At 47.4% G+C, this 214,754-nt stretch overlaps 3 protein-coding genes and 1 long non-coding RNA gene across 6 annotated transcripts; 3 read left to right on the forward strand and 1 right to left on the reverse strand.

Moving 5' to 3' along the window:
* The first annotated feature begins 14,385 nt into the window (after nt 1-14,385).
* On the forward strand, nt 14,386-29,296 carry zgc:162592 (uncharacterized protein LOC561993 homolog). Of its 2 annotated transcripts, XM_038806487.1 has the most exons (3): nt 14,386-15,191; nt 24,373-24,522; nt 26,997-29,296. In XM_038806487.1, exons 1-3 carry the CDS (start codon nt 14,396-14,398, stop codon nt 27,314-27,316), a joined length of 1,266 nt encoding a protein of 421 aa, XP_038662415.1. In that variant the 5' UTR covers nt 14,386-14,395; the 3' UTR covers nt 27,317-29,296. The 2 variants fall into 2 exon arrangements, with proteins under 2 accessions (XP_038662415.1, XP_038662416.1); XM_038806488.1 differs by lacking the exon at nt 24,373-24,522 and having other exon boundaries at nt 14,389-15,191.
* Nucleotides 29,297-30,452: 1,156 nt separating this feature from the next.
* Nucleotides 30,453-203,904, reverse strand: sult5a1 (sulfotransferase family 5A, member 1). 2 transcript variants are annotated; one of them, XM_038806491.1, is made up of 7 exons: nt 203,890-203,904; nt 39,928-40,146; nt 38,492-38,700; nt 36,154-36,280; nt 34,418-34,512; nt 31,950-32,130; nt 30,453-31,859 (listed from the first exon to the last, which is right to left on the reverse strand). In XM_038806491.1, the coding sequence occupies exons 2-7, from the start codon at nt 40,064-40,066 to the stop codon at nt 31,747-31,749; spliced, it is 864 nt and encodes a 287-aa protein (XP_038662419.1). In that variant the 5' UTR covers nt 40,067-40,146; nt 203,890-203,904; the 3' UTR covers nt 30,453-31,746. The 2 variants fall into 2 exon arrangements, with proteins under 2 accessions (XP_038662419.1, XP_038662418.1); XM_038806490.1 differs by lacking the exon at nt 203,890-203,904 and having other exon boundaries at nt 39,928-40,359.
* Nucleotides 114,912-121,498, forward strand: LOC119971233. Its single transcript, XR_005461784.1, has 2 exons — nt 114,912-115,095; nt 121,061-121,498. It is a non-coding gene; the product is annotated as an uncharacterized LOC119971233 (long non-coding RNA).
* On the forward strand, nt 154,879-202,235 carry dpep1 (dipeptidase 1). Its single transcript, XM_038806489.1, has 10 exons — nt 154,879-155,018; nt 163,787-163,913; nt 167,074-167,206; nt 176,973-177,123; nt 178,209-178,278; nt 181,642-181,818; nt 188,768-188,852; nt 192,898-192,973; nt 196,593-196,728; nt 201,509-202,235. Exons 1-10 carry the CDS (start codon nt 154,882-154,884, stop codon nt 201,674-201,676), a joined length of 1,260 nt encoding a protein of 419 aa, XP_038662417.1. The 5' UTR covers nt 154,879-154,881; the 3' UTR covers nt 201,677-202,235.
* Nucleotides 203,905-214,754: the final 10,850 nt, after the last annotated feature.

The following is a 214,754-nucleotide window of genomic DNA, read 5'->3' on the forward strand; positions in this document are numbered from 1 at the left end:
AGATCTCTCTGTTCCTCCATATTCCTCAGAACCCTGCCGTTGACCCCGTAATCCGCATTCAAAATTTTCCGACCAAAATGAATCACCTCGCACTTAGCAGGGTTAAACTCCATCAGCCATTTTTCGGCCCAGCTCTGCATCCTATCAATGTCTCTTTGCAGCTTACAACAGCCCTCCACCTCAACCACTACTCCACCAACCTTGCTGTCAACAGCAAATTTACTGACCCACCTCTTAGCCCCCTTCTCCAAGTCATTGATAAATATCACAAATAGCAGAGGACCCAGCACTGATCCCTGTGGTACCCCGTTGGTAACTGGTCTCCAGTCTGAAAATTTTCCATCCACCACCACCCTCTGTCTTCTATGTGATAGCCAGTTAATTATCCAATTGGCCAAATTTCCCTCTATCCCACACCTCCTTACTTTCTTCATGCGCCGACCATGAGGAACCTTATCAAATGCCTTACTAAAATCCATGTATACGACATCAACTGCTCTACCTTCATCTACACACTTAGTTACCTTCTCAAAGAATTCAATCAAATTTGTAAGGCAAGACTTACCCTTCACAAATCCGTGTTGACTATCCCGGATTAAGCTGCATCTTTCCAAATGGTCATAAATCCTATCCTTCAGAACCTTTTTCATTAACTTACCGACCACCAAAGTAAGACTAACCGGCCTATAATTACCAGGGTCATTCCTATTCCCTTTCTTGAACAGAGGAACAACATTCACCACTCCCCAGTCCTCTGGCACTATCCCCGTGGACAGCGAGGACCCAAAGATCAAAGCCAAAGGCTCTGCAATCTCATCCCTTGCCTCCCAAAGAATCCTAGGATATATCCCATCTGACCCAGGGGACTTGTCGACCCTAAGGTTTTTCAAAATTGCTAATACATCCTCCCTCAGAACATCTACCTCCTCCAGCCTACCGCCTGTATCACACTCTCATCCTCAAAAACATGGCCCCTCTTCTTGGTGAACACTGAAGAAAAGTATTCATTCAACGCCTCGCTTATCTCTTCTGACTCCATGCACAAGTTCCCACCACTGTCCTTGACCGGACCTAACCTCATCCTGATCATTCTTTTATTTCTCACATAAGAGTAAAACGCCTTGGGGTTTTTCTTGATCCGACCTACCAAGGACTTCTCATGCCTCCTCCTAGCTCTCCTAAGCCCTTTGTTCAGCTCATTCCTTGCTATCTTGTAACCCTCAAGCGACGCAACTGAACCTTGTTTTCTCATCCTTACATAAGCTTCCTTTTTCCTCTTGACAAGACATTCAACTTTTTTTGTGAATCATAGTTCCCTCACACAGCAATTTCCTGCCTGCTTGACAGGGACATACCTATCAAGGACACAAAGTATTTGTTCCTTGAACAAGCTCAACTTTTCATTTGTGGTTTCCCTGACAGTTTCTGTTCCCATCTTATGCTCCCTAATTCTTGCCTAATCACATCATAATTACCCCTCCCCCAATTATAAACATTGCCCTGCTGTATGGCCCTATCCCTCTCCATTGCAATAGTGAAAGACACCGAATTGTGGTCACTATCTCCAAAGTGCTCTCCCACAAAAAAATCTAACACTTGGCCCGGTTCATTACCAAGTACCAAATCCAATGTGGCCCCACCTCTTGTCAGCCTATCCACATATTGTGTCAGGAAACCCTCCTGCACACACTGTACAAAACTGCCCCATCCGAACTGTTCGACCTATAGAGGTTCCAATCAATATTTGGAAAGTTAAAGTCACCCATGACAACTACCCTGAGACCTCCACACCTATCCATAATCTGTTTTGCAATTTTTTCCTCCACATCTCTATTACTATTTGGGGGCCTATAGGAAACTCCTAACAACGTGACCACTCCTTTCCTATTTCTAACTTCAGCCCAGATTACCTCAGTAGGCAGATCCCCTCGAACTGACTTTCTGCAGCCGTTAAACTATCCTTGATTAACAATTCTACTCCTCCACCTCTTTTACCAACTTCCCTACTCTTACTGAAACATTTATACCCCGGAATTTCCAACAATCATCGCTGTCCCTGTTCTAACCATGTTTCCGTAATGCCCACAACATCGTAGTGCCAAATACCAATCCACGCTCCAAGTTCAACTCCCTTATTCCGGATGCTCCTTGCATTGAAGCAGACACACTTCAACCCATCTTCCTATCTGCCAGTACACTCCTGCGACCTTGATACCCTCCTCTGTACCTCACTACTCTCAACACTGGCTTCTGGACTACAGCTCGTTTTCCCATTCCCCTGCCAAATTACTTTAAACCCCCCCCCGAAGAGCTGTAGCAAATATCCCTCCCAGGATATTGGTCCCCCTCTGGCTCAGGTGCAAACCGTCCTGTCTGTACAGGTCCCACCTTCCCCACAATGTGCTCCAATTATCCACGTAACTGAAACCCTCCCTCGTACACCATTCCTGCAGCCACGTGTTTATCTGCACTCTCTCCCTGTTCCTCAACTCGCTAGCACGTGGCAGTGGCAACAAACCAGATATGACAACACGGTTTGTCCTGGCTCTCAGCTTCAACCCTATCTCCCTAAATTCCTGTTTTAAATCCAGCTCCAGCTCCAGTTCCCTAACTCGGTTTCTGAGGAGCTGGAGATGGGTGCACTTCCAACAGGTGAAACCAGCAGGGATACAAACGGCGTCTATCACCTCAAACATTCTGCAGGAGGAACATTGCACTGCCTTCCCTGCTATCCCCTCTCGATAGTTTGCTGATAAAACAAGAAAAAGAAAGAAAGAAAGAGCTTACCTGATCTTCACTCGACCCCTTGCGTTAGAGGAGGTGGAAGGGTCAGGGGCACTACAAGTGTAGTGTCTCGGGTTTAGGAACCGCCCAACTTAAATACAGGTAAAAATAAAACACTTAACCAGCAACCACTGCGCTCCGCACTATAACGTCAATCAGCTGTTATGGGCCTGCGCAATCAATCTAAATCTTAACTACTTACCCAGCAGCCACTCTGTCCTCACTCCGACCGGATTCAGCTGGAAACTCCCAACAGTAAGTTTTTTTTTATTTACTCCCCTTCTCATAGAGACATATGACTAATAAAGGAGCTATAAACACTGAGGCTAGTAGAGGTGAGTGTGTTGAAGATAGAGAGGTTTAAAATGTCCAGTTGGATTAGATCCCAGTTCAACCTATAAGTTGCAGTTGATTTACTTATCCTGAAACCACTGTTGTCTCTGGATAAGCATAAAGAAAATGCAAGTCTGGATCAGAATTTTATTCAAATGGATGCCATGTGAAAGGAAACAGACCTAGATGAAAACTGCTGCTTAAATCCAAGGCATTACTAATTTTTTCCAAACAAACTTACATTCAGGTTTTTTTTAGTCCGGAGCATTTAATTTCCACCTTCATGAAAAATGCAAGGTTTGTGTTTTTCCACTAATCAAACCTGCAACATGTGTGCAGCCATGATGCTAACGTTTTCCACAAAAAAATCAGATTTGATTAACCAATGAAAACAAACTGTTTCTGCGTGGGTTTCCTCCGGGTGCTCCGGTTTCCTCCCACAGTCCTAAAATGTGCAGCTTAGCTGGATTGACCATGATAGATTGCCCTAAGTGTCCAAAAATGTTAGGTGGGATTACTGGGTTACGGGGATAGAGTGGAGGTGTGGGCTTAAGTGAGGTGCTCTTTCCAAGGGCCGGTGCGGACTCGATGGGCCGAATGGACTCCTTCTGCCCTGTAAGTTCTATGATTCTATGACCTTTCTCAATAGTGAATCAGTAACTGTGGTGAATCTCCTCCGATGTGCATAATCCAGTTGAGTCTTAAGATATTTGCTTCAGTTTCTGGGTATAACCTTATTTACATTGGTTGAGGCCAGTTTTCTGAATGCATTCTCCCAGCCCATTCCCTTGGCTGCTGGGAGAAGCACATATCAGGAAATCCTGGATTTACTCCCTAAAACTTCCAATCACAATGGACAGGTCAGGTGGTATTTTTCCACACTATTTCCTGAAATGCTCTCCATACAGTACCAAGGGAACAGATTTGGAAAATGTGAGAGAGCTGCCATGAATTGCACCGCAGATGCACCATGGATATTTTTAGGATAATTCAGAATGTTTCTCAGCAATAATATTAATCAAAATGCTTTTAAGAGCCATTTGGGAAATGATTTTGAACCAGCTTGAAGAAGTGGCATTAATGCTGATCAGTGAGTGATTTTCTGTCTCTTCAGAACCATGAAGGCAAATGCACATGCTGCAAAACAAACCTGACTGATCTAATTCACATTTCATACTTAAAACGAAATGGGGTGAGTTCCCATATTGCATTGCTAATAGGCCATTGGAAAAAAGGATTTGTACCCAAGAGTGGATAAGGGAAATATTTAAACATGGGTTTCCTGCATGAACCCATGTACTGAGCCACTGGAGTAGTGAGTGCGGAAGGTCTCGTGTAAAACCAATGCAAATTGATGGGAGTGTATGAAGCTGCTGGAGTGGACCTTTTAAAATGCACTCCCGCAGCTTAGACCTTTGCCCGATAAGGAAGAAGCAGTGTTTGGCTCACTCATCTGATCTGTAACGTCCGAGCACCTGGGCATTTTATCTCGGGGATGCTCCAAAGCTGTGCTGGGGAACCCCCCCCCCCCCCCCCCCCTGTTCCCAGGTATGGATTACAGGCAATTGCTCAAAAGTGCAAATTTCCCATGGACAATTGCACTGTGCTGGGAATCATTCGAAAATGAAATTTAAATCACAAACTTCAAATGGTTCTAATTGTCTTACAGTAATAACTACCCAGAAAATGCTAGAAGAATTAAAACTGCTTCTAGATTCTAAGAATTGTACCAACCCACAATGACCCCCCATGGGACTCCTTCCGCCCCCTGCTGCCGTACGAGACATCCCCACTCCCACCACTGATTACCCCATGAGTCCTCCATAGGGACTACCTCCCCAAAGGAACATCCCCTCCGCCCCACCCAACAAACTCCCCCATTGGACACTCCCCCCCCCCCCATGTGACTTCTTCCTAGGGGTTTCCTTCCATTGCCCTCGACTACGCCATTCCAGGACTCCTCCAAACCCCAACTACCTCCCAGGACTGACCCGACCCAATCGCCCTTCGCCACCAACTGACTGACCTCCCTCCTCCCAAACTGTCCATCCCCCCACCCATGACTCTCCGAGTTCTCCCATGAATATCCTAGCTGCCCCCCCCCCCATGTCTGCCCAACCCCCCTCACGTCTGTCCGAGCCCCCCCCCCCCCAAACAGCCCGTGCACTCTCACGGCTGTCTGAGCCCCCCCCCCCCCCCCACATCTGTCCAAGCCCCCGCTGCGACATTCTAAGCCCCCGCCAGGATGATCCGAGCGCAAAAACGATTGTCTGAGTCCCCCCCCCCCCCCATCCCAATCCCATCTGTCCGAGCGCACGCCACAACTATCTGACCTCCCACAGGTCTGTCCAATCCCCTGAAAGTCTGTCCAAACCCCACCAAATCTGTCCAAGTCCCCCAGTCTGTCCGTGCCCCCCACTCCCTACTGTGCAAGCACCCTCACACGACTGTCTGAACCGCACTTAACTGTTGGATATCCCACCCCCGAGTGTCCAAAACTCCCCCACCACCAAAATTCTAACCACTTACCCGGCAAGCCCACTTTCTCCCTGGCTGGACCTTTGAACCTACCTGATTTACAGCAGCCGGTGCCATGGCCTCCTGCCCTCCGACATTTGACAGGCCGTCCCAGGAACACGCTGCCCTGCATAGTTCTCACCCAGCCTGAGTCAGAAGGTCGGGTGAGATAGGAATAAAAACATTTTAAGGTAGACAAGTAGATGTGGAGTAACAATCCGACCCTGATTGCAACTTCGCAAAGGTTCACTTCGCAAAGGTTCAGACCCATAGGGCGAAATTCTCCGACCCCCACGATGGGTCGGAGAATAGCGGGAGGACCTTCCCGACATTTTTCCCGCTCTCACCGCTATTTTTCTTCCCGCTCTCCCGCTATTCTCCCCCCCCCGCTATTCTCCCCCCCCCCTCCCGCTATTCTCCCCCCCCCCTCCCGCTATTCTCCCCCCCCCCTCCCGCTATTTCTCCCCCCCCCTCCCGCTATTCTCCCCCCCTCCCGCTATTCTCCCCCCCTCCCGCTATTCTCCCCCCCCCCCGCTATTCTCCCCCCCCCCCGCTATTCTCCCCCCCCCCGCTATTCTCTCCCCCCCCCGCTATTCTCCCCCCCCCCGCTATTCTCCCCCCCCTCCCGCTATTCTCCCCCCCCCCTCCCGCTTCCCAATTCTCCCCCCCCCTCCCGCTTCCCAATTCTCCCCCCCTCCCGCTTCCCAATTCTCCCCCCCCCGCTATTCTCCCCCCTCCGCTATTCTCCCCCCCTCCCGCTATTCTCCCCCCCCCTCCCGCTATTCTCCCCCCCCCCCCCGCTATTCTCCCCCCCCCCTCCCGCTATTCTCCCCCCCCCTTCCCGCTATTCTCCCCCCCCCTCCCGCTATTCTCCCCCCCCCCCTCCCGCTATTCTCCCCCCCTCCCGCAATTCTACCCCCCCCTCCCGCTATTCTCCCCCCCTCCCGCTATTCTCTCCCCCCCCTCCCGCTTCCCAATTCTCCCCCCCCTCCCGCTTCCCAATTCTCCCCCCCCTCCCGCTTCCCAATTCTCCCCCCCCTCCCGCTTCCCAATTCTCCCCCCCCTCCCCGCTTCCCAATTCTCCCCCCCCCTCCCCTCCCGCTATTCTCCCCCCCCCTCCCGCTATTCTCCCCCCCCCGCTATTCTCCCCCCCCCCCCGCTATTCTCCCCCCCCCTCCCGCTATTCTCCCCCCTCCAGCTATTCTCCCGCCCCTCCCAGCTATTCTCCCGCCCCCTCCCGCTATTCTCCCCCCCCCCTCCCGCTATTCTCCCCCCCCCTCCCGCTCTTCCCCCCCCCCCCCCGCTATTCTCCCCCCCCCTCCCGCTATTCTCCCCCCCCCCTCCCGCTATTCTCCCCCCCCCCTCCCGCTATTCTCCCCCCCCTCCCGCTTCCCAATTCTCCCCCCCTCCCGCTTCCCAATTCTCCCCCCCTCCCGCTCTTCTCCCCCCCCCGCTATTCTCCCCCCCCCTCCTGCTATTCTCCCCCCCCTCCCGCTATTCTCCCCCCCCTCCCGCTATTCTCCCCCCCCCTCCCGCTATTCTCCCCCCCCCCCCCCCCGCTATTCCCCCCCCCCCCTCCCGCTATTCTCCCCCCCCCCCTCCCGCTATTCTCCCCCCCTCCCGCTATTCTCCCCCCCCCCGCTATTCTCCCCCCCCCGCGCCCAACTCCCGACACGAATCGCTGCCGCCGTTTTTTTACGGCCGGCAGCGATTCACAGCTGTTCGATGGGCCGAAGTCCCAGCCCTTTACGCTGTTTTTACGAAAGGCAAACAGATCTGGTCTGGCCGTTCGTAAAAACGGCGGGAACAACTCGCTTTTTATAACCATGGCACCGATTGGCACGGCAGTACCACGGCCGTGCCAAGGGTGCCATGGGCCCGCGATCGGTGGGCACCGATCGTGGGCAGCGGGCCCGATGCCCGCGCACTATTTGTCCTTCCGCCGCCCCGCAGTATCCATTCGCGGGGCGGCTGAGGGGCATCCCGGCCCGCGCATGCACGGGTTTCGCGCAAATACGCGATGACGTCATCCGCGCATGCGCGGGTTGGAGTCTTCCAATCCGCGCATGCGCGGCTGACGTCATATGACGCGTCAGCCGGCGCTAACTCCGGCAAGCAGGCTTAACGAAATTTGTTAAGCCCGTGATGCCGGAGCTTGCGGCGTCGGGCTGCTAGCCCCGACCGGGGACCAGAATCGGTTCCCGGTCGTGAAGGGGCGCGCTGGCGTCAAACCCGCCCGGGTTTGACGCCAGCCTTACGATTTCTCCCGTTTTGGGAGAATCGCGCCCATAGTTTTCAAGAATACCCACAAGTGGGCAGCACAGTAGCAGAGTTGTTGGCACTGTTACTTCACAGCACCAGGGCCCCAGGTTCAATTCCTGCTTGGGTCACTGTCTGTGCATAAGCTGCACATTCTCCTCGAAAGACGTGCTGTTAGGTGAATTGGACATTGTGAATTCTCTCTCAGCGTACCCAAACAGGCGCCGGAGTGTGGCGACTAGGGGATTTTCACAGTAACTTCATTGCGGTGATAATATAAGCCTGCTTGTGACAATAATAAAGATTATTATTATTAGGATTCTCTGAAGCAAGCAACCAAACAAGACAACAGGGCCAGTCACATGGACACAGTAGAACACTGCATCATTCTGATTTGGATCTACAAAGCAGGTTGCCTGTGCCAGGGATCAGGCCTGGGGTTGCCTTGCCCTTATTAGGTGGGGTGAGAAAGAAGCTCGAAGATTCCTCAACCGCTAAGTTGGGGCATTGGTCTAGAGGGTGCGCTGGGGTATCCGAGGGAACCGAGAGATCGAGGCGGCATTTGAAAATGACGTCCTGATCGCTTCCTGCACTGATATCCTGCTAGACCTGCCCAAAACGGGACTCATTTTTTTTCCTGTTACATCGTGCCCACTGTCTCTATCTGTCTGCTGACAGTCTCTCTCAGATCTTTCCAAACTGACACTGGTCTGTGAGGTTGGGTGAAAACACCCTGTAAGGTGATCCTACAATGGCTCTCTCTGAGATCTGGCCCTCGCAAAGCAATTGCATCTGCGACAACTGCAGCACTGCACCCTGTGGAGGAGCAAGATATTCCCAAAAGAAACTTCCATTTTTATACTTTCAACTATGTCTGTATGCCAGAGGTTGCTGTCAGTTTTACACAGTAACGATTGTGAACACTAACTGTTTCACCATCATTTCTATGGCCAATTCTGGATCCAGAATAATTCCCTTAACCCTCTAAAGATTCCTGGCTAGTTTGTGGCCTCGGCTCTCTTTGGGAGCGTTGTCAGTGGGGAGAACGTCTGGCTGCCACAGAGACAACCACCTTGGTATACATGCCAACTTTCAGATTTTGTCATTTGCCGACTGGAGCTCCTTGAGGTAATTGTAGAGAACCTTGGAGGTCTACCACAGAAGGAGAAAAGGGCACCCTCCAAAGTTCTGGGAAAAAAATCTTGATTTTTTAAAATATTTGGGTCCCATTTGGGTCTGTACATGGCAGCACACCAAGAGTGACTGCACACCCCTTCCCCAATAAAACCCCTATCCATTGACATGTGGATACCATAAACCAACATTGAAACCATCTAAATAGCACGTGATTTTATTTTATGCTGCCCGGATCTGTCCTCTGGAAAAGGAAGACAAGAACACGCAGAGAAAATCTTTGAAAATCTTTCTCACGCCAGTTGTGTTACAAAACCGGCATCCCTCACCTTATACACTTTGAACTGAGCATTATTTTGAATCCTGTGAGCAGCCACTTTAACATCTGAGCTGTGTATAGTGCTATACTGCCACCAGCTGTCCTTGGCTCTGATATAAAGTCTGTGACCAACTTAATCCTGAATAAATCGACTCTTGCATAATCCAAATAGAACTGTACATTTACTTCGCTATCGCACTTGGTTAGAACTGGAATTACTCACAACATGTGCCTGTAAATGCTGCCCCAACTTCCAATGGCTCTCCAGCAACTCCTACTGGCAGGGTATGGCTGTCAGATGCAGCCAGGACTGGGCTCAGCCTTCATGTTCATTCCTGTAGAATTGGGGATTTTAATGAATTATTGGACGGTGTTCAGCTTGATTCACGACGCCTCCAAAAATAGAGCAGTCTGAGATAGTCGTCGGTAAGATCTGGTCAATAGGACGGTGGGAAATATAGATCGAGACATACAAGACAAGAAATGGCTTTGTCAATGATTGAGACATGGGAGTAAGGCAGCCATGGACGTTAACCAGGCCTGGGATGAACATCAATAGGGGTTAGATTATTTATAATTGAGGTAGAGGTTTAGGTATGGCGGGGTGGGAGTTGGGAGGGGTGTGGTCTGGCGGTGGTGAGGGCAGTAAATTCAAAGGGGAGAGGATAAGGCAACTTAGGGTGAACCTGGAAGTCAGTGAGGATGGAAAGTTGATTGGTTCAGAAGCTGAGGGAGGAAAGGCAACGGATGGAGAATATTGGAAAGGGGCTTTGGGGAACTCAGTAGAAAGTGAGAATCTTAAAGGAGGCTTGAGGAGTGAAAATGCTAAGGAACTGGAAAGGTGTGACAAGGGCAACACAACCACTAACTTGAGCAGATGATGGAAAATATAACCAGGCAGTTTGGCTTCAGTAAGAGACAATATATTGCGACCTGTGGCCAAGTTTCAGTCAAAGCCCACAACATCAATGCAATTATCTCCCATAAAGTCTTGATGACAACATAATTCTGGAGGGAAATGAGGAGAGTGGTGATAATCATTGATGCACTGGCAGAGTATGAGGTGAGTGGGAAATGGAAAGAGTGGACTGGGATATTAATGGGATTGGGAAAATAGTTCCTGAGAAAGGATAGAAGAGAATGATTCTATGATTCTAGAATGTGGCAAAGCGAGGAGGAGAAAAGAGAGAAGCTGCTGAATGACCAAAGAGAATAAAATGGAGAGAGAATAATAGGCTCAGGTCAGAGGTGAAACCAAAATACAAACGTGAATGAACAAAGGGAGTTTATCTTTGTATAGCCAGGGAAGTGATTCAGGAAGCTACGTCTGGGCTGTCAGCAGAGGACATAGAGGAGACGATATGCAAGAGTCCAAAGCTAAAGTTTGAAGCATTGTGGTCTGATAAAGGAAAGTGGTTGTTCCCTCCAAGTCACGTATCGCTTGAAGTGGTCACCCACCATTTCACGGAAAAGGTCAAACAATATATAGTTATTACAGAGAAATTAGATTTAAAATTTCTGTTCGGTAAAACTCTTCAGCAAGCTACATTTTTCACTAAAGGACAAAGCTAGCCTGCAAACACAGCCTGGTCAACTCCCTTCACAACAATGTGAAGTTACTGATGAGGAATACATACACCTAATAAGTGGTATTCTGTGGTTGTTGCTATGACATTAGCACGCAAGCTGCAATACTAGCTCTGATAAGCAAAACTAATAAAGAGATAAATTAAACATTAGGCCTCAATTTTGTTTATCTTTCTGGACAGAATAACTTGACTAACATTGACCAACATGACTGTAACATCAGGTCCAACTTCAAGAATAAATTCAAAATGACAATTCATAGAAATTAAACGGACACTCATTACAATAGGTGGTCCTTTCAGCAAATATAAGAAACTAATTAGGAGTGGTCTGTGATTTGAACAAATGAACATTTTCCACGGTACCCTTAATTATACAATCCCAAAATTCATTATAAATATCTCAACCCAAACTTGAATCTTCAAATTTGTTAAGGAGACCCAATAAATTGACATTAGACCTGTTCTGACCTGGCAAATCTCACTCGGAATAAGGTTATTACTTTAATATTTGGTGGAGTAGCCAACAGAAAAGCTAATTAATGATATGGGAGCGACCACTGGGGAAGCGAGAATGAAATGCTGCTTCACGATTTAATTGCCTGTAGAAGCTCAAAGGCCAGGCATCACTGGAGGAGTTTCATTGTGACCTGCGGAGGAGCAATGCAAAAAACAAATGCCAAGCTGGTCAGCTCCTGGAGAGTGGGCCGCTAACTTTGTAAAGCAGCATTAGGTTTGGAACATTGAGTCAGTGCAGGAGGAACATCCTGTTCAAATTACAGGGAACCACACATGTTAAGCAAACAGCTCAGGCGCAATGGAGGGAGCTGTAAGTGCCACTTCTTACCCTCCCACTTCTCCAGATCGCTATTCAGAGTTAAAATATGAATTTTAAAGGCCTGACCAGCTTAAGCAACATAGGAGGAATAATGCTGTGCACTGAGGCAAGGGAAACACTTTCCCCTCATTGATTGGAAAGGTTTACCAGATAACCAATAATAAACCATGGCTGTCTGCTCTGGCCTTTACAGTATCAATCAGCATATGTAACTGTTCCACCCCTCATTGTAATACATTCAAACCACTAACCCCACAAAGAGAAGACCTCATATGGGATTTATTGGTTTGACTCAGGCCCCTTTCCTCATCTGTTTTACGTTGTTATCAGACACCCATGTTCGATTGCATTTTAAGCCTGTCGTAAAATTCAGAGTTCAGCCTAACTCAATGCAGAAGGTTTGCATCCTGGGTGTTACAGTGGATTCTGACCACATGTCCACACTGTGACTAAGACCATCTATTTCCACCTCTGTGACATCTCCCAACTCCACTCCTGCCTCAGCTTATGTGCTGCTGAAACCGTCATCAGTGTTTTTGTGTCGCTACACTTGACTATTCCAACACATTGGTGCAGGGGTCAGATATTTTGGGTGGGTGGGCTGAGCGGTCGAACACCGGAGATGGGGAGGGGGAGGGGAGTGTTGTCATGTCGGGTTGGGTGAGGGTCCAGTCGGAGTCAGGGGGTGGATACAGCCTGGTTGGAGGGTCAGGTTCATGGGCATTGCAGGGTTGGCTCAGGGGGGGGGGGGGGGGGGAGTCAGCTGGGTTCGCTCGGGTCTGAGAGTCAGGTTTGGGGGGGGGGGGAAGAATCCCACATGGGGGTTTGGAGGGGGGAGTCCCATGCAGGGTTCAGGAGAGGTTTTATTACTTCTAGCATTTTCACAATAACTATTAGCGTGACAGTAAAGTCCTCTGAAGTTAGTGATGTAAATTGCTTTTTCCTAATGAATCCCAGTGCAGCGCAATTGCCCGGAGGGAGTTAGCACTTCTGGACAATTGCCATCCAAATGCTTACCTACGACATTCAGAGAGGGATTCCTAGCAGATCTTTAGGATATTCCCCAACCCTGGCTGGGGAGCCAGGAATTTATGATCCAATGTAGCTGGTTCTCATAAGGGCAATAATCACGAGCAAAATAAGAGCTTGTCTTAGATTTTTTTTTCCATCAGGACATTCAGTTTACTGTTCTCTCTTTCAAGGTTCCTCCACCTATCTGCAGCTGTGCTCCACATTGGAAAGGTACTGCCTGTCTCTCCACTTCTGTAACCACTCAGAATTGGGCCAGTGTTTGCTGTCAGTTCTACAGAAAATATTCATGGTCAAAAAGAAAAGTGTGTAGAAACTCCACTAATGGCCAATAATTATCATGGATCCTCTCAATATAAAGACAGTGGGTGCAAGTAAACGGCCTTGTCGTGTTCGACTTGGTGTCGGGACAAGGCTGTTGAATCTCGCAAAGTGCCATTGAATAGTGGCGAGAAACACCCCATTAAACGCACTGAAAACCAAACATAGATTTTGTCCGGTTGAATCGCGCCCTATATTTTCTGCAGCACCCTGGAAATCCTGTCTTGATTGAGTTGGGAGGACCCATAATGGAACACATGTTAATTGTGAAATAGAAACTGTCCTGCTATCCAGGAGTAACTGTTAATCTTCACAGTCTGGAATACTGCCTGGCCGGAAGGATGAGGAGAGATTAAAGTGGACAAAGCTAACATGGGGAATGAATGAAGTAGATTGAAGAGTCAGCAGAGCGGAGGGGAGGAATACTGGTGAGGTGGAAAGTGAACAGATGAACCAATAAAGGCCTCTGGGGAATATCAGAATTGTTCAGCCGGTTTGGCATGGAGTTACACGCAGCACTATTTTCTCCATAAAAGTGAAACCTTTCATCTGCTCAATTTGTCACATCTAGAATTGTTGGCAAACAATGTGGAACTTAACTTTTCCCAAGAGAAGGGTACTTTTGCAACCAAACCTTGAGGCCTCCTGGACAAAAGTGGACACGGAAATGTAAATGAACGGTTTTCACGCTGACTTATTCAAACGCTACCCAATGGGTGGCCAGCTCTTCCACTTGGCTTCAGTCATTCAGACACGTGTCCCTTTTCTTTCAACTCACATTTAAATAAAATTAAAACACCGCTAACGAGGATTGTTTCTGCCTGTTTAGCCGCCGCCGCCGCCCCCCCCCCCCCCCCGCGGCCCAGGTGGTAATCAGTATTTAAAGGTGAGGGATGGCCCCAGCCCGGCTGCTTTTCTACATTTGGCAGCTTGGCCAAAAGTTAGGCCCGAATGGACTTTTGGCTGGAAACAACTCGAGTCTGTCCAACGCCCAACACAATGTTCCTCGGCCACAGCAGACAGACCGGGTGGAATCTGTCCTCGGGGGGGAAGGGAGGCGGGATCGGAGCCAATGTGACCGGCATGGGGCTGGCCAGAGCTGTGGGGGAGGCTGGGGTCAATGTGACCGGCATGGGGCTGGCCAGAGCTGTGGGGGAGGCTGGGGTCAATGTGACCGGCATGGGGCTGGCCAGAGCTGTGGGGGAGGCTGGGGTCAATGTGACCGGCATGGGGCTGGCCAGAGCTGTGGGGGAGGCTGGGGTCAATGTGACCGGCATGGGGCTGGCCAGAGCTGTGGGGGAGGCTGGGGTCAATGTGACCGGCATGGGGCTGGCCAGAGCTGTGGGGGAGGCGGATGACAGTTTGAAGTTGTGGATCATTGGGGTGCTGTGCGTGTTGATCATCCTGGGCAATGTGGCGGTGCTACTGGTCATCTCGTCGCCGGTGTCGGGCTGGTCCAAGAACAGCCGCCTTGTGCTGCTGTCGCTGACCGGGGCGGACGCCGCCCTCGCCCTGGTGGTCATCCCGCTCAACCTGTACGGCAACAGCGTGCGGCAGCTGCGCGACCAGCTCGACTCCCCCTTCTGCCACATGGTGGTCTTCCTGGACGCCAGCATCCTGACCTCCTCCATCTACTCGCTGGCCACCATCAGCATCGAGCGCTACATCGCCGTCTTCTTCCCCCTCAGGTACAGCACGGTGATGACCAATGGCCGGGTCAAAGCCCTCATCGCGCTGGTCTGGCTCCTGCCGCCCGTCCTCTCCTTTCCCATCTCCATCCCCCGAGGAATTGTCAAGGTTTACTTCTCCAGGGCCTCTCTGATCTGCAATCTGGACTTCTCCAGCAACGTCGCTTACTCCCTCCTGCTGACCGCCTTCATCTTCTTCCCCTGCTCACTCATCATGACTTTGGCTAATTTCCGCCTCTGGTTCGTCGCCAGGAGCCAGAAGAATCGATTTAAAGTGTCGAGGGTGAGCCGGAGGCACGATGCTGCTTCGAGAGTATTAGTGCCTGTGGTTATAGTCTATTACAGCTGCTGGAGCCCCTGTGTCTGTAACATGATCTATCAGGGTGAGTGTTCAAACTGCAAAAGGCACCACACTTCTATTGGCGTCTACTTTTCATCTTAGTTGGAATAAGCCTTCATGTGTCACGGATTCAGTGCAAGCGAAGCAACTAAAGCTATGTGTTTATACATTTTACAAAGGAAAATGTTCTTTGGGCAGGGGGCAGGGACCCTCCCACTGTTTATCTGTGTTTTTGAGCCATGGGCCATGCCTGATGACCACTGAACACCAATTTAGCTGTTCACTGGGTGCCTTTGTGAAGAGGGGACGTCACATGGTTTCTTTGCTTCGACTGGACCTGAGTTTATTGCATTTAAATTGACTTTTAGTTTTTTTTTGTTTTTAATTTAAAGATGTTTGAGTGATATATCCTCCCTAAATATATCCAGTGGTGCTACTTGTATGTCTGGAAATCCCGTCATTTCATGGGTTCTCCAACATTACTAGGGCTAGTTATGGGTAAAATTTGGAATAGTTCTGCTCTTATAATCAGATCTTGTCCTCTTGAGTTATGTCAATCCAAGAATTCACTGTCATAAGTAGAGGTTTTATTTCAAAAGCAAGCAACTATAGCAATGTTTTGCTTTTAATTTACAAAGGATTGTTTTATGAAGTGTTCTTTTGGGGGGGGGGGGAGGGAAGAACGTCAATTAGCTGACTTGTTTTAAAGACCATCAGTGTGTGTATTATTAACACTGGCTATTTTATGCAACAGATGTTTGGTAACATCAGGTATTATTAATTAGCCTACTGTGACCAAGTAGGCCATCTCCAGCCATTTGTGCAACCTTTTCTTCTCCCTTTGCTCCACCATTTGACCCTCTTGTGTTCTAATACTTGTAATTCAATCTGTGTCTCTGCCCTTCATCTCTTTCTCCACCTTTTTAAAATTCTCTTCAAAATGCAAATCTTGGCTCTTTAGGATTTTATGCAGGTTTTTGTTACACCTATTCAATGAAGTGCCTCTTCGGGGCACTGCAGCGCTGTGCCTGGATGGGCTGGAAAGTTGTCAGCCAATCTGATTGACGCCTGGCTTGCCAAGGCAGGGTTTCCGGTGAGGATGGAAGGCCCTCCTTTTTCCAATCCACGTTCATTAGAGTGTAAATAGGCAGCAGACCTGTGGGAGACCTGTTCCCCACCAACTCTGGGGTGGCAGGGTTAAAAAATTCAGAGCAGAATCTTACAGAATTGGAGGATGCCATTCAGCTCATCAGCTTTTAAGATCTGTCTAATTTAGTCCCTTTGTGTGATGATTTCTCCATTTCTTTTCCCAATTATTTTAAAACTGTTGCCTCGAAGTCAGTAACCCACTTGCCAATGGAATATGGTATCTCTATTTGCTCTATCAAGACCCATCAATTTAAATAACTCTATTGGGTTTCCTCTTGATCTTCTCTCCTCAAAAGGAGAACAATTCCAGTTGATCCACATAACCGAGGTCCCTCTTCCTTGGTACCGTCCTGGTAACTCTCTGTACCCTTTCCAAAGTTTCTCAAAGTGTAGTGCCCAATACTGTACACAACAATACAGCTAAGCCCAGACCAGGAATTTGTAAAGATTGAGCAGGATATCCTTAATGAAGTGCCAAAGTCTATTCTGTCCCTTGAACATATTCTGTATTCAAGGAGATCATTACTGATTAGTCACCTGTTGCCATGTACCCCATGTTCCTGAATAAATTTGGTTTAAAAGAAAATTGATCTCCAGTTTAACATTAACAGTTGGCAACGCATCAACTTGCCCTTCCTTGCAGGGTTCCAAGCTTCTATCTCCCTTTGTGCATAAATATGTTTCTTAGTTTCTGGCTCTATTTTCTAAGCTATCTCCCCCTCCCTCCTCTGAGTCCTATACAGCTAGCTGAAATAGCTTCTCTCTGTCTACTGTATAGATTGGCTCCCCTTTAAAATTTTGAAGAGTTTAATCAATTACCCCTTAAAATTCTAAATTTCGGAGTACAGTCATATCTTATTAACCCCACTGCCACCACACGCTATTGTAGTTTTTAAAAAATATTAATTTAGATTACCCATTTTTTTTGGGGGCAATTTAGCTTGACCAATCCACCTACTCTGAATATTTTTGGGTTGTGGGGGCGAAACCCACGTAGACACGGGGAGAATGTGCAAACTCCACACGGTCAGTGACCCAGAGCCGGGATCGAACCTGGGACCTCAGCGCCATGAGGCAGCTGTGCTAACTACTAGGCCACCGTGCTGCCTACACTATTGTAATTTAACCACTGTCGTCCAGGTTTCATTCTGGTAAATGTACACTACATACCCTCCCAAGCCCAATATTTCCTCCCTCACTGTGGTGCCCGGAACTGAACATTGCCCTCAAGATGAGGACCACATGAGGGCATGTGTAGCTACAACATAACTTCTATCTCCTTATTATAGCACGCAGGTGAAAGGCCAGCATTTCATGAACTTTTTTGATTATTTTGTGTACCTGTTCACGGCTTTTTAATGATCAATGTATCTTGACTCCTAAATCTCTTTGAACCCGGCTTGTTCTAGCATTTACCATGTGGATTGTATACTGATTTATCCTTTTTAGATCCAGATATTTCCTATATTGAAATTATGTTCCCACAGTTTTGCCCATTGACTATATCTTTGAAATTTTTTGTCCTCCACTGTACTACTTATAATGTCGCCTATCCTTGTGTGATTGACACATTGTTTGTTGCTTTATCTAAGTCATTACTGACTAGTTGAGGCCCCAGTAAAGATCCCTGTGGGAGACCACTAGTCACATCCTGCCAATCTGAGTACCTGCCCACTATCATTACTCTCTGCCACTTATCTCTCAGCAATTTCCAACCAGGTCAATAATTTGCCTTCAATTTCATTGTGTTTTAACTTTAGCCAACAGCCTCTGTCGGGGGATTTATCTGGAAGTCTATATAAATAATATCAAAGGCCTGCTGCTTCACCACTTTTTTTTAAATAAAAAAAAATTAAAAAATCTCAGCTCATCAAATTCAGGTTTACTCTGTTGCCAAATTTTGGGAGACCTTGGATGGCCTAAAATCTTCAGCATGTTCAGTCTATCTTTGATTCTCCTTAATTGTAGCAATTTCCCAGCATCAGATGTTAAGTTAACGGACCTATAATTCTCTGGGTTTTCCGCTCCTATTTTCCCCACAAGCAATGGAATGACACATGCAATTTTGCACTTTCGGTAATGAGAAATAGTAATGGTAAGAGATCACTTGTGGGAGTAGTTTGTAGGCCTTCGAACAGTAACTACGCTGTAGGATAGTGAACAGGAAAAAAATAATGGCTTTTATGCAAGGTATTGCAATAACCATGTGTGATTTTAATCACACATGAGGGGACGCTTCCTCTTGCGTCTAGATCGAGGGGGCAAATTAATTTTTTTTTTTTTTTTGTAATTTGGGGTTCTCCAATTAAAGACTTGGATGAGGAGAAAGAGTGTTGTTGCTCTATGGAATTCTGTTCCCCAGAGAGTAGCAGAGGCAGAGTCATTGAATATGTTCAAGGCTGTGGTTGGATAGGTTTTTGTTCAGCAAAGGATCAATGATTGAGGGACAGACTGGCGAGTGGAGTGAAGGCCGCAAGAAGATCAGCCATAACTAGGCTCTTGCAGCTTTAATCTTCCAATTTTCTTGCTTATTTCCTTTAAAACTTTGCAATGAAACTCATTGGTCCTGGGAATTTGTCACTCTGCAGTGCCATTGTTTTCTTCATTACTGTGATATTGCTTTCAGAGTCCCTGTCCCTGATTCAATATTAATTTCCTGGGATGTCAAGGCGCTGACCACTTCTACTGTCAATACTGGCACAAAGCAGGAAAAAAAAACATAATGGAAACTGTGTTCAACCTAGAAAATGCTGAAAGTACACCAGCTTCGGTAGTATCAGTGGAGAAAGAAACCATTGTCCTATCAGATCTGTGATTTTTTTTGCATTGTTCTATGTGTTTCTGAGTTTTACATTGTTACTTACCTGCTTTGTTGTACATGGTTGTTTTGGGGGGGGGGGGGGGGGGTTGCCAGTTAGGGATATAAGCTAGTTCTATATTGCGAATTGTTGAGCAAGCTCAGCACTCTACAACCTTCACTACAGCGCCCTCTATAGGGGATATATGGTGTCTGAACAGGGCAAGCAATAGGGAAGTTCTTCAATCAATCCGATTGAAGAACCCTCATTGAATCACTCCGATTCAGAAACAGGAAATTCAAGCTGTGTACAGAAAATGAAATAAGGATTGGGAAATACAAATGGCTGGAAGGAGAGACAAAATTTTAATTTTAAAAAATTGATTCATAAATTGTTTTTTCGCAGCAGAGGTTTCTCGGTAATGAGTTTAAATTCTCATTCGCTGCTAAATGTACCTACATCTTTCGACTGTGTTGATGGTTAGTGGGCATGTACAGGAGATTCACACGATTGCTAATAGACTAATTGATATAACAGCAAGGGCTGCAGCATCGTGAGCAGGGTACGATAGCAGTTTTTAGATTTTCATGTTCCTGTTTAACCGCACAAGTGCAGACTCTAAAAGTTGCTGTCAGATTTTCTCCATATAACAATGAGTGAAGATTGCTATTAGTCTTGTGGTAAATTCCAGTCAATAATGCAATACAGCAAACTATCTTGAACACAGTGAGTAGATTCATTACCTTTCTGACATGCCTAGTTTGTTTATCTACTTTGCAATACCCTGTTTATTTTATTTGTTTCCGGGACGTGGGCGTCGCAGGCTGTGCCAGCATTTATTGCCCATCCTTAATTGCCCTTGAGGGGGTAGTCAAGAGTCAATCACATTGCTGTGGGTCTGGAGTTGCATGTAGGCCAGACCAGGTAAGGACGAAGATTTCCTTCCCTTGAGGACATAGTGACTAGATTTTTTTTTTTTTACGACAATTGACGATGTTTTCATGGTCATCGCTAGACTTTTAATTCCAGATCCTTATTGAATTCCAATTTTGCCATCTGCAGTGGTATTATTCTGGGTCTCTGGTTTACTAGTCCAGCGACAATACCACTATGCCATCGCCTCCCTATTAAAACTATTCTTCCTTGTTTTTATATTCTATGGGTGTGATTTAACCACTGCGTTGTGCCCAGCAGGATCTGAGATCGTCTGTTAATCCATGGGAAAGGCTGAAATCTGGATCGGCCCCGGGCGCAAATTGGTTCGCGATCTAATCGGCCCGCTCTCGTTGGCGGGTTCTGGATCCCACCCAGATGTGATGAGACATCATTTGAGACCAATTTAGGGCGATCTCCATCTTTTAGCGAGATGGCCTAATCTAACATTCTCCTGGAAACTAACCGGATCTCCAATGGGACGTCGTGCGGGTGCCATTTAGCACTCCTATTTAAATAAGTGCAGCTCGCGCAATGGCTGCTGAGAAGAGCTGGGGAGGCAAGTAGCCATTGCTATTCTCTGGCATACATCCTGGGGCATTGGAATACTGCCCCAGTGCTTGGGAAATGTGGGGGACCCCTTGGGGAGGAGGGGGGGGGGGTGACTGGTATGGTTGGAGGGCTGGGGGCCATAAATCGGGGATCACCCACTGGAGTGGCATGGGGCTTGGCATCTGCAGGGCCTACAGGCCATCCACTTGTATTGTGCATACCCATAACCTGGGCAACTACAGCTGCTGCTGGTTTGTCCTACCAAACACTTCAAGGACACAACCCTGTTTGTGGTTATATGCTGGTGGTCACCCAACTCTCTCTGACTGTGAGCAGTCCCTAGCCTCACAGCTGAAGGCTCTTGCTAATCAGGATTTGGCATTGTTATTTGTGTGAGCACTTCAATGGGTATACATGCTAAGTCTCAGACAAGTGTTATTGCTTAGCATTCCAAACAAACTGAGGTGCGAGCACTTTTCCTGAACCCTGGGGGCGTTGACACCACAGAGGCAGCAGCCCACAATCAAACACTCCAGAGTTGGGCCTTGGCACTGGGGGTATCCCCACGACCACAGGGGGAGTGTGTGGATCAGAGAAGGGCAGCTGAGCACGGGGTCACAAATGTTCCTGACAGGGGTTCTAGGGTCTTGGATCTAGAGGCTCCTGCTGTGGGTGGGGGTGTGTGCAAAGCAGGTTTCTCAGCACAACTGCTCGCTGGACACTTGAGAGAAGGCGGTACACGGAAAGTGGGGGGGGGGGGGGGGGGAGAGGGAATGGGGAGGCTTGGCGGATTTGTGTCCCGGTGTGGCAACCCTGATTATTGGCCTCCCTCCATCTCCAAATCCTTACAGACAGCATGATGGATGGTGTTGTTGACCCTGCGCCAGCAGCCCTCCCACTGCTGGTGGCAGCCCAGGTGGCCAGACACTGGAGAAGAAGGCAGTGGTGGCCATGCAGGCTAGAAGCTGCAACATGCCACACACCCTGCAGATCCAGCCACCCATCAGGCAGAGGAGGGGCCCAGAGGGGGACACTGTTGACTGCCTGCCCAAGGTGTACAGGCGCTGTCAGTCGTTTGAGGAGATCGTGGACAGCCTGTGCCGCAGGATGCTCGGTCTCAATAAGAAGACATTGTGGCACCTGCGCTGGCTCGAGCAGGGATTAGTGCAGCACATCCCAAGCTGCAACCCACAAGTGCATCCAATAATCCACGGATGCCCTGTATGCCCGGACAGCTGGTCGTGCAGCACAATCGAGGTCGCTTGTCGTCTTCCTGCATTGTATAGCTCTCCTGGTTACACTGCCTGAACTGACCGCTGATGCCACTGCCTACCTGGTGACCCTGTTGTGGTCGTCCAACCCCCTTGGGGGTGCAGGGTGTCCCACCTTGCCTCCATGGCGTCCAGCACCCTGGCCTGGTCAGCATACTTGAATCGTGATGCAAGTCTATGTGGTACCGTGGTTGTGTGCTGCCAGGGAATTAGTTCCGGGAGCGTTAATGAGCTGCACCCCCTTGTTAGCAGGGAGCTGCCAGGCGTGGGTGTGAAGGTCGTGGGGGGTCCGCCCGCCGTGAAACTCGAGGGTGTTCATTTCCGGCACTAATTCTTTGCAGCATCCTTGAGCACGGGTGAGGTCCCGGAGGACTGGAGAATTGCTAATGTCCCTTTGTTTAAGAAGGGTAGCAGGGAAAATCCAGGGAATTACAGACCTGTGAGCTTGACGTCAGTGGTAGGCAAACTGTTGGAGAAGATACTGAGGGATAGGATCTATTCACATCTGGAAGAAAATAGACTTATCAGTGATAGGCAGCATGGTTTTGTGCAGGGAAGGTCATGTCTTACAAACCTAATAGAATTCTTTGAGGAAGTGACAAAGTTAATTGATGAGGGAAGGGCTGTAGATGTCATATACATGGACTTTAGTAAGGCGTTTGATAAGGTTTCCCATGGCAGGTTGATGGCAAAAGTGAAGTCGTATGGGGTTCAGAGTGTACTAGCTAGATGGATAAAGAACTAGCTGGGCAGCAGGAGACAGAGTAGTGGTGGAAGGGAGTGTCTCAAAATGGAGAAGGGTGACTAGTGGTGTTCCACAGGGATCTGTGCTCGGACCACTGTTGTTTGTGATCTACATAAATGACCTGGAGGAAGGTATAGGTGGTCTGATTAGCAAGTTTGCAGATGATACTAAAGCTGGTGGAGTTGCAGATAGCGAGCAGGACTGTCAGAGAATACAACAAAATATAGATAGATTGGAGAGTTGGGCAGAGAAATGGCAGATGGCGATCAATCCAGGCAAATGCGAAGTGGTGCATTTTGGAAGATCAAATTCAAGAGCGGACTATATGGTCAATCGAAGGGTCCTGGGGAAAATTGATGTACAGAGAGATCTGGGAGTTCAGGTCCATTGTACCCTGAAGGTGGCAACGCAGGTTGATAGAGTGGTCAAGAAGGCATACAGCATGCTTGCCTTCATCGGACGGGGTATTGAGTACAAGAGTCGACAGGTCATGTTACAGTTGTATAGGACTTTGGTTAGGCCACGTTTGGAATACTGCTGCAGTTCTGGTCGCCACATTACCAGAAGGATGTGGATGCTTTGGAGAGGGTGCAGAGGAGGTTCAACAGGATGCTGCCTGGTATGGAGGGTGCTAGCTATGAAGAAAGGTTGAGTAGATTAGGATTGTTTTCGTTGGAAAGACGGAGGTTGAGGGGGGACCTGATTGTGGTCTACAAAATTGAGAGGTATGGACAGGGTGGATAGCAACAAGATTTTTCCAAGAGTGGGGGTGTCTGTTACAAGGGGTCACGATTTCAATGTGAGAGGGGGAAGTTTAAGGGAGATGTGCGTGGAAAGTTTTTTACGCAGAGGGTGGTGGGTGCCTGGAACGCTTTACCAGCGGAGGTGGTAGAGGCGGGCACAATAGCATCATTTAAGAGGCATCTAGACAGGTATATGAACGGGTGGCAACAGAGGGAAGTAGACCTTGGAAAATAGTAGACAGGTTTAGATAAAGGATCTGGATCGGCGCAAGCTGGGAGGGCCGAAGGGCCTGTTCCTGTGCTGTAATTTTCTTTGTTCTTTGTTCTAATTGCCGTTAAATTTGGGCCTTGTTCTCTCTGCCTCGTCCGGTGGGAAGTACCCGGGAAGTCGTGCCTGATAACCGCTCGATATGACACAGTGTGATTTAACACGCGGTGAAAGTTCTATGCCCCTACTGAAACACTCGTATGCATTCTTAACTGCTTCACGTTGCTCTGCACCATGAAAGATTTGTAAATATGCACAACCGGATTCCCCCCTCCTTGCAGAAAATTGTCGCATTTAAATTATTGTGTCTCCATGTTGTTTATCCAAAGTGCACAACTTCTCACACATTACATCTGGTATGTGTCTGCCTACTTCACTAGTGTACCTATGTTCTCTTGAAGCCTGCCACTATCCTGCCTATTGTTTCCACATTGCCAAGTATCATTTGAAATTGTGCTCTCTGTACATCGGAGATGCTGACCGAGGGAGGCTCCTATAAACAGTGGAGGTCAGGAGGGATATCCTGTTTCCCCCGAGGGTCTCAGAGGGTGAGCCTTGGGGCAGCAGTGCCCTAGGACGAGGTGGTAGCAGCCGAAAGCTCAGGGTGTTTGATCAGGGGTTCTGGCCTTCTGTGCTGGAAAAAGGTGAATGACCTACACTGGGCAGCACAAGTGAGTAGACACCAGCGACCCCCAACCCACCTTCACTCTCTCTCCCACCACAGTGAACCACATGTGTGGCTAACGATGCCCTCTGTCTCCTCAGGAAAAGGTCTCCCACGGGAGAGGGCCCAGACTGGCGATGAGGTGCCGGACATCAGAATTTTCACCTCCTTCGAGGAGCAGGCCCTGGAGGTGATTGATGTGGCCTCGGACAGGGCAGTCACCAACGCGGAGGTTGACGGATGCCGCCAAGGTGAGGAACCACCCAGAGGACCTGTCAAACGCGAGTTGTTATTGCCTTACTGACTGACCCATCCCTCCCACTGACCACATGTCCATTCTCCTACAGGTCTTCCGGCCGACGGAGCTGGTCCATTCTGGGCGTCCCCTCTCCTGACACTGAGAACACCTCTGAGGGGCGCACCGAGGATGCAACTGTTATAGTTGTGGCACAGCTGTCATCCCCACCCTCCACCAGCGCAGATACACACACCTCGGTGGGAAATGTTAGTGGTCAGTATTTTGGGGCACAATCTGGTGAGCACCACACTGCTGCTGATCTACATCTGGTAGAGGCTGGAACCCCCAGCCGAGACAGCAGTCGGAGGTCTGTCCCAGCCTGACGCTGAGCCTCTGGAAGTGGATTACCTGTTGCTGATGGAGACAATTGGGAGCAGTCGAGAAATTCCGAGGGAGATGTCAGCATTACCCCAGCAGATCCATAGCAGTTTGAATGAGTCCCAGAGACTAGGGCTGTGGGTGATGGCACTGGCAATGAGTGGCACCGATGCCAACACTGTTAGGGTGGCGCTGAAGTAGAAAGCCTGATGCATGACGTTGGCACCAGGAGTGAAGATGTCGAAGGCATTGTGCAGTCGGTGATGGCCATGGCTGGGCCTCAGAAGAATGTCTGCCTCGCTGGCTGATGTCACCCTGTACCAGGCTGACCTTGATGATGTTCTTCGAGACGTGTCCCAATCTCAGATGGGCATGGCCAAGGCGCTGTGGACCTTGCCCCAGTCGCAGGTGGGCATTGCTGAGGCGCTGCAGAGCATGTTCCAGTCATTGAGTAGCATCGCCGAAGGTGTCGACACAATGGTGCAGACATTGGGGAACCGCCAGGGCTGGCAGAGCCAGATGATGTAAGGGCAGCCAGGGCTTGAACCCTCTGTACCAAGGTGGCCGATGGGGACCAACTGGGAGGAGGGGGCGCTGAGTGCCAACCTGAACCCGTCCCATGGAGTTGCTATGGTGGGCACCGTCTCCCTTGAGTTCCAACCCTCTTATGAGGCCATGTCTCAAGGTCAGCACACGGGACAGGAAGGCACGGCTATACATGTGGGGTCGGGGGCTGGCACTATCTGAAATGGAGTATTGCACAGCACATTAAACTCCTTTTTTGCGCAACCATTATAATGCCTCTGTCACTTTCTTCTGCATCTCTTCAGGCATATTTCTCCCCCCCCCCCCCCCCACCCCCCCCCAATCCTCCGTGGCACTCACCCACCCTCCTGCCGTGGAAATGTCCCCAGAGCTGTGCCCCATCCGAAGGTATTTGGATGTTGAGTGTGGTGTTGCCTCCTTCAGTTTTCAAGCACAGTGTCCAAGCATCAAGGTATATTTGGGATGCTAGGCAATGACTCCCACATGCTACATGGCCAACCTACCCACAGGAACCCACTTGACATCTGTAAAGTGTTCACTTAACCACGATTGCCAATTCGCTACCAGCAAAAGCCTTCAGCCAGAGTCCTCAGCAGTCGGCGGGGGTATGGACAATCAGTGAAGCAGGCAGGAAGGGACAAGTTTTGCCCCAGGAATGGGTAAACATTATCCAAGGTTGTCATTGTGGTGCTGCGAGTGGTTGCCCCCCCCCCCCCCCCCCCCCCCAGGCCGAGCATTGGGGTGGCAAGCCCAACACTCCCGGGCTCTTTGCCTGTGGGCAAAAATGGCTACTCGGCTCTTCGCAGAAACCCTTCCGCCAGATTCACCTTTTTCAAAAGGAGAACTAATCGGCGCCAGTGTGAGCATCGCTCGGGAGGTGGTTGGATATGGGGTCGTTCTTATTAATTGTATGGAAATTGGGCTTAAGTAGCGATAACTGATTTCTCTTCGTACTATGGTGAGATCCTGATTTTTGCCTCTGGGAGTGGGTCAGTTGCATTGCAAACTGTTCGCTGCCTGGCACAGATCTCGTTTTTGGCTCTCCTGCTATTCACCGTCCAGTTACTCTTGAGGTGAGAGAGCAATGAGGCCGGAGAATCGCGCTCTATAATTCGGGTTTATCCATAAATGTTTGTTTGTAGGAGAACTATCTGAAACTTTGAGCAGTGCTAACCTAGCCGCCTGTGGTTGTTGACCCACAACATATAACTGCCCTTCATCTGACACCAAGGAGCCTTTTTCAGAGACCATGAGGTGTTTAATATAGAAATTTGAAAATATTGCAGTAGGGGCCTTTATTGGGACTGGCTAAGGGAGCTTAATTCCATTTTTAATTCCGATAGGAAGAGGAGAATGTTTGTTGGTTAAGGTCTTTCAAAAACTACCCATTTAGTTGGAATTGATCTGCAGAATATTTAAATTACTGATTTAATATTCAAATAAAGGTTTTCAAGATAGGGATGTAATTGAATTGGATACTTATTTCAAATAAGCAATGCTCAGTAATGCCGTGTGTCTTGAACTGAGTGGAATCTAACTGATTGCTAATTCCTTCCAATTCAGCTCTAACAGAGCAGAGGGCGCCAGAGTGGTTGGAATTCGTGGCCCTGTGGTTACCTTGTGGAAATGGTTTCTTCAACTGCATTGTGTACTTCTGGTTAAACAGGAGTTTCAGAAAAAAGTTCCAGGAAATGGGACAAAATCTCTGCAGGTGTAACTGCTTTGTTGCCCAAAATGGTTCAACTTCACAAGTTCCTGATGGAAAAGACATCATCAAAGTTTGGAAACAACACAGCGATACAACAGCAAGGGCTTGCAGCATCTCTTCATCCACTTGTAATCTGGTGTCCTCCAGCAGCGAAACCATTTTATCAAATACATAGACCAAAAGTATGAAAAAAAGAGAGACATTGGATTGTAGAAATGCCCTTGCAGCTGTGAAACCAACACTATTTTTAAGGCAAAGTAACATAGTGTGGTTTAGCAGGAAGCGTGTCAACAGACCTGTTGGGTGAGGAAGCATTGTTCATGTATCTGTTCCCTTTAACATAATAGCTGGAATTGAAGTAGAATTGGAAATAAATTCCAGCTTCACCTTTTGCTCTGATATATGTGATGAGATCTATGAAACAATTTGGTAGAATGTGTTCGTCTCAAGCAATGTTGATTGTTTATTTCAGTGTTTGGTCTTCTGAATTTATTAAAGTTAGCCAGCTATACTTACACCATCTTGGAGCTGTCAAATGCCAAACATCTGCGTAGCTTATGTTTAGATTAGTTTGGTTTCTGGTTAAGTTTCTCCTGAAACAATTATGTAGCTACTGTCCTGATGGAGGGCTGTGGGGGGAAAGGGAGAATGAGCCCCAGTCTTGAGATTAGGCTTGAGTTTCTAGTTGAGACATTAAATTGCACCAAATCAAATGCCTGCCCCATGCTTTTATTTTCCATAGCAATGGCGAAATAACCAATGCAATTCTAAAATTATATTTTACTAATGGTGATCGCAAAAAAATAAGATGAATTTCTTTTATACTTGTGTGACATAAATGTTTGAATTCTTAGGCTGAGCAGAACTTAGCATTGTTAGTTCAAAAGCCCCATGTTGAATTTAAAATCTGTTTGAAACCAATCGCTAACAGTCCATATGTTCAATATACAGAATGTATGGGCATTGGATCAACAGTGGGAACTTAAGGCCCACATCAGTATAAGAACATAAGAATAAGAACATAAGAATATAAGAACACTAACAAAGGTCATTAATTTACAGCTTGTTTTTCAGAAAAGATGATGATCATGGAATGCTATCCCCAAAACATGTTAAAGATTCAATAACCCTACTTAATAAAAAGGAATCATATTCATTAATTGTAAACTGGTGGACCTTTGTCACTATGCTATTGCTTCCCTTTCTTATGTTTGGTAGTGGTAGAACTATTAAGCTATCCCGTGACCCTGGCTTTCTAAGTAGCCTCGTGTGATTCGGGGATGAATAGAAGGGTTTAGGATGTCTGGTTAGAACCACCCAAGATGACACCATGAAATAAGTGATCCACTTGGTGGAGCTCAAGGGTGGCAAATGCTCAAGTGTGCTTTGCCTTTGTTCAACTTCACAATATAGAAAGCTTGCAGTGTTTTCTTTTTCCTGACAAAAAGTTCACCAAAATTAGGCTGGTATGGTTGCACATTCTTCATCATCTCCAGCCATTCAGATTGGGTGAGCGGCAATCCTTTGTCCTCTTCCAAACCAAGCTCTTGCTGTCATGCTGAAGTTGTTTCAGATCAGCCTGCATTAGCGAATGGTAAACCTAGCATCGACACATTTCTAGAACAAATAGTCCCCATGACTGATATTCGTAGATTGTTACTAAATGAACATGCACAGTATTTGCAAGAATTTTTAATAGAAAAGTAAGTTTTAAAAGAAAATCTGTTTTAATGTATTATATAATAGTTTTGGAAATCGGTCTGTGCATGGTTACCGAAAAGTGAATTTACTTTTTTTAAATAAGTGATTAAAATGTGAAGATTAATTTCTTAACAATTACCCTTTTGTCTGACATAAACTTTAAAATTCTTGGGATTATCAGAATTTTGCAGTGTTCAAGTGCCTAGTGTTCAATTTAAATCTGCTTTTGAACAGATTCTTCAGCTTCCAATTAAGGGAACCAATCTTGCAAGCTAACAATTCAGCTTTGGAATCACGTGTATTTGTGTTATCTTGTGTGTACAAATAAGGCATGTTATAGTAAGGAAATTATAGTTAGCAGAAGTTCCTGCAGAGTACGGAAATAACACTCATTACTGGAAACGTTTGAAAGAAAGTCTTTTCAACTCTCGATGTCCTGTTTTAAAACGTATATTTTCGGGGGGGGGGGGGGGGGGCGGGATTAGGAGACTCTTAACATTTTTGTGCAATGTGTCCACTTGTTGATGCTCATGTAGTCATATGCCATGTTGAATAGTTTTATTTTTGTATGTCCATAGCTCACATAGGATCTATACGTATGAATTAATAACCTAAAGTTAAACACTTTCTCTTTGACTTGGGTGCTCTGAAAAGTTCTTGGATTGTGACAATAAAACAGAATTGATATATCTGAAAATAAAGCTATGATGCCTTAAGAGGATTTTTGTCATTTCTCCATTTCTCATACATTTAACACCTTAAATTATGGCATAGTTACCAGTTCATAAACATTCTGTGGTTATCGTGACCATGTGAAAATGTAAACTTCCTCTTTATGAAGGAAATTTGCCTTTGTCGTAATTTGGTCATAATGGTTGATCAGTGGTTGATCATTTCAATCTTCCACAGTTGGAGCTGTCTAAACATCTACATACAGTTTCAAAGCCAAATGGATTCTGATAAGAAAAACAGAATCAAATAATTGCAACTTTTATGGCATATGTTCCAAAAACTTCATTCCATGGATAATGTTCTTAGCAGATGGCCTGATCTTTTTTTATACAATAACACTTGTAGCTAAAGCTATAAACAATTTATTAACATTAACTGTGGTCAAATATATCCAAAATATGTGAATAACAGTATTAACATGCACAAGCAACCTCTCTTCCAGCTCCTTAGTCAGTCTGAGGTCACCTGACTCTAACATTCGCTTATATATTAATGAGACTCCTGGGCAGCATGGTGGCAGAGTGGTTAGCACTGCTGCCTCACAGCACCCAGATTCGATCCAGGCTCTGGGTCACTGTCCGTGTGGAGAGCACATTTTCCCCGTGTTAGCATGGGTTTCGCCCCCACAAACCAGAGATGCAGGGTAGGTGGATTGGCCACACTAATTGCAGATCGACAGACACCTGGGCTGGATTCTCTGCCGGCAGGATACTCTATTTTGCTGGCAGCCCAGGGGTTTCCCGACGGCGTGGGGCTGCCCCACAATGGGAAATCCCATTGGCCAGCCGGCAAAACAGCATCCTGACGGCTGGGTAAAACAAAAATGTGACGGGGCGGAGAATCCAGCCCCGTATTTGAGGAACAAATAGAGCACAAACTTAATTTCCAATGTTTTTATTGAATTCAATCTAATTTTACAGTAGACACACCATGAAATCAACTCTTTAAAATTCCTGAAGTCCTTCAGCACGGTTCTAATTTTTAGAAGCTTATTTATACTGTCAGAAAATAAATTGTTCCATATATTTTTTTAAAGTAGCTTTTATAAACCGAGTCCTTTACATTTCTGTAAAGATGCATGGTAGTTCATGAAATGTATATCTATCTCCCTTCTTCCCTCCATATCTTTCTTCCTGCCCCTTCCATTTGCCCCTCCTTTCAGCCACTGCTCTTCTCCACCCCTCCCCTCCCCATTTCTCTCTTCCACTATGTTGAAATCCGTGGCTGCTGCTGGCAGATTTCTGGTGCTTCTTGTAAGAAGCCATCCTTTGTGTGAGCATGGATTATTCATGTTAAAATGTTATTTTGATTTTTTAAATGCAAAATGTATTGATTCAAGACCAAATGTTCACTACTGTCAAGAGGTCACCATAGGGACTTCACAGACGGTAATCTTAGATAATTTGATTATTTTTTTTGTCCTTTTCCGGAGAGGTAACGGTGTCCTTCGACTGAGTTCAACTAACTCTGCATGGAATTAATGGTAGAAGCAAGAATATTTCTCTTCTCATGTAAACCATGTGATGCATTTACCTACAGGATCCTGTTAATCTCCATGCTCATGCAAATTTCCCCAAGTAATTTTTGATGGTAACCATTAAAAATGCTGAAAACATCTGGCGATCAGTACTTCACAAGGAGTTTGTTTTTGCAGATGTTTTTACTGAGCTGAATTACTGAGTAGCTACTCTAATCCGCTGCAACTATTTAGTAAATCCCAATTTGCTCTTGAATTAAGATTGTTTAAGATATTGCTGATTTGCAACATACAGTTTGCTAGCTGTGGTCTATTTCCAGACACATTCGTTATTATTTTTTGTTCTGTTGTATTTAATTAAAAGTACTATGATGTTGCAGCCAATACAATATCTTAATAACCTGCAAGATGGGTCTCCGTTTGTCTACATTCTCAACATTGTTAAATGCTTCCATAACAGCTATTGATCTTGATTTCTTTCCACCTAATCAAATAAAATCAATATAGCTTAAATATACTGAGCATGCTCTATTTGTACAGTGCATGGTTATATATTGATCATACAGCTGAAAAACACATTTTATTCCTTCTAATTTACTGAAGCCTATTCAGTGCATGCAAAGGAAATATAAATGAATGTGTTTTGGGAGGCTAGCAATTGTCTGTCTGACGTAAATTCTGTCTTAAAAAGTAAGTTATAAAGCCCAGCTCAACCGAATATTGGAATCCCTCATTTTGTCCTGGAAAATCTTCTCAAAACGTTCCTTCTGTTCCTCTGTGAAGTGTTCTTTCCAGTCTCCAACAGCACCTAAGTAAAGAAAAGACAGAAGGATCATCATGCGGAGGGCAAAGGGAACCATCATATTCTAGCTGATTTAATCCAGTTATTTCAACTAACCTTTCCTCATGAATTTTCCTCTATCGTGATCCATAATTTCTTTGGGAACGAGTGTGTAGTTGATCATCTGATTGTCCTTCATGTTTGTGAAGCTGCAGTGCCGCACAATTGTGTCGATTGTCTCTGGTAAAAGAGAATGTTCTAAAAAATTGCAGAGATTTTCCACAGAATGTCTCAGGTCCTGTGAAAAATAACAAATGATAATGAAGACTGGAAGAAAATGCCACATAACATTTTAAAATGTTTTCTTTTTTTTTTCCCCCAAAGTCCTCGGGTCCTCTTGTCTAGCCCTTTAACCAAAATGTCAGCTGGACCACATCCTCTTGGATCTCGGGATGTATGTTTTATTGATGGTTGACGTGTGATTTGTGAAAAAGTTTGGGGGGGCGGGGTTTTTCCCACCTCCCTCAGGGCATGGTTTCTGGCAGCTAAGGCTGCTCGCCATTGGGCACTGGCAGAATCTCCTGGTCCCGCCAATGTCATGGTGTTTGATAGAGTGTGGTAGTCACCACTGTTGTATTATATTGTATATATGGGCTTTACGGTAAGGCCCCTGTACTACAGGTACGAGGGTAGATTCCTGCCTGCTGGCTCCGCCCAGTAGGCGGAGTATAAACATGTGTGCTCTCCGAACAGCAGCCATTTTGTCAGCTGCTGCATGAGGCCACACATCTCTCATTGTAATTGATTGTGGAATAAATTGATGCACTGAGATTTTCCAGAGATGGACCTCCGCATCAATCCGGATCGCCTGCAGCTGCATCCTCAAGCAGACAACTCCAAAAAAGACTTTGAACATTTGCTAGCTTGCTTTGAAGCATACATCGGGTTTGCACCAGACCCAATCCCAGAAGCAGGACGATCACCTGCAACCCCAGGTCAAACGGGCAGGTGGAGAGGGAGAAATGGATGGTCCGGAGGGCCGTCCAGCTGCCTCTACGGTCCAGGAATCTCCCGGCCTCCCACTGGCAGGAGGTCCTCCCCGATGCACTTCACTACATTCAGTCGCTCCTGTGCACCGCAACTAACAAAACTCCCCCATGAACGTCTCTTTGCCTTCCCCAGAAAGTCCACCTCCGGGGTTTCGCTGCCAACATGGCTGGCAGCTCCAGGACCCGTTCTCCTCTGTAAACACGTGTGGCACTACAAGGCGGACCCGTTGGTTGAGAGGGTACAGCTACTCCATGCAAATACACCTACGTAGCGTACCCTGACGGCCGCCAAGACACAGTCTCCCTCAGGGACCTGGCACCAGCTGGGTCCCCACACACCCCCCCGACCCTGCCCGGCACCACCCTCCTTTCCCCTGGTGCACCCCACCGCAGCCCCCGCTCCAGGACAATCCGTCCTCCCCTTGACCCCACCTGGGGATGAAGAGGATTTTGACATGCTCCCGGAGTCATTGAAGACCAAGCCGACGCCCGAGTCGCCACCAGCACTGCGACGCTCTCAACGACAGATCAAGGCGCCCAATCATCTAAATTTGTAACCGTCTCTGTAATTTTAAAACCAATTTGTATGTATATAGTTTTCCACCACCCCCGCTGGACTCAGTTTTTAACAGGGGGTGAATGTGGTAGTCACCACTGTTGCATTATATTGTATATATGGGTTTTACGGTAAGGCCCCTGTACTACAGGTACGGGGGTAGATCCCTGCCTGCTGGCTCTGCCCAGTAGGCGGAATATAAATGTGTGCTCTAGGAGGCCACACATCTCTCGTCATAATTGATAGTGAATCACGTAGCTCACCCATCCTGCTGCTACGGAGCGCGTTGTGGAGGGTTGCCTTGGGCGGGACTGGAGAATCCCACCCTTTGTGTAATTTCAAAAAGAATTAGGCAGGGCGGTGCAAAAGTATTAAATCCACTAATCATGTAACTGCAAGTGAGATAAGCCTTCAGAGAGAGTGCAGAAAAGATTTACCCAAATGGTTCTAAGCATGAGGTCCATCAGTTAAGTGGATATGTTGGAGAAGTCTGATGACTTGCTCTTTTAAGAGGAGGTTTGGTTAAGGTGCCCCGAGTATCTAGAAGAGTTGAGGACCAGAAGATACCTGTTTAAGATGATTCGCAAAGAACCTTGAGCGACATGAGGAAGTTTTTTTTCCACAGCAAGTGTTTAAGACCTGGCATACATTGCTTTTATGGTGTGTGGAAGATTTAATTGAGGTTTTCAAAAGAACACTGGATGAGTACCCAAGGAAAGAATTTTCAGGGCTATGGGGGAAGGGCCAAAGAATGGGACTAACACGGTTGTCCTTGCAGAGGGTTGCCATGGGCATGACTGGCCAAATGGCCTCCTTCAGTGTCGTATGATTCTTTGAGTGAAGTAGAATGTAGCAAAGGTTTGAGATACAGGAAACATTTTTCATTAATTTGCTTATAAGGTCTGCAAAAAAAACCTAATTCAAATGTAATCGAGCAATTGTTGTTCACCAGCATAAACCATATAAAATCTAATTCCTACCTTCTTCAGCTCCTCGTAGGTTATGAAAAAGAAGTTGAATTTTTCTCTGTGGCTTAGCCAGCCTTTTATGTGTTCAAACCATGATCCAAAATGCACTATAATTTGATGTAAGAATAACAGATTTAGATTTTAATTTTTAAAATTCTTTTGAGTTTGTGAAACAGAATGTCACTCCCCATTTCCAAACATTGGAGGTTATTTTGAAATTTTGCCTGTGAAAATGTGTCCATAGCATTCTTATGACACTGTACCACTATCAGTGTTATGCATAGATGCTTCAAACTGTAGGATTCTAAAATGCAAATTGTGCCACCATGGTATAGAATTGAATTTTTATCTTTCCTTGCCTTTTTTATTCACAAAGGTCTTTTAAGTTCTGATTACGCATTTTTTAATGTTCTCCCTTAATTCAGTGAAATATGTTGTCTGAAAGATGAATCCCTTTAGATAATAAATAGCATTTTTATACTTGATGCCTTAAAATATTTCCAGAATCTTTTGAACACGTTATCCCAATCTGTTGTTGTTTTTGTTCTAAGGCAAACAGGACAGTCGATATGTGCACAGCAGGATCCCACAATCAGCAAAACTATTGTTAGATAGTAGAGGAATGATGGCTAGGTTAGTGCTTTCTGTCTATTAATATGGGTGGAATTTTACCAATCCTGGAATGGGAAGCGGAGATGGGAGTCTGGTAAACAGTGGAGTATACCTGCCACTGTTCCCTGATGCAGTCCCACCACTTGGGAATTTTCAAGGAGGTGGGAAGCCAATTTGAAGGCCCAATTGGGTGCCATGACAGGACCACCAGTGTTTTGCTGACAACAGAATGGTCCCCTATCCCAAGTGTGGGAGAGACTGCCAGATGAAGCCTGGGGTGTGAGAGGGACCATCAAAGCCAGATATTCCATGGCTCTCTTTCCACGATTTTAACTCCCATCCATGGACCCCAGAGGATGGACTCTTGAGGACTCTGCCTGCTTCAACAGTGCCCATCTCCTGAGCTACTGACAGTATGGAGTGCACACCCAACATCCTTAATTGGACAGCAGGCCTGCAGGTAACCAGTTCAGAGTCCACCTGTAGTAAAATTGTCGAACAGATCTCAGTGTAACTTTGGACCCTGATGTCAGGTCCCAAAGCTTGTGGTAATATCTGGCCTAACTTGCTCACATTGGAGGGTGACTTTGAATGCATCACCTTCCAATTCAATATGCAAGGATGCTAATAAAGAAATCAAATTCAATTTTGGAAAAATCCAATAACTGGTTGTCGAACTTAATGTTCACAATCCCTCCTGTTCCTAATAAGTTTGTGATATGCCAGTGGTTTATTACAACATCAACCTTAAACCACAATTTCACAACTTTGAGGACAGTGTATTTGTTACAGTTCCTGTTGTTTGACGTCCAGATAATTTGACTTGCGTTTTTGGATCTCACTTCTTGCGATGTAAGAAGTGAATTCATCAGACTAGGGCACAAAAGAAAGCACTTCCTCGCTGTGCTTTCTGGTTAGTAAAGATTAATTGAGTACAAATTATATTTCTTCATGTTCATGAGGAAATGTATAAATCATCATCATGGCTGTAAGCTTCTCCGATTATTGCCTAACAGTTTCCTTTAAAGGACAGAATTCTTATTACAGTACATTGTTGAGAAGGTTAAAATGTTGGCTATAGAAATCTCCATATACATCGACTTTTGGAAGTAAATTAAACAAGGTCAAATGTGTACCTTCTCCAAGTAAAAATTTTTCCAGAAATTCCCCAAAAGTTCCAGGCTCTGGCAGGAAGTTTGCAATGTTGTGGAAATGATAAAATGAAACGACTATGTCCATTGGATTTCTTGCAACATAAATCACCTGTGTGATGGGGAGAGAATGATAGAATTAGAAACCTCTGAAAGAGCCAACCTAACCTGTATACTAAGGGGTCATTTAGCATGGCCAATCCACCTTGGAAAGGAGCACCTGGAGGTGCTCCTTCATGCAAACCCATGCAAACATGGGGAGAATATACAAACTCCACACAGACCGTCACTCACGGCCAGAATTGAACCTGGATCCTTGGTGCTGTGAGGCAGCAGTCCTAACCACTATGCCACCATGCTGCCCGTTTGCTGTGATGTCGCCCGCCCGCATGATGTGTTCAGCGAATTGAAAAATATTTTGATCCAGCAGAAATGATACCATGGTTTTGAAATTCCATTTGGTGACATGCTGATGCCGTTAAATCTTGCGAGGGGCCTCTCATGAGATTTTCAACGCTAGGAACGCCTTGAGACGTACAGATTTACATATTTAAATGAGCCATTAAGCGGATTTAAATATGTTGGCGGATTCTCTCTGCCGCGGAACATGCCTGGGAGATCGTGCCCAGGAGACCTCGCCATGGTGCCGTTTAGCACTGGTGTACACAAATGTGAACCAGGCATAACTGCACCTGGGGGTGGTCTGTCTGGCCATCAGAGGTCCGTGGGTGGTGGGGCTCTGCGTAGAGTGGTAACCTGGCACTCCTGCCACCTGGGAACGTTGGTAAGGCATCGGGCCCAGGGATGCCATGTCCATAAGAGGTGGGATGAGCGGGGGCTTGAGGACCTCCTAAGAGATACGTTAGTGGCATCAGGAGGCCACAGTGGAGAGTCAGAGGGGGATTCGAGACACCGGGGTGACATTTAAAAATGGCATCCCGATCTCTTCCTGCTCATCCATGCAGGAAATTAGGGAAGTGCAAACTCGGCAGAGCATTCCTCACAGACCATAAAAATCAAACCGAGTCCCATTTGATATTGGGCTTGTTCTCGGCGCTACAAGTATGGGAGACACGCCGCCGTATGTGCCCAAAACGGGACAGTAAATTGCACCCAGTGTTTTTCTTTAAAGTTTTATTCGCAGTGTGGACAGGGCAAGCCCTTAATCTATCCCCTTGCTTTCTCCAAAAAACAATTCAAATTCAAACAGAATCGAATTCACGGTCCCCACAAATGAGACAAACTAGATCCAAGCAGACAAGAACAGCCTTCACACCTGACCTCTGGCTTGATCCTACCGAAAGGTCATAAGTTAAATGAAGACTGCTTAGACGCAGTTGCCTTCAATTCTGATCTGTAAGGATTGGGTGACTCAGCAGCCCCATCAAATCCAACCCAACCAAACAGCAAACGAGCCCTTGGCTAGCTAAAAGCTTTGTCTGGAATGCACTTGGCAAATATTAATTAGTTCCAAGTGGCAAATCGTATAAAACCTGGCAAGTTTAATTGCAATGGCTGGTGCATAAGAACTGAAACTATTCATATAGTTTGGTATAAGATTAAGTAAAAGATGTTTACTCCCATATCCAATCTGGGTATGCTTGACTCTGAAGCTGGGTGGCGAAATTGAATAAATGTTTAATTTCTCCATATTAATATTCCTAATAAAACATCAATTAAAAACAAATTACATTCTATATAGCAATGTTGAGTTGGCTGAACTAAGTTCAGATTTGCTTTTGGAACACATTTAACTGCTCACTAGCTGCAAAGTTCTTTAAAAAAATATCAGATGATATTGGCTGTCAGAAATCCAGGAAGTACTCACTGCCCCATTGTAGGAGCAAATTCATCAGGTGATCTTTAAAGGACAATAGGACATTACATCCTTTTCTAAGCAGGCTCTTAAAAATGGTTTATTTTCAATTAGCGCTCTGTAGCATTTTTGCATTAAAAGTATAAAAACAAAAAGAAAGTAGCTAAAACAAGTGCCTTGCAATTTATCAACAGTCCTTGCTAAAGTGGAATTCTAGCAGGTTAACTCATAAGCACAACTTGATTCTGGCTAAAGCTATGCTTTGATTGGTATGCTACTTTTTGTTTCAGTCGAACCTAGCCTCGAAATCGAAAAAAACATTAATGCTACTTGTTCACGCACGCTCTGGAGGAAGTACAAACTTGTAGGAAGTTAAAAACTGTAAAAGTGCAACGCCAAACTGGCTTTTACTACAGTGATATTTCTGGCAGATCTTTTATAACTAGCATCAAGTTACAGTTTTGAAACAGCCTGTATTTGCAATCTGGCTGCTATGAGTTTGCGTACCTTTGCATTAGATTGTTTGAGGGATTTGGAGAGGATGTGTTGGGGAAGGTGCGTGGTAATAATTCGATGGTCTAATTTGTCCTGCAGAACATCCTCACAATAATAATGTTCCAGCCACGGAGCTCGAAGCCAGTTTGGAATGGTTTTAGCTGGTGTCTGGTTTCCATCACTGTAAATAAGTGTGAGAATCTCCTGCATCCATGTTGTACCTATGGAAGTTAAGCCAGTTGAATTATTGCATGACATCAATCAACCAGGATCACTTGTAAATGAAATGGTTGCAGCAGCTCAACCTATTACTATACTGACAAAGCTGATTAAAGTTGTAGACTTTGGATTCCTAGTTTTGTTTAAACCTTGGCTCATGTTGTTAGAGTTTGGTTCCAGAACCTTTCCCCTGATGTTTCAGCAACCTAGTGCACTGGAGCAGGAGCTAACACTGGTGCAATGCCAGCTCTCTACAGTTAGTCTCCGTTTTACTTTGTTAATTCTTGGATATCATTCTTCAATGCACACAGGTATAGTTTATTTCTCTTAATGCTTATTGATAATAGATCATGAAATGCAGACCATGACATTGGCAGGGTTCAATCCTGGTTCCACGACACCGTCTTATTTTTCAAAATCTGTATCTCTAATGATTGGATCAGAGCTGGGTTGAAAACTAGGATTGTTTATAAACTCCAAACATGAACCATTTGGCAGCTCTCTGCAATGGTTAGATCCTCTACCTGTGAAGAGCTAAATCTAGGAAACAATTGAGCTGTACGCTGTTCAGACCATCCACTTACTGACAACTAGTACAATAAAATAAATTTAAAACATAGAACAAATAGGATACCTCCCTCAGCATCCTAAGATATGTATGCACACACATACAAATCATGTTAAACAAATACAAAACATGTGTGAAAACCCCATGGCACACAGGTTGTGACAGTCAACAACTACATCTGTGTAATATCTCATTGTCGAATATTCACAGTATTTGCCCATATTTCAATAGAGTACTGGCAGGGGAGGTGGCAGAGTAGTGGTATTGTCTCTGGTCTAATAATCCAGACAGCCAGGGTAATGCTCTGGGGACCCACAGTAGATGGCAAAATTTGAATTAAATGAAAATCTGGAATTAAAAGTCTAAGGATGACCATGAAACCAGTGTTGATTGTTGTAAAAACCCATCTGGTCCACTCATGTCCTTTTGGGAAGGAAATCTTCCAGCCTAACGGTGACTCCAGGTCCACAGCAATGTGGTTGACTCTTTTTTTAAATGCCACTCAGTTTGAGGGCAATTAGGGATGGGCAACAAATGCCTGCTTCGCCCATATCCCATGAATGAATTTTAAAAAGTTGTCAGATTTCAGCATTTGGGGTTAAAAAAAATACACAAAGTAGCAATTGACCACCAAGGTACTGGCATATACAGATGCTCTTACCTGATTTGGGGTACGTGACGATCAGCGTGTCAGTATCATGAAACTTGAACTCCTCGGCGAATCGCATCGACTGTACTGAGTGCAGATGTCCTGGAAAGTTGATGCCGGAGTACCGCAATGTCACATCCAGATTGGCCATAACTGCTTACCGTGTGTGACCAGCTGCTCTGGGCTGCGCTCAAAGCTTTCTATTTAAGTCTTGGTAACAGGAAGTCAAACCCACTCGAACAAGATTTTAAAAACGTGGTTAGTTTTGAGTCTTTCTCCTTTTTTTGAAGCATTTATGCAATATTTTCCCTCCTTAGCAACAATCATTCATGCTTCAGTGAGTTAATTCCACGCGTGGTTTTCACGGAGGGCATTAGAGCCGAATGTAGTCCCAACCTTACAGCCAGAAGTTGCCTTGTTAGTTCGTTAGTAACTGACTTAAAAATGCTTCCTGTTACTGCTAATTTGACACTTCGGCATAAACTTGTGGAAGTCAACAGACCATATGCGATAAGCTGAAACACATGTATTTCAATAGAGGGATTGAAAATGTACTTAGTTCAAGAACACTTTCCTTACTCTTCAATTAAATCTCAGAATAACGGATAGCGAAAGGACATACTCGAATGATATAAAAAGAATCTGATCGATTTTGTGTCACCAATGAAAGATATCTCAGAATGGTTCATTATTGAGCGATGCTGATGCTATTTTTGAAGAAGTTACTGAAGTTTCCTTGAATTTGGTATAAAACCAGCTTTCAATCCAAATAATTAATACTCGAAAGATAGGGAGAATGAAACTGCTCCACAACAGAAAAGAAAGTTAGAGATGGCATAAAGTGGGCAGCTAATTTATTGTTGCCTGTTTTGCATTCCAGTCCCATATCAATTTCACGTCCAGTTTTACAAATCCTGCTGAAAAAGATACTCTGGGATGGACTTCCGAGGTTGGGAAGGGTGCTTGATGGGGCCCAAAAATAGCAGACTTTGCCAGTTTTCCAAACCCATTCTCACTGTCGGTCATTTTAGCCAAAGCGGGTTCAGGGTTCCCAGGAGTGACTGTCCCCACCAGGTCAGGCAGCCAAAGAGCCTTATATTTTTTTTAAATGTTTTTATTGAGTTGTTTTGGTATGCAAAACAAGTATAAATATGGACAACATTAGGAGACAGAGGAAAAAAATAAAAATTAAAAATGTAACTATTTACACAGTTTCAACGATTTGAAATGAAAAATGAAATTCGCTTATTGTCACAAGTAGGCTTCAAATGAAGTTACTGTGAAAAGCCCCTAGTTGCCACATTCCGGCGCCTGTTCGGGGAGGCTGGTACGGGAATGCATACATACATCATAGCTTTTTTTCATCTTACATTTTTTAAAGTGCCAGATGTGGTTTCCTGCGTTTCATTTCCCATCGGTTTTCTTTGTTTCCCCCTTGGTTCAGGTTGTTGTATTTCCCCCTCCCCCCCCCCCCCCCCCCCCCCCCCATTTCTTATTCTTCTTTTGTTGGGCATATTGCGTTCCACGTTTCCCTGTTCCCCCTCCCACTCCCCTTTTCCCTGCCCCTTGCTGTGTCATGGCTACCCCCTCCTGTTCTTTGGCTCCCTAGTTGTTGGCTCCAAACAGGTCCTGGAACAACCGAGTGAATGTCTCCCATGATTTGTGGAAGCTCTCCTCCGACCCTCGGATGGCAAATTTAATTTTCTCCATTTGGAGAAATTCTAACAGGTCGGACTGCCAGTCTGCAGCTTTAGGTGGTGCTGCTGACCGCCAGCCGAGCAGGATTCCCCGGCGGGCGATTAGGGAGGAAAGAGCATCGGCCCTCCTCCCCATGAAAGATCTGGCTTTTCTGATACTCTGAAGACTGCCACACTCAGGCAAGGCTCTACCTTGGATGTTGCCTCGAAGAAGGTGTCCAAAACCCAGCATGTCTGGGGTAAGACCAGAACATCTGGGCATGGTTGGCCGGCTAGCTTGGCACCGTTCGCATTTACCTCCACCTCAGGAAATAACCAACTGATTTGGGTTCTGGTTAAGCGAGCTCTGTGTACCACTTTTAGCTGCATTAGGCTTAGTCTTGCGCATGTGGAGGTGGAGTTGACCCTGTGCAGTGCTTCGCTCCAGAATCCCCACCCTATTTCAAACCCCAATTCCACCTCCCACTTCTCCCTTGTCTCGTCCAGTTGGATATCGGCCTCCTTAGCAGTCGCCCGTACGTATCACCACAGTTCCCTTTCCCTAGAATGTCCGCGTCTAATAGGCCCTCTATCAGTGATTGTCATGGTGTGGTGATATGCCTCTGGGCTATATCATAAAAGGAGGGCGTGCGACCTCCAACCAGCAGGTGGCGGTGTAGACACACCATGCGGTCTCCAGGCCAAGGTCATGTGACAAGTGACCTTCAAGAAGTCGTCTCGATATTGGAAAAACTGGCCTCAGAGGTATGCGGTAACCCATTCCAAGTCTTTGAAACGTCTCTGGTAATTTACTCCCAAGCCATCAACGGCACTGATGATGAATGGGAGGACATAGGCGATAATGCTGATGACAGCGACGTGGAGATTGCAATAGTGGTCAACTCTGAGGCCGATCCTGAGGAGGTGCTGGACAATTTCATGATGCAGCTTCACAGATCACTCACATATTTGATCTAGATGGTCCAGTGACTGGATCAGCTCAGTCAGAGAGCATTGTTATCTCAAGTAATGAAGAGCAACTCAACCAAGAGGCACACCAAAATCCATCACCGTGTTCTCAAAGTTGAGAGGAAAAGGAGGAGAAGACTGGGAGAGCCAGCTCATCCCAGCAACGAAAACAGTCGCAAGTAGCAAACAGCATCATGCAAGGAAGCAAAAGAGAAAGTGACTACAGTAGTGACACAAGTATGGCAATCATTGACACTGGTCTTTCAATGGCACAGAGCGAAGATCAAGAGAAACAAGAGGCCAGCACGTAAACCAGTCTTCAAAGAGGCTGGCAACAGCTCGAATGAGCGCACAGGTGATCCCGTGAGGGTGGCTTAATGATCTATGCAAAGGAAACAGACACTCGTCAGGCACAGCATGCTTTGCACACCTTAATAAAGCGCATTCTCTTTATCAGCCAAGTAGAATGAATGTATAAAGTTTGACATTCAATGTTGCCTGTACCATTATTTTAATGCTTTGTGAAAAAGGAGGATGTGGTGTTATGCCTGTGGGCGATATCATAAATGGAAGGTGTGCGACCTCCAACCAGCAGGTGGCAGTGCTGACACACCATGCCGTCTCCAGCCAGGCTCATGTGACCAGTCACTCACATATAAGGGTAGACACATCCAGCCATCTTCAGAACAAGATTGAGAGGGTAATAAGACGTACCAGTGAATGGCCGGTGGAACTTGCAGATTTCAGAGGAGTAATAAGCAAACTCCATGATACCGTGCTCTGTATCAGATTGCTATCTTACCACACGAGACTCAATAAAAGATTCTGATTTGGACATGTCGAAGTGTCAGGTGAGTTCCTTCGTATGGTATAGAAGACCAAACACAACAGTGGGTACGATCTTGTTTCCCTTCGTAGGAAGTTTTTGATTTGTAGGAACCTATGTGTGTTTCCCTCCATCAGTTGGAATCTTTCTGTCAGTTCTTTGAGCGTTGTTAGCCTGTTGTTGGTGTAAAAATCCATAATTGTCAGTTTCCCCCGTCCTGTCTCCACCTTTTGAAGGTGGCGTCCATAGACGCTGGTGTGAACCTGTGGTTGTTGCAGATGGGGGTTTTGTCCCCGCCAGGGAGAGTGGGAGTGTGTTCCATCTCAGCAGGTCCTTTTTGACTTCCTCCATCAGGCTGGTCAGATTCCACTTGTGAACCCCCACCTAGTCGTGAGCAATTTGGATTCCCTGGTAGTGGAATTTGTGTCAAGCCTGTGTCAGGCCTGTTTAAAAGGCAACCACTTCAGCTCTTCCCCGTCCCCTTTGCTCTGGTTACGTTTGTAGCCCGCGAAGGCTCCAAACTCTTTCAAGAGCACTTTGATTTCTTCCATGCTGTTTCGGGGGTACCGAGATGTAGAGGAGCAGATCATCTGCATAGAGAGGGACTCTGTGCTCTCCGTCTCCTCTCCAGTCATTTCCAGTTCTTTCTTTCCGAAGCGTGATCGCTAGTGGTTTGATCGCAAGGTATAACAGCAGCGGGGGTAACGGGCATTGTGTCTTTGTGCAGCTGGAAGTACTTAGAGCTGGTGGTGTTTTTCCGTACGCTCGCTATGGGGGAGCTATACAGGACTTTCACCCAGGCAGTGAATCCTGTTCCAAGCCTGAACCGCTCCAGTACTTCTATGCAATACTTCCATTCAGCTCTGTTGTCGGCCTTTTCTGCGTCCAGGGAGACGATCACCTCAGGTGTTTTCTCTCCCTGGGTGGAGTCATGATCACGTTCAGAAGGTGCCTGATGTTCAATGTTAGCTGTCTACCCTTGACAATGCATATCTGGTCTTCTGCTACCATCTCTGGTATGCAGTCCTCCAGTCTCTTGGCTAGGATCCTGGCCAGTATTTCCGCATCTGCGTTTAGCAACGAGATGGGTCTGTAGGAACTGCATTCTGCTGGGTCTTTGTCTGTCTCAGGTATCAGCGAGATTGAGGCTTGTGCCAACGTAGAAGGCAGTGTGTCAATCGCCAGTGTGTCTGTGAACATGTCCCTCAGATGCGGGAACAGCGCTATCGCGAATCTTTTCCAGAAGGAGACAGAGAGCACAGAGTCTCTCTCTATGCGGATGATCTGCCGTGAAATCGACCGGTCCCGGAGCCTTCTCCGCCTGCTTGGACCTGATATTCTCCATGACTTCTCCCAGTTCTAGCGGCGTTTCCAGGCCCCGTCTCCTATCAATAATCTTTATTATCACAAGTAGGCTTACATTAACACTGCAATGAAGTTACTGTGAAAAGCCCCTCGTCGCCACATTCCACCGCCTGTTCGGAACGCAGGGAGAATTTAGAATATCCAATTCACATAACAGCACGTCTTTCGGGACTTGTGGGAGGAAACTGGAGGAAACCCACGCAGACATGGGGAGAATGTGCAGACTCTGCACAGACAGTGACCCAAGCCGGGAATCGAACCTGGGACCCTGGAGCTGTGAAGCAACTGTGCTAACCACCGTGCTACTGAGTTGCCCATAAAACATATAAAGGCACCGCTGAGATCCTCCCCACGACTGGCATGTCCAGTCCATCAAAGAACTTCTTCTTCCCTGAGTCCCCTGCTGGGGAATCTGAGTTGTGCAGCCCCCCCCCCGGTAGAAGTTCTCAAATGCCTTGCTGACCTTTTCCGGCTCCACTACTAATTTGCCTTTGCTATCCCTAATCTGGGCTATTTCATTCGTGGTTGCCTGCTTTCTCAGCTGGTGATGGCCTTGTCTCCGTGTTCGTACAGAGTGCCCGGTGCCTGGCAGAATTGATGCTCTGCTTTCTGCGTAGAGAGCAGGTCAAAATCATGTGTAGCTTTTTCCTCTCTGCCAGGAGCTCTATGGTTGGGGCCTTGGCGTATCGCCGGTCCACTTCCAATATGGAGTCGACTAGCTGTTTCTTAGCCACCCTCTCTTCCCTATCTCTTTGTGCTTTGTAGGCGATAACTTCACCCCTGATCGCATCCTTCAGTGCCTCCTCCAACATTGAGGCTGAGACATCCCCATTCTGCTTATTAGTAATACACATTAGTAGTCCAAAGATGTGCAGATTAGGTGGGTTGGCCATTATAAATTGCCCTTAGTGTCCAAAATTGCCCTTAGTGTTGGGTGGGGTTACTGGGTTATGGGGATAGGGTGGAGGTGTTAACCTTGGGTAGGGTGGTCTTTCCAGGAGCCGGTGCAGACTCGATGGGCCGAATGGCCTCCTTCTGCACTGTAAATTCTATGTAAACTTGTCTATGGCTTGTGATATTTTCTCGAGGGGCCGTGTCCAACCTTCATGGAGGGCCTTGGGCATGCCCGTCTCCAAACACACATCCAGATAATTAGGTTACGATCACAGAATATTCTGCCCTTACCAGCTCTAGAAGCATCAGTTTTCCCACTACAAAGAAGTCAATCTGCAAATAGTCATTATGTACTTGGGAGAACTCATTTTCCCCTGGGTGGATGAATCACTATGGGTCCAGCGCCCCCACATGTGCCTTGAATAGGTTGAGTTCCTTCGCCAGATTGGAGGTCTTCCCTGTTTTGGGGATTCTATGTCAGAGTTTTCTGTTATGGTCTTCTTTACAAACACCATGTCGTCCCAGTTGGGAGTGTACACGTGAATGAGGGCTACTGGTGCTACGTCAAGGACACCGCTGACGATGACGTACCACCCCCTGGGTCAAAACTGTTCTTGTCGCTGTGAACATCGTCCTCTTATTTAACAGCAGGGCTACCCCCCTGGCCCTCGTCCCATAGCAGGAATGGTAGGTCTATCCCACCCAGCCCTTACTTACCCGCAATCGGTCCTTCTCCCTCAGGTGTGTCTCTTGGAGGGAGACTATGTCAGCTTTCATACTTTTCAAGTCAGCGAAGACTCTGGATCTTTTCACTGAGCTGTTAAGTCCCCTGACCTTCCAGGTGACTATCCTGATGTTGAGGGGTGGGGGGGGGGGAGTTTGTCCCCTCGCTCCTGCGGGATCAACTATACTTACCTACCTGGTGGATGCGTCCCTGCACTCCAGGGTTTCCCTTTGTCCATGGACCCACCCAAGTGGTTGCTTGCAGCGCCACTTTGCTCCAATTTGCCACGTGTGACCTGTTGTACCCAGCCTAATGCCCTCAATCTTTCTTTACCTACCTCTCCTATGTGGTTCTTCTCCCCCCCTCCATGCTCCACGGCCCCTCTCTCCTGCATAATTCCTGGTGCTAGCTACCTCGCTAGTGTGGTGGCCCCCCTCCTGGGGCTAGTTGTACATCCTCCTGTCGCCCGATCCCTGGGATCCCTGTCTGCCATTACCCTCACCTTCTCCTGAGCTTTGCAGTGCTTGTTCATACCTCCCTCTCTTACCGCTCTCATCCCCAGAACGAGGCAGTCCACTGCCGCGTAAAGTGATCGCTCTGGTGATGGTTCACAGTTGGCAGTACAGTGTGTGAAAAGAAAAAACTTGAAAGAGTCTCTTTCTGTGGACTCTTCATCGCTGCCCCTTCTGTCACTTTTCCAGTTTGTTCTCCGCAACGAACCTGTCCATGTCCACAGGGGCCGTGAAGAAGTGCTTCCTGCCTTGGAACGTGACCCAGAGCTTGGCTGAATACAACATTCCAAACCGTACCCCATTTCTATACAGTGTGGTCTTCGCCCTATTAAATTCAGCCCGGTGCTTGGCCACGGCAAACTAAATGTCCTGATAAATCCAGATCCAGTAGCCTTCCCAACTACAGTTTTTTATTGCCTGGCTGAGCGCTTGATTCTTTCCCAGTCCTGGTACCTGTGCATCTTGGCAATTACCCCCCTGCCGTTCCGCTGTTTTGGGCTTTGGTTGAAGTGACAGATGTGCTCTGTTGATTTCCGATGGGTTGGGGAAGCTATCCCTTCCCACCAGGTTGCCCAGCATTTGGGCCACATAGCCTGTGGAGTTCATCCCTCCGGTAGGCCCATGATTCATAGGTTTTGCCGCCTCAACTGGTTCTCCTGATCCTCAACTTTCCCTTTCAGGTTCCCTTGTCGCAACCAGCCTTTTCCAGGGCGATGATCCGGTCACCCTGGTCTGTTGGAGCCATATCCAGCTCCTTGATTGTTTCTTCTTGGACCACCAGTCGCCTCTCCGCCTTATCTCGGGCCACCTGTGATGTCACCAGAGCTTCAGCGACCACACCCTTCACCACAGCTTGGATGTCCAAATTTGTTCCGTCCCGATGCTCTCTTAATTCTCTTGAAAGAAACATCCTCCATCCATCCCCTGGTGTGGTGGGGGCTTCTCGTGTGGTGGGCCAGCCTCTCCTGCTCTGGCAAGGCCCGGGTTTCCCCACCTCGTGCATCGGCCGGTTCAGTTGTTTGTTTGTCCAGGCTTTTTCCGCTCCTGGTCACCACTCGTCCTCTTAATGAAATGAAAATGAAAATGGCTTATTGTCACGAGTAGGCTTCAATGAAGTTACTGTGAAAAGCCCCTAGTCGCCACGTTCCGGCGCCTGTCCGGGGAGGCTGGTACGGGAATCGAACCATGCTGCTGGCCTGCTTGGTCTGCTTTAGAAGCCAGCGATTTAGCCGAGTGAGCTAAACCAGCCCCTGCTGTTTGGCTGCTGTTTCCTTCTTCTGTGTTTTGGCAGTGGTGTGGGGATGTTTTGTGGTATTAGCGGGTGTTTTCCGGGCAAAAAGAGTCTATTTTACAAGTTTGTGGGAGGTGAGCCACCTTCTCAGCACATCCCCGTCACCAGAAGTCATTGAGAGCCTTGTTAAAGGTCAGTTACAGAGGCTGTCTGTCTGTGTTTTTCTAGAAAGCCTCCAGTTTCCTAACATGATGGGCCGGGATAGGGGGGACAGTTCAACTGCCTAGAGGTGGACAGCAAGCAGCAAGCCAGGGCGCCTGTACCCGAGGCAGACCTGCAGGCCTCCTGGATGGTTATGTGAACAAAGGCTGCCCTGTAGAGGGACTCCTCTCCACACATCGGCAGATCTGTGCCATGGCTGCTTTCTCTTCTTTTAAAATGGCATTTATTGAGAAGTGGTTGAGCGTGCGCCTTCAAGTTGAAACATCTTCTCAGTTACTTCGCATTCATTGCAGCCGGTGGCTGCTCTGAAGCTGCAGGGCCCCTGATTTTCTCGCTTTTTGTGAGCTATAGCTTGTCTGCTGCTATCAATTGAACAAGGAACCTGACTCCATCTCAGTTTAGGGGTACCGCTGGTCAAAATGCCAATCGGTGACTTGAATCCCCTCAGGGACAGGTTCCGAACCTGGAAATAGGAATGGCTCCAGTTCCCTGCCAGCAATGTGAAAACTCGGCCCTCTTGGTTTATTGTCTGTCCTGTATTCACAAAGGGCCAGAGTCTGATTTCATATTCTGTTAAGTGACTGATTGATATTGCTACCGGCTTGAATCAGACTGCTTCTGGGGCTGCAGAGCTGGTGCTGATAACGAGGTTTATGTGTGTGTGATTTGGGACAAGCATGGACTCCTCTGATTTCTCATGAAACCCAAGTATCCTTAACATGCACAAGCCTAGCCTGGGCAGTTGCCAGTAAAACATAGAGCAAGTGTTACACGTAGGGTTTGAGTGAAATTAAACTTGGGTGAAATGTTTCAAGGTTACACCTCATCTCCACCATTCTGTAGACTTTTGTGAGGGGGCAGCCTTTGTCCATTAATGATGCGAGTGGGTTCCATCAGATGGGTCCAAGCCTGGCTGCCTAAAGAGATAACAATTCCTGCGTTGACTAATTGCATGAGGGTTGATTGGAGTGGCCGGGGCAAGAGAGCCTGGAAACCCCTCCCTCATGAGCAGATGGCTGTCAGAATTTCCACTAGTACGGGGCAGTGGAGCACTAAAAAAGCACCTGAAGTAATACTTCTGCCCACTGACTCAGTTAATGAGGGATCTCCCACTTGCCCACAAACTCAACTGCCTTTTAGACACAGAAGTCACGGGCAAGTACAATCCCAACTGTGAAAATGAAATAAAAATTAAATGAAAATCGCTTATTGTCACGAGTAGGCTTCAATGAAGTTACTATGAAAAGTCCCTAGTCGCCACATTCCGGCGCCTGTTCGGGGAGGCTGGTACGGCAATTGAATGGTGCTGCTGGCCTGCCTTGGTCTGCTTTAAAAGCCAGCGATTTAGCCCAGTGTGTTAAAATATGAGAACGGTATTTCAATATGAGATCAATGTGGTTTCAACCCCCACCCCAGCCTCCGAAAAGAACATCAAATGTCAGTGAACAATAGCGTACAAAAGCATTTACTAATGGAAATAACCTAAACTGTCCGAACTAAGGACCCAAAATCTTTGATGGAACAGAGCGTGGATCTTTAACGCTCACCACAATTGCCTCAATTTCTTTGTTATGAAATAATATTCTTCAATTTTACATGAACAAATCTTTCACAGATTCTAACCGCCGTAGCAATCTTTTCATTATAATTCTATCCAGTGGATTAAAACCACTCAGCAGCAACATTGACAAGAATCCAATGCCTTCAGCCAAGTTTCAAACTTGGTCAGTCTTTCCAGCATTGCGTTTCCTTCACCTCATAATAAGCGCAGTAAAAGTGCATTAACCTCTCATCGACTGCTGTGGAGTATTGGAAATGTTCAATGAATTAAATGCTGCTATTTTTACAGAGAACCTATGAAGCATGTCCTTTAATTTTGAGCTCATTACACAGAGCATGCGGATATCACATTTTTGGGATTTAAATTTCAATGCCCTTCCTTCCAGCTTGGATTAATCTCCTCATTCTGCAGGAGGTTGGCTCACGATATGCGGCCAGTGAACTAGTTGTCACTTTCGCTGCTGCCCAGGCGGTGAGTCGGATGTCTGTCTGCAAAATACATCTCTCCAATTTTCGCCTGGTAAACTATAATAATCATAGACATAGAATTTGCAGTGCAGAAGGAGGCCATTCGGCCCAACGAGTCTGAACTGACCCTTGTAAAGAGCACCCCACATCTCCACCCTACCCCCGTAACCCCAGCTAACCTTTTTGGACACTAAGAACAATTTAGCATAGCCAATCCACCTGACCTGCACATCTTTGGACTGTGGCAGGAAACCGGAGCACCCGGCGGAAACCCACTCACTTATGGGGAGAATGTGCAGACTCCACACAGACGGTGACCCAAGCCGAGTATCGAACCTGGCACTCTGGAGCTGTGAAGCAACTGTGCTAACCACTGTGGTACCGTGCTGCCCCACTTGTAAAAGTTCTGGAATAGTGTCCAATTATTTGAATATACTTTCGGCTAATATTTCCACACTTGCCTCAAATGGGACCAGACACTCTATTTGAATCCATTTAAACCAGCTAAAACTTTAGTTGAATCTGTTACTTTCCTGAGGAAATTCTGCAATCACATCTCGTTACTTTCCCTAACTTCTGGGAGCTTTCAGCTCCTTTTTGTTTTCCTCCTCTTGGTCACTCTTTGTTATGCTCACAAGGTTTATTTTGTTAATTCTAAATCTATTTATATCTCAATTTATATGTTTCAACCTGTTAATTCCCTCTTTCGGAAAGTACCTAAGATGTCAATGTTGCTGAGCACTATTTGTTGAAGTCCCCTTGCATTATCAACAGCAACCCTATGAAAATCAGCTCTGATGAATAGACCCAACTGAAACATGAGCTTTCAGTGCTTGAGACAGGTAATGAAACAAAATATGGTCTGGGGAAGCTGTAAATGGTAATACAGAATCAAAACCAACAGCTTCTGTCTGAATAATAGACAGTGGTTCTGATCTGAAATTGTTGAACTCCAGATGGAGAACCTAATAGAACGTTGACGTGCTGTTCCTCCAACTTTCACTAAGCTGTTTGTTGGGCGGATGGCTCTGAGATTTCAAAAACAACTGGAATGGCTAAGCGTGAAATTGGGTGGAAATACGCAGCAAGTCAGGCAGTGTCAATGGAGCGAGAAATAAATTGCATATTTCTGGCTTATTGGGTGGGATTCTTGATCGGCCAATGCCAAAATCGGGGAAGGCGGTTGGGCGGAGAATTGGTTTTGAGGCGGAAATCGTGACAGGTGCCGGATTCACGGCAAATCACAATTCTCCGTTGCCTCGACAGCGGCGTCAATGCGTTCCACTCCACACATTTGCATAGCAGGCCTGACCCGGCATTCTCTGGGGCCTCCACAATTCTCTGCCCCCACTGGGGGGAATTCCCGACATCGAGGTTCACTTGTGCTTTTAAAAATTGAGAAACCAGCGCCTTGGCTGATGAGGGAGAGAGAGGAGGTAGGACATGGAGAGGCGTGACCGTGGGTGCCGGTCCTGTCACTGGCTGGGGTGGGTGGGTGGGGTACGGTGATGAGTGGAAGGAGCATGGGACTGGGGTGACCGCCCCATGTGATTGGGGTGGTGTCCAGGCATGGATCACCATTGCCGAGGCCTGCGCACCCCTATGACCACCCACCTTAGCCCCTGGTTCTGCAGTACCATCAGCTGTATGTGTGCTCCCACCCCAGCCCCCACTCTCCCATCCCACCAACACCCCGCACCCCTCCAACATCCATACCAACCCTCATCAACAGGCCGCCATCCACTGCCGGGGCATCTCATGGCACACCCAAAGGGGGACACAGGGGGCACCGGTGGGGGCTGCGGAGCGTACTACTGGCATGGGCAGCGGTACACCTGACAGCAGGGACGGGCACCAGGGATACAGGTGCCGGGCACCAATGGAACTAGGGATGGGGGGGGGTGAGGGGAGGGGGGGTATGCGGGGCCAGGGTTTGCAGTGTCAAAGGGGCCACCATGTAGCTCGGCGGACCTGATGGGGTTACGCACCATGCTAACATGTCAGCCTTGCACCCTCTGCAGATAACGGATATTGGAATACAGCCAGCAATGGTGCTCTTCTGGTCGCTGCAGCCCTGCTGGACACACTGCAGCAGTATGAGCTGGAGCTGTTCGAGGACGAGGAAGCTGCATTAGTGCAGCATTCATCAGTGGAACAGGAGATAGTCGCTGAGGATGGAGAGCCGGCCGCCCAACAGGCCGAGGAGGCGGCGGTGCCAAGGAGGCGCCCTGTAAGGCCTCGTGTGTACCAGCAGCGCCTGTCATTAGAGGACCTGCCGGACCGGACATGCCAACAAAGACTCCGGCTGAGCAGGCAAACAATGCGACATGTCTGCCGGATCATGGTGCACCTCTCACTGCGGGGAAATGGGGGAGACACCAGCTCCTGGTGGCCGCCAAGCTGGTGGTCATCCTGAAATCTAGGCCACAGGGTCCTTCCAGGAGCCAAGTGGGGACTTGTTTGAGATCTCTCAGAGCTCAGTGCACAGGTGCATCTGTGCCATCATGGAGGCCCTATATGCCCAGTCGGCGCAACATATCCATTTCAATGTGGACCGAGCCCACCAGGATACCTGTATAGCAGGGTTCGGTGCCATTACCGAGATTGGAGATATCCCTTAACCAGGGGGGAATCGAGGGGATGCATGTCACTCTACGAGGCACCTGCAGATGACAGGCCGCTCTACGCAAACCGAAAGGGCTTCCACGCGATAAAACGTGCAGCTGATATGTGACCACCAGCTGTGCATCATGCCCGTCTGCGCCCGATACACGGGCAGTGTGTCCGACACCTTCACCCTGGCGCACATGACAATGCCAGCCTCTTCGAGGTGCACCCCCTGCAGGAGGGTTGGCTCTTGGGTGACAGGGGTTATCCACTGTGGCTGTTACTGATGCCTATCCAAAGGCCACAGACAGATGTGGAGACTTGCTATAAAGACACCCATGCAGCGACCAGGGGCATGATCGAGCGGTGTTACAGCATCCTGAAGATGCAGTTCAGCTGCCTGGACCGCACTGGGCGGGTCCTCCAGTATGGCACTGAGAGGGTCGCCTGCAACGTGCTGACCTGTTGTGTCCTCCACAACATCGTGCAGCAGAGAGGAGACTTGCTGGAGGAGGAGGGTGAATGCCAGGCCTCTTCTAAAGAGGACAATGCAGGGGAGGGGAAAGATGGATAGGATATGGGTCCCAGGCATGCACGGTAGGCCATACAACGTGTGTGCCAGGGCCAATGCGCTTGACGCTCTGATCACCTCCAGGTTCACCGAATTGGGGGGGGGGGGGGGGGGGGGGGGACTGGCCAGGAGCACATCCCACCCCAACACTTCCCACTCCCCAACTGTAACCCCCTTCGTGGTATATACCTCCCGCGCTATGGGGTACAGGCCCTGGGTTGGCAGTACCAGCGGGTCTGGTCCATGGGATGAAGAATGATGACAACCCACTCTGAGATGAGCTCTGGTGCTCCGCATTGTTTTGACAATGTCTAACTCCTGCCAATGGTAGAACTTCCCACCATCCACTTGGGTGCTTCCTGCATGCGAGCTGGCCATTCCATTACATGGGTGTCAACCGATCCTCTGGGGTGCCAGAGATGGGGACGGTGGGTGGCACACCGGAGCAGTGAGCCCTGGCTGAACTTTGGTCCCTAAGCCAAGCCCCCTGTGCCCCCATCGCGGCCAGCCCAGACCAGCCCAACCCTCACACCATCCTAATAGAGCACCGAGGCAGGTTGTAGCATTGTGCATAGGTGTTTAATGTGAAAACATGTACAGACACCTGCCTGAGCCCCTGGAACTAAACTGTGCCCTGCACCTGTGCCAACTTAATTGGTGTCTAGTTTTCTGGACTCATGGACCCTAACGTTACGTCTAGGTGGACCCCCAGATAGTACATCAGGAAGGGAGGTGGCCTGCTGTGATTTCCGCCCTGTGACCTAGGTCCCCTTTGATGGGCATGTTCTGGGGCGACTGGGCTTGAACAGTTGCAGCTCGAGTGTCCCAGGTGGCATAGTGCTGCTCTGTTCTGCCCGCTGCCCACCACGTGCACCAGGGACAGGAGGGGGGAAAGTCCGAGGTGCTGAGGTGTTCCGGCACCTTCCCTGCAGGAGTTACCGGCACAGGCCCATCACCTCCTCCTCCCTCCGGGTACCCAATGGTCCCCGAGCTACTCCATGGGCTGGGAGTGCGAGCGGACCAATCTCCTCAGGCTCCCCCGACACCTGGCGCTTGCAGCCTTGGAGGCCAACTGGCATCTCGACCAGGATCTGCATCCTCACGGGCCATGGAGCACAGGGAGTAGACCACCCCTGTCTGGGACTGCGCCACATCACCCATTGACTGTGCCATCACCTTCTGGGTCTGTGACACGTCAGCCAGTGACTGTGCCACCACCTTCTGGGACTGGGCCACCTCTCTCTGCATCTGTGCCATGTCGGGCAGCGCCTAGGCAACGCCACCGACGCTCAGGAGCGCCGCCGAAATGTCCAGGTGGTTCTGGCACATGGCTGCCTGCGAGAGGGCAGCCATATCCTAGGCCTCAACCAGTGCCTGCACAGAATGCCCCAGGCCTTGGACATCTTGATCCATAGCCAAAATCCTTGCACCCCCCCCCCCCCCCCCCCAAAGGCCTCCACCACGGACGCCTCCCATGCAGTGTTGGCCTGGGTGGCACACATGCCAGCACCACCTCCTGCTCCTGCACACGGTTGGACTCCTCCACCTCCGCCTGCAGGCGCTGGATACTCGCCACCAATCCCTCATGTAGTCCCTGGCTCAGCGACTGCATCTCCTCAATCGACCGTCCGTTCCAGAAGCCCAAAACCTGTCTGGATGGCAGCTAGTTCATGGGGTCAGCCTGCCCTCTGACTATCCGTCCCCTCGGGAGTTCCTACCTCCACCTGATGTACCGGAGCATCTTGTGTGGTGCACACCAGATAGGGTCCCAGGAGCCTCTTCACTAACGTACACTAACGAGGTGAATGTATCTGGGATGGTGGAGAGTGTTGGAGACAGCTGTGATGGGAAGTCAGTGTCACCATCGGAATTAACCTCTGGGGTGTCCTGGGTCTCGAGTTGATGTCTCTCGTCCATGTCGGCATCCTCGCCACTGCTCGGCACTGGGGCTCTGATTCTGGATGTGACTGAGGGCAGGAGACACCAGAACAACCCACCCCCATCACCAGAAAGATACAACACAGGGCACATGATTAGACCACGGGCCAGACAGGAGTGGGAGTGGTGGAGGGGCGGTTGGGGTGGTGTGAGGGTGGTATGGGGGGGTGATGGTGGGGGGGGGAGTGACACACTTGTCACGGGGAACCGCAACTCTACGGGGTCTCACTTCCTCGCCCAATGCCGATCTTCACACCGGCAACTACCCTTTTCCTTGGGCCCAGCAGCCATGTCCAGGGCCCGCTGCTCTGCTGCAGTGAGAGGCTGCAGGCCCAGCAGGCATGTCCAGGGCCCGCTGCTCTGCTGCAGTGAGAGGCTGCAGGCCCAGCAGGCATGTCCAGGGCCCGCTGCTCTGCTGCAGTGAGAGGCTGCAGGCCCAGCAGTCCCCTTACAGATTTCTCCTGCTCCCGGCGGTTATGGGTGGCACCCAGCCACAGCAGTTGGGACGGGTGCTGGCAAGTGGTGCAGGGTGGAGGTTCGGACGCCCTCCATGTGGGGGGTAGGGTTACGGGTATGGGAGATGAGGGTTGGTGCCAGGGGCACAATGCTGCCTATTCGCTCTGGCAGTACTAAGGAGTTCGTGCAGTTTCTTATGGCACTGCTGGCCAGTCCGGACGGTGATGCTGATGGCGCTTATAGCCTCTGCCACCTGTGCCCAGCCACGCAAAGGCGGTGGCTGGCAGCCTCCTTCTTGGGCCTCGGTTCAGGGTCAACCATCTCTCCTCCACAGCATCTAGCAGCGTCTCAAGCTTGCCGTCTATGAACCTTGGTGCCACTCTCCTCGCTGCCATCTTGTTGGCTGGGATGGTGTGTGTGGGGAGTGAAGTGTGTGTATGCGGCTTCAGTTTGTCAGCCTCCTGAGTGTCAGTCATGAATCCAGCACCGTTTCTGTTTGGAATTGATTGTGTTACCCACGGCACTGGTGCTAACCCCTCAACGGTCGCTGAATCGGTCCAGGTACGGTGCCAGTTTTGCTGTCGTGGAAGTCTGCGAATTCTGCACGGCGTCAACACTTAGCCTCAGGAAAGGGGGATTCCACCAACGACCTTGCATCAGTTCTGATAAAAGGTGGGATCTTCTTTGAGTCATGAACGTGAATAGGGACCATTTCTGGGTCCAGCCCTGTCTATCTGGGGGGCCAGACTCTGTGATCGGCCCATCCAATTGAGGATAGTGGGTGGGTCCTAATCAGAGGGCATGCAACCTTGGAATGACGGCAGGCCCATTGCTAGAGTTTTATTCTTCTATATAGCTGTTCCTGTGTGCTGAGTCTCAGTAGATAAATCCACAATGCGTTTACACAATCCCTTCTAAGCGGCTTGTGCCTTTCTATCATTATAAAAACACAATGTGATGTTTAGCAGTGCTCCCTCAGCCTGGCAGCAGTCAGTACAGGTATAACATGGTGACCAGTCATAGACCATTCAACATAGTATGAGACAGCCCTTCACGTTTTGGTCGGACCACAACAAAACCACAGCATCAGAGCGTGTTGGATTTGCACTGTGGTGGCTGCACAGAAAGGCTCTGAAGACATAATACCTAGGTAGTGCTCAAATAAAGAGCTGGTTCGGAGATTAAATCCTCATGGTGAGATTTAATGTATAGTTTCATGAGTGGGACAGTGTGTCGAGAGGACCTGCACCTGGGTAGCTCAGTTGGGAAAGGCAAGGATCAGGATATTGTTGCGCAAAGGACTTCAAAAATAGACCCCACTGGGATTGAACTTGGCACACTTACAGAGCGCATGTCCATGCATCGGGACGTCCGCACAACCTGACGCACGTGTGCGGCGTTCAATCTTCATACACCAGTAGATTCATTGAAAGTTATGGACTATTGAATGCAAACCAGCCAAAGTAGCCGTAAAAATTTGTCTCGCAATTGGGTTCAAAGGTATTAACATGCTGAACACTTCATGGAGTAACAGCAGAAGAACTAAAGTGTCACCAAAAGGTGGACTACATTCGATGACCAGTTCAGAATCAGGTACAACTTATGTATTCTTCAACAAGAGCAACATGGGTGGTTATCACTGTTGCTTCACAATGCCAGGATCCCAGGTTCGATTCCTGCTTGGGTCACTGTCTGTGCGGAGTCTGCGCGTTCTCCCCGTGCCTGTGTGGGTTTCCTCCGGGTGCTCCGGTTTCCTCCCACAGTCCAAAGATGTGCAGGGCCGGTGCAGACTCAATGGGCTGAATGGCTTCCTTCTGCACTGTAAATTCTATGAAATCTATGAAAGTTCATTTCAACAACAACCTAGAACCACGCGTTCGCTGCTCCTGCTGCTGTCAATGGGAATTCTCATTGAATCCACCCCACGTTGCCAGGAAACCCACAGGCAGTCGTGTGCTGCTAGGGGGACCAGAGAATCCTGCCGCTAGCGAATGGCTGGAGAATTCCGGCCTTAGTATCAAAGAGCCACTGAAGAATGAACACTGCATCCTGTCCCGATCAATGACTGGCACCCGGCCTGTGATTTGGAGAACCTCTATCCTCACCATCCATCCCTGGCAACAGGGATACTGGTAGCTGTTGCAATTGATGTTAGCAATAGGCTCTGTGAGCCCTGTCCTGTTTCTCCCAGTGGGGTCTACTGAGGGTCTCCTCACTGGGTGGGCCTTGTCTTATCCTGCCAGCAGGGTGGCAACTGGTTTTGGAGATGGTGGAGATGGTCAAATTGTGTGGCCAGTTGTCTCCATGCTAAGATTCTGGTGTGCAGGCAGGTCCTACAGATGGGGTGAGCGAGGAATGTGTGAGTTTGCTGCAGTGTTACGTGGAGCCTGGGTTTTAACACACTGGTTGTCACAGGGTCATGTTTCCTGGCACCGGGGACAGGATGGATGTGATCATGGGCACGGTGGACAGGCAGGGCTTGGGAGACATCTTGTGATACTCAGGGATTGGCTAGCTGGTAGTGTCACTGATGAGGCTTTTACATAGAGCGGGGCAGTGTGCCAGAGTGGGTTCCCATGACAATGGTACATGTGTCCTTTGGGGTGCGCTGTGCTAATCCCCTGCTTCCTCTGCTGTAGGGGCTGCGCTTCTAAGGAGTGCACTGAGCAGTGCCAAGGCCTGGTGTGGCGGCGATTGAGCATGGTCATGCCCATCGCCTTGATGATACTGCTGGGGTGTGGGGTTTCCAGAGGGGCAGGGTGGGTGAGCATTCACAATACCAGAAGCCCTCTGAGTATGTACAAGATACTGTCACCAGTTGACAGTCTCAACAGCAAGGAGTCTGTACGTTGCAGCTAGGGGGTGGGCTTCAATGAATTTATGCAGCAAAGGGGGACTCAGGCAGATTACATTGATTACAAGGGGCCACCCCGGGTCCACGCACTTGCCAGGTGAGAAATGTATCAGCCATGATTGAATGGCAGAGCAGACTCGATGGGTCGAGTGGCCTAATTCTGCCCCATCTATTGTGATTGAAAGGGGTAGATATTCTCTTGTTGCTACTTGTAGTCAAACTGGAAAGGTGTTTTTTCATAATTGTGTTTACAATGTTATCATCACAAGCAGAGGAAGTCATACCCCCTGACTGAGTCTTCCTGTGTGTACTCACACTAAACTCTTAGCACATCACATGATAGCATAAAGTCAGAAAATAAAAATATACCAAGAACCTGTATTTATGTAGCTGCTTTAGCACAGTGAACCATGTCTTCAGTAATGTGTTACAGAGCAACATTTGATACTGACCCACAGCAAGTCCATGCAGTGTGGAGCATGGTCCAAAATTACCAAATACAAATACCACACCCTCCTCACCCAGGGGAGAAGAGACACAGGCACCAGAAAAATGTCAATCCGTGAGTAAATTTGATGAACCTGAGAAAAAAAAGAAAAATCCTTATCCTTGGGGTGCAAAATATGCCACTGATCTGTTCTCTTCCCCCCCCCCACAATCAGTTCCTAAAAGCCAACAACACCTTTACCATCCCTGGTGGAACCAGCTACCTGGGCTAGATTGATCCATGTTAGGAGTGGAGACCAACAAACCCCGTATCATCCCAATTTGGTGCATAGATATTGACCAGGTCCACCAAAGTGCCCGTCAAGACCCACTGACCATTACATATCTACCACGAGGATCTGCCACGATCTTGATGGCTGAAAATGGAACCCATTTATGAATCAAAATCACCACCCCTCCCCAAAGCCCAACCGTCACAGCCCAATTTAAATGCCTGCCTCACCCACCCCTTCTGCAACCTGATCTGGTCCCTTACTCCCAAATGAGTCTCCAGCAGAAATACCACATTAGCATTCAAACTTTTCCGGTGAGTGGATACCCTCAATCTTTCACTGAGACTCCCACCCCCCCTGACAATCAGGTAAGCATCCAAATTGGGGGCCTGCCCCCACCGACCAAGTCAGCCATTTCCACCAAAAGAAGTTAGCCAGCAACTCCCTGGAGAGTTGTGGTCGTCACCACTGTTGTATTATACTGTATATATACATTGGTATTACGGTAAGGCCCCTGCACTACAGGTACGGGGGTAGATCCCTGCCTGCTGGCTCCGCCCAGTAGGTGGAGTATGAATGTGTGTGCTCGCCAGACAGCAGCCATTTTGTCAGCCGCTGTAGGAGGCCACACATCTCTGTGTAACAAAGCCTCCATTACATTCTACTCTCGTCTCGTCGTAATTGATAGTGCATCAATTTATTACACAGAAAAGTTTCAGAGATGGACCTCCGCATCAAGCCGGATCGCCTGCAGCTGCATCCTCAAGCAGACAACGCCAAAAAGAACTTCGAACATTGGCTAGCTTGCTTTGAAGCATACATCGGGTCTGCGCCAGACCCAATCTCAGAAGCTCCAGATACTGTTCACGCGGCTGAGCTCCAACATTTTTCCCCCTCGTCTAGGACGCTACTGAAGGAGAATTACGCTCAGCGGACCAATAAGATCTATGCCAGGCACCTCCTGTCCACGCGGCACCAACTTCCCGGTGAATCTGTGGAAGATTTCTGGCGTGCCCTGCTCGCCCTGGTGAGATACTGTGACTTCCAGGCCCTTTTTGGCCACTGAACATTTGAACCTGCTAATGAGAGACGTGTTTGTTATGGGCATAGGGTCTGACTACATCTGCCAGCGCCTCTCAGAAGGGGCCCCTGTGCATCGTGGACCCCGCCAGCGGCCACCCCATCGTGGACATCATCAGCGACCGCCCTCAGCCAACCCCACGCCTCTGCCGCGCGGCAGCCAACCAACCCTGGGGGACCCAAATGCTGCTTCTGCAGACAGACAAAACACCCCCAGCAGTGCTTCCCGGTACAGAGCGCGCTCTGCAAAACCTGTGGCAAGAAGGGACATTTAGCTGCAGTGTGCCAGGCCTGCTCAATCGCCGCTATTGTCCCTGCACCCCCCACGTGCAGCCAGTGGGCGCCGCCATCTTCCTCTCCTCAGACCATGTGCGGCCCGTGGGCGCCGCTATCTTGCTCCACTCACAACACGTGTGGCCCGTGGGTGCCGCCATCTTGCTTGCCTCAGAACCAACGGATGCCGCCATCTTGCCTGCCCCAGGACACGTGTGGCCCGTGGGTGCTGCCATCCTACCCGCCTCAGGACCCCTGCCCGTCAGGCACTTCATCAGGCCGCTCATCACCTGCAACCACCGATGACCAGCCGCGTCTCGCCTCGGTCACAATCAACCAGTCCCGACCGCACAACCTCGTGACCGCTTCGACAAAGGTTATAGTCTACGGGCATGATATATACTGCCTTCTGGACTCCAGGAGCACTGAGAGCTTCATGGGCAGCACAGTAGCATGGTGGTTAGCATAAATGCTTCACAGCTGTAGGGTCCCAGGTTCGATTCCCGGCTGGGACACTGTCTGTGTGGAGTCTGCACGTCCTCCCCGTGTGTGTGTGGGTTTCCTCCAGGTGCTCCGGTTTCCTCCCACAGTTCAAAGATGTGCGGGTTAGGTGGATTGGCCATGCTAAATTGCCTGTAGTGTCCTAAAAAGTAAGGTTAAGGGGGGGGGGGTTGTTGGGTTACGGGTATAGGGTGGATACGTGGGTTTGAGTAGGGTGATCATGGCTCGGCACAACATCGAGGGCCGAAGGGCCTGTTCTGTGCTGTACTGTTCTATGTTCTATGTTCTATGTTCATCCACCATAGTAAGGTGCTGCTCTCTCGCGGTACACCCCGCTAACCAAAGATCTAGGGGTACTGCATCGCCACCCTCACTGTCCAGGCGTAGAGTTCAGCGGCTTCCGGCTCTACGTCCTCCCCAACCTCTGCGCTGCCTTGCTACTCGACCTGGACTCCCAGTGCAACCTCCAGAGCCTAACCCTAAAATTTGGTGGGCCCCTACCACCCCTTACTGTTTGCAGTCTTGCGACCCTTAAAGTCGACCCGCCTTCCCTTTTTGCAAACCTCACCCCGGATTGCAAACCCGTCGCCACCTAGAGAAGATGGTACAGCGCCCAGGACAGGACCTTCATCAGGTCTGAGGTCCAGCAGCTGCTGTGGGAAGGTATCATCGAGGCCAGCAACAGCCCCTGGAGAGCCCAAGTGTTAGTCGTGAAAGCCGGGGAGAAAAACAGGATGGTCGTTGACTACAGTCAGACCATCAATCGGTACACACAGCTCGACGTGTACCCCCTCCCACGCATATCTGATACGGTCATTCTGATTACACAGTACCGGGTCTTCTCGACAGTGGACCTGAAATCTGCCGACCACCAGCTCCCCATCCGTAAGGCGGACCGCCCATACACATTGTTTGAAGCAGACGGCTGCCTTTACCATTTCCTTAGGGTTCCCTTCGGCGTCACTAACGGGGTCTCGGTCTTCTAACGGGAGATGGACCGAATGGTTGACCGGTACGGGCTGCGGGCCACTTTCCCGTACCTGGACAACGTCACCATCTGCGGCCATGACCAGCAGGACCACGACGCTAACCTTTCCAAATTTCTCCACACCGCCACACTCCTCAACCTAACTTACAACAAGGAGAAGTGTGTGTTCAGCATGAACCGATTAGCCATCCTTGGCTATGTGGTTCAGAACGGAGTTCTAGGGCCCGACCCCGACAGCATGCCCCCCTCATGGAACTCCCCCTCCCCCACTGCCCGAAGGCCCTCAAACGATGCCTGGGGTTCTTTTCATATTGCGCCCAGTGGGTCCCAAACTGTGCGGACAAGGCCACCCACTCATTCAATCCACCGCTTTCCCACTGACGGCCGAGGCTCACCAGGCCTTCAACCGTATCCAGGCCGACATCGCCAAGGCCGCGATGCACGCGGTCAATGAAACACTCCCCTTCCAAGTCGAGAGTGATGCATCAGCTGTCGCTCTGGCCGCCACCCTCAACCAGGCAGGCAGGCCCGTAAACACGTGCGGCTCCACAAGGCGGACCCGTTGGTTGAGAGGGTACAGCTACTCCACGCAAACCCATAGTACGCCTACGTAACGTACCCCGACGGCCGCCAAGACACAGTCTCCCTCAAGGACCTGGCACCAGCTGGCTCCCCACATCCCCCCCCCCCTGCCCCGGCACCACCCTCCCTTCACCTGGCGCACCCCACCGCAGCCCCCACTCCAGGACAATCCGCCCTCCCCTTGCTCCCACCCGGGGATGAAGAGGATTTCGACACGCTTCCAGAGTCACCAAAGACCAAGCCGATGCCCGAGTCGCCACCAGCACTGCGACGCCCCAACGACAGATCAAGGTGCTGGATCGTCTAAATTTGTAACCGTCTCTGTAATTTTAAAACCAATCTGTATGTTTATAGTTTTCCACCATCCCCGCTGGACTCATTTTTAACAGGGGGTGAATGTGATAGTCACCAATGTTGTATTATATTGTATACTGTAAGGCCCCTGTACTACAGGTACGGGGTTAGATCCCTGCCTGCTGGCACCGCCCTGTAGGCGGAGTGTAAATGTGTGTGCTCTCCGTACAGCAGCCATTTAATCAGCTGCTGTAGGAGGCCACACATCTCTGCGTAATAAAGCCTCGATTACAGTCTACTCTCGTCTCGTCGTAATTGATAGTGCATCAAGAGTACAGGCACAAGGTCCACCTAATATGGCTACCAAACCCACCAGCAAGACAAAGAAAGAAAAATGTGTAATCACCAGCAGCAAACTAACCCTACCCCCCAACCTCCCCACTAAGCCCCCACCCTCAAACAATACCACACCCAAAGGTACCAATAACAGCAAACCCCCTCTCTACTAACCCAAACCTAAACAAAACGAAAACACTTTATGATTCAAAAACACTCATTACTCCAAACCAAACCAATATAATGAGCTGCAGCTACCCCACCACTTTGTTCCCTTTAGCTAGCAAACTCTTCGGCTAACATGGCGGACCCAATCCAGGGTGAAAAAAAACACTACTGCCCAGACCAAAGACGCAAAGTAGAACAAAACCCTTTCAAATATAATATTCCAACTGGGAGATTTATATTCCCCGTAACAACTACAGTGCAAAGAACATCATCACCGCTCGTAACATTAAGCCCACACCAACATCCAGCAAATGAAACGGTCATCCCACTCCAGAACAAAGAAATACAAACATGTGCAATAACCCGAACAACTCTCCACACCCACTTGCCCACCCCCAACAACAACAAATCTCACAAAAACACAATCCACTCGAACCGAGCCCATATTTTTTCACAAAGGCATCCGAATTCTCTGACGCATCAGAATAATAGTCCTTCATGTCAAAAGTCACTTGGAGCTGCGCGGGGTACACCAACGCAAACCGAACTCCACTCTTGTACACGGTGGCTTTGGCCTTGTTAAACGCCGCTCGCTTCTTTGCCAGTTCCGCACCAACGTCCCAGTAAAGCTTGATGGCGTGGCCTTCCCACTTATATCCCTGATACTACTTAGTCCAGGAACAGTTCCGTCTCCTGGAAGCTATGGAACTGTACAATAAAAGCCCGTGGTGGTTCGTGGGGCCGGGGCTTCTGTTGGAGTGTCCGATGGGTTCAAGCCAGCTCTAGAGAGGATGTGAATCCACCCTCTCCCACGATCTTCCCAAACATCCCAGAAATGTGTTCTGTGGGAGTTGGGCCTTCCATAGCTTCCAGCAACCTCACCATTCTGAATTCAGCCTCCTAGAGCAGTTCTCTAGATCATCCACCTTGGCTCTCAGTGCTTTACTTACACCGGTCATCAGGGTGACCTCGCAAAAAGACTTGCGAGATTTAACGGAGTCTCGTGAGATGTTGTGATCTGGATCTTGCTGTCGCTGGGCGAGATCTATGTAGGCATATTTAAATTAGCAACTAGCCACATTTAAATATACATTTGCTGGATTCACCCGGGGTTCGAGATTCACTGGCCACGCCAAGGAGACCTGACCAGGGCGCCGTTTAGTACTGGTCCACACAAACATGCACCAATCATAACAGCACCTGGGGAGCGGGGGATTTCGTAGGCCATTGGAGGCTGCCGGGTATTCAGGAAAAGGGCAGGATGGTACCCTGGCATTCCCACAGGCACTTGGGCACCTTAGCACTGCCAGCCTGGAACCCTGGCACTGCCACCTGGGTGCCCAGATGGGAATGCTAGGCTGGCAGGGGCACTTCCACAGTCCCAGGCTGGCAGTGCAGTGGGTCGGGCCCAGGGGCCCTTGCCCATAAGATAAGGGGGGATAACCCCGGAGGAGCTAAGTTGGTTGAGGTGGGGTGGTGGGGGAAGACATGTCTGAAGGCTGTGGTAGGGTCGCAGAGTGGGGGCCGAAAGATCCATCCCGATCTCCGGAGTAGCCTTCCTGCAGTGGCGAGCTGAGTCGTCAGAAATTACGTAATGGCGGTCTCGAGGGGCGTTCGTCGCCAAGGCCAAAAAAAACTAATTTTGCAGAAATGTTGTGCATTCGACAGAGGGACTTATAAATTGATTTTATATTTGTAGCAAGTGAACCTGTACTTTATGAACTGTTTGAAAATTGGATTAAATGAGAGTTCCACCTTTTACTGACACTGGTCATCTCAGAAGTGTAAATTTTAAAGCTGTGCTTCCAACAATTTAATTTGCACCTTAAACATTACATGAGAGAGAAGTTCCCAAACCCCTCCTTCTCATTGTTCTATGACTAGGAATGTTCCCCCACCCACCTCACCTTGACTTTACCTGTAAATTGCAGGTTGCTCAAGTTCCATTCTGTGATTTCTGGGAACCCCCTTGTGGTACAATGAAAGGTTTTGTGTGATGTAAGCCCTTTCATTCAAAATTTCCACCCACATTGCACATAGTGCTCATTTTTGACAAATGAATACAATTTCTGTCAATATTGTCGTTTGAAAATCTAGACCACAAAAGTATCAGAACCAAATGTTTTTCCCTCTGCATCTATACGTGGATTCCAGTCAATGTTTCATCAACAGCATAATTTACAGTTCCACAGTGATTTCAAAAGGTTTTTTATAAATCGAAATCCAGGAAATAGTGAATTTCTCTAAATTACTGAAGTGTTCTGTGGAACACTTTTCTTCATATTCTGTTTTCTTGATAACATGATGTTATTGTTTAGATTCCCTTAAAATGTTGATCTTTCAATAATGGCTCTGATTAGCTACCTTTACCTTCTATAGATCTATTATAGACTTTGCTGGATCCCTGATGTCTGTCACAACTTTGCATAAGATGGACATGTTAGTAGAAGCTGTTGTGTGTGGCCAAGATAGATAGGCAAGCCAAGGTCATGTAGCTTTGACAAAGGGTCATCTGAACTCGAAACGTTAGCTCTTTTCTCTCCCTACAGATGCTGCCAGACCTGCTGAGATTTTCCAGCATTGTCTCTCTTTGGGTCCAAGGTCATGTAGGTAGCATAACTGATACGCTTGCACCAAGCATTTCAGACTCCAGTAGCGTCCTTTAACAGGTGAGATCAGTCCAGAGTTAGTAATTATATTCATATTGCTCCTCATTTTACACTGAAAAATTACATCCTTGCAGAAACTTTCTTTTCCCTCCATGGCCATGAGTTTGTTTCATGCTCACTGTACATCGAGTAGCTCTTTAGCCAATTGAATGACAGAAAGTGATGAGCTAATGCTTTCAGATATTCACTGCCATGGAACGTCCTCCAGTCTAACCATCCATCACCACTCTGGCTGGACCCACACAAAGAACTATCTACTGCTTTCATCAACTAAAACTGCTCATTATACCAGGATCATCCCGGAGAGCATTGGTGATCCCAGCTTTTTGTGGTAACTAAAAAAAGGAGCCAGTCGAGTAACAAACAGAACTTACTTCTTAACACAGCAGTATGTACACAAGGAACCTGGTTGAAAGTCACTGGTCCTTTGTCTCTGTTGGCCGCTGACCATATATATAATGTATATCCGTCCCATAGTTAGCGGGGGAGTTCATAATCCTGGAGCCATACAGGGAATATTAGCAAGCTTTCCCAGTGTGTACTGTGGATTATTACACCCCTCCTCCTTCACCCGTCCCCTCCAACACCCAAGTCAGAAGACCCCCTCAGGGACGGATGAGGATAACGAAGAATACGGGAAGACGAAGAAATTTGAAGAACTGACGACAAAGGAGGAACAGAAGAATCTAGCGCTGCCCCAACAGGCGGAGGGTGAAGGAGGTGCTTCGGTCGGGGCACATTGACTCCCGCCAGAGAAATCGGAGTAGCCGACATATACCGAGCCCGAGAACAGCGTTTGCGCTCGGATCTCAGCAGTGGAGAACCACCAGGCGGTAGCTGGGCCACGCGTCGGAGTCAGAGATCTCAAAGGCCTGGGTCTCCATATTGGGATCTGACCACTACACAGCCGGACATCTCCGTATCCCTAGGAGAAGAAAATGGGACCGGGTGCGTACGCCGCAACAGCAGTGGAACCTGCCAAGCTGGGGTCGATCTGCCGAGGCAACACCTGAAGAGCCAGCCGGAGGATAGACAACGAACGATAAAGAGCGGACGGAAAAGCAGACGGCCAAAATGTAACGGCTGACAGAGAAAGGACCCATGACTTTCAACCGTGACTTTCAAAGGTGATCGAGATGACACTTCATGAGTCGTTATTGCACACAGATTTCGTACGAAACGGGACCGATCTGATGAACACCGATCCCTGGAAGCCAACGAGGACCCTCATCAAAGTTGCGGCCACTCATCTCTTGGTCAGGTGCGAAATAGCGTAGGGGTTGACGCCCATCAGAGCAATGCCCTTGTTTATTTTGCGAGCAGCGTACTTTTGCGCTGATATCGGGAAGCATCAAACCCAACCGAGTCCAAAGACGGCAACCCATAAACAGTTTGGCTGGAGCAACCCCCCGTAATAGCATGAGGAGTGGTGCCTATGAGAAGAGAAAATGAGCCAGCCTGGTATCCACTGAACCAGCAGTCTGCTTTTTCAAATCCTGCTTCACCTGGTTTAGCTGGTGAACCTGGGGCTGGTTTAGCACAGAGCTAAAGAGCTGCCTTTTAAAGCAGACCAAGGCAGGCAGCAGCATGGTTCAATTCCCGTACCAGCCTCCCCAAACAGGCGCCGGAATGTGGCGACGGGGGGCTTTTCACAGTAACTTCATTTGAAGCCTACTTGTGACAATAAGCGCTTTTCATTTCATTTCACCATCTGCACGGTGCGTTCCGCCAGGCCATTCGAAGCTGGATGATAGGGTGACATGATGAATGTCATTCATCTGGGCGAAAGCGGCCCCAATGTCTGTTACCAGGACCTCTGGCAACCCATGTGTGTGAGCCTTTGCCGTATCCAGTGTCTTCAGCCGTTTCTTGATATCCTGTGGAGTGAATCGAATTGTCTGAAGACTGACGAGGAGGCCGAGATGGATCATCCATTCGGCACTTCTAGCTGAAGTTCTGGCTCCTCTCCCAGTGAGTTGTTTAATTGTTCACCACCATTCATAGCTGAATTAAATTCCAAACCTTAAGGCCTGGGCAAGGGAAGCGCATGGTCGCCAATCATAAAGCATCGAAAATTCCGGATGCGGGAACTGGAGAAGCGCAGAGATCTCAGAGAGCCTTAAACTCAGCACCAAGTCTAGCTCTCACCTACATATGTAAAGGACCTAATGCCGGGAAGCATTCAATGCCAGTTCCAGACTTGCAAAGAAGGCAAGAATTTCTGGACAACTGGGTAACCCTAATCGGCAGGGGCATTATTGCTGTTCCGCCTTGTCAGCCATGTTGTGCACAGCAAGATCCCACAAGGAGCAGTGACTTGAATGACAAGTTAACCACTTTTGATGGTCTTTCATTGAGGTGAGGGGGGGTGCGAGGATAGCTGGTTGATGACCAGGAGAATTTCCCTTACATTAGTGGAGCAGGAGCAGTGAGAAACAGAATGGGTGGCCATTCAATTGAAATCTCAGCTACATGTGCACCTGCTTCCAATGAACGGAAGCTGAAATAACACAATGATGCTCCACATTCCATTTTCTATCATTGCCACATGATTCACGCTGGATGTAATTCATCTTCATGTAAAATGGTCACGCATTGTTGCCACACAAAATATACCTTCAAAGGGTCTCATTTCTGAATTAATTTAAATATGTTTTGCTCACAGCCGGCCAGTGCTTGGCCTTTCTGGTGTTGTTCCTCCCCTCCATTTGTTCAAGACCACAATGAGTTTGCATCACTTAGTGGAAGAAAGGAATATACACTGGAGAAAGGCTAAGAAGATGATGATACTGAGGCAGCAGTACTCTCCATGAAAGATACAGTGACTAACATACTCCTAGCTCCACCTGGCCACAAAACCGCTGTGCCATTAAGTCAAGTGAGTGTTTTAACCCCATGTACAGTTCGATCACAAAACACCCTTTTTAATCTGCTGCCAAGAAGTAGAATATTTCAGAAATCGTGAATAGGGTTTTGTTCCTGTGTACAGGAAGTGAAATCTTGTGAGTTTAGATTGACGACATCACCGCAACCTACAACGAGAGCCCTGCCAGTTTCCAAAATAACTTGATCCACTTAGTTACCAGAGTAAATGTTTCCAAAACATCTTTTTTATCCTGAAATCAAAGCAGAAAATTTCAGAACTCTCATAACATCTGGAGCTGCATCACTTCAAAGTCAAGAGTCAAAGTCAGCTTTTTCCCTCTGCAAACTGCTTACTTTAAAGTAATTTCCTAAAAGTCACAGCAATGATGGAATAGTTTTTAAAAATACACAATTCTGAGGTTTATGTTTTTTGCTCGTAACTATGGCATTGATGTCTGGAGCTTTCTGCCACAACTGTCATGACTTTTCCTCAGATGTCCTCGCCTTCACCAGGTAACAGACCAGTTCCCATTCTCACTGCCTCCTCTGGTGCCTCTGTCATCTCAAATCCCATGGCTTTAGTTCTGAATGTTCTCCAGGAACACTAGGCCTTGCCATCCATTGCTGAGTCGGGTTTGACAGTTTCACGGTGTACAGGTCACTCCCATGCTACCAGATAGCAGAAACAATTCCAAATCTCTCTTCTCGAGGACAATTAGGAAGTCGTATTAAATGGCTGATAGTTTGTTTCAAATCTCCCATTTTACACTATCTAATGTATGGCACACTAGGTTTTCCTTTTCACTGAACTCAATGGAATGAAATTCGAGAGGGGCATATAGTAGAGCAATATTTTCAATTATTAGCTGGGAGTATGTTGCTATTTTCAGAGTCCCTGAGAATGTGTACATTTTTGGAAGGGGTCCCGGTGCATCAGTATTAGCTATTTTCCAAGAGTATGTCAATATTAGCACAGAGATTGATTGATTTATTTATTGTCACATGTGCCAAAGTAGAGTGAAAAGTTTTTTTTTGTAGCCAATGGAACGTAGAGTACATACACAGTAAACAGAAAGAATAATCAACAAAGTACATCAACAAATAGTACATCGACAAATACTGATTGGTTACAGTACAGAAAAAGGGGTCAAACAAAGCAAATACATGAGCAAGAGCAGCATAGGGCGTCGTGAATAGTGTTCTTACAGTGAACAGATCAGTCCAAGGGAGAGTCGTTGAGGAGTCTTGCAGCTGTGGGGAAGAAGCTGTTCCTATGTCTGGGATGTGCGGGTCTTCAGTCTTCTGTATCTTCGGCCTGATGGAAGGGTCTGGAAAAGGGCAAAGAGGGGTATCTGACAATGCTGTCTGCCTTCCTGAGGCAGCGGGAGGTGTAGACAGAATCAATGGGAGGATGGCAAGCTTGTGTGATGCGTTGGGCTGAGTTCACCACACTCTGCAGTTCCTTGAGATCTTGGGCCGAGCAGTAATGCAGCCAATAGGATGCTCTCTATGGCACAACTGTAGACCTTTGTGAGAGTTGATGCAGACATGCCGAATTTCTTTAGGGGTATCTGACAATGCTGTCTGCCTTCCTGAGGCAGCGGGAGGTGTAGACAGAATCAATGGGAGGATGGCAAGCTTGTGTGATGCGTTGGGCTGAGTTCACCACACTCTGCAGTTCCTTGAGATCTTGGGCCGAGCAGTTGTCATACCAAGCTGTAATGCAGCCAATAGGATGCTCTCTATGGCACAACTGTAGACCTTTGTGAGAGTTGATGCAGACATGCCGAATTTCTTTAGCTTCCGGAGGAAGTAGACATGCTGTTGGGTTTTCTTGACTGTAGCATCAACGTGAGTGGACCAGGATAAACTGTTGCTGATGGTGACCCCCAGGAACTTAAAGCTATTGACTATTTCCACTTAGGAGCCATTGATATAGATGGGAGTATGTGTCGTGCTACACTTCCTGAAGTCGATGATCAGTTTCTTGGTTCTGCTGACATTTAGAGAGAGGTTGTTTTCGGTACAGCATGCAGCAGTGATCTATCTCCCTTCTGTAGTCTGATACGTCGTTGTTTGAGATACAACCCACCACAGTTGTATCATCCGCAAACCTATAGATCTAATTGGAGTTAAATCTTGTCACACAGCTGTGTGTGTAAGACCATAAGACGTAGAAGCAGAATTAGACCACTCGGCCCCTCGAGTCTGCTCCACCATTCAATCATGGCTGATATTTTTCTCATCCCTATTCTCCTGCCTTCTCCCCATAATCCTGATCCCCTTATTAATCAAGAATCTATCTATCTCTGCCTTAAAGACACTCAGTGATTTGGCCTCCACAGCCTTCTGCTCCAAAACGTTCCACAGATTCACCATCTTTTGGCTGAAGAAATTCCTCCTCATCTCTGTTTTAAAGGATCGTCCCTTTTGTCTGAGATTGTGTCCTCTGCTTCTAGTTTTTCCTAAAGTGGAAACATTCTTTTCACATCCACTCTATCCAGGTCTCGCTGTATCCTGTCAGCTTCAATAAGATCCCCTCCATCCTTCTAAACTCCAATGAGGACAGAGACAGATTCCTCAACCGTTCCTCATACGACAAGCTCTTCATTCCAGGGATCATTCTTGTGAACCTCTTCTGGACCCTTTCCAAGGCCAGCACATTCTTCTATAGATACTGAACCCACAAAATGCTCACAGTACTCGAAATTGGGCTGACCAGAGCCTTATATAGCCTGAGACGTATATCCCTGGTCTTATATTCTAGCCCTCTCGACATGAATGCTAACATTGTATTTGCCCTCCTAACTGCCGACTGAACCTGCATGTTAACCTTAGCAGAATCATGAACAAGGACTCCCAAGTCCCTTTGTGCTTCTGATTTCCTAAGCATTTCTCCATTTAGAAAATAGTGTATGCCTCCATTTCGCCTTCCAAAGTGCATAACCTCACACTTTTCTACATTGTATTCCATGTGTCACTTCTTTGTCCACTCTCCGAGCCTGTCCAAGTCCTTCTGCACCCCGCCTGCCTCCTCAATACTATCTGTCCACCTACAGGTCTCTGTATCATCTGCAGAGTTAGCAAGTGTGTTCAGTTCCTTCTTCCAGATCATTAATGTATGTTGTGAAAAGGTGTGGCCCCAGCACAGACCCCTGAGGCACACCACTAGTCACTGGCTGCCATCTTGAAAAAGACCCCTTTATCCCCACTCTGCCTTCTGCCAGTCAGCCAATCCTCTATCCATGCCAGGATTTTATTGTTAACACCATGGGCTTTTAACTTATTTAATAGTCTCCATGCGACACCTTGTCAAAGGCCTTCTGGAAATCTAAATAAATCACGTCCACTGGTTCTCCTTTCTCTAACTTCCTTGTTACTTCCTCAAAGAACTCTAACAGATTTGTCAGACATGACCTCCCCTTGACGAAGCCGTGCTGACTCCGTCCTATTTTATCATGCACTTCCAAGTACTCTGCGATTTCATCTTTAATAATGGACTCTAAAATCTTACCAATGACCAAAGACAGGCCAGCTGGCCTATAATTTCCCACCTTCTGCCTCCCTCCCTTCTTAAACAGCGGTGTTACATTAGCCACTTTCCAGTCCTCTGGGACCCTTCCTGCCTCCAGTGATTCCTGAAAGATCATCACCAATGTCTCCACAATCTCCTCGGCTATCTCTTTTAGAACCCTGGGGTGTAGTCCATAGGTCCAGGTGACTTATCCACCTTCAGACCTTTCAGTTTCCTGAAAACCTTCTCCTTAGTGATGGTCACTGCACTCACCTCTGCCCCCGATTCTACTGGAGCTCTGGCATTCCATTGGTATCTTCCACCGTGAAGATTGTTGTAAAGTAACTATTCAGCTCCTCTGCCCTTTCTTTGTCGTATAGTAGAGGACTGAGCACACACCCTTGCGGGCCCCTGGTGTTGAGGACTATTGTAGAGGAGGTGAAAGAAAAAATGAAAATCGCTTTATTGTCACAAGTAGGCTTCAAATGAAGTTACTGTGAAAAGCCCCTAGTCGCCACACTCCAGCGCCTGTTACGGGAACCGTGCTGCTGGCCTGCCTTGGTCTTCTTTCAAAGCCAGCAACTTAGCACTGTGCTAAACAGCCTCAGCTGCTGTTACCTATCCTGGCAGATTGTGGTCTGTTGGTGAGGAAGTCACCAGCTGCACAGGGAGGGGTCAAGTCCAAGATTGCAGAGTATGGTTATTAGTCTTGTCGAGATAATAGTGTTGAAGATGGAGCTGTAGCCCTCTAAAATGGACACCAGTCTACAAAATGGAGAACTGCTAAGACTGCAGGGAAAAACAGCCATAGTAAGGACAAACAGCTTGCAGAAGCTTTCAACAGTGAGACACTCGTAAAAACCGGTTTCAAGGCAGGTGCAGAGACTCAGCCAAAGGTGCAAATAGGAAAACGATCTGCATACTAATGAGATGATACCGGCCAGTCCCAGATACAATAGAAACATTTTAAGTATCGATTGATACTTTCTATAGCTACCCAGCCAGAATGGCGCCAGAGAACCCAGGTCAATGACCCCTAGGAACCGCCCCCGCCATCGAGGAACGACTCCAGGATAGGGGAATTCAAATGATATCGATTGGGAAAGACCCAATCGATACCTAGTAGGTGAAAGATCCCGCCCCAAGGGGCACGGACCTCTAGGACCTATAAAAAGAAGGTCAAGCACATGATTCGGTCTGTTGCTTCCAGACTCCAGCCCAGATCTGTTGCTTCCAGACTCCGGCCTAGGCTGTTGCATCCTGACTCCGACCCCAGCCTCCAGATCCTGTCTTTCATCACCGGCCGTTGAGCATCAGCCATCTTTCAGTAAGTGCCAAAACAACGATCGCTACGTGACCCAGGCATTGCTTATACTCTTGCCGACTATTAGTGAACAGAAGGTGCAGACCAGAAAGGAACAAAGGCCTTGTCCCCTGACCTTGCTGGTTCCTACTTAGATAAGTATTTAGTCGTTTAATAGTAGAAATAAGTATTAGTCTTTTAGCGTGTGCATGAGTATTTATTATATCTGTTATAATAAACACTAATTGTTTAGACTTACTATAAGTTAAGACTTATTGCTTTGAACTTGACCTTGATAACTTGTGACGGTGTCTGTTACGGCACCTGGCAACTCCTGAGCATAGATACAGATACAGAGCCAAACCAGTGTTAAGCACGTGTCCTTTAAATGGAGGCGTGTTAATCACACTAACAGTAGAACGAGCAACAGAGCTTAGTCTATGTACAGCAGTCTGATGTAAGTGTCCTTGTTGTCGAGGTGTTTGAGTTTTAATTGTGGGGCCAGGGAGATAGCATCTGCTGTGGAGCTATTGCGACAATAGGCGAACTGCAGTGGATTGAGACCGTCTGGGTGCCTGACCTGGGACGACCCTGGGAATGCGACAAGAGTTGCAGGGTCGCTCCACACAAGAAGGTGTAAATAGGGATTAACATATTCAGATTATGGAGATTGCATACATGGCAAAAAAACCTTATGAATAGTCATGCAACATTTTCAGCATGCCACTAATAATAATATCATTAGCCCAAGGTTCATTGAAGTGAAATAGAAACTATAATGTCGCTATTATAAGCAGCTGCACCAAGCATTTGTGTGGGGACCACAAAAGAGGCAGTAAATTAGAGAGAAAGAAAATCATACAAGTTGTTCCTTACTGTATTTATGCTGTAAAGGCTGAGATTTTCCAATCCCAGGAATCATCACGAGTAGGATGAAGGGGGAGAGAGGGATTTGGGGCGTAAAGTTAGTTAAGTTTGTAAAAGCGGACTTCTGGCGGCAGATGTGAGCGGAGGATTCACATCTGGGGACACCCCGACCTGACCCGATTCGCAAAGCGTCTATAAATCGCGCTAGCAGTAAAAATAACAAAATTAAAGGGACACCGGGGAAATATACAGTTTCAAACCAAACATGCTAAAAATTAAGAACAAGAGAGTGGGGAGCCAGATGTGCTCTTCAGACTCGGAGGCTTCATTGGAGTCGGGAGGAGACAAAATGGCGGCGGTGTGCTCCTCCCCCCCCCCAGGCAGCCGCGTGGCCATCAATTAAAGACATGAGCCGCATGTGCTTAAACGATTTGATCAGCATTGCTCCCCTAGAAAAAACGAAACATTCAACGCTATAAATTCCATGCACGCACCCAGAACGTGAGAGAGGCATTCGATAACTTCCTCACTGACTTACGATTGAAAGCGCAGTCGTGCAACTTCAGCACACTCCAGTTGTCAATGATACGAGACCAGATAGTTTTTGGAATCTCCAATAATAAAGTGAGTGAGCAGCTACTGCGGGAAACAGACCTACAACTTGAAAGTGCCATTCAAATATGACACGCTAGTGAGCTGGCTGAAAAGTAACTACGGTTGAATGCCCATAGTTTTGCCGCAAAGGCAGAAGAGGCGGCAGACACCATTAGTGTGGTGACGCAGCTGAATAAGAATTGTGCTCCCAGTGCGGGTGGCCATTATGATATGCCAGCGATGTGGCATTCAACATTTACCATGTCCAGCTTTTGGACTGATCTGTTCCTAATGCGGCAGAGCAAACCACTTTGCGAGGCAATGTTTTTCACATCCAACAGTAGATCAAACAGCATCAATTAACATGATTGACTAGATGTGCATCGAAGACCTGTTATAATTTTGACTGAGGGCACAGAATGAGAGTTTCTCAGAGGAGCGAAAGGTGTAAGTTACTTGAGCGTCTGTACATTTCAGACAGCGCTGCGACTAAGGATGAATGCAAATGGCAACAAGATGAAGTGGAGGAGTTATCAGATGAAATGGAAAAAAAAGGTCAAGGTGGAGGAAGAGAAAAAAGATGGAGAAAAGGAGGAGCCAATAGGAATTCCAGAATTCTGGTTGACAATCTTCAAAAATGTGGATTTGCTCAGTGACATGACACGAGCATAATGAGCCTACCTTAAAGCATTTACAAGATTTAAAGGTGAAATTTTCAGGTCCTGGACAGTCAATGAGTTTTACTCTGAAGTTTAAGTTTGAGCCAAATGAGTAGTTAAAAAATGAAGCAGTGACAAAAACATACCAGATGGAGTCGCAGCCTGAGTCAGACTTTTACTTCTTTGATGAACCGCCAGATCGACTGGAAGAAAGGAAAAAACATCACATTGAAAACCATGGAAACAAAGCAGACGAATAAGGCGAGCACTGGTAGAACAGTTACAAAAACTGTACCATATGTCTCTTTAATTTTTCTAGTCCCCCTGAAGCTCCAGAGCATGGAGAGTTGGATGAAGGTTCTGCAGCTGGCTTTGAAATTGGTCACTTCTTCCATGAACACATAATTCCACAAGCAGTGTTATACTTCAGAGGAGACGCTTTTATAATAATAATAATAATTGCTTATTGTCACAATGAATGATCTGTTGAGCTGCTTGCAGAAAAATACTTTTCGCTGTACCTCGGTACACGTGACAATAAACAAATCCAATCCAATCCACAAGGAGGCTTCAATGAAGTTACTGTGAAAAGCCCCTAGTCGTCCCATTCCGGCACCTGTTCAGGGAGGCCGGTACGGGAATCAAACCCGCGCTGCTGGCATTGTTCTGCATTACAAGCCAGCTGTTTAGCCCACTGTGCTAAACCAGCCCCATTTTGCAGGCGATAATGATGATTATGATGATGATGATTACGACGATAACGATTATGAGGAGGAATGTGAAGAATCAGATGATGAGCCAGAAGAGGAAGACTATGAAAGTCTATTTAGTTTATTTGGCATTAGGGATGAGGTGATAACAAGCAGCATCCAATCTGTGCAGGACAACGATAAGTGAAAGTTCCAAGATGGAGTGTGCAGAGGCAGAAAGTGAGATTGCAAAAAGCAGACAAATTAGCAGAGAGAAAATCAACTGCAAAAAGCCACTGGTAACCGAAGAAATAATCCCCATTCTGGAGAAATTGGCTCCAGAGAAGTACGATGAATTATCCTGTGCCCACAAAATGGTTCCTGCAGTGGATTCCCCAGTACTCGAGGTCAGTCCATCAAAAAACTTGCAGGAAGAACAGATCTTCGTGCAGTTCTCCAACAAAAGACGGAGCATGTATTGTTTTATCAGATAAGGATGAGCCACTAATTCAGACCAAAGCACAAAGTGAAGAAGTAATGCCTAATGTTGAGGACATTGATCCAGCTAAGACACCGGAATTCAAGGGTTTGCAGATCATTGATGAAGTCGCAAACTTGCCTGCAACTGCAAGAGCACCCAAAAGTATGCCACAACTAGATGCCTCACCAGTTGATGGGCATGCAGTACAGCACTCGAGCACAAGCACCATGGATCAACCAAAACTCCTCAATCCTGCAAAAGATCCAGCAACAGCTAATCCCTTGGGCGAGACTAGTAGCAAGAATTATGCTCTGGGTTCACAGGCAGATGCGAGTGTGAACAGTACCAATTCCAGGGATTATGGCACTAAAGCCAAGTAGAAAAGGAGAAAGAAAAAGCATCATTTCAAAAGTTTCAAAAGGCTGATAGAGTTGGTGACTCAAAGACCAGAAAGAAAACTGGTCCTTCAAAAAAAGAAACAAGATTACGTATTCGGCCAATGCTCAGGAGACGAACCAGAATATGGTGTTAACCTGAAAGATTGAACATGTAGTGAACTGTGCACAGGGTCACATGTATATAGTTATTCATATCATGTTGAAATGTGAAAAATAATTTAACGCTTGTAAATTATTTTCTTTTACAAAGGAATGGGGATGCGATGATATGCATGATGTAAATTTGTAAATATTATGCATGAACTCCGACCACTGGGTGGCATTGTAAACACCATGTGATCTGGGAGTTGGGAGTTGGTCATGCTGGGAGATAGATGTATTTGCAGTAGTTCCACGGGAGTTGTTTAGTGTTAATTGTTAGTTTATTTATCCTAGTTATCTCACCACACAGTTTGTTCTATAATAAATTATTTTAAACTACATGTTCTGTCGTTCATCATTCACTTCGGCCAGAAGACAATATTAATGGCATAGCTTTGAAAGAAAGATCCTTGAGAAAAGAGAGTAATTGAGGTAGTATTAACACTATTATCATGGATGTGAGCACATAGAGTGGCACAATTGCCTTCCTCATGAACAGCATTGACATTATCATCATTTAAACATCATTTTAATTTAACTATCAATGGGATCCTATGTTTTGGAGCCACTTATGTCCTTTAATGCTCTCTTGGGCCAAAAGAGAAGGCGCGAGGTACTCCAATAATAATGTTGCCTTATCATGTAGTAATCAGCAAGAATGCCTGGGAATAAGTTCTCTCTGACTTTCCTTTCCTTCACTGAGAAGATGCCTTCTATTTTCTCAGTGTCTTCACACAGCAGCTTGGCCAAGATTTTGAAAATTATATGTAGAGAATCATAGTTGTGCCAAGGACTCTGTGGTATAACACACCGGTGCTTCAAATGTACTGCATCATTACAATCAAACCAAACTTTGGATTCAGTAACATCAACCTTGAACCAACATTAAATTGCCCTAAATACCTAGGCCTGTGTCTAAATTGCTCACATACACATCAACACATTAATCTGTCACGCTATCGCCTAACTGTGTAATATAGCCAGGTTCACTCAGTTGGCTAGACAGCTGGTTCGTGATGCAGAGGCCAGCACCGCAGGTTCATTTCCCGTACCTGAGGGTCAAAAAAGGAATCTTTATTTCCCCTTGTTCCACAATTTCATCCAAACTGCTATAAGTGTGTCAAATAGATATCAGTACTACAACTGTGGGTGGCAAATCTAATGTCACAAAGTGGGTGGTGAGTTCTGCTGATAAAGAACTGCTGACTTCAACAATGATCAGTAAAGATCAGTAAAACATTATCTATACAACCTACTCTTTATAAGATAACTGCGACTTTGAACAACTTTTCACACAATCACGTGTGTGCTGGTGAGTGACTTTATTTAACCTATTCCAACATTTTCCTGTACCTTCAACCCAACCAGGTCATATTGCTTCCTGATTTCGAACTTCATTTCAGTTGTCCAACTGTTTTTATTGTAATGCTCAACAAACATACAACATGGGCTTTTATGGAATCATAGAATTTATAATGCAGAAAGAGGCCATTCAGCCCATCGAGTCTGCACCGGCCCTTGGAAAAAGAACCCTACCGAAGCCCACACCTCCACTCTATCACCGTAACCCAGTAACCCCACCCAACCTTTTTGGACACTAAGGGCAATTTATCATGGCCTATCCACCTAACCTGCACATCTTTGAACTGTGGGAGGAAACCGGAGCACCCGGAGGAAACCCACGCACACACGGGGAGAACGTGCAGACTCTGCACAGACAGTGAACCAAACCGGGAATCAAAACTGGGATCCTGGAGCTGCGAAGCAACTGTGCTAATCACTATGCTACTGTGTTTGCCTTTAAAAGGCACCATCATCAGGAATTAAATTCATTTGGGTCAATAGAACCAGAGGATCTCTGTCTTATCGACAGTCACCATGACATTTAAAAAAAAATATTTTTAACTTTCTATTTTTGACTTTCTAACATTTTAAACATAAAACAAAACAATGTAAAACAACAAGAACAGCAGAAGCCTCCCCCCTCCCCCCCACTTTACCAACCAACACCCCAATAACTCAAAGAATAGCACCCCCTCATCACCACCCCATCCCCTCTCTCCCTAGCAGATCAAGCGTAGCGATTCTTGGCCTTTTGGCTAAGATGAGCGTCGGATCAGGTATAATGCCTGGATCTGGTATCTCTCGCTTGTGGAGACCATGAATTGGATTCAATTTGAATTGGTTTTTGGAGCAGGCGAGGAGCTGCATTAGGGGTTTGCCCCTGTCCACACTCTGAGCTCTGGCTTTGTAACTCTGATAAAGTAATAAAGTGAAGAATAAACAGACCCCATTTCTCAGGGAACCTCCCAATCGCCCCCCCCCCCCCTCCCCCCCCCCCCCCCCCCCCCCCCCCCACTTCAAGGTAAACATAACCTTCTCCAGATACTGGAACTCCATTAGGTCCCCAAGCCATGCTGAGGCACAGGGTGGAGAGACTGACCCCCAACCCACCTGGACCCCTCTGTGAGCAATCAGCAAGGCCACCTTTAACTGTATTAACCCCAGTCTCATACACACAAAGTTGAGACATTCACCCTCTGTAACAGCTCATAGCACAACCCTCCTCCAATGCCACCCTCAGCTTCTCCCCCCACTTGGCCTTAACCCCCTCCAGTGTGATGTGTTGGGTAAGCTGGGTCTGCGAGGACTGCGTTTACTGCAGCAGTGAGAGAGACAGGCTTCCAACACTTGAAGAAATGCAACTCGATTTTATTGAACTCTTAACTATCATACATACTTTAACTGTGGGTTGACACTATGCTGACTTGACTGGAGACCTGAGGCTAACCTGACCGGACTATCTTACTACCACATGGTGTATGTTCTAGTTGTTGCTCACGGGCTCTGACTGTCTCAGAGGCTGAATCCCAAGAGAGCGGGAAAACTACCGCCCTCTGGCTTTATAGTGGTCGTGTCCTGTCTGGTGATTGGCTACTGTGTTCTGTGTGTTCATTGGTCATCCTGTGTGTCAATCACTGCTTGTCTGTGCACCATCATATACTTGTGTGTATATTATGACACAGTGATGCCATGTCCTTCTCCAGAATTTTCCCATAAATCGCCAAGATGCCCCCCTCTCCAACCCCATCACCGACAACACCCACTCCCACAAAGAGGAGGGAGATGTCACCGGAAACGCCAGGAAAACCTTCCTTTTCTTTTTAAAGATAATTTATTGCAGATATATTCAAATATATACAGAAACAGAAAGACTCAAAGAGCCATGACAAACAACAATGTAGTAAGATATCTACACTAATTATAAACATTCCCTCCTGACTCCTCCTTTTTATCCAGTATAACCCTCGATCACATCCCCCCTTCTCCCTTAACAAAGATACGTTCAGACTAATTAACCCATTTTGCCCAAGCAGAATAGATTTTATGTGTTTGCTTTACAGGTAACTGCAATCATGTTCATATGTTTTGGTCCTGTCCAAAGGATTAGTGGAAGGAGGTTTTTAGGGTAATCTCTAAAGCGGTGCACATGAAACTGGACCCGGGCCCTCGGGAGGCCATATTCAGGGTATTGGACCAACCGGGGTTGGAAACGGGCGCGGAAGCAGATGTGGTAGCCTTCGCCTCGTTGATTGCCCAAAGCCGGCTCCTGATGGGATGGAGAGCAACCTCTCCCTCTATGGCCTGGCGTGGCGGGGGGACCTGCAGGAATTCTTGACGCTTGAAAAGGTCAAATTTGATACTCAGGAGGCTGGCAAGCTGAAGCCGCAGATACACACTTCACTCCCCACACACACCATCCCAGCCAAGAAGATGGCAGCGAGGAGAGCGGCATCCCATTTTATGGACGCCATGGATTAGAGACGGGCGACTCTACCCTGACCTGAGAAGGAGGCTGCCACCCGCCATTGTTTCCCATGTATGGGCACAGGTGGCAGAGGCCGCAAGCTCCATGAGCAAAACCGTCCGTACCAGCCAGTATTGCCGTAAAAAACTATCCAAACTCCTTAGGGCAGCTGGATGAGTAGGAAGCACTCTGCCCCCAGCACCAACCCCCGTCCCACACACTCGTTACCCCACCGCCTCCCCCACCTGGATAGTGGCTGAACCCCCACCTTACACTACATGCCGGCACCCATATCGGTCGCCATGGTCGGGTGCCCTGGCTACTGAAATCACCAGCTACCTACCCCCTGGGCTGCATGTGTCAGGGTGTCTAACACTGTCTTTTTCTAATCCCCCCCCCCCCCCCCCCCCGACCCCCAGCCACAGTTATAGCCCCAGCTGCCGAACTGCAATGGGGACACCAACATGGACGCGAGCCATAGACCTGGGACCCAGGACACCCTGGAGCCCGAGTCCGATGCTGACACTGGTTTCCCGTCTCAGCTGTCTTCAACTTCCCGACCATCCCACTCACCTCGGTTGGGCACTTTAATGAAGAGGCTCCTGGGTCACTATCTGGTGTGCACCACACAGCAGCTCCAGTACAACAGGTGGAGGTAGGAACTCCCGAGGGGACGGATAGTCAGAGGGCAGGCTGACCCCCAGGGGCTAGCTGCCATCCAGGCAGGTCTTGGGCTTCTGGAACGGACAGTCCCATCGATTGTGGAGATGCAGTCGCTGAGCCAGGGACTACATGAGGGACTACTCAGCGAGCATCTAGTACCTGAAGGTGTAAATGGAGGAGTCCAACAATGTGCAGGAGCAGGACGTGGTGCCAACCATGCCTGCCACTCAGGCCAACACCGCATAGGTGGCTTCCCCGGTGGATGCCTTGGGGGTGAGGGTTTGGTTAGGGATCAGCATGTCCAAGGCTTTGGGCAATCTGTGGGCTCTTGGCCGTGGCCCAGTCAAAGTAGGCTATGGCTGACAGCGTCGGTGGCATTGCCCAGGCGCTGGCTGACATGGCACAGGCACAGAGTGAGGTGGCCCAGTCCCAGAGGGAGATGGAGCAGTCACTGGCTGATGTGGCACAGACCCAAGTTCTATTGAATCCCTGGGGTTGCGGAGGTGGGTATGGTGGGGATGGGGGACGTTGTTATGGAATGGTGGCACAGTCGCAGCGTGATGTGGCGCAGTCCCAGGCGGAGATGGCCCACTTCCTGTGCTCCATGGCCACGGGCATGCAGACCCTGGTCGAGACCAGAGTGCGCCTCCAGGACTGGCAGCGCTAGGTGGCGGGGGAGTCTCAGGGGTTAGCTCCGTTCGCACCCTCGTCCCATGGTGTAGCCCAGGGGCCATCAGGCACCCCAATGGAAGAGGAGGTGAAGGAGCCCGTGCAGGTGACTCCCGCAGGGAGTTGCTGGAATACCGCAGCACCTCGGACTCCCCCACCCTTCTGTCCCTGGTCTATCTGGTGGCCAGCGGGCAGAACAGGGCAGCACCACACCACCTGGGACATCCGAGCAGCAGCCTGGCCACAAAAGACACTCGCCAAAGGGGACCCAGGTCACAGGGCGGGGATTACAGCAGGCCGCCTCAACTCCTGATGTACTGTCTGGGGACCCACCAAGATGTAGCATTAGGGCCCGTAAGGTCAGAAAATTACACAGCAGCTAAGTTGGCATGGGTGCAGGGCAGAGTTTCATGATAGGGACTAGGGCTCAGACTGTGTATATATGTTTTCCCTTTAAACACCTGTGCACAATGTTGCAATCTGCCACGTTGCTCTGTTAGATGGGTGTGAGGGATGGACTGGTCTGGGTAGGCTACAGAGGGGATGCGGGGGGGGGAGGAATGAGCAGACGTTGGGGGTGGGCAATTCAGCCAGCACTCATGCGGCAGTGTCCCACCCCTCAGCCCCAACGCCAATGTCCCCCATCCCCACCTTTCTCAACCCCAGTGATTCGATGGAACCGTGTGATGGAATGGTCAGCACACATGCAGGGATTACCCAGGTGGACAGTGGAAAGTGCTACCGTGTGTTTTGTTATTCTCTTGGCGTAGCGTAAGCTGCTTCCTTGATGTGCACTCTGACAAAGGAAGGTTCAGACTTGGAGATAGCTTCAACACATTTATTAAACTGTTAACAATTCTCCTACTTGGATTCGACTCTCCTGTTAATCCTGCTATAGCTACTCAGACTAACGAACCAGTCTGCTACAATCCATGTGGTGGGTGTGATGTGTTGAATCAACCCTGTGTACACATTGAGTGTGTCCACTGGAAAGAGGAAGATCATGTGTGCTGTGTCCTTTTATATGGGTTGGTGTAATGCCCCCCCCCCCCCGTGGTAGTGTCACCTCTGTGTGTATCTTGAATGCCTAGTGGTCGTGTCCTATCTTACTGACCTATTGGTTGAATGTCTGTGTGTCATGTCTCTGGTGCTCCCTCTAGTGTCTATTTAGTCTACATGTATTTACATTAACCCCTTGTGTATTTACAGTGATGCATATCACCACACCGTGGACAGGAGTCATATGTTGTCAGACGATGTGGAGCACCAGAGCTCATCGCAGAGCAGGTTGTCATCATCCTCCATCGCATGGACCAGACCCAGTTTACTGCCAACCCAGGGCCCACACTCCGTAGTGTGGCAGGTATGTATTATTGAGGGGGTTACAGGCGGGGGGTCGGCTGGAGAGGGGGGATGTGGTGGTTGGAAGTGGTGTCAATGCCTCTGGCCAGTCCCACCCTAGTTAGTGAACCTGGAGGTGATCAGAGCGTTCTGTGCATGTTGGCCCTTGCACACCCATTGTGCTACCTCCGGTGCCTGCCTGGGCCCCATGCCTAACCATCCTCGCCCTGCCCCGCATCCTCCTCATCGGCAAGGTCTGGCGTTCATTCTCCTCCTCCAGGTTCAGGATGCTGAAGCACCACACGATAATGCCCTGGTCTCTGTATGGACAACATTGTAGTGGGTCTCTGCGTCAGTCTGTGGCGTCCAGATAGGTGTCATCAGCGACGGCTACAGCAGATAACCTGTCACCCAGGAGCCAATCCACCAACCATGGGGTGTGCCTCAAAGAAGACGGATATCGTTGCATGTGCCAGGATAAAGGTGGCGTGCACACTGCCGCGGTATCGGGCGCAAATGTGCATGATGCGCATCAAATGGTCACACACCAGCTGCAGGTTCATCGAGTGGAACCCCCTCCAGTTTGTGCAGCCTGTCATCTGCAGGTGCAGGTCGATCACGCCCTGAACCCGGAGGATCATGGAGATGGCAGCAAACCCTGCTGCCCGGGCATCCTGGTAGGCTTGGTCCACATTGAAATAGCTGCATTGTTCTGACTGAGCATATGGGGCCTCAGTGGCGGTGTGGATTCACATGTGCACCAAGCTCTGTGGTATCCTGGACAGGTCCCCACTCGGCGCCTGAAGTGCTCCGTGGCGTAGAAGTTCAGGGCGACCGTCACCTTGACGGCTACGGGGAGCGGATGTCCTCCCCATACCCCATCATCTCGCAGATGTGTCGCACTGGCTCCCTGCTCAGCCAGAGTCTTCGACACATGCCCGGTCCGGCGAGTCATCGAATGACAGGCGCTGGTGGGACATACAAGGCCTCATACGGCGCCTCCTTTGCACCTCCTCCTCCTCCTCAGCCTGTTGGGCGTCCAGCCCTCCATCTTCAGCGGCTGCCTCCTGTTCCTCTGGGGCACGTTCCACTGCTGCATCATGCTCCTCTTCAAGCAGCTCCAGCTCGTATAGCCGCAATGCATCCCCCACGGCTGCGGCGACTAGCATGAAAGCCACCATTGCTGGTTGAATTCTATATCCATTGTCTGCAGGGGGTTATAGGGGCTGACAAGTTTGCGTGATGCATTCCTCCATACCCAACAAGGTCCGTCGGGCTACAGAGTGGCCCCGGTTGACACTATGGACCCTGCCCCCGCATGTTCCAACCCCCCCCCCCCCCTCCCCCACCACCATCCCCGCATCCCTGGCCACATCGGTGCCCAGCACCTTTGGGGCCTCTGGCCATGGTGCCCATCCCTGCTGCCATGGGTACCATCGGCTGGTGCTGTCCATGCCAACGGTACGCTCCGTGGTCCCTATCCAACATTCCTCTATTGGGGCTACTGTGGGCATTACCCTTGGATGGGCCATGTGATGCCCCCCTTGCGACTGATTGGAGGGCTGGGTGGTATGGCGGAGGGTGTGGTGGAAGGTGGAGCCTGGGGTGCGGGGATGGTTGTGTGGAGGGTGGGGGCTGTGGTGTGGGGTAGGGGGCACCCATACAGCCAGTGGCACTCTGCAGAACCAGGGGTCAAGGTGGGTGGTCAGTGGACTGTGCAGCAAGATGGCTGCCTTGCAGGCTGTGGCAATGGCTGCCTATGACTGGACGTTGTTCCAATCAAATGGGGTTCAACCTGGCCTGTCCCCCCCATCACCCACCCTCCCCGCCCTGGCAGGGCACCCCCAACGCCAGCCAGCCCGGCCAGTGTCAGGACGGCAACCCACGATCACGTCTCTCCGTGTCCAACCTCCTCTCCCTCCCTCACCAGCCATTGCGCCTGTTTCTCAATTTTTAAAAACCCAAGTGAACCTTGTCATCAGCAATTCCACTGAATGGAGGTGGAGAATCGCAGAGGCCCCGGAGAATACAGGGTCAGGCCCGCTAATGACATGTCAACGACATTTACTGTTATGTGCGGAGTGGAAAACATTGACGCCGCTGTTAAGATGACAGAGAATTGAGATTTGGCATGAAACCAGCGCCTGCCACGATTTCAGCATCGGTACCGATTCTCTGCCCAATTGCATTTCCCTATTCCGGAGTTGGCTGACAGAGAATATGTTCAAGGTTTCAGTTTTAAAAATGAAGTTATTTTATTGGACTGCAAGATTTCTCCAAGGTTTATGATTGGGATAAGATTAAGTAAGTGAGGGTAGACAATAAAGACAGGAAATCAAAACAGCAATTGGGAATTGAAATATTGGGTGCAATTCAATTGCATATTTCAATCTGGCATTGATATGAAGGGGAAAGTCTAGAGGAAGCTAGTAAATTGATAAACTTTTTCTTTGTAATATTTGTGTCCTTGTCTATGTTTATATTTAAGAGAACAAAGTTTGATACTCTGGCCATAGCCCAAGAAATCTGGAACATACATGGAGAGATAAGCAACAACTTTGAGAACTTTTGATAAGATGGCAAAAAGTTCAAGAGTGACTGACGTGACATTTGGGGCACTGCATATGTCTGCAGATGATTTATATGTGAAGTTACTAATGGGCAGGAAAGCAGTTCAAAATAGACCCTTTAAATGGTTTAAAATTCTGTGCTATTATTCACTGAAGAGCAGGTCCCATGTATGCACACTACTTGGATTGGATTGGATTGGTTTATTGTTACGTGTATCGAGGTACAGTGAAAAATATTTTTCTGCGAGCAGCTCAAACAGAACATTTAGTAAATAAAAAGAAAATACATAATAAGGCAACACAGGATCCACAATGTAAATACATAGAGACTGGCATCGGGTGAAGCATACAGGGGTGTAGTATTAATCAGGTCAGTCCATAAGAGGGTCGTTTAGGAGTCTGGCAACAGCGGGGAAGAAGCAGTTTTTGACTCTGTTTGTGCGTATTCTCAGACTTCTGTATCTCCTGAGAACAAACTTGACAAACAGCTTGGCATGAAATGGTTAATGGGGCCAATAGAGTGAAGCAACACCATTAAAGTGATCAAGACACTGATACATACTCCGTAGAAAAACTGATTTTTAAAAACAATTGGGACAGAATCAAACACACCAATGCCTGTCAAAAAGAGCAAAATTAAAGTGAAAGGGTAAATCATTTGGATTGGAACAACTAAAGAGCTGGTAGAAAATAAACCTGGTGAGGATGTCCACAAGATGAATACAGATGAATGGAAATCTCAACAGTGTGTGACCTGTGTCCAGTACAACCGCGGAAAAGCAGTAAAAATAAGGCTACACCATCAGTCTCACCCCCGAGAACCTTGGGAACTGATACAGATCGATCTTTCAGGTCCACTGCCCCTTCAAAGGGCAAGAGGTATTGTTTCGTAATTTTGGACCAATTTACTAGGTGGATAGAAGCGTTCCCCTTTCAGGGCTGCTCTGCCTTGACCGTAGCAAAAGTGGAATCGGGAGAACCATACCCAGATGGGGAGGAGGGGGTGTTCAAATGGACGCTGATCAAGGGACACATTTTACTAGTAAAGTCATCAATGAAGTTTGTAAGCAAATGGAGAGCTGGAGAATGGTCTAAGTCCATGCACCAATATTATTTTGAATGATATTGAGTTAGGTGATCTGCAAGTGGGGAGTGTCAGAGTGAAACGAGTATCAATCTAATCATTCAGAGATTGGATTGGATTGGATTTGGATTTGTTTATTGTCACATCTACCGAGGTACAGTGAAAAGTATTTTTCTGCGAGCTGCTCAACAGATCATTAAGTACATGGGAAGAAAAGGGAATAAAAGAAAATACATAATAGGGCAACACAAGGTATACAATGTAGCTACATAAGCATTGGCATCGGATGAAGCATAAAGGGTGTCGCGTTAATGAGGTCAGTCCATAAGAGAGTCATTTAGGAATCTGGTGACAGCGGGGAAGAAGCTGTTTTTGAGTCTGTTCGTGCGTGCTCTCAGACTTCTGTATCTCCTGCCCGATGGAAGAAGTTGGAAAAGTGAGTAAGCCAGGTGGGAGTCGTGTCTTAATAAAGCTCGTAGTCTCAAAGGTGGAGAAGATGCTTTATGGTGAATTTGTTCTCTCTTCAGAGCTTAACTTACGGCCACCTCAAATGCTGCCTGCCTGTGTGTCTGTGTCCTGCTACGAGTTCTGCCTTCCGTGAAGTGTCTCGTCACTTCCTGTCCCTGTGCATATATAGCTCTCCCGTGCTCCCTCTAGTGCTTGCTCAGTTGTATTGCGTCTAGTCAGATCTACAATCACCACATCCCCCCTTTTTTCTTTACATATTTTCTGTACATTGTTAAAGAAAATTGTACAAAACAGTTAGATTACTTACGGTATGTGTATCTATACAAGAGATGGTGCTATTGCATATTTTACAAAGCCAATTTATATTTGAGTCCAATCTTAATAAAAACATTTATGAGTCCAAACTTGATGAATTTGTTCACTGAGTTTTTTCTTTTGTTGTTGTTGACGCGGTGAATGTTGTCGGTGTTCTTGTTATTTTAAGTAACCAATGCGTCATCCCGAGGTGTTTGCATGGTCGAACCACTGATGTTGACTGACATGGACTTTTTTCTGTGTTTGTGGTATCGATTTATTATGTCATCTGCCTTGAAAGCTGGTGTGCTTGCTTGTTCTGGAGCAGATGTGAGTTTGTGCGATTCGCTGTCATCCCATGGCATGTTTGTAGTCTTGTCATTGCTTTGCAGTGTGCTGTGGCATTGTCCTTCATGTGCAGCGTTGTACCATTTTGTACAAGCCGTTGTTTCATTGCTGTTGTTTCTGTCGTTCCTGTCTTTGTTGTTTTCGTTGCCGTTCTTGTTGCTGTTTTTGTCGTTTCTGTCTTTGTTGTTGTCGCTATCTTTGTTATGCTTCTTGTTGGTTTTATTGTTCTTCTTGTAGTTTTTGTCGTTGTGCTTGTAGTTTTTGTTGGTGGTCTTGTTGTTCTTGTTTCTGCAGTGCTTCTTGCGATTTTTGTTGTTCTTGTCCCGCTTCATGTTGCTTTTGTTCTTGCTGTTGTTGTTCTCGTTTCTGCTGTGCTTCTTTTGCCTTTTGTTTTTCTTATTATGCTCAATGAGTGTCCAGTGTGGATAATTTGAGTCATTGAACGTTTCGTCTCGAGAATGGTGAGAATGATCTGATGTTGCATTGATGCTGGTGACATCAGTCATTTGTGGTGGATTTGATTCGTCGTCTTTGCTTTCTTGGTGCTCCTCTTCTGGAGTCAAATTCTTCACGATTTCATTTGACGCGGTCTCTCTGGACTCTTGGTGCTCCTCGTCCCGAGTCAAAATCTTCATGATTTCTGTTGATGTGGTCTCACTGGACTCTTGGTGCTCCTCTTCTGGAGTCAAAATCTTCATGGTTTCTGTTGATGTGGTCTCACTGGACTCTTGGTGCTCCTCTTCTGGAGTCAAAATCTGCATGGTCTCTATTGGCATGGTCTCTCTGGACTCTTGGGTGGCCCTACTCTGTGCTTCTGTACAGACAAGCTGAGAACTGTCAGTCTCACTGTGATCCTGTACCTCCTGTATGTCGAGTGTGATCACCTTGTCACTGTTTCTGCATGCAGTGGATATATGTACATTGTCTTCTTCTTGTTTATGTGAGCTTGGTAGACTTTCATAGTCTGCGTGCGGTTGCTCAGATACGGCGGGTTGACCTTCATGGTCTTGTTCATGCATGGTGTTCGCCAGGGAGTGTTTGCTTGCTTCCCTTTTGGAGTCTTTCATCACTCTCACTGTGGAGCCTGTCATCGCTCTCTCTGTGGAGTCTTTCTGTGCTCTCTGTGTGGCGTTGTCTTCGTCTTGGGTATTGCTGTCATCCAATTTATCGACGATCTGCCATGGCACCATGGTGTTGGATTCATCTACCACGAGTAGATTCGTGTTGAGCTTTGCGACCGTGTCGCTGATGCTGTGATCAACATATCCGAATAACTCAGCCATGTCTGAGTAGTATTCTTCGAAAACCAAATCATCTTGGTTGGATTCATCTACCACGAGTAGATTCGTGTTGAGCTTTGCGACCGTGTCACTGATGCTGTGATCAGCATATCCGAATAACTCAGCCATGTCTGAGTAGTATTCTTCGAAAAACAAATCATCCTTTTTTGTTTCGGATTTTTTTTTGTTCTCTTCACTTTGGGTGGTGCAGACTGCTTTTTCCAGGGTGTTGTGCAAGTTGTTTTTAACTGCTGGTTTAAGTTCAGGTGTTTTTTTGTCTTCTGAGGCAAGAAAGTTTGGTTTTACCGCTTTAAGTATCTTGTTTTCAATTATCGGGCATTTCCCTTTTAAGTAGGCGTGGTTCGGATGTTCAGACGTCATGACGCTCGTGACGTCATGCGTAGGAATCAATTGCGCATGCGGAAATCGGCCTTCCTTCACTGTGCGGTTTTGTGTCCACTGCGAATGCGCGGCATTGCGCATGCGCATGACGATCAGCAACACAAACATTTTTAAACTGCGCATGCGCGGCTGGCGCATGTACAGAACGATAAACGGGTGATTGTAACTGCGCATGCGCGGCTTCCGTTTCCTGCGCATGCGCAGATGAGGTTTTTTGTTCCTTGTGTGCCCGAGACTATAAAATGTGGTCCAACGCCATTTTATCGCGGATTTCAGCGTTTTTTCTTTCTGAAAGTTGTAAGTTACCTTTTCCTTTTGATCTGGACTGGATTTCAGCGTTTGGCTTTGTGAAAAATTCTAGGTATTTCTTCTTTTTGATCTGTACTTTTCACTCGCGATTTCTTGACTGAAGCCTTTCTGTTTGTAGAGTTTTGCATCACTCAGTCTCTGTGCAGTTTGGCCTCTGAGCATACCGTGCTGTTCAAATTCCTTACAGTACTCTTCAAATTTGTTTAGTATTGTTTGTAAGTTGTTGCTGTCTTCAGCTTTTGAGTATTTAAATCCATTATATACTTTCCTAGCTTCAATGTCCTGTGATGAGCATTGCTATTTTAATTTCGTCTGAGGCTGCTGCTACATCATTAGCTATGATATATAAATCAAACATTTGTTTAAACATTTTCCAGACATTTCTTACATTGCCAGTCATGTCCAGCTGAGGTGGGATTCCAAGCCATATCCTCGAATAAGCGATGTCTTCCCAAGTCGAATGTCCAGTAGGAGATTTTCATGCCATTTTGTTCTTTCTGTAGTTTGTTCTGAGTTGTCCTGTAGTAAGCGCCTGAAGCCCATCCTGGTACCATGTGTTGTTCCTCGTGTCTTAATAAAGCTCGTAGTCTCAAAGGTGGAGAAGATGCTTTACTGTGAATTTGTTCTCTCTTCAGAGCTTAACTTACGGCTACCTCAAATACTGCCTGCCTGTGTGTCTGTGTCCTGCTACGAGTTCTGCCTTCCGTGAAGTGTCTCGTCACTTCCTGTCCCTGTGCATATATAGCTCTCCCGTGCTCCCTCTAGTGCTTGCTCAGTTGTATTGCATCTAGTCAGATCTACAATCACCACAGGAGGGGTCTTTGATTATGCTGCCCGCTTTCCCCAGACAGCGGGAGGTGTAGGTGGAGTCCATGGATGGGAGGCAGGTTCAGGTGATGGACTGGGCGGTGTTCACGACTCTCTGAAGTTTCTTGCGGTCCTGGGCCGAGCAATTGCCATACCAGGCTGTGATGCAGCCCGATAGGATGTTTTCTATGGTGCATCTGTAAAAGTTGGTAAGGGTTAATGCGGACATGCTGAATTTCCTTAGTTTCCTGAGGAGGTATAGATGCTGTTGTGCTTTCTTGGTGGTAGCGTCGACATGGGTGGACCAGGACAGATTTTTGGTGATGTACACCGCTAGGAATTTCAAACTGCTAAACATCTCCACCTCTGCCCTGTTGATGCTGACAGGGGTGTGTACAGTACTTTGCTTCGTGAAGTCAATGACCAGTTCTTTAGTTTTGCTGGCATTGAGGGAGAGATTGTTGTCGTTACACCACTCCACCAGGTTCTCTGTCTCCCTCCTTGTACATTCAAATTACAATAGATTATGGAATAAAATGGAATTTAATACAAGTTATGTAAAGAGAAAACCGGAATCTAAAAAAAACAACCGAGAACTGAATTTTCAGCCTGCACAGATCACCACACTCAAGGGCTAGATAAAACAAAAGTGATAAAGAATAAGAATGAGATAAGGGACGAAGGAGTAAGATCTCACCCTGTGAAAACTGCAAGCTTATTATATGTGACTCACAAGTTGAAATGACATTTAATAATCGCTTATTGTCACAAGTAGGCTTCAATGAAGTGACTGTGAAAAGCCCCTAGTCGCCACATTCCGCCGCCTGTTCGGGGAGGCTGGTACGGGAATTGAACCCGCGCTGCTGACATTGTTCTGCATTACAAGCCAGCTGTTTAGCCCACTGTGGAAGCAATACATAGGGAGCAAAGTATCAAATTAGTAACATAGCAAGTGGTCAGATTTTGTTTTGTTTGTGAGTTGCGGTGACACGGGTTAAGCCAGTCTAGTGCCCACACTCACAGCAGGAAACACAATAACATGCACAGCAGTGGAGGTATTATGTGGGGCATTAAATGCCCAGGCAATCTCAGCCTCAAGGTAGAGAAACCAATGTTAATTTATTTATTTTCGTTTAGTGAACACATAATCTAAGTATGGCAACCCATGATGGTTTTATAGTGACTTCGGGGTCCAAAGCTCATCGCATTACTCGGTCTTAGCATCATACTCAAAACTGACAAGGGAGGACGAATATATGGCCTGAAGGCAGTGATGTGAGATGTCAAGGTTGAACAATCACTGATACAAACTGTCTACCTCCCTCAAAATTAAGTCAAAATACTGAATGTATAGTTATATTGAGTAGACCAAACCTATAAACAATGATGTGACTTTATGTAATTTAAAAACAAAGTAACTCACTCCAAGTGACCAGGGAGGAGTAACAGGAATCTTCAGATAATCTGTCCAACGCATCAAGTCATTAATAAGGGTGTGATTTAATACCAATTACATCAGATTTTGAGATGATGTGCTCAAGATATCAACAATGGAGATACCAAAATATTAATTCATCACTGAAACAAGAAACAGAAACAAACTTTAATCAGAGGGATGGTCCCACAAGTAACTGATGATTACATGTACTGGATTGCTCCAGAATCCCGAATAAGACATAAAAAAACCATCCTGGGAGATATTTGGATGTGCAAACGCGGTTGTCAACTCAGTAGAATTATTCAAACTGAACACTTACTCCTCTTGGGTGTCTATAGAAGTGGGAAAGGGGTTATGGTACGGAGCTTATGGGACTGAGCATGCACTGACCATGTAGATTTACAGGGTGAAGGGCTCTTAGAATCACTTACCCGAACAAATCCCGGGGTAATTAAAGCCACTCGGACACAGGCCAAAGCAAGGACGTCTGATAGTTTAGCTTGAGATCTGCTAGTGGATGTTCGTTCAGACATTGGGGATTTAATTTCGGCACTATTCTTCAACACTTATTTGTCTCCCTGTACAAAATAAATGTTCTTACTGTCCACTGAGCCAGACATGAATTGGTAGTCACTGAACCAAGTGGGGCACAGAGAAAGGAGCTATAAAATTTATCATGTCTGTTCCAGAGGAAAGCGTAGCTAACAGGATTTCTGAGGACAGTTATAGATTTAAATCAATGGGGACAGAGAAAGGGGGCTGGGTTTACCGAGCCGGGTCTACATAGCCCATAAGTAGGGCCTGATGTACGTAAGCACTACAGAATGCTGCTCAGAATCGGAACATTATATGTCAGTCCTTTGAGTCTCTACACAACAACAGCAAAATAATTGTTGACATCTTACTAATAGAGGAGGTATTTAAAGCGTTCCAATTGGACCCCACCTAGTGATGCATAATTCGCCCAGAGACAGATATAACCTCTGGGGGCTTACTTTGTTAAAGCAATTAATTTTTGATTACAAGTTACAGATTCGCTGACCTGTATTAAAAAATTCAGGTTACTCGTTTGGTGCCTGGTGGAATGACTCACTATATATCGACAACACTCCAGGGTAGGAGATCTGACAAGCCATGCAGAGAGCTGCAGAAATGGTTCAGGATTATGCCAGAAGCTCCAAAGAACAGACCCATAGGGAATGATTACAGGTGAGCCTAGCTGCCCAACTTCCACCAGACTGAAACAATCAGGGACACACCATTGGTGGGATTTATTTATTCCGGGAACTGCAGGAAATCATTTAACTAGCTGGTGGGAAATAACCAGGATAGGGATGACAATTGGCAAGGTAATATTACTCTTATGGATAACCATTCTGTGCTTCCTGCAGTGTAAAAAGCATAAGGTCACAGTCACACCCCATCATGCACCTATGGCACCTTTGCAAGTGGAAAAGGGGGAAGGATTACTTTAAAAAAATTTTAGCAGCTGACATTTATAGCAGGTAGTTTAGGATGCCTCACGGTACCCAAAGGACTGGCCAGTATTCTCAATACCGAATTAGCCCGTTTGGGTAAAACCAAGGGACAGACAGGAGGGACTGAAGAAGACAATTTGTGCATCATTTTATACTAGATAGTACACTGCAAACATTTAAAAACCTACAGTTTCACCATTTTCCTGGGAAGTAGAATTCTTCAATTCAGATGAAGAAATCACTTTGTGTAACAGATATTACAAGGACAGTTTGTCTCTGAGAAGCCAACTTCAGACAGATTGGAAAGCTGCCACCCAGGTTGATAGAGTTGTTAAGAAGGCGTACGGTGTGTTAGCTTTTATTGGTAGAGGGATTGAGTTTCGGAGCCATGAGGTCATGTTGCAGCTGTACAAAACTCTGGTGCGGCCGCATTTGGAGTATTGCGTGCAGTTCTGGTCGCCGCATTATAGGAAGGATGTGGAAGCATTGGAAAGGGTGCAGAGGAGATTTACCAGAATGTTGCCTGGTATGGAGGGAAGATCTTATGAGGAAAGGCTGAAGGACTTGAGACTGTTTTTGTGAGAGAGAAGAAGGTTAAGAGGTGACTTAATTGAGGCATACAAGATAATCAGAGGATTAGATAGGGTGGACAGTGAGAGCCTTTTTCCTCGAATGGTGATGGCTAGCACGAGGGGGCATAGCTTTAAATTGAGGGGAGATAGATATAGGACAGATGTCAGAGGTGGGTTCTTTACTCGGAGAGTAGTAGGGGCGTGGAATGCCCTGCCTGCAACAGTAGTGGACTCCCCAACATTAAGGGCATTTAAATGGTCATTGGATAGGCATATGGATGATAAGGGAATAGTGTGGATGGGCTTGAGAATGGTTTCACAGGTCGGTGCAACATCGAGGGCTGAAGGGCCTGTACTGCGCTGTAATGTTCTATGTTATGTCTATTGTCACGTGTACCGAGGTACATTGAAAAGTATTGTTCTGCGTACAGTTCAGACAGATTATTCCAAGCTTGAAAATAAAACACATAGGGCAAACATAAAATACACAATGTAAATACATAGACACAGGCATCGGGTGAAGCAGATAGACTACTCAGTACAGAAGATGTGTGAAGAGATCTGATCAGTCCATAAGAGAGTTGTTTAGGAGTATGGTAACAATGGGGAAGAAGCTGTTTTTGAATCTGTTTTTGAATCTGTTTGTACATGATCTCAGACTTTTGTATCTCCTGCCGGATGGAAGAAGTTGGAAGAGTGAGTAAACCAGGTGGGAAGGGTCTTTGATTATGCTGCCCACTTTCCCCAGGCAGTGAGAGGCATAGATAGAGTCAATGGATGGGTGGCGGGTTCATGTGATGGACTGGGCTGTATTCATGACTGTAGTTTCTTACGAGCATGGGCTGACCAGTTGCCATACCAGGCTGTGATGCAGCCAGATAGGATGCTTTCTATGGTGCATCTGTAAAAAGTGTAAGAGTCAATGTGGACATGCCGAATTTCCTTAGTTTCCTAAGGAAGTATAGGCGTCATTGTACTTTCTTGGTCGTAGCGTTGATGTGGTTGGACCAGGACAGATTGTTGGAGATGTGCACATCTAGGAATTTGAAGCTGTCATCCATCTCCATTGATGCAGACAGGGGTGTGTACGATACTTTGCTTCCTGAAGTCAATGACTAGCTCTTTAGGTTTGCTGACATTGAGCGAGAGATTCTTGTCGTTACACCACTCCACTAAAGTCCATGATGCTAGTCTGTGATTCTTGCTTGGTCTGATATTGTCTCTTGGCATCCCTGATGACTTTGCGGAAGTCATACCTGGATTTCTTGTATTGGTCAGGGTCGCCTGACTTGAACGTCTCAGACCTGGCCTTCAGCAGGGAGTCAATCTCTCGATTCAGCCATGGTTACCGGTTGGGGAATGTACGTATGACTTTCTTTGGCACTTTCTTTGCTGATAAAGTCTGTGACGGTGGTGGCATACTTGTTTGGGTTGGTCACTGAGTTCTCAAATACGGACCAGTCCACTGACTCCAAGCCATCTTGTAGGAGCTCTTCTGTTGCCTTAGATCAGCACTGCACAACTTTCTTAACCGGATTCTCCCGCTTGTATGCTGGGAGAAGGAGCACTGTCTTATGGTCTGATTTTCTGACATGCAGACGGGGCACGGATGGTAGGCACCCTTGATTTTTGTGTAGTAGTGGTTGAGAGTGTTGGTGCCCCTGGTGGGACAGAAGATGTGTTGGTGGAACTTTGGCAGTATACTCTTGAAGTTGGCCTGGTTGAAGAACCCAGCCATGATGAACAAGGCCTCCTGGTGTTCTGTTTCATTGTTATTTATAGCTGTGTACAATTCGTCCAGCGCCTTCCTCACTTCTGCCTGGGGTGGGATGTAGACCGCTGTGATAATGGCTGAAGTGAACTCACGTGGAAGGTAGTACGGGTGGCACGTCACAGGCAGGTATTCCAGGCCTGGGAAGCAGTAGGTCACCAGGATCACCACATCCAAGCACCAGGAGGCGTTGATGAGGAGGCAAACCCCTCCACCCTTGCTTCGCCTGATGATGCCGTGTAGTCCGTCCGGTGTATTGAGGAGCCTTCAAGTTGTATGGCACAGTGCGGTGAGGCAGTGGTGAGCCATGTCTCCATGAAACAGAGCACAGACCACACGGAGAAACTGCATATGTTACAATTCAAAGTTTATTCTATAATGTGTAACAAGGTACAATTATGATGGCCCCAGTAAGTCTGCTGATAGCAATAGATGTGGAGATGCCGGCGTTGGACTGGGGTGAGCACAGTAAGAAGTCTTACAACACCAGGTTAAAGTCCAACAGGTTTGTTTCAAACACGAGCTTTCGGAGCACGGCTCCTTCTTCAGGTGAATGGAAAGGCTTGTTCCATTTCTGGAACAAGCCTTTCCATTCACCTGAAGAAGGAGCCGTGCTCCGAAAGCTCGTGTTTGAAACAAACCTGTTGGACTTTAACCTGGTGTTGTAAGACTTCTTACTGATAGCAATAGGGAAGTGATTTTATGGCTACACATCTTCCTTGCAAAGTCCCGCACCTGCAAATACCTAAAGGCCTCCCCCCGCGGAATCCCTAACTTCTCCGTCAACTTCTCCAAACTCCCAAACCATCGTTCCAAAAATAAGTCCTTCATTTCCACCATCCCCCGCTCCGTCATCCCCCGAAACCTCGCAATTCTCTCGAACTAGCACCAGCTTCAACCCTGCCCCAAACTTAAAGTGCTGCTGAAATTGCCTCCATATCTTCAGCATGACCATCACCAATGGACTACCCGAGTATTTCCCTGGGGCAAATGGAAGCGGTGCTGTAGCCCACAACCCCGACCCCCTACAAGAGCCTGCTTCCATCCTCACCACATCCCCTCCGGCTCCCTATTCCAGCCCCACAGCTTCTTGGCGTTTGCCACCCAACAGTAATGCATCAGATTCAGAAGAGCAAAACCCCCTGAAAGATCTTCTTATCGCTACTCAGGATAAGGCTCTCAGTCCGGTTCACGAGGTCTTCAAAGCACTCTTTATTTTTCAAGATTTCACTGAATACATTTGCACAAAATTAAATCAAAAAGTTTTTGTGAGTACTTTGAAAAGTCCTTGAGATACTGAAGAGTGAAAGAACAGGTTTGAAAATAGAACTCCAGAATTACAAAATAAAAGTTGTTTCAACAAAGGTTTGTCAAAGTAATTTTCACGAATGCTTCAAGAATCTCGGAAGGATAAAATTCTTCTCCTAATCAGTCATACGGATCACGGGCTGGATTCTCCACACCCCGACGTTGAAATCGCGGCCGGCGTGGAGGCGGAGAATCCTTTTCCCGCACGGAATCGGGACCGTCGCCGGTTCCCTGATTCTGCGGGCCCTGTACACCGCACCGCCAAGGACATACCTGGGGCCGTTGCCATAGGCCCGCTCCGCCATTCTCCGCTCGCGACTGGCCGAAGTCCCGACGGCGTGGATCTAATGCGGTCCAGCCAGTCGGGATACTCGGGAGCGGGCTGATCGGATGGCAGCGGGGGCCTTATAGGCGGCCGGGAAATGTTAGTGCGGGTGTACAGGTTGGCCGCGCGGCCGATTGGGTGGTTTATTTTTAGGGTCCAGCTCTGCGATCCAAGTACGCCATGGATCATGGCGCGGCCGCAGGAGGCCACCACCATGCGCATGCGTGGCCTCTGACCCGGAAGTACGGGGGCCCATATCTGCAGCAAAAGCGGGTCCCTGCTAACCCCCTGCAGGGCTAGAATTTGTGTTGTGAAACTCCACAGTTTTGACGCCGGCGTTGGGACATAGTCCAATAATGGAGAATCCAGCCCCACATTCTTAAAGGAATCTTTATCTATGGTTTAGCCCCTTATTTATTTTAATTGGTTCTAATTCTCAGCTGAGACCCCCCCCCCCCCCCCCCCCTTGATTCGTCAGGAAAATGTCAGTCACTTAACAGGTGATTGGTTAATTAGATATTAATCAATTACTCCAAATTAATTATCCTTCAGACACTGCACAATTCTCAAACATTTGTTTCACGGTCGAACTCCCTACGTCATGTCTAGTCTCAGTTACGAAATTGTTGCAAATTCATTGAATTATGTAGCATCATATTGCTTCTCTACAGTACATCTTTTGCAACATTTAGCAGCATCTCTAGACAGTCATGGTCAGGATTCAAAAGTTTAGCCAATTTTTATAGCTTGATCATATTTCTGCAAATTCAATAAGTTTCAAAATCATTTTATTTTGCAGTATATTTTAGCTAATTCTTTTTCAGGGCCCCCTCTATAATTGTTGAATCCAATACCCCCTGACTTTGGCCCTGTCTGAAGCAACGTCTTCCGAATCCTTGTCACCTGATCCGCCCATAGAAATGACAAAATCAACCATTCCACCCCCGTAAAACAATGCCTTCAGCAAAAAGACCAGTCAGCACTGGATTCAAATGAAAACCATCTGCGCTCCCAGATACCCGAAGTGAGTAATCACCACACCAGACAGCAATACCGCAAGCCAGCTTCCGCCCCCGGAGAGGAAACCAAAAAGCACTCGCCCTTCTCCAAATTCAATTTCAAATCCCGAAAAGCCCCAAATCCCCCGAGCAGCCCCTTTATTGCCCCCAACATGGGGCCCGGGTTAGAAATATACAACAAAAGATGGTCAGCATTCAGGGACACCTTATAGCCTACTCCCCTCCCAACCCCATCACTATCTTCCTCCATTATCCAATCTCCTCAGCACAACAACCAAGGACTCTATCGCCAGCACAAACAAAAGGGGGACATGGGATACCCTTGTCTCGTTCCCCTATGCAGCTGAAAATATCCCGAGTTCACCTCATTCATAAGAACTTCAACGCCAGGAGCATCCGGAATAAGGTGGGTGAGCTTGCAGCATGGGTTGGTACCTGGGATCTCGATGTTGTGGTGATTTCGGAGACATGGGTAGAACAGAGACAGGAATGGTTGTTGCAGGTTCCAGGATTTAGATGTTTCTGTAAGAACAGAGAAGATGGTAAAATAGGGGGGGGGGGGGGGGGGGGGGGGGGGGGGTGTGGCATTGTTAATCAAGGAAAGTATTACGGCGGTAGAAAGGACATTTGAGGACTCGTCTACTGAGGTAGTATGGGCCGAGGTTAGGAACAGGAGAGGAGAGGTCACCCTGTTGGGAGTTGTCTATAGACCTCCGAATAGTTCCAGAGATGTAGAGGAAAGGATTGCAAAGATGATTCTCGACAGGAGCGAGAGTAACAGGGTAGTTGTTATGGGGGACTTTAACTTTCCAAATATTGTCTGGAAATACTATAGTTCGAGTACTATAGATGGGTCAGTTTTGTACAGTGTGTGCAGGAGGGTTTTCTGACACAGTATGTAGACAGGCCAACAAGGGGCGAGGCCACATTGGATTTGGTACTGGGTAATGAACCCGGCCAGGTGTTAGATTTAGATGTAGGTGAGCACTTTGGTGATAGTGATCACAACTCGGTTATGTTTACTTTAGCAATGGGCAGGGATAGGTATATACCGCAAGGCAAGAATTATAGCTGGGGGAAAGGCAATTATGATGCTATTCGGCAAGATTTAGGATGTATAGGATGGGGAAGGAAACTGCAGGGGATGGGTACAATCGAAATGTGGAGCTTTTTCAAGGAACAGCTACTGCGTGTCCTTGATAAGTATGTACCTGTCAGGCAGGGAGGAAGTTGTCGAGCAAGGGAACCGTGGTTTACTAAGGAAGTTGAAGCACTTGTCAAGAGGAAGAAGAAGGCTTATGTTAGGATGAGACATGAAGGCTCAGTTAGGGCACTTGAGAGTTACAAGTTAGCCAGGAAGGACCTAAAGGGAGAGTTAAGAAGAGCGAGGAGAGGACACGAAAAGTCGTTGGCGGATAGGATCAAGGAAACCCCTAAGGCTTTCTATAGGTATATCAGGAACAAAAGAATGACTAGAGTAAGATTAGGGCCAATCAAGGATAGTAGTGGAAAGTTGTGTGTGGAATCAGAGGAGATAGGGGAAGCGTTAAATGGATATTTTACATCAGTGTTTACACTGGAGAAAGACAATGTTGTCGAGGAGAACACTCAGGTTCGGTCGACCAGGCTAGATGGAATTGAGGTTCAAAAGGAGGAGGTGTTAGCAATTTTGGAAAATGTCAAAATAGATAAGTCCCCTGGGCCAGATGGGATTTATCCTAGGATTCTCTGGGAAGCCAGGGAGGAGATTGCAAAGCCTTTGTCCTTGATCTTTATGTCATCTTTGTCGACAGGAATAGTGCCGGAAGACTGGAGGATAGCAAATGTTGTCCCCTTGTTCAAGAAGGGGAGTAGAGACAACACTGGTAATTATAGACCTGTGAGCCTTACTTCGGTTGTGGGTAAAATGTTGGAAAAGGTTATAAGAGATAGGGTTTATAATCATCTTGAAAAGAACAAGTTGATTAGCGATAGTCAACACGGGTTTGTGAAGGGTAGGTCATGCCTCACAAACCTTATTGAGTTTTTTGAGAAGGTGACCAAACAGGTGGATCAGGGTAAAGCTGTTGATGTGGTGTATATGGATTTCAGTAAGGCGTTTGATAAGGTTCCCCACGGTAGGCTATTGCAGAAAATAAGGAAGTATGGAATTGAAGGTGATTTAGCGGTTTGGATCAGTAATTGGCTAGCTGAAAGAAGACAGAGGGTGGTGGTTGATGGCAAATGTTCATCCTGGAGTTCAGTTACTAGTGGTGTAACGCAAGGATCTGTTTTGGGGCCACTGCTATTTGTCATTTTTATAAATGACCTGGAAGAGGGTGTAGAAGGATGGGTTAGTAAATTTGCAGATGACACGAAGGTCGGTGGAGTTGTGGATAGTGCTGAAGGATGTTATAGGATACAGAGGGACATAGATAAGCTGCAGAGCTGGGCTGAGAGGTGGCAGATGGAGTTTAATGCGGAAAAGTGTGAGGTGGTTCACTTTGGAAGGAGTAACAGGAATGCAGAGTACTGGGCTAATGGCAAGATTCTTGGTAGTGTAGATGAACAGAGAGATCTCGGCATCCAGGTACATAAATCCCTGAAAGTTGCCACCCAGGTTAATAGGGCTGTTAAGAAGGCATATGGTGTGCTAGCCTTTATCAGCAGGGGGATTGAGTTTCGGAGCCACAAGGTCATGCTGCAGCTGTACACAACTCTGGTGCGGCCGCAACTGGAGTACTGCGTGCAGTTCTGGTCACCACATTATAGGAAGGATGTGGAAGCTTTGGAAAGGGTTCAGAGGAGATTTAATAGGATGTTGCCTGGTATGGAGGGAAGGTCTTACGAGGAAAGGCTCAGGGACTTGAGGTTGTTTTCGTTAGAGAGGAGAAGGCTGAGAGGTGACTTAATAGAGACATATAAGATAGTCAGAGGGTTAGATAGGGTGGACAGTGAGAGTCTTTTTCCTCGGATGGTGATGACCAACACGAGGGGACATAGCTTTAAATTGAGGGGTGATAGATATAGGACAGATGTCAGAGGCAGTTTCTTTACTCAGAGAGTAGTAGGGGTGTGGAACGCCCTGCCTGCAACAGTAGTAGACTCGCCAACTTTAAGGGCATTTAAGTGGTCACTGGATAGACATATGGATGAAAATGGAATAGTGTAGGTCAGATAGGCTTCAGATGGTTTCACAGGTCGGCGCAACATCGAGGGCCGAAGGGCCCGTACTGCGCTGTAGTTTTCTATGTTCTATAACACTTTTCTTTGGATAATTATGTAAAAAGTTGACCTACGCCACTTACTTAGGCCCAATCCCAAACTGTTCCAGGGTAGCATGGTGGTTAGCATAAATGCTTCACAGCTCCAGGGTCCCAGGTTCGATTCCCGGCTGGATCACTGTCTGTGTGGAGTCTGCACGTCCTCCCCCTGTGTGCGTGGGTTTCCTCCGGGTGCTCCGGTTTCCTCCCACAGTCCAAAGATGTGCGGGTTAGGTGGATTGGCCATGCTAAATTGCCCGTAGTGACCTAATAAAAAAGTAAGGTTAAGGGGGGGGTTGTTGGGTTACGGATATAGGGTGGATACGTGGGTTTGGGTAGGGTGATCATGGCTCGGCACAACATTGATGCCGAAGGGCCTGTTCTGTGCTGTACTGTTCTATGTTCTACCGCAAACAAATAACTCCAAACTACTCAATCAAACACCATCTCCGCATCCCGCACCTCCTCCAGCTCCCCCCCTTCTGATGGAGAGAGTACCACATTCAACAAACGCCATACATTCAAGGATAACTGCCTACCCTTTACAAACCCTGTCTGATGCTCCCCAACCACTTGAGGAAGGCACTCCTCCAACCTAAGTGTCAACACTTTGGCAAGAATTTTGGCATCCACATCGAACAGAGATATTGGTCAATATGACCCACATTCCACCGGGTCCTTATTCTTTTTTGACAACAGCGAAATAGATGCCTGTCCCATCGCCTCCGGGTGAGCCTCTTCAGCCACCACATGCTCAAAAATCTCCATCAACAGCAGTTCCAGCCTATCCCAAAACCTCTTATAGAATTCTACATGGAACCCATCCGGCTCTGGTGCTTTTCCATTTGCATTTTCCCTATGCCGTCCAAACCTCCTGAATCCCCAATGGCTCCTCCAACTCTGCCTTCTCCTCCTCTCCTACTTTAGGACACTCCAGCCCCTCCAAGAACTCCCTCATATCCGACTATCCCCTGGGGGCTCCGACCTATACAACCTTTGCAAACGCCCTGTTCACCTGCTCCGGCCCCACCACCAGCCTTCTCCCATTCTCGTACACCATACCCTTCGCCCGCCTCAACTGGCATACCGCTTTCCCTGTGGACAAAAGGTCAAACTGCAGCTTCAGTTCCTTTCTACTGACCAAGAGTGGGATCTTCCGCATACTTCCCATCGACCTCCAAGATTTAATCTACCAACTGCTGCCGCTCCCCTCTTGCCTCCCTACCCACCTCAGCCTTGTACGAGATGCTCTCACCCCTTACTGCCGCCTTCAGTGCCTCCCAAACAACCGACAGCGAGACCTCCCCATTCTTATTAAACGCTACATAATCATCAATCACTGTTCAATCCTCACAGAAAAACTCTGATCTGCAAGCAGCCCCACATCCAACCTCCACGCTGACCTCTGTGCTGGCCTCTTTTCCAGGATCACATGTGTTGAATGTATTACTGCTACCATTCACCATTGTATTGCATTACATTGTATTGTATTATGTTGATACCCTTGTGGGCTCCGCCTGTGGCTCCGCCCTCTCGGTGGAGGTATATAGATCTGCAGCCTGTAGGCGGCACTCAGTACAGAGCAGTCGCAGGCAGGCACAGTTCCAGCTGATTAAAACCACTGTTCACTTCAACTCTTCATCTCGTGTGAATTGATTGTCGCATCACCACATCCACCAAATCCGGAGCATGATCTGAAATGACAATTGCCAAGTATTTCGCTTCCTTCACCACCGACAACAATGACCTCCCCATAATAAAGAAATCAATCCTCGAGTATACATTATGCACTGGCGAAAAATAAGAATATTCTCTGCTCCCTGGATGTAAGAACCGTCGCGGGTCCACTCCACCAATCTCCTTCATAGAAGCTGCCAACACTGTCGCCTACCCCTAAGGGACCAATGAGCGCGGCTTAGATCGATCCATCTTCGGATGCAGCACTGTGTTTCAGTTCCCACCTATAATTAACTGATGTGTGTCTACATTTAGTATGGCAGCCAACATCCTTTTCATTAACCCTACATCACCCCAATTCGGGACACACACGCCAACCAAAACCACCAACCTCTCCTCCAAGGCACCCGTTACTATAATGTATCTGCCCCCCGATCTGCCACTACCTTCTTCATCTCAAACCGAACTCTCTTACCCACCAATAACGCTACCCCCCGGGCCCTGCTATCAAAGCTCGAGTGGAATACATGACTTACCCAAGCCTTCCGAAGCCGAACCTGGTCCTTCCCCTTCAAATGGGTCTCCTGCAACAGCACCACATCGTCTCTCAAACTCAGCCCCGCCTCACAACACTATGACATTTGTACAGTTGTACAGTACTAGAATTGATGAGCTTTGTTTTGTCATCCTCTAGTCGAATTTAAAGTAGAAAGTATTGGCAAAAATATTAACTGTGACATTCTTGTGAGTTAAAACAGCAGTAACAATAAATTTATATAGCAGCTTTAAATGTCAGGAATGTTCCAAGGTACTTTACAGGAATGCAATCAGCCAAAATTTGACACAGGATTAAAGAAGGAGAGATGAGGAGAAACAAATAAGAACCCGGTCAAAGAGAGAGGTTTTAATGGCAGTTTGAAAGGAAGAAAAGCAGATAAATTTTAGGAAACCTCAAGGCCAGAGAGCAGAAAGCATGGGCGGGATTCCCATGGGCGGGAAATCGCGATCGGCGCGGGGGCGGAGAAAGGGCATTGACGCCGAAATCTGGCGCGATGCCACGCCAACAATTCTCCCGTCTCCGGAGAATCGCTGTGAATCGCGTGCATGCGGTCTACACAGCACAGGCAGGGGGCCATTGACAGAGGCTCCCACGACAATTCTCCGATGACAACTGGCTGAATTTGTGATGGCATGGTTCTAACCTGGCAGGGGGGGGGGCAGGTGAATCCTTCACCAGAGGGGCCTCACAGACAGCCGGGCAAGCGATCAGGCGGCACCGATCCGCGGGCACGCGCGATCTCGGGGGACCTACTTTGTCCACCATGGTCCGCGATGTGAGTCCGCCATGTTGCACAGGGCGGCCGCTTCACGCTGCCGCCGTTCGCATGCGCGGACTCCTGACCGGACGTGCAGGGCCCCATATCTGCAGCCAGAACTGCGAGAAGCACTCCAGGGCCCTGCAAGCCCCCTGAAAATTGAAGAATCACTCTGGACTTTTTTAAGGAAAGTCCAGAGTGAAACGCCCGCATTTTGACGCTGGTGTGAGGACATAGCCCCATTATTGGAGAATCCAGCCCCATGTCTTCCAATTGAAGGGCAACAGGAGTGATGGATGCACAGGAGTCTGGGGCGGGATTCTGTGATCCTGTGATCCTGAGGCGTCGCGTTTCTTGACGGTGTCAACACAGCCTCAGGATCAGCAATTCTGGCCCCTACAGGGAGCCAGCATGGCAATGGAGCGGTTCATGCATGCGCAGTGGCTTCCTTCAACGCGCCAGCCCCAATGCAACATGGCGCAGGACTACAGGGGCCGGCGTGGAAGAAAGGAGGCCGTCAGCCAAAGAGGCCGGCCCGCCAAACGGTTGGCCCCGATTGTGGGCCAGGCCACATTGGAGGTCCCCTGGGGTCAGAGCCCCCTTCCTCCCCCTCTCCCCCCCCCCCCCACCCGAGAGGCTGGCCCGCCGACCCTTCCACATCGAGTTCCCGCTAGCTGAGAGCAGGTGTGGATGTCGCCGGAGGGACTCGCCGTTTCTACAACAGCCACTCGGCCCATCCCGGGCCAAGGATCGGCGGGCCAGCCACATAGAGCGGCCTCCGACCGGCGCCGCGCCAACCACGCCGGTGCCAATGGCGCCGATTCTCTGCTCCGGAGAATCACATGCTGGTGTCGGGGTGGCATGGCGCGATTCGCGCCAGTCGTGGGGATTCTCCGGCCCGGCCCCAGGCTGCGAGAATCCCGCCCCTGGATTTGGAGGAACTATGTTTTTGGAAGGTTGTAGGTGGATGGAAGTTACAGATAGGGAAGGGCAAGGCCAGGTAAAGGTTTAAGCACGAGGATGAGAATTTTAAAAGAGACAGTGAATTCGTAGCCAGCATAGATGAGGAGTGATAGATTATGAAATTGATTAAAAGAGGTTGGTGTAAAACCTGGAGTAGATTCACTGTTAGAAGTGGAGTGGATTCACCAGTAGAAGTGGTGCGGAAGCTCTGTTCAAGAGTCCTTTGGAAGACGGGGAATCGATTTTGGAATGCAACTTGCTAATGGAAAGTTGTTTTGTGAGAAAAGATTTAAAAATGTGTTTTTGGGAGTGGCGCTTGGAAACTCTGGTTTCCAATCATCTGGTGGGAGGGTATGGGTTCTGAGGAGAAATCCGCAGACACTAACTCAGATACAAAGTGGAGTATGTATTTGACCACAGCAATTTTGTGTGTTTTAAAAAACGACTTTGTGTGTGTGTGACCATTCTAGCTTCAAATGTATTGTATCATTTGTGTTAATCTTAAAACCTGAGTGTCATTTCTAACCTAATGGAGGAGTAAAGAGTATTGAATTATAATCCATTTTTTTCATGCTCAATAAATATTTATTTTCTTGTTGTTAAAACTAACTCACAGTCCTGTGACTCTGTTCCTCCACGTTTCATTTTTTTTAAAGTAAAAGATACAAGGCTGGATTCTCTATCGGCAGGATCCTCCGTTTCACCGGCAGCGCACCCACGCCCATGGATTTCCCGACGGCATGGGGTGCCCACAATGTGAAACCCCATTGCCCGGCTGCCAGGAAGCAGGATCCTGCTGCCGGTGGGGGTGCGCCGCACCAGAAAATGGGTGCAGCAGAGCGGAGTATCCAGCCCATGGTTTTTAAGCCAAGGTCCTATTCTGAGATTTTCCCATCCAGTTCTAACATCAACTGGGATCATATCACTGCCTGATATCTCCTTCTTTGGCTCTGCATTAATTTTTGTCTCATTTTTCTGTCAAATGCCCTGGGACATTTTCCTGCATTAAAGGCGCCATCCAAATATATTGTTGTCAGATCAATTGGATAGACCGCTGGTTCACGAGACAGAGTGAGACCAGCAGCACGGGTTCAATTCCCGTCCTGGCTGGGGTTATTCATGAAGGCCCCCCCTTCTGAACCTTGCCCCTCGCCTGAGGTGCACTGATCCTCAGGTTAAATCGCCATCAGCTGGCTCTCCCCCTCAATGGGAAAGCAGCCAATGGTCATCTAGGACTATGGCAACTTTATCTTTACCTGTTGTATTATCAACCATGTTTCAGTTGGTAGCAGTCTTGCCTTTGAGTCACCAGCTTGAGGATTCAAGAACCACTCGAGGGATTTGAGCACCAAGGTTTTGGCCGACCTTTCCGTGCAATGCTGAGGGAATGCTGCACTACCAGAGGTTGTGTCTTTTCAATGAGATGAGAAGCCCTGTGTGTTCTCCAAAGTGAATGTAAAAGATTCTATGGCACCATCTCTTAATATGATGCGTACCAAGAAACTCTGGCATCCCATTCACTGAAGAGACAGTTTGAAACTCAGTTTGAAACTCTTACAATTTTCAGTCTTTGAAATTATGCCCTACATATTCAAGTCCAGGTCATTAATATATATCAAAATGAGTAGCAGTCTTCATACCACCCTCTAGGGACACCATTTTCTTCTCGTTTGGAAAACAACCATCCATCACCACTTTCTGCTTTCTGTCTCGTTATTGTAACTGGACAGCTGCTGCTTCTTTAATCCCATCAGCTTCAATTTGGCTACTAAGTTTAAGATGTGGTACTTTATACATAAATCATGATACCCGCGTCAACTCTTTCCAGCAAAGAACTCCACAACAAATGCAAAGATTGTCAGCCATTCCCAATTTGCAGACAGAGTTCTTCCCGACTTCTGCATGAAAGGGTGTACTTCATGATGGAGCTGTAAAACACTTGTGAACAGTGCAGGGACTGAATCAGGGTACATCTTTGCCACACAGCAATTCTCTTCTGTTTTCCAAATAACTCCTCCAATAAATTTAGAAGCTGACAATGGTTGAGGAATTTAATGGCTGAATGCATAAATTACCAGAAATGCCAGGGTATAGTCATCTGGAAAGGTGTGACAGGCAGGACCCCTTCTTATCGCTTTACAAGAAAAGGATGACCTAATCAGGGTATTTAAAATTCTGAAAGGTTTGGATAGAGTGGATATCGGGAATTAGTGCTGGTCACCCTGACAACCTTTCCACAATCAGTGGGGTGCGTGAGGTTTCTCTTCCAGCGAGCACTTTTCCAGGAGACTCATCCGGAGTGAGACTCATACAGAGTGAGGATTGAAACTTGGTAATTTGGTGCAGTGAGGTAATTCGGTGCAGAGTGTGAGGAGGTGCTTTTTAACCCTGGTAAGTGACTGGTAAGTAGCCTCTCTTTTTCTTTTCGTTGTCTAATTTATTTATTTTTATTTTGAAATTCTAGTTGTTTAAGTTTACCAAGGGTTTAAGACATGGCAGGAGATCCCAGCCCCGTGTCATGCTCCTCGTGTGCGATGTGGGAGCTCAGGGACACGGCCACTGTCCCTGGCTCCTTCACGTGCAAGAAGTGTGTTCAGTTGCAGCTCTTGTTAGACCGCTTGACGGCTCTGGAGTTGCGGATGGACTCACTTTGGAGCATCCGCGATGCTGAGGAGGTCGTGGATAGCACGTTTAGCGAGTTGGTCACACCGCAGGTGAAGGTTACCGAGGGAGATAGAAAATGGGTGACCAAAAGAAAGAGCAAGAGTAGGAAGGCAGTGCAGGTGTCCCCTGCGGTCATCTCCCTGCAAAACAGATATACCGCTTTGGATACTGTTGAGGAAGATGGCTCACCAGGGGAAGGCAGCAGCAGCCAGGTTCATGGCACCGTGGCTGGCTCTGCTGCACAGCAGGGCAGGAAGAAAAATGGCAGGGCTATAGTGATAGGGGACTCGATCGTAAGGGGAATAGACAGGCTGTTCTGTGGACGCAATCGAGACTCCAGGATGGTATGTTGCCTCCCTGGTGCAAGGGTCAAGAATGTCTCGGAGCGGCTGCAGGACATTCTGGGGGGGGGGGGGGGGGGGGGGGGGGGGGTGAACAGCCAGCTGTCGTGGTGCACATAGGCACCAACGATATAGGTAAAAAACGGGATGAGGTCCTACAAGCGGAATTCAGGGAGTTAGGAGTTAAACTAAAAAGTAGGACCTCAAAGGTAGTAATCTCAGGATTGCTACCAGTGCCACAAGCTAGTCAGAGTAGGAATGTCAGGATAGATAGGATGAATGCGTGGCTCGAGAGATGGTGCAAGAGGGAGGGATTCAAATTCCTGGGGCATTGGGATCGGTTCTGGGGGAGGTGGGACCAGTACAAACCGGACGGTCTGCACTTGGGCAGGACTGGAACCGATGTCCTAGGGGGGGTGTTTTCTAGAGCTGTTGGGGAGGGTTTAAACTAATGTGGCAGGGGGATGGGAACCAATGCTGGAAGTTGGAAGGTAGTAAAACAGGGACAGAAACAAAAGGAAGTAAGGGGAAAAGTGCAAGGCAGAGAAGACATAGTCAGAAATCCATAAGGGCGACAGTACAAGGTACAGTGACTGAGGGGAGCACAGTGAATAGGCCCAGTAATAACAAAAGGAATAAAACTGGAGATGTTAAGATTCAAAACAGAGGTAAAAAAACCAACATAAGTGTACTTTACCTGAATGCTCATAGTATTCGGAATAAAGTAAATGAGTTGGTGGCACAAATCATCGTAAATGACTATGATTTAGTGGCCATTTCTGAAACATGGTTAAAGGATGGTCACGACTGGGAGTTAAATATCCGAGGGTATCAAACTATTCGGAAGGACAGAGTGGATGGTAAGGGAGGTGGTGTTGCTCTGTTATTTAAGGATGACATCTGGGCAATAGTAAGGGATGACATCGGTGCTATGGAGGATAAGGTTGAATCCATTTGGGTGGAAATCAGGAATAGTAAGGCGAAAAAGTCACTGATAGGAGTAGTCTATCGGCCACCAAATAGTAATGAGATGGTGGGGCAGGCAATAAACAAAGAAATAACTGATGCATGTAGAAATGGTACAGCAGTTATCATGGGGGATTTTAATCTACATGTCGATTGGTTTAACCAGGTCGGTCAGGCAACCGTGAGGAGGAGTTTATAGAATGTATCCGCGATAGTTTCCTAGAACAGTATGTAATGGAACCTACGAGGGAACAAGCGGTCCTAGATCTTGTCCTGTGTAATGAGACAGGATTGATTCATGATCTCATAGTTAGGGATCCTCTCGGAAGGAGCGATCACAATATGGTGGAATTTAAAATACAGATGGAGGGTGAGAAAGTAAAATCAAATACTAGTGTTTTGTGTTTAAACAAAGGAGATTACAAGGGGATGAGAGAAGAACTAGCTAAGGTAGACTGGGAGCTAAGACTTTATGGTGGAACAGTTGAGGAACAGTGGAGAACCTTCCAAGCGATTTTTCACAGTGCTCAGCAAAGGTTTATACCAACAAAAAGGAAGGACGGAAGAAAGAGGGAAAATCGACCGTGGATATCTAAGGAAATAAGGGAGAGTATCAAATTGAAGGAAAAAGCATATAAAGCGGCAAAGATTGCTGGGAGATTAGAGGACTGGGAAATCTTTAGGGGGCAACAAAAAGCTACTAAAAAAGCTATAAAGAAGAGTAAGATAGAGTATGAGAGTAAACTTGCTCAGAATATTAAAACAGACAGTAAAAGTTTTTACAAATATATAAGACAAAAAAGAGTGGCTAAGGTAAATATTGGTCCTTTAGAGGATGAGAAGGGAGTTTTAATAATGGGAAATGAGGAAATGGCTGAGGAACTGAACAGGTTTTTTGGGTCGGTCTTCACAGTGGAAGACACAAATAACATGCCAGCGACTGATAGAAATGAGGCTATGACAGGTGAGGACCTTGAGAGGATTGTTATCACTAAGGAGGGAGTGATGGGCAAGCTAATGGGGCTAAAGGTAGACAAGTCTCCTGGCCCTGATGGAATGCATCCCAGAGTGCTAAAAGAGATGGCTAGGGAAATTGCAGATGCACTAGTGATAATTTACCGAAATTCACTAGACTCTGGGGTGGTCCCGGTGGATTGGAAATTAGCAAACGTGACGCCACTGTTTAAAAAAGGAGGTAGGCAGAAAGCAGGAAATTATAGGCCAGTGAGTTTAACTTCGGTAATAGGGAAGATGCTGGAATCTATCATCAAGGAAGAAATTGCGAGGCATCTGGATAGAAATTGTCCCATTGGGCAGACGCAGCATGGGTTCGTAAAAGGCAGGTCATGCCTAACTAATTTAGTGGAATTTTTTGAGGACATTACCAGTGCAGTAGATAACGGGGAGCCGATGGATGTGGTATATCTGGATTTCCAGAAAGCCTTTGACAAGGTGCCACACAAAAGGTTGCTGCATAAGATAAAGATGCATGGCATTAAGGGTAAAGTAGTAGCATGGATAGAGGATTGGTTAATTAATAGAAAGCAAAGAGTTGGGATAAATGGGTGTTTTCTCTGGTTGGCAATCAGTAGCTAGTGGTGTCCCTCAGGGATCCGTGTTGGGCCCACAATTGTTCACAATTTACATTGATGATTTGGAATTGGGGACCAAGGGCAATGTGTCCAAGTTTGCAGATGACACTAAGATAAGTGGTAAAGCGAAAAGTGCAGAGGATACTGGAAGTCTGCAGAGGGATTTGGATAGGTTAAGTGAATGGGCTCGGGTCTGGCAGATGGAATACAATGTTGACAAATGTGAGGTTATCCATTTTGGTAGGAATAACAGCAGACGGGATTATTATTTAAACGATAAAATATTAAAGCATGCCGCTGTTCAGAGAGACTTGGGTGTGCTAGTGCATGAGTCACAGAAGGTTGGTTTACAAGTGCAACAGGTGATTAAGAAGGCAAATGGAATTTTGTCCTTCATTGCTAGAGGGATGGAGTTTAAGACTAGGGAGGTTATGTTGCAATTGTATAAGGTGTTGGTGCGGCCACACCTGGAGTATTGTGTTCAGTTTTGGTCTCCTTACTTGAGAAAGGACGTACTGGCGCTGGAGGGTGTGCAGAGGAGATTCACTAGGTTAATCCCAGAGCTGAAGGGGTTGGATTATGAGGAGTGGTTGAGTAGACTGGGACTGTACTCGTTGGAATATAGAAGGATGAGGGGGGATCTTATAGAAACATTTAAAATTATGAAGGGAATAGATAGGATAGATCCGGGCAGGTTGTTTCCACTGGCGGGTGACAGCAGAACTAGGGGACATAGCCTCAAAATAAGGGGAAGTAGATTTAGGACTGAGTTTAGGAGGAACCTCTTCACCCAAAGGGTTGTGAATCTATGGAATTCCTTGCCCAGTGAAGCAGTTGAGGCTCCTTCATTACATGTTTTTAAGGTAAAGATAGATCGTTTTTTGAAGAATAAAGGGATTAAGGGTTATGGTGTTCGGGCCGGAAAGTGGAGCTGAGTCCACAAAAGATCAGCCATGATCTAATTGAATGGCGGAGCAGGCTCGAGGGGCCAGATGGCCTACTCCTGCTCCTAGTTCTTATGTTCTTATGTATTTCAATGGTTGCCATCTGTAATACTATAAACACTTCTTGGGAACCTATCCATGATGTGGAGATGCCAGCGTTGGACTGGGGTGAGTACAGTAAGAAGTCTTACAACACCAGGTTAAAGTCCAACAGGTTTGTTTCAAAACACTAGCTTTCAGAGCACTGCTCCTTCCTCATAGTCACTGTCTCAGAATAGGGCAAAGGTTAAGCCCAGCAGCCCCTCTTATAAGGGGATAGAAACATATTTTGGGAAAATATTCAGGAGTCCCATGACTGGAATCCCAGATGAGCATGTGTTGCACTAACATGGCAAATTGGTAAATCCTTCCCCCAATCCCCCCCCACCCCCCCCCCCCTCCCCCCACCCCAAGATAAAACTGGCGTCTCCCCATGCCAGAGTGATTTTGTTTGAGTAAATGGAATATCTATGAAAACATGACCGTGAAGACCAGTAATAGGCCAATCCAGGATCTGACCTATTTGAAGTGATTCCTCCCATACTGCCTTCTGATTTACAGTGAACTAGAAGGCTGGGTAGAATTCTGGATCTTTGTCTTTTCTCACAGTGCTTCCCCTAACTCCCTAGCTATGATTGCTAAGGGTTTCTCTGTGGAAGGTGTAATTGGGGAACCAGACTACAAATTTCCAGTATTAGTCGAGTGACCAGTTTTACTGGAACTTTCCCAGATTTTCATTATATGCTCCAGTGCCCTGGAATTTTCCTAGAAATACTTCAAATGCACCTTTTTGTCAAAAATAAACCTTGCCTGGGGGGGGGGGGGGGGGGGGGGGGGGGGGGGGAGAGAATCTGTGTGAAATTTCTTCCTTCTTCCTGTAAGCACACAGCACATCACATTGCACTGCATGCAACAGATTGGTGTCACTCCCCCCCCCCCCCCCTCCCAACCGCCCCCTCAAAGTCTCCAAGGGAACGGTCACTACCCTTTTGGGGCTGACAGGTCTATTGCTGATGACACCTTTTAAACAATCTACGGAATAGATTCGCCAACTCTTGCTGGACATATTCCAGGAGATGTGACTTCCCACCTCCAGCTGCCCTGCCCCAGATTCCTGCCATTGGTTGGCTAACATGTCAATCCTCGTGGAGCCCAGCCTTCCCATGGTTTTTCAATGTGTCACAGTTTTGTCTTTTGAAAACTGCTCATCCTCAGGATTCAAAATGGCCTCTTTGAGCTGGTTGAATTTCTGTTCCTTTTAGCAATGCTCTGCAAGCAGGCAAATACTTTTGAGAATTTGCTTGCAAATGACACAGATAAAAGCATGCAGCTGTCATCCTCTGGCACTTCCTGTCTGTACAACACACCGTATGTCAAAATAAAACTTGCAAGATTTCCTGTGTGAACCCCGAGGAGATTTCTATCTCTGATGTTTTGGTTATAAATTGCCTCTTTGATTTGTCTCCGGCTGCAGGATTAAGCTACAAGGTAAGTTTCCTTATAATTGCACTTCTATCTGCACTTCGATTGGGCCTTTACAAAATGATTTACAGATTACGAGGACTACCTTGTGCCGGTGAAAATGAGTCTATTTTAATTAGGCCCATGATGACCTTGACTGGAAATAGCATAGTAAGGAAAATTTGTAATTTCTTTAAAATGTCTCTGGAATCTGGAATTCTTTACAAGAGTGCTTATAAAGGGTCTTTAAGAGTTTGCATCTGCTGTAAAGGAATCGACTGACATTTTCTTGGATAAGAAGAAATAACTGATCCATGTGACTTGGCAATCCAAGGCCTGGAAGTAGTACCAACAGGAAGTAGTACCAACAGGAAGTAGTACCAACAGGAAGGAAGTTAAGAAAGATGCTGGGTGGCTGGTAGACCCAAAGGAGCATGACCCCAGAGACCACTGTATTGAGACGGCAGAGTAGGCGGAAGAGTTTGTGAAAGCTGAAGGACTGGGACTGAATTGGGTTTGGACTTCGATGGCGTTCGGCTTTATTTTTTTGTTTTGCTTTTTTTTCTTTCTGTATTGCTGTATTTTCTCTTTGGTTGTTCTTTTTGAAGTGGTGTTTGGGTATGGATGGTTTGGGGCATGCCAGTTGGGGTCAGTTGCTTTTGGGTTTGAGAGCTAACCTTGTTGGGAGTTTGGAAGGGTCGGGTGTGGGGGGCTTTAGTGTTGGTCTGTCTTTTCTATGTGAGGGAGGGGGCTCTGTCAGAGGCCGCCGTGGCAGCAGACGTAAGTTGGCTGGTGAATGGGAGCAAGGTGGGGGCAGGGGGGTGCGGTCAATGGAACATTTATGCACAGGTTTCGATGGGCCTGGAAGTGTGAATGGTGGGGGGATGGGGACGATACTGGGTGAGGTGGTTTTGAGTTGAAATAGCTAGGGGTTTCTGGGAAGAGGAGAGAGGCAGGTGGCTGATGGTGAATTGGGGTAGGCTGGGTCCCACCTGTCGGGCGTGACCAGCAGAAGCGGTTCTGACTGGCAGGAGGGGCGGGTGGGGGTGAGAGACCCCAGGTCCGGGTGGTGACGTGGAATGTGCGAGGGTTCGGGGGATTGGTGAAGTAAGCAAGACTTTTATCGCACCTGAAGAGTTTGAAACCTCACGTGGTGCTGTTTCAGGAGACTCATCTGAAGGTGTGGGATCAGGTGAGGCTTTGGAAGGGTTGGGTAAGTCAGGTGTTCCACTCGGTCTTCAATAGCAGGTACTGGCCGGTAAAAGGTGAGGTTCAAGATGGAGATGGTGGCGGTGGATCAGGGTAATAGGTATATAATAGTAATGGGTGCTTTGGAAGAGAGGCTGGTGGTGCTGATTAGCTTATACACTCCGTATTGGGACAATGTAGGATTGAGGAAGAAAATGTTGGCTGCTATACTGAACTTGGATATGCACCAGTTAATACTGGGAGAGGGAATTGAATACAGTGTTGAACCTGAAGGTAGATAGGTCCAAGTCACATTCGCTGATCCCCTTGTGGGAGTGGTGGGGGGAGTAGGTGTTGGCTGCGTTTATGAAGGAGATGGGAGGGGCGGACCCTTGGAGGTTTGTGCACCTGGGGGAAAGGAGTATTCATTTTCTTCGCAAGTACACAATGTGTATTCGAGGATAGACTTTTTTTGTTATGGGAAATGCGCTGTTGGCCAGGGTGAGGAAGGCAGGATATTCGGTGATTGTTATCTCAGACTATGCTTCACATTGGATGGATGTGGTCCTGGAGAAAGGGCCAGCTCAGAGGCCAGGGTGGAGGTTGGACGTAGGGTTGTTGGTGGACCCAAACCTTTGCATGAAAATGGGAAAGGTGATTGAGAACTATGTAGGGTTCAATAGGACTGGGGAGGTGTCACCATCAGTGGTCTGGGAAGCAGTAGGCTGAAGGCAGTAGTGAGGAGCGAGGTGATCTTGTTTAATTCTCAGGTGGACAGGGAGGCAAGAGAGAAGTGCCAGTGGTTGGTGGAGGAAATTTTGGAGGAGGATGGAAGGTGTGTGGAGGATCCGACTTTAGATCTTGTGAGGAAGAAGGAGCTGCAGGCGAGGTTTGACCTTCTGTCTACAGGTAAAGCGATTCGGCAGTTAAGGTGGGTGAAGGGGGTTTTACGTGAGTATGGGGAGAAACTTGTTGTGATGGCCACGAGAGAGTTTGTTCGGGTCCAGGATGGGAGAGGGGTGGCACCGGAGCAGGTGAATAAGGTGTTTGAGGAGTTTTATAAGAATTTGTATAAGTCGGAGCCTCCGGAGGATGAGTCAGAGATGAGGGTGTGTGTGGAGTGTCCTGTGGTGGGAGAGGAGGAGAGGGCAGGGTTGGGGGAACCAGTGGTGTGAAGGACATGAGGGCAACAATAGGGAAAATGCAGACAGGTAAGGCACCAGGACTGGAAGGTTTCCCGGTGGAGATTTCATAGAATCATAGAAACCCTATAGTGAAGAGCGAGACCATTTGTCCCATCGAGTTTGCACCGACCCTCTAAAAGAGCACCCTACCCAGGCCCACTCCCCCACCATATCCCTATAACCCAGTAACCCCACCTAAAATGTTGTATACTAAGGGGCAATTTAGCATGACCAATCCACCTAATTGATCATCTTTGGATTGTGGGAGGAAACCGGAGCACCCGGAGGAAACCCACGCAGACGGGAAGAATGTGCAGACTGCACAGTGAGTGACCCAATCCGGGAATCGAACCCGGAACCCTGGCACTGTGAAGCAGCAGTGCTAACCATTGTGCTACCGTGCCTGTACATAGCGTGCACCTGATGACGCTGAGGATGAGTCAGTTGTTTGAGGGGGTGTAGGATATTTGTGATTGGTGTGGGAGGGGCCCAGCCATTGATGAACACATGTTCTGGTCCTGCCCGAAGTTGGAGAGGTTTTGGGGGTCGTTCATCAGCACCATGTTTCCACCCACAGTCCAAAGGTGTGCGGGTTAGGTGGATTGGCCATGCTAAATTACCCTTCGTGTCCAAAAAGGTTAAGTAGGGGTACTGGGTTATGGGGATAGGGTGGAGCTGTGGGCTTGAGTAGGGTGCTCTTTCCAAGGGCCTGTGCAGACTCGATGAGCCAAATGGCCTCCTTCTGCACTGTAAATTCTATGATTCTATGTCAGAGATCTTGCATGTGGATTTAGAGCCCAGTCCCTTGGTGGCCATATTCGGGGTGTCGGACTTGCCAGAGTTGCAGACGGGAGTGAGGGCAGATGTTTTAGCCTTCGCCTCATTGATCACTGGCAGGGGGGTCCTGTAGGAGTGAAGATCAGCTTCTCAACCCTGTGCCTCAGTATGGCTGGGGGATCTAATGGAACTCCTGTATTTGGAAAAGGTGAAATTTGCTCTGAGGGGGGTGAGGGAGGAGTTCCACAAGAGATGGGATCTGATTGTAATGCATTTCAGGGAGCTGGCTGCTGCCAACTACTCGGGGGGTTGGGTGGGGGGAGGTTGGTTTGTGGGGGTTGGGAGGGGCCATGTTGGGTGTTTGTTTTGGTTTGGTTTTATGTATTTAATTGTTAAAGTGCTAACATTTGAATAAAAATATTATTTTTTTAAAGTAGATACAAAGGAGGGCTTCAGACACAAATGAGTGTGAAGCGGGTCAGAAAATAGATACAGACAGAAAGAGAAAGCTAACAGAGACAGAAAGAGAAACACAGAATTCTTTTCAAGAGAAGAAACAAATCCGACTCAGGAAGTTTGAAATTTTTATGTTTGACAGAAAAGGAGACAAAAGCTCCTGTAGGTGCTGTGTGAGCTGGATAAAAAGGTCTAAAGTCTGGAAAGCAGTGTGAATAGCTTGGAGTCGCTAAAGAGGCCTGGTGGTTTCGGGAAGTGGCTGAGCCATGGTTGAGGCCTTTATTGGTTGGTCAGTTGGAAATAAACTCTGGAAAACTGCACCATCGAGGCAGTCATCACCTGAGGGAGAGAAGCTTCATGGAACTGTGCCTTGCTGATGATAATTGTACCTGTGAAGCTTGAAGTGAAAGCTGTTTTCAGATAGGACTCTTGACCTACCCTACATAAGTAAAAGACAACATATTGTGGAACTGTGAAGCTATGTAGTGCCACATTTGTGCGGGGAGTGCTTCAATTGCTTGTGGTCGTTAAGACGTATCTTTGTTGTACCATCCATTTAAAGTGATATTTAGGTTTTCAATTGAGTTGAGCTTGTGGACTTTCTATTTCCAGGGCAAGTGTGTGACACAGGTTCCACTGAGACTTTACATTAGTATCAAACCCGGTTACGAATGAGTGGCGTGCACAAGGTGGTCCTCAGTTTGTCAGAGACTTTGGGGTGAGTGCACCACTTCCGAAGTAGTGTTGTGCTGCTCCGGGGTGTGCTGTTCATCACTCTGCCTGGGTGGATCAGTTCCTGTCTCCACCTTGATGCCAAGTTGGTCTTCATGGAAAGCTGTGCTGCTGGACCCACGGACCTTCCTGTGTCACTGACTTGGATCAGTACTGCGCCTGGGATTGGCCACTGGTGCCACACAGCAGTGTTGTGTGGACAGCACTGTGCAACAAAGGTTCGCACGTTCGACTGGGGGAGGAGTGCGAGGTGAAGGGGGGGGGGGGGGGGGTTGGCCTAATGAGTACAAGCGGGGTGGCAAGGAGGGATGTGCAAGGATTGGTGGAAGAAGGCGAGAGTTCACGATGGCAAGTGGCAAGGAAGTGGATGAAGAAGATGAACAATGGAAGACTGAGGGGAGGGAAGCTGGGACCCTGACAAGGCTGCATGAAAAGCTCAAAAGCAAAGGAATCAAATGGATACCACATTGTTTACTGGAAGGGGATGGATGAAGATTCCAGATGTGGTGGGTCATCCAAGTGGGGCATTGGAACCTCGCTGATGATGGACTCTGGTGGCGGTTGAAACGAAGAGAGAGTGCTATGAATGCGTTTAAATATGGCGCAGGACCTTCAAACCCATCAGCTGAGAGTGGGGGAAGCTATCAGCTGCTGGCTCACCAGGAGAGTCGGAGGAGAACTCGCTTGTGCATAATTAAGGGTAGAATCTGGTGCAGGTCCTGTTATACTGGTAAGTGGAGCAGGCACCACATTTATTCTCAAAATAGGAGAATTCCGCCCCTTTAACAGCCACTAAACCACAGTTGCAGAGAGACATAGCTGTAGCTTAACATCTTATTCAAGGGCCGATAGCACTGTCAATGCAGCATGCCCTCAGTATTACACAGGCGTATTCGCCTAGATTATCTGAACAAGTTCTGGAGTGAGGTTTAAACCTGCAATCCTTTATCTGAAAGATGAGTGTTACCATTTGAACCAAGCTTTCGCTGCATTATTCTTTTGCCACTTTGCATCAATCACAATAGGGAAACTTTATTCCTAGCTGATTAAGTAATGAAGAATTAACAATGTTATATAGTCTGAAGTGGCAATCAGTCGAAGAAAAATAGCAGGCAGCAGGGGAAGGTTAGGTGGAAAGCTTTGCAGAAGAGTTCAGAGAGATGTCCAAAAGTATGGTCAGAGAAATGTGTTTTGAGGAAACATTGAAAGGTGGAGAGCAATGTAGATGTATGGGGTAGTGAGCTTGAAGACAGAGTATCAGCAAACCAAGAGCTCTGAAGACACTGGGTGGAATCTTCCCAATATTTGTCAAGAATGTCAGGTTCAGACTGAAAACCAGTGTTGTATCTCTCCAGATGTACAGCTGAGTTTTCTCTTTAGATTTTCTGACACCCTGTGCAGGGCCTGATAGAGCCGGCAAGGCTAGTTCCACAGAGATCGAGATGCCGTCTTTAAAGGGATCCTGATCTGTGATAAAAATACACTCCCTCCTGTTGTGTATGGATGTTTGTTCCTAGTTGGAACAAGATACTTTAAGAGTTTGATCATGTGATGTACTGATGATGTCATCAGCAATTTGGGCAGGCTAACAGTCAGTCTAGTCTTGCAACCTGTGAGAAAACACCTTTCCAATAAAGCTCTTGTTTGTGTTCTAGCTTCGTGGTCTTCAAGCCTATCCTGTAACAATACCTCAAAGAAATTAGTGATGAGGTGGTTGATCCACACTGCAAACACCTGAGAAGAGCTGCAGAAATCTGGTGGAGTAAGAAAAAAGCATTGATCCGCACTGCAGCCATCCAAAAAGGTTTAAGACAATAATGAATTTGCAACACCACAGCTGGCAACAGAGGGGTAGGGATTAATAGCAGCAACCATCAAAGGAATCAAAATTTAAACAAAGATTTTGGTCAATACAGCATCAAAAGAAGCTTGCCGTGTGCTCTGCCCAGAAAGTCCTGGAACAGTACTTCTTTCACTGTGAGTAGAAAGTAAAGTAACAAATACCCTGCAACAATAGTTTAGAGTTGGGGGTCTTCCAAACTCAGAAAGGAACAGGCTGAGCTCAGGGTTAACTTGTTTGATAGGGGAAAAAATGAAAAGAGATAGTGCTAAATACTTTGTGGAACATTTGTGCTTACACAAGCTCTTTCCATAATAAATGTGGCAAGATATTTGGCACCATGGGAACATATGATGCAAGAATCAAACTCACACATTGAAACATTCTAATACTTTGTCCAGGTGAACAAAATTTCAGCGGACATACCTGAGCATGATGGGGGGAGACCATCAACCTCTTGTGAAGTCTGGTGCAACCAGAAAAATCATGCTCGAAAATTTATGGTAAGATTGTGGCCATTTCACACCTAAACCTTGGTCATCGCCAAAAGGTTCAGGTTCCACAAACAGAACCAGCAAGAAGTTGAATTAACCACACAGTTCGTAGCTATTTAAAGAAATTAGCTGAATACTGTGAATTTGGAAATGTCTTGAATGACACCATTAGAGACAGAATAAGAAGATTGCTGATCGTAAACAACAGGAGCAAAAGGAGCCAGCACAGAAACGCATGAAGGATGTTTGGGTGGGAGTTACTCCAGATGACCTAATGAAAAGAGTTGGAGCTGCTCAGAGTGCAGTCTGCAACAGAAATATTCCTATACTATTTCACCCTGTACAGCAGTATCTGAAGTCCAATGAACATACCAACAGCAAGAGGTATTACCGTAACCACACTTCCCTTAACAAACTAACCCTAAAGGCTACATTTGATAGAACATAGAACAGTACAGCACAGAACAGGCCCTTCGGCGCTCAATGTTGTGCTGAGCATTGTCCGAAACCAAGATCAAGCTATCCCACTTCCTGCCATTCTGGTGTGCTTCATGTGCCTATCTAATAACTGCTTGAAAGTTCCTAAAGTGTCCGACTCCACTATCACAACAGGAGGTCCATTCCACACCCTAACCACTCTCTGAGTAAAGAACCTACCTTGGACATCCCTCCTATATCTCCCACCCTGAACCTTATAGTTATGCTCCCTTGTAACAGCTACATCCACCCGAGGAAATAGTCTCTGAACGTCCACTCTATCTATTTTCTTAAAGGGTGTGAACCCTTTGTGAAATCCTCACGAGCAACAGCTTCAACTCAAGAGGTTAGAAGTTGCATTCCAGAAACAAGACCGAAAACACGAGGATGAATACAATGAGAATGTAACCTTGAGGGGAGATAGGCAGGGTCTGACAGAGGCACATCACAATCTGGAGAAGGCACTGCACAGGCTGTGCCATGAGATTCAGGCAAAGGAGGCCCTGATATGCAGACTGGAGGGGCAAGGGGTGACAATGGAAATATAGATGGACAGCTTGGGGCAAGAACTAAGAAAGCTGGAAATGGAACTTGAGTGAAGTCGGAGGACTCTAACACCCACAGAATGCCAGTCCCACTTTACTCCAGCTAAGATCTATCCTGGGTGTACCATGCTCAGCAGTGTGAGTGGAAGTTCGTGGCCTCGGAAATGAACGCTCGGAAAAAGCAGCTGAATCAGGTTTTGCTATGTCAGAACAGGGTTACATGTCCTGTTTCTCAGAACGGTAAAGAAGTATTGACAAGGAACCATACCACCAGTGACAAGTGAAACCTGCCATTGTCATAGCACAAGCAAGATTGGTCTTCTACACCATCGTTTCCCGGCTTGGGTCACTGTCTGTGCGGAGTTTGCACGTTCTCCGCGTTTCTGCGTGGGTTTCCTCCAGGTGCTCCAGTTTCCTCCCGCAAGTCGTAAAAGACGTGCTGTTAGGTAATTTGGACATTCTGAATTCTCCCTCTGTGTACCCGGACAGGCGCTGGAATGTGGCGACGAGGGTCTTTTCACAGTAACTTCATTGAAGCCTACTTGTGACAATAAGCAAATTTCATTCATTTCATTTCATTATTATTGTTATTAAACTCGGGACAATGTTGTGTGGAGAAGACATGTTGACCAACATTTCGCTGTTAGAACAAGGTTGCCAGAGACAGAGTAAACTAAGAGTCTGCAACAAACTGTGCCAAGTGAAGTCCTAGACATTCCTGAGAACCTAACAATACCAGAAAGAGCTGGACCTCAGTTGAGGACATATAAACACCGAGTCAACCTCCAAACACTACATCAACTCCGGTTGAGGCAACAATGGATGACATCCAAACTACACCAAAAATATCAACGGTTACTGTCAACATGAAAAAAAAAGGTGCCTGAGATTCGTTGACAACCACGCAATAATCTACGTCCTCAGAAACACCTAACTTATTGGCTGTTGTGTTTGTTAATTGTTGTGTTTTTTAACTGTTCATATTGTAAATTTAGATTGTTAATGTAGACTGTGTTTCATTGCAGGAACCTCTGATGTAAAGGGGAGGGATGTGTTGTGTATTCATGTTTGTTCGTTGTTGGAGAAAGGTCACTTTAAGAGGTTGAACACGTGACATATTGATGATGCCATTGGCCATTTAATTAGGTTTGTTACAATGAAATGAAATGAAAATCGCTTATTGTCACAAGTAGACTTCAATGAAGTTACTGTGAAAAGCCCGTAGTCGCCACATTCCGGTGCCTGTTTGGGGAGGCTGTTACGGGAATCAAACCGTGCTGCTGGCCTGCCTTGGTCTGCTTTCAAAGCCAGCGATTTAGCCCAGGGTGTAATAGAAATGTCATAGAAATGAGGTTTCCGTCCAGATGTTGCATCACTGGCAAGGGATGGGGTAAGTCAGGTGACGAGATCTCGCTGGCTCCAATTTCCGCCTACTGCCTCTGTGAGTGCCCTTGGGATGCAGTAATGCTCAGGATCGATGCCAGAGAAGGGCAAGGTAGGACATCATGTGGAAGAAGGTTGAATATGTAAAGTGGGTTGAGGCCATGGAAGCATTATGGCTGTGGACAAGGATTCTAAAGTTTGATCAGTTGGGGGATGAGAAGCCAATCTTAATCAGCCAACAATAGGGAATTGAGAAAAGATATATTCAAGTAGACAGAAAATACCTATGTATCTGACTTTTTAAGGCAAGAATGTGACCACTTTCTAACATAATCAAGGGTTTGTCAAATGTTTAGTTTATCCACTTATTCCTTTTGGATACCAAGGTCCTTACTCTAAATCAATGATGTCAAATCACACTGAAGATTACACCAGCAGTTATGTTCTGATGAAGCGAATGAGGCTATGTGCTGAATATGGTAACAGAAAATCATCTTTATACTCAATTACTGTATTACCAGAGATACATTTGAGAACCAAACCTAGAAATGATCATTGCTGTTAATAGCTTAATATAACTTTCATTTGTTTCAGCTGAATGACACCCTGCCATCTACAACTTTACATTTCTCAAACCTCCATCCAGGGGATGGTTTTGAGAGTTTGTAAGAATCATGTTACTGGCGGATATTCTTAGAATGCATATCACCAGGACATTCATTACACGTAATTATTTCCTGCTTCTGGACTGAATTAGCTGAGCCAAAGCAACTTGGAGGTTAGAAAATGTTACTAAATCAAAGAACCTTTGCTGTTGTTGGACCGGGAAGTTGGAAAGTACAAGTATCCATGGGCAGCGATCTAACAGCCTCGTCGCGCCTGACCCGGGACGTAACGAGGCCGGTAAATCTGGCGATGGTCCTGTCATGAGATTTACGATGCTCGTTACGCCTCACAAGATCTAACGGGATATCGCGATGCCTTGCAATCCGAGGGCGGAATCCAGATTTGCATATTTAAGTATGCAGCTAAGCTCACTTAAATATGCTTGTGCCGGACTTACCAAGGCACGGGACTTAACGGCCTCGCCTCGGACACCCCAAGCAGGTGGCGTTAAGCACTGGTTTCTACAAACGTAGACCAGGCGTACTGGCACTTAAGGGGATCTCCCAGGCATGGTACCCCGGCAGTCCCAATGTCACCCGGGCACCATGGCCCTGCCAGCCTGGCACCTTGGCAGTGGCACCAGCTGTCACCATGCCAGGCTGGCAGTGGAGGGGGGGGGGGGCAGAGATCAGGACGCCATTTAAAAATGGAACCCTGATCTCTTCCTGCTGAGCTCGTTAGTGCAGGAAATGAGCCTAGGTTCCTCGCGGAGCCCAAAAAGCAGAGTCCCGTTTAAATGCAGGGTTATTCTCGGCGATACAAGCACCAGCAAACACCCCGCTAAACGTGCCCAAAACGGGATTCTGTTTAATTTCTATTAAATCGCACCTCATCAACTCATGTATGTTTCCATCTGTGTCATTGTAATTTAACTATCAGTGAATTAAAGTTATGCTTTAAGTTGAGCGATATGAGTGTACAAAGACTTGCTTAAAATGTGTTAATGTATCTGTTGATATAACAGGAATTTCAAACACATACATAGCTGTTGATGCAGAAATTAACACAATTTCATACCACAGCAGAAAGTTTGCATTCAGCAAGTGTAAGAATTGTTCAGTAGCCAACAATAGGGAACTTAATGAGTTGAAGACTCAGACACAACCATACAAATAATAAATAATTTGTTTTTAAATAAAATTATGTATCGATGATGACTTTTTTTTTAAAGGAACCAAAGTATGTGCAAATGTAGTGGAAACTCCAAAACTTAATAATGGGGACTTTAATGGAATTGTACCTGGCTGCTGGGCAATAACTATGTGTCATGTGAACCCAGTTCTGCGTCTATTCTGGGATTTTGTTTGATAGTTGTTCCCACAAAATTGTCACTAATTATTTATTTGTCTTTTAAGTCACTGCAATCTTTGATAGAAAGTCTGATAACCAGGCATCCCAGACAACTCACCAGTGGTTACAGAGCCCACTTAGGAGGGAGGGAAATAAGAGTTAAGGCAAAGATTTTGGTTTGGACCCACTATGATTTTTCTGGATTTTTTTTGTAATTAAAATTTTCTTGTAGAAGGGGGAAACAAGTAATTTGACCACCCACTCCCAATTCTCTTGCTCTCTGTCACCCTTATGGTGTATGAGCAGTTATCTACCAAAACTCACTTTCAAAGCCGTATCCCTTCCCCTGTTAACTATTTCCAGTTCCGATCTATTCCATGTGGCTTCCATTTTTGAAATCCACCTACTGAAGGCACTTTCAGCACATTTAGTGATCCTTGAACCATTACACTCACTGTATCCTGAGATCCACAATTAACGCAATGTGCCACTGCAAACATGGTCTCAATTGCTGTGTTCGGGAACACTGACGCAATCTATCTCAAATCTACTTTATTGGTAGAGGGATTGAGTTCCGGAGCCATGAGGTCATGTTGCACAAGAGTTGTACAAAACTCTAGTACGGCCGCATTTGGAGTATTGCGTACAGTTCTGGTCGCCTCATTATAGGAAGGACGTGGAAGCTTTGGAACGGGTGCAGAGGAGATTTACCAGGATGTTGCCTGGTATGGAGGGAAAATCTTATGAGGAAAGGCTGATGGACTTGAGGTTGTTTTCGTTAGAGAGAAGAAGGTTAAGAGGTGACTTAATAGAGGCATACAAAATGATCAGAGGGTTAGATAGGGTGGACAGCGAGAGCCTTCTCCCGCAGATGGAGGTGGCTAGCACGAGGGGACATAGCCTTAAATTGAGGGGTAATAGATATAGGACAGAGGTCAGAGGTGGGTTTTTTACGCAAAGAGTGGTGAGGCCGTGGAATGCCCTACCTGCAACAGTAGTGAACTCGCCAACATTGAGGGCATTTAAAAGTTTATTGGATAAGCATATGGATGATAAGGGCATAGTGTAGGTTAGATGGCCTTTATTTTTTTTCCATGTCAGTGCAACATCGTGGGCCGAAGGGCCTGTACTGCGCTGTATCGTTCTATGTTCTATGTTCTATGTCCCCATCTGCAGTTCCAGTTCATCTTTCACCTCATTCGACACTTTAACAAATATTTTTTTTTCTTCCTTTCAGGTCTCAAAGATTACCTGCTTCCACAACCCATCTTCTACTTCACTTGCCTCTGACACCATCCCTTCTTCCAACCTCACCTCTTACTGTGCCCGCTGACCTTCCATTTTCTGATGCCATGCAACTGTCATTAGTGAAGGCCTCAGCAAGGAGGTCTAAGTGCTCTGTGCTCCTTTCTTGAACAGGGGTTCAAGAAAGGAGCCTAACTAGTCCCTATCCTTCATCACACTCTCTGGCAGGCTGAACTTGTTCTTATAATGAACGACTTCCCCTTTTACTCCAGTCACTCCTTCCAGATAATAATAATAATAACCATTATTGTCAGAAGTAGGCTGACATTAGCACTGCAATGAGGTTACTGCGAGAAGCCCCTAGTCGCCACATTCCGGCACCTGTTTGGGTACACAGAGGGAGAATTCAGAATGCCCAAATTACCTAATAGCACGTCTTTCAGGACTTGTGGGAGGAAACCGGAGCACCCGGAGGAAACCCACGCAGACACTGGGAGAACTTGCAGACTCTGCACAGACAGATAAAAGGTGTTGCTATGGAAGCCTATATAAATTCTAGTTGATGAGTGTATCGGTGCTGTTTCCTCTTCCCTCCCTGAACTGGAAAGTCAACATGGTTTCCAATTTTCACACTTCCCTCATCTCCACCAGGCCCATGTCCCTTCCCTTCCACAACTTCTCTATCTCCATTTCTAGAGTTATATCAATCGTATATACACTGAGCCGACAGACTGTGAGCTACCTTGACTGCACTTCCTCACAGCTCACTTCCAGTAGGAACTCCATCCTATTTTCCCAGATTTTCCATCCTGTTGCACCTGTTCTGACAATGCGACCTTCCCTACCAATGCTTCCAATATTCCTTCATGTTGCCTCAACCAAAGATTCACACCCATTGTGGTTGACAGGATCCTCAATGGCATCTCAGCCATTCCTGCACTTCTGCGCTGACTCCTTCCCCATCCTTCCAAATAATGTTAAGGTTCCCCTTGCCCTCACCTTCCAACCCACAGACTCCATCTTCAACAAATCATTCCCCACCATTTCCATCACCTCCTGCGTGATGCCACCACCAAACGCACCTTCCCCTCCCTTTGCCTTTCACCTCCTCAATCACTCCAATTCCCCCCTTGCATTACCTTGGCACTCTTCTCACCATTCAAGGCCCCAAACATTCCATCCAAGTGAAGCAGTGAGTTACTCCTTTCAACCTGTATTCTGCATTTGTTACTCACAATGTGAAGAAACTGAACACAGGTTATGTGACCACTTTGAGGATCACCTTTGTTCAATTCACAAGTGACACCACAAGCTACCAGTCACTTGCCATTTAAATTCCCCATCCCACTCGCACTTTGACCTTTCTCTCCTCAAGCTCTGCAATGTTCCAACTCAAGCTTGAGAAACAGCGGCTCTCTTTTTGATTAGGCACTTTACAGCCTTCCTGACTCGACATTGTGTTCAACAATTTCAGATCATAAACTCTGCTCCGCCCCCTATTTTCTGCTTGCTTGTTTCCGGATGGCAGCTGTTGGCAATGATTCTGCATTTTTCACTTGACACGTCCTCCAGACACAACAGATCTGCTGAGTATTTCCAAAATGTTTGCATCCATCAACCTCCCAGGACTGGGACTCTGCAGCCAGAATTTCCATTCTCTTTTCCGGGGAGTTTTGGGGATGCCCCAAATGTACCTCCTGTGAGGAAAATAGAAGGGGAGGCCTAGGGCAGGCATGGTATTGCCACAAACTAAGATGAGACTTTCCATGGAAACTTTGAGCTAATACCCCCAGGATGTTGATAGTGGGGTATTCAGCAATGGTAATTCCACTGAAGTTCAAGGGGTGATGGTTGGATTCTCTCTTGTTGGAGATGGTCATTGCCTGACACGTGTGTGGCGTGAATGTTACTTGCCACTGTCACGCCACCCTGGACTAGTGCGTGGTCAATTCCAACCCCATTTGACCTTGAGCCACTACACACTAGATTTACATTTTATTTGATTTTATTTAAAATACCTGAAGATCTTGGTTGAGCCCAGGTTTGTAATTTTGAAATACAAGTAATCTTTTATTATGTATAATATTATAATTAAACAGACAGAAAATGTAACTGACTCTCTACTACCCTTTCCTAACCTCCCCCTTCCTAATTCGTCTCACTCTCGACACGCACAGACAAACAAACCAGAGAGGAAAGAGTGGTGGAAAGGGAAACAAAAATATTAATAAAAACAAAAGGATAACGATTTTTGTTGCACTGGGATGACTTCTAGTCAATGTCTTTCTGAAGTTCAGGCATTCGTTTTGGTACTTCTTCCTTCCGGGCTTGAGATGGTTTTCTCTGGCAAGGTTGCCTGCCTTCTCTGCAGACTCAGCATCATTTCAGGTTCACAGTGAAGGATGTGCCAGGCACTCACTGCTATCAGAACAATGGAGCAGTTATTTCATTTCAGGAAGCAGGAGAGAGAATTCCTTGCAAGGCCTAAGTACTTCTGCCAAGTTCTTTCAGAAAGCATCTTGCAGGAAATGATCAGTGATTGTGATCACTGTGCCTAGTCCACCCGCCAGTTTCCAGTTAACCAATCGATCCGACTCCCTCTAAAGTTGGCTCCTAGCATCCACTCAGTGCCGAGGAGTCTGGTTTCTCCCCTCCAAAATACAAAACCTGGGAACACAGTGTTCTGGCAAGCACGCTGAGTTTTTTACTTAAAGACACATCCCGATTATGGGTCCACGGACCAAAAATAATAAAATACAATAAAATAAATGGGAACAAAGGAAATAACAGAAAGGACTCTTACACCACGAATCACACCCAGCCTGGATATTGTCCAGGCCTTGCCGCATATGGGCACAGACTGCTTCACTATTTGAAGAGTCACGAATTATGCTGAACATTGGGCAATCATCAGGGAATATCCCCACTTCCGAACTTATGATTAAAGGAAGCTCATTTATGAAGCCAGTGAAGATAGTTGAGCCTAGAACTATGCCCTGAGGAACTCATGCAGTGATATCCTGGGATAATTCCTTTTGAGTTCATTAATGGAGTTTCTTAAAGTGCATTTTTACAGGCTCCTTGATGCCACATTCGGTCAAGTGCTGCCTTGATGTCAAAGGCAGTCACTCTCACCTCACCTCTAGATTTAGCTCTTTTGTCCATGTTTGAATGAAGGCTGTAATGAGGTCAGTAGCTGAATGACGCTGAGCTGGCAGAACCCAAGCTGAGCGTCAGTGAGCAGGTTATTACTGAGTAGGTGCCACTTGATAGGAACAGCTTGACTAAGGGCGCAGTTATTCTGGAGCACCTTCAGTACTATTGCTGGAATGTATTTTGCAGTATCCGATGTCGTTGGCCTTTTTTGGTATCAAGTGCATTGAATCAAATTGGCAGAAGACTGGCATCTATGATTCTGGGGACCTCAGGAATAGACCGGGTTGAATCATCCACTTCTGCCTGAAGATTGTTGCAAATGCTTCAGCTTAACATTTTGCACTGATGTCCTGGTCTCTCCCAACATTGAGGATGGGGCCTTCTCTTCCAGTGAGTCTTTCATATTGCCCACGATCACGTCTGGATGTGAAGGCACTGCAAAGCTTAGATCTGATCTGTTGGTTGTGGCACTACCTAGCTCTGTCTATCGCATGTTGCTTTCACTGGTTGACATGCAAGTAGCCCTGTGTTGTGGCTTCACTAGGTTGACTTCACCATGTCTCCTCCTGAGGTCCCCAGCATCACAGATGTCAGTCTTCAGCCAATTTGATTCACACCACTTGATATCAAGAAATGGCTGAAGTCACTGGACACTGCAAAGGCTATGGGCCCTGGCAATATTCCAGTTTCAAAAGTCTACACATGGCATGAATCCAGACCACCCAACATTGATCCAGGCTCCAGAAATTAAACCGCACACCCAGGCCTGTTGAAACCCGCAAAGTCCTCCTTACTAACATCTGGGGGTCTGTGCCAAAATCAGGAGAGCTGTCCCACAAACTAGTCAAGCGACAGCCTGACATAATCATACTCACAGCATCATAACTTACAGATAATGTCTGGGACATTGGCTTGCTAGGCCATTTCAGAGTTCATTTAAGTTAATCACATTTCCCAACCTCTTTGCCCTAATGGGCTGGATTCTCCGCCCCGCCATGCCACTCTTCTGTCCCAACCCACCGGCGGGATTCTCCGTTACGCCGGCCGGTCAGTGGGGCAGCCCCACACCGTTGGGAACCCCCCGGGTGCTGGCAAAACAGAGAATCCCGCCCAATATCTCCATTTGTGGCTGTGTTTCACATTTTGTTTTCTAATCCCCCTGAGAAATCCTTTGGGACAATTTATTACATTAAGTCACCATAGGTTGTTATTGTTGCATTGTTCCAGCAAATTACATCTTTAGCTGTTATCAATCAAGGACCAAATGGCAACACTGGCAGGATTAAAACGTCATCTTAAATGTAGGGATATAATCTGTCAGGTCGGAACATTTTACAGTTTTCTTTATTTAGATGAGGAAGTAGCTATGTTGAAAATAATTCTTCTAAGCATTGTTCCTCCTTTAACAACATAAATGCATCTGCAACATTCTTAATGTTACTATTAACACTGTAAAGGATAAATAGTGGGAGAAGTTATATATATAGAGAGAGAGAATTTGCTTGGTCGTTGTGTTCCTGCCTAATAATGAAGAAAGTTGCATTGAATGAAGTTCAGGTGAATGAAGTGGAGCAAGTAGAGCTTGTTTCAATGGGAGAACATTTGGGAAACAGTGATCACAATAACATTAGACTTCAAGTACTTGTAGAACAGTCAGAGAAAAATCAGAAGTGATTGCTCAACTGGAGGAAGGATTAATTTGAATGAGTTGAAAAGGGATCAAGCCAAGGTGGATTGGAACAAAGACCATCAAGTAATATAGTAAATGAGCAGTAAATAGCACTCAAAGAGGAGATAGTTTATGTACAGACTTCACATATTTCCTTGAGGAGAAAAGGGAGTGCATGAAAATCCAGAAATAAAATGTGCAAAGGCTCTATGAGAATAGGTTAATGGGTAACATAATAGGGAGACCGAAGGTCTTTTTCAATTATATAAGTTGTAAAATGGTAGTTAAAGGAGAAGTAGAGTTGATTAGGGACCAAAGTGGAGGTATTCATACAGAGGCTAAATGCATGACTGAGATACTAACTGAATACTTTGCATCTGATTTTACTGAAAAACCAAATGCTGCCAAAATAGCAATAAAGGAAGCAGTAAACAAATTGAATAGGAATAACAATAGAAAATGAGGAGTGACTAAAACACTCAAAGTAGAAAAGCGACCCTATCCTGACGTAACTTATCGAAGGTTGCTAAGAGAGGGAAGGGTGAAAGTTGCAGAGGTGTAGGCCATAGTTGTCCAGTCCTCCTTAGGTATGGGAGCAGTGCCAGAAGACTGGGAGGTTGAAAATGTTACATTCCCGTTTAAAGAGCAGAAGAAGGATAAATCCAACAGCTACTGGCCGGTGAGGCTAACATCTGTGTTGGAGAAACTTTGGGGGACATTGGCCCTGATGTTGCAGTCTGTGATGAATGAAAGACATTAGCCTTTCATTGCACCTACATTTTCCCACAGGTTTCCATGACTTGAGGTTGTTAACGTCAATTTCAGTGTGGCATACTGTCACGTGAGAGTACCCTTTAAGAAATGGGTGTTTAAGAAATGTACCTTTAAGAAATGGAGCTGCTCATGTTACTGGAGTGATATCAGAGTGTGGGTGGAGCTGAGCTCTACTTCTGCTTTTTAGTTTCAGTTTGAGAAAGCTTGGGTGTGTCTGTGTTTTTCAGGGAGCTCCATCTGAAGGTGATCTCTGCCATCGAAAGGCTATCTATGGATCATTTGGCGAACTCAGAATTGTAAAAGGTCTCAGTATTAAATGTAAACCTAATGTGCTCCTGTTTGAAGGTTTCTTAAGACTATTGGGTATTAAAAGGACAGCATACAGGTTACTTAGTGTTGTATTCTTTGGGGGATGTATTTGATTTACTGGTTGCTAAGATATTCACTGTTTGTTTAAAAAGGTTAACTTGAGTTCACAGAATAAACATTGTTTTGTTTTATAAACCACTGGTCCGTTTTCTGCTGCACCATACCTGTAGAGTGGGCCGTGTGCTCCCCTACCACAATCTATTAAAAGTCATGGGTCAGGTGAACTCCATGATACACTTTGGGATTCTCTAAACCCTGGCCCATAACAATACTCAACATGGGATCTGGGATCTGTGTGAACAAGGCAAGTTACAGCAGTTTTTCTTAAACAATGAAATTTAAAAATTATTATTGAGTCTTGTGAGGCTTGAAAAAGGAAATATAAGTTTGAATCGTTAATTTAATGATAGACCTTGTACAAAATTAAATAAAGAGAGGAAAAGAAGATGGAGCATCGAAAAAGATAAAAGAAGCAATAAGAAAAAGTAGAATAGTCAACATTTTCATTTAAGTTCCTTAATTTCAAAAAAATCTCCAACAATAATTAAAATCTGAACCACTGAGACTCCAAACTTGTAAACGTTAATTTTCCGTGCCAGAGAACTTTCTAACAGTAACTAAAACTTAGCATCCTGTTAAAAATTCACTTACATTTTATAGACTGGCCCTAACTTTTTCTGACATGTTTGGTTGGTACTTATTATGTAAGTTTAATATCTATCACATAATTCTGTGTACTTGAATGCCAGGTTTCTCAAAGATGTTGCAAAGTTTCTGGAGAAACAGGCCAACCAGGACTTCCAGAAAAGTCAGGAAAGAGTAGCACCAATTGGGGACCATGCAGGTAATCTGTAAGTGGATCCAGAAGATGTGGATACAGTCTGCAATGAATACTTTGTGTCAGTCTTCACAATGGAAATGGACGACGCAGGTAAAGACATCATGGTGGCTGACTGAAATATTAGAGGAAATTAACATTGACGTGTCAGAGGACTGAAGGGCTGCTAACATTGTCCCGTTATTAAAACAGGGAGATAGGAATAGATCAGGAAATTATAGGCCAGTCAGTCGGTGGTGGGGAAGTTACCTGAAAGAATTCTGAGGGTTGGAATATATTTGCACTTGGATTGACATGGATTATTATGGTAGTCAGCATGGATTTGTTAAGGGAAGGTTGTGTTTGACAAATGTAATCACATTTTTTGAGAGGTAATTAGGATTGTTGATGAGGATAATGCATTTGATCTGGCCTATATGGACTTTAGCAAGGCTTTTGAGAATGTCCCTCATGGCAGACTGGTCAAGAAAATAAGGGTCCATGGGATCCAAGGCAAAGTTCCACAATAGATCCAAAATTGTCTGAGAGGCAGGAAGCAGAGGGTGATGGTAGAGAGATGGTTCTGTGACTGGAAGACTGTTTCCAGTGGGGTTTTGCAGGGCTCGGTGCTGGTGCCCTTGCAATTTGTGGTGTACATTAATGATTTGGACACAAGTATGGGGGTATGATCAAGAAGTTCACAGATGACATGAAAATTGACAGGGTGGTAAATAGTGAGGAGGATAGCTGTAGACTGCAGGAGGATTTCAATGGGCTGGTTAGATAGGCAGAGCAATGGAAAATGGAATTCATCTGGGGAAAAATTGAGGTAATGCACTTGGGGAAGGCTAACAAGGCAAAGGATTACACTATGAATGGTAGGAGCCTGGAAAGTACTGAGAATCAGAAGGACCTGGAACTCAGTACCTGAAAGGGTGGTTGAGTCAGAAACTCTCGTAACATTTAAGATATTCACTTGCATTGCCATAACCCCCAGGGCTATAGACAAAGTGCTGGAAAATAGGATTAGTGTAGTCAGATCTTTGTTGACCAGTGTGAACACGTTGGGCCAAAGGGTCTCCTTCTGCGCTATAAACGTCTATGACTTCCTGAATTCCATTTAGCTGCGCATGTGTGAAATTTGGTGTCTGATTTACTCTTTAATAATACTAAGCACTGCTTGTCTTCAAATTATTTTTTAGCGAGGAAAGAAAAAGATAAGAAACTTTGTAACATTTGAGGCCAAGCTTTTAGTGATGTCACTTTAATTGGGTCTATTACCTGTGGAAATATTTTTTCCATGTAATTGTTAATTCTTCACATAGGTATGACGGAAGAGATCAACCGCTAACAAGCATTAGACACATGTTTTGGATTGAGGAAGTGAAGGGGTTGTGAGGTGAGCTAATTTCCTGTCTTATTTGATAGGGGGAACTTGTCTGACCTTTATTATGTTCTAATAACCTCATAATTCTCCTGCAGAAAAGCCAAATGACCATATTAGACTGTTTCTGAGTCAATAATAAAGCTATCCCTTACTGATGGCTCATGACGAATGATCTCCCACAATGTTCATTCAATATAAATTCAGCTTCAATTTTTGCTCTTATTGTTTTATTTTATGGCTGTAAATTTTAGTTTTGTTTTCAGCTGATTATCAATGCCCTTTTCTTTGTTTGTTCTATGTGACTTATTGTTTTCCCAAAGCCATTCAGAATTCTTTATGTATGTACAGAATGTTTTTTCTTCTGCTTTTAGCGAACTGCAGACAGTGAGCCAACCAATAAAATGGCACTTCCTAGAAAACTAAATAAATGATAAATTTAATATTTAGTTAGACTTAAGAAAAAACTTAAGAAAAAACAGAGGTACCATTATATTATTCTGCAGGTTACTATCTAGGAGGAAAGGTATGAGGGGTAAACTTTCAGGGAAATTACAGAGAGGTGTAAAACTATTGATGTATGATAATGGAGGACTTTAATTATCCTAACATAAACTGGGATGACAGTAGTGTAATGGGCAGTGAGGGAGAAGAGGTTCTGAAGTGCGTAAAGGAGAATTCGCTCGATCAGTAGTTACTGGCCCTGTGAGGAAGGAGGCATTGCTGGACCAGGTACTGATGGATCAGGTGGGTCAAGTGTCAGTAGGGAAACTGTTGGGGAACAGTGATGATAGCATCACTAGATTTAGATTCACTAAAAATGACAAAGGCAAGCTAGAGTCAAAAAGTCCTTAATTGGAGGAGGGTCAATTTTGTTGGTTTGAGAATGGACCTGGCGTAAGTAAATTGGAATCGAAGTTTGGCAAAAGAAACTATTGGAACAAGCGGCTGTCTTGAAAGAGGAGATGGTCTGGGTATAGTTGTAGTACAAGGCAGAGCGATAGAGCAAGCAAAGACAGAGCTCACTAGATGACAAAAGAGATAAAGAGTAAGATGAGACAGAAAAGGGGAGCCTGACAGATGTCAGGTTGATAACACAAGCAAGAACCAGATTGAATATAAAAGGTTCTGAGAGGCAGTGAAAAGGGAAATAAGAGAGGCAAGGAGAGAGTATAGGAAGAGACTGGAAACAAACATAAAAAGGAACCCAAAAGCCTTCTCGTGTCATTATCCTTGCTCAGATCCCCATGTTGTGGGTAGATTCCAGTTAGGGACCAATGACGTTTGGTTTAAAGTGGACAAAGTTTGAGATCCAAGACATTTGCTCAGTCAATGAAGCCACAAGATTCATAGATTATGAACAAACAAAAATAAACTTTACTATACAAAGTCGGAAAGATAAAACAATTCACAATATCTATCTTATACCCTAACATTCAGAGTTATGATAAAGTACTTATGAATTAACAGGCAAACTGTGGTCAAACACACATCAGTGCATAATATCCAGGAATTAATACAGGTACTTGTTATCTATGAGGTTGGTGAAAGGGGAGATGTTGATGATTTCAAAAGGAAATTGAATAGGCACTTGATGGAAATAAACTAGCAAGGCTACAGGGATAGAGCCGGGCACAATGGGTGAATCCCCAAATTGGGCTCCACGCCAGGCACCGGGCTGCTCATTAGTCACCCGACTAGCCCCACCCAGCACTATCTGGATCAGCTGGGTATGATTCAGGTCAGCGTATTTAAATGTGCCATTAGGATTGTTTAAAAACCCAGATGCTGGATTCACCAGGCGCCAGGGAGTCAACTGCCGCACTTACAAGATCCCGACCAGGTGCCGTTTAGCACTGCTTTCCACAAACATGGACCAGGCGTGACGGAACCTCAGGAAGTCGCACAGGCCTTTAAAGACCCCAGGGTGGGTGGGAACAGGGCAGGGTTGTATCCTGGCACTCCCACTTGCACCTGGGCACCTTGACACTGCCAGCCTGGTGCCCTGATATGGGCATCCAGGCATCTTGGCGGTGACTGGGTGCCAAGGACACTGGCACGGTGCGATGATGGCAGTGCCAAGGAATGGGTATTGGAGGGAGGTGAGGAGAGGTTCCAGGGGCCAGTAGAATGTTGGGGGATGAAGAGGGGGTCCAGAAAGCCAAGGGGTGGGGGGGGCGGCCTGAAAGGTTGGGGGGCAAAGATCAGGGCAGCCGGTCAGAACAGCACCCCGATCTGCGAGGAGCAGGTCCTTTAGTAAATCACTAAAATGCGGCCTTGGTCTGGAGAACAACCCCCCTCCCCCCCCCCCCCCCCCCAAACCACCCCTTGGGAGGCCCAAACAAAGGGCGCGATTCTCCGCTCCGCACACCGGGTGGGAGAATCACGGGACGGCCGCTCTGGCACCCCCCACGATTCTCCCCCCCCCCCAAAAATGGCGTGTCGCGTTTTGCACGGCGACCGGTGATTCTCCGGCCCGGATGGGCCAAGCGGCCTGCCGTTCCCGACCTGTTCATGCCGGCGGCAACCACACCTGGTCGCTGCCGGCGTGAACATAGTGCGAAAGGTAAGTTTGGTACCTGTGGGGGGTGGAGAGGGGATCGAGCACCATGGCCGTGCTTGGGAGGGGACTGGCCCGCGATCGGTGCACACCGATTGTCGGGCCGGCATCTCCAAGAGACGCACTCTTTCCTCTCTGCCGACCTGCAAGATGAAGCCGCGGTTTGGCGCCAGCCAACCTGCGCATGCGCGGCTGACATAATTTGGCGCCGCCGGCTGCGTCATTATCGGCGCGCCGCCTTGACGCCAGCGTCAAGGCCCGGCAGCCGAGTTTCACGAAACGCCACTCCTAGCCCCCCCTCATGGTCTCAGCGGTCGGGAACTCAGCGTGGCGACTGTCTCCAGCACCGCCACAGTCAGGCGGGAGCAGTGCTGCTGCCTGGGGATGGGGGGGGGGGGGGCTTCCGTAAGGCCTGGGGGGACTGGTGGGGGGGGGGGGGGGGGTGGCCAGGGGGTGTCCGGGGGACACTATGTGGCAGGTCGGTTCATTACTCCCAAGGAAGAGAATAACCTCCTGGCATCTAATGTTAAGAAGTCCACTGATGTTAGATGTGAGGGTATTCCAAAACTCAGAAGGGTAATTTGCAATGCTGGTTCTTAATTGTTTATTGTGCAATTTGGTATAATGTAAGGAGAGGTATGGAACCTAGTGAGGAAAGGCCAAGTCTTGTTTTGATCATTTAAATAAAAGAATGTTCATAAAACTGTAAAAAAACACAAGAAAGTCCACAATACAAAACAAAGGTTCACTAAATTACAATAATGGTGACGCACGCACACATTATTCTTGAATCAACTCCGTTCCACATCCATCTACATTCCTGAAGTGTAGTCACTCTGGTAATGTTAAAAAGAAAGGAGCAAATTTGTCCTGGCATGCTCCTGCTAACTACTGTATAACGGAAAAGCCAACTGGGCAGTTGAAAAGTGGTCATTCCTGGCTATCTTGGCCAGCTCAAAGCTGCTTGTGCCGATTAATGGGGTGGTTAATCATGGCTGGTTGAAAGCCAGTTGATCCAGATCACTGGGGTTGATCTCAGCCAATTGGAATCTGATTGATCCTAGTTAGCGGGCAGCTGTCCCCTTGATTGGTGGAAATTTGATTAGGGGGTGGTTAACGTCTGTCCAGTTGCTGGTTTACCTCCGGTTGGTGATAATAATCCCACGTTATCTCCTGGTTGAAGCAGGTGACCCTTAATATTAATGATGGTGCTGTACTTTGACCCGTGCTGACACTGTGTGTTTTGGCACATCAGTGATATGTGTTACTGTGAAATTCCAGTGACCACACTGGCTGAGTTTGGTTTCAAGTTTATTGCAGAAAGGTTGAATTAAGCTCACATAAATGCTGTGCATTTAACAAATTCCTAATCTCCCAGAAAGCCCATCCAAAAGGAAATAGGCCTCATTTGTGTACAGATATGCAGAATTGTGACTAAAGTGGCTGCAGCTGAATGGCATTGTGAGTCTTGACCTATCTGCGAGTTTCTGCAAAAACAAGAGAGACATAAATCACTTAACACCCACTCTGAAGCACAATTTACTGTGCACCCATATGTTGCTCACTTGGCCAGGCCAAGGAAACGTGAATTTGCAGCAAATGATTTAAAATTCTGTCCAGTCTCTTGATCTTTACCTGCCAACATGAGAATCTGCTTTGTAATGTTTGGCTGTCTCCCTACAGTACTCTTTTCCAGATGACTAATAATCGATGGACTCACTTTCTGCAAACAACCGCAGATTTCCCTGAGGTGTGTGTTGAGGGCTCAAATTTCTTAATGTCTCTATCAACATAGTCAATTTGACAAACATTATCCATTATCCTCCAGGAATCGAATGAATGCATACTTATTAACAGCCATATCTGCATAAAACAAAATAAAACAGGGACTAGCAAAAATGCAGTGAAAAGCAAAAATATTCTAAAATGCAATAAAATAATCTCTACAAACGTATCTGCAAGACCCCAGATCCTTCATGCCATCTTGAGCATGTATGCTGTTTAAAATACCCTAGCAGTCATTAGAACTCCAGCAATCAGTTCATTAGATGTTGTGGGACACTTGACTGACTTGTGAGTCTGAATAGTAGACAGTGAACTTTATACTCAGTCTCCTCTGACTGCCGCTGTGATAGAGGAATGTCTCAGAGCCATTAAGGCGCCAGATTTTCTTTCACAATCTCCAAGACAATTAGCTGAGAGGAAATACTAGAATGGTACACGTGGCTGCTCTTCTACAGCATGCCATACTGCTAGAGGTGTATCTCAGTCACTGGCCTCTGCTTGATCACCTCTCTTTCCTATTATTGCAAAGGTCAATCACACCTGATGAGGCAGACAAACAGGTGTCAATGTGTTCATTTGTCAGCAGGGCTAACATAGTATACAGTTCAGGAACCAATAGCATTTAACGTCCACTCAGTGTGATACCTTCCACAAAGTGTACGAATGTCGGTACCCCCTGTGGATCTATTTGTGTTTCCCCTTTGAAGGGGAAATTATTTTTTTTCCAATTAAGGGACAATTTAGCATGGCCAATCCATCTGCCCTGCACATCTTTGGGTTGTGGGGGTGAAGCCCACGCGGACATGGGGAGAATGTGCAAACTCCACACGGACAGTGACCCAGGACCGGAAGTTGAACCCGGGTCCTCAGCGTCGTAGTCCCAATGCTAACCAATGTGCCACATGCCGCCCGCCCTTTGAAGGATGTTATTGGCAACTGAAAGAACACTTAAAGGCGTCAGGGTGATGATCATCCTCAAATAGTACAGATGTTTCTCCTCCTGCAGAATCTGCCAGTGCTGATGTCTAAATTTGCATGCACACCATTAGATGGCTGGCTGCCTTTTCTCCAACCAAGGGAGTGGCATGCGGTGCAAAACACCATAAAGATGGTTTTGAGGAAAATGATTCATGCCTCAGTTAAACTGCAAAATATTCCATTTGCAAGAATAGGTTTGCGCATAAAAGGAAGGCAAAGAACATCATCAGCATGTCGGGGCCCAAGAATGCAACCACTGAACCACAACTAATACTGGCGATGGAGCAAATACAGATAATGAGCCACTGCTCTTGAGGCAGTGCCTGCGCCTTTGTCTGAACAAACGTACCTCTCAAGATAGTGTGCATTTAATGTTTAAATTTGCCTCAAAACGAGGGGGGGGGGGGGGGGGAGAACAGGGGGTGTGGGGGGGGGGGGGTGGATGAGTAATTTCATGCTGCTCTCCATGCCAGTTCACTGGCAGCACCATGCAAGCGGTGCGGTGGGGGTGGGGTGGGGGAGGGATGGCCAATTGTGGTAGCCAATTTAGAAGAGTTAACGGTGAATTATGGCCAATGACCTAGCCGATTGGACTTTCAGCTCCCGTAATGTTGGGAACAGTCTCACTACCCTGAGTAGGTTTGCCAGCAACGGAGAGGTGAGTGAGTGTTCCAGAAAGACTCTGAAGATCCCTTTGGTTTACCTGGTCAGATGGTGCACCCCCTCTACAATAGTGGCCCAGCAGCTGGAACTACTTTTTATTTTAGATTTTTTTTTTAAGTTGTTGAGGAGCTGCCTGAAGGCCACCTCTCTCTCTGTTTCTCTTACCGCCAAAGCAGGATTGAACTTTTTTAAGTGCAGGAGATCCTCCTTCTGGTCCTCCAGCTTTGAAATCCCTCTTATCTTTCTTAATTGGATGATAAGCACAAACTCAATCATTTATTGGCCAATTCAGGGAAAATCATTGCTGGGTGACTGCCTCTGACACTGTGCGGGGTCGGGACCCCAATTTGACCTTTATGTCAAGATGTTGACACCAAAAACAATGTCAGGCCCTGTAGGTCACAATGGGAGCACAATTGGAGGCAAGGGCAGACAACGCGGTGACCGGTTCAAGGCCAGTATTGACATAGACATTTGAGACAAGGCTGTCTGCCTTTTGTCCCACCAAGGCGATGGTTTTGAGGAAATTAATTCATGCCTCAGTTAAACTGCAAAATATTCCATTTCCCTTAGAGCAAACAATAAATAGCTCGCTATTTCTCCGAAACATTTCAGATCCTCTTGTGCAGAGACCAGTCTATTGTAATGGGTGAGAGACGCACTAACTAACCACGTGTATTCTGTGACCTGTGCAAAGTCACTTCCTTCCACTTTCTACAATGAAGAAGTAGGGATTTCTAAATAAGAAACCAAAGTCATGCAAAAAACAAATTTCATTTATGCATGAATGAAAGCTCCATGAGTTGTTATATATCATAGGCTATCTATTGGCTTGTTATTTTTAAGTAATCAATGTGTTGTTCCTCGTGTCTTAATAAAGCTCGTAGTCTCAAATGTGGAGAAGATGCTTTATTGTGAATTTGTTCTCTGTCTTCAGAGCTTAACTTACGGCTACCTCAAATGCTACCTGCTTGTGTCTGTGTCCTGCTACGTGTTCTGCCTTCCGTGAAGTGTGTCCTTACTTCCTGTCCCGGTGTATTTATAGCTCTCCCGTGCTCCCTCTAGTGCTTGCTCAGTTGTATTGCATCTACTCAGATCTATCATCACCACGTCCCCCTTTTTTCTTTACATATTTTCTGTACATCGTTAAAGAAAATTGTACAAAACAGTTACTTATGATATGTGTATCTATACAAGTGATGGTGCTATTGCATATTTTACAAAGCCAATTTATATTTATGAGTCCACTCTTAATAAAAACATTTGTGAGTCCAAACTTGATGAATTTGTTCACTGTTTTTTCTTTTGTTGTTGTTGACGTGGTGAATGTTGTCGGTGTTCTTGTTATTTTAAGTAACCAATGCGTCATCCCGAGGTGTTTGCATGGTTAAACCACTGATGTTGACTGACATGGATTTTTTTCTGTGCTTGTGGTATCGATTTATTATGTCATCTGCCTTGAAAGCTGGTGTGCTTGCTTGTTCTGGGGCAGATGTGAGTTTGTGCGATTCGTTGCCATCCCATGGCATGTTTGTAGTCTTGTCATTGCTTTGCAGTGTGCTGTGGCATTGCCCTTCATGTGCAGCGTTGTACCATTTTGTACAAGTCGTTGTTTCATTGCTGTTGTTTCTGTCGTTCCTGTCTTTGTTGTTTTCGTTGTCGTTCGTGTTGCTGTTTTTGTCGTTTCTGTCTTTGTTGTTGTCGCTACCTTTGTTATGCTTCTTGTTGGTTTTGTTGTTCTTCTTGTAGTTTTTGTTGTTGCTTTTGTTCTTGCTGTTGTTGTTCTTGTTTCTGCTGTGCTTCTTTTGGCTTTTGTTTTTCTTGTTATGCTCAATGAGTGTCCCGTGTGGATAATTTGAGTCATTGAACGTTTCGTCTCGAGAATGGTGAGAATGATCTGATGTTGCATTGATGCTGGTGACATCAGTCATTTGCGGTGGATTTGATTCATCGTCTTTGCTTTCTTGGTGCTCCTCTTCTGGAGTTAAATTCTTCACGATTTCATTTGACGCGGTCTCTCTGGACTCTTGGTGCTCCTCTTCCGGAGTCAAAATCTTCATGATTTCGATTGACGTGGTCTCTCTGGACTCTTGGCGCTCCTCTTCTGGAGTCAAAATCTTCATGGTTTCTGTTGATGTGGTCTCACTGGACTCTTGGTGCTCCTCTTCTGGAGTCAAAATCTGGATGGTTTCTATTGGCGTGGTCTCTCTGGACTCTTGGGTGGCCCTACTCTGTGCTTCTGTACAGACAAGCTGAGAACTGTCAGTCTCGCTGTGATCCTGTACCTCCTGTATGTCGAGTGTGATCACCTTGTCACTGTTTCTGCATGCAGTGGATATATGTACATTGTCTTCTTCTTGTTTATGTGAGCTTGGTAGACTTTCATAGTCTGCTTGCGGTTGCTCAGATACGGCGGGTTGACCTTCATGGTCTTGTTCATGCATGGTGTTCGCCAGGGAGTGTTTGCTTGCTTCCCTTTTGGAGTCTTTCATCACTCTCACTGTGGAGCCTGTCATCGCTCTCTCTGTGGAGTCTTTCTGTGCTCTCTGTGTGGCGTCATCTTCGTCTTGGGTATTGCTGTCACCCAATGTATCGACAATCTGCCATGGCACCATGGTGTTGGATTCATCTACCATGAGTAGATTCATGTTGAGCTTTGCGACTGTGTCGCTGATGCTGTGATCAGCATATCCGAATAACTCAGCCATGTCTGAGTAGTATTCTTCGAAAAACAAATCATCTTTTTTTGTTCCGGATTTCTTTTTGTTCTCTTCACTTTGGGTGGTGCAGACTGTTTTTTCCAGGGTGTTGTGTGAGTTGTTTTCAACTGCTGGTTTAAGTTCAGGTATTTTTTTGTCTTCTGAGGCAAGAACGTTTGGTTTTACCGCTTTAAGTATCTTGTTTTCAATTATCGGGCATTTCCCTTTTAAGTAGGCGTGGTTCGGATGCTCAGACATCATGATGCTCGTGACGTCATTCGGAGGATTGAATTGCGCATGCGCAAATCGGCCTTCCTTCACTGTGCGGATTTGTGTCCACTGCGCATGCGCGGCGTGCGCATGCGCATAATGATCAGCAACACAAACTTTTTTAAACTGTGCATACGCGGCTGGCGCATGCGCAGAACGATAAACGGGTGATTGTAACTGCGCATGCGCGGCTTCCGTTTCCATCGCATGCGCAGACGCAGATTTTAGTTCTTTGTGCCCCAGAGACTGTAAAATGTGGTCCAACACCGTTTTATCACGGATTTCAGCGTTTTTTCTTTCTGAAAGTTTTAAGTTATCTTTTCCTTTCGATCAGGACTGGATTGCAGCGTTTTGGATATGTGAAAAATTCAAGTTATTTCTTTTCTGTACTTTTCACTCGCGATTTCTTGACTGAACCCTTTCTTTTTGTAGAGTTTTGCATCACTCAGTCTCTGTGCAGTTTGGCCTCTGAGCATACCGTGCTGTTCAAATTCCTTACAGTACTCTTCAAATTTGTTTAGTATTGTTTGTAAGTTGTTGCTGTCTTCATCTTTTGAGTATTTAAATCCATTATATACTTTCCTAGCTTCATGTCCTGCGATGAGCAGTGCTATTTTAATTTCGTCTGAGGCTGCTGCTAAATCATTTGCTATGATATAAAAATCGAACATTTGTTTAAATAGTTTCCAGACATTTCTTACATTGCCGGTCGTGTCCAGCTGAGGTGGGGTTCCAAGCCACATCCTCGAATAAGCGATGTCTTCCCAAGTCCAATGTCCAGTAGGAGATTTTCATGCCATTTTGGTCTTTCTGTGCCTGCAGCTGAGTTGCCCTGTAGTAACCGCCTGAACCCCACCCCTGGTACCATGTGTTGTTCCTCGTGTCTTAATAAAGCTCGTAGTCTCAAATGTGGAGAAGATGCTTTATTGTGAATTTGTTCTCTGTCTTCAGAGCTTAACTTATGGCTACCTCAAATGCTGCCTGCTTATGTCTGTGTCCTGCTACGAGTTCTGCCTTCCGTGAAGTGTGTCCTCACTTCCTGTCCCGGTGTATTTATAGCTCTCCCGTGCTCCCTCTAGTGCTTGCTCAGTTGTATTGCATCTACTCAGATCTACAATCACCACAATCAATAAGCCTCAATATTAATGCAAAGTTAGCTTGCAAGCAGGGCCAAGGATCTCTACAGTGAAATTCAGCAGTAACATTAGCAGGTCAAATTCCCCAATTTTGGCTTGATGTAAGAGTTAAGGCTCGATTTTCATGGAGTTGAGGAGATCTCTCGGAGGGATGGAAGTGACGGCAGGGACTTAGATTCCTGGATTCCCGACTCCATCCCCAGGATTTCCAATTTTCAGCAGTGCCATTTAATGGTGAGGCTAGTTCCTATCAGAAGCCCACAACTTGCACTCCTGACCTGGCTGGCTCCAATACAGGAACAGATGTGTCCTAGCCATAGAATCATAAGCTCATAGATTGTTACAGCACAGAAGGATGCCCGAAAGAGCTACCTAGCTTGTCACATCCCCAGCCCTATCTCTGTAACCCTCCAAATCCATCACTTTCAAATATATATTCAGCTCTCCTTTGAAACCTCCTCTGGAATCTGCCTCCACCACTCTCCCAAGCAGCGCATTCCAAATCCCAACAACATTCTGAGTAGTCCTCCACAATTTTCATGGAGTTGGGCCAACTTTTCAAAGAACCATCCATGCCGCAGAGATGTTGTCAACTATAGTCTGGATTAGGAGTACCTTTAGAAAGGTAAATTCAAAAGCTAAGTACCTATGCCAAGCTATGCCCCCCCACCCAGACCATCATTTTTTAAATAATTTTTATTGAAAGAGTTTTTCCATACAGACATTTACCCCTACTAATTTTTAAATTATTTACAACACAATCCCTCTAGGCAAATATCCCTCCCTCGCCCGCCCTCTCGCGCGCACCAGTCCTCCCCCCCCCCAAGCAACAACTTAACAAACAAGGCAGCCTACAGTTTCAGACATGAGCAGCGAGCAGACTTGCCCGCGTTACAGTCGTGCATGTCCCCCCACGGCCATTGCTGCCCCCCCTTCCCCTCCCCTCCCCTCCCTCCCCTCCCCTCCCCCCCCCCCTCCCCTCCCCCCCCTCCCCTCCCCTCCCCCCCCCTCCCCTCCCCCCCCCTCCCCTCCCCTCCCCCCCCCTCCCCCCCCCTCCCCTCCCCTCCCCCCCCCTCCCCCCCCCCCCCGGGTTGCTGCTGCCACGACCCCGTACGCCTATCTCTGATCTAAAAAGTCAAGGAAAGGTTGCCACCGCCTGGAGAATCCCTGTACCGACCCTCTCAGGGCAAATTTGATCCTTTCTAGCTGAATATAGCTAGCCATATCGTTAATCCAAGTTTCAACGCTTGGAGGCCTCGCGTCCTTCCATTGAATTAATATCCTTCGTCGAGCCACTAGGGACGCAAAGGCCAGTATTCCGGCCTCCCTGGCCTCCTGCACCCCCGGTTCTACCCCGACCCCAAAGATCGCAAGCCCCCATCCTGGTTTGACCCTGGACCCCACCACCTTCGACACCGTCCTTGCCACCCCCTTCCAGAACCCTTCCAGCACCGGACATGCCCAGAACATATGCACATGGTTCGCTGGGCCTCCCGGACATCTGACACACCTGTCCTCACCCCCAAAGAACCGGCTCATCCTTGTCCCCATCATGTGAGCTCTATGCAGCACCTTAAATTGAATGAGGCTCAGCCTCGCACACGAGGAGGAAGAATTGACCTTCTCCAGTGCATCCGCCCACGTCCCGTCTTCTATCTGCTCTCCCAGCTCCACTTCCCACTTGGCTTTCAGCTCCTCCCCTGATGCTTCTTCCGCCTCCTGCATTATCTTGTAGATGTCTGATATCTTCCCCCCTCCGACCCAGACCCCCGAGAGCACCCTATCACTCGCCCCCTTACTGGGGAGCAGGGGGAACCCCTCCACCTGCCGCCTAGCAAATGCCTTCACTTGTAAATATCTGAACATGTTTCCCGGGGGGAGCTCAAACTTCTCCAGCCCTCCCAGGCTTGCAAACCTCCCCTCTATAAACAGGTCCTTCAGCTGCCGTATGCCCACCCTGTACCAGCTCTGAAATCCCCCGTCGATGTTCCCCGGGATGAATCTGTGGTTCCCTCTTATTGGCGCCGCCAACAGACCTCCCATTTCCCCCCTGTGTCGCCTCCACTGCCCCCATATCTTGAGGGTGGCCGCCACCACCGGGCTCGTGGTGTATCTCGTGGGGGGGAGCGGCCATGGTGCCGTTACTAGGGCTCCCAGGCTTGTGTTGCCACAGGACGCCCTCTCCATTCGTTTCCAAGCTGCCCCCTCCCCTTCCATCATCCACTTGCGCACCATTGACACATTTGCCGCCCAGTAATACCCCGAGAGATTGGGTAGTGCCCCCAGACCATCATTTATTATGCATTCTTGGATGAGAGCCCAGAAATCAGTGTATTAAAAAAACTGTGCCTGAGAGAAAGTACTGCTTGATTGACAGATATGGTTCTCCCATCCGCTCAGTAAATTTCTCAATGTTTTTTACATATAATATTCAGGATTTGAGTCCTTGCAGTTTCTGATACTTTAAAGGGTTGGGATGAGTGACACTTTTGTTGGTCTGTAGTGAAAGCAATTTTTATGAATGAATGGCTTTTTGTTACACATCCTATTGCAACTATAGGGCTTATTAGTTTTATACAGAATGTTCAGGGTAAGTGGAGGGCATGAGGTGGCATGAGGAATATTTGTGGTGATGATGATGTGTGAGGCTAGAAGGCCTTACCGTTTTATTTATAACTGGCGCAATATGCCAAAGCACTAAGATGGGCCCTTTAAACAGCTGCCTTGGCATTGGGTCTGTCACTGCCTTCATTTTAGGGTGGGGGGAATGGATGTTGCCAGCCACCCCCCCTTCCCCCCCCCCCCCCCCCCCCCCCGGGGCCAGGGAAGCAAGGCAGCATAGTGGTTAGCACTGTTGCCTCACAGTGCCAGGGTCCCAGATTCGATTCCCGGCTTGGGTCACTGCCCGTGTGGAGTCTGCACGTTCTCCCTGTGTCTGTGTGGGATTCCTCCGGGCGCTCCTGTTTCCTCCCAGAAGTCCCGAAAGACGTGCTGTTAGGTGAATTTGACATTCTGAACTCTCAGCACCTGAACAGGCGCCGGAATGTGGCGACTAGGGTCTTCTCACAGTAACTTCATTGCAGTGTTAAAGTAAACCTACTTGTGACAATAAAGATTATTATTATTAAGCTGGGAAAATACCTACTTCTAAGATGAAAATCCAGTCCTATATTCCAGGTTTCATGTCCACAAGCTGTGTAACAGGTGTGAGGCACACCCATAAGGTACAATCTGAAACCCAGTGTTTATAGGGCCAGTGCAAAAATGGAAATTGGAGAACACAAGGGACGTTTAGGATGAATTGACAATGATCGAGGGCAGCTTCCCGATTCAATGATGCTTCCCTTGAAGTACTTCTGGCTAGAGTCAGAAAAACAAGTGATAAACTTTCCCACCATTTGAAGATAAGGCCCACTGTTTGTTGTCACCAAGAAGGTATTGTTGGAGGTGGGTAAGGAACTGAACAGCAGGAGTCTGTAAGAAGTGGTTTATGACTTCAGCAGGTCAGGAGAAGTGAATCCATTTGCTGATTCACTTACATCTTGTGGTTTTAACATTTCACCCCAACACAACACCCTGGGCAAACATTTCACCCCATCACAACACCCCGGGCAAACATTTCACCCCATCACAGCACCCTGGGCAAACATTTCACCCCATCGCAGCACCCTGGGCAAACATTTCACCCCAACACGACATCCTGGGCAAACATTTCACCCCATCACAGCACCCTGGGCAAACATTTCACCCCAACACAACACCCTGGGCAAACATTCCACCCCATCACAGCACCCTGGGCAAACATTCCACCCCATCACAGCACCCTGGGCAAACATTTCACCCCAACACAACACCCTGGGCAAACATTCCACCCCATCACAGCACCCTGGGCAAACATTTCACCCCAACACAGCACCCTGGGCAAACATTTCACCCCATCACAGCACCCTGGGCAAACATTTCACCCCAACACAACACCCTGGGCAAACATTTCACCCCAACACAACACCCCGGGCAAACATTTCACCCCATCACAACACCCTGGGCAAACATTTCACCCCAACACAACACCCTGGGCAAACATTTCACCCCATCACAACACCCTGGGCAAACATTTCACCCCAACACAGCACCCTGGGCAAACATTTCACCCCAACACAACACCCTGGGCAAACATTTCACCCCAACACAACACCCCGGGCAAACATTTCACCCCATCACAACACCCTGGGCAAACATTTCACCCCAACACGACATCCTGGGCAAACATTTCACCCCAACACAACACCATGGGCAAACATTTCACCCCAACACGACATCCTGGGCAAACATTCCACCCCAACACAGCACCATGGGCAAACATTTCACCCCATCACAACACCCCGGGCAAACATTTCACCCCAACACAGCACCCTGGGCAAACATTTCACCCCAACACGACATCCTGGGCGAGCGCGGCCAATTCCAGCCCACTTGCCCCAGAGTCGCAACGCAAGTAAAATTACATTTTATTTAAAAAGCCAGAGGTCCTTGGCTGAGCCCAATAAACTACAGTCACGAGGTTTGTAACTTTAACACAAATAATATCATAGAATTATCATAGAATTTACAGTGCAGAAGGAGGCCATTCAGCCCATCGAGTCTGCACCGGCTCTTGGAAAGAGCACCCTACCCAAGGTCAACAACTCCACATTATCCCCATAACTCAGTAACCCCACCCAACACTAAGGGCAATTTTGGACACGAAGGGCAATTTATCATGGCCACTCCACCTAACCTGCACATCTTTGGACTGTGGGAGGAAACCGGAGCACCCGGAGGAAACCCACGCAGACACGGGGAGGATGCTCCAGGCCTCGATGCTCCAGAGGACAGTTGCCAAAGGGGACTCGGGTCACAGAGCAGGATATGCAGCAGGCCGCCTCCACATCTGATGCACTGCCCAGGAGCCCACCTGCACGGCGTATTGGGACATGTAAGTTGAGAAAGGTAGACACCAGTTAAGTTGGCACAGGTGCAGCACACAAGATAGCGTTAGGGGCTAGAGCACATAGATTGTACATAGCACGGTCACCAATAAATATCTATTCACTAACGTTCCGAATGGCCTCTTCTATCCGATGGGTGATGGGGGGGGGGGAGCACATGTGGAGGCTGGTGATGTGGGGTGTGGGAGTTGGAGGATGGCACGGGTCAGGGGGAGGTGGTGGCATAGTGGTATTGTCACTGGACTACTTAACCAGAGGCCCAGGGTAATGCTCTGGGGATCCGGGTTCAAGTCCCACCACTGCAGATGGTGAAATTTTAATTCAATAAAAATCTGGAATTAAAAGTCTAAGGATGACCATAAAACCATTGTCAATTATCGTAAAAACCCATCTGGTTCACTAATGCCCTTCAGGGAAGAAAATGTGACTCCAGACCCACAGCAGTCTGGTTGACTCTTAACTGCCCCTAAATGATGTTGCGTTCTGTGATCTTGTCTTTGCAATGATTCTCCAGAACTGCTGGTGACTTAACTTGAATGATATTTTATTGATGTACATGTGGGAAAATAAAATCAGAATTCTATATAGAACTAGTTACTGACTGAGTCTCCTAGACTCTCCTAGAATTGCCCTTATGTGCGACTGCCCTTGTGTCGCCTTACAACCTCCTGCTGATAGCCGGATGTCTTCCGCCACCTGCTGGTTGGAGGTCACACTGCTGCATGCATGTAATATTATTCACTGGCATATCACCACAAAGGATTAAGGATGGGGAATAAATGTTGGTACAGTCTGAAACGCCCAGACCCCATCAACAAATTTTTTTTAAAGGGCTCCCAGGACAGTCGGGGGTTACACCCCACCCCCACCCCCCCTCCCCCCTCCCTGGGGGCGCCCTCAGAGGCAGCAGGGGACTGGCCAGAGATGTGGAAGTGCCATGTGGTAGGGCCAACCAGTGAGTGACCCACTCCCAGGACTACACCACCCCCCGCCCTGGACCGCATCCTCACCCTCGCCTACCCTGAAGGTATCCTGTGCCTGTCCAGGCCCCATGCCCTCTCTCTACTGGCCCTCCTCTGCATCCTCCTCGTCTGATCCTCCTCCTCCAGCATCTCACCCCTCTGCAGCACGATGTTGTGCGCAAGAGGCCACCAGGATTTGGGAGACCCTCCTATATTAGAAGGCCCAACCAGAGTGGTCGAGGCACCTGAACAGCAACATCAGGATGCCGATGCACCGATCGATGACGCCCCTGGTAGCTAACGGTTCTCTGCGTCCGTCTGGGCCTTTGGGCAGGCGTCATTAGCCACATTAGCGGATAAACCCTGTTGCCCAAGAGCCAACCCCTCACCCGAGGGAGCGTCTCAAAGGTGTCGGTCACAGACGGGTGTCGGGTGCCAGGATGAATGGATACTGTGCGCAGATGTGCACAATGTGCAGCCAGTGGTAGCACACCAACTGCACATTTATGGAGTGGGAGCCCTTCTGGTTGGTGAATGGCACCCTCTCATGCCCCGGTGCTCATAGAATCATAGAATTTACGGTGTAGAAGGAGGCCATTCGGCCCATTGAGTCTGCACCGGTCCTTGGAAAGAGCACGCTACTTAAGCCCACACCTCCACCCTATCCCAGTAACCCAGTAACCCTACCTAACCTTTTTGGACACTAAGGGACAATTTATCATGGCCCATCCACCCAACCTGCATATCTTTGGGCTGTGGGAGGAAACCGGAGCACCCGGAGGAAACCCACGCAGACACAGGGAGAACGTGCAGACTCCACACAGACAGTGGCCCAAGCCGGGAATTGAACCTGGGACCCTGGAGCTTTGAAGCAACGGTGCTAACCACTGTGCAACTGTGCCGCCCATGTGGGGGACATGCGTTCCATCAATCACCCCCTGGACCTGGGGCATGCCTGTGATGACGGAGAAGCCCGCTGTTGGGTAACCTGGTGGGCTCAGTTCAGATATAAATTGATACAGTGAGCCATCCAGACATGTAAGGCATCCGTGACAGCAAGGATGCACCTGTATACGGACGCCTGCAATATCTAAGACAGGTCTCCTCTCGGTGCCTGGAAAGACCCCATGGCGTAAAAGGTCCAGGTTGACCATCACCTTTATAGCCACCGTAAGTGGGTGTCCTACACCAGACCCCCATGGATCCAGGTGCACAATCATCTGGCAGAGGTGTCGCACAGTCTCCCTGCTCAGCCATCGTAATCGGCGACGCACTTGGTCCGGCAGCTCCTCAAAGGACAGGCGCTGCCGGTATATACAGGAGGCCTGATGTGGCGAATCCTTCCCACCTCCTGCTCGGCCTGTTGGACAGTCAGCTCTTCAGCCTCACCAGCTGGCCCCTGCTCCTCTGGGACAGGCTCTAACCCCATTACCAATTCCTGCTGGCGGGAGTGCTGGTGGCTGGTGTTGCACATGCAGTGACACGCTCTGCGGCCCCTGTCCTGGGCCCTCCTGTGGGGTCTTCTACTGTGGCTGTCCTCCTTGGATGGGCCATATGATTCCCGCCCAGCAGGGTATCACCATTGTTGTGGGGTGAAAGTGGTGGGGCCACCATGCACCACCGACCCACGCCGTGGTTGGTGGCATGCATGCAGGACCCACGAATGGGGCTGGGCGAGGGGGATGGGCACATATTGCTGTTGGCGAACTGCACATTTACGGGACACAATGGGCAGTCAGCGGAGTGCGCAGCCGAACGGCGGCCTTGCAGGCCGTGGCAATGGTGGTCCATGGCTGGACATCCCCCGGTTCTAGGGGATAGCCCAAACTCACAGCCCATCTCCTGGTGGCCCCCCAGCAGATGCACTCCCCCCCGGGGTCCCGGAATCTTTTCTTACCTCTCTCCCTCCCTCAGCAGCCTCGGTGCCCAGTCCTCGTTTTTAAATACCACAAATGAACCAAGCCAGCATCATTTCCGCCCGTTGGGACATCAGGAGTGGCCGGAGATTATTGGGTCGGACTCATTAATGATCTGTTAATGAATGCTACTGTGCAGTTAGCATGCCCACACTGATGCGGGACGTGAAACACGTTCACTCCGCCATTGAGGCACCAGAGCATGACGCTCCGTTGAGCGCCGGCACCAACTTCGATTTTCGTCTGACGTCGAATCGGGATTCGCCATTCCGGTGTTGCTGGATGGAGAATCCCACCCCTGATCCCCTCAGACCTTGGAGATCCGGAGCATATGAAGCCCCAAAGCTATAGCTGATGCTGATGTCAGTGGGAGATAGCCAGTGTATCGGGAGAATACTATCATCCTGTCAATCTGTAGCATTATCATGAACATCAACCTTCCACCAAAGTTTCTCTAAGAAACCAATATCAGTGAGAAAAGCTCTAAAGGGGCAGCACGGTGGCCTAGTGGTTAGCACAACCGCCTCACGGCGCTGAGGTCCCAGGTTCGATCCCGGCTCTGGGTCACTGTCCGTGTGGAGTTTGCACATTCTCCCCGTGTCTGCGTGGGTTTCGCCCCCACAACCCAAAAATGTGCAGAGTAGGTGGATTGGCCACACTAAATTGCCCCTTAATAGAAATAATTGGGTAATCTAAATTAAAAAAAAAAGAAAAGCTGTAAAGAAAATGGTTGAAAAACATCGGCAAAGAACGGGGCAGCACGGTATGGTGGTTAGCATAAATGCTTCACAGCTCCAGGGTCCCAGGTCCCGCGGCGGGGCGGGGGGGGGGGGGGGGGGGGGGGGGGGGGGGGCGGCGGCGGCGGGGGGGGGACGGGGGGGGGGGGGACGGGGGGCGGCGGGTGGGGGGCGGCAGCGGGGGGTGGGGGCGGCGGCGGGGGGGGGGGCAGCGGCGGGGGGGGCGGCGGCAGGGGGGGTACGGGGGACTTGGTTTAGGTGAATCTACAATGCAGTAATGATGTTAAAGTGTGTAAATTCTCGTGCACAGCACCACCATGTGATTTTCACCCTTTTACAAATAAGTCCTATGTGGTTTGTTCAGGTGGTTTCTCAAAATGAAAAGAGATTTAGGCCCTTTAGATTCAGTGCAACAAAAGGCCCCGAGGGGCTTTGTGCTCCCAAACACAGATTTCCTCAATCCGTTTGATTCTAAACTTCACGGAATAGGAACCTGACCTGGATCATTCCTGGTTTTCTTACTTCCAAATGACACCAATCACCCTGATTAGATATTAACAACATTTCTGGTGACTGCGCCAAAAGATTGATGAATTTAAAAGCTGCGCGGTTAAAGGTTCAGTTGATCTCTGATATAAAATGAGCGGCAGAAAGCTGAAAGTTCAGTGAAGTGATGCCCAAGCCACAGATAACAATGATAAAGAAGATGCGGGTTTTTCTTTTCCTTTTGTGTGTTTATACGTCCTGTTCTGCAGATCAATATAGACAGCGGGCTGAGAAACTAATGAAAGAAACGCCTCTCATAGACGGGTGAGTGAAATCTCTTCTTATGTAATTATGCCAAATGTAAACTTCCTCGAAAATCATCAAGATGGACTTGCAGTGAAGTCTCACACAAAGACCCTGAGATTCATCTAATTTCAGGAAAATTACCCAAGTTTGTCCTTTTTTCTTGATGCACGTTCTTGAACATTGATAAAGGAAAGTTCAAATACAGGTAGAATTTACTCACCTATCATCACCAGTCAGTAAAGTCCCAAACAAGCGACAGCGACGACTGTAAGAAAATTCCAATTTGTTATGCCTATTGTATTACATCTCCTGCTCCCCGAAGGGTCTAACACACCCACACTTGGGCTGAGGTTCTTATGGTATGTCCCAAAGGCCGCTGGCTTAAGAGGGTGGCAGAGAGATTGTACTCAGGTGAGGCCACAAGGATTCTGGAGTTGCAGATCCCTTAGCCACCTGTCAGGTTATAACACCTGTCCCCCACACCCACCCCCAAGTCCGATATGTCTTCCATCTCGACGACAGGAGGGGGGGAGATCCTTTGCCTGCTTTGCTCCAGGCTGTCTCTCTAAATCCTGCTATCCCCAGAGGGGTATAGAATCATTGAATCTCTACAGTGCAGAAGGAGGCCATTTGGCTCATTGAGTTTGCACAATCCCTTGGAAAGATACCCAACCTAGGTCCATGCCCGACCGTAACCCAGTAGCCCCGCCTACCCTTTTGGACACTAAGGGCAATTTGTGCACGGCCAATACACCTAACCTGCACATCTTTAGACATCTTCGTATGGAAGCCCCATTTTCAGACCGAATGCCTGGAAGGTTCGACCGTGCTCGGCCCGGCGGTTGCTACTGGACCCGTTTCGTCTTGTGTAGGCAAAGTCTCCATTGCTGGCTATGTTTGCTGCAAATTATCAGGCCATCCCTGAATCATTTGCTGAGAGAGCATCTGTAACTGTTCTGGTCTCATCTTTAATTGGCCAAATTACTAGATGGGCTGAATGGCCTCCTTCTGCACTGTCAATTCTATGATCTATGATCTAAATTATCAACAGGCTCACCTGGTTCCTGCCTCATTGCTCTGAAATGTATATCCATGGTTTGACTTTGACTGTGAGATAAATTTCTGAAAGATTTTGTCTGGGTTTTTATCACACATTTCGCAACTACTGAAAAGATCGAAACCTTTCTCTTGGTTGCCCAAATGGATGTAGCTAACTCTTTCCTATTCACTAAAACCTTTCAGAAAATTACTAAATGTCAGTATGAACTTCTGTTTATTTTTTTTAATGCTTCCACAACATCAACAGTTTCCCAATCTGGCCTGGCCCGGAGCTGTGTGTTCATTGCTAGGGTGACAGCCATCTCTCATTTTTTGCACAATTCACTTTTTTTCTGTCTCTGCTACTAATTCAGGATGATCTTTTTCAATCTAATTCAGCATTTACTGCATTTATAATTTATGACTTTTACTCATAAACACCTGATGCCATATGTTAAGTCTTGTTGCTCCCAGAAGTTCAAAATAGTTACATGTTTTGGCACAGATAGTGGAGCTTACATCAAGTATATTTGTGGCAGAATGACACATTGTGGGTTCAAAGCAGAATGTAGCCCAGTGGTGAGTCATGTGGCATCCATACTTTTTTTTTTAATGTTTTTTATTGAGTTTTCATATTTTATATTGAACAAATAACAAATTATTAGAGAGAAAAAAAAACACGCAAAAATTAACATGTATATTTACAGGTAGGCATCTTCCAAATAACAACTGTGGCCGCCCCCTTTAGCCGGCTTACATATTTTACATTCCCCAATATGGCCGAGGCATATAGAACATAGAACATAGAACAGTACAGCACAGAACAGGCCCTTCGGCCCTCAATGTTGTGCCGAGCCATGATCACCCTACTCAAACCCACATATCCACGTAACCCAACAACCCCCCCCCCTCCTTTAACCTTACATTTATTAGGACACTACGGGCAATTTAGCATGGCCAATCCACCTAACCCGCACATCTTTGGACTGTGGGAGGAAACCGGAGCACCCGGAGGAAACCCACGCATACAGGGGGAGGACGTGCAGACTCCACACAGACAGTGACCCAGCCGGGAATCGAACCTGGGACCCTGGAGCTGTGAAGCATTTATGCTAACCACCATGCTACCCTGCTGCCCCTGTTTATAGGCATTTATTTACAGTTTGGTTTTGGGCCTTAGCTAGCCATCAAACCCCCATAACGAACCCGTGCCCCCCCCCCCCCCCCCCCCGGTACCTTCCCCCGATTCCCGTCCATTTTCCCCTGATTCTTGGCCACCCAACTATTCTTCCTCTTGTACATTGGCCACAAACAGGTCCCGGAACAATTGCATGAATGGCTCCCACGTTCTGTGGAAGCCGTCGTCCGACCCTTGGGTGGTGAATTTCATTTTCTCCATTTGGAGAGATTCCGAGAGGTCGGACAGCCAGCCTGCAGCTCTGGGCGGTGCTGCTGACCGCCTGCCAAACAGGATTCTACGGCGGGCGATCAGGGAGGCAAAGGCAAGGGCGTCCGCCCTCCTCCCCAGGAATAGATCTGGCTGGTCTGAAACCCCGAAGACCGCCACTATCGGGCATGGCTCCACCCTCACCCCCACCACTTTGGACATAGCCTCGAAGAAGGCTGTCCAGTACTCCACCAGTCTGGGGCAAGACCAGAACATGTGGGCGTGGTTGGCCTGGCCTCTTTGGCACCGTTCACATCTGTCCTCCACCTCCGGGACGAACCTACTCATACGGTTTCTTGTTAAGTGGGCTCTATGTACCACTTTTAGTTGCGTCAGGCTGAGCCTTGCGCACGTGGAGGTGGAGTTGACGCTATGCAGTGCTTCACTCCAGAGTCCCCACCCTATCTCAATCCCCAAGTCGTCCTCCCATTTCATTCTTGTTGCGTCCAGTACGGTGTCGTCCCTTTCTACCAGTCGGTCATACATGTCGCTACAGTTCCCTTTCTCTAGGATACTTGCGTCCAGTAGGTCTTCCAGTAGTGTCTGTCGTGGCGGTTGTGGGTACGCCCTTGTCTCCTTTCGTAGGAAGTTTTTGAGCTGCAGGTACCGTAGCTCGTTCCCCCCAGCTAGCTGAAATTTCTCTGTCAGTTCGTCCAGTGTTGCGATCCTGTCGTCCGTGTATAGGTCCCTGACTGTCAGTGTCCCCCCGTCCTGCCTCCACCTTTTGAAGGTGGCGTCAGTCAGTGCTGGTGTGAACCTATGGTTGTTGCAGATGGGAGCCTTGTCCGACATTTTGGTCAGGCCAAATTGCTGCCGCAGTTGGTTCCAGGATTGGAGGGTGGCTGTCACCACTGGGCTGCTGGAGTGTTTTTTGGGTGGGGATGGGAGTGCTGCCGTGGCGAGGGTCTGGAGGGAGGTCCCCATGCAGGAGGCCTCCTCCACACGCACCCACTTGGCTTCTGGCTCCTGGATCCATCCCCTTACTCGCTCGGCTGTTGCCGCCCAGTGGTAGAATTGTAGATTCGGGAGGGCTAGCCCCCCCCTGGATTTTGTTTTTTTGCAGGACCTTCTTTGGGATCCTAGCATTCCCCCCCCCCCATACGAACGCCATGATAAGTTTGTCCAGCACTTTGAAAAAGGCCTTGGGGATGTAGATCGGAATGGATCTAAACAGGAAGAGGAACCTGGGCAGTACGTTTATTTTGATCGTCTGGACTCTCCCCGCGAGGGAGAGTGGGAGTGTGTTCCATCTTTGCAGGTCCTTTTTTACTTCCTCCGTCAGGCTGGTGAGGTTCCATTTGTGGATCCCTTTCCAGTCATGGGCTATTTGGATCCCCAGGCAGCGGATTTTGTGTCGGGCTTGTTTGAACGGCAGCCCCTTTAGTGCTGCCCCCCCCCCCCCCTCCCCCCTTGCGGGTGTACTGGGAAGATATCGCTTTTGCTCATGTTGAGTTTGTAGCCCGAGAAGGCTCCAAACTCTTTCAGGAGCGCGACGATTCCGTCCATGCTGCTTTGTGGGTCCGAGATGTAGAGGAGCAGATCATCTGCATAGAGTGAGACTCTGTGCTCTCTGCCTCCCCTTCAGATCCCCCTCCAATTTTTTGCTGCCCTGAGCGCGGTTGCTAGCGGTTCAATTGCTAGTGCGAACAGCAGCGGGGACAGTGGGCATCTTTGTCTGGTGCCCCTGTGCAGCTGGAAGTATTGGGAGTTGGTATTGTTGGTCCGTATACTCGCCATGAGAGCGTCGTATAGGAGCTTTACCCAAGCGGTGAACCCTGTTCCAAGCCCAAACCGCTCCAGTACCTCTATGAGGTATTTCCATTCGACTCTGTCGAAGGCCTTTTCTGCGTCCAGGGAGATGATCACCTCTTGTGTTCTCTCCCCGGAGGGGGTCATTATCACGTTCAGCAGGCGCCTGATGTTCGAGGTAAGCTGTCTACCTTTGACAAAGCCCGTCTGGTCCTCTGTGACCACCTCAGGTACACAGTCTTCTAGCCTTTTGGCTAGGATTTTGGCCAGTATTTTGGCGTCTGCGTTCAGCAGAGATATGGGTCTGTATGACCCACATTCCGTTGGGTCTTTGTCTTTCTTAGGTATCAGCGAGATTGAGGCCTGTGCTAACGAGGGTGGCAGTGTGCCCCTGGCTAGCGAGTCTGTGAACATCTCCCGCAGGTGCGGGGCCAGCGCTGTCGCAAATATTTTGTAGAAGTCCGCCGGGAATCCGTCCGGTCCCGGCGCCTTCCCCGTCTGCATGGAGCTAATGCTCTCCATGATCTCTCCCAGTGCTAGTGGTGCTTCCAGGTCCTGTTTTCTGCCCTCCCCCACGACTGGAATGTCCAGTCCATCAAGGAACCGGTTCAACCCAGCCTTCCCCGTTGGGGGCTCTGAGGTGTACAGCTCTTAGTAGAAGCCTTGAAGGTTTTGTTAATCCTCTCTGGTTCTGTTTCCAACGTGCCTCTGGTACCCCTGATTTGCGCAATTTCTCTAGTGGCTGCCTGCTTTCTCTGCTGGTGTGCCAACAGGCAGCTGGCTTTGTCTCCGTGTTCGTACAGGTTCCCGCGCGCCTGGCGGAGTTGGTGCACTGCTTTCCTGGTGGAGAGCAGGTCAAAGTTCCTTTGTAGTTCTTTTCTCTCCGCCAGGAGCTCTACGGTCGGGGCCTCGGAGTATTACGGTCTACCTCCAGTATGGAGTCGACCAGCTTCTGCCTAGCCACCCTTTCCTCCCTATCTCTTTGCGCTTTGAAGGCAATGATTTCCCCTCTTAGTACGGCCTTAAGCGCTTCCCAGAACGTGGAGGATGAGACCTCCCCGTTTTAGTTGTTCTCCGTGTACTTCGCTATGGCCCGCGCTATCCTTTCGCTGAAGGCCTTGTCAGCTAGTAAGGCACTGTCCAACCTCCATGTGGGGCGCTGGGCCCTTCCCGTCTCTAGCCGCACGTCCATGTAGTGTGGAGCGTGGCCTGACATCACAATTGCGGAGTATTCCACTTTGTCTATCCCTGGAAGCACCGTTTTCCCCACCACAAAGAAGTCAATTCTGGTGTACACGCTGTGTACTGGGGAGAAGAAGGAGAATTATTTCTCCCCCGGGTGGGCGAACCTCCAGGGGTCCACTGCTCCCATCTGCTCCATAAAGTGACTGAGTTCCCTTGCCATGCTTGAGGTTTTCCCTGTTTTGGGGTTTGATCTGTCCTAGCAGCCATACTTAAGCATGCTTCCAGGTCCAAAGATGTCAGGGACCGCCACCGTACGGCAGCATCTACAGCTGCCTGGGAATCATGTACTCAGCTGCACGTTAATGGAGTGGCAACCCCTGCAGTCGACCAATATATCGGATTGAATCCGGATAGTTTTGTGGATTAACATATGCATGCGGCTCCGTCTGTACCTGTGGGAAGATAGACAGATGTAAATCCGAGAGCACCCTCAGTCTAATTGGTGTCACAGGCAAAATTCATATAATTGTCGGTCAGTCACCTATCTTGTGAGCTGCCAACTGGGACTTCCTGATCTACCTCCAGAAGAGCTGTGGAAGGATCTGGAGGCAAATAAATTGAGGTGGTTGTAATGTTCTGTGATTGGGCTGATGTGGAATCTCGATATTGCCATGCTAACAAAGAACATTAGACTTTGTTTTATAAACAAAGTTATTTATTATTAACACTACACTAATGAATAATTGAAATGTCTAAGATGAATACAGTTGGAAACAAATGTCTAACACTAACTTACACTATGATACTACAAAGCTACTCTAATATGTGAATGCTATCAACTCCTTACAAACACTTTCTGATGGAACACATGGTGCATCTGGGTACCGGGACTGCATACTCGCCCCACCTGCTGGTCGGAAGCTAGAACTACAACAGTAAAACATATAACTTAAAATATACATGCAGATGAAGGTGAACTACTCATATTATATACAGATGATAGTCTTTCTATCATCACAGTAGTGTTGACTTTAACCGTTACTGGTAAAGCATGACAACCATGTGCACCAGTAAGTCTCCCAGGCTATAGGTGTCTGAACCCACCCGTCAAGGCAATCTGAGTCTACTGGAACACTGCTGTTCCAGCATATCAAGGGAACTCTGTCTCTCCACCTGCATACCCTGTAATGTGAGAGGTGCCTCCGGCGAGCTGTACCCTTTCAGCTGCACCCCTTTCTGCCCCATCCCCTCTCAGGTGTTCAGCTTCATGCTTTTAACAGCAGCCTGTTGCCACTGGTTGTGTCGTGCAGCTCCAGATCTGTTCAAATTTCTCCGTTTCTGAGGTCCAAGCTCAGGTAGCCAAGGTGACACTTATCCTGATATGATTCAGTAAACCTCACGGAAGTAGAAAGTGACTCTCAAGTAAAAACAGCTTTATATATTGAGTATTGATTGCAATATTTGAATGAGTTGTAATCAACTTCCTCTATTGTCATTGTGTTCTCATGTTGTTTTCAATGGCAGGTTCTAGAAAACTAGCAAATGTGACACAAAGGTTAAAGGGCTATTAACATATTGCTCCGATTGAGCAGTTAGCACGAGGAACTCAGATTTCCCAAGGGGACTGAGTTTAACCAGCTTAATGCTCCGGGTTTAATGCAGATGTATCCTATTTCTGAAATAAGCTTGTATTTTTTATGCCTTTAATGCCCTCACCTGCACGTAAACCTATGTGTTCCCCCACGTTAAACTTTCCTTCTTTGCTCCAACTCGTCCCTGAATTTCAAAGGAAAAGAAAAGTCACTGACACTTTTCAGAGCTATGGGTCTTACTCAGTGCATTATTCTTTGAATTCTTCACAAGTGTCACCACCTCAAGGACGTTAAAATACTTTTTTGAAATTAACTGGAAATTAAATAGTTTTGCACACTTCCTAATTTAGGAAATGGTAAGGAAGTCTGTACAAATCCATGCTAGTTTGCCCATTCTCTCCGTGTCTGCGTGGGTCTCACCCCCACAACTCAAAAGATGTGCAAGGTACGTAGATTGGCCATGCTAAATTACCCCTTAATTGGAAGAAAAAGAATTGGTACTCTAAATTTATTTAAAAAACACAAATCCAGGCTTGGGCTGACAAGTGGCAAGTTACATTCATGCCACACAAGTGCCAGGCGATGACCATCTCCTACAGAGAGGATCTAACCATCGCCCCTGAAAAAAAAAATGAAAATCGCTTATTGTCACGAGTAGGCTTCAATGAAGTTACTGTGAAAAGCCCCTTGACATTTAATGGCATTACCATCGCTGAATCCCCCATAATCAACATCCTGGGGGTTACCATTGATCAGAAACTGAATTGGGCTAGCCATATTGATACTGTGGCTACTATGGCAGGTCAAATGCTAGGAATCCTATGGTGAGCAACTTATCTCCTGACCCCCCAAAGCCTGTCTACAAGGCATAAGTCAGGAGTGTAATGGAATACTCTCCACTTGCCTGGATGAGTGCACCTCCAACAACACTCAAGAAACTTGACACCATCCAGGACAAAGCAGCCCACTTGATTGCTCCCCCTTCCACATATATTTAAACCCTTCACCACCTATGAACAGTGGCAGCCGTGTGTACCACCCACAAGATGCACTGCAGCAACTCACCAAGGTGCCTTAGACAGCATCTTCCAAACCCACGACCACTACCATCTAGAAGGGCAAGGGCAGCAGATACGTGGGAACCCCTCCAACCGGAGTTTCCTCTTCAAGTCACTCACCACCCTGACTTGGAAATATATCATCATTCATAGAACATAGAACATAGAACAGTACAGCACAGAACAGGCCCTTCGGCCCTCGATGTTGTGCCGAGCAATGATCACCCTACTTAAACCCATGTATCCACCCTATACCCATAACCCAACAACACCCCCTTAACCTTACTTTTAGGACACTACGGGCAATTTAGCATGGCCAATCCACCTAACCCGCACATCTTTGGACTGTGGGAGGAAACCGGAGCACCCGGAGGAAACCCACGCACACACGGGGAGGATGTGCAGACTCCGCACAGACAGTGACCCAGCCGGGAACCGAACCTGGGACCCTGGAGCTGTGAAGCATTTATGCTAACCACCATGCTACCGTGCTGCCCCTGGGGCAACGTCCTGTAACTTCCTCCCTAACAGCACAGTGGGTGTACTTGCACTTCAAAAACTGCAGCGATTCAAGAAGGCAACTCACCACCACCTTCTGAAGGGTTGGAAAATAAATGCTGGCCAAACCAGCAACACACACATCCTATAATTGAATTTTTAAATAACTAATGTGTCACAACCGATTTTAACATTTGAGAGAATATTTTCTAATTTCAGGCACAATGATCTTGCGTGGCAGCTTCTCCTACGTTACAACAACCAACTGAGCAAGGTGGACCTGAACAAACTGAATGGAACCCACACCAACATACCCAAGCTGAGAGCTGGTCTTATAGGAGGACAGGTATTCAGTTTGTTTATTAATTAATTTCACATTAATATTCAACATTCAAGATTAGATTAGCTAGGTCGATGAAGGATAAAGAAATGAAGATATGAGGGAACAAAGTGGGTAAATATGATTGAACTATTTGCTCACACGAAGAGTAATCATCAGCATGGACTAGTTAGAATGAATGGTCTGTTTCCAAGATGTAGCTCCTATGGATCAATAACATGAATTTTGAAGAAGCGTTGACTTCATGTGCCAGGCAGTCAGAATGGTGAAGGTCCGATACATTTTCCTCAGACTGACATTCCATATAACCATCATGATGCATTTTATAAACAAATAAGAACAACAACATGGATTCACAAAGCTTCTTCAATGTAGAAAACATCTCTCAATGCTTCACAGAGATGCAAGGAAAAGATAACTCATTAAATTTGGCCAATAAGGCTAAGAAAATACAAATACAGAAATCATGGCTAGTATTCATGATGTGCTGAGATAGGAGGACAATAACTTTCCTTAGGAATCACCAAAACATCGGCAATGGGAGTTTTACTAGAAATTGTAACAATGGATTTTGAATTTGCTTGCAATGATTTCCACACAAAGATATATAAAAGTCATTGGGAAGATATTACAAGATGCTGGGAGAGTGAGAAGGCAGGTGAGTGAATAATTGGAATTTTGTTTGAATTCATTTAATTGAATCGCTGTGTTTTTTGATTTAAGAAAAGGAAACTCTAACAGTGGGGCAGGTGTTAGAAAAGGAAGTGGGCAGCAGGGTAGCATTGTGGATAGCACAATTGCTTCACAGCTCCAGGGTCCCAGGTTCGATTCCCGGCTTTGGTCACTGTCTGTGCGGAGTCTGCACATTCTCCCCGTGTGTGCGTGGATTTCCTCCGGGTGCTCCGGTTTCCTCCCACAGTCCAAAGATGTGCAGGTTAGCTGGATTGGCCATGTTAAATTGTCCATAATGTCCAAAATTGCCCTTAGTGTTGGGTGGGGTTACTGGGTTATGGGGATAGGGTGGAGGTGTGGGTAGGGTGCTCTTTCCAAGAGCTGGTGCAGACTCGATGGGCCAAATGGCCTCCTTCTGCACTGTAAATTCTATGAAAAAGTCACAGAAGCAGTCAAGTACTGTAAAATGGTGCCAGAAAAGATTTAATGGCTGTAAGATTGACTAAAAGTAAAGGTACAAGTCCACATGTATCTCCTGTAAGAATGATAGTGGTATGACTCGTTTCCATACCTACCATAAACCTCACAAGAGTAAATTATAGGTGAATGTCACATGTTAATAATCACGAGAAAACTCATGAACCTTTCACACACCTCTTTCCCATCACAAGCACATATTCTCTCAGAGCTGAACAAAGGGTTGTAATGTAAGTATTATATGAGAAGTTATTAAAACTAACCTGCATCTAAAAACATTATCACCTTGATATGAGTACAGTCACCTGGGTGAAAGTAATTGCTAACCATATTTTTCTCTCTTGTGTCTTTCTGGATACATTGGGAGGGGTGGCCCACAATCATCACGAACGGCCAGTCATATGGGAAGGATCCAGAATAGGAACATAAAGTGTGCTTGAGGAGAAAATAGTACAAGCCCTCAGAAAGCACACAGCAGAGAAAGTGAGAAATAGAAAAGTAAGCCATGAGCTGCCAAGAACGTGTTGACAAGCACAGGGTCAAAGTACAGTACCCACTGGGGATTGTTGCTATTTCCAGATGTTCGAATGTACAGCTGGTGATTTCTAGTCTGCAACATCTACAAATTGACAATTGATAGTTCAGCCTTTTAAGCTAATTTCATTACCCATGAACAAACTGTGAATCTAAAGGGTTTCAATCTTGGGCCTATTCTTTGAAAGAAAAATGACATGAGACTAGCAGGCAGACAGTGGAGATGGATACCATGCATGTGTCTCTTTTGTAATGTAACTAATGCCCTTCTGTCTAGTATGTTACATGATTGCATGGTGATATTATTAGAGGCACTTGGGTGATTTCCCTCTTCTTCCATCATAGACTGTGAGCCAGTAACACCTCTGCAAAAGACATCAACAACAGGTCAAGTAATCTACGATGTGGCAATCTGGCTATCCTTTGTCTGAGGGAGAATATAAAACATACGATTGAATGTTTTGAGAAAAGGCCATTTAGCCCATCCTATATATCACATGTGCCCTTGAAGGGAGTTGAATTTCTTTATTCTCTTATGGACATTATTTCTGATATTTGTGACTCCTCAGATAATGAAGCAGTCTATGTTCAAATGCAGCAAGACCTGGATAATATCCAGGCTTGGGCTGACAAGTGGCAAGTAAACTTTGCAGCCACACAACTGCCAGGCAATGACCATCTCCGACAAGGGAGGATCTAACCAATGCCCTTTGACATTCAATGGCATTAGCATTGCTGAATCTCCCACTATCAACATCCTGGGGGTTACCATTGACCAGAAGCTGAATTGGACTAGCCATACAAATACTGTGGCTACAAGAGCAGGACAGAGGCTAGGAATCCTGTGGTAAGTCACTCATCTCCTGACTCCCCAGAGCCAGTTCATCATCTACAAGACACGAGTCAGGAGTGTGGAATACTCTCCACCTTCCTGGATGAGTGCAGCTCCAACAATACTCAACAAGCTCGACGCCATGCAGAACAATTCAGCCCACTTGATTGGCACTAACATTCAGTCCTTCCACTACTGACACACAGTGGTCGCAGTGTGTGCCATCTACAAAGTGCACTGCAGGAACTCACCTTCCAAACCCACAATTGTTACCATCTAGGAGGACAAGGACAGCAGACATATAGGAACACCACCACCTGGATGTTTTGTTCCAAGCCACTGACAATCCTGAGTTGGAAATGCATCACTGTTCCTTTACTGTCACTGGGTCAAAATCCTGGGACACCCTCCCTAACAGCACTGTTGGTGTACCTACACCATATGGACTGCAACGGTTTAGGAAGGCAGCTCACCCCTGCCTTTCCCAGAGCAATTAGGGATGGACACTAAATTCTGACCTAGCCAGCTGATGAATATTTTTAAAAACTCACTAATAGCCAAGTATAAATTTGATTATTGTACTGACAGTTCCTGTGGATTTAATTTGTTAAAGTTCTGAATTGGAAAATAATGTATCACCTCTCCTTCCAGTTTTGGTCAGCTTATACACCATGTGACATCCAGTACAAGGATAGTGTGAGACAAACCCTGGAGCAGATTGATGTTATTCACAGAATGTGTCAGAAGTACCCTGAGACTTTCCAGTGTGTTGGTTCAAGCAGAGGTGAGGTTCTCCATTTTTATTTCCTGTTGTCAAAAGTACAAAACTAATGTGTCAAAATTCTGGTTACTTATCTTGTGGCCTACATAAACTGAGCTGAACACTTGCTCAGCACATTCTCTGATAGATAATCAAGATTAAAAACACAGTGTCCGTACATAGCACATTACAGCTGGGCAACACGTTTCTGCATGCCAATTTGATTAGCCAATGAAGTGAGGAAGCACTTCAAAACTGCTGGTTCTTGCAGTGTAAGCTAAGAAATAAAAACACTGTTGTTGAAATTTCAGAGCTTTCCAGCATTAATCCCGGTGGAGTTTTAAAAAAAAATAATTTTTATTAAGATTTTCACAAAATATAAACAACAAAACAATATTAACAAGACAACCATAGTAAAAACCAAAGAACGAAAACCAACCCCCCCGCCCCCCCCAGCAACTACAAAAACAAAAAAGCAAACAACAAAAAGGAAAGAGATAACACCCGCCACATCCAACCAACCCATGTACACAATTCTCCCTCCCACCGAACCAAACCCCCCCCCCCCCCCCCGGTTGCTGCTGCTGCCGGCCTATTTCCCTACCGTTCCAGGAAAGACTGCCACCGCCTAAAGAACCCTTGCACCGACCCTCTCAGGGCAAATTTCACCCTCTCCAACTTGATGAACCCCGCCGTGTCATTGATCCAGGCCTCCACGCTTGGGGGCCTCGCATCCTTCCATTGAAGCAAAATCCTACGCCAGGCTACTAGGGACGCAAAGGCCAGAACACCGGCCTCTATCGCCTCCTGCACTCCCGGCTCCACTGCAACCCCAAATATCGCGAGTCCCCAGCCTGGCTCAACCCTGGATCCTACCACCCTCGACACCGTGCTTGCTACCCCCTTCCAAAAGTCCCCCAATGCTGGGCATGCCCAGAACATATGGGCGTGGTTCGCTGGGCTCCCCGAGCACCTAGCACACCTGGCTTCGCCCCCGAAGAACCTGCTCATCCTCGTCCCAGTCATATGAGCCCTATGCAGCACCTTGAACTGTATGAGGCTAAGCCTCGCACAAGAAGAGGAGGAATTCACCCTTTCCAGGGATTCGGCCCACGTCCCCTCCTCAATCTCCTCACCCAGCTCCTCTTCCCATTTACCCTTCAGCTCCTCCACCGAGGCCTCATCTACCTCCTGCATTACGTGGTACACGTTCAAAATCCTCCCTCCTCCAACCCACACCCCCGAGAGCACCCTGTCCCGTAACCCCGTGGGGGCAACAGAGAGAACCCCTCCACCTGCCACCTGGCAAACGCCCTAACCTGCATGTACCTAAACATGTTCCCTGGGGGGAGCCCAAATTTCCCCTCTAACTCACCCAGCCTCGCGAACCCTCCCATCCACAAACAGGTCCCTCAACCTCCTAATACCTACCCTGTGCCAGCCCAGAAACCCGCCTTCGATACTCCCTGGAACAAACTGGTGATTCCCCCGTATCAGGGACTCCCATCGAGCCCACCTCCCCCCTATGCCGTCTCCATTGCCCCAAAATTTTGAGGGTAGCCGCCACCACCGGGCTCGTGGTATACCTCGTTGGAGGGAGCGGCAATGGCGCCGTTACCAGCGCCTCCAGGCTCGTGTCCACACAGGACTCCATCTCTATCCTCTTCCATGCTGCCCCTTCCCCGCACCCCCTGCAGGGAAGGGGCAGCATGGAAGAGGATGGAGATATCTCTGTGTGGTGGTATGATTAGCATAGCTGCCTGCCATTGGTGCAGAACACCGGCTTACCATTGGCCCTGGTCGGTCATGTGCCTCTCGACCGGTTGGTTGAGACCAGTCATGTGACGGCTCCCCGATTGGTCGAGAAGCTGAGTTAACCCCGCCTCCAGGGCGGGGTATAAATACCCAGTACTCCCGGCGGTCGTCCTTCTACTGTAATCGACCGCAGGGCTAACATCTAGTATATTAAAGCCATACTTTTGTTCAGCAACTCGTCTCGCGTTCAATTGATGGTACATCAATCTGGTCTCCGTCTGCCGTTGATGGCCAACAGATTCTGCACCCATCCAGTCTTGTGGAGCAATAACTGCTGCTGACTGAGCTCAAAGAGCAGGGACTCCTTAGGTGTTACAGAGTGGTATCAACCTGATACTCAGCTCTTTGCAGATGTCAATTGTGCATGATACCGTGGATGGCACAAGAGGTCTTGCTGGATTACTCTGCCCTCTTTGATGCTCTGCCCTCTTTGATGCTATTTGCCATGTTAGGGTTGTTGGAAGTTCCATCCCCAACTAGGTAAATAAGAAAATTCTGGAAATAGTGGAGAGTCTTATTTGGGAACTGCGAAAACACTAATACATCTTAGATCACATGCCTTCTCCATGGACAAAGGAGGCCGCTTCCCACCAGGATAAGATTTTGGCTTTGCAACCTTGCATCAACCCATTTCCTGAATGAAAAATAAACCTGGGGGGGTGTGTGAACTCTTCCAAATCTTTGACATAGTGAGGAGCGTGGATTGCAATCAGGTATTAAAGCCTCAATCAACTGTGGTAGAAAGCAGTGTTTCCTTCCACCTGGGCTCCTGTAACAATAAAACAACAGCAGAGGTTGTGATTCACCATGATTAGTAATGATGGGTTTTTCCACCTCTCCTAGCGTAGATCGCATTGCCAGATTACCCACAATCTAATGTCTTTTGGAGGTTTATTAGGTGATCAGTGGTCACTGTTGTATGTTGGTTATGGCTGGCTAAGGAACGATTGCTGAGACGTAGGCCTGAATTCTCCGGCTGTTCAGGTTCTCTTTTCCCTGCCAGCAGGTTTACAAGTGGCGTGGGGTGTCTTAAATGGCAAATCTCATTGACAGGCTATGGGAGGAGAGATCCCACGACCAGTGAACCTCATGATGCTGAGAAACAAATGGCTGGGGGACCAGACAATCCCACCCATAGTTATGTCTGAACAGGAACTGGTTTATCGAATGAACTTAATGATATACCGCGATAGAAGACTGTAGGTGTGACTCAGTCTGAGCCATGAGCATTCTCCTTCCCAACACTTGGTCAGGTATCTCTTATATCGTCACATGAGTGGTACTGATTTTCCGGTCCCACACATTAACGCTTTCAACACTGAACACCTTAATGTTACACCTCTCCCGCACACGCCCCCACCCCCCACCCCCCCCCCCCCCCCACCCCCCCCACCCACTCCCCTCCCCCCCACCCCCACTGCCCATGTCATAGAATCGTAGAATCATCATAGAATTTACAGTGCAGAAGGAGGCCATTCAGCCAATCGAGTCTGCACTGGCTCTTGGAAAGAGCACCCTACCCAAGGTCAACACCTCCACCCTATCCCCATAACCCAGTAACCCCACCCAACACCAAGGGCAATTTTGGACGCTAAGGGCAATTTATCATGGCCCATCCACCTAACCTGCACATCTTTGGACTGTGGGAAGAAACCGGAGCACCCGGAGGAAACCCACGCACACACGGGGAGGATGTGCAGATTCCGCACAGACAGTGACCCAAGCCGGGAATCGCACCTGGGACCCTGGAGCTGTGAAGCAATTGTGCTAACCACTGTGCTACCGTGCTGCCCCACGGGTATTCTTGATCCAATATTTCTCTCTTACGATTGGATTTTGAAGGTCTCTTTACATTTAATATGTTCCCTAGCTTTGTCTGGTGAGTTGACCCGTGTTCCTTTTGATGGTTTTGTCCATCTTTTTCCACTTCTGGAACCTCCTTGTTTCTGAACTCTTGGAAAATCCTGGATGATGCCTCTGCACATAATTGTTAGGTCAGACAGGAAGCTGTGAAGAAGGCACTTGATCCACCTGCTCAGCAGACGCAGTGATAAAGGACCATGGTCTGGATCCACCTGCTCAGCAGACGCAGTGATAAAGGACCATGGTCTTGATCCACCTGCTCAGCAGATGCAGTGATAAAGGACCATGGTCGCATTCAGATAATCAGTGGTTCAATTTATTCATTACTTCTTCGATGAGTAATGAGTAATGAGTAACAGGGCAGCACGGTAGCATGGTGGTTAGCATAAATGCTTCACAGCTCCAGGGTCCCAGGTTCGATTCCCGGCTGGGTCACTGTCTGTGTGGAGTCTGCACGTCCTCCCCGTGTGTGCGTGGGTTTCCTCCGGGTGCTCCGGTTTCCTCCCACAGTCCAAAAGATGTGCGGGTTAGGTGGATTGGCCATGCTAAATTGCCCGTAGTGTCCTAAAAAGTAAGGTTAAGGGGGGGTTGTTGGGTTACGGGTATAGGGTGGATACGTGGGTTTGAGTAGGGTGATCATTGCTCGGCACAACATCGAGGGCCGAAGGGCCTGTTCTGTGCTGTACTGTTCTATGTTCTATGTTCTATGAGAACAAGTTTATTCTCTGTCTCCTGGACACTTCCTGGAAAAAGGCTGGACTATTGTTCTCGGTGAAGAGTGTCAGAAAAACTAGCACTGAAATCTGGTGCAGTTGGACAATCTTTTATCTTTTAAAAAATTCCAATAAAGGGGCAAGTTAATGTGGCCAATCCACCTAACCTGCAAATCTTTGGGTTGTGGGGATGAGATCCACGCAGACATGGAGAAAATTAGCAAACTCCACACGGTCTGTGACCCGGGGCCAGGATCGAACCCGGGTCCTCGGTACCATGAAGCAACAGTGTTAACCAGTGCGCCACCATGCCAGCCTGCAGTTGGACAGTCTGAAGGGCTCAGAAATTGGTATAATCGATGACAGTTGATTGACATCGTCCACTGTCCTAACAAGGTTGAGGTCAACATGTGTTTCAGCTCAGATGAGATAATTCGAGATTTCGAATAACATACAGGGCCGGATTCTCCGACCCCCCGCTTGGTCGGAGAATCGCCGGGGAGCGGCGTGAATCCCTCCCCCCCGCCCCAACGCCGGCTGCTGTATTCTCCGGCGCCGGTGTACGAGCGGGGATCACGCCATGCCGGTCGGGGTTGTTGGCCGCAACCTCCCCAGCAATTCTCCAGGCCCCGATGGGCCGAGCGGCCGTCCGTTTCTTGCCAGTCCCGCTGGCGTGGATTAGACATGGTCCCAAACGGCGGGGCCTGGCAAGCAAGTTGGCTGGTGCGGTCCTCGGGGGGATCCGACCTTGCGGGGGGGGAGGGGTGGGGGGGGGGCCACGGTGGCCTGGCCCACAATCAGGACCCACCGATCTGCAGGCAGCCCTATGCCGTGGGGGCACTCCTTCCTTCCGTGTCGGCCGCTGTAGGGCTCCGCCATGACCGGCGCGGAGAAGACAGCCCCCTGCACATGCGCCAGAATACGCTGGCTGGTCTGCCCATGCGCGGAACCACGCCGGCCCTTCGCCGCATTTGCTAACTCGCGCAGTCCCTTTCACGCCGGCTAGCGCGGCACCAACCCTTCCAGCCTCCACCTAGACCCCGGAAATGCGGAATTCTCCGCACTTTCGGGGGCTGGTGACACCGGAGTGGTTTGCGCTGGTTTTCCCCCCGGCGTGGGGACTTGGCCACCACACAGGAGAATCCCGCCTACAATGTTTCCAGTATCCATTCACTCTTGTATCGGAGTGTTGCCTATAACATACATTTGACTTAGTTTGATCCCTTCTGCAAAACATATCTGGGTTTCAGTTGTCCTCAGTCATTGTTTTACTCGAGGTTCTTTGTCAGACAGACTGTATCCAATTTGAAAAGAGTGATATGTCCTTTGGCACAAATATCCCCATTCTATAATGTATATACCTCGGGTCTTTGTTCTCACCTAAGGAATTGTTAGCAGAAAAGAATCCTGGAAGAATCACTCCACACTCGGGTCTGCTCCAACAGTCAAACAGTTTATTGACTACGTCGGCGGGAAGTAAGCCGCTGGGAACACCATGTGCGGGATTCTCTCAACCCACGCTGGGTCGGAGAATCGCCGGGCCAAGCGCAAATCAATATTCATCACTTTCTTTTTAGAGTACCCAATTCATTTTTCCAATTAAGGGCGATTTAGCATGGCCAAGCCACCTACCCTGCCTATCTTTAGGTTGTGGGGGCGAAACCCAGGCAGACACTGGGAGAATGTGCAAACGCCACACTGACAGTGACCCAGAGCCGGGAGCAAATCTGGGACCTCGGCCCCATGAGGCTGCAGTGATAACCACTGCGCCAACGTGCTGCCCTCATTTTCCAACAGTTACTCAGCCCACTTCAGCTGGACATGAGCCAATCATACAGATTATAGATTACATATAGATCCAAATAAATTAGTTATTAGACATGTTGTTGCTGCAAGATCAACTAATAGAAAGGCAGAGGTTTCTGAAACAATGTTATCCAGTTCCTTAGCAACTGTCCCTTGGTCTCCACAATAGATCGCAAGTTTGAGACTTCCTCATCTTGACGTCGTGGCCGGTTCTGTTGTTCGGAGACAATGCCTGTCATAATCTCGTCTAGCTGCTGAATGAGTCATGCATTGGTTTAATATGGTCTAGCTGCTGAATGGGTCATTGTGTTGGTTTGATCATTTAGCTGCTGAATGGGTCATTGTGTTGGTTTAATCTCGTCTAGCTGCTGAATGGGTCATTGTGTTGGTTTAATCTCGTCTAGCTGCTGAATGGGTCATTGTGTTGGTTTGACCTCGTCTAGCTGCTGAATGGGTCATTGTGTTGGTTTGACCAAGTCTAGCTGCTGAATGGGTCATTGCGTGTGCCTGCATAAACTGGCCGGCTGCATGAATGTGGCCAAGTAAACCCCATGATGCCTCTACAACTTGTTATCCTCCATTCTTAGTGTAATAGCAAACAGTAAGTATTTAGTGTAAAGAGACCATATAATGCAGGTGCCTCTGCCCTGGGAACTCACCCCAAACAGAACATTGCTGTTCCTCTTCTTGCTGAGATTCCTCAATTTCATTGATGACCTTGGACGGGATTTAACTAAATAGAACATAGAACATAACAGCACAGAACAGGTCCTTCGGCCCTCGATGTTGTGCCGAGCAATGATCACCCTACTCAAAACCCTATACCCGTAACCCAACAACCCACCCCCCTTAACCTTACTTTTTTTTTAGGACACTACGGGCAATTTAGCATGGCCAATCTACCTAACCCGCACATCTTTGGACTGTGGGAGGAAACCTGAGCACCCGGAGGAAACCCGCGCACACACGGGGAGGACGTGCAGACTCCGCACAGACAGTGACCCAGCCGGGAACTGAACCTGGGACCCTGGAGCTGTGAAGCATTTATGCTAACCACCATGCTACCGTGCTGCCCATTCATGCTACCGTGCTGCCCATCCATGCTACTGTGCTGCCCATGCCATGCTACCGTGCTGCCCATCCATGCTACCGTGCTGCCCAACTAAATGAGAGCAAAGTCCGACAGCGAGCGCATTTAATATAATAATCTGTATTGTCACAAGTAGGCTTACATTAACACTGCAATGAAGTTACTGTGAAAAATCCCTGGTCGCCACATTCCGGCGCCTGTTCAGGGACATGGAGGGAGAATTCAGAATGTCCAAATTACCTAATAGCACGTAATTCGGGACTTGTGGGAGGAAACCGGAGCACCCGGAGGAAACCCACGCAAACACGGGGAGAATGTGCAGTCTCCGCACAGATAGTGACCAAAGCCGGGAATCAAACCTGGGACCCTGGAGGTGTGAAGCAACAGTGCTACCCACTGTGCTACCGTGCTGCCCACCCATGTGTTTAGCCATGTGTTTCACAGTGCGCGCAATGCTGAGACCGCTTCCCGGTTAGATAGGAGGCCTCAGCGGGGAATGCGAGACTGCACATAGCCCCGTTTTGGATTTTCATCCAAACATACGAACAAATGAATTAGGAGACCCTCGGGACTGCTCTACATTCAATAACATCATGGATGATCTGACGGTGGCTTCAGCTCCACATTCACACCAACCCTCCTCCATAAACCTTGACTCACTCAAGAATCTACCTCAGCCTTAAAACAATTCTATTACCCGACCTCCACCACTCTCTGGGAAAGAGAGCGCCAAAAGCTAACGACCCTCTGAGGGAAAAATATTTCTCCTCGTTTTCATCTTAAATGGGAGACCCCTTATTTTGAAACGGTGTCTCATATTCTAGTTACTCCTGCAAGAGGAAAGGTCCTTTCAGCATTCAACCTGTCAAATTCCCTCAGGAATACAGGCCCAATCCATGCAACATTTCCTTACAAGATAACCCCCTCATCTCATGTATCAGTCGAGTGAACCTCCTCTGAAGGGCTTCTAATGCATTTATATCCTTTCTTCAATGATTTTCACAGTAACTTCATTGCAGTGTTGATGTAAGCCTACTTGTGACACTAATAAAGATTATTATATTATAAGGTGACTGAAGCACTCTCAATTACGACGCGAAAGTTAGGTCAGTAATCAAAGGCTTTAATAAGCATTGAACAATGACAGCATCCAAGAGAAGTGTGCTCACAAAATGGAGTCTCATCTTAAATACTGTTTCCCAGGGGGCGTAGCCAGAGGCGGAGTCCCCCAGGGTTCCAAGCCTCTTAAAGGGGCAATGCCAAGCCTCTTAAAGGGGCAAGGTATTCCGATCATCACAGTGACCAAAACTGTAACATGTACCATAGACATGAGGTGGAATTCTCCTATCTGGCAGAGGCGGGATGAATTTCTTGTTGCAAAGGCCAAAAGATGTATGATTAATTATGCATGGGAGGTTAAAATGTGGGACAACGGTTTCATGTTTTCTAGTTAATGTTAACCAACGTTCGAAGGAATAAAAAAGCCGCAGCAAGAACTTGATATAGACAAAGATCCCATAATTCCGAAAGCAAAATACTGTGGATGCTGGAAATCTGATCATCATTGGACATTTAATACCAGACTTGGATTGAATTCAAATGTCACCGTTTGTTGTGGTGGGATTCAAACCTGCATCCACAGAGCATCACCCCGGGTCTCTGGATTACGAGTCAGATGACAGCACCATTATGCCATTGCCTACCCTGACCTGTGCTGTTCCAGGCTCCAGGGTTACTGGCAGCCTCCATCCTGAACTCAGGAGGCAGCGCCAGGCCTTCTGCAACAATGTCCTGACTTTTGCACGCCACATTGGTCCAGTGTCACCGCTGGCAGTGTAGAGAATCAGGTGTGGATGGGGGGGAGGGGCGGGGGGTTCCAGTCAGGCCTTCATCAACATTCCATTAGCAGGACACAAATCTGTTCCATGCTGACCTCCAGTGAGATTCCCGATCCAACGTGGCGGGCCGCATCGGATGATCCCTCTGTAACTTCAAGCTGACATGAAACAGATTTTTGGACCTCCCACCAAATACTCCCCCCACCCCCGCAACTTGCCATTGATCCCGCCGGCCAGGGCATGGGAGAATTCCACTTATAGTCTCACCGGCACCCTATACAACTGAAGCAAAATTTCCCAACTTTTATACTCTTGCAATAAACACCAACTTTCCATTTCCCTTCCTAATCACTTGCTGTACCTGTAGACTAACTTGTGATTCATGTACCAAGACATCCGGATTTCTCTGAGTCCTATTGAATTGTTATTTAGTTCAGGTATCTGAATAAAGAATTGTTACTGGAAAGGCAGAAAGCAGCAAGACATTCTCTGGCTTTTCAATCAATACATATTTTCCAAACATAGCTTTCAAATAAAACAATTAGAATCAAGTGTTAAAGTTTGAAATTTAGGAAACCGGTTTGCCAAATATAAATGTTCTAAATCACCTTAATCTGAATCCAAGTGAATTATTGGATATAACCTGTTGTTCCTTTTGAATGCAGAGATTACTGAATCATTCAGAAAAGGTAAAGTGGCCAGTTTAATTGGTGTCGAGGGTGGACACTCCATTGACAGCAACATGGCTACACTACGCCTCTTCTATCAGCTGGGCGTTCGGTATATTACCCTCACACACAGCTGTAATACACCATGGTAAGACAAAGCTAGGATATTTCTTTTCTCTTTTTTTTTTTACATATCATCCATGTATTTTCTCTGAAGGTTCAATGAAGAGTGCAGGAGGACATGCCAGGAGCAGTACCAGGCGTACCCAAAAACGAGGTGTCAACCTGGTGAAGTTACAACACAGGACTCCTTGCATGCTAAACAATGGAAGGCGAATGCAATAGCCAGAGATTAGCGATTAAATAACCAATAGATCAGACCACAACTCTGTAGATCTACCACACTCAGTCATAAATTCTGGTGCCCAATGAAACAACTACCCCACAAACAACTGCAGCAGTTCAAGAAGGGAGCTCACCATCTACCTTCCCAAGGACAATTAGGGATGCGTAACAAATGCTGGCAAGAATAAAGTTTTTAAAATGTTCTTGATTGAACTTTTGATGTATTTGTGACAATATGTGTATTGTAAGAATAATGAAGGGTGAACAATTTGCTATAACCACATCCAACCTCTAGGTGGCGATCAATCGCATACACGTGGATCACGTGATACTCTTGATTCGGGGAGTAGGTTGTTAGGTGAGATAGTGAATAGTCGTGTTATCAGGACCTCTGTAGTTAGAATCATAGTTTTTTAGTTAATCTGTAATCTTTTATAACTGAGCAAGCAAGTTCTGCCTATTTATTGGTCGTGTAAATAAATTAGCTTTGTTCAAAACATAGCTTGATGTTCTTTGTGACACACTGCACTTCGAAGCCATCCTCATTCAGAAAGTAAAGAACATCACAGTATTTTCATTGAAGTTTCAATGGTGAGGTTAACAGGGCAGAATGGTACTTCCCGTTGACAGATAGCACATATTTATTTCTATCATACTCACAGTTGAGTGCCATATTATTTATGTATGGAAGTGTAATTTCTGCATGTTTGCAGCCCTGGCCCAAACCCACTTGAAGAAGCCATGGCAAATAATTGATTAAGGTTGACAGACTCATTTCACAAAGAACATTTGCAGCTAACAAACATAAAAAAGCGTTCAGCCCATAAGTCTATGCATCATTGGAATCCCTGCCCAAGAAATATAAGCTCTATTTTTCAAATCTTTCAGGGCAGATAACTGGCTTGTGGACGAAGGACTTGATCCAGTTGAGAGTAATGGATTGTCTGAGTATGGGAAGGTTAGTGCATGCCACTAATGCTGAAGAGTGTTGAATTTTAAATCTCAATGTGTTAATCAATGCATTTTTTTTTATAAACGCAAGGCTTCTATGCACTAATCAACCTATGCATCAAATACATTTTCCAAAACTTCAGGGGAAAGTTTTTAATGTAAATTGGTTTGAACAAATTTCTTTTATCATTCCTTGCAAGCCCAGATGTGGTTATTGATCTCCTTGAACTACATCACTGCATCACTTGCTTTGACAGTATTCTGGCCAATGACACTTGGCTTTTCGGATTCCTTTGCCTACACAAACCAGGGAAGTTTTATCAAAAACATAGCAGCAATTTTACAGAATCACATTCCTAGCATAGAGCCTTGTTTACCAGGAACACAGCCCAGTCCATCACACGAACCTGCCTCCCATCCATTGACTCCATCTACACCTCTCGCTGCCTAGGGAAAGTGGGCAGCATGATCAAAGACCCCTCCCACCCGGCCTACTCACTCTTCCAACTTCTTCTATCGGGCAGGAGATACAGGAGTCTGAGAACATGCACGAACAGACTCAAAAACAGCTTCTTCCCCACTGTTCCCAGACTCCTAACTGACCCTCTTATGGACTGATCCCATTAACACTACACCCTGTATGCTTCATCCAATGCCGGTGCTTATGTAGTTACATTGTGTACCTTGTGTTGCTCTATTCGGTATTTTCTTTTATTCCATTTTCTTTCCATGTACTTAGTGATCTGTTGAGCTGCTCACAGAAAAATACTTTTCACTGTACCTCGGCACACATGACAATAAAGAAATCCCCATCCAATCCAATCCACATGTTGCAAATTTGGGTGGTTGTTTCCATGGATTCTCCAAGTATTAAAATGAATGGACAGAAAGCCTTGAGGAAGAGGGACCCCAAATGTATGACATCTACTCCTGGTAGCCAAGGCTCCAAGTCAGAATACAGTTTTGCAAAATAGTTCATGTGGAATTTAGAAAAGCTATTTGTAAACAGTGCAACATAGGAATGTTTTAGTATATACTGTTAGGATACCTGACCAGACCTTAATTTATGTCAGAATGCCAGACATGAAACCCCAACAATTATTCAATTTGTAAAACTGTGAGAAAAGGATACTTCATCCCAGAAATAATGATTCTGACCAAAAGGTATCTTTTAGAATTAACCATATTAACATCAAATAAATAAATTACAATTAACAGTTAAACAGTTCTTAAATAAAAGGAAAAACTTTAATTTATTTTCTACACCTACCACTACCAAATTAGCAAACTCAAAACATTTCAAATGCCACTTATAAATAAAGTTAGCAAAACAGGTTACTTGCTTATCTTTGCAGACGTTTGGAGAGAGACACTTGTCAAGAACAACCTGAAAATCAGTCTGCCATGTCAGATGCTTCTGCTCAAACTAACAGCATTTAGCAAAACTTCAAACTACAGACAGGCCTGGCTCCTCCCATTAATTACATCATCTGTATCCCACTAAGATGTCCCATCACCTACTTAGCTAGGACTAAACATAATAACTCATAAAATATCTACTCTCAAGGAAATCTCCAGCAATCAAAACAATATCCCATTAGCAATCTCGCTGTAAACAAGTAAAATCAATCACTACCTCACCTCTTTATGACTCCTTAATCACAGCTTTAGCAGACACATAGGGCGGGATTCTCCCGCAATCGGCGGGGAGGCCCGTACCAGCGCCAAGAGCGACATGAACCACTCCGGCGACAGGCCGCCCGGAGGTTGCAGAATCCTTCGCACTTCCGGAGGCTAGGCCGGCGCTGGAGGGGTTGGCGCCACGCCAACTGGCACCGAAGGGCCTCCGCCAGCCGGCGCGCGTTGACGCATGCGCAGAACTGCCAGCATGTTCTGGCGCATGCGCAGAAACGCTGGCGTGTTTCCTGTGCATGCGCAGGGGGTTTCTTCTCTGTGCCGGCCATGGCGGAGCCTTACAGAAGCCGGCGTGGAGGGAAAGAGTGCCCCCACGGCACAGGCCCGCCCGCAGATCGGTGGGCCCCGATCGCGGGCCAGGCCACCGTGGGGGCCCCCCATGGGGCCGGATCCCCCCGCGCCCATCCCCGAGGACCCCGCTAACCGCCCTCAAAGCCAGGTCCCGCCGGGATGGACTATGTCCATTGTACGCCAGCGGGACTGGCCAAAAACGGGCGGCCGCACGGCCCATCAGGGCTGGAGAATTGCCGGGGGGCTGCTGCTAATAGCCCCCAACTGCGCGGCGCGATCCCCGCCCCCATCCGAAAAACGGCGGCGGAGAATTCGGCAGCCAGCGTCGGAGCGGCGGGGTGGGATTCACGCCCCCCGCCCTTCCCCCCCCCTTCCCCCAAGGTCGGAGAATCCCACCCACAGTCTGGAAACCTTAACATACGTACTTTAACAATATTGCTGCAACAAATATATACCTTAACCCAGGTTTATAATAACATTACTGCAATAGACATAAAGTGCAATATATATACAAAACAATTTCTTACATTTATCACACTACAGTGAAGAAAACAATCAGCTTGTGAACAAATTAGGTTAGTTTGCTAATATGTAAATAGTGCTGTTTGCCAACTGAAAATCTGAAAGACATTTTCAACTTACAAAATATTCACTTTTTAAAATTTCTTCTTGGGCTGTGGGCAGTGCTGGTAATACTACATTGATTGTCCATCCTTAGTTGCCCCAGGAAGATAATGATCAACTGTTTCCTTGAATTGCTACTGTCTGTGCCATAAATTACGGAAAGAAATCCTGCAAGCTTGAAGTGCTGAGTATGGAATAGACTTATGGAAAACCATACAATCCTTTTTTTAAATAAATTTAGATTACCCAATTATTTTTTCCAATTAAGGGGCAATTTAGCGTGGCCAATCCACCTACTCTGCACATTTTTGGGTTGTGGGGGCGAAATCCGCGCAGAATGTGCAAACTCCACACGGACAGTGACCCAGAGCCGGGATCGAACCTGGGACCTCAGCGCCGTGAGGTGGTTGTGCTAACCACTAGGCCACCATGCTGCCCGTACCATACAATCCTTAGCTTAAAATAATTTGTAAACAAGCCAAGTTATATTTTGTTGCACTACTTTACTAATGATTGGAGCAGCAATCTTTAAAAGAATAATACCTGTAAAAACTACTGAGTTGACCAAGCTTCACACAGTGGAATAAAAAATGAAACTGGGCCGTTGGTGCAATTTGCTGACAGACAATAAACTGGGGACTGAGACCGAGAGATGTTGCATGTGGTCAGAATGAAATTATTTCAAAACTAATCTAATAAATAAGCTTCGCTCAACTTTGAGTAAAATAATGAATTGTTATTCTTTTTCATTTCATCTTAGAAAATCATTCTGGAGATGAACCGCCTGGGGATGATCATCGATTTAGCACACGTTTCTATCAAGACAATGAATGATGCACTGCAGCTTTCAAAGGCTCCTGTCATATTTAGCCACTCCTCTGCCTACGCCCTATGTAATCATAAACGTAATGTGCCAGATGAAATTCTGAAGAAAGTGGTAAGAATCCCTGTTATAAATGCATGCTTCTTGATCAGATTTTGTGGAAATTTTGAAGGATTCCATTGCGTGTTTAGAAAAAATGTATTTGTAAAACTGCACATTAATCACGACAAATTAATGTGCAGTTTTACAAATACATTTCCCATTCAACATCAGGCACAGGTCCACAGACGGTTTTGCAAGAGTCTTTCCAAATATTAACCTATTTGAAGTGCTAAGCATTCAAGTTCTGTCCAAATGTTTCCATGAGTTTAATTTATTCACTTGCCCATAAAAAGCATCACATCTGCAGAGGTTGTAGAGGTACATCATTTCAAAAGTGAATGTGTGGTTGGTGCTCTGGAGCACCACTAATACTAAAAACCCAGATGTACATGTTGTGAGGGTGAGTTTACTCTTTCAGGGGAATAAGTCTAAACCCTGCCATTCTCCATTCGCAATTGGAGCGGTCCTGAATCATAAGGGTGATCAGACAGTAGGAAAAACCTGCGGAAAAAGCATAGATGAAACATAACAGGAAAAAGATCTTTCAATAGACTATTTGTAAGAGGTCAATCGAAGAAGACGTGAGCACCAGGAGGTGGGTTTTAAGCTGGAGTGGGTTCTGTCACTGGACAGGCTTCAGGAATTTCAGGTATATACACTGTCTAACTGGTTTCTTCAAGGTACATCTGCAAGCAGCGACTACAAAGTTACGTTTTTCAGGTATTCCCACCTCAATGTCAACGTGAAGTCAGGAGGAGCAGCAGCGCTCATTCCGACCTCACAGTAAACCCCCATGTTGCTGCTGACCAGTTCTCACCCCTAACACCTCCACTCCAGCATCACCTTGGTCATCCACCTCTACTGCTGGCTTGATCCCCTGCCTACAGTACATGACCCCGCTGTGGTAACGCGGCCTCTTTAAGGGGCTGTGCATGGTGGCCGATGTGACTGGTCTAGGCCAATCACGTGGGACTGCGTGAACCCTGGCCAATAGCACATGAGCGCGGGACCTGGGGTGCCCGGGGCTCGGGCAGAATGAAACCAAGAGCTGGGGAGTCAAAACCTGTGTATAGTTGCGCTGTGCATTTATCATAGTAGCCTTTTGTCTTCTACAATAATCCCCTTTATTTACACTGGAAGCCTCCAGTGTACCTGTCTCAAGCCACCACATTGGCGATGAGGTAAAAGGTTCAATCACAGCCAGTAGTACTGGGTAAATTAAAGGGGGAGGAAGAGGCACCCTGAGAGAGAAAAGTCCGGGAAAAAAGTCTAAGAAGAATAGGGAGTCATCCATTCGACAGTAAAAGTGAATTAAAATGCCTATCATAGTTAAACTGGAACCTTTTGACAGGGGGCTGAGTATTGGTATCAATGCATAGAACAGCTCTGTTATGTCTTCACCACAAATGAGATCACAGGTAAAGATAAGTAGAAGGTGATACCTCTGACCATTTGTGGGCCTTATACCTACAACTTAATAAGAAATCTGACCTCCGCTGAGGCACCTGACTCCAAGATTCTGGACCAGCTCGTAAAGCTGGTTAAGGAACTTTATCCCCAGGCCCTCAATCATCCTCCAGCAACATAAATTCAATTCAGTGGTCAGGAACACTAAAAGATCCATCACAGCTTTCATAGCCAGGCTTCACCAGATCGCTGAACACTGCGAGCTTGCGACTGCGCTTAGCGACATGCTTCACGACCGCTTGGTTTGTGGGATCTAGAGTCTCAACATTCAAAAGAAGCCCTTGGCTGAGACCACAATCATGCTGGAGAAGGTGATTGAGATAGCTCAGGTGATGGAGTGTGCTGAGAAAGGTGCCAGCGAACTACAAAGTGTGGCTGATTTGGAAGTAAATTTAGTATTGGGGGTATAGCCGTGAGGCATGTAACAGGATCAACAGGCACAGCAGAGAACCAGACACGGTCCTCAGGACCAGACCAAAGTCAAAGAACAGGGAACAGATTGGGTCGTCAACCCAAAGTTGATGTGGACAGCTGTCATTGTGGAGGGGACCATCCCCAAGAGAGGTCAATTGCCGTAAGTTTGTGGGCTTCTGATGTAATCGCAGAAGCCATATTCAAGCACATTGCCGGGCAGGGTGTGGAAATGCAAAAAAAAATTAAACAGCTGCGACAGCAGTCCACACAGCCATTTTGCCAAGTGGGGGAACACTCTGAGGATGAGCACGTAATGCACCGCCTGAATGTTGGCCAGGTGAACAGGAACGATGGAATTGAAATCATCGTGAATGCAAATGGCAAGCATTTAAAAATGGGTGTGATACCGGGGCTTCGGAGACAGTCGTGGGTGAGCAGACCTTCAATTATATCTGTGCAGGAACCCAGGTCCAAGTTTGAGGGTACTCAGGCCAAGCTAGCGGCTTATATGGGGGAAGACCCTTAAAATTAACAGAAGTACCGAAACACCAGTGGTTTATAAGGGGCGAGAAGCCAGTCTGCCCTTAGCTGTCATCGAAGGGCACAGACTCATGGGAGGAGACTGGTTAAAGCAAACTTAACTGGCTGGAGATTTTAAATTTCTGATGGTAAGATATCCTACAAAGAGATAAAGATGTTTTACACTGTGAGCAAGTGAAGACCAAAATGTATGTAAATCCAGATTCAACACCTAAGATTTTTAGGGCCAGGCCAGTCCCTTATGCCTTACATCACAAGGTAGAAGCTGAGCTGAAGCCTCTAGAAGAGCTGGGCATAATCGGACCAGTCCAGTTCCCTGAGTGGGCAGCCACCATCGTCCCTGCCCTCGGGCCGCACAGGCCTGGAAGGATCTGCAGGCTTTACAAGTTAACTATGAGTCAAGCTGGATAGGTGGATCGGTACCCAATCCCCAGGATTGAATACCCCTATGCCAAGCTGATGGGAGACCTTACCTACTCAAAGTTAGACCTCAGCCACACCTACCTCCAATTAGTGTTGTACGAGGTGTCCCAGAAATAGGTTACAATACCCATTAGAGACTATATCAATATACAAGACTGCTATTTGGAATAGCATCAGCCTTCCCTATGTGCACACATACAATGGAAAGTTTTCTCCATTGTATTCCAAAGGTGATGGTATACCGTGATGACATTTTAGTCACTGGTACCACCCTTGAAGCACATATGTCTAACCCGGAGGAGGTATTGAAACGTTTCCCAGATCCAGGTGTCTGCCTTAAACGCAGAAAATGTTATTTCCACGCCATGGATGTAACGTATTTAAGGTTCAGAATGGATGCTACTGGTTTACTTCCCCTTGAGGTTCCAGCTCAAGGAACGTCTCCGAGCTAAAATATTTCTTTGGCATGATTATTATGGCAGATTCATTTTGAATCTGGCCACAACATTGGCTCCATTGCATCCACGCCAGAAGAAATAAAAACAGTGGCAGTGGAGGCAACCACAGAAAAAACCTTCAATGTGGTATTGTCCGTCAACCATTTAGTCCACTTAGACCCTGGAAAACCGATTGCCCTCACTTTGGCTCCTCACTCTGCAACTGGATCCTCGACTTTCTGACCCATAGACCACAATCAGTAAGAATAAAGAACACCTCCTCCACGATAGTCCTCAATACCAGGGCCTTGCAAGGCTGCATACTCTACCAGTGCCCCAGGAGATTATATTCGTGTTGAACATTTTGGGCACACTGCCAGTGTTGGCTGATCATATCCACAATTGGACCCAACGGGATACTGTCCGACACGGACCGCCCGCCCAAAATGAGCCCAGTGCCATATAGGCCCCCCCCCCCCGAAAGGCCCACCCTCGACAGTGGCGGCCATGGACTGAGTCTGCAGCCGCCACGCTAGTATCCCGACCGGCAGGGCCATGTTAGATCCATCACGAGTTTGGCCGGTCGGGGACGGAGAATGGCAGGGCGGGTCTCCAGCAATGGCCGCGTGTAGGGGTACGTGGTGCAGGGTACTCATGCACAGAAATGGATTCTCCACCCCGGCGCCGGCCACAAATTCGGTGTCGGGGTGCAGAGAATCCAGCCCTCTGTCTCCCCCTCCTGAGAGTTTTCAGTATGTATATTATATTGTAAATAATTACATGTGTCATGTTGTAAGGGACTTAAAGGGTAAGGGACTTTAAAAGGGCAGGCATTGCGGCCCATGTGACTGGTCTGGAGCCAATCACGTGGGAGCCCGTGAAGCCCGGCCAATAGCCCATCAACGTGGGGCTCAGAGATCTGGGGGCTCAGGCTGTTAAACCCGGAGCTGAGGAATTGGCACATGTATGTAGCTGCTCTGTGCCTTTTGCCTTCCTTTATAAACCCCTTTGGTTTATAATGACGCCTCAAGCATGACTGTCTTGAGCCATCACAACCCCATCTATATTGCCAATCCTTTTAAAAAAAATTTAATTTAGAGTACCCAATTCATTTTTCCAATTAAGGGACAATTTAGCGTGGCCAATCCACCTAACCTGCACATCTTTTGGGTTTTGGGGCAAAACCCACGCAGACATGGGGAGAATGTGCAAACTCCACATGGACAGTGACCTAGAGCCAGGATCGAACCTGGGACCTCGGCACTGTGAGGCTGCAATGCTACCCACTGTGCTGCCCCGCTACCCCACCATGACTCTTCCTAACTGCTGCTACCTCGACCCATCTCTCTTCCCACTGTGAATCCCAACACTGCTGCCGCGCCCCTCCTCACAATCATTACTTTGACCCCACCCAACACTGCCTCAACTCTCCTCAATCTCGTGCCTTGAACAGACTTCTACAGCTACCTCGGCCCTGTCGTTTGAAAGTTATCTCACTCTTCTCTCTATTGCTACATCAAAGCTTTTCTCCACTGCTACCTCAACCCTCCTCCATACCACTGCCATGACCTCTCCCCACTAGTACCACCTCAAACACCTTTCTCTACCATTATCTTGATGCCCCTCATTATCACTATCATTATAGGGCAGCATGGTAGCACAGTGGTTAGCACTGTTCCTTCACAGCTCCAGAGTCCCATGTTCAATTCCTGGCTTGGGTCACTATCTGTGCAGAGTCTGCACGTTCTTCCCGTGTCTGGGTGGGTTTCCTCCCGGTGCTCTGGTTTCCTCCCACAGTCCAAAGATATGCCGGTTAGGTGGATTGGCCAATGCTAAATTGCCCTTAATGTCCAAAATAAAAGGTTAGGTGAGGTTACTAGGTTAAGGGGATAGGGTGGAGGTGGGGTGCTCTTTTCAAGGGCCAGTGCAGACTCGATGGACCAAATGTCCTCCTTCTGCACTGTAAATTCTATAATTCTACGATTCCCCCTGTGTACCACCACTGATACCCCTCTCTACTACATCTTGACTCCTGTCCTGACTGCTGTCTTGATTTTCCCTCCCAATGGCCCAGTCTCCTTACCCACCCTCCCAATCCATCCTCCTCTTTGCTGGTAAGCTGTCTGGGGGAGGTCCACAGCTCACTGGTCTCAGTTACATAGAATTGTAATACAGATCAGCCATAACTCAATTGAACAGCCAAACAAGAAGTGAATGGTTTAATCCTGTTCCTATGTTCTTTAACAACAAACGTTAGGCTGAGTGAAAATGAGGTACAGTTTGCAAAACCACTTACAGTACAACAGAGAATGTACTTGTGCAATATTAAATATGTTTCTTATTTTTTTCAGTGACGAGCTATTGTGTTTGATCACACTGAATTGTTGTATTCCCAAATGGTAATGGTGTGGATGACGGCTTTAATCTCAAACATGCTGCTGCCCTTATCCTAAGTCAATGTAACGGATATCAAGTGGCTGTTTAGAGGGCGGCACGCTGGTGTAGTTGTTGTCAGCAGTGCTGCCTCATGCCGTCGAGGACCCGGGTTCGATCCCGGCCATGGGTCACTCTCTGTGTGGAGTTTGCACATTCTCCCCATGTGTGCGTGGGACTCACCCCCACAACTCAAAGATGTGCAAGATAGGTGGATTGGCAACACTAAATTGCCCTTTAATTGGTCATTTTTTTTCAAAAGTGGCGGACTAGCACTCCGCTAGAAAGGTGATAGGAAATTCAGAATGAGACTTGTCACAGCGTGCTCTTGCACAGCTCCCAGTCCAACTTTCAAATTGGCATTAGTGAAAGCCTGAGAGAAAATCCCCTACCTCTTCAACCAAATGTTTGTGCTGTGAAAAAACCCAAACTGCAAGAAAGTATACTTGCATTTATATTCCTCCTTTCACAACCTCAGAAAGTCACACAGTACTGCTAATGAAGTTGTTTTAAAGTCACTGTTGTAACGTAGGAAACATGACAGCTAATTTGTGCAAGGCAAGATCCCATAAACATCAATGTGATAATGACCAGATAATCTCTTCTTAATTTGATGATTGAGGAATAAATATTGGCAAGGAAACCAGGTTAACTCTCCAGTTCTTCCTCAAGATAGTGCCGTGAGGTCTTTTACATACAGATGGGGCCTCAGGTTACCATCTCATCTGAAGATGATATCGCCAGTATAGCTCTGCAGTATTTGCCTTAGTATTTGTGCTCAAGTCTCTGGAGTAAGTCTTGAACCCACAGCCTACTGACTCAGAGACATGGACAAACTGAGCCAGGGTTGAAACTTAAGAAAACTAATTCCACTGAGGAAAAACAAAATACATGAAACTGTCCACTCTCTGTGTATTGACAAGGAATCCTAAATCCATATTCACAGGACACATTTATTGCGTTTTAAAAACTCATTTTCAGGATTTAGCTGTCTCCAAAAGACCAGCATTTATTGCCAATCCCGAGGCACCATTGAGAAGATGGTTGTGTACCACCTTCTTTAATTGCTGCAGTCCATGTGGTGAAGATGCTCTATCCTTGCCTTCGGTTAGAAAGTCCCAGATTTTTGTCTCGGCGACAATGAATTCTTCATATAACCTTTACTTTGGACAGGAATATATATATATACATTCAGAAACTATCATTAAACCTGCTGAATCATTTTTATGAATGGATTGACTTTACAGAGTGAGAAGCGAGGTATCGTCATGGTGAATTTCTACAATCAGTATGTTACCTGCAGTTCTACAGCCAATCTTTTAAATGTGGCAGGTCAGTACTTACATTGTGCTCTCAAGTCAAATTGCTTTTCAAAACTAATTTCTGCTATTATAATAAAGGTTCAAATAGGAACCATACAGCCTCCCTTGTCTACCAACCCGCCTTGGTTCCTTATCCCTTTGGCTAGTAAAAGTTTATCCATCTCAGATTTAAAATGGTGAATTGACCTGCCATCTACCATCCTCTATCACAGAATCACAGAAATGCCAAAGCAGAGAAGGAGGCCATTCAGCCTGTCTTGTCTATACTGGTTTCCAAAGGAGCAAAAGTTGTTAATGTTCCAGGGGTTCCGATGAAAGGTTATCGACCTGATTTAAATGGCTGAAAATCCTACATCTTACTGCCAAATCTGGCATTTTTCATCTTCGTGGAGGTGGGTCAGGAGTCGGGCAGGGGTTCACGCCAGCACATTCGTGGTACAGCTGGCAATTCAAATCAGCAGCTGCTTCCACTATAGTGGGATTTTGGAAGAACAGGAATGTGGAATCAGGAATGAGCAGATTAGAACAGGGGGGGGGGGGGGGGGAAGAGGAGATCTAATCTAGGCGGGTTCCTCTGTATAGCTAGGGTACCCCCTTGGAGAGGTAAGGTATCCCTTTGTATAGGGTTCCGGGACACCTTTGGAAAAGGCAAGGCATGCTTAGGAAAGTTAAAGTACCCTTTAGGATTATTAAAAGCAAACATGATTATGCACTTTCTGCGCACAAATTAATTGGAACTGTCAAGCTGTAAAAGATGTCGAGCTATCAAGGAAATGTTAAGGAGTTGTCTAGCTGCCAATGCTACCTAGAAGTGTCACATCTGTAAAAGGTTACCCAGCAAGTGTCAAAGCTGTCAAGGAACTGCCCAAGGATATTAACTGAGTTGCTTGAATGGGGTAAGGGCAAAGAGTGGGGGGGGGGGGGGGGGGGGAGACGACACATTTTTTAAAAAATTCTGACATTGGATGTGGGCATCGCTGGCAATGCCAGCATTTGTTGCAATTCCCGAATTGCCCTTGCTGTTTCAGAGGGCAGCTAAGAGCCAACCGCATTGCTGTGGGTCTAGAGTCACATATAGGGTAGACCAAGTAAGGATGGCAGATCTCCGTCTCTAAAGATCATTAGTGAATCAGATACACTTTCACAACAATTGATGATAGTTTTGCGGTCATGATTATATTCCCGATTTATTAACTGAATTCAAATGCCAGTTGCCATGGTGGGATTTGAGCCCATGTCCTGAGAGCATTCAGCTGGGCCTCTGAATGACTAGTCCAGTGACATTACTACCACATCAGCAAAGTTTGGCATGAGTTGGAATAGGGGAATGGGGGCAATGGGGTGGGTAGAGGGGCATTAAGTTGGTATAGTTTGGCATGGATGGAGCATAGAGAGTGTTTGGGGGTATAAGGGGTGAGGGCTGGAGGGATGTTGTTTGATTCATTATTACTTCTTATTTATTTCAACACAGTGTTGGGGCAGAGATGCAAACCTTGCTCTCAGCTGCAGCCTGTGAATTCAGTTCTGGGGGCGCCCATCCCAACTCTTGTTTCAGCCCATCCCAACTGACTGGAAATCCCACCTGCGGGCAGTCATTTGTAAGGGTCGGGTTTGCTGAAATTCCCGACTTGACAAACCCATCCCAGGGATGTAAATCTGAGCCTAATTTCTGTGCCCAGGTGCTGCCAGACGTGCTGAGTTTTCCCAGCATATTTTGGGCAGGATTCTCTATTCCCTTAGCGCCAATTATCCGGAACAGAGCGCCCTCACCAGCAGCAGAATTCTCCATCTGGCAACCGGTCAATGGGGTTTCCCATTGTGGCCACCCCACACCGTCGGGAAACCTGTGGGCTTGGGGTGTGCTGACGGTGAAGCGGAGGATCCTACCGATGGAGAATCCCACGGCCTGTTTTTATTTTGATTTCCAGCCTTCGAGTATAAATGAATCACATTATACTGCTGGGGAAGGGAATGTACAGTTCACTGAGGAGTCCTGGGGACCTTCAATCAAATCATAGATTTGTTTCTGAAAAAGAGTTCATAAGTTCATAAGATATAAGAGCAGAATTAGGCCATTTGGCCCATCGAGTCTGCACTGCCATTTGATCATGGCTGATCTCATCATGGGCTTAACTCCACCATCCTGCCCGTTCTCCATAACCCTTCAACCCATTACCAATTAAAAATCTGTCTAACACCTCCTCAAATTCACTCACTGTCCCAGCATCCACCACATTCTGGGATAGCAAATTCCACAGATTCACAACCCTTTGGGGGAAGTAGTTTTAGATTTGCTACCGCTTATCCTAAGACTATGGTCTCTAATTTAGAATACTCCTCAAGCGGAAGCATCTGCTCCATGTCTACTTTACCCATACCTTTTGTCATCTTGTAGACCTCAATTTGATCTCCCCTTATTCTTCCAAACTGTAGAGAGTATCGGCCTAAACTGTTCAATCTCTCCTCATACGACAAACCCCTCAGTCTGGGATCAACCTAGTGAACCTCCTCTGAACTGCCTCCATTGTCACTACATCTTTCCTCAAATAAGGGGACCAAAACTGTGCACAATACTCCAGATGTGGTCTCAGCAATGCCTTGTATAGTTGCAATGACACTTCCTTACCTTTATACTCTATTCCTTTAGCTATAGATGCCAACATTCCGTTTGCTTTCTTTATTATCTGCTGAACCTACATGCTAGTTTTCTGTGACGCGTGAACGAGGACCCCCAGGTCCCTCTGCCATAGAGCACCCTGAAGTCTCTCCCCCCAGATCCCTCTGCCATAGAGCACCCTGAAGTCTCTCCCCCCAGATCCCTCTGCTATAGAGCACCCTGAAGTCTCTCCCCCCCAGATCCCTCTGCCATAGAGCACCCTGAAGTCTCTCCCCCCAGATCCCTCTGCCATAGAGCACCTTGAAGTCTCTCCCCCCAGGTCCCTCTGCCATAGAGCACCCTGAAGTCTCCCCCCAGATCCCTCTGCCATAAAGCACCCTGAAGTCTCTCCCCCCAGGTCCCTCTGCCATAGAGCACCCTGAAGTCTCTCCCCCCAGGTCCCTCTGCCATAGAGCACCCTGAAGTCTCCCCCCAGATCCCTCTGCCATAGAGCACCCTGAAGTCTCTCCCCCCCAGGTCCCTCTGCTATAGAGCACCCTGAAGACTCTCCCCATTAGATAAGTTGCCTTCCCATGTTTCCAACCAAAATGCGTGACCTCACACTTATCCACGTTAAACTCCACCTGCCACATTTTAGCCCACTCTACTAACCTATCTATATCCATTTGTAATGTTCTTATTTCCTTATTGCAGCTTACTGTCCCACCTATTTTTGTGTCATCTGCAAATTTAGCTATAGAACCTTCTACCCCTGTATCCAAGTCGTTAATATAGATTGTAAATAGCTGGGGCCCAAGGTCCGAACCCTGTGGCACCCCACAAGTTACATTGTGCCATCCAGAAAAAGACCTATTTTATCCCAACTTTCCATCTCCTGTCTGTTAGCCAGTCTTCGATCCAAAGCTAATAAGTTACCCCTATTGCCATGTGATCTAACCTTGTGAATTAACTTTCTGTGCGGCACCTTATCAAACGCCTTCCGGAAGGCCTGCAGCCTCTAGGCGCTCCCAAGTATTCTGCAGATGAGATTCCTCTGATTGACTTCCTTCCCCCTACTATGCATCTTATTGGGAGGTGCTGCAGACTACGCAAACCCTCCCCTCCTCAACATCCTTCAGTTCAGGAGTAATGTGGATGGGGATTCTACCTTTATAGGATGTAGGTGGCGCTGGCAAAGCCTGTATTTATTGCCCATCTCTAATTGCCCTTGAGGAGGCTGAGGTGAGCCGTCTTTTTTGAAATGCTGTAGTTTGTGTGGTGATGATGCCCCACAGTGCTTTTAATTAGGGAGTTCCAGATGTTCTGCCATCAGTTTCTGGTGGGGAGTTGTAACATATTATTAGCTTTCTCGCGGTTTTGAATTGAACTATTACACTTATTGTAATGGAATTCAAACATGTTTTTTTTATAAAGGCATGTTTGTCAAATAATTTCATAGATCACTTTGACTACATCAAAAAGATTGCTGGTTACCAGACAGTAGGATTTGGTGGAGATTATGATGGCGTTTCCAGGTAATATTCAATATTAATCTAGCTGTCTATCTACACGGCTGTTTAATTCACTTGCACCTTCTTTGAGAAATCTATTCCTTTGCATGTTAAAAGATGTTTGGGTTAGGCCAATTGTCCATGCTAAGTTGCCCCATGGTGTCCAAAGGTGTTTAGGTTAAGATCGGTTTTGGGAATAGGATGGGGGAGTGGGCCAAGGCAAGGTGCTCTTTCAGAAGGACGGTGCAGACTTGATGGGCAGAAGGGCCTCCTTCTGCACTGTAGGGATTCTACGATTCTTTTTCTTTCCAATTAAGGGGCAAGTTAGCGTCGCCAATCCACCTACCCTGGACATCTTTGAGTTGTGGGGGTGAGACTCACGCAGACATGGGGATAATGTGCAAACTCCGCACGGATAGTGACCCGGGGGCCAGGATCGAACTCGGGTCCTCGGCGCCATGAGGCAGCAGTGCTAACCACTGCGCCACAGTGCCGTCTTCTGGAATATTATGATTCTAAATCTTTGTCAGCAGCATCCCGAATTGGTTGAGCTGGTTTGCAATAGCTTTCACGATAACATGAACCCACTGTGAGAAAACCATTTCATTCGACTGTAATAAGGATTCTTTCTCAGTTTTCAACAAACCTGATACTGGAAATAAATAGAACATGAGGATTGGCTTGGAAAACTGAGATAAAGAACATAGAGAATGAAAAGAACACGGTGAAGGGAATTGCATTTGAGGTTTCAGCTGAGCCAGGACTCTTCTCCGGAGGAAACCCCCTGACTGCCTCACGCACGGCCAATCTGTTGTAAAACTAACTAACGCGACGTGGGCGAAATCATTTGGCAGGGGGACGTTAATAACATGGAAATGTATTAACATTTATTAAAATGAGGTTCACCCGTGATATCGCCAGCGAGAGGTGGGGAAAATCTGGAAACGCAATCTCTTGGGTGAGAATGAAGTTTCCCAATTCTCAGGAGATTTTCTGTCTGTGGTGAATCATAATAGCATAATTCACACTGTTATCACACATGTTGTACCATGCCTCTATAAGCTCGACACACGAGCAGTTGCGCGGCTCTGCCCCTAGGGGGAGGTGTACTGGGGATGTACGGAAGTTTGTGCTGGGCTCCACCCTTGGCTCCTCCCCCCCCACTGGTTGTATAAAGCTTGGCAGTCGGAGCCTGCCTGCCAGTTCATCTAGAGTTCATCTCGTCACAGGCAGGCTCTGTTGTAAGACGATTAAAACCACTGTTCACTTCTAACCACGTGTCGCATGAATTGATGGTCTCATCACTGCCCTTGCCACCAATCATAGATATCATAGAATTTACAGTGCAGAAGGAGGCCATTCGGCTCATCGAGTCAATCCTCTGGTTGGCAATGGTAGGTTCAAGATTTCACCCTCTCTTACACAGACACACACACACACATGCTCTCTCACACAGACACACACACACAATCTCTCTCACATACACAAACACACTCTCTCTCTTACACATATACACACAATCTCTCTCTTACACATACACACAATGTTGGGCGGAATTCTGTTGGCGAGAATCGCCCAAGGCCGGTGTCAATCCCGCCCCCACTGTGTCCCGAATTCTCCGCCCCCCCAAGATTTGGCGGGCGAGGGAATTGCGCCACGCCGGTCGGCGGGTGCCACCGCGCCGGTCGGCGTGCTCCCTACGGCGATTCTCCGGCCCGCGATGGGCCGAAGTCCCGCCGCTGACAGGCCTCTCCCGCCGGCGTGGCTTAAACCACCTACCTTACCGGCGGGATTGGCGGTGCGGGCGGGCTCCAGACTCCTGGGGGGGCATGGGCGATCTCACCCCGGGGGGTGCGCCCTCAGTGGCCTGGCCCGCGATCGGGGCCAACCTTCTTCCGCCTTCACCATGGCGGAGGCGGAAGAGACCCCTCCCCTGTGCATGCGCCGGTAGGACGTCAGCAGCCGCTGATGCACCGGCGCATGCGCGGACTTACGCCGGCCGGCGAAGTCCTTTCGGCCCCGGCTGGTGTGTCGCCAAAGGCCGTTCACGCCAGCCGGCGGAGTGGAAACCACTCCGGCGCGGGCCTAGCCCCTCAATGTGAGGGCTTGGCCCCTAAAGGTGTGGAGAATTCACACCACTCCAACACGCCGACCAACACGCCGAGACCCCCCCCCGCCCCACCGGGTAGGGGATAATCCCGGCCCATAACTCTTACACACACAATGTCTCTCATGCACACAAACATGCCCAATCTCTCTCTCACACATACAATGTCTCTCACATAGGGCGGGATTCACCGACCCCCCGCCGGGTCGGAGAATCGGCGGAGGGCGACGTGAATCGCGCCCCCGCCGGCCGCCGAATTCTCCAGCGCCGGAGATTCATCGGGGGCGGGAATCGCGCCGCGCCGGTTGGCAGGCCCCCCTCCCCGGCGATTCTCTGGCCCGCGATGGGCCGAAGTCCCGCTGCTGTAATGCCAGTCCCGCCGGCGTGAATTAAACCACCTCCCTTACCGGCGGGATTGGCGGCGCAGGCGGGCTTCGGGGTCCTGGGGGGGTGCCCCCACGGTTGCCTGGCCCGCATTCGGGGCCCACCGATCCGCGGGTGGGCCTGTGCCATGGGGCAAGGTGAGGGCTTGGCTCCTAAAGGTGCGGAGGAATCTGCATCTTTGGGGCGGCCCGACGCTGGAGTGGTTCCCGCCACTCCATCCCACCGGGACCCCCATCCCGCCGGGTAGGGGAGAATCCCGGCCATAATCTCTCAGGTCTGGTGGGCTGGATGGAGAGATCTGGTGGGCGGGATGGAGAGATCTGGTGGGCTGGATGGAGACATCTGGTGGGCTGGATGGAAAGATCTGGTGCGCTGGATGGAGAGATCTGGTGGGCTGGATGGAGAGATCTGGTAGGCAGGATGGAGAGATCTGGTGGGCGGGATGGAGAGATATGGTGGGAGGGATGGAGAGATCTGGTGGGCTGGATGGAGAGATCTGGTGCACTGGATGGAGAGATCTGGTGGGCTGGATGGAGAGATCTGGTAGGCAGGATGGAGAGATCTGGTGTGCGGGATTGAGAGATCTGGTGGTCTGGATGGAGAGATCTGGTGGGCGGGATGGAGAGATATGGTGGGAGGGATGGAGTGGTCTGGTGGGCGAGGTGGAAAGATTTGGTGGGCGGGATGGAGAGTTCTGACCAGCTGGATGGAGAGATCTGGTCAGCTGGACAGAGAGATCTGGTGGGCTGGATGGAGAGATCTGGTGAGCTGGACAGAGAGATCTGGTGGGCTGGATGGAGAGATCTGGTGAGCTGGATGGAGATGTCGGAAGGGCAGGTTGAAGAGGTCTGGTGGGTGAGATGGAGAGATCTGGCTGGCTGATAGTAGCCGGTGAGCCATGATTTGGACAAGCGTGGCTTCGTATGTTAGTGCACACGCTGGCGTGATACTGAAATATAAAGAGAACAATCTAATTTCCTAGGCTGTTGTAGGCAATAAGGACATTACAGGTGGGCTCCGAGACCCCAGATTAGGTTGGAGAAAATACCTGCCAGTGTCTTTATAACGCGCGCTGGAAAGTATGTGTGTGTATGGATTGGACTGCCTCACCGTCAAATAACATACTTAAAGCTTACATGTTTCATTTTGAAGTCTTCCTACAGGTTTGGATGATGTGTCCTTCTATCCAGATTTAGTAGCTGAACTACTGAAGAGAAACTGGACTGACGTGGAGGTGAAAGCAGCTCTTGGAGAAAACTTTCTACGAGTTTTTCAGCAGGTGGAACAGGTGAAGGTTGCCCAACATATGCCATATCAAAAAGTAATTTCATGGAATGATGGGCTATGCCTTGGTAAAGTTACAGATCCCATCTGATTGTGAATTCATTTAAAGATGACAATTGTAAATGTGCTTGAAGTTAAGCAGAGCAAGCATCCAACTTGCCTCTCAAGCAACTTCTGCCTTCTTTTCTGTGAAGTCTCATTCTTTTGAAGGGCAGATGGGAATTAACTATTTAACAGACCATGATGATACCAGTACCATGCAGACTATTGATGGCAAACGTGTGCATTAGCTTTGGAATATGAAGGCATAGATCTTCTGGTCAGCAGCGAAGGGAAGCTGCTCGCTAAAAAAAACAGAAAGTGCTGGAAAAACTCATCAGGTCCGGCAGCATCTATGGAGAGAGAAACATAGCTAAAGTTTCATGTCAGTATGAATCACCTTCAGAGCTAGTGAGTGGGAGAAAATTGACGGATTTTATATTGCTTAAGAGGGGGAGGAGGAAGGTGGGAGAAATAGAAGGTCAGGGATAGGTGGGAGGTCAGGTTAGAATTGACAAAGATGGACACAGACAAAAGGAATGTTGATGGGAGTGTGAAAGACTAAAGACATTGCTTGGACAATAAAAGCTGGATTTAAAAAAGGGGGTAAAGGTGGAGGAGAGAGTTCACGATTTGACGTCAGTGAACTCAGTGTTAAATCTGGAAGGCTGTAACGTAGCTATCCAGAAGATGACGTGCAGTTCCTCCAGTTTGTGTTGGGCTTCACTGGAACATTGCAGCAGGCCAAGGACAGATATTTGAGCATGAGAGCAGGGTGGCAATTTGAAATGGCAAGCGACACAAAGGTCGGGTCATGCTTGCGAACTGAGTGAAGATGTTCTGCAAAGCAGTCATCCAGTCTGCATTTAGTCTCCCCAAAGTAGAGGAGGCCGCTTTGGGAGCAGCGAATACAGTGGATCAAATTGAAGCAGGCGCAGGTGAAATGCTGCTTCACCTGAAGCGAGTGTTTGAAGAGGGAGGAGGTAAAGAGACAAGGATTGCACCTTCTGCAATTGCAAGGGAAGGGGGTGAGGAGTTGGTGGTGATAGAACAGGGTGTCACAGAGGGATTAGTTCCTACAGAATGCTGACAAATGCTGCTCAGTACAGATCTGGAAGAAAACTCCCCATAAAAAGCCAGCTAGCTCTGTGGCATCGATTTCTACTACGATGACCAACCTCAATGCCATCTACTGGGAATCTCTGGCGTCTCATCCAAGCGATCCACCATCCTGACTTGTAAATATATTGTCGTTCCTTCATTGTCACTGGATCATAATCCTGGAACTACCTCCCTAACAGCACTGTGGGTGTACCTACACTATGGACTGCAGCGCTTCAAGAAGGCAGCTCACCACCACCTTCTCAAGAGCAATTAGGTATGGGCAACAAATGCTAGCCTAGCCAGCGATGCCCATAATCCCATGAATGAATAAAAAAGAGGCACACCCACAGTGTTATTGGGAAAGGAGTTCCATGATTTTGATCCAGAGACACAGAAGAAATAGTGATATAGTCCCACATCAGGATGGTGTGTGGTTTAGAGGGGAACTTGCAGCTGGTGGTGTTCCCAGGTATCTGCTGCCCTTGTCCTCCTGGGTGGTGGAGGTTGTGGGTTTGGAAGGTGTACTTGAAGGAGCTTAGGTAAGTTGCTACAGTGCACCTTGTAGATGGTACACATGACTGCCACTGTGTCAGTGCTGGAGGGAGAGAATGTTGAAGATGGTGGATAGGGTGTCAATCAAGCAGAATGCTCTGTCCTGGATGGTGTTGAACTTCTTAAGTGTCGTTGAAGTTGCACTCATCCAGGAAAATGGAGAGTTTCCCATCACACTTTTGAAAGAAAATGAAAATGAAAATCGCTTATTGTCACGAGTAGGCTTCAATGAAGTTACTGTGAAAAGCCCCTAGTCACCACATTCCGGCGCCTGTCCGTGGAGGCTGGTACGGGAATCGAACCGTGCTGCTGGCCTGCTTGGTCTGCTTTAAAAGCCAGCGATTTAGCTGAGTGAGCTAAACCAGCCTTTTGGCTTGTGCCTTGTAGATGGTGAACAGGCTGTGGGAAGTTAGGAGATAATTTATATGCCGCAGAATTCCTAGACTCTGACCTGCTCTTGTAGTCATGGTATATGGCTAGTCATGTTCGTTTCTTGTAAATGGTGACCTCCACAATGTTGATGGTGGGGGATTCAGCAATGGTAATGCCATTGAGTCATAAGCAGAGATGACTAGGTTCTCTATTGTTGGGGATGGTGATTGTCTGGCACTTCCGTGGCACCAATGTTCCTTGCAACCTATCAGCACAAGCCTGAATGTTACTGCATATGGATTCATACTGCTGCAGAATCTGAGGAGTTGCACATAAACATCCCCACTGCAGACCTTATGAAGGAAGATCATTTGATGAAGCAGCTGAAGATGGTTAGGCCGAGGACACTATGCTGAGGAACTGCTGCAGTGATGTCCTGGAGCTCAGATGATTGACCTCCAGCAAGCACAAGCATCTTTCTTTGTCCAACCAACAGATAGTTTTCCTCCTGATCCCCACTGACTGAAGTTTTGCTAGGGTTCTTTGATACCATACCCAGTTAAATACTGCATTGATGTTATTCTTACCTCACCTCTTGAGTTGAGCTCATCAAGGTTGTGATGAGGTCAGGAGCTGAGTGGCCTGGCAGAACCCAAACTGAGTGTCAATGAGCAGGTTATTGCTGAGTAAGTGCTACATGATAGCACTATTGGCAACACCTTCCATTACTTTTTTGATAATTGAGAATAGACTGATGGGGCAGTAACCGGCTGGGTTGGATTTATCCTGTTTTTAGTGGACAGGGCACTTTTGGACAATTTTCCACATTAGTGGACAGATGCCACAGTTGTGGCTATACAGGAACAGCTTGGCCAGGGGTGCGGCAATTCCTAGAGTACAAATCTTCAGGACCAATGTTGGAATGTTGTCAGGGCCCAAGGTCTTTTCAGTAACCAGTGCCTTCAACCATTTCTTGATATCAGTAGAGTGAATTGAATTGGCTGAAGGCTGGCATCTGTGATCCAGGGGACCTCCGAAGGAGACCGAGATGGATCATCCATTCGGCATTTCTGCCCGAAGATTATTGCAAATGCTTCAGCCTTCTTTATTGCACTGATATGCTGGCTCGCCCATCATTGAGAATATTTGTGGAGCCTCCAGTGAGTTGCTTAATTGTCCACCACAATTCATAACTGGATGTGGGAGCACTGCAGAGCTCAGATCTGATCTGCTGATTGTGGGATTTCTTAGCTCTGTCCACCACATACTGCTTTTAATGTTTGATACACAAGTAATCCTCTGTTGTAACTTCACCAGGTTGACATGCCTAGTGCTGCTCCTGGTATGCCCTCCTGCACTCTTTATTGAACCAGGGTTGGTTCCACGCCTTGGTGGTATTGGTAGAGTGAGGAATATGGGGCAGCACGGTAGCATGGTGGTTAGCATAAATGCTTCACAGCTCCAGGGTCCCAGGTTCGGTTCCCGGCTGGGTCACTGTCTGTGCGGAGTCTGCACGTCCTCCCCGTGTGTGCATGGGTTTCCTCCGGGTGCTCCGGTTTCCTCCCACAGTCCAAAGATGTGCGGGTTAGGTGGATTGGCCATGCTAAATTGCCCGTAGTGTCCTAAAAAGTAAGGTTAATGGGGGGTGGGGGGGTGGGGGGGTGGGGGGGGGGGGGGGGTTGTTTGGTTACGGGTATAGGGTGGATACGTGGGTTTGAGTAGGATGATCATTGCTCGGCACAACATCGAGGGCCGAAGGGCCTGTTCTGTGCTGTACTGTTCTATGTTCTATGCCATGCCAATAGGTTACAGATTTTGGTTGAATACAGTTCTGCTGCTGATGAGATCTATGATGATCTCATAGATGCCCAGTTTTGAGTTGCTTGATTTGTTCAAAGTCTATCCTATTTAACACGACGATCGTACCACATTTCACGATGTAGGGTATCCTCAGTGTCTTTTCCATTGACATACTGAGCTGTACCGCCGTTCAGGATAGGTATGTTTTTGATGCCCCCCTCCTCTGTTTTTTTTTAATTGTTCACCACCATTCACAACTGAATGCATTCAGACTGTAGACCTATGGAACTAAAATGAACAATTAAAAACAATTTGAAATAAGACTTTTAAAATTAGACTTTTTACTGTGGCTTCCCTTTTCCTATTTTCACTTCCTGTCCTATTTAAATATTGACTTTAGTTTTATTTTATCTGTCATACTATTTAATTTTTCTTCAGTTTTCTTTAGCAAACTTGATATTATCCAATAGGTTCCATTTTAGAGGCAGGCCGCTCAACACTGTAAATGTTTTTAAGATTGGATAAGACCAATACCAAACGTTAATTTTTTCAGCCAGTAAATGCCCCAAAGCATAACCCTTGAGTTTGAACAAAGCATGCTAGCTCATTTGCAAGAATTGAGTTCTAATTTAAAAGTAAATGTCTAATACATATCACTCATATGCTTTTATATTTGGTGGTTATGCTTATAATCTGCAGAACTGTCCATAAACAAGGGGAATGTCAACATAAATTAGGCAATGGCATTGAAGGTAGATGTCCAATATGTTCAACCTGTGATTTTATTACATTACAATATAGAATTCTTTATTTGCCATTATTTTAATAAAGTTTGCAATTCATATTTTAGGTTGGAATTAAATGTTAAGCAAGTTCTAAATGGTAACTGGCTGGATGTATTTTTGTTTGTTTTCTAGGTTAAGTCCAACTCTTCTGCCGATGATGAGCCAATTCCTTATGAACAGATTAAGAATCAATGCAGATCCGGCTATGGCTATCAGAAACAAAGCAATAATGGAACCCCACTGGTGCTATTGCCTACAGTTGTGTCATTGATGTACCTAGCACACTATTTATTAGTGTAAGAGTTACATTGGGTGATAGAGGTACAGCAGAAGCCCCTAAGCAAATATTCAGATGAGAACATTTGAATACAAAGAAAAATTTAGAGGCAGAATTTCCATGGGGTTTCTGACAATCGTCCTCCATAGCATTGGTAGAAATTCTACAAACGCGGGAATAAATTTCTGCAGAGTTCCCTATGAAAAGTTTATCCATTAGGGATTTTCCATCATCTGAATGTTCCAATTAGTGGTTCATTCAACAGCTTAAACCATAAAAAAGCTGAAACATATTTTTCTCAGTAAGTCATACCTCATATTATTCTCGGTATCACAAGTATTCTGGGTATTCACAAAAATAGAGTGAAAAGTAGAACTCGTCTTCCTCTGTGTAACACGTGCGCACAATATACAAGAACCAGACAGTTTGGTTCTTTCTACCTGTGCAAGGATTTCCTGCATATTATAGTTGCACTCAAGCAGGGCGAGAACAATTCTTATTAATACTTCTCTCTCTCACTTAGACCTGAAATTAAAATGTTGTAATAATGCCTAGAATTCCAGCATTAAAAGGCAAATGAAATTTCCGGTTAAAGCTCAAGGCTCCAAATTGAGATAATGGGTGCAATTCTCCCGTAACATTTGTAAGTGTGATGGGTTGGCAGGATCCATATCGCAATCCACCGACACTTAGTTATTTTGGATGGAGGCGAGTTTTACACTGGAACTGAGAGGGGCGGAGCTTTATGTGCCAACTCGCCCCACCAACACCATCAGCATCGGGGCTTCAGTTACCCCGCTGGCCGGTGTTTGAATAGCGGGAGCCGGGAGAATCTGGCTTCAGTCACAGCATATTTAAAACAGTCCCTCCCCTTCAGCCCCCCCCAAACTACATCATGCCCCCCCTTCATACACCCCTTTCATACCCACCCTTCATAACCCCCTTCATATCGACCCTCCGTACCCCCCATGCTTCATACTCCCTTTCACACCCCCATCCTTCATACCCCCATTCATACCAACCCTCATACCCATGCCTCATACTCCCATTCACAACCCCCACCCTTCATACCCCCATTCATACCAACCCTCATACCCCCCATGCCTCATACTCCCCTTCACAACCCCCACCCTTCACACCCCCATTCATACCAACCCTCATACCCCCCAATGCCTCATACTCCCCTTCACATCCCCCACCCTTCACACCCCCATTCATACCAACCCTCATACCCCCCCCATGCCTCATACTCCCTTTCACAAGCCCCAACCTTCATACCCCCATTCATACCAACCCTCATACTCCCCAATGCCTCATACTCCCCTTCACAACCGCCACCCTTCACACTCCCATTCATATCAACCCATACCCCCCAATGCCTCATACTCCCCTTCACAACCCCCACCCTTCATACCCCCATTCATACCAACCCTCATACCCCCCATGCCTCATACTCCCCTTCACAGCCCCCACCCTTCATACCCCCATTCATACCAACCCTCATACCCCCCCATGCCTCATACTCCCCTTCACAACCCTCACCCTTCATACCCCCATTCATACCAACCCTCATACCCATGCCTCATACTCCCCTTCACAACTCTCACCCTTCATACCCCCATTCATACCAACCCTCATACCCATGCCTCATACTCCCCTTCACAACCCCCACCCTTCATACTTCCACTCATATCAACCCTACATACCACCCCAGGCTTCATACTCCCCTTCACAACCCCCACCCTTCATACCCCCATTCATACCAACCCTCATACCCATGCCTCAAACTCCCCTTCACAACCCCCACCCTTCATACCCCCATTCATACCAACCCTACATACCACCCCAGGCTTCATACTCCCCGTCAGGTATCCCCTCTATTCCCTCCCTTCGTGCACCTCTTCACCCCCTTTCATGCTCCTGGCCTCCCTCAGGCCTCACCCCATGGCAGTGCCAACCTGGTAGCCCTGCAATGCCAACCCAGCATTGCCAGTGTGTCAGGTTGGCACTGCCCAGGTGCCCTACCCTGTTCCCAACCACTGGGAGTTCCCAATGATCTCCGGGTCCCCCTGGCTTGGCCATCATGTCTGTTTTCAGTTATTGGAAACCAGTGCTCATTAGCGACAGCCTCACTCAGTGCCACGGGGGCCGGTGAATCCCGGGAGTTGGGAGACTCCAGTCTCAAACGGGCTGAGCTTATTTAAATTAGTTTAACGATTCATTTAAGTCTGCTCACCAATGATCCAGATCCAGTTGGCCGCATTGCGATCGGGAGCATCACGATCGACTCGGCACCCGGCTCAAAACCCGCGGTTTCGCCGCTGTTCACCAGGAATTGCGGGATCTAGGGCGCAATGCGGCTGGAAAATGGTCTCTGGTTTAATCAGTGACTGCAGTAGTCTATTCCAAAGCGTCTGTGTAAAACACTTCCCCTGGATCTCTGTCCTGAATCTATTTGAATCCTATCTTGTAGTTAATACAAAGAATGCAACAAAATACACAATTACATAAATCTGCAGAATGGCCATGTAAAAAGAAAATAAATTTCAATATAGACTAGTGTTGGTGCATTTTAGCAGATGCCACCGTTCTGATTGGAGAATAAGAGTCTAAATGGAGTACAACAGCAAGGGAATCTAAAGGTAGGTACACAAATCACCAAAATTAGCAATAAAGGTGAACATGGGCCATTTTATTTTTTAAAAAAGAAATCCAAACACAGGGAATGAAAAGCAGAGAAATCATACCCAGGAACGGATTGTTAAAAATTTGTTCCAGTCTAAAGGCTGTCATGAAGTGTTTGAGAGTTTGCAAAAGCAGTTTGGGGCCCTCCTGAGGTGAAAGATTGCATTACAGGGCGTGATTCTCCGGAAAGATTTCTAAATGTGGTAGCGAGCGGGAATTGCCAGGGGTTTCGTGGCATTCGGCCCGGCGAGGCCGGCAACACAATACAATGTTAATTGGGCCACTTGACGAGGCCCCAAGGGCTTCATGCTGCAAATGAAGGCCGGCCGATTCGCCAGGAAACGTGCTCGCCAGTTCCCCGCCAACAAGGTCGAGCAGCACTTAAACAGCACCTGCACAGCCAACCCCACTCAACCCGCAGCCATGGCCCCAAGACATCCAGCCCGATTGTTTGAAGACGCAGACCTGGGGAGACTCGTAGATGCGGCCAAGGCTAGGAGAGATGCCTGTTCCCCCAAGCGGCCCAGAGATAAGCCACACGGCAGCCAGTGCTGCCTGGGATGAAGTGGCAGTCAGCTCAGGAAGTATGACCAGGAGGACTGGCCTCCAGTGCCGCATGAAGGTCAACGACCTACACGTTTGAGTTGGCATCCCCCCCCCCCCCCCACTTGAGACCTTTCTGCCCCATGTGAACATCCACCACCCAACCCTAGATGTGCCCCCACCACTCCCTTCACTCCCCTATCCCTTCAACACCCCCCCCCCAATCCGCACTTCTCACCCCCCCCTTCCCTTCACCCCCCCCCCCCCCCACCCTCACTTCAACACAGCAGGTCCTCCAGCCAACGGCGCAGGCCTATCCGGGGTGGCCACATCCCCCCGTCTCCCATGGGACCACCTCGGAGGAGAGCTCTGAGGATGCCATAATTGGCGTGTGACAGCTGCCATCCCCACGCTCCATCAGCGCAGATAATAATAATCCTTATTGTCACAAGTAGGCTTACATTAACACTCCAATGAAGTTACTGTGAAAAGCCCATAGTCGGCACATTCAGGCTCCGGTTCAGGTACACCAGAGAGAGAATCCAGAATGTCCAATTCACCTAACAAGCACGTCTTTTGGGACTTGTTGGAGGAAACCGGAGCACAGGGGGAACGTGCAGACTCCTCACAGACAGTATCCCAAGCCGGGAATCGAACTGTGATCCTGAGGCAGTGAAGCGACAATGCTAACCACTGTGCTACCGTGCTGCCCACACACCTTGGGGGGCAACGTTAGTGGACTGGCTTCTGGGGCACAATCTGGTGAGCACCACACATTTGCTGATGCACATTTGATGGAGGCAGTAACGCCAGGCAAGACATCAGTCGGAGGTCAGCGGGATCCCAGCCACATGCTGAAATTCGGAACAAGGTTACCCAGAGCTATTGGAGATATTAGGGAGCGGCCGGGACATTCAGAGGGAGATGTCAGTGACATTCCAGCAGGTCCATAGCCGATTGGAAGTGTTCCAGAGGCTACGGATGCAGGAGATGTCACCACAAATGGCAACACCGCTCGGGCAGTGACCGCAGTGGAGCCTGGTGCATGTCATCAGCATTAGTGGAGGTGTCCAAGGTGTGGCGCAGTCGGTGATGACCATGGCTGAATGTCCAACCCGCTGGGCGACGTGACCCAGTACCTTGTTGACCTTGATGAGGTCCTGCAGGACATGACCCGCTCTCAGACGGGAATGCGGTCCTGCAGGACATGTCCCGCTCTCAGATGGGAATGCGGTCCTGCAGGACATGTCCCGCTCTCAGATGGGAATGCGGTCCTGCAGGACATGTCCCGCTCTCAGATGGGAATGCGGTCCTGCAGGACATGTCCCGCTCTCAGATGGGAATGCGGTCCTGCAGGACATGTCCCGCTCTCAGATGGGAATGGCTGAGGCGCTGCGGAGCCTGTCCCAGTCACAGGTGGGCATTGCGGGGCCACTGGAGAGCATGGCCCAATCAGTGAAGAGTATCACTGAGGGTGGAGACACGGTAGTGCAGACATCGGGTTGCCGCCAGGGCCAGATGACACAGGGACAGCAGGGTCTCGAACCAGCTGCCCCGCCATCCCGAGGTGAAGCCCGGGGCCCTATGGGCTCTGAGCGGGAGGAGATGGTGTTGGGTGCCAACCCTGACCCATCCCATGGTGGCCACCAGCTCCCCCGAGTTCCACCCCTCTGATGAGGACGCGTTTTGCAGTCAGCACCTGGGGCAGGGGGGCACAGCTGTGCATGTGTCACCGCCAAGTGCACTGGGGGCCCTTCGGCCTCAGAGAAAGCCCACCAGGGGCATCAAAAGCCACCGGACGTGGTAAGCAGCTGGCTGTCTAAACCTCATATGTGCATCTAGGGAACACACCTAGATATTGTGTGTCTATGTAAGGAAGGCGAAGCATGTTGAGGATCTCTGAGGGCTCTGGGGATGCGGGGGGGGGGGGGGGTGTAGGTAGGGAGTGAGGGAATATGACTGGTGGGGGGGGAGAGTGGGGCAGCACTATCGAGAGAGTAGGACATTGTTGGACAAACATTAAAAAACCTTCACCACAACCAGTATTCCTCCCTGAGATTGTCCACCAGCCCCTCCTGGTCCATCGCCTCCTTATCATCCTCATTCTCCTCCTCCTCAGAGGTAGCCACATGTTCCTCATCCCCCACCTCCAACACATCGCCCCGCTGTTGTGCCAGTTTGTGGGGAACACAGCAGACCACCACAAAGCGGGTGACTCTCCGGGGGGTGTACTGTAGGGCACCACAGGAGCTGTCGAGGCATCAGTAGCGCATTTTAAGCAGTCTGATGTACCGCTCAGTGGAAGCTTGGGTGGCCACATGGGCATCATTGTATTGGGTTTCCGCTTCAGTCTCCGGCCTCCGTACTAACATCATTAACCAGGTCCTCAGTGGGTACCCCCTATCTCTTAAGAGCCAGCTGGCCATCCTAGGGTGGTCCTCGAAGAGGCCAAAGATGTAGGTGTTGTGCACAATCCCTGGGAAACGTGCACACACATGCATGATCTGCATGTTGTGGTCACACATGAGCTGTATGTTCAGGGAGCGAATGCATTCCTGTTGACAGAGGACACGCCCAGCTAGTCTGGTGCGTGCAAGGCAACATGCGTGCAGTCTATCAGCTCCTGGACCTGGGGCATTCCGGCAATGGTGGAGAATCCTGCTGCCCGGCATCTTTTTAGGCTTGGTCCATGTCAAAGTTGATGTAGTTTCCCAACCGGGCAAACAGGGATCCGGTCTTCAGGGTGTGGACGGGGTGCGGCACATGGGCTGTCACCTCAAGCATCTGCAGACGCTGTTGCTGCCGTCGTCTCCAGCGCCTGGCCACTAGCAGCACCACTGGGGCCTGTTCTGCGGGCTGAAAAATACAGCCCATACCTTTATTATCTGGAAGGAATTGGGAGAGGGTGTTAGACTGATAAACAGTGGTGGATCCCACCCCAGGACCCTCCATTCCGCCACTGATCTCCTCCACACCCGATATGCTCAACACTCCCAGCCGCAGCAGGACTCCATCAATGGACCCCAGACCCTGTACCCCTGACACCTGCACTTAACATTACTTGGACCGGGCTCTTGTCCCCTCTCTGTTGCACTTACCCACCCTCCAGCCGTGGACATGTCCCCAGAGCTGTGTCCCATCCCCTGGGTGTTCGGATGTTGGCTGCTCTGAGTGTGGTGTTGCCTGTGTCCAGGCACAGTGTCCAGGATTCACAGTCTGATTGGAATTCTAGGCAATGACTCCCACATGCTACATGGCCTGCCCACCCAGGGGAATCCACTTGGGATGTGCGAGTGCTCACTTAACCACTATAGCCAATTCAGCAATAGACTTCAGCAGCACGGCCAGAGGCTTCCGCAGTCTGTGGAGGTTATGAATGGTTTGGGGGGGGGGGGGGGGGGGGGCAGATGGCCAGGGACAAGGGTTGCCCCAGAATGGGTACACACGATCCAGGGATTGGCATGGCGGAGACACGCAAGGCTGCCCCTCCAGCAGACACCTTCCCCTCCCATTGCAGCCCACCCCAGCCGAAGGTGCTCCCCAACCCCGCCGAGCACTGGGGCGGCAAGCCCAGTGCCCCCAGGCTCTTTGCTTATGAGTGAAGATGGCTACTTACCTCCTCGGCTCCCCATAGAAGCCCTTCCACCAGGTTCACTTTTTAAAAAAGGAGTACTAATCGGCGCCAGTGTGACCACTTGCTGGGGAGGCCGGTGAATCACGGGAGGCCGTTGAATGTGGGGTGGCTACCGTTAAATCTATGGAAATAGTGCTTAAGTGGTATTAATTGGTTTCTCGCCACGCTATGGAGGGATCCCGGTTTCGGCGATGGGGGTGGGTCAGTTGCGTCACAAACTGTTTGGCGCCGGTGCAGTTCTCGTCTTTGATCTCTCCCGCTATTCACCAGCCTCATTGCACTCTCGCTCGAGTGAAATGAGGCCAGAGAATCGTGCCCACAATATTTGTAACTTAAGCCTCAGAAATACTGAAAATTTATAAACGACAATCTTTAGCAAGAAGCCAATGAGCCAAAAGCCACACCAAACCCAACATAAAAAATTGCAGGTATTTATCTTTTGATAGATCTCAAAGCTACCCCCAGTCTGCCGATATTACTTCAAAGCTCCTTCATATATGAAAAAAAATCTAATTAGTTGTCAGTGTAAATAAACTGAATTGGAAGTAATTTTAATGGAACAGTACACCAGACATTGCAGGAACACTTAAAAATGCTTTAAAACATCAAACATCAATTAAAACCGTATCGTTCACATGACTAAAACTTCCTCACTGTGTAAGCTGCACAAAACAAATTCAGTCATTTTAGAAAAAAAGTCTGGGACTTGTCTGAAAAAATTGTCAACTCTATTTACAGAATATTTGGCATAATTGTCAACGCTTTCTCAGTAAATCCATATAATCTGGCAGTAGGACCTCTCCATTTCCCTTTGACTTGACTGTGTCAGGCGCATTTGTTACCTGTGCTATTGGGATGTGTTTATTCTGTCAAAGGCAGTTATCTTTCACGTTCTTCCCATAATCATAGAATCCATACAGTGCAGAAGGAGGCTATTGGGCCCATCGAATCTGCACTGACCCTCCAAGAGACCACCCTACCTAGCCCCACTCCTCCTACATATGCCCATAACCCCACCTAACCATTGGACACTAAGGGGCAATTTAACATGGCCAATCCACGTAACCTGCACATCTTTGGACTGTGGCAGGAAACCGGAGCACTCGGAGGAAGCCACGCAGACACGGGGAGAATGCACAAACTCCACACCGACAGTCACCCAAGGTTGGAATCGAACCCGGGTCCCTGGCACTGAGGCAGCAATGCTAACCACTGTGCACCTTGCCGCCCTAAATGAATGGAACATGTGCATTACCTACAGAACATCAGGCATTACTGCCGCTACTGTTTCAAAACACAGATCACATCATCATCCATTGGCTGCACAGATATTGGAGGGAATTTTAATCCAACCCACCAGATGAGGAACTGATGGGATTTGCTGGAAAACATCATTTGCACCCCCACCGGAGAGCAAAATCCCGTCAGTTTCCCAGCTGCTGAATTAGGTTAAAATTGCCCCCATCCTGTTTGGTGGTTAAAGTATTAGCTCTGTTATATTTAGAAACACCTCAAAAAGGGCACCAGTTATCCAACAGCATCTCCACCAACGAAACGGGTTAGTTAAGATTGTACAATCGTAAGAACCCGTAAGCGGGTCATCGCAGAAGAAGAAGATATAAGTGGTTCTGAGGTCTGATTAAGTATGACTCTTCCTGAGATGGAAGGAGGAAGATTTAAGCCATATAATTCAGAAATAGCTGCCAGCACCCTGAAAGATTCACCCAGGAAGAGGATCCAGGAGGAACAAGGAATATACCTACAGCTGGAGATTCAACGCTCTATTATTTCAGAGTGCACGGCAGCCAGTTCCTCCATACCAGTGCAACAGGATGAGATTTAGTAAATTGTATTAATGTTGATAACTATAAGCATATAGACTTTATTCTATTCAGTAAACTAATGTTAATTTATCACTTATCCAGGGTCCAATGCTAAATTAATCTGACCAATTTGTAACAATTTCAGATACTGCTCTTGGCTGTAAATTTATAATCAGCAAGCAGTTAACGATAAATTAGTGATATAACTGAACTGTATAAACTTGTTCCTTATGTCATCAATTGACCTTATTCAATTATTTGATTATACAGGTGCTGCAATAATTCTAAAGTGAATAAACAAATGCTAATTAAGAACCAAATGGCAATATATTTGGCCCATTCAGTGTGTTGGTGTTTATAATTGACTAGTTGTAGTCCTTATTCCATATTGTCACTCTCTATTCCCCTTTCAATCACTTCTCCAACCTATCTTTATACATGGGCAATCCTTGCTTCAATACTAGCCTCAGCACTGTCTTCCACTTTTATTTGGTAACTGTCAAGAGTTAATTAACCTGGTAATTTGAGTGGAGCCTGTTGGGAAGATGGCAGCGTAAGCATTTTTATCAAGTCAAACTTAAACATCAGTAACTCTTAAAATAGATGGCAAAGCTAATGAGCTTCTAGGAAAAAAGAATGAGGCTTCATCTGGTATTAGAACATAGAACATTACAGCGCAGTACGGGCCCTTCGGCCCTCGATGTTGCGCCGACCTGTAAAACCATCTGAAGCCTATCTGACCTACACTATTCCATTTTCATCCATGTGTCTATCCAGTGACCACTTAAATGCCCTTAAAGTTGGCGAGTCTACTACTGTTGCAGGCAGGGCGTTCCATACCCCTACTACTCTCTGAGTAAAGAAACTACCTCTGTCATCTGTCCTATATCTACCACCCCTCAATTTAAAGCTATGTCCCCTCGTGTTGGTCATCACCATCCGAGGAAAAAGATTCTCACTGTCCACCCTATCTAACCCTCTGACTATCTTATATGTCTCTATTAAGTCACCTCTCAGCCTTCTCCTCTCTAACGAAAACAATCTCAAGTCCCTGAGCCTTTCCTCGTAAGACCTTCCCTCCATACCAGGCAACATCCTAGTAAATCTCCTCTGAACCCTTTCCAAAGCTTCCACATCCTTCCTATAATGTGGTGACCAGAACTGCACGCAGTACTCCAGGAGCGGCTGCACCAGAGTTATGTACAGCTGCAGCATGACCTTGTGGCTCCGAAACTCAATCCCCCTACTGATAAAGGCTAGCACACCATATGCCTTCTTAACAGCCCTATTAACCGGGGTGGCAACTTTCAGGGATTTATGTACCTGGATGCCGAGATCTCTCTGTTCATCTACACTACCAAGAATCTTGCCATTAGCCCAGTACTCTGCATTCCTGTTACTCCTTCCATAGTGAACCACCTCACACTTTTCCGCATTAAACTCCATCTGCCACCTCTCAGCCCAGCTCTGCAGCTTATCTATGTCCCTCTGTATCCTATAACATCCTTCAGCATTATCCACAACTCCACCGACCTTCGTGTCATCTGCAAATTTACTAACCCATCCTTCTACACCCTCTTCCAGGTCATTTATAAAAATGACAAACAGCAGTGGCCCCAAAACAGATCCTTGTGGTGCACCACTAGTCACTGAACTCCAGGATGAACATTTGCCATCAACCACCACCCTGTCTTCTTTCAGCTAGCCAAATACTGATCCAAACCGTTAAATCACCTTCAATTCCATACTTCCTTATTTTCTGCAATAGCCTACCGTGGGGAACCTTATCAAATGCCTTACTGAAATCCATATACACCACATCAACCGCTTTACCCTCATCCACCTGTTTGGTCACCTTCTCAAAAAACTCAATAAGGTTTGTGAGGCATGACCTACCCTTCACAAAACCGTGTTGACTATCGCTAATCAACTTGTTCTTTTCAAGATGATTATAAACCCTATCTCTTATAACCTTTTCCAACATTTTACCCACAACCGAAGTAAGGCTCACAGGTCTATAATTACCAGGGTTGTCTCTACTCCCCTCCTTGAACAAGGGGACAACATTTGCTATCCTCCAGTCTTCCGGTACTATTCCTGTCGACAAAGACGACATAAAGGTCAAGGACAAAGGCTCTGTAATCTCCTCCCTGGCTTCCCAGAGAATCCTAGGATAAATCCCATCTGGCCCAGGGGACTTATCTATTTTGACATTTTCCAAAATTGCTAACACCTCCTCCTTTTGAACCTCAATTCCATCTAGCCTGGTCGACTGAACCTGAGTATTCTCCTCGACAACATTGTCTTTCTCCAGTGTAAACACTGATGAAAAATATCCATTTAACGCTTCCCCTATCTCCTCTGATTCCACACACAACTTTCCACTACTATCCTTGATTGGCCCTAATTTTACTCTAGTCATTCTTTTGTTCCTGATATACCTATAGAAAGCCTTAGGGTTTTCCTTGATCCTATCCGCCAACAACTTTTTGTGTCCTCTCCTCGCTCTTCTTAACTCTCCCTTTAGGTCCTTCCTGGCTAACTTGTAACTCTCAAGTGCCCTAACTGAGCCTTCATGTCTCATCCTAACATAAGCCTTCTTCTTCCTCTTGACAAGCACTTCAACTTCCTTAGTAAATCACGGTTCCCTTGCTCGACAACTTCCTCCCTGCCTGACAGGTACATACTTATCAAGGACACGCAGTAGCTGTTCCTTGAAAAAGCTCCACATTTCGATTGTACCCATCCCCTGCAGTTTCCTTCCCCATCCTATATATTCCTGATAATTTATCTTTCTAGACAATGATCAGTGTTCTTGAACTTTCCTCCCCTCATTACATTTAGCGCTTCATGACTTAAGCTTGAATGATTCACCACATTCATTTAATTGGAAAAATTTGTATTTATTTATTGCCTTGACCTTAGGAAATGTCAGTGTTTCACAGCCAATAAACTATTTTGGAAGTATTGTCGCTGTTGTACTGTAGAAAACACAGCCGGCAATGTGGGAACAGCAAGAACCCACAACAGCAGTGTGATCATGAACAGACAATCCACTTTAGTAATCTCGGTTGAGGAGTAGAAACTGACTGAGACACCAGGAAGAACTTCCCTGCCCTACTTCAAAATAGTGCCATGGGCTCTTACATAGAACATAAAAACTCGGAGGAGGAGGCAATTCAGGCCCTCGAGCCTTCTCTGCCATTCTATATGATCATGGTTGACCTCATCTCGGCCTTAACTCCACTTTCCTGCCCATTCTCCATAACCCATTCAACCCATTACTAATAAAAATCTGTCCTCTGACCTTTCTCTCCATTTAGATAATAAGTTGTCTTTCTGACCATTCAGATTGATTCAGACTCCCATTCATAGATTTAGATTCAAATTTAGCAAGATTCTGGCTAACGTTTACAATAATTCTGATTCATGTTCAGATTGAGTCACATTTCCATTCTGAGTTATTTAGATTCCCATTTGGATTGATGTGTATTCCCATTAAGATTCATATATAGAATGATTCCGATTCCCAAATTGAAAAGGAGGGACTTGCCTTTATCTATTGTTACACCACCCCAGGCAAGTGTGCAGTCAATTCCACCCCACATGCCCCGGAGTCACATCACAAGTGAATTACCAATAATTCTCGTAAAAATGCCCAAAGTCTTTGGCCCTTCACTGCCCAATAATTACACTTACCAGGTTTGTAAGTTGAACATAATTTCTGTCTATTTATAACACAAAAACTATCATAAAATCTACAGTAAGTACAACTGGATAACAACAAGTTAATGCCTACTACCCCTTTAACTGTCCTACCCTCTATCCACACACAAGACAGACAAACACAGAGGGGGAGGAGGGAAGGGATAAAATAATAAGAATGAAGGACAAAAGATAAGTCTTTGCTTCCAATGGTGGTTCTTTAGCACGCTATCCTCACAGCATGCTCAGATTAAAGCTTCTGGTTTACAGCTGGTAATGGTTTTCCTTGCAGTCATTCATTCAGGATCCACACGTTAGAAATTCCTGTACTCACAGGCAGCAAGTTTTCTTGAGTGACGCTTATATCTTATCAAACTGGACCTTCAACTTGGGGTTCACATTGAAACCTACATATTTCTGTGTCGACACTTCATTTCACATCAAATATTGCTTTCAGCTCATGGTTTTGTGGTGTTGTGCGAAATAAATAATGGCATTCTGGGAAAAGTGGTCAACTTTTAGTACAAAGTAAGAAAAGCTAAGTTCTCATAACCTAAGGCCCGCATTGAAAGCAGAAAAGGTCAACTTGACCCGAAAACTGTCTGGCTCTGTAAACTTGATAAAACTAACTCGTCATAACCCAAAGCAGTCTAAATATGACAAGATAGGCTAGAACTCGTCTCTTACAATACTTAAACAAGTCTGCTCTGT

The sequence above is a fragment of the Scyliorhinus canicula genome, chromosome 9 (genome assembly GCF_902713615.1).
Source record: "Scyliorhinus canicula chromosome 9, sScyCan1.1, whole genome shotgun sequence".
Classification (NCBI taxonomy): domain Eukaryota; kingdom Metazoa; phylum Chordata; class Chondrichthyes; order Carcharhiniformes; family Scyliorhinidae; genus Scyliorhinus; species Scyliorhinus canicula.

Bases quoted from the DNA above. Each gene is read 5' to 3' on its own strand.
- sult5a1 (XM_038806491.1), bottom strand. From the start codon at position 40,066: ATGGCCAATCTGGATGTGACATTGCGGTACTCCGGCATCAACTTTCCA. The intron at 34,513-36,153 runs GTACACATTTGA...ATCAAATTATAG, and splicing joins AAAATTTTTACTTGGAGAAG to TGCATTTTGGATCATGGTTT. The intron at 31,860-31,949 runs GTTAGTTGAAAT...TTCTTTACTTAG, and splicing joins AGGAAAATTCATGAGGAAAG to GTGCTGTTGGAGACTGGAAA.
- dpep1 (XM_038806489.1), top strand. From the start codon at position 154,882: ATGCCCAAGCCACAGATAACAATGATAAAGAAGATGCGGGTTTTTCTT. The intron at 181,819-188,767 runs GTAAGAATCCCT...TTGACTTTACAG, and splicing joins ATGAAATTCTGAAGAAAGTG to AGTGAGAAGCGAGGTATCGT. The intron at 188,853-192,897 runs GTCAGTACTTAC...ATAATTTCATAG, and splicing joins CAATCTTTTAAATGTGGCAG to ATCACTTTGACTACATCAAA.
- zgc:162592 (XM_038806487.1), top strand. From the start codon at position 14,396: ATGGGGCTGGCCAGAGCTGTGGGGGAGGCTGGGGTCAATGTGACCGGC. The intron at 15,192-24,372 runs GTGAGTGTTCAA...CTGTCTCCTCAG, and splicing joins CTGTAACATGATCTATCAGG to GAAAAGGTCTCCCACGGGAG. The intron at 24,523-26,996 runs GTGAGGAACCAC...CTTCCAATTCAG, and splicing joins GGTTGACGGATGCCGCCAAG to CTCTAACAGAGCAGAGGGCG.